We start from the raw sequence: 282,273 nt of genomic DNA, 5'->3' as shown, positions 1-282,273 counted from the left end.
CTTTTCAGTGTAACGCCTAATTGGAAACCACTTGGGTATGCAAATCTACTTTTTCAACTGCAATATTTTATGAAATTTAAATACAGATGAAGTATTCCTGATGAAAACTTAGCATCCTAATTGAGATGTGCTGTAAGTGCAAATTACACACTGGACTTCAAAGACCTAGTATGAGAAAAAGAATGTAAAATATACCATTAATAATTTTAAAACATGTTGAAATGATAATAATTGGATATACTGAGTTAAATAAATATAATATAAATAAATTAAATATAAATAAAATTAATTCACCTATTTCTTTTAATTTTTTAAAAAGGCTATGAGATCATCTAAAATCACCCATTTGGCTTACATTACATTTCTAAGTCAGAAGCCAGGCACGGCCTTGCAGTTTTCACATGGGCCACGAGGTGGCGATCTTATCCCGGGACTGCGGTTTTCAGACTCCAGGGGGAGGGTTGGCAAAATGGTTGGCAGAGGCGAAGGCAGGTTTTGCTAGTGAGTGAAAAAGTAACTTAACCGGGCTTCTGTTTGCTACTGCATTTTTATACGCATCACATCCCACAATCATTTGCATGTAAATGGTTTTGATGTAGATATAAAATGCTTGTACTTTGCTCTCCAAGTTTGAGGGGTTCCCCCACCTCAAACCTGCAGTGTTCCTTAAAACACTGGGCTTTAAATAATATTTTAAATCCTTTTTTTGTTTGTTTGTTTATTTATTTATTTATTTATGGCTGTGTTGGGTCTTCGTTTCTGTGCGAGGGCTTTCTCTAGTTGCGGCAAGTGGGGGCCACTCTTCATCGCGGTGCGCGGGCCTCTCACTATCGCGGCCTCTCTTGTTGCGGAGCACAGGCTCCAGACGCGCAGGCTCAGTAATTGTGGCTCACGGGCCTAGTTACTCCGCGGCATGTGGGATCTTCCCAGACCACGGCTCGAACCTGTGTCCCCTGCATTGGCAGGCAGATTCTCAACCACTGCACCACCAGGGAAGCCCCTTAAATAATATTTTAAACACTTTACTTTGTGACCCCACTCCTCTGCCCAACGCTTCTCTCTCATTTTTCTTTTCTCCCTTTCACATGTTCCTTCTCCAAATCAGGTTCAGCTATCTGGGGGCTTTTTTCCGTGTCCCTAGTAATTAAATCGTATGTGTAACCTTAGTTTCAACATATTATGACCCACTATCAGAACACCTAAAATTCCACCAGGAAGAGAAAGATATTAGGAAGAATACTGAAAGGGAAATGCAGCAGGGAGGCCAATGCCATTCCTTCCCAGATGCCCGGTTAGTGTGGACTACCAGCTGCCTTCCCAAAGACTAGCCTTGTAGAAACTCTAGAGGGAAAGAAACATCAAGATATGGGACCTGGGAGAGGATGATGTGAACTGGGGTTGTATATGACCGATGTGTGGTGCTGTGACTGATTGTGGAGGCTACAGGTCTGGCTGTGGGAGGATAAAATGGGAAATGAACTGTCGTAATTCTGTCTGCTTCTCCCCTAAACCCAGTGCTCTGTGGGCAATAGATGCCTGCTCCAGGCCCATCTATGACAGAGAGCACAGGAATCGTCGGGATAAACGGGTCTTGCAGAAATGTGCAGGTGAAGAACCAAGGAGGATAGAAAGACCATCTCCACAGTCCCACCCTGCCTTCCCAATGCCCATCTCCGGGGACTGCACAGCCTGGCCGAGACGCCTGCCTTCCAGAAAGCTCCATGGGCCAAGCTGGCTCCAGCAATTAGTCCCTGGGTTCTACTCCAGGATGGAGTCCTGAGCAGGGAGGATGAGATACAAAGACTCAGAGGGATAGAGTGAGAGTTTAGGGTTAGAGGAGCCGCAGAACCCCTTCCTGAGAGGGGGGTTGCTGGAGTGCTGGCGGCCTGGAAAGGGAGCAAGAACACCTCCCCTTGGTGGGTGACGGGGACCACTGCAGCCCCACGTCGTCCAGGCCACACAGGGAGACATGTGCAGACAGATGCTTTTATTGGGGACTCTCAGGGTTGGGATGGCAGGAGCCCTGGGCTCAGTTGGCGGCCAGGATCTTTTGCACCCAGGGGATGAGTGCAGTAACACGGGCGTACACAGCAGGAGTTGATGTGGAACAGGTGCCACTGCCCCAGGACACGATGCCCACCAGGTTCCAGGCTCCATCCTTCTGGCAGACCAGGGGGCCACCAGAGTCACCCTGTAGGAGGAGATAGGACTTGTGTTCAAGCCTGAAAGGGAGTACCAGGGCCCTGGTGTGCCCGGACCTGGCAAGTCCAGGGGGTGCAGACAAAGCACAAGTGGGGACCCAGTGGTTGTGCACAAGAGACTCAGATCTGCTCAAATGGCAGCCCCAGCTCGGCCACCTACTCCTGGAGGGCCTGGGGCAGGTGGCTTATCCTCTCAGCCTCCTCATCATCTGAAAATAGGCCGAAGCGTCCAGCTCGTGGGGTTGGTGTGAGATTAAACACCCCTGGGAAGCCCCACACCACACCTGGCCAGAGCCAGCCCTCACCAGGGGCATCTGATAGGGCTAGTCCAGCCCTTCACTGGGGCACTGGGCAGGGCATGAAGTTAGACAGGTCATGGCAGAGAGGAGTGGGCCTCCTGGCCTGGCCAGGGGAGGCACGGTCAGTGAGGGCGGGCAGGGTGGCGGAGCCAGGCCGTACCATGCAGGAGGAGACGCCGCTGGCGCCCGCACAGATCATCACGTCGGTGACCTTGCTGCCCCAGTACTTCCTGCAGTCGGCGTTGGACACGATGGGCAGGGTCGCCTGCTGCAGCTTGTCGGGGGTCTTGGGAGCTGCAAGGACAGAGGGCATGGGGTCAGGGCCCCTCATCCCACCAGCCCGCCCCTGGGGAGAAGAGACGAGGGGCCGCCTGAGCCCTGCCCTCCCCCTGCACGGTGCTCGTCTTCCTCCGTCACGATGATCGTGGACACCGAGCTTCGAGCCTTCCCTGACACCTTCAAAGAGTCTGGGACGCGGCTCCTCTGCAATTCCACACCAGGCAGCGGGGACTGTGCTTCCAGCAGTTGTTGCAACAAGTCCTGCCTCGGAGCCCCGTGCGCTCTGGGCCCTGCCGGCCACTGTGTGTGGGCGGAGGGGCCGGCCTTCCTCCCCAGGGAAGGGGATGGACGTCCTTCTGACTGGGGACACTGGAGGGGACCCCCGAGGGAGCACCTCCCTCCTGCTGCCCTTTCCCGGCTGCCTCTGTCCTGTTACGGGACCAGCCGGTGGGCCGTGGCCGGGGCAGAAGAACTCAGGACGCCGAGGAAGAACCTGCGGAGGGGGGGCACCTGGGCGCTCAGGCCCGAACCCGACCGGGACATTGGACTCCGGGCCCAGACTTCAGGGCCGCTGGACGCACCGCCCTCCTCAGTCTGGAGGGAAATCCGGGCTGTCCATCTCCTTGCAGGTGAGAGGGGGCGAGACTTACTGGTACTTAGGTGTTTCTTCAGAAACTGTTTACGTATATATTATTAACCCTCATTTTTATTCATGTCTGGTAGGGTTTTCATTAAGAGGGTTTTAAATAAAGAAATGGAAATATTGATGACTGTATAGGAATTTAGACCAAAACATTTTAAAAAGAGCCATACCTGTCCCACCTGGAGACTCCTGTGGCTCAGGCAGCCCCTACCCCGGACACGCCTCGTGGGTGGAAAGGCCATGGCCCACTCACCGTTGTACCGGGTCTTGCCCCAGCCCGTGGTGACGCACAGCATCCCGGCGGGGAAGTCATCGTTGGCGCTGGGCAGGCACACGGGGGACACGGTCTTGGAGAAGCGCGCGGGCGTGGCCAGCTTCAGCAGGGTGATGTCGTTACGGACGGTGAGCATGCTGAACTTGGGGTTCTTGAAAACCTGCGGGTGGGGCCCAGAAAGACGAGGTGAGGCCCTGGGTTAAGTCGGGGATCTGCAGGTTTCAAGGAGACCAGCTCCTTTCCTGGCGATCCATTCAGCGGAAACAGACCCATTGGAGCCCGGAATGAGACTCCTGAGACCGGCCTCATCCGTGCTTGGCTCCTGTCTCTCAAGCGGCCGAAGGGTCTTCGTCCCCCTGCCCCTGCCTGCAGCCCCGCGGCTGATCCCGGGCCGGCCCAGCAGGGCCTGGGCGTACCTTGGCGATCTTCAGGACCTGGATGTTCTCGGCGTCTGAGCCCTGGTCAAACTCCCCGGCCACCACCAGGTTGGAGGTTCTAGGGGAATCACATGGGGGTTGAGGACTGAGGATGTACCCTACTCCCCTCCCCCACCCCAGACTGGAGCCCGAAGCAGAACCCTGAGCCCGGGGCCTCACTTGACACCGCAGTGGGCGGCGGTGACCACCCAGTCCTCGCTGATGAGGGAGCCCCCGCAGAAGTGGAAGCCGGAGCTGGTCTGCGGAGACGGGGGGAGGGAGAGTCAGCCTTGCCTCTCCTGCCTGACCCCTCCCTGTCTAACCTGCCCCTCCTCAGCCTCCCCCTCACCTGCAGGGACACCTGCCAGGGCCAGGATCCGGGCACAGCGTCCTCCCCGTTGACGATCCTGGACAGGCTGCTCAGCACAGGGTCGATGGCGGGGACCCCGCAGCCTGAGGAGGGCGACGGGACGGGGAAGAAGGTTTGAGACCCAGAGCCAGTCTGCAGAAACCCTGGTTTGTAGCTCAGCTGCCCAGGCTGACTCAGGACCCTCTGCCACACTCCCCCGTCCTCCAAAAAACTTCTCCTGGTGCCTCCCACCTGTGGGCTCAAGGATCCCCACATACAGCCTGCTGACCCCAGTGTCCCATCCAGGGATACAGAGGAACAGGGCTGCTCCCACCCAGGGCCACCCTGCCTGAAAGAACAGAAAACAGGCTGAGTAATCGGACTGTCCTGCCTGGACTCCTAGGCCCACCCTTCCTTGCTGTGAAGCCTCAGACCCGTCACTGAATCCCTGATGATCATTTTCCTCAGTAAACTGGGGAGCAAACAATCTCACCTCACAAGTCAAAGCTCACCCATTAGATAGGTGGGGCCTGGGGGGTATGGAATTAAAATCTGATAACCCCAGCCCCTGGGGAACCCAGAATTCTGATAGCCGATGCGAGTATGTTTTACACTGAATTCTCTATTCCCAGAGATTTCAGGAACTCTTCATTGTATAAAGTTTTAGTTAATTATTTAATAAAACGGGACTTTGATTCCACGCTGTAAAAGGACACATTGAGGAAACCGAAAACAAAGGACCTGAATTGTCACAAAACAATGAGAAAAGTCAGGTGTACTTAATGTGTCCGTGACGCATTTGCTGTGTCAGGACCAGGTGAGTTCTCGGCACCTGTATACAGGTTTTACAATTTGGCCACAGTAAGGAAAGTTGGGCAGGTACAGCCCTTACGACCAGCCAGGCCACCTGGGGGTCATGCAGGCCTTGCTGCATGCCCAGACCAGCATCCTGCCCGTGGGGACAGGGGTATGCACCAGCCACTCACTGAAGGTTGTTATCACCAAAACATATGTCATCAACATAATCCATTTTTTTGTAATAGCAAGAAGATTAGAATATCAGCTGTGATGTATTCACACAGCTGAGTGTTTTACAGCGATTAAAGTGAACGAGCTGGGTCTTCATATTAACAGGGATAAATCTAAAACTACCCAGGTGGGAAAAGGCAGGTTATAAACCTGATGTAGCGGATAATACAGTTCATGTAAGTTTTTACAAATGTTATACTGTGTTTATGGATTTATGAATGTGTAGTAAATTTGTAAAATCCCACACAGAAATGATACACAGTGAGCTCAGAATAGGGATCACCTTCCGAGGAGGAGAGGGGACTTCAGCTGCATCTGTTTTATGTTTTAAAAAGAAATACCTGAAGCAAATCTGGAAAAAGATAACATTTGCTAAATCCCAATGGAAGGTACATGGATGTCATATTATTTTTTGTATTTTTCACTATTTCTTCTTCTTTTTTTAATAGAAAATGAAACGCTTAGCAAGTGCCCAGAACAGTAAATAAAAACCCCAGGTGGAGGCCGTGGGAGGGCTCTTGCTACCACACCCTTCTCTGCCCACAGCTCCCCAACTTGAGCCACTTCTGGGGCCTCAGATCTCAGTGCGGCCCAGACTAGCCTTTCCACCCTTCCAGTGCAGGGTGTGAGGGCTCAGAAAGCTCCAGAAGGACCCCTCTCCTCCCTGCAGGCTAGATTGCCTGTTGGGATGTGAGGCCCAAGGGAGCAGGGAAGGGGGTTCCGATCTCCCTCTTGGCCAGGCCCCCAGGTTGCTCCGGACAGAGCCCCTCAAGCCTCTGATGGGGCCTAGCTGCGGTGCCATTAGGGGCTCAGGGAACTACTCCTCAGCCCCCTCCCAGACCTGGCTGGCGCTCCCAGCCCCAGCACTCACCGAAGGCGGCCCCCACGAGGGCGAAGCAGGAGAGGAGCCAGAGAAAGGCCATGCTGCTACAGTCAGGGAGATATGGGGCACCTGCCCCAGCGGCTCCTTTTACCTCCCCTGGGATCCCACAGGCCCAGCCCAGCCAGAGAGGCCTGAGAGCCACCCTCCTGTTATCCAGGAACCTCGGGCGATAAGCGGGGCCGGTGGGGGGGAACCGAGCCCCCCTCGAAGCCTGTACTGGCTCTCAGCCGGGGACATCCAGCCCCTGGGAAAAGGGCAGCTGCCCTGGCACAATGTCACCCAGGAACCCTGGCAACGCCTGGCATCCCCAGGACACTGCGGGCCAGGCCAGTGTCCAGGCTGGGAGCTCAGGCCCTGCATAGCCCAGCTCTGCAACCAGAATGCAGGGCCGGGGGCTCTGCCACTCCCAGTGCACCAGGGAGGATTCCCAGCTCCTCAGTACAGGCAATCCCACCGTGGGGTCCAAAGGATCCCAGCTGGTCATCACTGGGGGCCTCGCGTTCTCAGCGAAGAGGGTTTTCAATGTGAGACTCATCTAAAAATACAGTATCGGGATGGGACTTCCCTGGCGGCCCAGTGGTTAGGACTCCGTGCTTCCACTGCAGGAGGCACGGGTTCAATCCCTGGTCAGGGAGCTAAGATCCCACACGCTGTGATCCTACATGCCTCGTGGCGCAGCAAATAAATAAATAAATAAATATATTTTTTTTAAGTTCAGTATCATACAGAGATGCTGTGTCATCCAGAGGGTCACCTCGAAACCAGCCCAACCAAGCAGCTTCAGAGCCTGCATGAGGACACATGTAGGCATGAAGGAATCGCCCCCATGGGTGGCCGTGGGTGGGTCACAGGCTGGCAAATATGCTGACTGGCTGTCCCTTATCTGCCGCTGAGCTCAAACGAATTCTCTTCTCCTATGATAATTCTCAACCTAAGGAACTGGTCATTGCATAACGCTTGAGTTTCATACAAAATGGGGCTTTGATTTCACACCATCAAATGACACATGGGGAAAACAGAAAAACGATTTTAATTGTCACAGAACAATAAGAGGACAGATGTAGGTAATACACCAGTGATGCATCTGCCGGAAGTGGAGGCCAGAAGACTTCTCAGCACCATGGGCACAAGTTCCTTCTCTCCCCTGGGACAGCGCCTATCTGGACACCAGAGCACCCACAGGAACAGAGCACAGGGCACCCCTGCCCTCGTGGGTCCAAGACCCCAGTGAGAGACACAGACACGAAACAAACAAGAAAAGAACACAGTGAGTCTGAGAAACCTGGAGAGGGTCCGGAAAGCTGCTGCTCTGGACAATCCAGCCTGGGCCTCACCGCTGAGCCAGTTTGAGAAGGAAAATGTGCTGACTGGGTGAACTGCATCTACTTCCAAGGCCTCCGGGGCTCTGTGGTCACAGGGTCATGGTCATCTAGGGAGAAGTGGGTCAGAGCAAGCAGGACAGTGTCACAGGTCTTGATTTGGACTTGATTAGCTTTGAAGTTTTGTCTCTGAGTTGTAACTTTAGTTTTGTTTTTGAGTTGTAAATTTAGTTTTGTTTTAGAGTCGTGCGTTCTCTGCAGGGGGATGTTCAAACTATTTAACCACTGGTGAGCAGGAGCTCTGACCAGGGAGAACAGTGGCTTCGGCAGGGCCTGGCCCGCGGAGGCCCTGAGCCCTGTTCTCTGGGGGAGGGCGGAGACAGCCAAATTTCAGGGGGCAAACAGACTGGGGCCAGCAGCTGCTTGGTAAGTGGGTCTGAAGCTTTTCGATATTTTAACAGACTGGATTCAGGCCAGGGATGTCAGCCCTGGCTTTGAGCATAAGGAATCCATATTGAATTCCAGGCCAAGGTAATTTATGTAAATATTAACATTTGCTGTTTTGTTTTGTTTTTCCTTCACTCATTCCAAGCAGGTAGCAAAGACATTTGTATTTTCCTTGCCTCGGGGACTTTTCCAGAGCAGAAAACGGAAGCAGCCTGAGGTCACTGGCTCTTGAGGTCTGTTGGGAAAGTAAACTCTTGGCGGAGTAGAGTACAGGAGGGATATGGCCTTGGAGGGTATATCACAGGGGAGGGAGCGTTCCCCTGGCCCACAGAGATTGGTGCACATTTGCTGGTGTGTTTTTTACTTTGAACGATTCCTTTTTGCCCCATCCATCCCCTCGTTCAAACCAGACCACGAGGTGAGTACTCCCTGGGAGCAGGGTGACCGTCCTGTCACAAGGAGGGACAGCCTTTGCCACTCACCTAAAGCCATCTCCCCCTTCTTGTCCTCGTGGAGGGTTCCCCTGGAGGGTCACCCCACCCCAGCTCTGGGGGCGGCGGGGGCGGGGGGAGAGCTCTGATGAACATAATCCCGTGGAGGCAAAGAGGTGAGGAGAAACCCAGCGCTTCTCCTCCTGCACTTTGGCTGAGTCCTGAGGGGATGTGGTGCTTGGCGCCTTGGCCGCCATCTTGAGACCAGAGAAGAAAGACCCTGACCAGAACCACACCATCGCCCAGTGCTGCGCAAAAGCCTACAACTGCACACCTCCAGATCCCTGCTGTGTGAGAAAAGCAAACCACTGTTGTTTAGCCACTGTTAGCCACGTGTTCTATTACGAACAGCATCTTAAGTGATACAGAATAGCTGTAAGAATGGTTGTGGATGTCTTCCGTTTTCCCCTTCAGATCCACTCTCCAACCTTCTCCACCTTGCTGGCCTCCAGCAAGACTGACCCTCAGGGACGAGACTGCAGAACAGCTTCCCAGGCTCTCAGGTTTCCTGTTGGGGTCAGAGCCGGAGACGGGGGAGGAGAGAGAAGTCGGGTATTTATTCTCTGGGTTCCCTCCCTGGGAGGCTGCTGTGGGCTGGCTGTCTCCCTCTGCAGAGGCCACGGATGGCTCGGCTCATTTCAGGTGGCCCTGTCTGCACAGCCACCCTTGCTGGGTTCCACAGCTGCTCCTGCTGTGTCCCTTCAGCTCTAGGTGTGTCCCCATTGTTGCTAGAACCCTGTGTACCTCACTATCCTTTGTTGGTTCCCTAAACCCTGCCCACACCTTTGTAAAAATTCCCTTTATTCAAACTTTCCTCAAATAACCCAGTTTGAACGTGCCACCTTTTCTCAGGCACGACCATGACTGATACAGTAACTGTGGCCCGAGGACCACTGAACACGGGATTCTGGGATTGGTTAGCTCACCCACTGGAGTGGTCCATGGACAACTTTGCCGGGGAAGATGAGACCTGGTGGCCCACGGCACGCAGTGGCATCACAATTACTCAAATTAACATGGGAGGCGGCAGAGGCTGAAATGCAGGTGGAAACAGGCCCTGGCGGTCACGTGGCTGGGGCACTAAGTTCCTACAGCATCAGTGGTGATCATAAATATTGAGGAGTCACACAGATGGCCAATGAGCACATAAAAAAGTGATCAAAATCACCAGTCTTTAGGGAAATGCAAGTCAAAACCACAGCGAGGTATCACTTCACACTCATTAGTTTGGTTAATATAAACAACAAAAAAAACAGAAATTAATAAGAATTGGAGAGGATGTGGAGATATTGGAACACTTGTGCACTGTTGATGAGAATGTGAAATGGTGCAGCCACTGTGTAAAACAATATGGTAATTCCTCAAAAAATTAAAAATAGATTTACCGTATGATCCCACAATTCCACTTCTGGGTATATATTCAAAAGAATTAAAAGGAGGGTCTCAAAATGATATTTGTACCCCCATGTTCATAGCAACACTATTTACAGTAGCTAAAACATGGAAGCAACCCAAGTGTCCATTGACTGAAGAATGAATAAACAAAATGTGGTATATATATATATATATATATATATATATATACACACACACACACACACACAATGGAATATTATTCAGACCCAAAAAGAAAGAAAATTCTGACATATACTACATCATGGATGAACCTGGAGGACATTATGCCAAGTGAAATAAGCTAATCACAAAAAAACAAATACTGTGTGATCCCACTTACATCAGGTACTTAGAATAGCCAAATTCAGTGCTTGTTGCCTGGGGCTGGGGGGAGACATTTCTCCAAAGAAGACATCCACATGGCCAATAGGCATATGAAAAGATGCACAACATCGATAATTATTAGAGAAATGCAAATCAAAACTACAATGAGGTACCACCTCACACTGGTCAGAAAGGCCATCATTAAAAAGTCTACAAATAACAAATGCTGGAGAGGGTGTAGAGAAAAGGGAACCCTCCTACACTGTTGGTGAGAATGTAAATTGGTGCAGCCACTATGAAAAACAGTATGGAGGTTCCTCAGAAAACTAAAAATAGAATTTCCATATGATCCAGCAATCCCACTCCTGGGCATATATCCGGACAAAACTATAATTCAAGATGATATATGCACCTCTATGTTTATAGCAGCACTATTCACAATAGCCAAGACATGGAAACAACCTAAATGTCCACTGACAGATGAATGGATAAAGAAGATGTGGTACATATACACAATGGAATATTACTCAGCCATAAAAAAGAGCAAAATAATGCCATTTGCAGCAACATGGATGCAGCTAGAGATTATCATACTAAGTGAAATAAGTCAGAAAGAGAAAGACAAATAACTACCATATGCTATCACTTATACGTGGAATCTAAAATATGCCGCAAATGAACCTATCTACAAAACAGAAGCAGACTCACAGACATAGAGAACAGACTTGTGGTTGCCAAGGGGGAGGGGGAGGGGAGAGGGATGGAGTGGGAGTTTGGGGTTAGTAAATGCAAACTATTACATATAGAATGGATAAACAACAAGGTCCTACTGTATAACACAGGGAACTATATTCAATATCCTGGGATAAACCATAATGGAAAGAATATAAAAAAAGAATGTAGGGCTTCCCTGGTGGCGCAGTGGTTGAGAATCTGCCTGCCAATGCAGGGGACACGGGTTCGAGCCCTGGTCTGGGAAGATCCCACATGCCACGGAGCAACTAGGCCCGTGAGCCACAACTACTGAGCCTGCGCGTCTGGAGCCTGTGCTCCGCAACAAGAGAGGCCACAATAGTGAGAGGCCCACGCACCGCGATGAAGAGTGGTCCCCACTTGCCCTCGCACAGAAACGAAGACCCAACACAGCCAAAAATAAATAAATAAATTAAAAAAAAAAAAAAGTATTTACTCTTTAAAAAAAAAAAAAAAAAAGAATGTATAGGGATTTCCCTGGTGGCACAGTGGTTAAGAATCCGCCTGCCAGTGCAGGGGGCATGGGTTCAAGCCCTGGTCCAGGAAGACCCCACATGCCGTGGAGCAACTAAGCCCGTGCGCCACAACTACTGAGCCTGCGCTATAGAGCCCACAAGCCACAGCTACTGAGCCCGCGTGCCACAACGACTGAAGCCCGCGCGCCTAGAGCCCGTGCTCTGCAACAAGAGAAGCCACCACAATGAGAAGCCCACGCACCGCAACAAAGAGCAGCCACAGCTCGCCACAACTAGAGAAAGCCCGTGTGCAGCAACGAAGACTCAACACGGCCATAAATTAATTAATTAATTAATTATTTTAAAAAAAGAATGTACATATGTGTATAACTGAGTCGCTTTGCTGTACAGCAAAATTAACACAACATTGTAAATCAAGTCTACTTCACTTAAAAAAATAAATATTAAAAAAAGATATTTGTACACCCATATTTATAGCAGTATTATTTACAGTAGCTAAAATGAGGAAGCAACCCAAGTATCCATTGACCAATGAATGAATAAACCAAATGTGGTATATATATAAACAATGGAGTATTATTCAGACCCAAAAAGGAAGAAAATTCTGACATATGCTACATCATGGATGAACCTGGAGGACATTATGCCAAGTGAAATAAGCTAATCACAAAAAGACAAATACTGTATGGTCCCACTTATACCAGGTACTGAGGATAGTCAATTCAACACCAGTTGCCTGGGGCTGGGGGTAGGAGAGTTATAGATTAATGGATATAGAGTTTCAGTTTTGCAAGATGAGAAGAGTTCTGGGGGGAGGGGCAATATAGGGGTAGAGGATTAAGAGGTACAAACTATTATGTATAAAATAAGTTCCATGGGGGATTTCCCTGGTGGTCCAGTGGTTAAGACCCCTCGCTCCCACTGCAGGGGGCACAGGTTCAATCCTTGGTCAGGGGAACTAAGACCCTCCCCCCATGCCATGGTGGGCGGGGGAAGGAAAAAACAAAAAAGCTACAAGGACACATTGTACAACATGAGAAATACAACCAATATTTTACAATAACTATAAATGGAGTATAACCTTTAAAAATTGTGAATCACTATATTGTACACCTGTAACATACAATATTGTACATCAACTGCACTTCAATTAAAAAAGAGTTCTGGAGATGGATGGCGGTGATGGTTGCACAACAATATGAATGCACTTAGTACATTCCGAGCTGTCCACTTAAAAATGATTAAGATGGTAAATTTTATATTATATGTATTTTAGCACAATTTTGAAAATTGAAAAAAAAAACAGTGAGATATCCCTTCACACCTATAATTTTTTTAATGGAAAATAAGTTTTGGCAAGGTTGTGTAGAAATTGGAATCCTCATACATTACTGGTGGGAATGGAAAAGTGATGCTGCAAGTGATGCTGCCTGACTCCCAGGCTATAGCAAGCTCTGAATAAACAGCCTCTACTCGTTCTCATTTGGGTGGTCTTCACTGATTTCCACAAAGGCCAAGCTCCTGTTGGCGGCCTCCCCCTTGCATATCGCCCTCCCCAGGGGCCAGGTAACCACTCTTGCGTTTCCAGGCCCACTGACCCTAGCCCTAAGCTGACTTGCACCTCCTTATGGTTTCCCTAAGCCCTGGCCACACCTTTAGAAACAGTCTCTTTGTTAGACTCTCCAGTGAGACTCCTGGCAGAATAAAGGATCGAAATTCAAATTTCATTCTCTAATAGAAAAAGAAACCTACATTTCTTGCCTGCCTATGTTTAGGGCTGAGAATCACTTGATTACAAGGAGCAAAAAGGGAGTGGGGTGGGGGAGGGGTAACAGCCCAAATGTCCTAGCCGGAGAATGGGTGCATAAAGCGTGGTGTGCTTATGAAGTGAAACACCACTCAGCAATAAGAAGGAACACACTGCTGATACACACAGGAACACAAGTGAATCGCAAAACCATTTGGTGGAGTGAAAGAATCCAGACACAAAGACAGCATACTGTATGGTGGGGGTGATAATATTTTATATCTTGGTTGTGGCGTTTGTTACACTATGGTATGTATATGTCAAAATTTATCCGTCTCTTCAATTAAGATCTGTGCATTTCACCATGTGTAAATTATACTTCAATATATCTTATTTTTAGTAAAACAGAGGGTTGGGATTTGACCCTCTCAGTGGCACGACTTCAAGAGGAGTAGCTCCTTCATCTAAGAAAACTGACTTCTGAGTTCCTGCCTCGAGGAAGATGGCACAGTCTCAGAGATGCGGGTCCTGGAGGGACGCATGCGCACTGCCCCGCCGCCCAGTCAGGACCTGGAACCCTGACACAACACCACCCCCAAGGCCAAATCGCAGGAGGTGGCTGGGCAGGGATTGGATTAGGGCCCCCTGCCCCCAGCAAAGCTCTTTCCCCAAACCCAGGCTGCCTGGGAGAGAGCCGCCCCCATGAGGGTCCCCGGGCATTGGGTCATCTCCTGAGTGACTTTCTTTGAGTTACACCTGTTCGTGGGCTGCTTTCAGCACTGCCCATTAAACACACTAGACGCCACATACCTGCAACGAGGTAACAGGTGCAGAGTGAAGGTTTTCTGACGTGGCAGACAACCCGCGAACAAGGCTGTACCTTCTCCCTGGGAGTTTGCATGAGCAGAGATGGCTGGGCTCCAGGATTCTAGAGATGAGGCAGGGTTCCAAACCCGAGGATGGGAGAGAAAAGTATCAGCGACAAAGGGAACCCAGGAAAATGTTCTTTACTGTAAACCTGATTGGCTAAACAACTTCTGGGTCCAGCGATCCATCGACTCATCCATGGCCTCTGATTGATGCCTGCTTTGCCGCTGGCCAATCATAGCCAAGGCTGAACTGCTGCCTACAAGGAGGCGCTCACGGCCAGGGCCGGGGCGGAAGGGCGGTGGGCCTTCTAAAGGGAGGGAACAGAGCGCGCAAAGGCCTAGAGGCAGGAAGTTCAGGGCCCGGCGTTTTGGAGAATGGGGGGCACCTAACACTCTGCGCTTAAGCGTTTTTCCTCGGGGCCGGGGGTCTGCGGACTGCGCAGTCTCTCCGGTCGATACGCCAGGCGAGGGGGCGAGGCGGGTGGAGGTCCGCACGCCCGGCGGCAGCCAGCTTTGGCCCCGCCCCCAGCAGGAGTCACGCACCTGCGGGGGGCCACCTTCCCCGCCCCAACCCGCAGCTGCGCGAGTTCCCAGGTCTCTGGCAACCGTGAGCAGGGGGCACTGGGCGGGCAGGACCCGGGCCAGCTGTCGGCTCCCAAGGCCACAGCCACGGGTGGGTTCGAGCCGCCGCGTGCCCTCCCTCACCGGCCACGCCCCTCCCCCACTCAGGCCCGGCGGCTGCCACCTTGCATCTTGGCAGCCACTCGGGACAGCCCTGTACCTTCACCAGGGCCCTCCTCTGTCGGCCCCTTGGCCTCTCCGCCCTGCCTCGTGTCCTCTCGGCTCTTGGTGCCACCCAGGCTCCCTCCACCAGGCCTTTGCCCTCCCTGTTCCCTCTCCCTGGACACCGTCTCCACCCAGATAGCTTGGCAAACTCTTAGGTCGCAACTTAATGTCCCCTTCGGAGTGAGGCCCTCCTGCCTCGGTATTAATAATAATAATAATAATAACAATGATAATGATAACTCCTTAGCTGGTAGTAATGTATATTTTACTTTTTTTTTTTTTTTTAACTGTTTTCCATAAACTCCCTACCCCTTTCCCACCTAAGCTTGTAAGGCAGGAATTTGTGTTTCTTTCTTTTGTTTGTTCTGTTCCCGCAGGGGCCTGGTAAGCGCTGGTTGATAGGATGGATGGAATTGGACAAGTGGTGGGTTTCATACAGATGGGACCACACTCTGCATCCTGTTTCGTGCCCTGCTTTCCCACCTAATGCACTGTGGCCATCCCTCCCTGTCATTGGCAGTCTTCTAGAACGCACAAAGGGACCCCACAGGCAAGTCAAGAAGGAGAAGTACCAGGTCCGACCAGCGTGGATTGTGTTAGGTCTGGTCCCAGCACACTCAGTATGGACTGTGCCCTTTCATAAAGCGGGACCCTTGCTCTGAGGATCCCCATTTTACATATTTAGAAATGGGATCAGAGAGGGTAACTTGCCCAAGGCCCCACAGCTGTTTTGTGCTGAAACCTGTTACCCACCACACTACAATCATCAATGCAATGGAAATTAAAAATAGCCATAAGATATCGTTTTACCTATGTGTTTTGGGGTACTTGCCCTGTGCCTGGCAGCCTCACCTTCAAATTTCTCCCTCCCCAGTTTCCCAGTTGCTGGGAAAGGGCCCTGCTGCCCACCCGAAACAGGCCTCCTTGCCCCCTGCTTTCCTGCCTGGTGTAGCCTCCAGAAGCTCTTGCTGGGATGATAGCAGAGGCCCCCTGGCTGGCCCTGGGCCCAGTCCTGCACCTGAATGCCATGTACTCAATTCCAAGGGCAGGATGCCTGGGTGGAGGGGCCTGGCTCCACGTGAACGGGCAGTGGGCGACTTGCCCTCTGAACCAGCCCACGTGACTGCCACTGATACTGAACTGAGCCATTGAGCCTTCTTGGCCATCCTAAGACTAGGGGAGCATCCCCAGCCCACTGGTCACCTGTGCCCTCACCATGCTTTGGTCCCTGCCCTTCCCCCTACTTGACCACACTGCCCATGGGGTTTTGAACAACTGCAGACCAACTAAATTACTTGTCCAAGGTCCTCCAGACCATGAGATACTTGGCTGGGGCTCAAATCCGGCCCAGGCCTGGCTACTGCCCGCAGGTCCCCTCTAGAGGTAGGGCCTGGAGGAGGAAACCTGAATGTCCCCTTCCCCTTAGCTGTGGGTGGAGGGCCACCTTGTTTGGCACCAACTTTGCCCTAGATCCTGGCCCCAGCTGCTGCCATCCCAGGCCCTGATGCCAGCCCTGCTCTGGCATATCCTGCCCACTGGGACACATGCCCAGGAAAGGGATTATCACCTCAAGGTCTTCAGATAACAGCCTGGTGCACAAGGATATAATGCGGAGCCCTCCAGGCAGGCGTCCTACACCTCCCTGACTGCGGCACCATGACCTTCCTCTGGCTTCTCTCCTGCTGCGCCCTCCTGGGCACGGCCTTTGGTGAGCACCAGGGCAGGCAGAGGCCGGGAAGGCTGTCTACCCTTCCACCAGCTGCTGGAAGGGGTGCTGGCCCCACCAACGCCAAGGCCAGCAAGGAGCAGCGGGGTCCCTGCTCCCAGTTCAGTTGTGCATGGTGGTGTGAGCCTGAGCGAGTCTTTCTCCCTCTCTGAGCCTCACCAGCTCCATCTCTACAATGAGGATGCTCGGAGGACTGGACCAGACCAGCCAGTGTGAGGCCCCCGGGGTGGAGGTAGACCTTCCTGGGGCCTCACATCATGTGCAAGGAGGGGGAGCAATTCCAGAGGGACAAAAAGCTCTGTGAATAGTTGGTGGCTCCCAAGCAGGCTCAGATGATGAGCAAGTGTGTCTTGGCCCCCATCAGCCCTTTCATGCCCTTGAACCAGCCCTCTTAAACTTTTAAACTTTTGTTCACTGTGTGCCAGGAACTGAGCGAGTTCCTGCTTTGCCTGCTTTGTCTGCTAAGGCAAAGCATCTTTCATCCTTATTATACCAACTCTGTGAGGTTAGCAACTGTAAGATCCCCATTTTGCTGGTGGGAAAACTGAGACTCAGAGTGGTTAAGGTAGGCAGTGATAGGGCCTCCCAGCCCAGGCTTTGGCCCTGCCACCACCTCAAGCTCAGCCTGTGGGGCTTGTCTGGGCTGGAGCACATGTCAGCCTAAATTGTCCCTGGAGTATTCCTGGGGCGGTGAGTCCTGGGTGGTACCTTGGCCTCCACCCCTCCCTCACTCCATACTTCCACCCTCAGGCTGCGGGGTCCCTGCCATCGACCCTGTGCTGAGCGGCCTGTCCAAGATTGTCAATGGGGAGGACGCTGTCCCCGGCTCCTGGCCCTGGCAGGTGTCCCTGCAGGTGAGGGGGGAATTCTGCACACGAGTAGGGGGATGCACCGGGGTATTAGCCCAGCTGGGGGCTGCTGCCCGGATTGGTTTTGCTGGTGTCTGGGCGGGGCTGACCCTCCCCATCTTCCTCCAGGACAGCACCGGCTTCCACTTCTGCGGGGGCTCCCTCATCAGCAAGGACTGGGTGGTCACCGCCGCCCACTGCGGGGTCAGGTGAGAGCCCGGGGTCCCCAAGAAACCCCTTGGGGTGGTTTCCTCCAGTACTGAGGACTTGCCCTTTAACGCCTTCATTTCCCAGTTTCTTATTTGGAAATGTGTAGCAAACCCAGGTCCTTCCAGTGTCCTAGGGGTCCCTGGGAAAACACATGGCGGGCTGTAGGCCCAGTTGAGATTCTGAGCTTCCATCTCTGATCGACACCACAGCCGTGTGTGCAGACGCACAAAGACACGCATGCGCATTACGCCTGCAAACGCGTGCACTCACACACATAAGCACCCTGCACCCCAAATGCCCCCCTCACGGCAGGAACCACTCCTTTCTCTGGCCCTCTCCAGAACCTCCCATCTGGTCGTGGCCGGGGAGTTTGACCAGGGCTCAGATGCCGAGGACATCCAGGTGTTGAAGATTGCCAAGGTATGGCAGCCCCCGGGGTCCAGGTGTGACCCCAGGCAGGGTGGGCCCTCGGGAGTGTGCTGCCCAGGCTAACCCCCAGGGCCCCAGCTCCTCCCGGTCACCCCAATACCCCATCATGATGGGGCAAAGCAGAAAGCAGGGTGTGCAAGGCTCCATGAGGGGAAGGTCTGCACCCTGGGCCTGGGCCTCGGGCTCCTGGGGCCATGGAAGGAGCTGCCGAGTTGAACAGGCCATTGTCCACGGAGGAGCACTGAGGCCGTGAGGGGTAGCCTGGCGCCAGGTTCTGCCCCGGTCGGCTTCTTCCCAGACCCCAAAGGCAGCTGTCTGGCCCTGCCCCACAGGTTTTCAAGAACCCCAGGTACAACACGTACAGCAAAAACGACGACATCACCCTGCTGAAGCTGGCCACGCCTGCACGCTTCTCCAAGACCGTGTCCGCCGTGTGCCTGCCCAGAGCTAACGATAACTTCCCCGCCGGGATGCTGTGCGCCACGACCGGCTGGGGCCTGACCAAACACACCAGTGAGTGATGAGAGACCACTGGCTGGCCAGGTGGGAGGTGGGGGCAGCAGTCACTAACCACCCACCCTGCCCTTCCAGATGCCAACACCCCCGACAGGCTGCAGCAGGCGACTCTGCCCCTCCTGTCCAACACCAACTGCAAGCAATACTGGGGCAGCAAGATCACCAACAGCATGGTCTGCGCCGGCGCCAGCGGCATCTCCTCCTGCATGGTATGGCCTTCCAGGCTCCCTTCCCTCCCAGCCTGGGGTGGGTTCAGGCCGAAGCCCAGGCCAAGGGCTTGGGCGAAGAGAGAGGAAATGGAAGTAGCAGGCAGACCTCTTTCTAGGGCCTGCCACTCTCTCCCTGGGCATTCCTGCCTGAGTAGTTGGGAAGATAGGGCTCCTGGAGGGTCATCAGTGACCTCAGCAGAGAGGTGCCAGAGCAAGGGGCTCTGTTCTCAGAGCCGCCATATTGCAAGATTCCACTAATATCAAAGTCTGAGTAATGGCACCTCCTGGAATTGTGCAGTGCACAGCCTGGGGAGCAGAGCATGGTGGCCCAGAAGGGCTCCAGAAGGGGTCTGGCAGCCCTTCCTCCCTCACAGTAGCCCCACGGCCAGCACCACCCATGCTTTGCTCCTATCAATCAAACCTGCTCCATTGAGCCTCTGTTATAGGACCCCACCCCAGGGGGTGGCCCAGACTTCCAGGGGGCACAAACCACAGGAGCTGCTGAAGTTTCTTTCGTAATCCGTCTCATATGCATGTTTTGAGCTTCTACTGGCTATCAGGCCTGGGACTGGGCTCTGGGAACAACGTTCAGGGGCCTCTGGGCCAGGCCACCTGGACTGCCAGATCCAAGCCCCCTCCTCCCTGTCCTGCAGGGCGACTCTGGTGGCCCCCTGGTCTGCCGGAAGAATAGAGCCTGGACCCTGGTGGGCATCGTGTCCTGGGGCAGCAGCACGTGCTCCACCTCCAGACCCGGCGTGTATGCCCGCGTCACTGCACTCATCCCCTGGGTGCAGCAGATCCTGGCAGCCAACTGACGACCAGGCTTCACCCTGGCCTCCCTGCTGACCTTGCTTCCACAAAGCCTCAATAAACCAGTGGAAGACATGCTGATGGTGTCTGTGACCTGTTTTGGGGCTTCTGAGAGTTCACTCTGCTCCTGAATTTGGACCGTCACTGAACCAGGTGTCCGGGAGGGCCCCTCCTTAGTCCACCTCCCAAGAGTGACCAGGAAGGGCACAGGCAGATAAAGGGGGACCTTGGCCCCCACCTCTCACCTCATGCTCCCACCTCCAACTTCGGGGTCCTCACCATCCACCCCCGGCTCAGTGTGCCCAAGGCCTGCCCACACACCTGTGATTCCAGGAAACCTTCCCAGGAGTGGCCCCCAAGGGCTCAGCCCCACGCTGGAGCCAGGTGCTTCTCAGCCCAAGGTCTCATGATAAGGAGGGGATGGCGAGGCAGGCTAAGATTGGTGGGTTGAGGGAATATATTGGGCGGTCCCTCGGGCAGACCCCATCTCACCTGCTGAGTCACATACCATGGCCTTTCTCTGGGTTGTCCTTGGCTTCTTCCTCTTTGGCAGCAGCTTCGGTAAGTGCAAGGCTCAGGCAGGCCTGGCAGCCCCAGGCCGAGCCTCGCCCACCCCCTGACCCCCCACCCAGAGGCAGGGAACAGGAGGGCCCTAGTCCTCGTACCTCTAACTACCCCTGCCACCTGCCCCTCCAGCTGCCCCCTGAGCCTCCTTGGGCTGCTCTGCCCAGCTCCCTACTCCTCCACTGGGTGCTCCTGGAGCCCCCTCCACTGCCTGGAGGTCCCTTGGGCCCTGCCTAATTTGGTCTCCTCCATTCACTCAGAAGCTGGGGTGGTCTGGGCTCCTCCACCCTCCAAATGTGCCACCAAGCTGTGTGAATGCTGTCTTGAGAATGTCCCCCAGGTCCATCCATCTTGCCCTGCACCTCCACCCTCTGGATCTGGACAGCCTCCTGCGTGTGTGCCACCCCAACTGGGGTAACAACCTCACCCAAACCTGCTCCCCCTGCAGACTCAGAGGCCATGAGAGCCCCCAGGACTCAAGCAGGACATCCCAGCCCTCAGGACAGAATCCTGGGCTCAGAGTGGGTTGGACACTCCCCTCAGGGCACAGAGCAGGCTGGGGACCCTGGGCCCCAACTCCAGATACCCTCAGCCTCGGGGACCGTCCACAAGGGCACCTTCTAAGGGCAGCTGTCAGCTGGACCGGTGGGGGGCTGAATTCCTTGCAGCGGACAAAACTCTGGGTGCCAGGGTGCCACAGAGGCCTGGAAGTGCTGAGTCTTCCCCTGACCCCCTTGGGGCACCACCCACTGACCAGCCGCACTGTCCTTGCCCCTCAGGCTGCGGGGTCCCCACCATCGACCCTGTGCTGAGTGGCCTGTCCAGGATCGTCAATGGGGAGGACGCTGTCCCCGGCTCCTGGCCCTGGCAGGTGTCCCTGCAGGTGAGGGGGAGGCTGAGGAGGGGCAGGTTAGACAGGGAGGGGTCAGGCAGGAGAGGCAAGGCTGACTCTCCCTTCCCCCGTCTCCGCAGACCAGCTCCGGCTTCCACTTCTGCGGGGGCTCCCTCATCAGCGAGGACTGGGTGGTCACTGCCGCCCACTGCGGGGTCAGGTGAGGCCTGGGCTGGGGCAGGAGGGGCCCCCACTTCACCTGCCTGAAGAGACCACCCTCACTCGCTCCTAACCCCGACCGGGCGCTGCCAGCGAGTGGGAAAGAGTCTGGCAGAAGCTGCTCTGTCCCCAGGCTGCAGAAAACCCCAGCCCTAGCGCCCCACCTCCCCAGACCCCAGCTTGGTCCAAGACAGCTGGTCTGGGCCTCTGCCTTCACTGTACAGATGGGGAAACTGAGGCCCCAAGGTCACCACGCGATTCAGTAGCCCAGCCGGGGCTCACCCTGCCTGGCACGCTCTCCGGGCGCTCCTCTGAGGAGGTGGCCGTGAGCCTGAGCTCCATCTGCCACCTCCTTTCTCTCCAGGAAGAGTCACCTCGTGGTGGCCGGGGTATCTGATCACGGCTCCGAGGAGGAGGCAGTCCAGGTGCTGAGGGTCGCTGAGGTACAGACGGTCGGGCGGGCAGCCAGGAGGGTGGGCCCCTAGGGTGCAGAGGAGCAGGAGGGCAGGGGGAGAGGGGGCAGACGACCCCGGCCGGCGGCTCAGGCCTCACCCCACTGGCACCTCTCCAGTCTGAGCTTTCTTCTCTTTCCCAAATAATAAAGCTCCTTTACAAACACTGAAGGTTGTTTCTGATTATAAGTTTTGCTCATTGTAGAAAAACGCAAAATATGTCACATGCCATCTCCCCAGCACCCCAGAGATTTGGTCTGTTCAGCCTCATCGGGGTTCCCTTCTCAACACTCTGCCCCTTTGGCACCGCCGGCCCCTCCCAGTGTGCAGGTCTGTGTGCCCCTAAAATCTCCCAACTCCTCCCTCTGCGGCCCACCCAGCCCCCACCCTTTCCACACAGGTCTTTGAACACCCCCTGTGGAACCTGCGCACGGTCCGAAACGACATCGCCCTGCTGAAGCTGGCCACGCCCGCGAGCCTCTCTGGGACCGTGTCCACCGTGTGCCTGCCCAGCGCCAACACCAGCTTCCCTGCGGGCTCCCTGTGCGCCACCACGGGCTGGGGCAAGACCCGGTACAACGGTGAGTGCCCTGAGGACTTTTCAGGAGTGAGACTCATTCTGTTTTTTGGTCTAAATTCCAAACACAATCATAAATTGCAACAGTCAATAAATCTTCCATTTCTTTACTTAAGACCCTCTTAATGAAAACCCTACCAAACATGAATAAAAATGAGGGTTAATAATATATACGTAAACAGTTTCTGAAGAAACACCTAAGTACCAGTAAGTCTCGCCCCCTCTAACCTGCAAGGAGATGGACAGCCCGGATTTCCCTCCAGACTGAGGAGGGCGGTGCGTCCAGCGGCCCTGAAGTCTGGGCCCGGAGTCCAATGTCCCGGTCGGGTTCGGGCCTGAGCGCCCAGGTGCCCCCCCTCCGCAGGTTCTTCCTCGGCATCCTGAGTTCTTCTGCCCCGGCCACGGCCCACCGGCTGGTCCCGTAACAGGACAGAAGCAGCCGGGAAAGGGCAGCGGGAGGGAGGTGCTCCCTCAGGGGTCCCCTCCAGTGTCCCCAGTCAGAAGGACGTCCATCCCCTTCCCTGGGGAGGAAGGCCGGCCCCTCCGCCCACACACAGTGGCTGGCAGGGCCCAGAGCGCATGGGGCTCCGAGGCAGGACTTGTTGCAACAACTGCTGGAAGCACAGTCCCCGCTGCCTGGTGTGGAATCGCAGAGGAGCCGCGTCCCAGACTCTTTGAAGGTGTCAGGGAAGGCTCGAAGCTCGGTGCCCACGATCATCGTGACGGAGGAAGACGAGCACCATGCAGGGGGAGGGCAGGGCTCAGGCGGCCCCTCTTCTCCCCAGGGGCGGGCTGGTGGGATGAGGGGCCCTGACCCCATGCCCTCTGTCCTTGCAGCTCTCGAGACCCCCGACAGGCTGCAGCAGGCGACCCTGCCCATCGTGTCCAACGCCGACTGCAGGAAGTACTGGGGCAGCAAGGTCACCGACGTGATGATCTGTGCGGGCGCCAGCGGCGTCTCCTCCTGCATGGTACGGCCTGGCTCCGCCACCCTGCCCGCCCTCACTGACCGTGCCTCCCCTGGCCAGGCCAGGAGGCCCACTCCTCTCTGCCATGACCTGTCTAACTTCATGCCCTGCCCAGTGCCCCAGTGAAGGGCTGGACCAGCCCTATCAGATGCCCCTGGTGAGGGCCGGCTCTGGCCAGGTGTGGTGTGGGGCTTCCCAGGGGTATTTAACCTCACACCAACCCCACGAGCTGGACACTTCAGCCTATTTTACAGATGATGGGGAGGCTGAGAGGATAAGCCACCTGCCCCAGGCCCTCCAGGAGTCGGTGGCCGAGCTGGGGCTGCCATTTGAGCAGATCTGAGTCTCTTGTGCACAACCACTGTGTCCCCACTTGTGCTTTGTCTGCACCCCCTGGACTTGCCAGGTCCGGGCACACCAGGGCCCTGGTACTCCCTTTCAGGCTTGAACACAAGTCCTATCTCCTCCTACAGGGTGACTCTGGTGGCCCCCTCGTCTGCCAGAAGGATGGAGCCTGGACCCTGGTGGGCATCGTGTCCTGGGGCAGCAGCCGGTGTGGCCCGTTCTCACCAGGCGTGTACACCCGGGTCACCAAGTTTATTCCCTGGGTTCTCGGAGTTCTAGAGGCCAACTGAGCCTCTGCCCTGCCCCAGCCCCCATGTGTGTAAAACCCAAATAAAACTGCTTGCATCTTCACTTCTGTGCCTTCGCCGGGGCGGGAGGATGGCTGCCTTCACTGAGGTCCCCTCTGGAGCTCAGAGCTGAGAGAGCTGGCACATACCCAGCCCTACTCCCTTCTTCACAGAGACGGGGGAAATGAGACTCAAGTTCACACGCAGAATGGCGAGAGCTGGGAGCAGGACCACTGGTCCCCAGAGCTCTCACCTTACTTGGGCTGCCAGACATACCCCAGACTTCTGGGAAGGGGGCCACGGACCCAGGGTGAGGGACCCTCTTGTCTCCTACCTCCCAACTGGGAGTCCAAGTCCATGTGTAATTCAAATGGGACACTTGAGAAGTTCCACAAGCTGAAATTAAGAGCTGCTTTCTAAGAGCTAAGTTCTGGATAAGGCCTGTGAAAGCAAGTTTCTCTCCGTGGAATAATGTATCTCCCAGCGGTGCCCCCAGCGGGGCGCTCTCTGCCTTGGGATGCAGGGGCCCTGGAGCAGCTCCCACCCGCACATCACCCTGCATCTGCCTTCGCCTCGGCCGCCTGCCCAGGGACCATGCTGGATTTTCATCAAACCTCAGCAGCGGCTGCGCCCTTGGCCACTGCGCTCACGCTGAGCCTTTCCGGCCTCAAGCCCTGGATTCTGACGGCTGCTCTTCAGCCTCCCTCCAGCTGCCCAGGCTCCCCCACCTCAGCTCCTGGCCCAGCCCCGCTTCCCCAAGCCTTCGTTTTCTTCTGAAGGGACCCACCTTCTCCTCACCCTCCCGAGGCGCTGCCCACAGCCTCACCACAGATCTCTTCAACCCGTGACTCCACCTGTGGCATCCAGAGTGGCAAACACCTGCCCTCCCACTCACAGGTCCTCTTGCCTCTCACACCTCAGGAGAATGCTTTTCACTTTTTAAATTTTATTTAAATGTAGACTATTAGTCAAATGATTGGAAAATCAATAATGAAAAATAGTTTTTTAGGGTTTTCTCCTGGTGCAGAGAGAATACACCACAGCCACGCCTGCCCTGCCAGGGGGACACGGCACCCTCATGGGGCTGGTCAGCCCGAGGGGTCACCTGAGGCTACGTGGGTCAAGCGGTCTGCAAGCCCCCAGCCCGGCCCCGAATGTTGGGCCCTCCTGGGCCCTCAGCACGCTCAGGAAAGACGGCCAGCCACTCCTGGCCTGGGCCCTGGGGCCCAGCTCTGCTCGGGCTCCTTTGAGGAGGCACCATCCCACATCCTGCCCCGCCATAAATATACACAAATCCCTGTACAGTCTGGGGCACCAGGCCCGGGTGGAGCTGGGGTCGCCTGTCCCCACGCCCGCGGCACAGTGGCTCTCTGGGGCCCATCGCCACCCTCCTCCCCTGCCCTCCGTCCCTCTGGCTGACGGCTCTCAGGCAGCTGCCAGCTGGCCCAGGACCCGGCGGAACTGCTGGGTGCTGTGGCCCAGCTCCTTGACCCTGTCCACCATGTCCTGGGCGGCGGCAGGCGACGGGTACTGGAGGGCAGCGGCCTTGGTGGTGGCCACGATGCCGCGCAGGAGGTCACACAGCAGGTTGCTGTAGTGGGTCACCTGGCTGCGGACGTCGGCCGCCTTAGCCTGCCGTGACAGTGTGTCCCCGATGAATACCAGCTTGTGGGCGCTGAGGATGACAAACTTGCTGTGTGCCACGAAGATTTTGGGGGGCTGGTTGGTGGCCACGGCGGTGAAGAAGGCATCCACTGCGTTGGTGAGCGTGGTCAGGTTCGCCTCGCACTGCTCCAGGTAGAAGAGCAGCAGTTGCCGGTCCGAGGGCCCCAAGCCGCCCGTCCGCCCCGGGGCCAGGGGCTGGGCTGGCATCCAGTTGGCCAGGTCGTGGTCTATGGGCCGTGACACCTCCTGCTCCAGCCGTTCAAACTGCTTCAGCTGGGGAAGAGGGAGAACAGAGTGAAAACCACAGCCACAGAGCAAAAGGGACAGAGAGGGGGCCCTTCTGGAAAGTGACAAAGCTCAGAGTCAGTGGGCAGGGGAACAGGCTACCTCTGTCCTACTGGCCGAGCACATATCCCTGCCTGCCTTCTGGACAGTCTCCAAATAACTTTCCCACCAATCCCAAATAATTCCGTTTATATAACATTTTTGAAATGACAAAATGCTAGAAATGGGAACAGATGAGCAGCGGCAGGGGTGAGGGATGTCAGTCTATTGGTTTGGGTGCTGTTATCTAGTGACTTCAGATGCGATCACTGGGAGAAACTGGGAGAAGGGGACACAGGACTGCTTTGTACTTTCCTTCAAACTTTCTATGAATCTACAAATATTTCAAAATGAAAAGTTAAAAAAATTTTTTTCTCCTTAACATATGCAGTGTAAAAAGATTCAAAGACACCAAGCAGAAAGAAAGATAGTTATCAACTGGAATCCCATGCATCCAGAAATCTGTTAAATCTCTGGTAAATCGTCTTTTAGAAATATACACTGACGTATTTGCAGATGAAATGATGTAGCATCTTCAAAATGATCGGGTGGCGGGGGTGGGCACGGGTGGGAAAGGGGGCTACATACACTGGATTAGTGGTGCTGAGAATGGCTGGGGCTGGGTGAATGGTACCCGGGGTTCCTTTTCTCCAGTGGGTACCTGGGGGACTATTTTCTTCAATTTTATACATGTATTAAATTTCCCATAATAAGACTTTTAAACAAAAGCAAAAAGGTCATGGTATTTGCAAATTTCAGAAAACAAATATTCACAGGAAAAACCGGTGAATATTCCTCAAAGACGTCTTCCTTTAAACAGGAATATTCCCGTTTCCTTTATAATTAGAAAACCGGAAACACACAATATATAATATTTTATAGCCTACCTTTAGCACCCAGCAACGGGTCATTCATTTCCTATCAGTGAGAACGTATAAAGCACATGGTAAAAGTTTCCACCAGCAGCAGCCTTGCCTAGGCGGCAGCGGTGTGGACTAACACGTCCTCACCACAAGCTGGTTCTGACTGGGTCGTTGGGACCAGCCGTGAACACAGACTCAGGGACTCAGGTACTTGTCTAACCAAGGTTTCAGGCTTTACTTTAATTAGCAAACCAGCATGAAACTGTCCCTTCCTAGCACGTGAAACCCTCTTTCTTTCCCTCGTAGGCTACCTAGTGAAACTTGCTTGGCTCTCCCGTCCAGCAGGAGAATACACTCATTTTTGTTCTGTTTTACCTTCGGTGGGTCTTTTTCATTCTTTGACAAACTCTTGGTAGCTACACAATATTCTACTGTACGAATGCTCACACTTTATTCAACCAGTACTCTACTGTGAGGTATTTGGTGGTGGCAGGCAGGGGCTGTTTCCAGATTTTTCACTGATGCAGAAAGGGAGCGACAAACGTCCCTGTCAGGGTATTTTATGTTCCTGTATTTTATTTGTACTTGATGTCCCTCGCTTAGGAACTCTAGATCTTTAGTTTCTCACTCACATTCCTTTTATCCCAGCTTCTAGTAATTTATCTAAGTGACTGACCAGATATGTGAAGAGATTTATAGTCAGCACAGCTTTGTTTACAAAAGTAGCTCTGGGAACAAACTAAATGTCCACCAACACGGGACTGGTTAAATAAATGCTGCAACAGTCCAGAGAAAGACAAAGAAGATAAAGCACATGCCCATTTCCTAAGTCAGTGGAGATTCCATACATGTATAATTATTAACATCTGTACCTTTACTGAACATGTTCTATGTGCCCAGCACCTCCTAAGCATTACATATTGTTTACTCATTTAATTCTCACATTGACCCCAAGACGGATGCAACTACACTTCCCGCTTGACAGCTGGGGAAACGTGGCTTTGAAAAACGCACACCATGGCCCAGGTCTCAGGGTGAACCTGGTGGGCTCTCTCCTACACCATCCTTCCCCATGCCCAGGGAAGGTGGGGTGAGGAAAACTTTCCGGGTGATATTTCTGTGTTTATTTTGTACTAGACTATATTTTAATTTTTTAAATCTTCATAATCAAAATAAAACTCCCTTAAAAAAAGAAAATCCCGGACTCCCCTGGTGGCGCAGTGGTTAAGAATCCGCCTGCCAATGCAGGGGACATGGGTTCGAGCCCTGGTCCGGGAAGACCCCACATGCCGCGGAGCAACTAAGCCCGTGCGCCACAACTACTGAGCCTGCGCTCTACAGCCCACGAGCCACAACTACTGAGCCCATGTATCACAACTACTAAAGCCCGCGAGCCACAACTACTGAGCCCACGTGCCACAACTACTAAAGCCCGCGCGCCTAGAGCCCGTGCTCCGCAACAAGAGAGGCCACCGCAATGAGAAGCCCGCACACCGCAATAAAGAGTAGCCCCCGCTCGCTGCAACTAAAGAGAGCCCGCGCACAGCAACGAAGACCCAACGCAGCCAAAAATAAGTAAATAAATAAATAATTTAAAAAAAATCCCTCTCTTACTCTATGGAAACAAGCCAAAATATGAAGAAAATCCAATGTCCTCAGATAAACACAGTAGTATTATTTACAATAAGAAAAACTGGGTACAACGTAAACATTCAACCATGATAGACGTAGGTTGACTTTAAACACAACTTATGACGAATATTTAATGCCATGGAAACATCTTGAGATAAAAGCAGACGTAACTGTTCACAAAGTAGCATCTCAAACACGGACAGAGGCCCCTTCCGAGGCAGGAGCAAGACCGGAAACCAGCCCCAGAGCACGGTGACCACCCCTGAGGGTGAGTGGCTTCTTTTCTGTCTTCACAGTTTTCTGTGTGCGCTGAGATACCTAACCATAATAACCTAAACATAAATCCAACGAACACACGGAGACAGTCATGCAGTTGAGTGGGGACGGGCTGAGCAGGGAGGGCCCTGGGAGGCTCAGCTTAGGAGACAGATTCTTAGGGACGCCTGTGCTGGGAGAGGCTGGGGAACCTGAGTGTCCTCACCTGCTGAAGCTCCAGCTGGCCCTTCCCCTGCCGCATTATGTTGCCCTTTTCCAGCAACTCCTTCTGGGTCTTCTCAAACTCTTCCTTCCCCTGGAGGGTAGACACAAGGATGCAGCTGAGCCAGAAGCCCCCTGAGGCCCGGCGGGGTGCAGCGAGACCAGCGGCCACCAGGTGGCGCTGCAGCTGCACCCAGGCTCACACTGCGGCCTCAGGCCCAGGGTGGGGGCAGCTTCCGGAGGAAGCGGCTCTCCCGGGCCTCCTTCACCTCCTGCCCCCAGGAAGGGGCTAGGCACACTCCACACGGCCATGTCGATCTTCCCTGCCCCAGCTCCCATGGCAGGAATCACATCCAGACCCCTCCCCTTGGCATACAGGGTCTGCCCACCCATCCCTGACCACTGGGCCTTGGCACCTGCTGGCTCTCAGCCCGGAATGCCACTCACCGGGATGCCCAATCGGCTGGCACCCTGGCCTCTGCTCAGAGGCCCACCCCATCCCACCTTCCGATCACCTTGTTTGTTTCCCCCACGCCTGCTACTATCTCTGTCTTTGCTTGTACTTCAGAATTCACCTCTCCAAATCCCTAACCTCTGGCCTGGTCACGAGAGGCCCAGCCCTTGCAGGTGTTCAGGGGCCCTCCCTGGCTGGCACTGCAGGATCCCTGATGTCGGGGCCACATGGGTCCACAGGCCCGAGATAGGCGGAGGGTGGGCTTCCAGGGACCCATCTGGCCTGGAAGGTCCAAGTGAGGAGGGCACAGGGACTCACCAAGGCCTTGCTGGGGACCACATCTTCCTTTGGCCACAAGAGCCCTCTGTGGGGGGGAATCAGGGTGCCCACGACAGGGTGGCCAAGTCAGAGCCCCGAGAGGACCAGGGGACCTGGGCAGAGCGGGCACCCACCTGCAGGTGGACGTAGTCGTAATCCTCCATCCAGCCCCCCTCACTGTTCTCGTACTGCCCATCAGGCGAGTCCTGGGAGGTGAACCTGGGGGGTGAGGGCAGGGGCCGGGACTGGATGCTGCTGGCCTTGTCGGTGGGGTTGGGGTGCAGGGGGCCGCCCCCCTCAGGCCCTGGGACAGAGGCTTTGGTCCGTCTGAAGAGCAGCGAGGCGTTGCCATGCAAGAAGGAGGCCAGCTGCTTGACATCCTCGGGCACAGCCCGCGAGCAGGCCACCAGGCGGTCCAGGTCTTCGGGAGTGGCCCCCAGGCCTCCCCGGCTACTGTCAAGGGCCTGACCGTGGGCCACCAGCGTCTGGTACACGTCCTCCATCTTCTGCAGTTGCCGGCTAAGCTTGGCGTGCAGCGTGCGGTCGGAAGTGTGGGTGGCATTGCCCACGGCGCTGCGGGCAAACTCCAGCAGCTCGTGGACGGCCCCGTGGACGGCGGCCACGGCAGCCCGCAGGTCCTGTGCCGGAGGCTCCTGAGGCTCGGAGGTGCTGCGCCAGCCCCCACACCCGCCCGCACTGCCCGCCAGGTCCAAGAGGTGGGCCACGGTGGCGCTCACGCCCTGCTGCAGCCGTGCCAGGGCCTCCACGGCCACCTCCAGCTCCAGGGGCTCACGGCCCGGCACCGCCGCCTCCAGGGAGGAGGCCGACTGGCTGCTGCGTGTGCTGCCCGTGCTGGAGGCCGACAGGCGCTTGGCGTCGGCCGGGGCCTCTCGCTCGGCAGGGGGGGGCACCGCGTATACACCGTCGTCGGCCACGCTGCCGTTGGCTGCCTCGGGAGGAAGGACCCGCTCTCGGGGCACGTCGTAGAGGGTGCCCGGGCCAGGCCGCCGCAAACCGGGGGGCACGTCGTAGAGGTCAGGAGCCGGGGGCGGCACGTCGTACACGTCCTCAGCTGGTGGCGAGTCCGGAGGGGGTGCGGCGAGCACCAGCGGGTGGCGGGTCGGGTCAAAGGGCTTGGCCTTGGCGAAGGCGGGGGGCACGTCATAGGTCTCCTCACGCAGCAGTGGGCCGTCGGGCACGTCTTTGCTCACCGATGGAGGAACATCGTACACCTGGGGGCCAAGAAGTGGTCAAGGCTGCCGGCCCATCTGCCCACCCGGGAGCCTAGGGGCAGGACCCAGTCACACACACAGACACAGCCCAGCGTGCACATTTGTCATGATTCTTATTCATGCAGGTTACGGTTGAGAGTCTGACTCTGGGGCCAGACCAGAGTTCGAAATCCTGGCTCCACTGCTTACTACCTGTGTGACCTAAGGCAAGTGACTCCACCTCTCTGTGCCTGTCTGCTCACCTATAAGATGGGAAAACTCCCTCACAGGTTTGTTGTGAGGATTACGTGAGCTAATTCACTGCGTACCTGCAAACGCTCAGTGAGAGGTCAGCTATCATACCACTACCGCCGCCGCCATCAGCACCACCGTCACCACCATCACCACCCACGTGACCACCAGCATCACCATCACCACCACGTGCGTATTCTCTACTCTGTGGCAGGTACCTGGCTGAGCTATGTGCAGGTTGTATTCAGGGTAACGACACCCTGGTTCGCCCAAGACAGTCCTGGTTTGTGCCTGATGCCCCCTCATAACTATCTTGTCATTCTCCTTTCACTCTCAGAAGTATCCTGGTTTGGATGATAAATCCTGTGGTCACCTTGCTGATATCCTGTGTGATCCTCTCAAGAACCTCCTGAAGAAGGCCTTACAAGGGACCCTTTTACAGATGAGGAAGCTGAGTCTCAGAGGGGCTCAGTTTCCACCTCTGTCACAGAGCGAGTGATGGGCAGAGCTGGGGTTTGGAGGCAGGTCTCTCGATGCCCCCGGCTCTGCAGACCTGAGTCCCCACCCCAGGGCACGCACACACACTCACACCCAGAACCCCATGCACAGATTGGGCCTCAGCCTGTGAGGGCCCAGCATCCCCTAAATGCTTACCGCATGATGGTTGGATGGCGGCAGGCCCTTCTCCACACTGGGGGGCACATCATACACGTCCAGCGATGGGTCCCGGCCATTGGGACCCTTGACAGCCATGGGGGGCGTGTCATATACCTGAGGGCAGAAAAGGTGCAGTAATACAAGTGCCAGGGCCACCTGAGGGGACAGAAAGAGCAGAAACCCACAGCTCTACCCCAGGACCACCCAGGCTGGGGCCAAGAAAGCCCAACTCTCCATGCAGGGCCAGGCTGAGGCCCCCCCGTGCCCACCGGCCCCGACACCTACCTCCTGGCCGTACTGGCTGGGAAGCAGCCCCCGAACAGGGGGCACGTCGTAGATGTCCTGGGGCCCCGGGGCCAGCAGGTGGCGTGGGATGTCGTACTCGTCCTGCTCAGGCTGGGGGGCCTCGAACACATAGCCTTGCCCCACGCGGGTGGACACCGCCACCTGGGGGCAGACAGCCAACCGTCACCACCGGCCCTGGAGAGATTCCACCGCCCCGTGAGGTGAGCAGGACATACGTAAGGGGGCTCCCCAAGGGTGAGCTCAGAGGCAAGGGTGTCCGCATCCCTTCGTATTCCCTGCCCTCTCTCTCTTCAATGAAATACAGCACGTGGGGAACACAAGGACCCCCACTATTTGTTTAGAGCCGTCTGGTTCTGGCAGGAAACAGAAATGGTCTCTACAGCTGAATGACCCAGAAGGTTCCAGAGGAGAGAACATGTGGGCTGATGGAGGAGGGGCCATCCTTGACTGAGGTGCCCCTGCTGGATGGCACCTCCCAGCTGCACCCTCCTTCAAGAGGCCTGCCCAGCAAGGAGTTGTCCCTACCATAGGACCCAGCAGCCACCTTCAGGCTCCAGGACAGATGGAGGTGGCAGTGATGGGCTGTGCCCTCCTCGGGCTGGACCCAGAGGAGGTGGCCTGCAGGAGATCCTGACAGTCAGGGCCTGGGGGCTCCAAGCCCTGCCCTCCTCGTCCCCCCAGCACTCTTGGGGAGATTCCTGAGAACGGGGACACCAAGAACCCCCAGCCCCTCAGGGCCAGCTCTTCTGCAAATGGAAGGATGGAAGGTGTTTTGGCAAGTTGTGTGTGGGTGTGAGGGATTGACCAAGACCAGAACCAAGACCTGTATTCCCCACTGCACCACACCCTCGGGGCCACGGGGACCACCCTTCACCTAACAGGGTAAGGCCTTCGTGGGGGGATGTTGGCCCAGAGAGGAGGCCAGCCCCTTCCCTCCCCAGTGCCCCTCCCCTGTCCCGAGGTGCAGGGCGAGAGCCGGCACTGCTCGCAGGCAGTGTTGGGTGGGCAGCCTCCTTCCCTGTGGGCGCCTGGCCCTGTGGGAGGGGTCAGCCCTGTAGGAGGGGCGAGCAGGATCCTCTAACCCAGCTCAGGGCACACCTCCTCCACAAGGCTCCTGGCTCAGCTCTTCTCTGACAAAAAGGCCTTTTGTTCCCTAATCAAATGGGAGGTCTGGGACAGTGGTGACTCAGGCGCTCCCCACACACATCCCTGGGGACAGCAAGGCGGAGGCAGGGCCCGCCCTGGGGCTCACGCCCCCAGAACCCTGCATCCCGTGCCTTGCCCAGCCCCCAGGACACCAACAGCCAACCCTGCGGGCCCATGGGCCCTGGAGGGCACAGGCTGTGTGCACGCACCGGGCACCCCAGGAGCAGCAACAACCCCGCTGAAGTGCAGGCACCACCACTTTCTGATCAGTCCAGGGCTCGGCAGAGCCTCCTGCTGATGCAGCCCCTGGTCGCCTCCCGGGCAGCCCGGCAGAGCTGGCTCCCTGTTAGCTGCTGGGGTGAGCGCCGCCAGGGGGTGTTCCAGGTCCACTGCACCCCACCCCCGGCGTGTCTGGGAGTGGTGTTGGCAGCCCTTCCCAGACTCATTTCTCTCCTCAAGCCCCAGACTTGAGTCTCCTCCAGAGCTATTTTTAGAGCCTGGAACCTGCCAACAGCAGGGTGGGGGGGGGGTGGCTGGCGGGAGCTGGCGGGACGTGGCAGGTTGGCGGGGCCTTGAGGCGAGGCCTGAGGTGTCTCCAGGCCCTGCCGGCCTCGGAAGGCAGGTGGGGACCCAGCCCAGGACGAGGAGTGTGTGCCGCCCTCTCCACACCCCGACGCTGGTGAGAGAGGGCGGGGCGCAGGCGGAGGGGCGCTGGGGCCGGACCCCAGGCCTGGGCCGTGGGCAGCTGGCCACTCACGCGGCTGAGTCAGTGACAGTAAGCAGCCATACTGGCCAACAAATGTTTTCTGTTAGAAAAAAAGGCAGGCAGCCACCAGCGGGGGAAAAGCTTGTTAGGGAAACCAACTCTCCAGAGAGCCGCTGAGCCCGCTAATCACAGGCCGCCCTGCTCCACACCTGGGGCCCCATTAGCAGAACCTGGAGCCCCCTGGGGCTGGGGGACAAAGCCAGAGTCTGGGAGGAGACACAGAGCCCAGCCCGAGACCCACAAGCTCTCTCACACACACATCTCAAGGGCACAGAAGACAGACACGCAGAGGCAGAGAAAACGCGCACAATGCCCGCTGCCAGACGCGCACCCAGACCACAGACCCAGGCTCATAAGGGCGCCTGCAGCAGTGAGAAGGGAGGCTGAAGGCTCCCAAGACCCCAAGGACGGGGCGGGCCGCCTGCTGCCTTCTGCCTGGGCCCCTGGCCACCTCCGGGCCACCTGGCTGCCTGTCCCCCTTCTGTGAAATGGGCATCTCCCCTCGTGACCCAGGCCGGCTCGCTCTGTCACCACCCCCCCTGCCCCCCATCTGAGAGCCTTGGGTTCCTGCTCTGGAAAACGGAGCACCGCTGGGGGTCCTGGGGGACGGAGGCACACACCTGATGCGGGTCCCCTCCCTCCCAAGCTCCTGTCTTCCCAGAAGGAACAAGGCTGAGTGGAGCTGTGTCTCCCCCAGCCTGACCCAGTGCCACAGCTGCTCCCTCAGGCACAGCTGCAGCCCTGACCCAGAGCTCCCCCAAGAGGGACCTCACAAGACACCTCCTCCTCCGGGGGCCCCACGTGCTTCTGCCCTCAGCTCCCTAAAAGCGTGGCCCAGCCCCAAAGGGTGCTGACACCCGGTGTGGCCCTGACCTCCCCCCGGCAGCCACGCGGTCCACCCTGCTCCAGGCTCCAGGAGGCTGACCCCTCCTGGCCACCAGCCTTGTCACTCTCTGCTTTCCTGGACCCAAGGCCCCACCCACCCACCCCACAGTCTTGGCAGGGTTTCCCCTCAGCAGCGCCGACCTCCAGCCCTGGAACCAGGGGCCTCAGTTGCCCAGGCTTCTGAAAGCACAGCCTGAAACGCAGGCACACATGCATGCTCCAAGACGTTTACGGCCTTACTGCCGTTAGAAACCGCCTGGAGCCTGCCCCCAGCAGAAGGGGCGACCCAGCAAAACCGGGGGTGGTCGTCATGATCACGCTTAGGGACCCAAAATGCTTCTGATATCTGATGCTGGATTTACAACCTCAAAATGCAAAAGTATGTGTACAAATCTGTGAAAGATGAATAGGGAACACGCTAGACAAAACATGCTGAAATCCCCCAGCGATCCCCTCTTGACTGTGGAAGCTCATCTCCAGGCCTTCTCATACATTACGCATTCCTGCGACAAGCAAGCACACTTTCATGGACCATAAAATAAAAGCAGCCGCAATCGAGACTGCCCAGGCCAGGAGCCATGAGGCTTCTCAGGGGAGGGCAACCAGGTCCCAGCACACAGAGCTTTCCTCCTGGGGCCATCAGCCCGGTCTGGGTCCTCAGGGACACAGGGCCTGGGCAACCCCACCAGTGGGCATGTGCAGAGCACTCACCAGCCAGGTGAGCCCAGAAGCAGTCTGAGAGCAAGCCCCTCGTATGGGAGGGAAACAGTACCAATGGCCAAAACGTGAGCTCAAATCCACAGCCCGGAGTAAAGGCCTCACTGCTGCTTCCTGGGCCACAGGGCTTCCACTGCCTGTCCTGGCCTTGGAGCTGCACCAAAACAAGCTTGCGTGGACTCAGGAAAGGAGAGGATGGAAAGGGGAAGGGCATGCCTCCGTGGGGAGTGTGCAGAATGTGAGCTGTGTGTGGGCATGGGTGCAGAGGGATGGCCTACGGCCTGTCCCAAGGCTTACCACCAGTCACTCCTCCTCCCCCAAAGCCATCTTGGGAGCAGCCCAGTCTGGGCTATCCCAGTCCAGCATGGCTCACTTCTGCCACTGGCCTGTCTCTGGCCAAGCGGTTGAAGGAGCAGGTAGGGAAGTGGAGCCAGTGACCCAGAGTCCCCTCGTGGCCAGTGTCCACGGAGCCCCACCCTGAGCCAGCCAATGACCTGGGTCCAGGTCTCGCACTCCAAGCTCTGCCTGTGGCGGGGCAGGGCAACACTGCATGCTGAACCGCTGCCCAGCTGGCATCTGAGCCCTGGGCCGGCTCTGAGGAGAGGCTCAGCGCCGCGCGGTGAGTGTTCTCAGACACCGGCTGCTCTACACTAGACATGGCACTCTCCAGTCCTGCCTCCTTCCTAGGCAGACAGCCCTGGCTGTGAGGGCACATATGCAGGTCTGTGTGAAGCTGAGGTGCTGGGCTCAGAGCCTTGCCCCCCGCCCAGCCTCCCACTGGCAACAGCCCACCAGGGACTTGAACAAGAGCCCCTTTCACGGCGAACCTACAATCCCGCAGGCAGTGTCCTCCCTGCGGTCTAGGAGTCACGAGCAGGCCACCCTGCAGATGCCCACAACCCACCAACACGGCCCAGGAGAGGAGAGGGTTGGGTGCGTGTGGATCTAGATGAGCTGCACCCACAGGGGGACCGTGGGAGCCCCTGGGCACGTGTTGGTTGGCCTCTCCCCTTTGTCCCTTCCTCCCTTCTCTGCCGGCTGGAACTCATGCGGCCACTGTCCCGGCCCGCGAGCCCCGTGACGAGGTGGCAGAGCAACAAGACAGAGGACCTGCCCTCCACCACCTGCGCTCCAGGAGGAGCCACAGGCTCTGACAGTCTCGGAGGTGCCTGCCAGCGCCACACCGCTCACCCCCAACCATGCTACGTGAGAGAGAAACGACTCTCATCGAGTCCATTCTTCTGGGTTTCCAGCCACTCTGGCCCAACTGCGGCCCTGTGCTCCATACTCCATTTCTCCCCTTCAAATGCCTCCCAGCTCCCCTTTCCTGGGCTCCCTGCACCCTCCCCTCTGGGCAGAATGGCTTCACCAGGACATGGTTGGGCAGGTCACTCCTACCCAACACCCTCCGCCCTCAGGAAAGTTCCAGGCCCCTGGGGGTCCATTCCCAGCTGCTGCTCAGGCCTCCTTGGTCAGGCCCCACCTGCCACAACAGTCTTTGACAGGCTGTGTCCTCTGCTGCCGACACCCTTCCACTGGGGCTTGTCAGCTAAAGGCCACCTCATGGTCCAAGGCCAGCTTGATGTCTCTTCTCGGGCTGCTCACACGCACGTCAGCAGACATATAAACACATTCCCCAGACACTCACCTCCCACCTCGACCCCAGATCAAACGCGGAGCCGCTGCTGGAGTCCCGGAGGTCCCCAAGGGTGTCTGGCTGGGCCCTGCTGCATCCAAAAATTGGGCCCGGCTGAAACCCACCAGGAGGGCTGCCTGGCCACCCAGGGAGGCCTTACCTTGGCTGGTGGCTTCGTCCCCTCCCAGCTCCGTGCATCCATGGATGGGGGGACCTGGTAGATGTCGTGTCCTATCCCAGCGGAAGGCGGCACCTGGTAGATGTCCTGGGCAGGGCTGCCAGGCCCCGGGGGCACCTGGTAAAGGTCTGGGGCTGGGCTGGGAAACGGGTGATGGGGCATCTGCTTGGAGAATGTGGCTGTCTGTTTGGCCGGGGGAGACTGGAACTGTGGGCTGGGCCCAGGGGCTTGGTAGAGGCCTTGCTGAGTCTTGCTGGGGGTGGGCACCAGGTAGACACTGTCCGGCTGGGGCTGGTACGTGGCAGGCAGCATGGGTGTGTACTGGGCTGCCGGGGGGTGGAGGCTGGGCTGAGGCAGGGCCGAGCTGGCGGGCGGGCCGGGGCCGGGCCCCACGGGCTTCTTGTCATGCATGCCCACGAGGATCTTGAGGCGGTTCCCGGGCACGATGCCTTGGCGCCCGTGCAGCGAGCAGAGCCACCAGCCATCTAGGCCCTGCGTGTCCCGCTCCAGCACCGTCATGATGTCGCCCTTGCGGAAGGAGAGCTCATCTGGGGACTCGGCCACGTTGTCGTAGAGGGCTTTGGCCAGCACGTTCTGGGGGAAGAGGACACAGGTGGGCGTGAGGGCAGGAGGACGTGCGCTGGGGGCTCAGCGTCCCGCCCAGCTCCCACCCCCTCCAGGACTGGGGAGGCACCTGGCCTTGGCACCGAGAAAGGAACTAAGTAGGGTTTGGCGAGATCCCCGCGCCTCTGCCCCCACTGCCCCTGGCGAAAAGGCCCAGCTGATCCTGGCAGTTTTTCAAATGAACCTGGATAGTGTCTCAAAATCCTCTTGACCACAGCCATCACCTGCACTCCAGGATGGTACTCAAGATACTCTAAAAAATACTCCCGGAGTCACGCTATAAGCTGGACCTAACGCTGGGGAGGGCAGCGATAATGACAATAATGGCCACCACGTCCTGGGGAGAAAACAGGATGCACACCTTCCCTGCTTCAACTCAACTCCCTGCTGCCCCGCCAGTGCAATCAGCCAGGAGGAAAAGACCAGAGAGTGGGGAGGGGACACCCAGGGACAGAACAGTCATCATCTGCAGACCATATGTCATCTACGTACAGATTCCAACAAACGAGAAGAATCAACAGTGCTGAGGAGGGAACCTCACAGAAAAGACTCACCAGATAACAGAAACTACAAGTTATCCAGGAGTTAATCAAGCAAAGACTCCAGAGGAGAAAATGTAACAACTGGGCCAAGCTTACTTAATAAGTTACAACTGCAATAAAAATGCCAGCCGAACTTTTTTTTTTTTTGGAGGAATTCAACCAAAGGAAAAAAATCCTTCTAGAATTAAGTGGAGGAATAGAGGTCCACAAATAAGCAGGTCAATTCTGAAAATGAAATGCAAAGAGGCACTTCCTTCCTGCCGTGAGGACAGGCCACAACTCCAGTCTGTAAGCGGGCAGGGAGCAGCGGCTGAGAACACGCAGCGATGAGGAGGGCAGGACCGTGACCGAGACGCTGCTGGGAAAACTCGCTCACCGCAGGAAGAAAAGGCAATCTGGACACTTGCCTCATGTTATAAACAAAGGCAATCAAACACCTAAATGTGAAAGCTATAACTGTAGAGCTGATAAAAGAAAAGAACTGTGGGAGAATATCTCTGTGACCTTGAGGTGGAAAAAAATTATAAACAAAACCCTTGAAAAAAAGACCACAAAAAGCACAAAACATAAGGTAACAACAACAGAAACAAAGAGATGGATTCAACCTCATCAAAGTGAATGGTTTCAGTTGGGTGGGGGAACAGCAGAAAGCTGACAGGGTGACAGGCCACCAAACGACAAGAGTCACTGATCTAGAATCTGGAGGTTCTCCTACAAACAAGCAAGGAAAAGACAAGAACACCAACAGAAAACCAATGAAATATGAAGAGTTTTCTGAAGGGGAAACCGGAATGGCCAAGATGGCCACAAAGACGGTCAGGGATCCAGCCAGCAAAGCGGGACAGGCCTGCGGCTCTGCTCTGTGCTCCAGCAGGTGCCCAGGCGTCTGGTGAGGGGCACCAGCCACACCCTCCCGAGTTAGAGGAGCAAACAGGAGATCTACAGCCCAGACCGCTTTATGTAAATGTTACGAACACCTACAAAAGAACTCTACATATTTTTCACAGACACTTGTCCAAGGACAGATTCCAGACACATTACATTTGCATGGGTGCTTCTGGAAGAGGGACGGGAATGAGACAGGCACCAGGAATAAATGGGGAGAATAAAGCAAAACAAGGAAGCAGTCCCATACAGACTGAGGACGGCCACAGAAGGACAGCACCCCACGCCCAGCCCAGCTCTTTACTCCTGTAATTCTCCTGTTAATTCTCACAGGCACCCCAGAACTGCTGCTATGGGCTCCGTGAGTCGGCAAACCCTCCTGGAGCCGGGACACACGCTCCGTGCAGAGGCCCAGTAGCCCAGCAGCCTGTGCAGGCCTTGGCGAGGCTGTGGGGACAGACAGGAGGACCCCAGCATTGGCAGGCACTGTGCCGGCAGGCCCAGAACCTCACCGGGGACAGAGAACCGGGTGGAGAGGCCCCACGTTTTCAGTCCTTGGCCTCTGCTGCTTGCGCGGGTGAGGGCTCAGGCTGGGCCCAGAGATATCACAGAGGGGCCCCAGCCAGAGGGCCAAGGTCAGTCCAGCAGAGGGCAGGAGCGAAGCAGGCGCCTGGGTGGGAAGGCCAGGCCTGTGGAGAGGACAGTGCCAGGCCAGCTGGGCACCGGCCCCACCAGCCAGGCCTCAGCTCTGGTCGCCCTCCCCTGAGTCTCCTGGGGACTGAAGATGCAGAGCCTGGTCTAGATCTGACTCGGAAATGGGACCTGGGTTCGGACCACCCTTCCCCACGTGGGCCTGGGTCTCATCCCCTGGATTCCAACTGGGGGCAGAGAGAAGTCGGGGTGAGGCCTCACACAAGTCTAGGAGGGCCCACCTCCACACCAGCATCAGGGGCCAGAAGGAGCCCCTCTGAGCTCCGTCTCCCCTGCCCGTCACGGTGAGGATTAGGGAAGAGGACGGAACACCATCAAGGGGGACGGCAGCCCATGGGGGAAGCCGGGGCAGGCAGTGCGTGCTCCAGGCCCAGGACTGCACACTCAGACTTGGGGGAGCACTGGCGGGGAGCCCACTCCTCCAGAGCAGCTCAGAAGGAGCCAGAGGCCAGAAAGCTGGGAGCCAAGAGGGACAAGGCCCAGGGGAGAAGCCAGCCCAGGCAGGCAGCGCACAGAGAGCAGAGCAAGCGAATTCGCCCTGCACCAAGGTGAGCGCCAGGGCAAGGGCCCTCGGAACTACTGGTGGCGCCAACACTGTCCACACCACAGTTAGGACAGTTATCAGTGCACTGAGGCATAAATGAGTCCTCAATAAAGTGTCACTTGAACTTAAAAAATGGGGAGAGGGTAATGTTTGAGACAATGGGGGATGCTTTTTCTTCCTGTTTTTCAGAAATTTTCAATTTGTATTTAATGAGCATTTCTTGGTTTGGGGGTTGAAAAAATATACACCCTGAAAAAGAAAACAGTGGACTACCTCCTAGGCTCCAAGGCAGGATGGGACGGGCAAGGCCGAAGCAGGTCAGAGGCCAAGGCCCCAGGAGGAGCAGATGGGGCGGGGGCTGCCCTGCTGCCCACTGGACTCATGGGTCCCATCCCCAGGCTGCCTGCAGGAAAAGCAAGTTTCCCAAATATGGTCTGCAGCCTGCTCAGGGAATCACACCCCGTCAGGGGGGCGGGACACCCAACCCACCCTCCCCCAATGACCCCAGAACACAAGAGCCACCCCGCTGGGTCCCCTCAGCCCCTGCCCTGGTGACCACAGGAAGTGCCAGCAGAGTGAGTCACAGGAAAATTCCCCTCCAGCCCCGTCAAAGGGGGTGGGGTGCAGACAGGGGGATGCCCCTCAGAGGCCCCTCACCTCTTAGAGGAGGGCAGCCCAGGGAAGGCTGGCAGAGGGGCTTCGGCCAGGCCCTGCTGGGCAGGGCTGGGCTCTCAGGGAGGCTGGAGAGCTCTGCCAAGGGCAAGGTCCAGCAGGAGGGGGAAGGGGGAGGAGGGAGGGTCCCCTGGACCCAGGAGAGCTGCCCAGGGAGCTACCGGGGCCTCCTGCGCCCAGGGTGGCCCGCTCTCACCTCCTGGGTATGAGCTCGATGAGCAGTCAAGGCCAATTCCGACTGCAACTGTATAGTCCGGGGCGGCCAGAGTCAGGCTGGGAAGCACCTCTCAGGGTGGGCACGTGGCACCAGGCGCCTGGCACCAGGAGCTCCTCTGCCTGCGTCAGCTGGTGCCCCCCTCCCCCCGCCGAGCCCCAGAGGCAGGCTCTCCGCAGTCCTGGGCACTGCTGGCGCCACAGCGCTCCAGCTGGCCAGGCACCCGCCCCTTTGGGCCCCTAAGCCTCTCCAGCTGCTCCTGACACACTCCTCCTCCGCCTCCCTCCAGGGCTGAGCAGCAGCTGAGACCAGACCTGGGCCTGGCTCTCCCTCCCACTGCTGGGGACCTTGGGCAAGTCCCTTAGCCTCTCTGAGCACCCAGACCCCCTGTGTTAAGGTGACAATCCTGGTTTCATAGGGAAGTTCTTTTGTGTAATAAAAGATTCACCTGGCATCTGCCCTCTGCCAGGTGCTGGGCCAGGCCCTGCAAGACGACGCAAGCCTAGGTCGACCAGGCCCTTGTCTGCACGGGGCTTGCATCCAAGCAGGGCAGGCAGACACAAAACGATTTGCCAGGACACGGGGAAATGTGGCATGTGCAACAGGGCCACTACACATAGAATTGTCAGAGGTGGCCTCCCCCAAGGAGGACATTTCAGGTGACTCATGAAGAACGAAAACTAGGCGACCATGAAACCAGCCAGGGAAGGACATGTGGGCAGAGGGCAGGCATGAGCCAAGACACTGAAATAGGGAAAGGCTGGAGGGGAGACAGGATTGTGGCCCTGGACTGGCAGGCAGGCTGGGGCCAGTCACACTGCAGGATGCCTTGGGATGCTGCAGGGAGAGCTCAGTCAATGCCATCCAAATGGTGGCATCCCATGGCAGAATAAGGCAAAACCCACACCACCTGAGCATTTCTGCTCTGGACATGCTCCCCAGGACCCAGTGCCTTGTCCCAGCTTGGAAGAGGGGGGCCAGTCTACCCAGAACCTGGCTTTCCAGCCTTCCTCACTGTTGGGCCAATCAAGTGCTTCCCCCAAGCTCACAAGAGGACACAGCTGTGACCTCTGGGAGGGGCACACCACCAGGGCACCATCACAGTCCAGGCCAACTCTGCCAGCCAGCTGGGCCCAAGGCACCACGGAGACTGCTGCTGACTCGCCCGAGTCTCTGGCCACCTCATCCGCGGCCCTAGGAAACCTCTCGCTGTGTCCTACTCCTCCTTCAGGACGTGACTTAGGTGTCACACGTCCCCCGCCCAGGAAAGCTCCCACGCCCCTCCCCGGGCACCCACACCTCACTGCCCTCACCTCGAAGTGCTGATCAACACCTCTGTTACTGTCCACTTCGTGCCCCCAACCCGGGCGCCCAGAATGGGAGGGGCCTGTCTGCTTCAGCATGGAACACCCCTCCACCGCACATGCACGCCAGGCCTGGCCCAGAGCAGGGCTGAGCATGGGGCTGCTGGACGGGCGGGTTCAGGCAAAAGCCCCCCTTGCAGAAGGTGGTGCCCTGCCCTCCCTGGGAGCCACGCGGCCACGCCTGAGAAAGCCAGGAAGGCCCTTTGGGGCTCACTCACCCCAGAGGGAGGGGACAGAGGAGAGCCCTCTGCCCGATGCCAACACTGCCCAGGCAGCGGCCTGCCAGTTGGGCCCGCCCAGAACAACACCCTGGTTGTTGAACATGGGAGCTGAGAGGGCTGCCCCACCGGCCCTGCCTGGTCTGAGAATGGCCCTCATTGTGTGTGCCAGACCCACCCGGGCCCGCAGACACGGAGCAGCTGGGCCTTGGCCGCCAACGGGCACGTGTCAGCGGCCATCTGACGGGCTTTCCCTCGGCCTGCTGCCCCGGAGAGCCCTGGATGTGCTCTGGGTATCCCCAAACCCCGATTCTGGGGGACGGTGCTACCTGGTGGTGGGGAGACTGACAGGTTCACAGTGATGACAATAATGCTGGCAGTGAGAGGCAGGGCTCTTTGGCGTACCTCAATTATCTCTTTCAACCCTGTGAGACACTGTGATTGCCTCCACCTACGGATGGAGAAACTCAGGTGCACAACAGTCACTCGACTCGCCAGGGTCATGGTCAGGAAGTGGCAGAGGCAGATCTGGGCTGTATGACAAAGTGCAGCTGGGTGGCTCCCGGGGTACTGCTTAGGTCCATGGAAGCCAGGAGTGGAAATTTCACAGGGCTTTTCCATCCCTCCCTGCCCCCCACCCTGACACACACCCCAGCCCCAGGCACAGAGTCCCCCACACAGCAGTCACTAGGGAAACTCTAGTTCTCTTCATACAAAGAACCATCTCAAACCTGGGCCAAGTTTATTTCTGGGGTATTCTGGTTGCTTGTCCCAAGGAGCCCCCGTGACCACTGGATACGGGCCCAACGTACGTGTGCCCAAGTGGCGGTCTACACCCACAACCGCTGCTCACTTGTGCCCTGGGAATCCCGCCGGAGGGGCAGCGGCTACGGGCCCACTGGCCAGGGTCCTGACAATCCTCTGCTCCGCCTCCCAGCTGCGATGCGGCTGGGAGGGCAGTGCCTCTTCCCTTCCCAGACGGCCCCACACCCTCATCCTGGGCGGAACTCCGCAACAGCCGGCCTTGGCATCACCCTCCCCTTAGTTCTCCCAGGACAACTGAGTGACCAGGGTCTGGGCTCAAGTCCTCAGTGCTCAGCGTGACAAGCGTGGATGAGCCCCCCATTCCAGAGCCACCCCAAGGGGACAAGGGGAGCATGGCTCCTTCCCTGCCTGCCTTGGCAGTGCCTGAGGCTGAGAGGACAGAGAAGGGGCCGTGTGTGGGTCCTCAGCCCCATGCCTGACACTCAGCACCCAGAGGACAGGTCTACAGAACAAAGGACTAAAAACCCACCTGTGGGTGGCCACCGCCAGCAGCTCCCTCAGACAATCAGGAGCCCCGAGCTGGCCTTGGCTACAGTGGCAAAAGCAGATGTCTTTGTGCCCAGCTCTTGGGTCGAAGCAGGCCCCTGGCCCCACTCCTGCCAGGGCATACCAGACACTGTCCCAGCGAGGCTGGGCAGAGGAAGAGAGGTGTCATGGGGAGGGCCCTCCTACTGCAGGACAGGGCATCTGCAGCCCCCAACACACCTCAGATGGTGGGAACAGGTGGGCCTGGGCCCAGGGCACCAAGGAGCCCATGTGGGTGGCACGAGAGCGGAGCCCTCCGCCCTCCAGCCCACCCCAACTTCTGACAGCTTGGGAGTGGTCCTCAACCAATTAGAACCCTCACCACTGCCACCCAGCCCAGGGAACCGACCCAGGCTGGCAGACCCCAGACATGTTTGAGTAGACCGGCTTGTTCAGTCTTGGGATTTGGTCTCTCAGCAGAGGGCCCAGCATGAGGTTGACCTTCACTTCAGGGACAGCACCAGGCCCTGGTAACCCACCGTGGCCAGCCCCAGATATGCCACTGGAGGGGCAGAGGCAGAAGCCCGGGTGGGACAGCAGGGACTTCACTCCTTACGAAGCCTTAGTTTCCCCACCTGGACATCTAAAGCCTCCTCAGCTCTGCCCTTCTCCAGCCCTAAATGATAACTTTCAGCAGCCCTTAGAGCACCACCATCTGCTTCCGCAGGGATGGAGGAGGACACACCGGCACAAAAAGCAGGGTTCTCCAGCTCAGAAAAAAGTACCAAGCCCCTGACTTCAGGATGCGCAATGGAAATAGGGGACTGAGACGGGGCCCTGTCCCTCCACCCTCTGAGCTCCTTCCACGGCAGGCTGGTACTCTGCCTCACTCCTCACTCAGAGGTGGGAGGAAGTTAGCACGAGACGGAGATGGAGTCAGGGCCTCTCCCCAGTGCTAGAGGGCCCAGCCTGCCCCCTGGAGGGAGGCCACTCTGTAGCCCCTTATTTGGGGGCCTTAAGGATCCAGAGGAGGAGGAATCTGGCCAGTGTCTCTGCTGGAGAACGACCCTGTCCCGCCCTACCCTACACCCTGCCCTCCAAGCATGACGCTAACACTGCTCCTCCCCCTTCCACCTGCTGGCTGGTTCTGGCTGCCCCAACTGGCTGTGGGCTCCTGGGGGATGGTGGAGGGAGTTCTCCAGGCCTGAGAGACAAAGGGTGGTGGGATCTCCTAAAAGAATAATGGAGGCCAGGAGGGGGCTACTAAGGAGCCAGAGAGACCCCACCAAGTTGGCAGCCCCAGTAGAGCATAGCAGCACCCCAAGGGCCAGAGCACCCCCAATCCCAGAGCAGGGGGAGCACATGGCTAGAGCATGGGGTCATACCAGGAGACTATGTTCTGGATACGGTTCTGTGAGGACAAGTAACTGCCCCTCTCTGTGCCTCAGTCTCCCCATTGGTACCATCTGTATGACTCGCGGGGAGAGCAGGTGTCTTAGGGGCCCTTCCTGATTAGGAAGGATTCCCTAGTGGCACTGCCCTTACTTCAATCCCTTGCCCAAGCCTGGGGAGATGATGCCAGCCCACAACGCTAACGCCTCTGTTCAGCACAAGCGTAAAAGTCACCGTCTTTTAAAAGTCACCAGGAGCTGAGGGTGACTGCCTTGGCAGAAGCTGGGGCTGCCCTGCCCTGCCTCCACCCAGCACCTACAGGACTCTTTCCTTGCCCACGGCAAGCGGGTGGTGGGCGCTAGTGCCAGGAGAGCTTGCCGGCAGGTCCTCCCAGACCTCCCTTCCTGCCAGTCTCCACCTGCACCTGGGCCCTTCTCCTGCTTTTCTAAGCCTGTTAGCCCTGCCATCCCTCCACTCCCACCATCAGCTCTCCACCCTGGAAAGGAAAGAGTCATGGGTGGGGGGCGTGTCCCCCAGCCCAGGGGGATGAGGAACATCTCCCGGCCTGGCTGAAATCTGCACAGCAAACCCAGAGAGTACCTCCCAGCTTAGACTCTTCCTGATGCTAAGAGTGCCAAGGAAATAGACTCCCTGTTCTCAAGACCAGTTAGGGAACCACTGCTCCTACTGAGGGATGGGAGACCCCAACATCTCTCCAGACTCTAACCCCCTCACATCCCCTGACCACGCCCGGCCCTCAGCAAATCTCAGCTTCCCCGAATCCTTCAACACCACCCTGGGCTCTGCAGCAGCAATGAGGGGCTGGGCGCCCAGGCTGCGGCCACCCGAGCAGCGGCCCCGCCCCTCCCAGCTCCCACGCTCTACCCGCGGAGGCTAGGACCCCGGGATCGCGGCGTGGCCCTGGACTCCCCTGCCAAGACCCGGCTCCTACAACCGTTTTTGCAACCACGGTAGGTAATAACCGAGAAGCTCCCGCCCTGGGTCCCGGAATCCAGCGCGGGCGGGCCGGGGGTTAATTATTAACTTCTCACCCAGCCCTCAACCCCTAACCTGGGGGCATGGGCAGCCCTCACTCCAAAACACACGGACCGCCACCCTGCTTCTTGGAACTTCACGCCCCTGGAAGGTTCATGGTCCAAGGGACCTCGGACCGCTCCTCGTAGCGATGAAAGTGAGGCTCGGAGACAGGGCTCACAGGCCCAAGGTCACCCAGCAGGCAGCGGCCGGCAGGGGGAGAGCGGGCCTCCGGCCAGCAACTTTCCCGGATCCAGGAACTCTCCTACCGGCCCGCGGCCCCCGAGTCCGGTCCTTCCAGCCGCCCCCGGGGCGCGCAGGCTCTGGGATCCTCCGCAGTCTTGGCCTCCGGGAGCCCCTGCCAGGGCAGAAGGGGGGTTTTCCAGGACCTCGGACCCCGGCCCGGTCACGCCCCCGCGGAGGCTCCAGCGGCCCGTAGTTCCCAGGACCCGCAGGTCCGGCAGGAAATGCCACTCAGTTAACTCTTTCCCGCCTGGGACCGCCCCGGGCGCGGGTAGAGCTGGGTCGCCTCCAAGCCGGTACGCGAACCTCGGCCGACGCTCCCTGGCGCGCGGACCCCGCCCCGGCCACTGCGAGTGGACTCCGGGCCGCCCTGGCCGCGCTGACCGCACTCACCAGGTAGTTCATCGTGTCGGGTCGGCCTGGGGCCCCGGCTCCCCGCAGGGCGCACAGAGAACTGCCCGCGCCGCGCGCTCTCGGATTCCCGAGAGCCCCAAAGCCGCCCGGGTCCTGGTCCGGCCGCCTCAGCCACCTCGCCGGCCACTGCCGCCGCCGCCGCCGCCGCCGCCGCCGTACAGCGCCGGTCCCATCTCGCCCCGCCCGCCACCGCCGCCGAGGCCGGCGGGCCCAGCCCGGCTCCCGGCATGCCCGGCCGCGCGCGCCCATTGGCCGCTCGGGCTCCCCATGCAAATGAGCCGCTGGCTCGGGGGCGCGGGTGGCTGCGGGAGCGCGCGGGCACGCGCCGCCCAGTGGGACCGTCCCCCACCCCGCACCCTTGCACCCGCGCTAAGCTCCAAGCGCCTGCCGGATACGCAGGATATCGCCTTTTCTCCGCACACCCGTCCCTGCCCTCCACCGTGGGCGAGAACGCGACCCTCCTCAAAGGCCTAAGCCTTCTTCTGAGAAGACTGCCGGGATTGCCCTCCTCCCCCGTGGCCGTTGCAGCCCCGGAGGCACCAGCTTCAAGTCTGCCTTCCCCGCCCACCAACCTGGGGCATTTCACGCGTGTCCATCCGGCAGTCCGACTCAGATCTGCATCTAGAGGGGCATGGCCCAGCTGGCAGAAAACTAATAATACGACCACCGCACCGACTCTGGTCAGGCCTTCGGTGTAAGAGCCCCAGGATATGAAGACACAGCAGGGAAGCTGGGGACTACGGCTGTCCCTGTAATCTAGGGAGAGTAGAACCGGAGCGCATCATGTTCTACCAGCCGTGCGCGGGAGGCTCCAGTGCACCCAGGGACAAGAAGCTTGCGATCTCCCACCTTCTCCTCTGAATTGAATTCAGTCTCCTCGAAGTGTCCCCCACTGTCTCGGTGCTGCTCTAGGAGATGTGCCCCTACCCCAATCCCTCAGTCAGCGCTGTCCAGGGCTAACGCCTGTGCCCCAACGACTCCTGTTTCAGCAACAGGGGGTGGGAGGGATGCTGATGAGAATGAGGGGGAGGGAAGAAGCACGACAGAGAAACTGAGTGGAGGGCGCCTTGGTTCTCCTGAGCTCCCCCTCCCTAGGGGGCAAGTTGGTGACTGTCACCCTACGTAGCCAGCCAGAGTCCCTGAGTACAGTCCAGGGTTGCACAGTGGTCTGCAGAGATCTAGGATGGGGCCTCTCCAGAACTAGACTGTCCCATTTGCTGAGTGTGTGGACACCATCAGGCAGCTCGAAATTCCAGGGAAGCAGTGGGGCACACCGTGCAGAGAACCCTCAGGCACGGCCTATAAAATACATACAAGCCCACGGTGCACCCACAGGTGCCCCTCCACCTGACACCCAGGGCTGGCCGACTCAGCCTCTTGCCAGGTGTGCTACCTTGGCCAGGCCCTCTCCCATCTGTAAAAGGAAGGAGCTGGGCTAGGGCACCCCAAGTCTGGCTGGTCACAGGTCCCCTGGAGAGCTTGTTAAAAAACAGATTCCTGTTTTTTAGGAACCCCCTCCTAAAAAACCCCTCCCACAAGTCCCCTCCTCCAGAAATCCCGGGTGTGGGGGGAATCTGGACATCCGCATTTCCCCCAAAGTTTCTCGGGGAACCACAGGACAGAACTCCCAGCATAGGGTGTGGGTAAGGAGCAATGCGATTTGGACTCAGTGTGACCCAGAGTCCTCAAGAAGCAATGGGACAACTAGCTGCTACCCTCTGCCCTCCTCAAGACTGGACCTCCTGTAACCTTCAAAACAGCCCAGTTCCCCCACAGAAGAGCCAGCTCTCAGGGGAACACTACCTAGGGTATCCTCTCCTGCTTGTTCCCAAAGCTGTGCCCCAAAGTCAGAAAGGAAACTGCGGGCTCAGCCACTCCGAAACCCTGCCCCTGCCCCTGCCCCTGCCCTCAGCCTGGCTGGCATTCCAGGTTCCAAGAAATCAGATGAGAACCAGCTGGGCTGTGTGTGAACATCTGTCCATGCTGGGAGCTGGAGGGAGTCCCTAGGTTTTCCCCGGGTCTCCACTCCGGTGGGGAGTGGGGTGGGGACCAGGCTTCACAGCCAGACAGCAGGAGGTCTCTGCAGGGATGGGCAGGGACACAAAAGGGCTGGCCTTACTCTGTCCTAGCTGGCCTTGGGAGACAGGAGGAGGCTGCCTGGGAGGAGGATGACCGGAGACCCTCCCTCTCTGGGGCTGGATTAAAGCAGTGCTGGGGGCGGGGTTGCTCCTGTGGGCGGGCAGGCGGGGGAGGAGAACCCAGCTCTGGCCCAGGCATTTCAAAAATTTGCTCCTTTTCCACTTAAACTCCCCGCCCCCCCCCACCCAAGACTGTGCCTCCCAGAATGGCATTTCCGCTTTGGAATCAAGGCCCCAGGATCTGTGCCCCAATGTGCTGCAAGGGGAGTAGCTGGAGGGGGAGAGGAATGCCCCCTCCCAGGCCTGCCAAGGGGGAGTGGGGGAGGGGCACCCACTGGGCAGGCTCTGGCTGGGGTGTATGGGGGAGCAGACCCTCCCGGGCCGACTGCCAAGTGACACAGCCCCCAGGACAGCATCCAGGCTGGCCCTGGGCCAAGGTCTCTATGACCACGTGCTCATTTCATGCCCGCAGTGATCCTGCAAAACAGGCTTCACGATTAGCCCCGTCTTCCAGAGGAAGAGGTTGAGACCCAGTTTACTGCCCCTTGCCCCATCCCACAGACTTCAGCCACGGAAGGGAAAGAACTGGTGGCCACAGAAGGGACGGTGGGGATGCTAGAGTGCAGTCCGCCCTGACTCCCCTGCGGCAGGCAACTTCAGGACAGGGCAGAAAGGGAATCAAGGGGCAGGGACACGCAGGAAAGCCAAGGACCCTGCCGCACTCAGAGACCCCAAAGGACAGGCATCTGAGACCCAAGCACCACCCTCAAACACAACTGAGTTCAGAACTGGGGCCCAGGGACTTCCCTGCTGGTCCAGTGGTTAAGACTCACACAGGGACGTTGGTTCTCGTCTGTCCATTAAAGTGTCCCCTGGGGTAAGGGCTGCTGCTGATCCTAGACCCTAAGTGGGGAGACCCGGCTCCGGCTCTCTGGGCTTTTGGGGTCTTATTCTCTAGGTCAGAGCCACAGCACAAAGAACTATTCTTGCTTTAGCCCCAACAATGTCTGTGGCAGCATTTATAACAGCAAACAAAGAGGGGGCATAACCTAAATGCCCAACTATAGGGGACTGGTTGGGCAACCAGAGCCTCTCAATGGAAGATTGTGCAGCTCTTAAGATGGCCACTTGCAAAGACTAAAATCATGCAAGAAAATGCTGATGACAAGTGAAAAGAGTGGGCTAAAATGGCTGGCACAGTGTGACTCAGACAGCCCCCTTCCCCTCCTAAAGCCTTGGTTTTCCCAGCAGCTCAGAGGGTGGCTGGATGGGTCAGCTGATGGCCGGCTCTGGGAGCGGCAGCAGGAAAGGGCTTCCTGAGGCCGGAGGTGAGTGCTGCCAGCCCCAGGCACAGGAAGAAATGATGTATCTGTAGGGCTACGGGTGTTGACGCCTTGCCCCTGGGCTGGCCACGCACACTGGCAAGCTCAAAGCCAGCCTGCAAGCCGGAGCCAGCCCTGCCTGGGCAAGGGTGGAGGGACCCCTGTGGATGGCCTGGAGAAGAGGCCAGCCCCCTGCGTCAAGAACCACTGTCACACAGGCCGGACACCCCACACACCCCGTGACAGTCAGTCAGTCCTCACTGCCCTCCTGGGGACCAGGACAGAACTACCACCACCCAGAGGCTCAGAGAGGGGCAGTGCCTTGCCCAGGTCACACCTCCAGGAAGTGACAAAGCTACAAACTAAAAATGTAACCGTACCTGGCTACCCAGGGGTGTGCCCACAGAACAGCACCCCAGGTGATCTCAGACAGAGCAGAGCCTGCACGCTTAGGGCGGGTGTCGGAGCCATAAAGAGCTCTCCCATCCTCCCCTGCTCTCCAAGGGCGGAGTAACCATGGGGCAGTCCGTTTGTCACTGCAGTGGTGGTGACAGTCGGACTGTCGGGGGGTGGGCTCTAGTCCCCAGCCTTCGAGTCCCTTTAGCATCGTCCCAGGCCAGTCCCCAGACACCGGCGTACAGGGGCAGGACCAGGACCAAAGGCGTGGGGACAGAGCCTAGGGGTGGCGGAGGGGGGTAGACGGGCCTGGATCCCAGCAAACCCAGTGCCCCTCACCTTCCCGCAGCTCCCTCCCCTCCCGCTCCAGCTCTTTCAAGGACTGGGAACTGGAAGGAGCAACACAGTCTCCCGATTCTTTTAACTGCTTTTCTAATTTGGAAATTAAACAGCAGCAGAGGCACCTTCGGGGAGGCGCCTGCTTCATCAAGCGAGTGAGCGGCTCTGCTCACAAGGCTGGGGCACTTCCCAGGGGCTCTTTGCCCCAGCCCAGGGTGCTGACCCCGTGGCCTGAGTCCTCCCTTCTCTTCGAAGCCCCCTCCCCATGTGCCTCAGAGAAGCAAAAACCAGGCCCCACGTGTGCATAATGAGAAGGCTGCCCTCCCTGATGGCACTGGGACACCACTCCCTGGGGCCTCACCCTGCCGCAGCCAGGGAGGACACGGGGATCGGGGAAGGAAGGGCTGGGGACAAGACCCTGTCCTCAGAGAGAAAGCTTAGCCGCTGGAGGCCCAGCTCAGGCTGACAGCCTGGGTGGACAGGGCCCAGGGTGTGGTCAAGAAGCAGTCCCAGCCCTCCGTCTGCGCCTGCCTCTCCCCATGGCAGCCAGCTCCAGCATATCAGGGCAGGGAGAGGGGGCGACTTCACATGCCATCTGCTGCCCCCTGAGCCTGCTTCCATAGCAGCACAGGTGCCCACACCCACAGAGACCCCCAGAGGGGCAGCAGTGTTGGCCAGACATCAGCTGGGGTCAGGGGGCCAGTGGAGTCACAGGAGGGACCCTGGGAGCTCTGGGGGCAGTGGGGTGGGAGTATAGGAAGGCGTGAACACAAAGAGAGCACAGCTACAGCAGCCACCGAGGAAGTGTGGCTTTTTCTCCTTCCTTGAACCGCACTGGGGGCCTCCCACCTGAGCCTGCTCCAACCTACAGAGAAAGGCTCCATGTGCCCCAGGAGACCCAGGCCCAACCCTCACCCAGGTGTAGCCTACAAGGACAGGAGTAGAGCCCATTAAAGATTCCACCTGGCATGGGACCTCAGTGGTCACTGCATCTTTCAGAGCCTTGGTTAGTGCGTCTGTTAAATGTAACCACCGCCAGGAGCCCTGCCCATCACCAGGCCATGAGATAGCAGGCACGTGCAGGCGCAGTGCACGGCGGCACCCCGGTGTCAGCAGCACACTCACGCACCTCCCCATCACACACCAGCCCCGCCCTGCCGAGCACACTCCCTTGGGCCCACAGCTCATGCACAAGTGCACTCCAGTAAGCCCTCCCTGTCCTCCCAGCCGCTGCTCAAGTGCCCTGAGCTTCCCTAGCCCCTGAACCACACGAGGAACAAAACCTCAACCTCGTCTGAGATTCTGCAGCAAAAATCGTTCTGTGAAGCCCTGCTGCCCCCAGCTCCACCAGCCAACACTGAGGTGGGCAGGGTCTCCCCTCAGCCGGGGGAGTGGGGAGTGGCTGGTTGTCGGGCCTATCACTACGCATACTACAGCACCCACTCCCTGCTGGGATACGGCTGCCAGGAAAACAAGTCCTGTCCTCAAGGAACTTACACTCCAGGGCGTGTGAGGGGGACAAACAGATAAACATGGGAACGCCTGTGGGAGAACCAAGCAGACAGCAGAGAGCAGACTGGTGGCAGGGGCTACTTTATACAAGGTGCCTGGGGGCTCCTCTCTGATGAGCAGATGTGTGAATCTTTTGCTAAGGTTCATTATGCAGAAAAAAATAACAGTAAAGGTTTGTAAGAATAGCACAGGCATGCCAATTCCCTCAGTGTGAAGAGCGGAGCACAGAGGTGTTAGGGACGCAGGGAGTGGCTCCCAAGCAACCCCTCCCTGCTCTTAGCTTCTTGAGTGGTGCGGTGTCCTGCAGGCTGGGGGCATCCAGAGTTAACTGGGAGCAGCCAGGAGTGTCTGCCTGGTGGGGTGTCTTGGCGGGCAGCCAGGGACAAAGCGGGGAGACCAGGAATCTGTCCCGACCAGGGAGGGTGGAAGGATAGGGTCAGCTCCCAAGACAGGCTCCATCCTCTCCCAGAAGCCTCTCCCCACTAGGACCTCTGGTGGGCACAGAGGCCTGGGAGAAACACAGGTGACCCAAAAACCTAAGATGCTTCACCTCATGGCCAACCTGGGAAGAGGGAATTCAAACCCTGGATACCTGGGGAGGGCTGTGAACAAGAAGGCATGTGGTCACACCACTCTGACAATCGTGCAACTTTGGGGAATCCAGGATTTGGGGGCACAGATGACTCTCTGGGCATGCCTCAACGCACACATGATTGGATATCAGGTTTTATAAAATACTGAAATAGGGTATTACACCACCACTAACACTAGTATGTTCCAGTATTAAAAGTACACAGCACAGAAAGACTAGAGACAGATATCCATCAGCAAGAGAATGGATAAGTAGATAAATTCATAGTCAAAAGTGGAACACTCAGCACAGCAACGAAAAGAGAACTACTGATACACACCATGTGGATGAAAATCTTAAAATCATTTTGCTGAATGAAAAAAGCCAGACCCCAAAGAGTATATACTATATGCTTCCACTTACATCAAGTTCAAGTTCAAGAACAGGCGAAAACATGCCATGATGAGAGAAATCAGAATGCTGGCCACCTTAGAAACTAACACAACATTGTAAATCAACTATACGCCAATAAAAATTAATTAAAAAAAGAGATCACAGGATAATCACAGTTTTTCCTTTTAAAAAAGAAAAAAGAATGTTGACCACCTTACAGGGGGTAGGGCACACTTGACTGTGAAGGGGGTACTTGTGAACTTTCTGAGATGATGGAGAGGTTCGTTATCTTGATTTGATTGATGGTTACATGGGGCCTACATTAGTCAAAACTTATCCAACTGTATACCTAACATCTTTCAATTTCACTACATAGAAAATCTACCTCAGGGGCTTCCCTGGTGGCACAGTGGTTTAGAATCCGCCTGCCAGTGCTGGGGATATGGGTTCAATCCCTGGTCTGGAAAGATCCCACATGCCGCGGAGCAACCAAGCCCGTGCGCCACAGCTACTGAGCCCGCGTGCCACAAATACTGAGCCTGCGTGCCCTAGAACCCGTGCTTCGCAACAAGAGAAGCCACCGCAATGAGAAGTCTGCACACCGCAACGAAGAGTAGCCCCCGCTCGCCACAACTAGAGAAAGCCCGCATGCAAAAATGAAGACCCAACACAGCCAAAAATAAATAAAATTAAAAAAAAAAAGAAAATCTACCTCAATAAGAGAGTCTCAACTGGTAAAAATAAAACAAAGCACAGAGGAAACAATACATAGCATTAGGAATACCAAAAAATAGGTACTGCAATCCTAAACCCACCGTGTTACCCTTTTTGCCCTGGCTGTCAGGGAGCTTCAAGTTAAATCTGCATGCCTACCTTCCCCATACAGTACATAGTTCTGGATCTTTTGATGATCCCAGACTGTTTGTGTCTTTCACTATAATCTGCTTCGGGGCTTCCCTGGTGGCGCAGTGGTTGAGAATCTGCCTGCCAATGCAGGGGACACGGGATCGAGCCCTGGTCTGGGAAGATCCCACATGCCGCAGAGCAGCTGGGCCCGTGAGCCACAACTACTGAGCCTGCACGTCTGGAGCCTGTGCTCCGCAACAAGAGAGGTCACGATAGTGAGAGGCCCGCGCACAGCGATGAAGAGTGGCCCCCGCTTGCCACAACTAGAGAAAGCCCTCGCACAGAAATGAAGACCCAACACAGCCATAAATAAATAAAAATCCATGTTATAATCTGCTTCAACTCCTTACTGGAACTCAGCAGGGTTTAAATAATAAATTAAAATTACCAAAAAGTTCCCTCAGCCTCTAATTCCCCTTAGAGAAGGGATTAACTTTAGAGCCACAACTTGTGACCACCTCTCCTGGCAGAGCGGGCATGCATCACCACCTCCAAGGCCCCCAACCTGTCCCCAGGTCTTTTTCTTTTTTTCTTTTTTGGCCGGGCTGAGCAGCATGCAGGATCTTACCCCGACCAGGGATCAAACCCTGAGCCCCCTGCAGTGGGAGCGCAGAGTCCTAACCACTGGACTGCCAGGGAAGTCCCCCACCCAGGTCTTTTTTCTTGAAGAGAGGGAGACAATGGCCCAGCAAACTAAAGAAAGCCAAAGAAACAATAGGGTTAGACTAGGATGCAATCAAAGCAAGTGGTTGTGATGAAGCCAAGTCAGAGGCTGGGGAGGCAAAGATGAGCACAGAGAGGGCAGGAGACTGGAGGGCAGGTGCAGCTCATGCCTCATGCCAGGCCATGGGAGGCGGGGGGTCACGAGGTGCCACCCTCACAGCCTTGCGGCCCACCTGCCTCACCCACAAGCTTGAGTCCCCTCCCTTAAAGCGCCAGGACCCACCTGCGGCGTGCTCTCCTTCCCACCCAGGATCCTGCCTGTTCCATGCTGGCCAGGCTGCTGCTGACCACATCTGAAGTCAGGCTTGTACCCACCAATCCAATAGCTTCCAAAGCCGGCAACACTGCACCCACTCCTGAGGGCCCTCAGGGCAGGGCATCCAGCTGGCCTGAGGCACAGTGGACCAGATGGTGGCCCCACTGGAGGCCACTCTATCTGTGGGGTGAGGACAAGTACCTGTCCATCCAAGGCTCAAGAGGCAGGGGTCCCAAAGGCAGGCAGGGGCAGGGGAGGGGCCGGGGTCATTCCACTGCTAAGGCCCTGGAAGGAACCTACCATAAAGAGAAAGCTACTGGAGGCAGGCTGGGCAGCATGGAACATTGTGGGGGCAGGGAGCTGATCTCCTCTTCCCAAGCTGGTCGTGCCGGGGCCAGGAGTGGGTCTCGGCCACTGCACCAGTCAACAGTGGCAGGATAAAGATAATAACCTCAACAGCAGTAGCTGCTATGACTTATTAGCCTCTTAGTAAAAGCTTTCTGCAAACCTCACCAAGTTCTCATAAAACCCCAAGAGCTCAGTGCTGTTAACATCCCCATAATACAGAGGACACAGGCTCAGAGAGGTTCAGTAATTAGCTCAGACGAGCCAGCACCATTCATTCCGGAGCCCTTGCCCTCGACCCACCAAATATCCTCCCCACCCAGAATTAGCCTCTCTGGGAACCCACTCAGCCCCCAACAAGGCTTCCAGGACAGGGGCTGGGATGCAGGCTCTCTGCACGGGGACACAGACTCCTTTATGGTGGTGGGCTCCTCGGTGCTCCCAGGGCCACTTCCTTGGCAGGTGGCCAGGATAGGCTGGAGAGAGAGGAACCAAGCAGGCCTGGGTCCTGCCCTGAGGAGCCTGACCGCAACCAGATAACCCCAACGATAAATGCACTATCACAGATGGGAATCCTGGATGGCTTCCTGGCACGCTGCCCTCTCCCTGAGCGAGCAGGAGTGACGAGGTGAGCAAGGCAGCGGTTGAAGATCACTTCCTGCAGAGGGAGGGCCAGGCAGAGTCCAAGGCCAGCAGGAGGAGTGTGGCAGGAGGGGCGTGCCAGGTGCTTTGGAGACTGAACTGAGGACCTTGGACTTGGACACTGCCTCTTCCCACTGTCCTCTTTTGAGCCTGTTCTACCAGGCCCCAGCGGTCCACGGCCTGGCTGCCCAGGCCAGTGGTGAGCCCAGGGCAGAGCCTCCCAGCTCCCTGGCCAGCTCTCCAGTCACAGTGGTGGCTGGCACAGAGCCAGGCACAAAGGGCACCCTGGGACCGCTGGCAGAGGTTCAACCAGGTGCCACTCCTGCTCCGCTGATCTCCACTGACTGCTGCTGGGGCCCGCAGGGCTACAGCCGCCCTGCGGCACAGCCCCGGGCGAGCTGCCTGGCCGCCCAGAGGCCCAGCTGCCTCATGTCCAGCGGTGCCGAAGGGGTTACCCAAACGCATGCTCAGAAAGCCACGAGCAGAGGGTCGCTCTCTCAGCAGCCTTGGCCTCTGTGGATGGCTCAACAGGCCACAGCCCCTACAATTAGAGAGGCCACACTCACTTTCTGGCTTTGGATCCTGCCAGACTTGGTTCCCACCCTGGCTCCGTCTCTCAGTGGCCAGGCGACCCTGGCAAGACTACAGGTCCTCCCCGAGCCCAGCGCCTGGCACACAGAATGCACTCAACACACGTCAGCACTTAGCTCCTTGAAAGGACCCATTCCTCACTTAATAAAGGAGCAGAGGAGGGGCTGGAATGGCTGTGCCCATTTCCCAGACAGGAAACAAGAGGCAGGAACAGAGAGCAGGCAGCTTCTCTACAAGCTGGAAGCTGGCTTCCTGCCTGACAGTGCCGGGGGGCAGTGTCACTCCTAAATACGGATGATGCCAATGCCCACCAGGGGTCTGAAGGGGATGGCACAGCCATCTTCCTTCCAAACGTTTCCTGCCTGCCCAGAGAGAAGAGACAGTGCTGGGCGCGGAAGAGCCATGCCCAAGAGGAAGGCAGAGGTCAGAGAGCAGCCAGGAAGTGCACCTCCAGGTGCCGTGTGAACTGTGCCCTCAGCTCTGGGCAGAGGAAGAAGCACGAAGCAGGGAGTCAGGAGGACCCCGTGTGCCTTCCCCTCTCTGGGCCCCAGACCCCATGTGGGTCAAATGACAGAGTGAGACAAGCTGATCCCTGCAGGGTCCCCCAGCTCTAACACTCAGGAGGTCACTCCTGTCCCAACCTGGCTCGCCCCAACCTCTTCTCTCGCCGCCATCACCTCCCATCCCATTCTGAAGCATTTTATAATTGCTGTGGGCCAAAGTGCCTGCGTCAGCCCCATCCAGGAAAAGACTGCCCAAATGAACGGGTATGCTTAAAACCCAAACGTGTCCGTGAGCACCACATGGGCGGTCACCATTCTGGGTTCACAAAGCAGGGCTTGAGCAGGAGGCTGGCCTCACCACTCATCAGCACATGAAAGCAATTTTCTGAACATTTCATGGCTGCTCCCCAAATGAACTTCCTCTCCCAGTGCCACCAGTTCACACATTGCTCAAGGTCCCAGGAGAGAGCCAGGGTGATCTGACAGCCCAGCATGTAGGGGGCAGAGAGTGAGACCCCCCCACTCCCCTCTGCAGAATCTCTGAGGGCTGTGGCTGCAGATGGGAGGGTGGGAAGCGACGTGGAGCCGGCAACGGTGTGTAGAGACGGAGCAGAGCTGGACTGCAGGTCTCCACAGCACGTGTCCACAGCAGTGCCTGTCTGTCCAAATCACACTCAGAGCCTGGCCCTCCCACCATCCCTCTCTTGTTACAGATGGGGCCACTGAGGCACAGAGCCCAGGAAGGCTGGCCAAAGTGCTGTAAGGCAAGGGGTCTGGGTGCCACCCCAGACTCCAGATCCACACCTCTGCTGTGATTGTGGAGGCAACACCAAATCAAGCGCAGACGTCCCAAACTTAGGCTGTCCAGCCTCTTATGTGGCCGGAGTCACATGCCCCGTTCACTACTGCCTGGTGACTCAGGCCCTCAAGCAGGCTCAGGTGGCCCACCTCATCTCTCTGGTCAGTGCCCATAGGATCAGGGCAGGTCCCCCGATGCCCCGAGCCAGAAAAGACCCAGAGCTTTGCAGGAAAGCAGGGCAGGAGAAGGGCTTGGCAGGCATTTTCTGTCTTCTTTCTTTCTAAAGATGAGGCAATTATGCTCTGAACCAGAACAGATGGGGGTGGGGACTTCACATCAGCACGGTCTGGAAGCCCTAATTTTTCTTCTGTAACTCTGCATTACTGCTTCTGGAGGCGGGCAGGAGCTGGAATCTTTAATTCCATAATAACAATGCTTTGTACTTACACAGCATCTCTCCTCCAGTAATCTCCATACACTCTATGGTGGGTAATTAAAAGTCCGCTTGCCCTGCCAGGAAGCCACAACTGTCTGCTTCACCGTAAGGACGGGGTCCCCCAAGTGACAAGCAGTTCCAGAAACAGGCCAGGGGGACAGGCGCTCTGGGCCACTGCCCCTTCCTGTCAGAGGGAAAGCCTCTAATGCAGCAAACAATGGCTGGAGGCCACAGCTTTCCAGCAGAAGGTGCCCTTTCCCGGAAGGAAGCAGGGTGTCAGCCCCCACCTCAGTCTGTGCATCTGTAAAGCGGGCTGCGGCCTGCGCCTGAGGCTTGGTGACCAGCAGTGGCCAGGATCACTTGCCACCCTCAGGAGGTGGGACTCAGATGCCTCCAGTTGCCCGCCGAAGTGTGGAGCCCTGGGGGTCTGCCCAAGCCTGCCTGCTGAGCTAGGAGGAGTGGGTGTCAGGTGAGAAGAGAAGCCCGCATGGCTAGGAGGGAAGAAAAGGCTGGGCCCTGAACCCTTGGGGGGTTCAGCCGCAGAGGTAAACTTCCCGGGAAAGTGGGTGCATCTGCCGGTTCTGGGGGGTAGGCGCAGATCCCCACCCCGACAAGCTGTCCCGGGGGAAGGGTGTCTCAGTCTCGGGAGAGGTACAGACCGGGCTCCAGGCCTGGCCATCCCGGTGAGGTCCCTGAGCACAACAGGGCAGCTGTCCTAGGTGGTTTCCAGGGGGACTACGCAGACCCCGCCCGCTCACCCGGCCCAGCCATCCTGGAGGAGGGTTCCCAAGGAGCGGCAGAGACCTCTCCCCACTAGGCCTAGCCGTCCTGGTGGTGGAAGGGTTCCTGGGGGACAGCACGGACCCCAGCCCGACCCGGCTCTCCAGGGAGAGGATGGAAAGAAAGGCGGGGGCGGAGAGGCCGGCTTCGCGGAGACACCCCAGGCTGCCCCCATCCCCCGACGCGAGAAGGCCCAGGTGGGGCGACCCCCAGCCCGGAGCCCCGGCGGCATTAGGCCTGCAGCGGGCTGCGCGAGGTCGCGGTCCCGGCCGGCGGTCAGTACTCACCGGCACGGACATCTTGGCAGCCGCTCCCGGGGTCCGGGCGGGCAGCAGCGCCGGCAGGCTGCGGACGCCGGTCTGCCGCGCCGCTCAGAGCCCCCCGCGCGGGGTCCCGGCGCTCTCGGGGCTCCCGACGGGCTCCTGCGATCTCCCGGCGGCCGGACTGTCCAGCCGCTCCAGCCCACGCCGCGCATGCGCCGCCCCGTGCCGCCCCTCCCCCTCCCGTCTCCTCCGCCCGGGGCCGCGTTAAAGGCGAGGACCCCGGACCCCGGCATTTTTCTGTCGGCCCAACGCGGCGACGAGGCTCGGCCTTCACCCTTTACCCGTCCTTCAGCGGCCACCTCGAGTCGCACCATCTCCTGCGCGCCCGCCCGGTCTGGAGGCCAGAACCCCCCCACCCCCACCCCCACGTTGCCCAGCCCAGGGTGCTGGGCGCCTGCCCGGTGGTCTGGCTGGGCTCCCAATCTCTGTCTGAGGGCGATTGCAAGTCAGCGGAGCAGGGCTCCTAGAAACCCTTCCCACTCACCCAGCTGAAAACCCAGAGACACCCCCGCCTCCACCCCCCACAAAACCCCACACGCAGCTCTGCCCAGAGCTCCTCCGCCTGCTCTGCGTTCCCCTGACTGCCCCTCCCCGGGAACAGCCTGGCTGATCGTCAGGTCACCCTGACAGAGCTGGACTGGCTTTTAGGGAGGATCCTGTCTCTGGGTAACCCCCACTCAAGGGCCACCCACAGCCAGGCCGTCCCTGCACCAGAGACCAGCCTTCAGACACTGGAAGACAGGCATTCTAGGGCCTGAGCCTTCCTTTCTCCGGGTTAAACCCCCGATTTCTTCAGCTGTTCCACATCTGACATGGTGTCCAAGCACTGTGCACATACCTGTGCATCCTAATTGCCCCGCCCCCTGCCAGGTAGGCCTTGCTGTTCCCATGTTACATCGAACAGATTGAGGCTCTGAGACCCCTCAGCTACCAGGAGGCAGTACCAAGGGTCTGACCACTTTGTTCTACTGCCCATCACATACAAACTGTCCCTGCTTCCTGGGGGCCTTTCCTGGGCTAGAGGGGGCAGGCAGGGCCACAGCAAACAGGGGAGTCTGGGGTGACAGCTGCCACCCCCTCAAAGGGCTCTCTGTGTTTGTCTGGCAGGCAGCCCTGCCCGTGCCCACTTGCCTGCATCCAGCTGGCACAGGGTCTCCTGAGCTGGGAGCAGCAGTTCAGCCTGGTGCCCGGGCTCCAGGCCACACACGCCCGCTGTCTCAGTCGTTCCCCCTCTGCCACCCTCTCCCCCCACCACCACACTGAGCCTTCCTCCTGGAGCCTAGGCTCCATCCCTCCTTTCTCTCCTACTTCGTCTGGATTCTTATCGCCCACTGCTCCTGTCTTCTCTTCCATCGGCCCCATCTCTCATGTGCCCAGGCCAGAGATGGGTGAGCAGTGGGGAACGACTCCTTCCACACTCCTGGATATAGGGAAATGGGAACCCAACAGAGGGGTGCGGCTGGGGCCACAACCTCCATCCATCTAGTCCTTGCCTCCAACTGACCCCCAATGACTGCTTACTCGGGAAGGCCATAACTGACTCATCCCTTAGCACAGGAGGAGGGATGGCTCGGCCAGACCCTCACTCACTTTGAGGCAGGGACCCAGGGCCTTGGGTGTGGGGTTGGGGGCAGCCAGAGGAGCCCCGTCAGGGCACTGAGCATCCTCCCCAGCACGACCAGGTGTCTGTGAAAAAACAGCGGATGCTCCTCCCTCGCCACCACCAAACATCCCCCACTGCCCAGCAGGCAAATGATCCCAGGATTACTCACTCAGTCCTGCAAAAAACAGGCTCTGGGCACCTCAGGACTAGCAATTACACCACAAGCAACAGCTGGGCTGCCTGAGCAGGCACCAGCACCCTGAGAGGGTCCTGGAGGGCTACCAGGGCCCCAGGGAGACAGGGGTTATTGTTGCACCTGGCACTGGGAGGGAAGGGAATTTGGACATGGCCACAGAGTAAATCTAGGCAGAGACAAGCTTCATACCCAGTTCTCCAGACACCCAAACCCAGCCTCTATCCCCTGGGCTTTGCCAGAGGAGCCCCTGGCCTAGGAGAGTGCAGTGAGCCTTTGGAGGCGCCTGCAGGCAATGTGTAATAATCCTACATTAGCATGTTGCTTCGGTCACTATTGATGAACCAACATTGATACATCCTTATTAACTACTGTCCACACTCTATTCAGATATCCTTAGTTTTCCCTACTGTCCTTTTCCTGTTCCAGGGTCCCATCCTGAATCCCACATTACATGTAGTCGCCATGTCTTCTTAGGCTTCTCTGGACTGTGACCGTTTGCCGATGTGATGCTGACCTTGATGACCTGGCTGAAATAGTGTTTGTCAGGTTACTCTGCTATAAAGTGACTCTTTTTTCCTCCAGCTTTCTACAATGTACCTTTTGAAGAAGTGAGGAGTTATGTTCCACCTCCTTGAGAATAGAGTATCTACATCAATTATTTGGATTTATTCTGTATGGGAAATTTGTCTCTTCTCCTTCATTTATTTATTTATTCAATCATTTATATCAGTATGAACTCATGGATATTTATTTTATAATTTGGATTATATTACTTTATTTTCTGCTCAAATAGTTCCTGCTTTGGCTGTTTGAGTTCTTTCAGTTGGTGAATCAGATTTTTCAAGTGAATCTAGAAATCAAGATTTTTTATAAAATCTCTAGGTTTTGAAACATTGACTGTGTAAGCCAATGCTTCTACAGGCCAACCCTGGCAGCTCTAGGCCCTGGGGTCAGACTACCTGCTTTGAACCCTGCTCCTCTGCTTGCAGCTGAATGATCTTGTTCATGTGAGTTAACCTGCCTGGGGCTCAGTTTCCTTATCTGTGAAATGGGAGGATAATATCCTCTGGGTGGTTGAGAGGACTCTGTTGAATGGCTCAGGTAAAGTTCAGGGCACTGGACCTGACACAGAATTTTTATTAAACAGCAGGGACCATCATGACCACAGGCATGAGCAACTCCCTGTGGAGGGCAAGAACTGAGTTTTTTTTGGGGAGGCCTAGAAGGAGACTTCAGGGTTGGAGGTGGCCAGCAGGACCCTGTGAGCCCTGGAGTGGATGAGAAGGGAAACTACCCACCCCAAGCCTGGTTTTCAACATGAGAATCGAACTCTGCTACTCTGTAGTAATACAATACTGACAGGTGGTGTACGCACAGCCAGCTGTCCTATCTTACTCATGCTAAAGTGTGAATGACTACCTCTCTCCAGGAAGGCAAGTCAGACTGGCAAAGAAAGAGAGGCTCAGCTTAGTGGAGTGGATGGGGACCTCACTGGCCTGCCAGGCAAGACCCTGGGGTTCAGTCCTGGCACCACCTCACACTTACCCTATGACCTTAAGCAAGTCCAGTTTCCAACATTCTTGAGGGTAATTTCACAGTCTGGTCAAAGGTGGGCCCTGGGGGCTGGGGCACCTCCTTGTCTGTCCCCCATGCACAGAACCTTGGGTATGCTTTGCCTGGAGGGCCTCTGGTTAAGGGAGAGGGTGATGTTCAGGTCATTAGGCTGCTAGGCGCAGAGGGAGACCCTCATCCCTTAGATAATGAGGTTTCAAGGCCTGGTAGCAGGAGGGAGATGTATTAGTTTCTTATTGCTGCTGTAACAAATTACCCCAGGACTTTCCTGGTGGCACAGTGGTTAAGAATCCTCCTGCCAATGCAGGGGTCATGGGTTCGAGCCCTGGTCCAGGAAGATCCCATATGCCGTGGAGCGACTAAGCCCGTGCACCACAACTACTGAGCCTGTGCTCTAGAGCCCGTGAGCCACAACTACTGAGCCCACGTGCCTAGAACCCGTGCTCCGCAACAAGAGAAGCCACCACAATGAGAAGCACGTGCACCGCAACGAAGACTAGCCCCCGCTCTCCACAACTAGAGAGGAAGCCCACGCACAGCAACGAAGACCCAACAGAGCCATTAAAAAAAAAAAAAAAAAAAAATTACCCCAAACGTAGTGGCTAAACAACACGAATTTATTACCCTATAGTTCTTGAGGTCAGAAGTCCAAAATGGGTTGGCAGGGCTGCATTCCCTCTGGAGGCTCTGAGGAGAATCGTTTCCTTGCCTTTTTCGCCTTCTCGAGGCCACCTGCATTCCTTGGCTTGTGGCCCTGCATCACTCCAACCTCTGCTTCCATCATCACATCACATCTCCTTCTCTGTTTCTGGCCCTCCTGACTCCCTCTTATAAGAAGCTTGTGATTATGTTGGGCCCACTCAAGTAATCCAGTAAAATCTCCACATCTCAAGATCATTAATTTAATCACACCTGCAAAGCACCTTTTGCCTTGTAAGGTAACCTAGTCATAAATTCTGGGGATTCAGATGTGTATGGGGGGACCCTGGGCCCCCCAAAGCTGCTCCCCCACTGGGCACTACAGCCTAAACTTCCGCCATGGCTGCACTTGGCCAGCCCGGGAATCCTCTCACTCAGTTTAAGAGACATCTCTCATTGTTCATGGGAACAGCTATAGGTGATGTGTGGCTCCAGCATACAGTCTGGCAAAAACCCCTAACAGGCAGGGACCCTTTGACTCAGAAATGCCAAGAACTTATCCTAAAAAAATGCACTCATAAGTAGCCAAAGATACACGTGCAAGGATGTAACTTGTAGCTTTCCTTATGATCAGGAAAACATGGGAACAACTTACAAGTTCAGTAATAGGCACTAATGAAATAATTCACGGAACATTCCCAGGACAGAATTCAATCCTGGGCTCCACCACAAACGATACAGAATGACATGAAAACATGTTTACAATATACTGTAAAGCAAGGAAAAATAGGCTTCCAAATAATAGGTACAGATGGATCCTATTTTCATAAAAATTCGCATATTTATATTTATGTCATATATTTGCACTGGGAAAACTGTGGAAGGATAGATGCCAAATATCAGCTGTGGTTATCTTGGGGTAGGGGTAGGATTTTTTTCACCATTGTGTCATATTTAGGGAAGGCCTATTCAGTGCTTGGTACTCTACGGATTAATAAGTAGAGCTTTTTCTGTCTTTACAGATTAAAATTTCACAGGAGACTAGTTTGTTCGCTTTTTGGAGGAAAAGAGGGGGTTTTGGTGTAACTAAAATTATTTCCTCTATTTTCTAATGTTTCTTGAGTGAACATTCATTATTTGTGCAACCTTTTTTTTTTTTTTTTACAGTAAACACTTTTTAAAATTGTGGTAAAACATACATAACATTAAATTTACTGTTTTAACTGTTTTTAAGTGTACAATTCAGTGCCATGAAGTACATTCTCAGTGACCTGTAACCGTTACCACTACCCATTTCCAGAACTTTCTCATCATCCCAAGCAGCTCTGCACCCATTAAACAATAACTCCCCTGCCCTCCTCCCAGCTGCAGCAACTACCATGCTTTCTGTCTCTATGAATTTGCCTATTCTAGTCCCTCACATAAGTGCAATCATACAATATTGATCCTTCTGTGTCTGGCTTATTGCACTTAGCAAAATGTTTTCAAGCGTTAAGTTGTTTTTTTTTAAATATAAAAACACCTTTTGAGGGGAAAATGCAATCGCCGAGTTCTAGGAAGTACAAAGCCACCCTGAAGAGGTTCCCATGCAGTCCTGTCGCCTCTGAGCAGGCAGGAGACAGAGGGGAAGGGACTCGCAGGTCCCCAGCAGCGGACAGCTGAGCTGGGAGACCTGCAGCCCCACCCCAGCCCCAGGGCCCCGGCTGCTGGCCTCCTGGTCTCCTAGGATGTTTGTAAACACCCAGGGACCAGAGCCCCTTCCAGGAACAGGCCTGTGTTCTCAGTGCCCGTGACAAGTGGAATTTCACTCTCCGCTGGAAACAATCCCCAGGGCATTGTGTTTCTGAACCCAGGGATGAAGCCGCCCGGCTGAACAGTATACATTCTCTAAATTATTAAACAGCTGCTGCCACACTGGGGTCACCAGTGCGAGTCCCCAGAGCAGCAGCTCGGTTCTCAGCGCAGCAGGCACACCAGGCCCCCACCCCCATCACTGCTGTGCTGCTGTCCAGAGGCCAAGGGTCTGCACCAGGGGCGCTGAGAAAGTCTCCCTGCTCCCGGAGCGAGGCTGACTCTCATGGAAACAGAAGGAACTCACTGTAGGGAGGGAGGTCTGTACTTTGGCCAGAACTGGACTCCCTGTCACCTTTGACCTCCAGCGGCAGGGCGGGGCGGCCAGGTCTCGGTACCAGGCTGGCTGTGTGAACTTCAGCACAGTATTTATACTCTCTAAGCATGTTTTCATCCCAATCTGTCAAATGGGATTAATAAAGCGGAGCCCCATCCCTATTTTATTCTTGTGACCACCCCCTCTCCCCCACCCCGAGTCATGCAGTGCCGTGGCCTTGATTCAAAAGTCCTGGAAGGACTGGGATGTCAGGCTGGGCTAGAAGGGCTGGTGTGGCTCCCAGTTACAGCAGTTACACGCTGTTGCCGTCAGAATCGGGGACTCGAGTCTCTCCACCCTCCACCTACCAGCTTGCCTTGCTGGGCCCCAGCTTTCTACTTCTCAGGCTCCCCTGAGGCAGGAGCTACCGCTCCTCCCTGGAGGCCCAAACCCTTCCCTGTTCAGCAAGAAGCCCCAGGGGAGAGGAAGAGGCTTCACGAAGGCACCACAGAGTTGCAGCTAGGACCTCAGTCTTCTGAGAGAGCCCATGACAGAATGTCCTGTAAAGAGGGGTGAGGGTGGGAAAGCTCCCTCTGTGAGCAGAGGCAAGCTCACTTCTTTATTCTCTGGCCTCTGGGCCTATTGGTTTAGGGCGGCTGTTGAATACACTAAATGCCATGACTCGGCTTGGCAAGAGGCCAGGGCAGCTGCCCCAGAGGCTTTGAACGTCGTGGGGTGTTGTTCTTGTGGCCAGCGTCTCAGGCTCTCGAGAAGGATGTAACTTTTGGCCTTAAGTGGTTTCCTCGTAGATGATCCCTTCACCCATCTCCACGGTAGGAGTCTTCACCAACCCTGAGGCCTATGGTGACCTAAGCCCAGCTCATCCCAGGAGGTCCGGGGTCTTGCTGTAACTGACAGCAGGGGCCAGTTCTCCATCTGCAAGCACAGAAGCCAGGCCAGCTCTGGCTCTCACACGGTTCCATCCTTGACGGCTCCCCTTTGTCTAAGGATGCACTGAATGGAGCAGATGCCACAAGTCCAGTCTGGCTGTGCTGCTTCATACCTGTCAACCCCCATCTTACAGAGAGCAAAAGTGAGGCTGCAAGAAGCAGCCCAAATTACAAAAGAGAGAGGGGTGCCAGAATTGATGCCTGAGGTCTGAACCACAAGTCTGGAATCCCGTGAGCAGGTCTGACTGCCCAAGTCAGGACTGACGTGGGAGGCCTGGAGGACACACATAGGGGCAACTGACACGAGAAAGGGGACGGGCAAGCCATGGAAAGGCTTAGAAGAGGAGCCCTTGTTAGGAAAGATAAAGACCGACCGAGAGGGGATGAGATGGGAGGCTACGTGGTTGTGAATGATAATTTAAGACGAATGTAGACCTGCTCACCAAACCTCAGAACGACTTGGGAAGCATGAGAGAAGTGAAGTGAAGCCCCACCTCTTAACTGAACAAAACTCACTTACCCTGAGCAGGGAGAGGATAAATGGATTCAGAAAACATTTAGAGCGACTCACAGATTAATGTGATGTTAATCACATAGGTTAAATACCATAGGTTAAAAAAAGAATACAAAACAGATTAATCCAGGTTTAGATGAATCAAGGGTCATTGGGGCATATTCCTGCTGCATTAGGGCTCTCCAGAGAACAAGAACCAGTAGGACATAGGCTGAGGGTTCTGCTGTCTGCAGGCTGGAGACCCTGGGGAGCTGACGGTGTAAGTCCTAGTCCAAGCCTGCAGGCATGAGCGCAGATGGACAGGAGGAAATGGGTGTCTGAGCTTAAGGAGAGAGCAGATTCGCCCTTTCTCCAACTTTTGTTCTATTCAGGCCCTCAGTGGTTTGGATGATGCCTATCGACATTGGTGACTATGATCTTCTTCTCAGTCTACCCATTCGAATGCTAATTGTTTCTAGAAAACCCCTTACAGACATGTTTTACCAGCTACCTGGGCATCCCTTAGCCCAGTCAAGTTTGCACAAAAAATTAACCATCACACCTCCCCAGTCCAAATGCTTCTTCCAGAGACAGAGCCCTGGGCTGGTACCGCCGAAGATGCTAGTAGTTCTCAGGGATGACCTAGTCCAGTCTTCTCCATGGATGGCCGTTCTCCTCCTAGTTCCGGACATGTCTCCCCCAAAGCACTGGGCTCTGTGTTCAGAGACAGGCAGACAGGGCTTCCTTGCTGAATCTTGTCTTCTCAGAGGGTTTACATAGGAAGAGAGGGGCACAACCGCCCTGCTGGAGGGAGGAAGACCCTTTTGGGAGGTAACTGGGCATTATATTTCAAGGCCTTGAAAATGTCACCTTCCCTGACATGACAATTCCACTTCTAGCAGTGATCTGGAAATGATCAGGGATGCAGGTCCAGATCTCAGGACTAGGCAGTTCACCACAGCCTCATGTATAATGACAAAAAGTGGGTAACCTCAGTGGCCAATGGTTGAGGACTGATGAAACAAATTGTGGTACAAGCATGTAATGGTATATTATGCAGCCGTTAAAAATCGTTTTCCTCAAAGAATGTTTGAATGAATGGGGACGTGCTCATAGTACATACCATAGGTTAAAAAAAGAATACAAAACTACATACACCAGGCGGTCCAATAGAATTCTGTGCTGATGGAAACGTTCAATACCTGCACTTTCCAATAGTGTAGCCCCTGGTCACGTGACTGCTGAGCAGTTGAAATATTTGGCTAGTGTGACCAAAGAACTGAATTATGAATTCTAATGAATTTAAAATCTAAATCAAAATATCCACATGTGGTTACTAGCTTCTGTATTGAGCTTCACGGGTAGAGTATAATTCCAGTTGTGTTAAGAAAAGCTATGTAAAAACATAGGGAAATAGACTGAAAGTATCCCGAAATGTACACAGCAGTTTTCTCTGTAAGACTATGGGAGATTTAAGTTTTAATTTTTCTGCTTCCAAATTTTCCAACAATGAATGGTTGCCTTCGATAATCAGAAGAAAAAAGAGGTACATCAGGAGGGGGAAGAGAGAGGTCAAGCCCAGTGCAGACAAAGCTCCCACTGGCAGGAAGGCCAGGCGCTGGCCGAGTTGGCCTGGGAGCTGGGGCCATCTGCCTCGTGCAGGGCTGTTTTGACAGAAGTGTTGTGCCTCTGGTGACTTGGGTCTTCTCCAAGCTGCTGGGCAACCTCGCTGACACACTAGACACTCGGCTTAGCCGGGGTGAGCATGTGTGCGCGCGCACATGGGTCCTGCCATCTGTTGCCAACCTGGCAGCTGAGTGTTGCCTCTTCAGCCGTGTTTGCTGGGACTTGGGTGGATTTTGTTGTTCGAATTTCTCGCTTGTTTCCCAGGCCTTACTTCAGCTGCTTCTCCAAGTTACTGATAACTTTAAGGAGCTTCCCTCCAAAGGCCTTTGAAGGTAGGAGAAAGTTCCTGCAGGTGGGTCTCAGCCAGGGAGGAAACCTGGGCTTACTCTTTATGGTTTGCTGGTGCGTCAGGAATTTAGGAGTTTGAATTATTGGAAGTGGCAAGAATAAAGGAAATGGAATTTTCCTAAATACATAGCTGGAGGCTTTTAAATTTTTTCTAGGTAGGGAGGCCATAAGCAGTGGTTCTCAAACTTCAGAGTGCGTAAGAATCATGGGGTTGCCTGTTCAAAATGCAGATTCCTAGTGTTAAATGCCCAGGGTTATTAACCCCCCTCCTTTTACAGATGCAGAAATGGAGGCAGAGGAGGCCAAGCCACATGCCTGAGGGCACCAGCTGGTCAGCAGAGCTGGGATTAGGGTGTCCTGATTCTCCAGCAAGGGTCTCTTGACTATATCGCGCTGCATCTCAGTCACCTGTGGCAGATGCTTGGCGTTAAGGGAAGAGTTAGACAAATGTGGGGTCCAACCAATTCTCACCAACGAGATGTCCAACAACTCAGTTCAGTTCTGTCACTAACTACCCAGAGTTAGCGCAGACCCCACAGTACGGGCTCAGTCACACGAGACTGCCCCCCCTTCAGACGTCAGCTGCAAACGGGCTGCCGAGGCTGCCCATGCTGCTGCCCAGCTCACAACCACCCCATCAGATGTGATAATTTGCTAGAACAACTCACCGACTCAGGAAGACGCTCTCCTTACGAAAAATATGTTATAAAGGCTACAGTCAAATGAAAATGGTCCAGAGGGGTCCTGAGCAGGAGCCTCTGTGCCCAGCAAGTGGATGTGGTCAGCAACTTAGAAGCTCCCCAAACTCTGCTTACGGGGTTTTTATTTAGGTTCCATTATGTTGGCATGATTGATTAAATCATTAGCCATTGGTGATTTTTTTTAAAAAATTAATTTATTTTTGGCTGCGTTGGGTCTTTGTTGCTATGCACGGGCTTTCTCTAGTTGCAGGGAGCAGGGGCCACTCTTCGTTGCAGTGCGCAGGCTTCTCATTGTGGTGGCTTCTCTTGTAGAGCACAGGCTCCAGGCGTGGGCTTCAGTAGTTGTGGCACGTGGGCTCTAGAGTGCAGACTCAGTAGTTGTGGCGCACGGGCTTAGTTGCTCCGCAGCATGTGGGATCTTCCCGGACCAGGGTTCGAACCTGTGTTCCCTGCACTGGCAGGCAGATTCCTAACCACTGTGCCACCAGGGAAGTCCCTAGCCATTGGTGATTGATCTCTGGCCTCCCTCTCCTCCCCAGATCGGGCGGGGGGGTGGGGTGGGTGGTGGGTGGTGGTGGAGGGGGGGGCTGGAAGTTCTAAGGGGTCAAAGGGGTGGTTCTAAGTCAAAGGTGTGGTCTTCCTGGTGACCAGATCCCATCCTGAAACTATTGGGTTGGAAGCTATTCTGTAACATCTTGCGGAAAAACCCGAACGAACTTTTTGGCCAGCCCCACACTTGGGCTCCCCCAGGAGTCCTCTCATTAGCACACAAACAGAGTAAATTCCAAGGGTTTTAGGGGTTTTGTGCCAGGAATTGCACAAAAAACAAAATACGTATTTATTGTACCATGTGGGGTATTTGCAATTAAAAAAAAAATACAGTTGTATTGCAAAGACAAAATAGGCCTCTACAATGATGCTTATTCACATCATTTCTACCCCCAGTTGTCTATAGTGGTCTCAAGGGCACACACAGGTCACACCAGACACTGTTGGTGCAGGAGGGCTGGGTGTGTGTGTGTGATTGGGGGATGGGCAGGCTCCCCTCCCTGTGTCCCAGGATCCCAACCTCAAATTCAAAGGCCCTGTAATGGAGCTCAATGGCAGGGCTGAAACAGAACTGTGAGGTCCAGCTAGAGACAACAGCAAAGATGAAGCAATCTGATGAGGTGTCTGGGACAGAGAGGGTCCACCCTGCCACAGATGCAACCTCAGGCACCCAAAGAGCTTCCAGACTTAAAAAATGTCTCCCAGGGACTTCCCTGGTGGCGCAGTGGTTAAGAATCCGCCTGCAAGTGCAGGGTACACGGATTTGAGCCCTGGTCCGGGAAGATCCCACATGCCGTAGAGCAACCAAGCCCGTGAGCCACAACTACTGAACCTGCATTCTAGAGCCTGCGAGCCACAACTACTGAGCCCGCGTACCATAACTACTGAAGCCTGCACGCCTAGAGCCCGTGCTCTGCAACAAGAGAAGCCACTGCAGTGAGAAGCCCTCAGACCGAAAGTAGAGAAAGCCCAAGCGCAGCAACGAAGACCCATCGCAGCCAAAAATAAATAAGCAAATAAATAAATTTATTTTTAAAAAGGAGTCTCTTATTTGTCAGTCAGGGTGCCTCAAACTCGGGCAGGCTTCGGTTATTAATGTAGAGGTGTTAACTGGAAGAAGTAAGGCATTACATCATTACCAGAGATTAGTGGGGCTAGTCAGAGGATCGCTCCCTCCCTCCCTGCAGAGGCCTAGCAACACTCCTCTGCACCCCGAGGAGCTGGCCACACCTCCGCCGCGGCCTCATGTCACAGCTGTGGCCCAGGGCCCGGGGGTGAGCTCAGGATGCTGGGCAGAGTTTGAAAACAGGCAGCTCCGTAACTTCCACTAGAAAACTCAAGACATTGACTCTAATTCCTTTTGCTGTCTAAATTTCAAGCTCATTTATCCAGGTCAGGAACCATTTGTTTGCATCTAACAAGTCAAGGCCTGCGGTAGCATCTTTCTAACATATGGCCTGCTTGTGTGCACCTGTGCAGCCTTGTGGGCGAGGGGAAGGCTGATCGGCAGGGATCACACCATCAGCTGTGCTGGGATGGGGCACGTGGCCTGGTACAGACCCCTCAGCTCCCCAGCCATCCAACCTGCTTTTCAGAGAAAGGGGAGCTGGGGCGGGGCGGGTGGGGCATGTGGTAGTTCACCTATGTGAATCACTCACCTCCTGGAGAATGTCCCAAAAGCGGCTTGGAGGGATCATTCTGGAATGCCTGCTGGCCCAGAAGAGGAGGCAGAAAAAGCTCCTCGACACCCAGCAAGCTCATCACCATGGCAACCCTCCATCCCTGAACTGCCCATCCCTTGGCTATCTCTCCCTAAGGAGACTGACAGAGGTGATGCAAATTTAAATGTGGGCTTGTCTTTCTTTCAAAAAAATTTATCTTGAAATATTACAGATAAATAGGGTAGAAAGGTATAATGAATAATATAAGAAATATCTGTGTTCCCAACTCCCAACTGAAGATATAAACCCACATCATTAAACGAAGCTCCTTTGTTATCTTTCTTTTATTGTATAGCCTTCCCAATCCCATGAGAGGTAACCACTATGCTGAATTTAGTGTTTATCACCCATTTGTTTATATATATTTATATTGAATGAATACATGAATATATATAATTATATAGTATATATATTATTCTGAGTCAAAGGACAATATCTTTCTCATGTTTTAAAAATTTTATTGAGGTGAAATTCACATAACATAAAATTAACCATTTTAAAGTGTACAATTCAGTGGCATTTAGTGCATTCACAATGTTGGGCAACCATCACCTCTATGTTCGCATGCTTTTGAACTTGTATAACTGGGATTGTACGCTAGGTGTTTTGCATCAGTGCTGCTTAAGAGGTTCATCTGTGCTGAGGCATGTAGCCCTGGCCCAGTCGTTTCACTGCGGTACTGTATTCCACTGTGTGGCTATTTCACAACTGGCCCCTTCTCCTGATGGGCACTGGGTGGTTTCCAGGTTTCTACTGTCACCAGTGAGCCTGCCTCCTGTGCACATGCTGGTGCTTCTCTAGGATGTCAAGCCAAGAGCAGACCTGCTGTGTCACAGGCCGAGCGCAGCTCCAGATTCATGAGACATCGCCAAAGTGTTCTTCAAGGCGGTGCTAATTTATACTCACAGAAGCCTGGCTGTCTTGGGGAGCTGGGAGCCTTTACTGTGAAATTTAATTAGAGTAACTTAACACTTGGATAATGTATTTCATTTAATAAAATGCTGTGAGGTAGGCAGAGCAGGGTTATTAAGCATTCTCAGAAACCTTTTGAAGACAAGGAAATCTGAGACACAGAGGGAGGGACTCAACCCGGATGGCAGGGCTACAATCTAAGGTTAGAGGCAGGACGCCAAACCCACTGTCCGATGTTGACAGTGTTCTCCTCATGTTACATTTCTCCCTTCCCTCCCTGACACAGCCACCTTGTCCCTTACTTGAGCGTAGATCTGTCTACACCATCAGCTTTCTGAGGGTACAACAATGAAAGCTCACCGGCAGACCATGGAGAGGGGCCCTGGAAAGGAGAGTCTCTGTGGACTGGGCAATTCCAGGCTGCAGGGAACCAGGGTGGAATCTTCCCGACTTCCACAGCCCACTTTCCCTCTGTGGTCAACTTCGTGTGCACAAAGATTGTATCTGGTGGTCCTGTTGGATCTAAGTTGCCTTAAGAGGGCATGAAAAAAAAGCTGCAGAAAAAAAGAAAAGACTGCAGGAAAGCCTGAAGCAGGAACCCTGGGTACACCTGTGTGCCCAGGGAAGGAGGTGCAGTGGGATGGCATTTAGGATGCCTCGACTCTCCAAGGTACTGTCACCTGGGCACCAGCTCCTCCTCCCCTCACTCGCTGAAACCAGGCAGCATCCCAAAGAGGACAGGGCAATACTGCCTACACCGTGTAGCACAGAAACTTGGTTCTGGGGCAGGGCTTATGCCTCCCCACCGGCTTGTCTGCCCAAGGCCTGAGGGTGTCTAGGTGAGGCAGCACACTCTTCCCCAAAGAGAGGTTCAGATGCCACCCCAGGGCACAGAGGACTGAAAGCTGAAGCCAGTGTGCCCAAGCCTTTGGTGTACTTCTGACACAAGCTCCTGGCACCGGAGTGTGCCAGCTGCCATTCTTCTCAACTGGAAGCATCTCTTCATCTTTGGTTGCTCTGTCCCCTTGCACTCAAATCTTTCCTTTCCAACGTGAATCCTCCAACTAGGAGCTGGGATCCAGAAGGCAATGAGAGGCTGTTTCATCTTGCCTGCAGGGCCCTCCGCCTTCTGCCCTCTAGGCATAAGACATAGGTGTGATCGCTGGCAGTTTCCCAGTCTGAACTCAGGCAAGTTTCCTCTTCTGGTCAGATAACTTGTGAGGAAGCACCAGGCACATGGAACCACTGCATCATTTATTGATGAAGCTAAGAGCTTCTGAATCCTTCCCCAGGAGTCCACCATCTTACACCAATTCCTATTTGTTTATTGGTTTTTTGGTAATTAAAAAAAAAAAAAAGAGTCATGGACTCTTACCCAACATGCCTGAGCAATTCCAGTTCTGGCTAAAGACTGATACCAAATACCAGAAGAAGACCGCACTCCAGAGAGCCACGCCGCACACACCTTCTCTGTCCTGCTGAGGCCGAGAGGCAGCACAGCACCTGGAGAGCCCTGTCACCTGGCCTTCCTGGTCCCTGCCTGGCTACCAGCAGCACCATCACGCCACTCTTTTCTAGGGAGGTTTTCTGCATCCTTCTGCAGTGCCAGCTACCAGCTGGCCTGCTGGACCTGTCAGTTCTCATGAAATCGGGCCCTGGGCTCTTAGTCCAGTTCCCCTCCTCAGCTCCAATGGTGCACGGCTCACTCAAGACTTAGTTCTTAATGCGGCCCTTCTCCCCTGGGGACCTCACGCAGAGTTCCTAATTAGAGGACTGCGTTCCTTGGGAAATAGGTGAACAGAACACACAGAGAAGGCTGTTTTTATTCTTTGACCGTATGCTGTTTTAGGGCAGTTTTTTTCAGTAATGGGAAGGTAACAGATGCTCTGGAAATCTGATGCGTTTATCTGGGACAAGAAGACAAAGACTGATGGCAAGAGCAAGGCCAGGAAACTCATCTCTCAGGGATTCTCTGGACTCCACAGACCAGCAGGAAGTATCCTTGGCTGCCCTCCTTAGTCATCCATGCCACGGACAAGGGAGGTGCACGGTGCCTGGCAAAGGGCTACTGAGCTGCCTCCCAGTGCTGACTCAGGCCCCCACTTCCTGCAAACATTTTCCTTGGCAATTCCCGACTCCTAGATTAAGAGATGTCACTTCCCTTGGGAGTCAGGCAGATTAGTTTTCACTAAGTGTGGACGTGAAGAGCTAGATAAGATATTATCCACCTGTTCTTAAAAACTACGGGCTATGGTTCAAAGAAGACTCTGACGGAAAAGATGATTCTCAGTTGAAGATGCACACAACTCAATCAGCCCGACCACCCAGCCTGGCCTCAGTGAGTAATGAGGGTCATAACCTCACAGCCGTGCAGGGCTGACAATCAGGTCTTGGTTGCATGAGGTTCTGCCCACATATTAGAGGACTGGAGGGGGAGACCTATGCGTGTTCCCTGCACATGTCACTGGCTCATCTCGACCCTGTGAGGTTCTGGTATTACTCAGGCCACTTACAGACCAGAAAATGAAGGTTCAGAAAGCTGAACTGTGCTCAAGGTCACAGAGCTGGTAGATGTCTAGGCAGGATTCTGAATTCCAGTCTTTGGAACCCTACCTCCCCCCAAACCTGTCCGTGTTACTCAGGACATCCCCACCGCCCGCCCACAGGGGCAGGATGTGGTGTTTACTGCTTTATTAATATGAAGTTTGTAATTTAAATTTTCCTAAAGAGTTAAAAAAAAAAAAAAAGTCCTTTGGAGTCTTCTTTGACAAACCAAAAATTAAAGAATTACTGAGGTGAGAGCACACGTGAAGTTGACTTTGAGAACAGGAAAATGGCTGAAGGAAAAGAAAAATCCCTAATGCAGCAACAGTATATCCTTATTTTCAGCCTCACATTATACCAGCAAATAGGAATCCCATTCAGGAGAGAAAAGAGATCAGGAGAGAAGCAGGAGTGGAACTGAGAACAGAGCTGCCCGGGGACTTCGTGTTCCACCAACACTGGCGAGCCTCTTCAGAGAGAGCCCTACAGCCTCTGGGGGTTCACGTGCGTGCAGGCTGGTCACTCTCTCCACCATGGCTGCCAGGACAGTCCTAGGAGGTGCTGGCTTGGCCTGGTGGACTTCATAGCAGAACAAAGGAAAGGTGAGTGCTGTCATCTTCACCAGCCTCTCACAAGACCAACCTGTACTTTTTTATTTTTATTTTTTAAAAGACAAACTATTAAAAGTAAAATGAATGAAATCACATGAGATCAAGATACAAAGACAGAAATTCAATGTAGAAAAAAAGACCTTGCTGGGAAACAGTCAATGGAAAACACGGGAAACATTTCAAAGACACACAAAAAGCTCACGTTGTAAACAGGATTAAGCTGCTGTAGGTTCCTCATCACATCAGGGTTTCATTTTGCTCAGCCTGAGATCTCGCTCGATTTCAAACTGCCTGTGATCCACTCGGTCTAAAAAAGCTTTCCGTTCAATGTACCTGGAAGAAAATGAAGATATCTGTCAGCAGATGCAGTAAAAGAAAATGCCTCCCCTGCACTGTCCTGTCCTGTCCCCCCGCACCCCTCACCCCGGTGTGAAGGGGTCCACTTGGCCTGTGGGATCATCGGGTTACAGCAAACACAAACGGATGACCACAGGTGGTGCCCAGAGTAGACAACACGACTATTTCAGGAACATCCAGACCACTCCCAATTAGTCTAAACAAGGACATTTCTCCTTCAGATGTGAGTGAAAATAGAATGAAAAAGAGAAACCAACAACTTATCAAGGGGAAGTACATTAGAGGCTGAAGGCAAGAAAATGTTGCAATTTTGTAACCAGGTTTTAAGGAAAGAACAGGGGCTCCCTCAAGCCCAGGTTCAGTGCCTGGCTTGGTTACACATTAGCGGACCATGCTGGTCAAGGAGCATCGTTTTTCTCAGCAGCAAAATAGTGACACCACATTTCCTGGCCTTGGCAGTGCGCTGAGTTGGTGGGGAGGGAAAGCTATGTTCCCTGCACATATGCATCAAAATGTGGGAAAAGGTGCCTCTGCAAATGGAAGAAACCCAGTAAGAACTACCTCCTGGGGCTGCAGGGAAGGTGAAGTGGGCTGAGGTGCGCAGAGCGCTCACCGTCGAACGTATTTACCTGCCTGCAGCTCCTTCCTTCCCCTCACCCTTCCCACCTCTCCTTGTGTCCTTCACCCAGATGCAGCCAGGGTGCTTCTGCGAGGACGACAGAAGAGGCCTTTCCTTAAATTCCTCCAAGGGAACGAGGTCAAGCACCTCTGCCATCCACGGCTCACACACAGGGTCCCCTAAAAGCTGGTGGTTTGCCCCTCATCTTGGCCAGGCTCAGCAGACAAGGCTTCCGCCGGCCTCCCAGGCAGGGTGGGAAGGAAGCACAGGGCTGAAGCAGCAGGCACTGCGAGGAGCAGGCTGGCCGCTGAATGAGACGCAGCTGCATTTTCGTGCACCTTCTGGCCATGAACTGTGCTGCCGCTTGCCTGGGGGGAGGGGATCTCTGCTGCTAATTAATCTGTTGAGAGAGCAAAACTGCCACTGAAAATGGGAGGCAGAATTGAATCTCTGCACTAATCTTTCCTTTGTTGCACTGTGGAAAATGTGCATCTGTCATTACAAGGTCATTACATTTAGGGTGAGAACGTTACCAGGTTCAGGACCCTGTGTTCCTTTGCTGAGTTCAGGGCCTCGCTTGCCTGCCCACAGCACCCTGTGAGGAGCAACCCAGCCCGGCCCATCCGCTCTCCAGCCAGGCCTGCGGCCACTAACCCTATACCTCACTACGGACGGGGTGGCAGCTCTCAGCTTGAATTCCGACCCTGCGGCTTGCTGGCTGTGTCTCTGGGTAAGCCATGTAACCTTGCTAATTCTGTTTCCTAATCTGCCCCCCCACCCCAAAAAAAAGGTAATCATCCTTAATCATTCCTACTCTGAAGGGCTGTTGTGGGGATTAAATGAAATAGTGTACATGTTATGCCTAGCACAGAGCAGGTGCTCAATAAAATGGCAGAGCTGTCACCGTCATTTCGGGAAGCCAGCTTCTGTCAGGGCTCTGAGGACAATCAATCCAAGGGGAACAGTCAGCTCTCTTGATGCACGTTACCAGCAACTAGTAACTACCACCTGGTCTGGGATCAGGAACTCAGCTGTCGTGTCAAAATCGCCAAGGAGGGGCCAGCATGGCTGGAAACACAAGGGCAGGGCCTGCTTGTAGGCTTGACATAAGCCCTCAAGGTCAGGTCATCAAATTTAGCAAGTGAACTACAGGATGCCTGGTTAAATTTCAATTTCAGATTCCCCGGCAGATGGGGAAGCCACAGACACTGTGGACCCCTTTTGATAAAGTGTGAAAGCAGGAGAGACTGTGGCCGGTAAGTAGACACATGACAGAACAAATTCATCTTCTGTCTACCACCAAGGGACCCATGACTCCCCAGGGGGGACTGTTAACCGAAATCGACTGACGGGCTTTGTCACACTACAACCGTCACCCCTCCCCACCCCAGCCCACAGGCCCTGGGTGAATATCACAATGGGGACCAGGGTTTTGACAGCGGTGTGCTTTAACTGCCTCTCTCGAAGTTCCCACAGAAGAAATGCGGGAGCCCTGGTTCAAGAAGACTTCAGGGCATGTTTCAAGAGAGCCATTACCCAGGGATACCTGAGAGAGCGGGCCTGGGGGGCGGAAAGAAGAGGAAGTATGTGGCTTTGAGCATTTGTGGTCTTTCTTCTTGACTTTCCTTTAAAGAAGAGGAAGTAATACTTAAATTAAGATGCTCACTGAGCATGAATAATGCCTTGCAGGTTCCCGGAAGCGGCGCCGGGTCCAGCTGACCTTGAGACTATCAAGAGCGAAGCCAGGCTGGGTGCTAAACAAGCAGGTGCAGGCAGAGTTCAGGTTTAGGGAACGCCTCAGGCAGCAAAGAGGGGCACATATGCAGAATGCAATTCTCAAGGGCAACCCAGACAAAGGCCATCAAGGCAGGTTTGGCGACTTCATTCCCCCATTCACAGCATCTGCAGCTGCTAACAGGATCCTTGTGATGGCTTTGGTTTGCGGCCAAGAGCTGACCAGGAACAACACTTCTACTCGACATCCTCTTCCCACCCTCAAGACAGAAAAGGTGCCAAGGATGAGGGTGGCTCTGACATTTACTATGTGTGTGACTGTGGGCAAGATACTTTATTTTTCTTCTCTGTAAAACAGGAAAAAAAATTACAACACCCCTCTGACAGTACAACGAAACTGTGAGAAGTACTTTGTAAACAATAAAACCAAAAATGGCTATGAGTGTTGTGCGGTTCTTGCCTCCCATTTCTGACCTGACTGTATCACTATAAAGCCTCAGAAACTGGGACAGCTGGAACAGGGACCAAGAGACCAAATGCCCCAGAAAGAGGAAGGGCTTGTGGGGAAGGCTGCCTCCTCCAAGGCGGCCCGAGCGGACGACCTACTTAACTGAGCCTCAGAAAGTTCTCAGGCACCTTAAGCGGGTTACAGCCCCAGAAGAGGACCACCAGCTGACACGTGCAAGGCTTCTTTTCTGGTCTGTGCCCAGCACTCCTGGGGACCCAGACTGATTCAGCCCAGTCTACTGGGAAGGGCAGAGGGGACCATCCCTTCCCACCACTACTGCCTTATGTGCCCCATTTAAGAGGCTGCAGCTCTTCACTGTCATTAATAAAATATGCTAATAGCACCAAAACCTAAGGGATTTTCTAAGCTTTCCCTTTCAGAACCAGGTTAGACACAATAGGCTCGGTCATCTTTTTGATCTTGCAACCCAAATTACTTTTCTGCCACCAATTTTCTTGAGATCTAGGCCAATGTGGAGGGAAGGAAAAATGGAAGAAGAGGACGAGAAGGGTAGAAAATGCTTCCAGAGAACATGTTAGTACCTACTTCTGGGAAACCAGGCTGCAAGTGAAAGGATGCCCATCCACCCCCACAAGAAGGCAGAGTTCTGTGGGGCAGGTGGGTGTGCTGATCCCCAAAAGCTCCGCCACACAGTCACATCCGCCCACGAGAGGCACCCTGCCCACTGGTCAGGAAAAGAAAGAGCACAGGGAGGTGCAGGGAAATCCGAAGCAGGCACATAACGGAGGATGTTTCAGGGCTGCGTTATCACTATGCTCCCAGCAGAGCCAGCAGGCGTTCTGTGCAGCGTAAACCTGGGAAGGAAAGTGGACCAACACCAGAGAGCAACAGGCAGCACAGGCCCTCGGAGGCTGGCATAAAGCTCTGTGATGGAAGAACTAAGAGGTGCACTTCTTTGCCCTGAGGAGTGCAAGTGAAAGAAGCAATTTGCTCAACATCACACAAGCCCTGTGCAAGAGGGTGACTCGCAAACACCTCGAGGGCCAAAGTGAAAGGGTGGTGATTTTAATTTTCTTGTCCACTGCTTTCCTCCCATCTCACCTCAAGATTGTGTTCGTTCTGAAAGAGTGACTCTTGGGGGTCATGGAGATAGATTCTTTGGAGAAAGAAAATTATTTTCTCTCTCCTTCATGCCTCTCCAAATCACAAACACACCTGGTCTCCAATCATCGAGCTCCATGACCTTCAATTTGATTGCCAGCAGCAGCCAAGACCAAGCCCGTATTCCTCTCATTTTCTCTGCATTGATCCCTCCCCCCAAACCTGCTGGCCTCTACCTCAGCAGTGTTGGAGAGACGCGCTGCTGATGGCGAACACTGCCAGGGAACCTAGTGCGATCGGTTATAGGAATAGAGGGAAGCAATGTTAAAGGCAATGTTAAAGTGCCGTCTGGTGACACTGATCCTGAAATGCTGGACTGTGCCCTGGAGTCCACGGCTCAGAGGAAAAGCAGCGATTCTTTGCTGTGCAGCTGACCTCTTTGGTACAGGCATTTTAACCAACTTTGCTGTCTGAAAATGATGCCTAGGTGGAGATGTCATTCTGACTTGTCATGCCCTTCCTTTCTGGGTGGTTAATTCCAATCCTACTAGGTTCCAAAACAAAGCCATGGCTGCCTGACAGCTAGTGGGATGTGCATTTAGACAGTGCAATGGCTCAGCGCCTGCTCTGGGACAGGTGCTCTTCTAGCACCCCACTGGTGGCGGGGTGGTGAACCAGACCCTGCCTTCGGGGCTTACCGTACATGAAACAAAACACGACAACATGTATCAATTGACAATAAGTGTGATGAAGAAGGTCAAAGAGGGTGATGTGATGGAGGGTTCCTAAGGTGGGGCTACTCTGAGAGAGTGAAGAGTGGCATCTGAGTGACAAAACAAGAGCCCACCGTGGAGGAGGATCTGGAGGAGCAGTGCGGAGGCTGGGCTGCTGTGAGCAGGGGCGAAGAGGGTCAGAGGTGGGCAGGGGACGGCTCAGGGAGGCCTGGAAACGCCAGGGTAAGGAGGTGAACACTCATTTTAAGTGCTACTTAAACAGCAGGGAAGAGAGCAGGGAAAAATGGTTTGTACTTTCAAAGAACCATTTTGGCTGTGATGTAGAGAAGAATGGAGGAAAGGTACAGATACAGAAGCAGGGAGCAGAGCAGATGCCTGTGGCTTGTATCGGACTGCAGGCAGTTGGGATGGACAGAAGGATGGACCAAAATACTTCATGACGGAATTGCCTATTGGACTTTCAGGATTTGAGTGGAAAGAGGATGCTCCTAGGGCTTTCTTTCATCAGCTGGGTGGATGGTGATGGTGCCATTTTCTGAGAAGTCTGAGGAAGGAGTCTGTTTATGGAAAGAAAGCAAGCAGAGGTATCTCAAGCTATCTGAAAGTAGAGCGTCCCTATAACACCTCTCTTAGCTGAAATGGCGTGAAGTGAAGAAGCAATTGCCTTTTGGTGAAAACGAAAATCCTCTTCAGATTTCTTTCAGTTAGGGAGAAAATGTAGAGGTCTTTCGCAAAAGCAAAGTGGTGTAAAGCAAGCTTTTGAAAAGTGGGGGATATCTGTATTTGGTTTTGGATGTTAAGTTTGATGTAATGTCTTGGACATGCAAATGGAGATGTCAACTAAACAGCTGCTACGGGAGTCTGCAGCTCAGTGGGATGGTCAGGCAGGGGAGAGCTTTTTTGGGAGTCGTCAGCAGAAAATAGTACTTAAGCCATGGAATTAGCTTTCCTGGGGGAGAGAATATGAGGAACGACGGCTGCCCATCACTCAGCCCTGGGACTTCCCTACTTTAAAAGCCCAGAGAAGGAAGAGAGGCCAGCCTGGGAGACAGAGAGGAGATGCCCCCAAGCTGTACTGGCCACAGTTGTGGGAAGTGTTCCTGAAGGCTTGGCAGGAATACACCAGGAAGGGATTTAGAGGAATAAAGCACCTAGCCTTCCAGTAAGGCCCTAAGCTTGGCGTGGTCAGTAATGGCAGACAGGAGAAAGAAGAGGGGGCGGAGACCTGGGGTGGGGGGGAATCCTATCTATAAACATGCCAGACATTTCCCCTACTTATTTAATTCCCATTATAAACCTGGGAGTATACTGAAGAGTTTCTACTTCACAGATGAAGAAACTGGGGCTAGAGCACATGGCAGGCTGGTAGAAGAGCCAGGATTTGAATTCAATTGCACTTCAGTTTATTGTAAAATATAACAAACATGCACACACACAGTATAAAATGGGCAAGGCAGATGAATCATTATATAGCAAGCCAAGAAGCAGAAGATGAGCACCCTAGAGAAGTCCAAGCTGTACTGCGAGAGCTTGCTTTATAATGATTCACAATTAGGCACAACTAGATTGTATTGTCAGAGGAACAGAAACTTGAAAGGGAAGTGGAAATGTGGGCAGGCTCACACCTGGCTGGGCTTGGGTGTTCGGTGTGGGTGTTGGGTGAAAGTTATGAACGTGCCTCCTGAAGGCTGGCAGCATTCGGCTCCTTGACCTGGTGACGGCCTAACTGTGAACTCGACATAAATAGACATATACTGTGTGCGTTCTTTTGTGGCTTGCTTCTTCACAAATTGACCTAACGGACACATTGTTCTTGCCCATTTTTGACCTTCATATAAATGGAATTAAAACAAATAAATATAATACATGGAACCATACTGCATGAACTTCTTTGTGTTATTATGTTACTGAAATTTACCCATGTTCATTCCAATTGGTAAAGAGTATCCCAATGTGTGAACACATCACACTTTATTTGTCTATTACAAATAGACATCGGAATTGTTTCCAATTTGGGGATGTTATGAAAAGTACTGTTAATTGAGAAGCTACCTGTCAGTCTAACTGCTCCTCCTTTCAAAGAAATCTCTTTTTTCTGGCTGCTCTTAAGATTTTTCTCTTTGTCACTGGTTTCCTGCAACTTCACTCTGCAGTGTGGATTTCTATTTTATTTATCTTGGGATCTTTGAGTTTTGAAAAGTCTGTAAAGAGGTGTCTTTCATCTCTTCCCACGCTGTCCTCCAGGAGGCTTAACTTCCCTCTTCCATATTTTTTGTCTTTTTGTCTCTCTGAACAATATTCTGGATACATACAGTGCATGTATTTCTCTTTTCTGCTGGTCTAACTACTATTAAATCTATCCCTCTCATTTTTAATTATGGTTATTAAATTTTTCATTTCTAGAAATTTTGTTTGGGTCTTTTAGGCCACTATTTATAGTTTCTTCTTCTTGCAAATATTTTCAAGTTTGTCTACTTCTTTAAATACAGTAGGCATAATTGTACTAAAACCTGTCTCTGATATTTCCATTGTCTAAATTCCTTGCAGATCTGGTCCTGTGACTGCTGTTTCTCAAGGTGCTTTGCTTCTTTATGTGAATATTTTCAGACAGCAAAATTGCTTTTAAAAAATTGGACAGTAGGGCTTCCCTGGTGGCGCAGTGGTTAAGAATCCGCCTGCTAAGGCACCCCTGGTCTGGGAAGATCCCACATGCCGTGGAGCAACTAAGCCCGTGCACCACAACTACTGAGCCTGTGTGCCACAACTACTGAAGCCCGCATGTTCTAGGGCCCGCGTGCTGCAACTACTGAGCCCACATACTGCAACTACTGAAGCCCACGTGCCTAGAGCCCGTGCTCCGCAACAAGAGAAGCCACCGCAATGAGAAGACCGCGCACCGCAATGAAGAGTAGCCCCTGCTCGTCGCAACTAGAGAAAGCCTGCGCGCAGCGACGAAGACCCAACGCAGCCATAAATAAATAAATAAATAAAATTTAAAAATTGGACAATAATAATCCAATATTGACCAATGTAGCTTCAAATTCTATTAAAGCTTTACAAGGGGAAAGATGGGATAGCACTTACTGAAGTAGAATTACTGTCAAAACACAAAAAGCACAACATAATCTTTCAACCTCAGTTCCATCTTATTTTAATCAGGACTGTGTTACAGGAATATTTTTTATCACTATCCATGATCTGGATTCTTTTATAGGAGAACAATTTAAATATGGCATCTGTAAAAAATGTCACAGTCTCATAATAAATATGGTAGAGGCCAATCATTACTCATAAGTAGCTTTTTTGAGATGTTATCAAATAGGACCTTTCCCCCTTAGTTTCAGCAGAGATCACTTTTGTTCCATGGTAATACTTCTTGGGATTCTCCACATATTCCCTCAGAGCAGACTCTCCCCAGGTGGCCTTTGCTCTCGTTGGCATCTGTGTAAGAGAATTTGGGGGCCTGACCAAACAGACCTTTCAGGTTTGGCTTGTGCTTCCCACCCTCTGACACTGTGGCACTGGGCACACTTCTCAGTAGAAATCTTCTTGCCTTTCTCGACAGTCCCTGTTTTGAAGTCAGCTCTCTAAGTTACATACGTGCTGGATAGGCTCACCCAGCAGCTGACTGTCTTGCTCTCATTTCTAGAATTTAGTTGCTGTGGTCTAGTGAGTCTCAATCCAGGCTGTGCATGAGAAGCACCTGAGGAGTGATTTAAAGATACAGGTATCTGTGACTCTTTTTTTAAAAATTGAGGTATAGTTGCTGTACAATATTATATCAGTTTCAGGTGTACAACGTAGTAATTCGTAAATTTTTTTTTTTTTTTTTTTTGGCCCAGCCGCACAGCTTGTGGGATCTTAGTTCCCTGACCAAGAAGTGAACCCATGCCCCCTGCAATGGAAGTGCGGAGTTCCTAACCACTGGACCGCCAGAGAATTCCCAAGTAATTCACAATTTTTAAAGGTTATACTCCATATAGTTATAAAATACTGGCTATATTCCCATATAGCTTATTTGTTTTATACGTAGTAGTTTGTACCTCTTAATCCCCTACCCCTATCTTGCCCCCTTCTCCCTTCCTTCTCCCCATTGGTAACCACTAAGTTTGTTCTCTATATCTGTAAGTTCTTTTTTGTTTTATTCACTCGTTTGTTGTATTTTTTAGATTCCACATGTAAGTGATATCATATAGTATTTGTCTTTCTCTGACTTATTTCACTAAACATATACCCTCCAAGTCCATCCATGTTGTTGCAAACGGCAAAATTTCATTCTTTTTTATGGCTGAGTAATATTCCATTGTGTGTGTGTGTGTGTGTGTGTGTGTATACATATACACACCACACAGATATCTGTGACTCGATTCAGCGGTGCACAGGGGTGCCCTTGTCATGTAACTCTGAAAAAACCCCCAGAAGATTCTCATGCTTAGCCAAGGTAAGAACCAGAGCAATAGTTCCTTCCCTGGACTAGGGGTTGGGCCCTTTTATCTGCCAGGAGCTAGGAAAGGCAGTGAGTGGAGGTATGGGGTGGACACTAGAGAGGGCAGGTGAGAAGAGCCAAAGGCAGAGCACAAAAGTCATCAGATATGCACTGGAAAAATACAATCAGATCCGTGGAATCATCTGGCCAGGCGGAAAAGGCTCAGAGACAGAGGGAAAAGCAAAGAGCTTAAAAGTTGTATGCTATTAGTTGTTCCCTAACCCAGTTATGTGATTTTCCATTGCCTGAAAAGTCCTCATTGGGCAGATGTCCTTTTTAATCTTGTTTTCTCTTCCAGCCTACATTTTCTTATCTCTCCCTTATCTTCAACAGCACCACTCCTTACTTTTATAAGACCTCTATTAACAGAACGAACACTGTCTAACCCATATAATCAATCCTCAGAGAAGCAGTAAAGTGTGGCACACACTGGCAGTTCCTCTGCTGCCTGAGATCACCAGGCAAACATGGAGAAGCAGCGGGGCTGAGTTACTAGAGCTGAGTCAGAGTGGGGAGGTTCAGGGCATGCATCAGAGGCCTTCTGCAGGTAACACTGACTCCTGCTTGTGCTTTCTTGTGGGCCCTTCCCCAGATGGCTACGGTACTTCTACCTCTGTCCTGTGGCAAACCATCTCTGACAGATGGACTTAGAAGTCTGGTAGTTAAACAAGCTCATAAAGTCATTAAAGACATTTTTTTTTTAATATACTGATCAGCTTCTACGTTCATTCAAATACTCGTGAAACCTAATCTAGAAAAATGACCCCCCAAACAAATCCCTCACCTGTCTTTATTATAATTTAGCTTATAAATAACCTGAATGACTACCACTTAATACACACCTTTAAGTGACAGTGACAGGCGCTCTGCAAAGGGCTTTATGTGGACAGGGCTTTATGCCTTTCTTATTGCGCTCCACTTTAGTGCACTTTGCAGATACTGTGTTTTTTAACAAATTGAAGGACTGTGGCAATCTTGTGTTGTCAGATGATTGTCAGCATTTTTTAGCAATAAAGTATTTTTTCATTAAGGCTTGTACATTGTGTTTTAGATATAATGCTTGCATCCTTAATAGACTACAGTATCGTATAAACATAACTTTTATATGCACTGGGAAACCAAGAAATTCGCATGACTCACTTTACTGCGATATTTGCTTCATTGCGGTGGTCTGGAACAGAACCCGCAATATCTCTGAGGTCTGCCTGTGCTCTATACATATATGCATGATACATATATCACATGTTTTGTCTCACGAGAGCCTCACAACCACCCTAAGGGTGGTATTATCTCAGTTTTACTGGTGAAGGAGCTGAGCCTCAGGGACGCACAGCGGCTGCAGGGAGAGCCCCTGCTGGAGAGGGGCAGGCATGGGGAGCACCAGGGCTGTCTGATGGGCCACGCACACTTCCTTTCACTGTTAGGGGTGGGGAGTGTGGACCTTGAGCCATGGACCCACTTCTGTAGTCACTTTGTTCTTGGCTCCTTCTGAGGTTCCTAAGTACTCAGTGAACACCATTTCTCTCAGGACATTCCTGTACACAGTTTATGGACATCCTCTTTGTATTCCAAAGTGAAGAGGAAGAGGGTGCACGTGATGGCCCGGATGCTGTCTGAGGGCTGGTGTGTCACACAGGTTGAAGCCAAAGGTGAAGCCCCACCCCGGGCCATAATGACACAGACAAAAAAAATCCCACAATACCCGACAACATCTAGGCGCCCTGTTGACTCTGCGTTTGATGCACTGAGCTTGTCTGGCTTCTCAGAAGGCCAAATAATTCAGATGAGGCCGAGGCTGATATGGTGAGCCGGATCTGACCACATGAACAAACGAGGTGACTTACAGTTCATGGGAGCTGCAATTCAGCAAATTCAGCTTGGCAGACGTGTCTCTCCCCGAGAGAAGTGCTGCTCACGTGCCCTCCCACCCCCTTCCTGTCACCCCAATGTTTTCCTCACCGACAGGACCTGCCCACATTAGAACAGAGCTTCAACAACAAATCAAAGAACTCATGTTTTTTGTTTTACCATGAAAAGCTCCTGCCTACTTAAATTGGGTAGCGCGTGTGCAATGAACGATCGCAGGGTTCTGAGGATTTTGAGAGAGTAGAAGGCACGACTTCTTACCCCTCCTTCCCTCGGTTGTGGGTGGCTAGTTCTTCGCCAATGCCCTCCTCCTCCTTGAAGCTCTCCCAGTCCAGCTTGGACTTCTCTAGGGTGCTCATCTTCTGCTTCTTGGCTCCTAGTTTCCCCAGAAGGCTGCTCATGCCACTTGATCTTTTTAACCTAGGGAAAGCAAAAACATGAAACATGTAGCAGGTAAAAACTCTAATCTCTTGATTAATGGTTTTTCTGATTGGCACGGGCCTCCCTAGATTCAAGCTATTTATCTTAATGGGAGCCATGTTTGCATCCAGGGTACTTCCTGTCTGGTGTGCAGAGCACAGAAAGGAGACCAGAATTCTAATGCACTTTTCCTGCTCAATACCTCTGACCACTCTAACGACCTGGGGATAGGAAATCCTGAAGACCTCTGTCTGCTCTGTATGACAGACAGGTCTCTGCTCGCAAGGAGGGAGAAGTGCAGCATGATTCAGACATGGTTTTACAATCACATGCCTTGTTTCACATTCCAGTTCGAACCATGTGACTTTAGGCTAGGTATTTAACTACATCTGCCTTGGTTTCCTAATCTACAAAGTGAATGCTTACTCACAGGGCTGTAGTGTATCCTCTCTATAAAGTGCTTAAAACAGCAGCTGGCACAGAGCAAAGGTGCAATAAATGTTATCCATCCTGAATCACTGTCATCATCTGTGCACTAAAGCCCCAGGGAATCCTTTCACGAGAAAGAGAACCAGATCCCAACACTGATGAGCAAGAGTTACAGTATCTTAAAAAGACTCTAAGATCAGTTTCCTTTCAACTCCTGTGAGTCAGGACCCTGGTTTTTCCCAGGAGGTGGAGAACATTCCTCATCCTGAAAGCAGGGGATGTACAGCCTGTGTGCTCTACTTGCTGGTTATGCTGTCGTGGACGGTGGGAGAAACCCCATATGCCCAAGTTCAAGTCCTGGCAGGTCAAATGTTTCCAGTCCATGTTAAATGTATGAGATAAAATAAGCAAGACAGAATGCAGCTAGTAGAAGGTGGTACTAGGGGAAGGAAGTATGGAAGGAACATGGTTTTTGGTCTCTTTAGAAAGTAAAACAAGTTATATACCAGCATACAGGAAACTACTAGAAGTCATTTTCTGCTTTACTGGGATACGCAAGAGGGTTAAAACATTTAAAAACTCTCTGAGCTAACATCACAAGGCCTACTGATAACATCAACAATAATACCTCTCACTTGCCTAGAAGGCTAATTATCCAAGTGTTTCATAGCCATTTCTCATCTTACTCTCCCTAGTGCCCGTGAAAGAGGACCACTGAGTCTCAGAGTTGGAGGAGGAACTTCAAGATAATCTTGTGTCTCACCAACCATTCTGAAATCCCACCTTCCTGCAGCACAGTGCCAGTGAGGGATGGCTCACTACCGCTGCCCTGGAATGAGCCGACAGGCGTGTCCACACTGAACACGAGATTCTTGGGGCTGAACAATTACCCTCTACACTCTCATTAGCTTCCCTGTTGTGGTCATACCCCACTACAGGCTGTCAGCTTAAGATCAACTCAGACGAGGCTGGGCAGGCATCACTGTCCTCATTTCCAGTTGGACAAATAAAGTGCAGAGAGGTTAAATGATACAACAAAGGTCAAACCAATAGAAGATGCAGATCCAGGGCAAAACAAGGCTTTTCTGACCCTCAGTGTGGTGCACTGTGCTGTCTCACTTCTAACGTGAGAATTTACTTGAGAGATTTTCTGACAGCCATTTTATTCCCAATTTGCTTAAGAATTTTCCAAAGAGCTCTGTATGAGCTTTCGATTCATATCTTCTAATTCTTTTCCGGTAACAGTCCCTACAACAATCTCTCCATCAACACACACAGACTATATTTTACCAGGAACAGAGCATAAGTGGGGAGGCAGAAACTTAATATGGCTCAAATCCTTCCCCTTCTCACCTGCTTCACTGCCACTGTCCTGGTTCTCATTTTTATATTCTCACCTGGATGATTAAGCAGGCTCTTCACTTGTCTCCCTGACTTTTGTCTTGTCCCACCATCACTCACCTGCTCCATCCTGGCATCTATCCTACACGCTGTCTTCACAGTGAATTTTTGAAAATATGAAGCTTATCACGTTAATGTCTGGTTAATGTCTCCTCCTTGACCCCTAATTACTCTTACAACAAGGTCTAAACTCCTTCACTCGCAGAGTTCTTCCTGATCTTCTCTCGCCACATCTCCCCTTGCAACCTACACTCCAGCCACACCTGCAGTTCACCTCTCCCTGTCCCCCTCCCATTCACCTGGTCTTGCCTTAGCTTAGAAACCGCTTCCTGCAGGAGGCTTTCCCAGACCCTTCCCCCAATCTCTGAACTAGATACCTCCTGCTGGTGTTTCTACCGCACCCCTGTTCTTGTCCCGTTACGGCACTGCTCGTCTCCGTAACAGGTGCTTGAGGGCTCTACGTTTAGCTGCTGCTGCACTGCTCAGCTCTGAGGAGGCTCAGAGCCACTGCGGACAACATAACCAAAACCACACACCTGGGGGCTTTCCATTTCTGGCCGCAGGGTGTCCTTTGACCCTGCCTACATGCCAGAAGCACTTGGTGGAGTGGCTGTGGCAGACAGGAGCTGGTGGCTAAATGGCCCAACCTCTTGTCCTCACATAGGCAGTCCTGGGAGGTACACTGAATGCTTCTCAGAAGTCCTGACGGCTCGTGGCCTTGGAAATGCGTGCACTCTTGTACTGGCTTTTCTGCCTTCCCTGCCTCACTTTTCCCACCCCCTCAACTCTTGCTTCTTGGGACACCTCCCCAAATAAACCACCTGCACTCAAAGCCTCACCTAACGTTCTGCTTTGAGGGGAATCTAACAAAGATGTTGAGGAGAAACATGACTTTCCCTTTGCAGGCTCTATATCGTGTGGATACTTAAGTTCTGGGTCTCCAAACCTCTCTCTAGCACATGGATATAGTTCTGTAAACAGTGGACGCTCGATAAACTCAACAATGTCACCTGGATCACAGAACCAATTAGTGGGAGAGAATCAGATTTTTGTAGAATAAAGGTGTTCAGAACACTTCTAAATTGGGAAATTCTAAGGGGAGGAATTTCCACTTATATTTGCCAATCAGCTCTCTGCAACCCAGGGTTCCCCATTTTATCTGGGCAGCACCACGGCTCTCTGTACACCACCTCTCCCCTACAGCCTACAGCTCTGACAGTATTACCAGAATATACCATCTTTTCAACAAATCACTTCGAGAAGTCTATGGGAAAATGATTTTTGCCGCATAGCAGTGAAAAAGGTTCTAGAAAAGGAAAAAAAGTCATAATCCCCCTTTAAATGAATATCAGCAAAATGTCACCTGTGCTATTATGCTTTAGGAGAAAGCTTCTATGTCTGCTTGCATTGGATCATTAACATGGTGTATGATTTCCTACTTTGATGGCCTCAAAAGCAAAATTACCCATCTTGTATTTGAGGCTAAATCAAGTGAACGACACATTTATAGTAGCAGCCAAAACATGCTGAGGCTCATCATCACTGAGAGACCAGCACCTGGTTCCTGAAGCCTGGAATGTGGGGTCTCACACTCACTCCCCACCTTGAAATGGGGCTTTAGTGGCATACTCCTGGCATCATTCCATTGCAATTTTCAGGAAGGCAGATTTACCCTGACCTTGGACCCATCTCTGCCGTTAAAGTTCATCAATCAGGCTTTCGGGAAAGCTGAGGCAGGCAGGAAAGAGTCAGATTCTGGGCAGTGGCTGCTGGCTGTCTCTATTCTGCTGTGAAGGAAACTGCAGAGAGCGCCTCAGCCTACGGCTCCCCCTCTCAGAAGTGCAGCTAGGCCAGGAGGGAGCAACTCAGCACTGGCATCCCACAGGCATTTAGCAGGTGTGTACACTGGAAAACCGGGGAAAGGGGAAGGTCCGAATTCCCCTGGAGACCTCTGTGCTGTCAGCAGGAACCAGTGCAGTTTCAGGCATCAGAGCAACAGCAACACTGACTTCTCTTTGTTCTGGATCCTAAGCCATAATGGCAAGGGACTACCAGAGAGCCGGCTTTGACAGCCCAACCCCTCCCCCAGCCGTAGATTTGCCAGTCTTGGTTCTAAAGTGGGGTGAACTGTGTCACAGAAACCACATTCAGGAGAACCTTCACCCGCCTGTTAGAGGTCACAGTTCACAGGAGGGCACCCTGCACTTGCTCCCTCACAGACTGCATCCAGAACGTTATACTCAGGCACGTCCAGACGGCTGCTGCCAAGATGTTTTCAATGTAACAGTGACATTTCAACCGCCTCCTCCTACTCTACTGACCTTACTACCGTAAGTTCGACGTGAGGACTAATCCTGTCTGAGGAGCACGGCCTTCGCTCTGAGCAGCTGGCTTCCGTGCCATCAGAGGGTACGGCTGAGTCCACAACACACTTGTGAAAGAGCCTCTTACTAAGCTTTTTTTCTTGTGCTTTCTGTCCTGTTCTCCATCAATCAGCAATTATCCCAATTCCCTTCCCACCGTACCAAGCCCGATGACGTGTTCCAACACCAGACACCAACCAAGACCTCACAAAAAAATATTCAGAATCTCAGAAAAGTAAAAGGGACAAAAAGGGCAAAATGACCATTGTCTTGTTCCTTTCTGAATTCAAAGTTTACAATGATAATTTGCTAGAAATTATGCTGCCTTTTAGCCCCCAGAATGTAAGTTTAACAAAATTCACTGCAACTAAATGATAAACTCCATCCCGTTGAGTCTATTATAAAGATATTAAAGTAACATGTTTTCTTTGCTCCAGTCCCATGAGCATGGACGCAGATTCACCCAAATGATTTGTTTCGTAGCAAAAGCACTGCTTTATCTGGCCATGCTCAGTGATGCTCTGGATCCTGCTGTTTATTTATGAGAGGTACTGGAAAGGAGCTGGGAAAATAACTTCTTAAACAGAAACAGAAAGGATGACAGGACACAACTGGTTGTGAAGAAAAGGTGGGAACATCTTTCCCATAATCTTTAAAATCAGCCTCAGGCACCCAGCTGTCTCACAGAATAGAATTTGAGGTTTGGAAATGAATTTAGAGTCATTCGTTCATTGGACTCATCCAACAAAGATTAATCAGAAATTACTGTACACCAGACAATGTGCTTGGAACTGGGGATACAAAAATATATAAAGCATAATCTTTGGCTTCAAGGAGAAAATCTAGTAGAGGAGATCATCATCCAAAAAAACTGTGACCAAATACTATTAGGACACAAAACAGGGAGCAGCTGAGAGGCTGTTGAATGCAACCTCTTTATTTTAGAGATGAGTTAACTAAAATCTAAGAAGGTTAAGAAATCTGCCCAAGTTCACCGTGGGAGACTTGGATCTAGTACTCAGTGCTTTTGACACCGGCCTGTCTTCTCCACCTTGCTGATACTAGAGTTGAGGACAGATAACCTTTGGAGATCCCTTCCACACACCAATTTCACTGCTGATTTTGGGGTTGGGGAGGATATTCTTATTTTCCCTGTTGTCCTGGAGCTTACTGTACACAGGGCCCATGTCTTACTCATTCTTGGCTCCCCCAGCGTAGTACAAAGCCTTGCCATGGTATGTGACCACTACATGTCTAATATGATTCGATAATGGACTTATCCAAGTGAATCTTCTCTTATAACAGAAGGATTTAACACTGCACTTGAACCAACAGGAAAGAAAAGGAAACGCCAAAATTGGACCAGCAAGGATAGGGTCAACACATGTGCACGGAAGCACTACTGACCTTTACTTAGAACTTCAACATATACAGCCCAGCTCAAGTCTACGCGTTCTCTCTCACAACCTGCTTGACCACTAACATGCAAATTATTTGGAAAAAAGATTCTTTGGCAGAGATATCCAGTTTCCTTAGTATTTGTCATCTGTTTACAAGGCAGGAGTGGACTTATTTGTAGCTTAGCCATGGACTATTTTCCAGAGCCATACAAGGGTCTGGAACTGGCATGGTACTTCCTGAGAAATGGGAAGAAAGTTTATGATGAAATTCTTCAGTGAGAGCTGTCTGATTGAAACCACTATTCTCTTTCAGATCTTCTTTGGATTAAGCTGAAATCCCGAAGAATGAAATGTAAAGCCCTAGTCCCTGGGCCAATTTCATTCCCCACCTGTGTAAGTCTGTAAGTAATCTCCGCAAAGCCCAAGGCAAGATGACTCAAGGAAATGGACTGGAAGCCAGTGGTACATTAGGAAAAGAGCTTAAATCCCATTCGCTTCCCAGCATTGTACTGACAGTATTCTATGGGACATCGGGACTCAGCAAAGTGGAAAACCAGAAATACTGACAATGATACACTGCCAGCCAAAAAAAAAAAAAGGCATCTATCAGCAAAAGGTGAAATAAAAGCTGGCAAATAGCAGCAGCTTCAGTTTTTGTACAAATAGAAAACGATCTGCTACTCAGTTTTATTGATCTTATGCCAATCCAAGAGTAAAGGGAGGGACTTCCCTGGTAGTGCAGTGGTTAAGAATCCGTCTGCCAGCGCAGGGGACACAGGTTCGCGCCCTGGTCCGCGAAGATCCCACATGCCGCAGAGCAACTGAGCCCGTGTGCCACAACTACTGAGCCTGCGCTCTAGAGCCCGTGAGCCACAACTACTGAGCCCGCGTGCCACAACTACTGAAGCCCGCGTGTCTAGAGCCTGTGCTCCACAACAAGAGAAGCCACCGCAATGAGAAGCCCGCGCACCGCAATGAGTAGCCCCCACTCACCGCAACTAGAGAAAGTGTGCGTGCAGCAACAAAGACCCAACGCAGCCAAATATAAATAAATAAATAAATAAATTTTTTTTAAAAAGTAAAGGGAACGTAAGTTTGTCTGATTTGATTTCTGCTGCTCTGCATCTTTATAGCATGTCTATGAAACATACCTGATGATTCTGGTTGCAAAAGCCCTGAATTCTAAGCTTCTAAAACACTATATTATAGAAGGCCCTCTTCAACTCTTCCTTCCCTACCTGTTAAGCACAGAGGTCTATTTTGCCTGCTTTGGCCTTTGAGCTGCTGCTGGGAGGACTATTCTAGCGACTTCGTTCTATTTAAATGGACAGCTCTTCCTATAGAAGACACTCATTCACAGTCAGTTCTCCCCAGAGCAGTAGGGGTCCTCTAACTGCACAGTTTCTGGTCTCTCTTGCGATAAAGGTCATTTATTTTTGAGACAAGTAACTTGGGGTTAGGGACTCTCAAGTGACACTGAAATGGACTTTTTCTCTGAGACAAGCTAACTGATCTGCTGGGCAGTAGTTTATTTGCATCATATGCCAAGAGAAAGTTAATGCCCCTCTTTGTGAAGAACAGTCCTCCACTGGTCTATTGTTCTGCTGAAACCAGCTCAGTGGGCTTGCGCCCCTTGCCACAGAAGGCAATTCTTTGTTTTTATTGTTGTTTGTTTTTATTAATCTGCCTAGTTCAGACCTTTCAGAGAGGGTCAAATTTAGACAAGCATTAGGAAAGAATGGGTCCTTTCCCACACCATTCCTTGGTGCACGTGAGGCCTCTGCAATGCTTGGTTCACACACTTAACGCAGAGAAAAATGCTGTATGAAGATGCAAAAGGGCTTGCGTTGCCAGGTGGGTGGGTGAGCTTTAGGGTATGCGAGCATCCCGTGCACTCCTGCTTCTGCGGTATGGAACGTGATGGCACAAGAACACCTGTGTGGTCTACTGAGAAATTTCCCTCAACTTTCCAGTTTGAAAAATGTCAAACTGACAGAAAAGTTGAAAGCAGAGAACAACTATTACCTAAACACTCTTCACTTAGATTCACCAATTATTAACATTTTGCCACATTTGCTTATCTTTTTTGGGGGGGGGTGATTCATGCTCCTTCACCTCTAAATACTTTGTGTGTGTCTCCTAAAGGACATTCTTCTACATAAACAACACCTTATATTATACCCAAGAAATCTCACATTGATAGAATGGCGTAATCTAACTTAAAGTTCATATTCACATTTCCCTCAATGCCTCCCCAACAGACTTCACATTTGTTCTCCATTGCCTCCTATCAGGCACCACATCTGGGGTTCCCTTAGCCTCCTTTAATCTAGAACAGTCTTCTGCCTTTTGTTTTGTTTTCTGGTCTTTGATAGTCTTTTGAGTCTAGGTTGGTTGTTTTACAGAATATTGCTCGTTTAGGATTTGTCTCTTTCCTATGCCAAATATGCCATGTAGATGAGGTAGGGTACTGCTTACTGCACCATCACATAGTAATGGACACATAGTGTCAGGTCAGCCCAGGACTCATGATGCTAAGTGTGGCCCCTTGGGTAATGTGGTGACTGCCAGAGCTCTCATTTGTAAAGGTATATTCTCTTCTCTGTGATTAATTTGTAATTAATGTGTAATATGTAGAATAATACCTTCAGGAAGTTCTGACTGCTTATTTCATACCTCACCTATAATGCCTTGGCCATGTCTAAGGACAGACTGGGGTGAATGAATAGTGAAGGACCCTATCTGAAGGATAAATATGCAGAAAATCCCAAAGGGATCATAAAGCTCTGGCTGTAAGAAAGTCTCTAAAAAGGGTAAAAGCAGTAACTGGAGAAAGGCCAATGGTTATGAGATCATCAGCAGAGTCCTAGACTAGATCTGCCAATGGTGAGCACAGAGGTCTCTGGCCAACACGGAAGCATTCACCTCGATACCTGGACACCCTTCTCAAGGGCTGGACGCCCGGTGTGCGTAGGGCTAAGTGACACGAAGTCAGTGGCAAAGCAAAACCCTCTGGCACACCCACCAGACCTCTAGGAAATGATACTTCTGAATTTCCCTTCTCCTTTGTCCCACTCCCCTGTGGTTGCATCTCATTCCCTGGGAAAGAGATAATGCCACGTCCCTTCCTGCCTCTGCTCCAGCAATTTCCTTCCTCACACCATTCCCATGGTGGGGCCTCGGGGCAAAGTAGGGAAGGGCCTCCGCCATTTCACAGCAGTTGGGGAGTGAAGGAGGCCTGGGGGCTCTCCAAGGAGGAAATGTTTAGTTTATTGGGAATGAGGGTTATGCCTGGGGAGGGAAGGGACACTTTCCCCTTGAGGTGCAAACTGCTGTTGCTTTAATTTGTATGATCAGGCAGAGTGGGGGAGAATAACGTACTGACCAACACAAACAGGCCATTTACATTTCTGAGACAGAATTTTAAAGGAATTATTAAATACAGCTTCTAACAAAGCCCATAATGACATTTTTCTTTATGCAGAACCCTGGGAGCTCAACTGAGGAAGGCACAGCTTGTTTTTCCTGATACTGCTTCCATACGGGCTCCAACCAATCACTGCCACAGAGGCAAAGGAGAGATGAGGCAGAATCAGGATCTGGTGGCTAACACATCAAGGCCCTTCCAAAGGAGAGCTCTGCTGGTTTCGTCCTGTGACTGCGCCAGGCCAGGGCGGCTTTGCGGACTACCTGCCTGGTCTGAGGGCAGGAGCCACACTCACCCTGATCGATCTCATCAGGAAAAGAGCACATCTGTCAGACACCAGCCAACATGAGAAGCAAAGCACAGAAGATAAATGTGCTCCGACTGGGTTGTTTTGGCTAATTGCTGATTCAGGAGTTGGCATGTTTTCTCAAACCTCATTCTGTTGTTTGACTCCCGGCTTGCTTTTTCTCAGGCAAGTCTCCATCTCCTCATGAAAATGTCTGAGGATGTCAACATAAGATACATTTTTAAATTCTTGGCCACCTCCCAGGCTGAGATCAGGTCGAAGTTTCAGGATGTGGGGGGTGTCCTCAGTCAGACCAGACAGACCTCACTGAAAACGAGTCATGCCTGCGCTCCTTTCTAGAAATGGGTAGGCACATTAACCACAAGGCTTTGAACACATAGGAGTTAGCTGGCACACATTTTGCAAAATTACTCACCTCCATGCCTCAACTTCTTACCACTACTAAATAAGCACGCAGTGATTCCCGACACCTCACAGTTCTACCTGGGGGGGCGGGGGCATGTGTGTGTCTGTGTGTGTGCGTGCGTTTGCACTTTATGGTCCTTTCATTAGATGGGGCTGAAGAGTAAGAAAGGTCATTTCCAGCACTTGACACTCCTGCTGGGGCCCTGACTCCAAATCCCTCTCAGGGTGGCACCTGCACTGTCAGTCACTCGCTCACTTGCCAGGGCATCTTCTCTGGCCTCCTAGAAGCCACTATCCTGGTAACTCAGGGGGCAACTCAACGAGGCCCAGACCCCAACCTGCCCCACTCCAGGGCAGCTCCCATCTATCCTCAAAAAGCCAGGACACACCATTATCCACAGTTTTCCCCTTGTCACAGCATCCCTTTACAATCTAGGATTTAAAGAGTCCTTGGGAAGCAATTACCTGCATAAGGGTGATCAAAAGAAGGGGGTTGTTTCAAGCCTGAGCCCTAGGTGTCACTTTGCTAAAGCAATGCAATGGATTTCAACAAAGAAAAATATCTGTTCCCACGGAGTCTGGTAGAGAAAGCAGAAAACTTTCTTTTTACTGCACTCAGGAAATGGTTTTCATAGATGTTAACCGCAGCTGGGTAATCTGTATAACCACAACATAGTTTCTCTTTAATAAACGGAAGATTTTTACCCACTGCATCACTGACTACCAAAAAGAATTCCCACCTCCATCTCTAAGGCAAGAAAAAAATGATAAAGGTAAGTAGAGTCCCTTTCCTTAATCTGCCAGCCAGGGGTTGCTAAAGGAGCTTTTTCATTCAGAAATGTAGATTGTTCTATGAGGTTCCTGTCATCCAACCCTACTGCCGAGTGATGAATGAACCTTGAACAAATCCAGTTTCTTTGCACGCTGGGATCCCCTCAGAGCCTTTATGACCATGATCCACAATGGGTCATAACGTAAATGTATGACTATGGATCACAATCAATAAGTCTGAAAAAGGAGCTTTAGTGACTACTGGCTGGGAGATGAAGGTGTGCTGAAACAAAGCTGGCCAATGTTGCCACGCACAGATGGTTCAAGAAAATGAAAACAAATCAAAGCAAATGCCATCAACTAAAGATGCAAAGGGTGGACTGTTCAGTTCTCTGATTCATCCTTGTATATTAACCATTTGTCCTGGGAAACTTGGCATCACTCTCTCCCTGCTGTGAGAGCAAGGCCTCTGACCTGTGGCTCCTTGCCCAGAAGCCAGGAGCAGCCTGGGAGAGTCTGTGGCCCTCTCCTTGGGAGCAAGTGGCTTCATGATGCTGTTCCCATCACTGTGAGGCCCAGCTGGTAATTCAGCAAAGACCGCGTGAGCATGTTCACCATTCTCACTGCCCAGACGAAGGAAGGAGGTTCGGAGCTAGGGGTGTCGACACTGATGGTCTCATCTGAATGATATAACTAAAACTAAAAGGGCACTCACGCAAAAAAAACACAAAATGAAAATTTACCTAGTTGTAACGAGGAAGAGCTTTTTTCTCTAAGAGTGAAGATAATAGAGACGATAACCCAATATATAAGCTACTGAAATGATTTGTATTCTAAAAGAATGCTGGAAAATCTGATGACACATCATTTTTTATTCTCAGTTAATTCTTTTAAAAACAGCTTTACTGAGATATAGTTCATATGCTAAAGAATTCACTCATTTAAAGCATGCAAGTCAATGGTTTTTAGTATATTCAGTTGTACAGCCATTACCACAATCTAATTTTAGAACATTTTATCACCCTCTCAAAAAAAAAAAAAAACCCCTCATACCCATTAGCAGTCACCCCCATTCCTCTAGCTCCAGGCAACCACTAATCTATTTTCTGTCTCTACAGATCTGCCTATTCTAATATTAGTAGTTTTATTATTATTTTTATTTTCTTAAATTATTTTTTTGGCCACTCCGCGTGGCATGCACGATCTTAGTTCCCAGACCAGGGATCGAACCTGTGACCCCTGCAGTGGAAGCACTGAGTCTTAGCCACTGGACTTCCAGGGAAGTCCCAGACAGCTAATACTTTTAAATCTTAAGTTTAAGATTATATAGTTGGTATCTGTTGTAGCTTCCTATGAGAAATACATTTAAACTTTCAACCTGTCCCCTATGTTGATAGTCATATGTAAGTTTCATAAGGGTGAGGAAAATCAGAAATCTAGACTTCAGACAGGAATACTGGAATATCTGAGCACTGCTTATATAGCGAAGTCCCACATATCAACAGTACTACCTTGGAGCTGTGTTTTTAAAGCAGTGAGACACAGTGGCTTAGCAGTCAGTGCAGAAACCTGCCCCTGCCACTTAAGGTTTTTTTTCTTTTAAAACCCTGGGTGAGTAAATTTATCTGAGCCTCAAGTAACCAATTAATAAAATGAGGATAATAATAACTACCTTGAAGCATGATGATTAAATGAGATATTCATCAATTCAGCCTTTATTTATTGAGTGCTTTCAGTATGCCAGACTCTGCTGGCCACTGAAGATAGAAACACAAATTTCTTATCCTCATTTAATTCACTTGCTTGAGACAGATATGCAAACAAGAATTAGATTATGAGAAAACCGCTACACAGCAAGTGCAGTAGGAGCCTAAGAGTATGAATTGCGGAAGGCTGTAGAAAGGGAGGGGGAGGTGTCTGAAACGTGAAGGATGAGAAGGAATCTGCCAAGGGGACGTGGGATAGGAAGTCCAGAAAGAGAGAATAACACGCTCAACGTATGTGAAAGCACTGAGCAGCACACAGCAGAAAATCAATACTTCCTGTTGTTCCTACTCTTACCCTCTCATGTCCTTGAAAAGATGCTTCTCTAGAATACAGAAAGAAATTAAAATCTTGCTGCTGCTAGAGAAAAATGATTGATCTGAGACTTTAGGAGTTGCTTTTTCTATCTTTTCCTGAGGCTAATTCATCTCTGGCAGCAAAGTATATTTAAAATTTTGACATTTTCCCCCCACAAACTTTTAATTTTGAAAAGTTTCAAACCAAGAAAAGTTGATCTCCCTTGTCTAGAACACTCCCCTTGCCTACAGAATGGCCCACTATTTGGACTTGTCTGATTGTTAATGTTGGCTTCTTTGAGGGTATCTGGGAGTCTTCTGGCACTCGATCCCTGGACTGCTTTTCTCCATGTACACTCACTTCCTGAGTGATTTCACCCAGTCCCAAAGCTTAAATACCATTTATTTGCCTCTGACCTCCAAATGTCTTATTTTCAGCCCAGACCTCTCTCCCTAACTCCAGAATTTCACTCAACTGCCCAGTGGGCATCTCCACTTGGATGCCCAGTAGACCTCGCCTGCAGCAGCTGTCCACACCTTCGTAGAAGGCAACAGCACCCGCCAGGTACTTACCTCTCAGATCTCCTCTCATAACTAACCCCCGACTCATTCCACTTCAGGTGTGCACCCACCTTTGTAGGCCTTGCCTCAAGCCATTCCTTCCACCTGAAATACTCTCTTCCCACATAACATCTTGTTAACTTCCTTACCTCCTTCAAGTCTGTGCTCAAATCTCAAAACTTCTCATTGACACTTAACGCTTACCATCCTATTCAATACTCTAAACTTAACTCTCACCCCACAGTCCCGATTTCCCTACCCTCCTCGGATTTTCTTTTCTTTGTAACAGTCAGCATTTTCTAACACACCACATAATTTATTTATTACGTTTAATGTCTATCTCCCTGCTGGAATGGAAACTCCACAAAGGCTTGAGCCAACATCTGTTTTGATCACTGATATAACTCAAACACCCGGCACAGTGCCTGGCACTTGTTAGGCACTCAATAAACATTTGTTATAAGAACGTATGAATATTGGGAAAACGTATCAACTTGGTATATTATAAATAGATTCCAATAATGATATCTACTAAAGTAACAATTCTCGATGTTGGCTAATCTCATAGCTGCTGTCCATCCTTCACTGGGTTTTCTTCTACAGGAGACGTAAGTACTTCAGAGCAGGCACAGGAAAAGCATTTGTTCATTGCAACAGATGGCGGACCCCTCCTTGAATGGCTGTCAGGAGCCTGGAATTTGCCTTAGGCTGGCCTCGGCACCACTGGATGAGAGCCTGCAGAATGCTCAACATCCTTGTCATAAACTGTAATCTGGGGTACACAGGCTAAGATATCCTAACTGAAACACAAATAAGGGACAGAATTAAGGGGAGTGCTGGATGAATCTTTGTTTTTTTTGGTCTATGACAATAGAATTTGCAAAAAAAAAAAAAAGTGGGGCTTCCCTGGTGGCGCAGTGGTTAAGAATCCGCCTGCCAAGGCAGAGGGCACGGGTTCAAGCCCTGGTCCGGGAAGATCCCACGTGCCGCGGAGCAACTAAGCCTGTACACCATAACTACTGAGCCTGTGCTCTAGAGCCCTCAAGCCACAACTATTGAAGCCCACGCACCTAGAGCCTGTGCTCTGCAACAAGAGAAGCCACCGCAATGAGAAGCCCGCGCACCGCAACAAAGAGTAGCCCCCTGCACGCAGCAACGAAGACCCAACGCAGCCAAAAATAAATAAATAAAATAAATAAATTTTAAAAAAAGTGATATTTGCATTCATATTTTGTGATAATGAAGCCCTCGAACAACCAGGTCAAGAGACCTAAGGATGGACTTAGCTGAGGGTGGCAAATGAGTCTTTTTCTCTTGCCCTTGGCTACCTCACAGCCAGGCTACTTTTGTCTGTTTGCTCTTGGGGGCTAGTTTTAAAGTCATATACTCTACTACATTACGAGCCAGAAGCAATGCCTGAGTCCAGCCTTGAAGCTAAAACCAACACTGGATGGATGTAATCGGAGCAATTAGCTAACTCAATACTCAGCCAACTGAACAACTTCTTGTCAGAAGCTGCCAGAAAGAATTATTCAGGTGTACAGATTTGCTACAGGCAGCAAACTGAGCTGCAGCAAAGATGACCACTCCCTCCAGCTGTCACAACCAACTATGTCAACGTAAGAGAATTATGCAGATACAAACTTTCTCGCTTGTTCAGTGGGCAACTGAGTTGGTGTACCCAGTGGAAGGAATAAGATGGTGAAGAGCACTTAGAAAAAGATGCAAAAAGGAGTGGGTTCTTCTCACTGCTGGGGGTCTGGGTGCCTGGTGAGAAGAGAAGATCCTAAAAACTTCCAAGGTGGGGGGCAGAAGGGGGCGGGGAGGATGAGGTCATATACAAAGATTCAAGACTTCCAAATGGCTTCTGACCGTGGAGCAATGTCCTCACAATTCTGAAGGAAAATCATTTTCCACCTATAATGTTATACCCAGCAAAACCATTAGTAAAATGTGAAGACAGAACAAAGTCATTTTCAGATACTCCAAGTTTCAAAAATTTATCTCCCATAAATCATTTCCTCAGGATGTAACTGGAGGATGAGCTCTATCAAAACGAGGGAATAAACCTAGGAAGAGTAAGACAAGGGATCCAAGAAACAGGGGAGCCACACAAAGAGGGATGAAAGGCAGGCCCAGAACAACAGCTGCACAGGAAGCCTAGAGAACAAGGAGCCCAGACCTGAGCAGGAGGATGGAAGGCTCCAGAAGGGACTGGGGATGGGATGTAAATGACAGATTATCTGACATAGTGGAGAAAAATACTGAGATGGATTTCACAGCCCTGTTGGAGAGTTTGGGAAAAATGTGACAGGGACACAGAAAATGAAGCAAACTAACAAATAACATACATACATGAAAGGAAATACAAGGGTAGTCCACACCCGGGCTCAGGGGAGGGGCAGTACAAGAGTGTTAATTCCTCCTCTTCCAAAACAGGAGTCGGTGCTTCTTAAAGACTAGAATTAACAGGAAGTTAATAAATAATGTCTTTTAAAAAATGTCTAATATTGAAAAAATAAGTAACAGTATACTAAACACAGTAGTTTAAATTACAAACAAAGTAATACCAGAAGAACTAGCTAAAAGAGTTTAAAGTGGTTGCCTCTGGAAAGCAGGACCCAGGCCTGGGTCAGGAGACTGCATAATACATTTTTTTTTTAATAGATTTTTAAAAATTTATTTTATTTATTTTATCTTTGGCTGTGTTGGGTCTCCGTTGCTGCACGTGGGCTTTCTCTAGTTGCGGCGAGAGGGGGCTACTCTTCGTTGTGGTGCGTGGGCTTCTCATTGCGGTGGCTTCTCTTGTTGCAGAGCACGGGCTCTAGGCGCAAGGGCTCAGTAGTTGTGGTGCGCAGGCTCAGTAGTTGTGGCGTGCAGGCTCAGTAGTTGTGGCGCACGGGCTTAGTTGCTCCGCAGCATGTGGGATCTTCTCGGACCAGGGCTCGAACCTGTGTCCCCCGTATTGGCAGGCAGATTCTTAACCACTGGGCCACCAGGGAAGCCCTAATACATTTTGACTTTTCACACTATGCATCTGTATGACTTGGAACTGATAACCAACCTGGGTTAATAAATCTTAATGTGCCTTTTAGCAGAAAAAGAAAAGAAAGGAATTTTTCTGAGGAGTCATCAGTCTGGCTATTTCTCCATTGGAAAAGCTGGTGAAATGATCTGTTCCCCAGTGAATGCACTGTTGAAATGATGAAAGAGATGAAAGCTAGAACACTCTTCCCGCACTTAATAGAAAAGGTTTTGCAGGATCATATTTATTTCTCAGCAGGTTTTGTACGCTGTTAAATTTTAGAAAGACAAAAATCTTAGATGCCTGCCCCTTCAGATATATGCTGTGTTGCAGAGTCAAAGAAAATCAGGGGAAATGGCTAAAAAGGGACATGCCTCTGTCAAACGAGAATTAGGAAGTCTGAAATGCCACTGAGATTGTCATCAAGCCAGAAAGTTTGTTTTAAATAGGGGGAGGGAAGTAAAAAAGGCGATGAAAGGAAGTCTTTAAAGCCTTTCATTCTATATTCTGGTAGAATACAGCCATTAATTAATACAGCCCATTCCTTCTTTCGCTCTCTCCACAAGCTGATTAAAAAAATAAGGAAGGAAGTTATGGTGGTTAGAGCAGGGCGTTAATAAGATGGTCTGACTTCTGGGCTGCACTCCTAATTCACCTGCTGTGTGGGCTTGCCCCACCCTGGATAAATCACTCTGTCACATTTTTTACTTCAGTGACTGAGACGTAGAGAGACCAATTTAACTCTGTGAGACGCCGTGAACATTGTTAATCATTAATACTCTGCAAGAGCCTCTGTGGAAGAGAGGTACTGCAGCATCAGTTACTCATGATCATCTGGAAAGGCCAACAATCATCCATGACTTGCCTCCTCTTAAAGCACTTGGCCCACCATAGCTGTGGAAAGGTTTGCTTTTTCTCCTCCTGTAATTAATTAATCCAAACAAAACCCTTTAAAACAACAGAAACATGTGAAAAGGAACAGGAAAGAGGATAATAAGAAGGACAAACTGTTGCAACAATCCCACCTGTCCAGCCAATCGTGCCAAGCCTGAAATGCTCTGAAAAACATCTATCTGTATTTCCCCGGGATGTAAATACCAGGAAAAGGCTGCTTGCTGGCCAGCAGGCCTAGCCTGGTGTTGTAAAGGAGAAACCGTCGGCTGGAAGTGGTGCAGTGGGTGGAGGAGGTTTCCACCAGAACGAAGGAGAGAGAGGGAGGAAAGGTCAGGTAAAGCACAGTAAGAAGCTTCCTGACCCACTGTTTAATTACTCTTACTAAATTGTCAAAAATAAGGCTAAAAAACAAAAACAAAAGGTGGAACACTCCCAGCACAATCTAAACCCTACCAAACTGAACAAAGTCTGGAGAAAAGAAGACCTCCTATTCAGCAGGTCAGCTGATGGGCTAAGGGAATGCGTATGGAGGATGAGAAATGGCTCAGCTGGCCCTAAAATTAGCCTCCCTGTGAATACATTCCATGGATTCAACTAATTCAGTGATCCTTCTGGAGCCAGCCATCTATTTCATGTTGGTCCCCCATCTTATAAATGCTGTAACCTACCCCCTAGTCAGGTTTCAAATACTCCTAGCTCTCTTGATTTACAGTGAAACATTAACTATCAGAACATGAAGTATGTATTTGCCATAAGTCTTGCCAGTGACTCTGCCGTTTGGGAGGAAAAAACCTTAATTTAGTTTATGCATATGGTCAAAATACAAAATGACCAAAATAATCCCCTAGCCACCGATTCTTTTTCTCTGAAGCAACAACTGTTTACCAGTTCCTGGTGTCCTTGTGCAGGGTTCTCTGCATATGCAATCTCTGACAGTCCACAGGCTATCTTCTCCAGAAGCTGATTTCCTAGAGCTGTAGGTAGGACCTAATTTCCTATCTGAGCACTTAAATCTCCATATATTTAGTTTTTATTGGGGTCTGGAAATAAAGCTCTGCAAGTCAGAGTTTTTAAATCTGCTTCTTCCTGCCAGAGCTATTTCATGCATATCCAAGCAATGTACATTTGTATATATTCTCTCCCCATCCTGCACATAAATGATTATATACCTCTACACTATTCTGCTCCTGGCTTTTTTCACTTATTTATGTATTCCAGGGATCATTGTGTATCAGTACATAGAGCACTTCCTCTTTCTTTTCCAAGCTGCATGCTGTTCTATTGTATGGAAGAACCATAATTTATCAGGCAGTCACTACTATGAACTTCAATGACAATCTTTTACCATTACAAACACGGAGAGCCACATCCTTGTCAAGGCACTATTATCAAACTTTGGGATCTCTGCCAATCTGGTGAAAAACAGCATCTCCTTGTCATTTAAATTTGTTTCTCTTTTTATTAGGGAAACTCAGCATCTTTTCTAATGTGTAAGAGCCATTTATATTTCCGTTCTGGTGAGTTTTCTTTGCCCTTTTAAAAACTGGGCAGTTGATATGTTTCTTATTGATTTGTAGAGGCTCTTACTAGGGAAATTTGTACCTTGTTTGGATTTAGCTGCAAATGGCTTTCTCCTAGTTTGTTATTTGTCCTTGTTTATGGTGGTCTTTGCCATGGGTTTTTCTTGGCTTTTTTTTTGTTTTTAAGGAATGTATCAGCATTCTTTTAAAAAGGCTTCAATCAAACTAAATGTCCATCAACAGATGAATGGATAAAGATGTGGTGTGTGTGTGTATATGTGTATAGTAGAATATTACTCAGCCATAAAAAAGAATGAAACAATGCTATTTGCAGCAACATGGATGGACCTAGAGATTATCATACTAAGTGGAGTAAGACAGACAGAGAAAGACAACTATCATATGGTATGGCTTATATATAGAATCTAAAATATGACACAAATGAACTTACATACAAAACAGAAACAGACCCACAGACATAGAAAACAAACTTCCAGTTACCAAAGGGGAAAGGGGGAGAGGGATAAATTAGGAGTTTGGGATTAGCAGATATACACTACTATATATAAGACAGATAAACAACAAGGACCTACTGTATAGCACAGGGAACTATATTCAATATTTTGTAATAACCTATAAGGGAAAAGAATCTGAAAAAGAATATATATATGTGTATAACTGAATCACTTTGCTCTACACATGAAACTAACACAACATTGTAAATCAACTATACCTCAATAAAAATAAAATAAAATAAAATAAAAGACTTCAACTGTGCTGTGTCTTAGTTAAAATGGACTTCCCTACTAAGGCAGGTGACATCAGAACGGTCTGTTTGCCGAGGGGAATGATCCAGCTGAAGTGAGAAGATGACGGTGCGGGATTAAGGGGATAAACGCAGGAACGGGCAAGGTCACTGAGAGGAGCAGGGCACGCCGTGGACGGGGGACGAATACGGTACTAGGAAGGGCAGGATCCACAGGTACAGGCGCTGGATGGATGGTGGGGCTGTTGCTTCTAAACTTTCTTTTTTTTTTTTGGGTGCGGGGCAAACTGTCCTACTTTGAAGCACAGGTCCTGAGGCTTTACTGCCCCTTGTCCCTCCTTATTGTCACCAGCTACTGCCTTCTCCAATCACTCCCTTGTCACTGCCAGCTTGTTTGTTCTTAGCCTCTATCAGATGATTTCAATATCCACAGATGATCCAAACATGTTCTCTCAATTTTTCAAACTTCTCAGAGTCAGGTAACTTTCTCTTTAGTCCAACTCAGCCACCTATTCGCATAGGCTTTCTCTGATAATCCAACAAACCTCCACAACCTTTACTTCAAAGGTTCTACTCTCTGATCATTTCCTCTTACCGTTCTTGGCTCAAATACTTTAGTACTTCCACTAACTTCAATGGCAAATCCAGGAAGAAGGAGGAAAGAGAATTTGAAAGCAGTGATGGGGTACAAGGAAGATATTTATTTCAACTCCAGGTCTTGGGAAATGAAAAGTGTAGGAGAAAAAACAGCAGCCACCTGAGGTTGCTGTAGGGGAAGCAGTGTTTCCAGGGGACCACTTGGCCCAGTTTCAGTGAAGGCATAAGGTAAAGGGATTATTCATCAAGGAAGTTGAATCAGCAGGGGCTCAGAATGTGTCACCCCAAAATATGCCACTTTGGCCTATTGATATTTTGAATTAAAGGTACTTGAGAAATAGCCAGTAAAAGAAGGACACTGATCCTCCTTTGTCCCGGTAATCAGCAGGAGATAACCTCCCATGGGAAAGGTACCAGAGGGGTAGAGGGCATCCTTATCACCAGATATAGGGAATCTAGGGCCAAGAATGCTGAATAAACAAACCTTGTTACTTCTTCACCAATTTACTACCCCAAGCCCAAACCCCTTTGTCTTGTCAGTTCTTCACAAATTTATTGTTTCTTTATCTAAAAGGTATAAAAGCTTCCTGTTTTGGTCACTTCTTTGAGTCTCATATTTTTGTGGGGCACTGGTACATACAAAATTAAAATTTTCTCCTGTTAATCAGTCTTATGTCAATTTAATTATTAGACTAGCCAAAGGATCTAGGAGGGAAGAAGGGAGATTTTTTTCCACTCCTACAAAACTGAAGGGAGGTCACTGAGCTCAAACTACATGCGGGTATGAAAGGATAGGGAGGGACATGGTGGGGATAAGCATCTCAAAGATGAGCACGATCTGGAGGCCTGGACTTGTGGTGGCATCCACAGTGGATGTCAGAATAGACCGTGACTGAGGACCTCTGGGCGGCTGCTTTTGCCAATGTCTACAGATGTCACTGCTGTCAGGAGCATACAGCTGCTCAAGTTCCAGATTACTGACCTAAGGCATTTTCTGCTGAGTTTTTCCCCCCCTTTATCAATGCTTCTTTTGTTTCCCCCTTTAATTTTTCTGGACAACATCCCTCTGGTAATTCTATAAAATAGGAATCATGAGTGGGAAACTGAGTTCTTGCACACGTGAAAAATGCCTTCACTGGCCCTTAATACCTGAGGGATAGCTTCCCTGGGTATGGACTCTTAGGTTCTACAGTATTTTCTCTCAGAACTATGAATATGTTGTTTCATCATCCTCTTGCATCCAGAGTTGCCAATAAGACTCTGATACCAACACGATTCTTGCTTCTTTATAGGCTGGACTGTTTTCTGTATCTGGAAGCTTTTAGGATTTTTCCTTATCTTAGTCTTCTGAGACTTCCATTATATGTGTAAAACATATAAGTAAGCCCTCTTAACTTGATATATTCACAGTGGGCCCTTTCATTCTAAGGGTCTTATTTTCTTCTGTTGGGGAAATTTTCTTCTGTTATTTCTTTGGGTATTTGTTCCCCCCTCCATTTCTTCTCTCTTACCCCCAGAACTCATATTCTATGAACCCCAAAACTTCTGAAATGACTCCCTTTGTTATAGTTTCTTTTCTGTCAGCCTATCTCTTTATTATTTTATAACCTAGGAAAATTCTTTGGCTCTTTCCTCTGCTCACTACTAATTCCCTTTAGCTGTATCTATTAGACTATGGAGTCCCTTTAATGAGGTTCTAGCTAAACAATCATGTTTTATTTCCAAGATCTAGGAAATAAAATTCATTCTTTCCCATAAGAGTCTGTTCTCGTTTCATGAATGAAATATTTTCTTTTTATTCCTTTCAGGGTATAAACACACTTCCCTTTAAGTCTCCTTTATGTTCTACTTACCGTATTTGGAGCCTCCAATGTTAGCTTTTCAATTTCTTGAGTTTGGAGCTTCTCTCATGACTCTGGTTTTCTTGTGGTTTGATTTGTGCTAGTTCAAGTGATGTTCTAGCTCCCCAGTGTGTAAATGCTGCAACCATTCACCACAGCCATGTCCAGTAATTACATGGGAGGGGTGGGACATTCAGGGCTTTTGGATTCCGGTTTCTACCTTTAATATGATTCCATCTGCCTTCTGTCCTTCAGGAATTCCTTAAACTTCTAGATTATCCAGAACATTCTTTTTTTCCAACATTGTTAAAAACATGTATCTTTCTGATATATTTAGGAATTTGGGGCAAGTGTGTGGCGGCATGTGTTCAATTCACCATCTTGAGCCGTCTTAGCAGTGGCCATTTAGCACTGACCAGGTAGAGAGTGTTTAAATATGAACCACCAATACCAAGTGCCTGACAGATAAATGCCTTACAGTAGGAGAGAGATTCCTTAGAAGTCTCCAAGTGGCATATGGAGATGATTGATCTATTTTCTTTTCTTTGCTTACCTCCTTACAAAACCTCCTATCACTTTTTATGATTTTCCAGGTACTGGTTTGGGGATGCCTCAATAGGACAAACTCTTCTGGTTAATGAAATAATAACTCTAAGTTAATAAACAAGCACTTTGGTTTTCTAAACCAAATGTAACACTAGCCTAATGAGTCATGAATCAGTTCATCAGAATCTAATCAACTAGTAAAATCACATTTCTAGAACTGCAAAGCTGAGAAATGACCCTGTAACAGAGGTATCTACAACAACCTTCAAATCATAGAACATAACAATCAATCGCTAAAAGAAAAAATAATTTGGAGGAAGAAATAATGTCTGGCTCTTAAAGATAACCTAATTTAAAGGAGACTATTCTTTCTCCAATAAGCTGAAGAGAGGATCTGCCTCCGTTAATAAATGCTGGGTTCATAACATTTACTTACAGAAGTAAACATTCCTTTGCTTTTTCCTATACTGAAGTGTTTACACAAAAATCAAATACTTCTGTTGCTCAATTCAAAGCAGTTTCTTGTCAGAGTAATGGGTGGGGAATTCCTTCAATAAAATGTCATTGCCTTGGGGTAAAATGCAACATAAAAAATACAAGACCACTTTTATTAAGGTTCTTCAATAAGAGGAAAATATTTCTTTGAATGATATTTCTATCTGCAAGTGAAGTTAATGTTCAAATTAAAAAATTTCAGAAATCAAAGCCCCCTGGTGGATTCTCCACTTCTCTGCCACGTGGTTCTTTCCTCCCCTTCTGTTTCTCATTTGCTAACTAAGAAAGAGTTAACTCATAAATTAGAGGAATGTTGTTTCAGCTCCAAAGAAAGCTTTTAAGGAGAGGGTCAATGCAAGGACCAGATTCTTCATTAACTCATTAACAAGACAGGTCACTGTGGCCTCAGGGTTCATTTATCAGCAGGAAAACCTCCGCTGGTAATGGCTGGTTGTTTCCTGCACATCTCAAAATTCAGAATGGAGAAGTAGACTCCATTGTGAGTCTGTTTCCTGACTTGGAAGGAAAGAAAATATTTTCATGATGACGATTCTTTTCTCAGGCTGGTGTTACATTTGGCTCAAAGGCACAATGGGCAAGCGTGGGGCTTCTACTCCCAGAGCACTTTCTAATGCTTTTTTGTTCCCAGTTAATTATGTTGTAATGATGCTATGTATAACCTCACTGGGTTTCACCAACGAGGCACTGGTTTTTAAATGAATTTTTATGTACATGTTACTATCTGTAAATTAGGCACGTTTTAGCAGCAGCCGCCTGCCCATCCACCTGCGCCACACACCATCAGCTACAGTTCTCTCCGGCGGCTGCTGTTCTTGCCTGCAAACTACTGTTCACAGTGCACAATGGAGTCAAAGCTATTAATAACCCTATGGAAACCCAACTAGTTTTGCTATAATGTTCAGAAAGGCTTTCTTCCGTAATGTTGAGGTTGGCATCTACCTTGAGGAAGAAAACCATGAAAAACTGAGCAATCATTGTGCTGTCAAAAGAAGACTGGTAGTTTCTCTCCAAAATATGTGACTGGTTGGATTAGCAGAGAGCTTAAAGCAAAACTCCAAAGTAAAATCTCTCAGTGGGGGAATTGTAAGTACAGCTCCTGTGCACTTGGCATTGCTCTGGCAATTAAGCTTTGGGAAGGCTTGCTGCAAACAGCAGGCTGCAGCAGGGAAGAGGGGGGGAAAAAAAAGACCTGATTTCTCCCCCTCCCCCTCACAGCCCTGAACCAGCAATGCTGACATACCTTCCACAGATCCAAGAAAAGGCAGCCACAGCATTTCTGGAGGAGTTAAAGCTGTTGTGCTTTCTCTCCACCTCTATTGTTTTGCATCTGCCACCATTTCTAAGGCTCCCTGTCTGTGTTCATTCTATTGCTCTTCTCCAGCAGCTAGTCTGGGAGGCAGTATGGTACAACTGAAAAGACCTGGCTGGAGGCATCAAAAGCTCTAGGTTTTCGGACTTTGCTCTGGTTCTTAGCCTCTCTGAACTCCCTTTCCCATGGTCTTTTTCATTTCTAAAACTCTACTGGCGTTTTCTTAATTGCTAATACTTGTACAGCACACACATTCCAAGCTAAACACTTCAAATACGCACCTCAGGTGCCTGCATATCACAGGCCATGCCAAGGATGTTCTCAGTTGCTAGCACGCTGCTGCAAAATCCACTGCCAGGACCAATTTGTGGAGTTTGCTGCACTAGAGGTTTTATAATCCTCTGTTGACATCAGAATTTACTTTTTATTATAAAATGTAGAGAAATAGTGGTGCTTTCTAATTGTTATTTTTGGGAAGAAAATCTTGGATTTTTGAAAAACCATTACTCACTATAGCTACAAATCCGTGTTGGCACTTCTATTTTCACTGATATCCTTCCCCACTCCCCAGGAGGAAAAAGTCAGTACAACAGGAACTTATGTGTACAAAACTCTGCTATGTCTCTGCTTCCTAAAAGCTTTGGCAAAAGAAGTGTTTTCTTTACCAGCTGGCTCATTAACAGAAAGATGGTAAAAGTTTGTTTAATTAGAACAAGAGGGGCAGGTAGTAAGGAGGTCACTGCTGGCTCATCACTTCCCATCCCCAGTGGTTGCCAAAGCCAAATGCAGTTCAGGTTCTGACAGATTCCTATGTATCAGAGTACCTGTTTCTCTATCTGCACATGAAAGCAGAAGAAGAATTCTTTCTCTAGGCTCTTACTTGGGAGAAGAAGAAAAAATACTTTGAGGTTAGGTGGTTCGGTTAAGAGTCAGGAACCTCATCTTGCCTTTGGAAGAAACCTAAGATCAGTGACTCTCAGTCATGGGCAATTTTGCCCCCAGGGAACATTTAGCAATGTGTGGAGACATCGGGGTAGTCATAACTTGGGGAGAGGGGAAGAGGTATGACTGGCACCTAGGGGGCAGAGGCTGGGGATGCTGCTGAACAGCCTGCAATGTACAGGACAGTTCTCCACAACAAAGGAATATCCAGCCCAAATGTGAGGGGAGCAGGGCCTGAGAAGCCCTGCCAGAGGTGAAACAGCACTCCTTCCATCCCAGGAAGCAGCTCTGCTGCAATGACGACAGCAGTCTCCCTGACACGGCGCACTGAGCTCCTTAGAAACATACAAGATTTAACATCTGGTCCATCAGTGAACATTCCCTATGAGCTCCAACTTCTGGCTGTTCTTGGGAAGATGGAGACTGGCTTGGGAGAACAAAAATGTCTCTAGACTGAATTTAGACTCTACTGCATGATACTAAACATTTCTAAATAACATTCAGCAAAACCCTTTCACATTTTAGCTGGTTAGAGAACAAAACGAGGGTGGCACTAGATAGCCAGTTTTCTCTGTGTGCACATGTTCTCTCTTGTTTCATGGCAGTTCCTTTGTTGAGGATTCTACCTTTGAGCAGTCCTCAAGTGGCCTGGGTACAGCCTGGCTACAATTCCTTCACACTAATGTGTTGACTCCATTCTTCTCCAGCGAAAAAGGCGCTGATCCGCATCATGTAGATGGGAAGCAAATGCTAATGGAACTGTTCCAAGAAGGAAAGGAATTTTAGAGAAAATGTATGTATATGACAAAACAGCTGGGGCAATTCCCACAGTCTTTAGGGAAGCATGAGGCCCCAGAGCACATGAGGAAAGCCTGGGAGGGAGTTCATGACTTCATCACTAGTTCAATTATTTTAAAAGTTTCCAAATAGACACTAAGCAATAAGCTTTGGAACTGCCTTAGCTAGTACATACACTAAGTAGAATTCTCAAAGGTGGCCTGATGAGCTAAAAATCATCAATATCCTAATATTGACCATCCCTACTATTTCCTGCTATATCACTTTAAATCAGTTAATCAATGAAAGATCAGCTCGTGCAAGGAAAAGGGAGTAATTCGGTGGATGATTTGATATTTGTATAGACTGGGCAACAGATGAGTGTGCGACATTTTCTGCAGAATTTTAAAAAAGCATTTGTTTAATTATAAGGACATTTCAAGAATCTCAGTAAGCGGGCTTCCCTGGTGGCGCAGTGGTTAAGAATCCGCCTGCCAATGCAGGGGACACAGGTTCGAGCCCTGGTCTGGGAAGATCCCACATGCCACGGAGCAACTAAGCCCGTGCGCCACAACTACTAAGGCTGCGCTCTAGAGCCTGTGAGCCACAACTACTGAGCCCACGTGCCACAACTACTGAAGCCTGCGCGCCTAGAGCCTGTGCTCCGCAACAAGAGAGGCCACCGCACTGAGAAGCCCGCGCACCGCAAAGAAGAGTAGCCCCCTCTCATCGCAACTAGAGAAAGCCCGCGCACAGCAACGAAGACCCAATGCAGCCAAAAATAAATAAAACAAATAAATTTATTAAAAAAGAAAAAGAATCTCAGTAACAATTTCCCCCTTATCCCCAAATTAAAGCAGCATGAATAATTTTAGCGCTCTTATTTAGTGTAATTATGGTAGGACAATGTGACAAAATAAGCCATAGTTACTTAAAACCCAATGAACCATTGCTTCGCTGTTGGAGGAAACTAACTAACCTCCAGCAGTGGCGCACAAATTCTGAAGCCAATGAAAAGCTTGCCCTGTCAGCATATACAAGGGCCTATATAAGGTTTTTCATTGTTATACACAAACATAAAAAGGAATCAGGGTGATGACTGCACAAAAATGAGAATGTACTAAATACCACTGAATTGTATGCTTAAGATGTCTCATTTTATGTTACATGAATTTCACCTCAATAAGAAAACAGAGGAGTCAGGACTTAAACCACTTTAATTACTTTAGAAAACAAAATCATGGAGAGAATGCCTATTAGAAAAATACCTATAACATTAATGATACAATTCAGAACCAAACAATCATATTACAGCTCATGTACAGATGACGTTTTATAGTAGACATATATTCACATGAGAAGAATAGCAAAAAAAGAAGGAAAGGTGAATGAAAGACTACTCAAAATACATCTCTGAATGAAAATAATGATCTTTAAGAAGAGCCCAGGAGCAATATAATTTACAAAGAATGTCCCTAAAAGCTGTGAGAGAGTTTGGTAATAGGAGATTAAAATCATTTGTCCCTCTTGTGACTGGTTTGAGGTAGACTAATGTGGAAGTAGGAATATAAGGAATGTGACAGAGTGAACTTTAAAATCTTGGGAACTGTTAGATCTCTTTAAGACACATGTTATTTGGTCCTAAGTTGGTGTCCAGCTGCCACAAGACCTGGTCAAGTAATCAGTGACTGCACTGAAGCTGCACCAGGGAATAATCAAGGCCTTCTTGTGATGAGGTCTGGAGGTTTCCGGGTTCCCACCCAAGAAGAAAGCGGAAATGTCCATTAAGAGAAAAATAACAGAAATGGATGATAGTGTGAGCAACACTGAATGACAGCTCCAATGTAAAGGTTCAGTGTTCACAATGCATCTCCCATGAGGACTCGCCTTGCTTAAATTCCGCTGTAAACAGTGCTTACTAGTACCCGTCTAGTGTTAAGAACAGAACGGTAGTGAGATTATGCCCTGGATTCTGACATGAAAGCTCCTGGTGAAATGTAACTTAAGTAGCCCAAGGACCAGGAATTTTAATTTGCCAAAGTTCTCTCGGAGTACATGCCCTACTGCACATAGTAGCAGATGTACAGATAGGATGAAGGAAGTAAGAATAAACTACAAGATTTCTAGATATTCTACACGGTGCATACTTTGATTTTCCAAGATAACTCTAAAAACTTCCACTCAAAAAAAAAAGTCAACACTCCCTATGAAAGAGATTGGTATCCCATCCAAACTCTGGAAATAACCCTGCTCCATTCCTCTCTTCTGAGGTAGTATTTTGCTGCCTAATAAAGACTTGAAAATCCAGTCAGTCATCAGGACTTCCCCACCCCACCCCCGAAAAGTGAAAGAGCTTTCCTTGAAAAAATGTGGATGGTCTCATCTACCCTTCCTGAGTAACAGCAAGTAGTTGGTGCCACAATGCATTTTGGGAGCTCAAGTTCAGTAACAGGTGTCAGTATTCCTTTGTTAATCAATAGAACACAAATCCAAAGTGACTTGGAAAAACTGAAAAGAACAAAGCAATAAAAAAAAGATAAAGAGAAAAAAATAGTAACTTTACAGTAGAGAAACCTGGCAGACTCCCCTTTAACCAAATGATCAAGGTTAACATCACTAGCAACAAGTTGATATCATGTGTGATAAGAAGGGCACGTTACCTCTCTGGCAGTCTTTCCAAATATCCATAATCCCAGTCTCATCATGAAGAGAACTCAAATGGAGGGACACTCTACAAAATACCTGATCAGTACTCTTCAGAAGTGTCAAGGTCAAGAAAAATAAAGACTTAGAAGCTGTTACAGATTAGAGGAGACTATGTAGAGATGGCAACTAACTCCAAGGTGGAATCAAGGTTTGGATTCTGGAACAAAGAAGGGACATTAGTGGGAAAACTGGTGAAATCCAAATAATGTCTGTTTCTTAGTTAATCGTATACCAATGTTAACGTCTTTCCTTTTTCCTCTATAAATTTATTTATTTTTTGGCTGCATTGGGTCTTTGTTGCTCTGTGCAGGCTTTCTCTAGTTGAAGCGAGCGGGGGCTACTCTTTGTCGCGGTGTGTGGTCTTCTCATTTAGGTGGCTTCTCTTGTTGTGGAGCACGGACTCTAGGAGCACAGGCTTCAGAAGTTGTGGCATGCGGGCTCAGTATCTGTGGCACATCAGCTTGGTTGCTCCGTGGCATGTGGGATCTTCCCGGACCAGGGCTCCAACCCGTGTCCCCTGCATTAGCAGGTGGATTCTCAACCACTGCGCCACCAGGGAAGCCCCCAATGTTAATTTCTTAAGGTTTTTTTTTCTTTCTTTCTTTTTTTTTTTTAAATTCATGGGCAATCCTCATATTTCTTTCTCTTATTTGTATTTGTTAGTCAATTTCTAATGTGTGTGTGTGTGTGTGTGTGTGTGTGTGTGTGTTTTAAATTTATTTATTTATTTGGTTATGCCGGGTCTTAGTTGCAGCTCACTGGCTCTTCAGTTGTGGCCCGAGGGCTCCTTAGTTGTGGCATGTGGGCTCCTTAGTTGTGGCACATGGGCTCCTTAGTTGTGGCATGCGAACTTTTAGTTGCAGCACGCATGTGATATTTAGCTCCCCAACCAGGGATTGAACCCAGGCCCCCTGCATTGGGAGTGCGGAGTCTTAAACACTGCACCACCAGGGAAGTCCCTATGTTTTAAATTTTACCAGTGATTTCCTAAATTTTTCAATTGGTATTATAAACCCTTCTATTTTTTTCCTAAGAAATATTTGAACAGATACATATGGATATACATAAATGATTCTTTTCTCCTTCACTCTCCCACTTCCCTAAACTCACATGACACTGAGTTTATGATCTGTTATTATTGTTTATCCTTCCAGAAATGTTTTGACTCATTAGCATTCACTTTTGGTTAATTTCTTAATTTTGATAAATGAATCAGAGTTATGTAAGATGTTTTAATATTAGAGGAAGCTGGATGAAGGGTTCAGGGAAACTCTGTACTGTCTTTACAACTCTTCTGTAAATCTAAAATTATTTCAAAATAAAAATTAAATAACAACAACAATTTAAGCCCAAAGCCTAAAATTTCTTGAACTCTGCTTTGGTGGTCACTGTCATGTCTTAAATGGGAAAGAAATGCTCATCTAACATGAACAAGTGGAAGACTGGAGTAAACTGCACGTTGTTTTTTCCTTTTTGGCTTACCTTCATTAAAACTTTACTGAGCGTGGGACTTGCCTGGTGGCACAGCAGTTAAGAATCCGCCTGCCAATGCAGAGGACACGAGTTTGAGCCCTGGTCCGGGAAGATCCCACATGCCGCGGAGCAACTAAGCCCGTGCGGCACAACAACTGAGCCTGTGCTCTAGAGCCCATGAGCCACAGCTACTGAGCCCACATGCCGCAACTACTGAAGCCCACGTGCCTAGAGCCCATGCTCTGCAGCAAGAGAAGCCACCACAATGAGAAGCCCGCACACCACAACGAAGAGTAGCCCCCGCTTGCTGCAACTAGAGAGAGCCCGCATGCAGCAACGAAGACCCAATGCAGCCATAAATAAAATAAATAAATTTACATATAAAAAAAAGCTTTACTGAGGGGACTTCCCTGGTGGCACAGTGGTTAAGAATCTGCCTGCCAATGCAGGGGACACAGGTTCGAGCCCCGGTCCGGGAAGATCCCACATGCCGTAGAGCAACCAAGCCTGTGAGCCACAACTACTGAACCTGCATTCTAGAGCCTGCGAGCCACAACTGCTGAGCCCACGTGCTGCAACTACTGAAGCCCGTGTGCCTAGAGCTCGTGCTCCGCAACAAGAGAAGCCACTGCAGTGAGAAGCCCGCAGACCGCAACAAAGAGTAGCCCCCGCTCACCGCAACTAGAGAAAAAGCCTGTGTGCAGCAACGAAGATCCAACGCAGCCAAAAACAAACAAACAAACAAAAAACAAACACAAAACCTTTACCGAGGTAATAATTTACTGCAAGCTCTTTTTTTGGTATTGAGATATAATGTGTATGTCAAAAGATGTACTCTTCTAAAGTGTACCTTTCTGTGGTTATTAGTAGAGACACAAAGCTGTATAACCATCACTATCTAATTCTAGAACATTTCCATTGACCCTCCCCCTGCCAAAAAAGAAACCCAAACAAAACCCTGTACCCATTAGCAGTCACCCGCCCTTCATATCCTGTCCAGCCGCTGACAACCTTTAACCTACTTTCTGTTTCTATAACTGCTTATTCTGGACATTTCATATAAGTAGAACCATACAATATGTGGCCTTTTGTGTTTGGCTTCTTTCATTTAGCACAAAGTTTTCAAGGTTCATCTACGCTGTAGCCCAAATCAGTACTGTACTCATTTTCAAGGCCAAATAATATTCCATTGTATGGGTTTTACACACTTTATTTATCCATTCATCAGTTAATAGACATTTGGGTTGTTTCCACCCTTTGGCTGCTATGAATATGTACTTGTGTGGACAAGAGATATCCAGTTGTCCCAGTAACATCTGTCGAAGTGATTACACCTTCCCCATGTAGCTGTCTTGGCATTCTGGCTAAAAATCAACTGACTATAAATGTGAGGGTGTATTTCTGAACTCTCAATTCAATTCCACTGATCTATACATCTGTCCTTATGCCAGTACCACACTGTCTTGACTATTGTAGCTTTGTAGTAAGTTTTTTAAAAAATTTATTTATGTATTTATTTATTTGGCTGTGTCGGGTCTTAGTTGCGGCACACAGGATCTTCACTGCAGCATGCGGAATCTTTTGTTGCAGCATGTGGGCTTCTCTCTAGTTGTGGCACTTGGGCTCTAGAGTGCGCAGGCTCAGTAGTTGCGGCACACGAGCTCCAGTGCACACAGGCTCAGTAGTTGCGGCGCACAGGCCCCAGAGCACGCGGGCTCAGTAGTTGCAGCACGCAGGCTGAGTTGCCCCGTGGCATGCGGGATCCTAGTTCCCTGACCAGGGATCAAACCCATGTACCCCGCATTGGAAGGAGGATTCTTAACCACTGGACCACCAGGGAAGTCCCTGTACTAAGTTTTGAAGTTGGGAAATGTGAGTCCTTAAACTTTGTTGTTCTTTTTCAAAACTGTTTTGGCTATTGTGGGTCCCTTATGTTTCCATATGGTTTTTAGAATCAGCTTATCAATTTCTATAAAGAAGCCAGCTGGGATTCTGATAGGAGTTGCACTGAATCTGTAGATCAATTTTGGGAGTACAGCCACCTTAACAATGTGAAGCTTCCCAATCAATGAAAATGGATGTCTTTCCATTTATTTAGATCTTTAATTTCTTTCAATAATATTTTATAGATTTCAGTGTACAAGTCTTAAACATCTTTTGTTAAATTTACTCCTAAGTATTTTACTCTTTTAGATGCTTTTGTAAGTAGAATTGTCTTCTTCATTTTGTTTCTGGATTGTCCATTGCTAATTTATTGAAATACAATTGATTTTTGTAGTATACTGATTTGTATCCTGCAACCTTGATGAATCTGTCTACTACTTCTCATAGTTTTTAGATGATTAATGAGGATTTTCTATATAAAAGATCATGTCATTTGTGAAGAGAGATTTAACTTCTTTCTTTCCAATCTGGATGCCTCTTACTTCATTTTCTTATTGAAGTGCCCTGGCTAGAACCTCCAGCACAATGCCAAATAGAAATAGCATGAGGGGACATCCTTGACTTCTTCCTATCTTAGGGGGAAAACAGCCAGTCTTTCATGATTAAGTATGATGTTAGCTGTGGTTTGGTTTTTCATAGATGCCCTTTTATTGGGTTGAGGAAGTTCCCTTCTATTCTTAGTTTGTTGAGTGTACTTCACTCCTTTAATGTTTTTCACAAGTGATTAATATTCCACTGTATAGATACAATATATAATAAGAAATGTATTTGGCCCTAGTTTCCTGGAACACAGCTCCCAAAACCCTTGGAATTTCCTGAGTGCTAACAGCATCTTTTGTATTCATAGCAAGAGCTCCTCATGATCATGCTGGAGTTTATGCTAAATGAGGTGACTTAGGATAGTGCCCATAGACAGCTTCAGGACAGAGCTGGTCACAAGAAAGACCAAATGGTTACAGGCCATCGACCTCTGGGAAGGGGAGGAGGGACAGAGATTAAGCTCTACAAAAACCTCTAAAGAGCAAAATGTGATGAGCTTCTGGGTTAGTAAACACACTGAGGTGTTGGGCGAGTGCTCCCAATACCTTACCCTATGCATCTCTTCCATTTGGCTGTTGCTGAGTTGTACTCTTTATAATAAACTGGTCAACATAAGTAAAATGCTTTCCTGTGTTCTGTGAGCCATCCTAGCCAATTACTGAACTTTAGGAGGGGGTCATGTAACCCGATTTATAATTTAATCTTCTTTTTTAAAAAATAAATTTATTTATTTATTTTTGGCTGAGTCGGGTCTTCGTTGCTGCGCACGGGCTTTCTCTAGTTGCGGCGAGTGAGGGCTACTCTTCGTTGTGGTGCGCGAGCTTCTCACAGCGGTGGCTTCTCTTGCTGCAGAGCACAGGCTCTAGGCGCTCGGGCTTCAGTAGTTGTGGCTCGCGGGCTCTAGAGCGCAGGCTCAGTAGTAGTGGCGCATGGGCTTAGTTGCTCCGCGGCATGTGGGATCTTTCCGGACCAGGGCTCGAACCCATGTCCCCTGCACTGGCAGACGGATTCTTAACCACTGTGCCACCAGGGAAGTCCCTAATTTATAATTATTTAGTCAGAAGCATGGATAACCCGGGTTTTGCACTTGGTGTCTCAAGTGGGGGGGTATTCTTATGGGACTGAGCCCTTATGCTGTGAGGTGTACATTAACTCTGGGCAGTGTCAGAACTGAACTGAATTGATGAACACTTAGGTGGTCTCTGGAGAATCACAGTATTGGTTGGTGTTGGAAAACACCCCAGAATGGATGTACGTTTTGTTTATCTGTTCATCAGTTGATGGACATTGGGTTGTTTCCACTTTTTGGGTACCATGATAATGCTGCTATGAACATTTGTGTACGTTTTTGTGTGGACATATTGTTTTCAGCTTTCTTGAGTATATACTTAGGAACAGAACTGTAGGTTTAAATGGTAAGTCTATGTTTAACTTTTTGAGGAACTGTCGAAATCTCTTCCAAAGCAGTTATAGCATGCTGTATCCCACCAGTAACATACAAGGGTTTCAATTTCTCCACACCCTCACCAACATTTATTTCCATCTTTTTTTTAAAATTAATTAATTTATTTATTTATTTTTGGCTGTGTTGGGTCTTCGTCTCTGTGCGAGGGCTTTCTATTGTTGCGGCGGGCGGGGGCCACTCTTCATCGCGGTGCGCGGGCCTCTTACTGTCGCGGCCTCTCTTGTTGCGGAGCACAAGCTCCAGACGCGCAGGCTCAGCAGTTGTGGCTCACGGGCCCAGTTGCTCCGCGGCATGTGGGATCTTCCCAGACCAGGGCTCGAACCCGTGTCCCCTGCATTGGCAGGCAGATTCTCAACCACTGCGCCACCAGGGAAGCCCCTATTTCCATCTTTTTGATTATAGCCATCTTAACAGGTGTGAAGTGGTATTTCACTGTGGTTTTTTTTTTTTTTTTTAATATAACTACTTATTTATTAGCCATTTATATGACAGTAGTGTTGAACTGTAGGTAACCATTGACATTTTCCAGGCATTTAATTAACATTTACTGATTTCAAATTAGAAACTTTTGTCTCTTGGAACCAATGCATTTTTTAAAAAATTAATTAATTAATTAATTTATTATTTTTTGGCTGTGTTGGGTCTTCGTTTCTGTGCGAGGGCTTCCTCTAGTTGTGGCAAGCGGGGGCCACTCTTCATCGCGGTGCGTGGGCCTCTCACTATCGCGGCCTCTCTTGTTGCGGAGCACAGGCTCCAGACGCGCAGGCTCAGTAGTTGTGGCTCACGGGCCTAGTTGCTCCGCGGCATGTGGGATCTTCCCAGACCAGGGCTCGAACCCGTGTCCCCTGCATTGGCAGGCAGATTCTCAACCACTGCACCACCAGGGAAGCCCCTTCACTGTGGTTTGATTTCCATGTCCCCAATGAATAATTATGCACTGCAAGTTTTTAATTAAATGTTATTTTAAAATTATTGCAGACATTTAAATGGACGCAACTTAAGCAAGGATAGCCTTAAATCATGTAGAAATCCTTGCCAGAAACCACGAAAACACATATGCATAAAACTATTCATTGTGGGACTCTTTTATAATAACAGAAGACTAGAGGGACTTCCCCGGTGGTCCAGTGGTTAAGAGTCCGCCTTCCAGTGCAGGGGACGTGTGTTCAATCCTTGGTCGGGGAACTAGGATTCCACATGCCACGGGGCAACTAAGCCTGCACGTTCTAGAACCTTCTCGTCACAACTACAGAGAAGCCCGTGCGCCCCAACTGAGACCCAATGAAGCCAAATAAAAAGATTACAACAAACAAGCAAAAAACCCAGAAGACTAGAAACAACCCAAATGTTTAATGAACAAAATTAACTGAATAAACTCTGGTACATTCATACAATGAAATACCTTGCATCTGGAAAAAATGAAAGAGGAAACTCTCTAAGTACTACTATCAAGTGACCTCCAGAATGTATTAAGTAAAAACGCAAGGCAGAGAAAACTGTATATAGGATACTACTGTTAATCTAAGTAAAAAGAAATAAATGTATCTTTTTTTGTCAATGGAAAGATAAATCATTAAAAAAAGATTATAGTATAAAGAGAGAATAGGTAGAGGGAATAGAGACAGAAATTGAACTTATTTGAAAATTTGCTTTTATAGATTTTGCATTAAGTACAAAATAAAATTTAAGTAGAAACAAAAGCAATCTCTAAAAATTAAAAATGAAATAAAACAAATGAACTTAATATGTATCTAGTTGGTAGCATCACAAAAAGAAATACTATTCCAGGTGACTTTAGATCACAGTAATTTAGCTATACATTTCTAGTGAAATATACCCTAAGGACAAAAAAAACTGCAAAAACAAAACAAAAAACGTAACAAACTATTTGTACTAATCCCACTTGGTGGTGGTACTGAGACTATTATGTGTATATTGTGAAATAAAGCAAATGGGTATTTGTGTGATATTCTATCAATCCTGCTGTTTGTTCTCAGTTTAGGATGATAAAAGTTTCAGATTTAAGATAACCCGAGAGTCCTAAATTTCTTTCAGAAGGAGCAGTACTGCTTTTAGAGAAAGGAAATAAAAATAAAACAAAACAAAACTCTTTGTGTACTGAAAAGTCCTTGGGACAACAACCAACTCACTAGTGCTAAAAAGAAACAACAGGCCCAAAATGGAGTCACTTATGCTAAGCCCCACAAAAACTTAATACTACTAACCTAACTGCAGTTTCATCTCTCCCAGGAGTGGAATTATAAACCAACCAGTCTGAAATTTCTTAGTCAGCACTAGAGAGGTAATCTACCTAAAATGCCCTGCCTTCCCCTAAAGGAAGGTAGCTTACCTGAAATAATCCACTTTTTAAGTTTCCTTGTTCCACCCTCTTTCTGCCTACAAAAACTTTCCATTTTGTAAGGAGCACCTTTCTATCAATATTTGGTAGATGGGATGCTGCTCGATTCATGAATTGCTTAATAAAGTCATTAAGATCTTCAAATTTACTCTGTTGAGTTTTGTTTTGTAACACTAGCAGCTAACATTCCTTATCCCTAGTGTCTTGAAATAATGCTTCCCACTAAAAGGCAACAGGGGTCCTAGGTTAGATAACTTACACCAGGTCTGGGGCAAATGTACAAAATGAGCCTGGGATATTTTGTCATACCAGATAACCCGGAAGCTATCAAAGAGTATTAGGGTTACTGTCAAAAGGACTTGTGACCTTACTTGAAGAAGTACTCACTGACCAGATGAAACAATTTGGGAATCAATAAGGGTAATGACTGCAATACCCTTGATTGATTTGAAATAATATCAAATGTTTAAATTCATGAGTTCATAATAAAAAATACTAATTTGTATTTAACTGGAGGATGTTAGTGAATCAACTCATACTGAAAATGGGTACATAAAAAAGAAACAAGCATTTATCCTGTCTTTCCTATATGAATTGGGACCAAACAGATGAGGAAGAGTTGATATGTATATGAGTATTACAGCTAATAAATGAAGAGAGAATGACACTGTCACTGCTATAGGTTGACTTTGTCTCCCTGCTCTCTCCAATGCACACTGAAACAATCCCAGTGTGTTGGTATTTGGAAGTGGGGCTTTTGGGAGATGATTAGGTCATGAGGGTGAAGCCCTCACGAGTGGGATTATTAGTATACTTAAAAAAAGAGGCCCTAGGGAACTCCCTTACCTCTTCCACCGTGAGAGGACAGTGAGAAGACATCTGTCCATGAGCCAGGAAGCGGGTTCTCACCAGATACTGAACCTGCCCGAGTCTTCGTCTTAGGATTCCCAGCCTCCAGAAATGTTTATAAGCCACCCAGTGTATAGTAATCTGTCACAGCAGCCTGAATGGACTAAAACAGTTTCCAGTTTGCAATCGTGAATGGATCTAGGATCTAGGATCATAACACCATAAAAAGAGAAAACCAGACATTATGTGTCTCCTAATACAACATCACTCTGATACAGTCTTGAATATAAAACAGGATGTGGGAAACTCTACAGGACAAACTAGTTTCTTCAACAAAAACATCAGAAAAATAGATGGAATGGAGACCTAAAGATTAAAAGGGACTAAGAAGCGCAGTGGTTAAGAATCCGCCTGCCAATGCAGGGGACATGGGTTTGAGCCCTGGTCTGGGAAGATCCCACATGCCGCGGAGCCACTAAGCCTGTGCGCCACAACTACTGAGTCTGTGCTCTACAGCCCACATGCCGCAACTACTGAGCCCATGTGCCACAACTACTGAAGCCCGCACGCCTAGAGCCTGTGCCCCGCAACAAGAGAAGCCACCACAATGAGAAGCCCGTGCACCGTAACAAAAAGCAGCCCCCGCTTGCCGCAACTAGAGAAAGCCTGCACACAGCAACGAAGACCCAACGCAGCCACAAATTAAAAACAAATAAATTTATTTAAAAAATAAGATAAACTAAAAGGGACTAAGAGATATATTAGCCAATTATCATGCCTGAATCTTACTGAATCCTGATTCAAACAAACTAAAACATATGAGACAAATTGGATATTTAAACGATTGAATATTTGGTAATATTATGAAAACACTTACTTTTTTCAGGTGTGACATGGTATTATGATTCTGTTTAAAAAGAAGAGAAACATATTGAAATATTTATTGGTAAATATTTTTATTTTTCTTTTAGAGATATATATAATAATATTTTTGAGTAAACTCATATATCTGAGATATACTTCAAAATAATATGATGAGCCTAGACAGGGGTACAGACGAAGTAAGACTGGGTACTAATGGTTAATTATTGAAGCTGAGCTAAAAAAAGAAAAAAAATGGACCATGCTATTAGAGAGATAATAATTTAAAAATTCCTTACCAACAAAGTTCTTAAACCTTTCTTTCTTTCTTTTTTCAGTTTTAAAGATTTTTATCATTTTACTGGATCTCTGTCCTATGCCTCTTTCTGGGAACAGAAGAGACTATTTGTAATTGAAGTAGAATGCTTATACCCTCTACTATAACTAATTTTTACGTCTAAAAGAAGAATTTCCACAGAAACTACCATAAAAACCCACTCTAAAGAATCTTAATTATACCAATCATGTCTCCAATGAAACAGGTATTTACCTAATACCAATATTATAAAAAAAATTTTTTTTTTTTACTCTAAGTAATATAAAAGGTTAACTATTTAAATATACAGTTGTCCTTCAGTATAAGGGGGAATGGTTCCAGGACCTTCTTTGGATACCAAAATCTGTGGATGATCAAGTCCCTTATATAAAATGGCAGAGTATATGTATACAACCTATACACATCCTCCTGAATACTTTAAATCATCTCTAGATTACTTAATACCTAATACAATGTAAATGCTATGTAAATAGTTGCTGGCCCTAAGCAAATTCAACTTTTGTTTATTGGAACTTTCTGGAATCTTTTTTTCTGCATATTTTCAAACCTGTGGATACTGAGAGCCAACTGTATAAGAAGAGTTAAATGTGGATCTCAGCCTTCATGTAATTCCTGTTTCTCAAACAATATTTAAAGTCCAGACAGAATGAAAGCTTTCATTTAGAAAACTGCCAGAGCAAATATACGAAGGGAAAATTACTGCCTATAGTGGGAACAGCAAGCACCTCACAACATGTCCATGGTCCCTCCTCCCGCAACCACAGCAGACATCAGTAAACAATCACTTCTTTCCTTCTTTCCTTCTGAATCTCCACAGAGCTTCATGGCAATATGATAACCAGATTAGTATTATTAGGTGTCAGGAAACCTATTTGCCACCCTTGTTTATCTTTTCCTTCTTCGCTTCCATCTCCTTGGAAAAGCATCATGATAGAGTGGAAGGAGCTCAGACCTTGGACTCAGACAAACCTGGGTGGGAATCTGGTTTCTGCCTCTTATTACTTTGGGCAAATGAACAAACCTATCTAAACCTGTTTCTTTATCTGTAAAATAAAACAATTCCCTAGGATTAGAGACGATATACATGAAGCAGCCATGGTGGGGGTTCACCAAATGATAACTATCATTACCACCCTCTCCTGAGGCTTGCTGAAGGAATACAGAATATAAAGCCGTTACTGCTTCCACTACCTGAGGGGTGGCAGAATTTCTACTAGAGCTGGAGAAAGGCATACTGGCCCACAAAGAAATAGTAAACTATTGCCTTTAAGAGGCAGTCCTATGGAGGAGTAATATGAGGAAGCTCTGCTATGAACTGTGGTGACCTGTGACGAAAGAGCAGATAGGGGTGTACACAAGCCAAATCACTCTTTAACTGGGCTAGAGATGACTGCTCCAGATTAACAACTAAGAATAACTTGTTACAGAGTTAGTTGTAGGGGTACTTCTCTTTCCCCACTAGGATTTCAGTCCTTTGAGGACAGATACCCTTTTCTTCCTTCTCTGTATCCCTAGCATAACACTTTGCCAAAAATATTCTTCACTGCCAGGCAGTTAAAAGGGAAAGAGAGAGAGAGAGAAAGAAAGAAAGAGAAAGAGAGAAAGAAAGGGAGGGAGGGAGGGAGGCAGGAAGGATGGATGGATGGATGGATGGAAGGAAGGAAGGAAGGAAGGAAAGGGAATATTGACACTGACTGGAAAGGGAATATTGACACTGACTGGTTCAAGATGGTGGAGTAGAAGGAGGTGTACTCACGCCCTCTTGCAAGAGCACTGGAATCACAACTAACTGCTGAACAATCATCGACAGGAAAACACTGGAACTCACCAAAAAAGATGCCCCACATCCAAAGACAAAGGAGAAGCTGCAATGAGACGGTGGCGGGGGGGGGGGGTGCAATCACAATAAAATCAAATCCCATGACCACTGGGTGGGTGACTCACAAACTGGAGAACACTTTTACCACAGAAGTCCACCCACTGGAGTGAAGGTTCTGAGCCCCACGTCAGGCTTCCCAACCTGGGGGTCAGGCAATGGGAGGAGGAATTCCTAGAGAATCAGACTTAGAAGGCTAGTGGGATTTGATTGCAGGACTTCGACAGGACCGGGGGAAACAGACTCCACTCTTGGAGGGCACACACAAAGTAGTGTGCGTATCAGGACCCAGGGAAAGGAGCAGTGACCCCACAGGAGACTGAACCAGACCTACCTGCTAGCGTTGGAGGGTCTCCTGCAGAGATGGGGGGTGGCTGTAGCTCACCGTGGGGACAAGGACACTGGCAGCAGAAGTTCTGGGAAGTACTCCTTGGCGTGAGCCCTCCCAGAGTCCGCCATTGGCCCCACCAAAGAGCCAACAGGGAGGGAACCCAGCCCCACCCATCAGCAGACAAGTGGATAAACTTTTACTGAGCTCTGCCCACCAGAGGAACAGCCAACTCTACTCACCACCAGTCCCTCCCATCAGGGAACTTGCACAAGCCTCTTAGATAGCCTCATCCACCAGAGGGCAGACAACAGAAGCAAGAAGAACTACAATCCTGCAGCCTGTGGAACAAAAACCACATTCACAGAAAGATAGACAAGATGAAAAGGCAGAGGGCTATGTACCAGATGAAGGAACAAGATAAAACCCCAGAAAAACAACTAAATGAAGTGGAGATAGGCAACCTTCCAGAAAAAGAATTCAGAATAATGATAGTGAAGATGATCCAGGACCTCGGAATAAGAATGGAGGCAAAGATCGAGAAGATGCAAGAAATGTTTAACAAAGACCTAGAAGAATTAAAGAAAAAACAAACAGAGATGAACAATACAATAACTGAAATGAAAACTACACTAGAAGGAATCAATAGCAGAATAACTGAGGCAGAAGAACGGATAAGTGACCTGGAAGACAGAATGGTGGAATTCACTGCTGCGGAACAGAATAAAGAAAAAAGAATGAAAAGAAATGAAGACAGCCTAAGAGACCTCTGGGACAACATTAAACGCAACAACATTCGCATTATAGGGGTCCCAGAAGGAGATGAGAGAGAGAAAGGACCAGAGAAAATATTTGAAGAGATTATAGTCGAAAACTTCCTTTACATGGGAAAGGAAATAGCCATCCAAGTCCAGGAAGCACAGAGAGGCCCATGCAGGATAAACCCAAGGAGAAACACACTGAGACACACAGTAATCAAACTGGCAAAAATTAAAGACAAAGAAAAATTACTGAAAGCAGCAAGGGAAAAACGACAAATAACATACAAGGGAACTCCCATAAGGTTAACAGCTGATTTCTCAGCAGAAACTCTACAAGCCAGAAGGGAGTGGAATGATATACTTAAAGTGATAAAAGGGAAGAACCTACAACCAAGATTATTCTACCCAGCAAGGATCTCATTCAGATTCGATGGAGAAATCAAAAGCTTTACCAGACAAGCAAAAGCTAAGAGAATTCACCACCACCAAACCAGCTCTACAACAAATGCTAAAGGAACTTCTCTAAGTGGGAAACACAAGAGAAGAAAAGGACCTACAAAAACAAACCCAAAACAATTAAGAAAATGGTCATAGGAACATACATATCGATAATTACCTTAAACGTGAATGGATTAAATGCTCCAAACAAAAGACACAGGCTCGCTGAATGGATACAAAAACAAGACCCATCTATATGCTGTCTACAAGAGACCCACTTCAGACCTAGGGACACATACAGACTGAAAGTGACAGGATGGAAAAAGATATTCCATGCAAATGGAAATCAAAAGAAAGCTGGAGTAGCAATACTGATATCAGATAAAATAGACTTTAAAATAAACAATGTTACAAGAGACGAGGAAAGACACTACATAATGATCAAGGGATCAATCCAAGAAGAAGATATAACAATTTTAAATTTATATGCACCCAACACAGGAGCACCTCAGTAATATATACGACAACTGCTAACAGCTATAAAAGAAGAAATTGACAGTAACACAGTAATAGTGGGGGACTTTAACACATCACTTACATCAATGGACAGATCATCCAGACAGAAAATTAATAAGGAAACACAAGCTTTAAATGACACAACAGACCAGATACATTTAATTGATATTTATAGGACATTCCATCCAAAAACAGCAAATTACACTATCTCAACTGCACACAGAACATTCTCCAGGATACATTACATCTTGGGTCACAAATCAAGCCTCAGTAAATTTAAGAAAATTGAAATCATATCAAGCATCTTTTCCGACCACAATGCTATGAGATTAGAAATCAATTACAAGGGAAAAAAACGTAAAAAAACGCAAACACATGGAGGCTAAACAATACGTTACTAAATAACCAAGAGATCACTGAAGAAATCAAAGAGGAAATCAAAAACTACCTAGAGACAAATGACAATGAAAACACGACGATCCCAAACCTGTGGGATGTGCAAAAGCAGTTCTAAGAGGGAAGTTTATAGCAATACAAGCCTACCTCAAGAAACAAGAAAAATCTCAAATAAACAATCTAACCTTACACCTAAAGGAACTAGAGAAAGAAGAACAAACAAAACCCAAAGTTAGCAGAAGGAAAGAAGTCATAAAGATCAGAGCAGAAATAAATGAAAAAGGAATAAAGGAAATAATAGCAAAGATCAATAAAACTAAAAGCTGGTTCTTTGAGAAGATAAACAAAATTGATAAACCTTTAGCCAGACTCATCAAGAAAAAGAGGGAGAGGACTCAAATGAATAAAATTAGAAATGAAAAAGGAGAAATTACAACAGACACCGCAGAAATACAAAGCATCCTAAGAGACTACTACAAGCAACTCTATGCCAATAAAATGGACAACCCGGAAGAAACAGACAAATTCTTAGACAGGTATAACCTTCTAAGACTGAACCACGAAGAAAGAGAAAATATGAACAGACCAATCACAAGTAATGAAATTGAAACTGTGATTAAAAATTTTCCAACAAACAAAAGTCCAGGACCAGATGGCTTCACGGGTGAATTCTATCAAACATTTAGAGAAGCACTAACACCCATCCTTCTCAAACTCTTCCAAAAAATTGCAGAGGAAGGAACACTCCCAAACTCATTCTATGAGGCCACCATCACCCTGATACCAAAACAAGACAAAGATACAACAAAAAAAACCGCGGTGGGGTGGGGATGGTGGTGTGCTGAATTGGGCGATTGGGATTGACATGTATACACTGATGTGTATAAAACTGATGACTGATTGAAAAAAAAAAAAAGAAAAGAAAAGAAAATTACGGACTAATATCACTGATGAATATAGATACAAAAATCCTCAACAAAATACTGGCAAACAGAATCCAACAACACATTAAAAGGATCATACACCATGATCAAGTGGGATTTATCCCAAGGATGCAAGGATTCTTCAATATACACAAATCAATCAACATGATACACCATATTAACAAATTGAAGAAGAAAAACTATATGATCATCTCAATAGATGCAGAAAAAGCTTCTGACAAAATTCAACACCCATTTATGATAAAAACTCTCCAGAAAGTGGTAATAGAGGGAACCTACCTCAACATAATAAAGGCCATATACAACAAACCCACAGCAAACATCATTCTCAATGGCGAAAAACTGAAAGCATTTCCTCTAAGATCAGGAACAAGACAAGGATGTCCACTCTCGCCACTATTATTCAACATAGTTTTGGAAGTCCTCGCCACAGCAATCAGAGAAGAAAAAGAAATAAAAGGAATCCAAATTGGAAAAGAAGTAGAACTGTCACTGTTTGCAGAGGACATACTATACATAGAGAATCCTAAAAATGTCACCAGAAAACTACTAGAGCTAATCAATGAATTTGGTAAAGTTGCAGGATACAAAATTAATGCACAGAAATCTCTTGCATTCCTACACACTAACAACAAAAGATAAGAAAGAGAAATTAAGGAAACAATCCCATTCACCATTGCAACAAAAAGAATAAAATACCCAGGAATAAACCTACCTAAGGAGGTAAAAGACCTGTACTCAGAAAACTATATGACACTGATGAAAGAAATCAAAGATGACACAAAAAGATGGAGAGATATAACATGTTCTTGGACTGGAAGAATCAATATTCTAAAGATGACTATACAACCCAAAGCAATCTACAGATTCAATGTAATCCCTATCAAATTACCAGTGGCATTTTTTACAGAACCAGAACAAAAAATCTTAAAATCTGTATGGAGACACAAAAGACCCCGAATAGCCAAAGCAGTCTTGAGGGAAAAAAACGGAGCTGGAGGAATCAGGTTCCCAGACTTCAGACTATACTACAAAGCTACAGTAATCAAGACAATATGGGACTGGCACAAAAACAGAAATATAGATCAATGGAACAGGATAGAAAACCCAGAGATAAACCCACACATCTATGGTCAACTAATCTATGACAAAGGAGGCAAGGATATACAATGGAGAAAAGACAGTTTTTTCAATAAGTAGTGCTGGGAAAACTGGACAGCTACATGTAAAAGAATGAAATTAGAACACTCCCTAACACCATACACAAAAATAAACTCAAAATGGATTAGAGACCTTAAATATAAGACCGGACACTATAAAACTTAGAGGAAAACATAGGAAGAACACTCTTTGACATAAGTCACAGCAAGATCTTTTTGACCCACCTCCTAGAGAAATGGAAATAAAAACAAAAATAAACAAATGGGACCTAATGAAACTTAAAAGTTTTTGCACAGTAAAGGAAACTACAAACAAGACGAAAAGACAACCCTCAGAATGGGAGAAAATATTTGCAAATGAATCAACGGACAAAGGATTAATCTCCAAAATATATAAACAGCTCATGCAACTCAATATTAAAAAAACAAACAACCCAATCCAAAAATGGGCAGAACACCTAAATAGACATTTCTCCAAAGAAGACATACAGATGGCCAAGAAGCACATGAAAAGCTGAACATCACTAATTATTAGAGAAATGCAAATCAAAACTACAATGAGGTATCACCTCACACCAGTTAGAATGGGCATCATCAGAATATCTACAAACAACAAATGCTGGAGAGGGTGTGCAGAAAAGGGAACCCTCTTGCACTGTTGGTGGGAATGTAAATTGATACAGCCACTATGGAGAACAGTATGGAGGCTCCTTAAAAAACTAAAAACAGAACTACCATACGACCCAGCAATCCCACTACTGGGCATATACCTGAGAAAACCATAATTCAAAGAGTCATGTACCACAATGTTCATTGCAGCACTATTTACAATAGCCAGGTCACGGAAGCAACCTAAATGCCCATTGACAGATGAATGGATAAAGAAGATGTGGTACATATATACAATGGAATATTACTCAGCCATAAAAAGGAACGAAATTGGGTCATTTGTAGAGACATGGATGGATCTAGAGACTGTCATACAGAGTGAAGTAAGTCAGAAAAAGAAAAACAAATATCGTATATTAACGTATATATGTGGAACCTAGAAAAATGGTACAGATAAACCAGTTTGCAGGGCAGAAATTGAGACACAGATGTAGAGAACAATCGTATGGACACCAAGGGGGGAAAGCGGTGGGAGGGGGGGTGGTGGTGGTGGGATGAATTGGGAGATTGAGACCGACATATATACACTAATATGTATAAAATAGATAACTAATAAGAACCTGCTGTATAAAAAATAAATAAAATAAAATTCAAAAAAAAAGAATAAAAAAAAGAAAGGAAGGAAGGAAGAACGAAAAGAAAGAAAAGGAAGAAAAGGAAGGAAGGAAGGAAGGAAAGAAGGAAGGAAGGAAAAGAAAAAAGAAAAAAAAGGCAGTTTCACTTAAGAACAAAGCAGCAGTTTGCTGAGTGTCTGCCACGAGCACTACATTTGCCCATTTGTGGAGGAGGAAGCTGAAATTAGGGCGGTCACACTCCAGGACATGGCTGGGGTGGGGTGCAAAGCCCTGGTCTGCCTGACTCCAAGCTTGAAGTCATGAGAGTGAGAAGCTCACAGATGTGGAGGTCCCCCCAAATCTAAGACATATCTACAGGGGAGGTGTCCCCATGATGGTATAAAAACATGGCGGCCTTGTTGGTCTATTAGTTTTGGACAAACGCACTGTCATTATGCAAGATGTTCACATTAGAGGAAGCTGGGTGGAGGGTACATGGTATTCTCTGTTCTATCTCTGCAACTCTTCCATAAATCTTACGTTTATTTATTTCCTTAAATGTGGTAGAGAAAAGGAGAAAGTATTATTTAAAAAACTGCTGCCTAAATGCAATGGGATAGTCTGGATTGGATCCTGGAATAGCAAAAGGACACTCATGGGAAAACTGGAATAAAGTTTAGAGTTTGGTTAAGAGTTCTGTCCCACTGTTGATATCTTAATTTTGACAAATGTTCCATGGTCATGTACGATGTTAAAATTAGGGGAAGCTGGATGAAAAATACATGAGAACTCTATCATTTTAGCAACTTGTCTGAAATAAACTATTCAGGTTATTCACTATAAAATTATTCTAAAATAAGACCCTTGCTTTTATTAAAAAACCCAAAGCAGTAAAAATTAAGTGAGGACTTCCCTGGTGGTGCAGTGGTTAAGAATCTGCCTGCCAATGCAGGCGACACAGGTTCGATCCCTGGTCCAGGAAGATCCCACATCCACGAAGCAATTAAGCCTGTGTGCCACAACTACTGAAGTCTGCACGCCCTAGAGCCCTTGCGCCACAACTACTAAAGCCCGTGTGCTCTAGGGCCCACGTGCCACAACTACTGAGCCCATGTGCTGCAACTACTGAAGCTCACGTGTCTAGAACCCATGTTCCGCAACAAGAGAAGCCACTGCAATGAGAAGCCCACGCACTGCAACAAAGAGTAGCCCCTGCTTGCTGCAACTAGAGAAAGCCCATGTGCAGGTACAAAGACCCAATGCAGCCAAAAATAAATAAATAAATAAAAATTAAGTGAAGTAAATATTCTATATGCCATATTTATAATTGTATTTGTAATGAAATACATAGAATTTTATTAAAAATGAGGTTAATTTATTAAATCTTAATTCTTAGATATCTTTTTAATATTCTATTTTATGAAATGGGAAGTAAGCATAAAACTCTCCTGCCAAGAGTGGTGGTCTCCAGGAAAAGCATTTGTGCAACTGAGTTGCAAGCTAAATCTGCTTTCCCAGATAAACTATGGTTATTCATACTTGGGTACTTGGCAGCCATTTTCTCATTTCTGAAAAATGAAAGAAGTCTGTCATTTGAAGGAGAACAACTGACAGTATTTGTCGCCAATGATAATTTTGAGCTTTAAAATTCTGGAAAACTTGTATCTACCACCGTGAGCTGGACAGCTTCCCGGTACTTAAAGACTTTCTGATGAGATTGGTGGTGATATTAATGAATGTAACTTGTTAATGAAATTAGTCAACATTAGATCTGTATAACCCAGTGAACTAGTATTTTCCAAAAAACTAATGCATGGAGTTACAAATCATGCATATTGGTAAAAAAAAACAAAAAAAATTCATTCAAAACGCAAGACCAAAGATTTTAATGTAATAGTACAAAATCTGATCAGTTTTCAGATTCCACATTGCAACTAAACTTTAAGATACTACCATTGGAGGGATTTCCCTGGTGGTCCAGTGGTTAAAAATCCACCTGCCAGGACTTCTCTCGTGGCACAGTGGTTAAGAATCTGCCTGCCAATGCAGGCGACATGGGTTCGAGCCCTGGTCCGGGAAGATCCCACGTGCCACGGAGCAACTAAGCCCGTGCGCCACAACTACTGAGCCTGTGCTCTAGAGCCTGCAAGCCACAACTACTGAGCCCACGTGCCACAACTACTGAAGCCCACGCGCCTAGAGCCTGTGCTCCGCAACAAGAGAAGCCACCGCAATGAGAATCCCGTGCACTGCAATGAAGAGTAGCCCCCACTCACTGCAACTAGAGAAAGCCTGCACGCAGCAACAAAGACCCAACGCGGCTGAAAATAAATTAAAAAAAAAAAAAAAAAAAAAGAGTCTGCCTGCCAATGCAGGGGACACGGGTTCCAGCCCTGGTCTGGGAAGATCCCACATGCTGCGGAGCAACTAAGCCCGTGCGCCACAACTACTGAGCCCGCACTCTAGAGCCCGCGTGGTGCAACTACTGAAGCCCGTGTGCCTAGAGCCTGTGCTCCACAACAAGAGAAGCCATGGCAATGAGAAGCTCGTGCACCTCAACGAAGAGTAGCCCCTGCTCGCTGCAACTAGAGAAAGCCTGCACTCAGCAATGAAGACCAAGCGCAGCCAAAAAAATAAATTAAAAAAACAAAACAAATCAACCTTAGGAAAAAAATAAGAAACTACCACTGGAGAACTTCATGTATTAAATAAAGACACTCAAGTGTTTGAATTCGGTGTGCTGATGAGTTAGGTGCTAATGCATAAAGCCACCCACAGTGGCTGTGTTTTGTTAAGCTAGTCGATGTTTAGTATTATGTTTTTAAACAGGGAAATCAAGGTGCTGCTTTTTCAAGAGGGGAGTTATATAAAATATTCTCTTTATTTGATGGATTGTGCTGCCTAATGAAGCTTGCCTGCAACAAAATAAGGAGGAAAGGCTGATGTTGTCTTTGGCCCTTTTGGTGTTGGAGTTCCTCTGAGACAGCCTGCAGCATGTCCCTGAAGGCATGCTCTATGCCTGCAACCCTGCTTCTGAGGCTTCCAGGGAAAATCACAGAGCTACACAGATCCCACAAACCTATAATTTCCAAACTCAGACCTGCTTGCTCTTAAAGCTGCTCAGAAATCCTAGGGAGTGACTCTCTAGCAAGCTCCCCTTTCTCATTTCCCAGAGACCATCCCAACCACCACCACACTTCTTGAGTCCCTAACATCATCTCCTCTTTCCTGTAAGGAGTAAATAGGAGCTATCAAGCAGGAACCCTCTTAACTTCCAGGTCATTTTCCCTACATGGAGGTTCTAAGTGTGTATTCTCATAGCTTCTATTCCAAAACTAATGCACGCCCCTGAGCTGAGAATTCCATCCATCTTTTCCCACCTCCTCAGCAACCTCACTTCTTTAAATACACCTCTTTCCACTATTTTAGCTTTTCCCTCTGTAGCTGCTCCAAAAGTCTGCCCTCACTTGCTCCACCCCTTCCACAGTCCTCACTCCTTCCTTTTCCCACTGCATTTGGGCTCTGTCTTACTCCTCCTCTGAAACCACCTGGTGGAGGTCACCAATGATGTCCTAGTTACCAAAGGCAAAAGAACCTTCTCTCCCTCTTTCTTTTGTTGTAGGTACTGGGAATGTGGGAGTTCTGGACATTTTAATTACTGAATTGAGACCATTATTTAGAGTTAAAGATCTCAGAAAAATAAGGGTCAGCTAGAGAGTTCATTCAAAGCAAAGGATAGTAGGAGAGGCACAGAGAAGTTAAGACATTTCTCAGTATTCCATAACTAGGAAGTAGCAGATCTGGACTTTGAAGCCAAGAAGCTAGGCTCCTGCTGGCTTAACCTCTCACTAAACTGCCACTTCTAGTCTCCTGTATTTTTTTAAATTATGTACTTCAGAGGCTTTCCCCATAAGTACATACTGACCTCAGTGTTTAATAGCTGCATTATATTCTATTGTGTACATATACTATATTTCATTGGTCACATATTGATGGGTATTTAGACTCTTCAGTTTTGCTATAACAAAACAAAAAATAGTTGTAATAAACTTTCTTACAGAAAAGAAACTACCATCATTCATATTTTGGTGTAGTACCACAAAATGATATCCAAAATTATCTAAACAGCTATTAAAATACTCCTTCCTTTTCCAACTACGTATCTGTATGAGGCTGGCTTTTCTTCATATCATTCAACCAAAATAACATATTAAAACAGACTGAACAGGGCTTCCCTGGTGGGACAGTGGTTTAGAATCCACCTGCCAATGCAGGGGACATGGGTTTGAGCCCTGGTCCGGGAAGATCCCACATGCCACGGAGCAATGAAGCCCATGTGCCACAACTACTGAGCCTGCGCTCTAGAGCCTGCGAGCCACAACTACTGAGCCCACGTGCCACAACGACTGAAGCCCGTGCGCCTAGAGCCCGTGCTCTGCAACAAGAGAAGCCACTGCAATGAGAAGCCAGCGCACTGCAACGAAGAGTAGCCCCCACTCGCCGCAACTAGAGAAAGCCCGCGCGCAGCAACAAAGACCAACCACAGACAAAAAAAAAAAAAAAGACTGAAAGGAGCAGCAGACCTGAGAATCCAGCTATCTTCTAGTAAACCAGACATTAAAGAGACAAAATCACACCATGACTCTAATCTTTTGGTAAATATAGTTACTTACTAAGCAACCTAAATGCCCATCAACAGAGGAATGGATAAAGAAGATGTGGTACATATATACAATGGAATATTACTCAGCAATAGAAAGGAACGAAACTGTGCCATTTGCAGAGACGTGGATGAACCGAGAGACTGTCATACAGAGCAAAATAAGTCAGAAAGAGAAAAACAAATATCGTATATTAACACATATGTGTAATTTAAAAAAATGGTACAGACAAACCTATTTGCAAAGCAGAAACAGAGACAGAGACGTAGAGAACAAACGTATGAACACCAAGGAGGGGGGTGGGTGGGATGGACTGGGAGATTGGGATTGACGTACGTACACTACTGTGCACAAAGTAGACGGTTGGTGAGGGCCTACTGTATAGCACAGGGGGAAAAAAAAAAGAAGGTACAATCTGTTTGCAAGACATATATTAAGTTAACCTTAAAAACGCATTCCCATATACATTAGGTGCAGACAAATACTGTTTGATTCCACTTATACAAGGTACCTAGAATAGTCAAATTCAGAGTCAGAAAGTATGCTGGAAGGTGCCCCCTGGGGACGGGGAATGGGGAGTTAGTGTTTAACGGGGACAGAGTTTCAGTTTAGGAAGGTGAAAAATTCAGGAGATGGATGATGGTTAGAGTTGCCAAACAATGTGAATGTACTCAGTGCCACTTAACTGTACAGTTAAATAAGGTTAAAATAGTATGTTATATATTATGTCTTTTACCACAATAAAAACAATTTTTAGTAGTAGTATGTAGTTACTTGTTTATATTATGTTAACATGTATCAGAGTTCATTGTTATTTGAAAATGAATTAATAAGTATTTAAAATTGTTCTCAGTTTTAACTTTTTATACTATAAATGGCAGTTATAACCAACTCAATAAATTTTTTTTTTTTTGCTTTACAATGCTGTGTTAGTTTCTACTGCACAGCAAAGTGAATCAGCTATACGTATACATATATCCCCTCTTTTTTGGATTTCCTTCCCATTTAGGTCATCACACAGCATTGAGTAGAGTTCCCTATGCTATACAGTAGGTTCTCATTAGTTATCTATTTTACACATAGTATCATCAGTGTTTATATGTCAATTCCAATCTCCCAATTCATCCCCTGCCCCCCACTAGCACTCAATAATTTTGAAGAGTGCTAAGAGGTCCTGAGAACAAAAAGCTTGAGAACTGCCGAGGTAGGGTAACATGCATACAAGCTCTTTTTCTCCAATAGGGAAAAAAAAAAAAAAGCCAGATTCTTATTAACAGGGAATCATTCACACCACTGGCTCCAAAATAGCAAAGCTCTGCAGAGGCTGATATGCTGTGTAGTGAATCAAGTGTTGAAGTTTTAGTTAGTCCGTGCATTTAATTTTTCTCCCGAAAGACTCTTTTTGAAAAATTTTATTTCTTTATTTCTTTATTTTTATTTTTGGCTGAGTTGGGTCTTCGTTGCTGCGCATGGGTTTTCTCTAGTTGCTGCGAGCGGAGGCTACTCTTCATTGTGGTGCGCGGTCTTCTCATTGTGGTGGCTTCTCTTTGTTGTGGAGCACAGGCTCTATGTGCGTGGGCTTCAGTACTTGTGGCACTCGGGCTCCATAGTTGTGGCTTGTGGACTCTAGAGCGCAGGCTCAGTAGTTGTGGCGCCCGGGCTTAGTTGCTCCGCAGCATGTGGGATCTTCCTGGACCAGGGCTCGAACCCGTGTCCCCTGCACTGGCAGGTGGATTCTTAACCACTATGCCACCAGGGAAGTACCCCCCCCCCACCCAAAGACTCTTAATCTTAAAGAGCAAAAAAGTAAGACAAAACAACAAAACCACCAAATCTCATGCCTTGGATTTGCCAAACCATGAAGCCAGTCTTTCCTGAGACTCCATGCCTTTGCAGCCTGTTAGCAGTTTCCCTGACCATCACCACCTCCACCTAGTACTAAGGCAAGTGGCTTGCCTTCTATCAGACTCTCCTATCTTTTCTCCAGGGATAACAGTCCTAAGCAAATTTGGAGACATACTCAGGACCATTAAAAGTAACTGGTTTTGAATTCAGAATAAAGGGATGACTACCTCTGGCCCAATAGGGATGTGCTTCACTGTCTACTTGACTAGAGTCAATTTCATAAGTACCATCTAAGGTTTTCAATGTTTTGTTTATTGTGCTATCAAACCCCACGTTTGCATTGCTAATGGATACACTCCAAAGAAAGCTGAAAATGATCTGCCAGAGAGACAACTAGTTTTCTATTTGGCTGAATCTTGTGTACTTGATACCTTTTCAGATGCTGGTCTCCCAGTAGAGCTTGGAATAGCCATTTTGTGACTTACCCACACATACCTCTTATCCAATCAAATAAAAAATGTCTTCTGGAAGGAGGTCCCTTCTGAAAGTAAACACAAGTGTCCTTATACTACAAGACAGCTTTATTTCACAGACTTGGGGACTTTGGAATGGAAGTCAGGGAAGAGCTGGAGGTGTCTCTGAAGAGAATAATGCATCTAATTAGTCTTAACCACTGACTGGGTGTTGAGTCACCTGGCTGGGTAGTGAGTGAATAAAGTTCCTTGGAGCCAAAGTAGTGGGATAAATTCTAAATCCTGCATTAAATGAGTAAGAAAAGCCCCAGGGAAAATCAAGCAGAAAAATATCTATGGTACTGGAAGATAAGGAAAGCAAAACCATTTTTCTCTGAAGATCAATTTACACATGTAGAATTATATCCACTTATTAACTGTGTCATAATGCAAATAACTTAAACTATAAGTGGGGTCCATGTAACTCTTATCAGTTACCGAGGCGTCACCAAAGCCTCAAGGCTACTGAACTATCCTATTAAGATGTAAATAAAATTGGTTCAGTCTATCATCTCATATAGAAAAAACATGTATCCCGCCCACTCTCTTCTGGATATTCTTAGAGTCTTTTATTGGTTGCTTTCAGCTTCAATTTTTTGGGCTGTGTTGAATTTATAGCCTCTGCTCTGTCACTCATCTTTAGCACACACTGTCTATACACACAGTGTTACGTATGCTGGTACCCCATGATAGACAACAACAAATTCTGCCACCAATGCAAAGCTGCAGGCCATATCACACTTCTCCAGAAAGCCTCAGGATGGAGGTGGGGGCGTTGGTGTGGAGGAGGGAAGCCTCAACCCAGCACAGTAAATGACTCAGACGGAACAGAGAAATCAGCTATCTGTGTTGCTGGGAGTCCCTGGGAACTTTTTACCAGCTATCTCTTCCTCTAAAGGTCCTAAAATGTTCAAGAACTCTCTGATATTGTATGTCAAATTTACGTATAATTGTATATGTGTAATTTTTCTAGGAGGTAGGTCCTTAACTTTCATCAGATTTTCAAAAACCTCAAGATCCAAGAACGGTTAAGACGTACTTTATATTTAGATGAAAATCAAAGTGCACTCTAATAGTAAACAAAATTGTCTCCCCACTAGATAATTCAATCAGTAATGGGGAAATGCAAATTAAAGCTACAGGACATACCATTTCACACTCATGAAACTGGCAATTCCGAAGTTTGCCAATGCCAAGGATTGGAGCAATAGGAACTCTCACTTGCTGCTAGACGGGTTCAACCACTTTGAAAAACAAAGACATAATCTTCTTAGGTTAACATTTAAACATATTCTAGATCCAGCAAATTCACTCTTAGGGCAGGCAGTTCTCAAACTGCTGGTTTTAACCCAATGGATCATGAATCAATTTAGTGGGTCACAACCAGTATTTTATTTTAATGAAAGTGAATGGAATGTTATATTTTTACCTCATTACACATAAATAGTGCATTTTGCCTTATTATATTTCTTACTATGGGGTCATGGTTAAAAACATGTCCCAAAACAATGACCTGGAGAAACACCTACACACGTGCATAAGGTAACGTGTATGGGAATGTTCACAGCAATATTTTTCCAAGAGCAAAAAATGTGAAACTATAGAGGAAAATGCAAAAATTGTGGCATACTATGGAATATAACAAAGCAGTGAATATGACTGAACTAACGCTACCACATCAATGTGGATCTCAAAGTAAGGTTAACGGAAAAAAAAATCAGTCAAAGAAGAATACATACTGTAAGACAACATATTTCAAGTTCAAAAATGAGCAAAACTAAATAATAAATGTTTCAGGGTACATACATGGTAACAAAAAAAACTAAAGAAAAGTAAGAGAATGACAAAAATAAAAATTAAGATGGTAGTTACCTCTTTGGGATTGAAAGGGGATGCAAAACAGAAGGATACACAGGGAATTTCTGAAGTTTAATAATGCTTCCTTTCTTAAGCTGGGTAATGAGTGTACGGATGTTTGTTTTGTTTGTATTTCTTAGGTATACATTACGTATATGTTTTTTGTATGCAGGTAATATCTTACAATGAATAGGAAAACAAAGCTCTGTCACTAAAATTAGTGTAACAGCAACAGCAGTACTTTTGCTGGTCACCACCATTCATAAGCCCAGGTTTTGATCTCTATTATTACTCTCCACTAAAAAGAACCAGGACTGAATGGGAGATGACTCCATGTCCTGGGGCAAGAAAACAGTCAATACTGTTCTGGTACTTTCTAGCACTGCCAGAAAGCAAGGATATTTTTAAGTCTGTCAGAGTTGTGCTGAAAGGATTAAACAGTCAGCTTAAAGACTATGCTGTTAGCCAGACTGCGACACTGCATAAATCAAACTAATTTTGTAAAAATAATTTAGCATTACAAATGGAACGTCCAGAGGGTCTAAAATGGGTTTCTGTACGCGGAAAGGAATAGTAGTAACCCCTTTCCTTCTTCTCAGTAACACCCATAGGGAGCATAAGGTAAAGACAAAAATAGCAGATATGACAATAACTTTTCTGTAGCTGATTAAAATCCCCCTTTCTTAGTTTTCTATTAATTGCAAAAAAATCAAGATAACTGGAAATTAGCCAGCAGTTTACTCCAAACCAGATAGTAATAAGTTGTTGTTGTTTTTTTTTAAATCTTGGTGTTTTTATTTATTTATTTATTTGGCTGCGTTGGGTCTTAGCTGCAGCACGCGGGCTTCTCTCTAGTTGTGGTGTGCGGGCTCCAGGGAGCGTGGGCTCTGTAGTCTGCGGCACGCAGGCTCTCTAGTTGAGGCGGTCGAGCTCAGTAGTTGTGGCATGCAGGCTTAGCTGCCCCGCGGCAAGTGGAATCTTAGTTCCCCAACCAGGGATCAAACCCACGTCTTCTGCATTGGAAGGCGGATTCTTTACCACTGGACCACCAGGGAAGTCTCAGTAAGTTTTATAATGATCACATTTATAATATATTTTATGTTAAGTTGTTTAAAGTGTTTAAAAGAACAAGCCACATTAAATTTTAGTTAACGTTTAATATTTAAACAACATTGTCAATAGAGAAATTAAATAATTTACTACGAAACCACAGAAATATTACAGGTAAAATAGTTAAAATGTCACATATAAGATTTTTTTTTTTAAGAGGATCTAGAGATGACAGTCTTTTTTTTAAAAATAAATTTATTTATTTATTTTTGGCTGTGTTGGGTCTTCATTGCTGTGCACGGGCTTTCTCTAGTTGCGGCGAGCGGGGGCTGCTCTTCATTGCGGTGCGCGGGCTTCTCACTGCGGTGGCTTCTCTTGTTGCAGAGCACGGGCTCTAGGTGTGCGGGCTTCAGTAGTTGTGGCTCACGGGCTCTAGAGCGCAGGCTCAGTAGTTGTGGCACACAGGCTTAGTTGCTCTGCGGCATGTGGGATCTTCCCGGACCAGGGGCCGAACCTGTGTCCCCTGCATTGGTAGGCAGATTCTTAACCACTGCGCCACCAGGGAAGTCCTAAGACTTCTTTTTTAAAAAGTAAGAAATAGCAGTTGATTGTCCACATGGTTTCCAGTAATATTAATCCAAATTCTTTAGTGCTAAGATGCATTTTTGGCTGTCCTTTCAAATATCCTACCACCCATTCCCTAATCTCCTTCCTAAAATCATTCATTAATTCAACAAATATTTATTGAGTGCCTATTTCTAACATAAATTCTTCTGGGTGCTGCTGATACAGAGGTAAGTAAACCAAGCAGACTGGGTTCCCACTGTCTTGGGGCTTATGACCTCATCATATAAACATGGCCCTGTGCACAATGACAATACCCAACCACTACCCAGTAATGAGAACTTTCACAGGTGAAATTCTGGGTTTAAGTCATAGATTCAGGTCCCCATAAATGCTCCCAGAGTGATATTGCTATCAGTGTTAGACTTTGCTACTTTGGGACAAGAAGAGGTCCAGCAGGAACTAAAAATCCCATCTCAAACAGAATGTTAGGTCAGATATTACAAAGACTTAGAAAGGGATAACGATTAGAAAAGCTCAGAGAATGAAACATTTACAATACACAATAGAACTCCCAAGGCACCTGTAGCCTCCATAAATATACCATGGAAAATAACACATGGGCATGTTCTCTACTAGTCTGGGTTCTTTCTGAATTTCTCATGTCTGTTTCCTCTTTGGTTCCCCGAGTTTCCTTGTATTTGTTTTCAGAACTTTTGTTACTTCGTTGCCCTCTTCCTTCTCCTATTCTGCAATGTGCAACTATGGCAGGGACTGGAAGTGAGGCCTAGAAAAACAAGCAAAAGAGCCTGTCTTGACCAATAATTCCCATACCTACAGGAAGTTATTTGTATAAGATGAAGAAACTCAGAAAAACCCAAGTATTCAACGAAGTTATTCTTTCCCAGAGGTGCTTTTGCCGCCATCAAACACTTCCTATTTCCTAGAGTGTATGATCTCCACAAATGAGATGACGACAGTTGTGGGACAGTCCTGGGTCACTACTATACTCTATTTTTACTTGTCTGCCCTACAGCCTTCAAGGCAAAAATGTTCTTCATAACAAAAAACAAGTCTCTATATGGACCAATGGTTTTGCCTAGTCTGTGCTGTAGCATCCTACTTTGGGTAGAGAGGTGGGGCCAGGCTGCAGCTCTAGGAGTGTTGATGCCAACATTGTGCTGAAAGATCAGTATAGTGGAAATTAAAATACAGCTTTCCACTCTTTCGAAGAGTCAACCTCCCGTCTTCCTTCTAGGAAAGGCATCCCTATGTCCTGGATTTTCGTGGACAATCCCATCCCAACTTTTTTACTTTACTCCTTAAAGTATAACTACACTTGACTTTCTTTTTTTTTTTTTGGGCAAAGGTGTTCATTTAGGAAAAAAAAGAAAACAAAAACCCACGAAGCTTATTTCACATAACATAATGCCTTTCAGGTTCATCCATGTTGTTGACTTATTTTTTATACCACTGTACAACTCTTCTGGTAAGTAAATCTACAAATTAAAAAAAAATAATGTCGGAGCAGGTATGCTGATTTTTGGTTTGGAAAATATGCTCACCATAGCTCAAAAACAAAGTTTGGCACAATCTATAAAACAAGCTATGAGCTGAGGTACCTTCCAGAAGAGTACACTCTGCTCTTCATTCCTATACTTATTAAGCAAACCTAAGTTAAAGATCTGTTTATAAAAAGGAAACAAATTACTTTACTACGAAACTACCGTTCACTGTGCGTCTTCCTACTAATGATTATAAACCTTCTGCTCCACTGTTTTGCATAGAAGAGGCGATAATTCTTTTTATAAATAATGAAATTACATGGAACCTGAGGCAAGGGCAGGAGTGGACCTCAATGGCTACAGCAAGAGCACTAGCTCTTATTACTATGGCAGTGGGAGATCTTGCGGCAATGGAGGGTCTTGTAGCTGTATGAACAAACTGCTGGCTTTGAAATCCAGCTGCTTGTCTCTGACAACCCAGCGGCGAATGAGCTGAGAATACTAAAAGAACCACCACAAGGAAACAGATGAAACGTCTGGCCAACTTCATCTAGGCATGAAGAAATGTATGGTGTAATGCTCTTTATTCCGCATTAGAGTCAGATTTGGTCTTTTTTTTTTTAATGTTTATTTTATTTAGAGAAAAACATAACAAATCAAAGAATGAGATGGAGAAGAAAATCTTTAAAATAGCAAAATGGCTTCACGTATGAAAGTCTGAGCACAAAACCTTTTTGTGGCCCCCTCTTGTGACACTCACCTTTTAAAATGCTTACTAAATACTTACTGCTCATCTAGTGTACAATCTATGGGGAGCCTGAACAAATGCAGGAAGCTTTTTATCCGCACAAAAATGGTATTTGGGCAGGATATCTATATTCTGGCAACTGTCCAGAAATGCTCAGCATTGACAAATGGGAAACTAATGTGAGTTTCCCACAGATCCTCATTCATTCATTTTATAAATATATACTGACAAACCATTATAAACCAAGTACTAGATTAAGAATAGTGAACAGATTTGATTCATGCCCTCAGGGAGCTAACAGTCTAGTGAGGGAGCAGAGAGGTGAAAAAATAAAATATACAAGAAAATCCATGTAATTACAAATTGAGGTAAGTGCTACAAAAGAAAAGAATATTTTGTAAGATTCTTTTGTTAGAAAAGGGGCTATGAGAGATAAAGACAGTGCGAACCGAATTTAGATCGAAGAAGTGTCTCCTGAGGCTCTTCTCCCCTCTAAATAAATATACCTAAAATAAGATAATTTTTAAAAATCTATTATTTTAAGCACCTTTCTGCCAGAAGATAAGGGCTTTATTTAATAATTTACTTTTTAAAAAATGGTAATCAATGTACAAGGCACAACATTCAAAAAGTACTTGAAAATATGTCTCCCTTCTCTCTCCTGTCTTCCAGTTACCAAATCCTGTCTCCCCTGAGACAAATACTGTTATTAGTTGCCTAAGTATCTTTCTAGAGATAATACTAAACTAAATGTAAAACAAGGTCATTCTTCTGAATTCTTTTTTTTTGTTTTGGAAATATACTTATTTTCCATAAAAATGCTAGTTTTACTAACATGTAATGAGTTTATTACTACTTGAAAATAAATGTTTTAAATTTCTTAGTTTTAATTTCTAATACAGTAACAGATATCAAAAGCTCCTTGGGTCCTCAGTAATTTTTAGGAATGTAAAGAAGTCCTAAGACCAAATAGTTTGAGAACCACTAATCTAGGCATTTATAAATGTACGTCAATTTTTCACTTTTAACCCTACTAAACCCTGGTCATCTATTGCATCATTTTTCTTAAATACATCTTTATTGGAGTATAATTGCTTTACAATGGTGTGTTAGTTTCTGCTTTATTACAAAGTGAATCAGCTATACATATACATATACCCCCATATCTCCTCCCTCTTGCGTCTCCCTCCCACCCTCCCTATCCCACCCCTCTAGGTGGGCACAAAGCACCGAGCTGATCTCCCTGTGCCATGTGGCTGCTTCCCACTAGCTATCTATTTTACATCTGGTAGTGTCTATATGTCCATGCCACTCTCCCTTTGCCCCAGCTTCCCCTTCCCCACCACCTGTGTCCTCAAGTCCATTCTCTATGTCTACGTCTTTATTCCTGCCCTGCCACTAGGTTCATCAGTACCATCTTTTTTTTTTTTTTAATCATTTTTGTAAATGTTTTACAGTGTGTTTGGAGTATATTGGCAATGAGATGGAAACCAAGTTACTTATTTGTGGCTACAATGTGCTGTGGGTTATTTGGCCATCAACACAACACAAATTTCACCATGGTGACTGGCTAGTTGTTTTTCTACAGCACCTTAAACATTTAATGTATTAGTATGCAGTACTACTCAAAGCCCATACAGAGTTTTCAGAAAGTAATTATAATGTATATGTCATAGCTGAAGGTTTTTTTTTGCTTTTGTTTTTGTTTTTTTTTGGCCACACCACGTGGCAGGTGGGATCTTAGTTCCCCAACCAGGGATCGAACCCGCGCCCCCTGCATTGGAAGCACGGAGCCTTAACCACTGGACCGCCTGGGAAGTCCCTGTCATAGATGAAGTTGAATGGCAAGGTTAAACACATACCTGTGGTGGGAGAGTAAAGAGAGAAGCTATTTTTAAATGAAATAACACAGTGATAGTGGAGTGTCTTTTTTGGACTAACCCTCCCACAGTCAGATAACAATGATAAACTCTGGACAAAACATGAAAAACAAGTATTTAAAGGCACTAAAGAGCAACAAAAACCAGGCAGACATTGGAGTGGAGTCACATGCCAGAACAAGGGAGGCGGCTGAGAGAGCCCAGTTATATTGCTTTGCCTGTGGGCATGCGCCAGTCCCTGTGGCATGAAGTGGCTACAACTCAAGCTGAAAACTGCATTTTCATGGCAGAACTGCCCAAGTCAAAAGCACATGATTATACTCTACCTACTTGCAAAGAAGGAGCCAGCAACAGGAATATTCATGACAGTATTTTCTTCTCTCTATTATAAATACAAGATGCTCAAAATAACAGCTATAGGGCTTCCCCGGTGGCACAGTGGTTAAGAATCCGCCTGCCAATGCAGGGGACACGGGTTCGAGCCCTGGTCAGGGAAGATCCCACAAGCCGCGGAGCAACTAAGCCCCGTGCGCCACAACTACTGAGCCTGCGCTCTAGAGCCCGCAAGCCCCAACTACTGAGCCCACGTGCCACAACTATTGAAGCCCGCACACCTAGAGCCCGTGCTCCGCAACAAGAGAAGCCACTGCAATGAGAAGCCTGCACACCGCAACAAAGAGTAGCCCCCGCTCGCCGCAAATAGAGAGAGCCCGCACGCAGCAACGAAGGCACAACACAGCCAAAAAAAAAAAAAAAAAAGCTATAAGAAGAGTCTGACCAAGAGCTAAGAATCCTCAAATAAATAAAAAGAAAAGTGAACACAATCTAGTGGTAACAAAATTCAGATGTATATGGTTTTTATTTGTTCACGAATAACTCAACACTGGGCAGGAGGCACACACCCACAATTTCCAGACTCCAGCCAGGAGTGCTGACTAGCCTCAACAAAGTGTCAGCTTACTGCCAAAGGATCCAGATCAGTGGAACTTTCCAGTTCTCTAAGGAAGCGATATATAGTTGCCTGCAAAATGGTTCCAAAATCCAATCAGAACTAGAAATTTAAAAAAGACTCAGACCAGGCTCTGAGCATCAAATACCTTCATGAAAGAATCAACAGAAAATCTAAGAGAAGCACTCTAGTTGTGCCTCAATCCAGGGTTTAAGGTCTGGAAATAACTCTACTTTTTAATTTAGCTTGCAAAGTTCATTCAACTTTTCCTTCCAGGGGTTTCCCTGGCGGTCCAGTGGTTAAGACTCCACGCTTCACTGCAGGGGGGCAGATTTGAACCCTGGTCAGGGAACTACGATCCCACACACTGTGCGGCGCAACCAAGAAATTAAAAAAACAAAACAAAACAAAAACTTCCTTCCAGGTTTTGTTTCACGGAAAAATACAATAAAATCATCATATTTTAACACAAGGGAGTGCTAACTTTTATTGCTGGCACCTCTGTACCCCACAAATTTAAAAGAACACACACATTCAAACACCCTTCAAAAGCCTTTTTGAATCCTAAATAAGCCAGAAGATGTGTGAGGGAAGGGGAAAATAAAAGCCTCAGCAAGGAAACATTTTAGTTCCAAAATTCTAAAGGCAAACTGCTAACTGAAAAGGGAAATTAACTTTACCAGTCTTCAGATAAAGTTCATGACCTTGTTGTTTTAAAGGAATTCCTAGGCATGGAGTCAGATCATAGACTCAATTCCCAGTCTAGGAACTGAAACAATTCTGGCCTGGAGATAAAATGGTGATGAATTGCTTGACACACCTCTGCTGGAGCAGCTGCTCCCATCCGTCCACTTCCCTCCCTTCCTCTAGAAGCTACTTCAAGGTCTGGATTTATCAGTTACATGTGCTAATTGAAAAGAAGGCACATTTCCCAGGCCAGATTTATGGAAATAACATGCTGGCCCATTTCAACATTCACAAAAAGATGTTAAACTGACCAAAGTATATTTAAATAATCTCATCTCACTCGTTCTTGCTAATGCTTACTAATTGGTTCTCTTACGGGACTTTCTTCCCACAAAATGACTGGCCATATAATAAGTTTTATAAATATTAGGAAAGTTGTTTTACTCAGAAAAAAAGGAAAATAATTGCAGAAGAGAAGAGCTTTTCAAAAGAACTTTTACACAGTGGGCATTAAAAACTCTCCTAAGCCAAGGCACAGAATTCTGGCTTCTTTTTCTTTGTGACCCTCCATCCAGCCTAAACTTGCTGTGTAACTAACTGATCATGAACAAAAGAGAGGCACTTTGAACTCCAGCAGGAGAAATATACTATATTTAAAGGGTCTGCTCCCCTAAGACTGTTCTGATTAGAGCTATGAAGCCATTTTGTCCTTTACAAGGGAACCTTGACTTCCTCTACACAATTCACCCATCCTAGCTGCGATAACCATTTCTATTTGAGAAGAAAACTCTAATGAGTTTTTATCACCTTTCTAAATATGAAGCAGTGTCTACAAACACACTGTTTACCAAAAAGCAAAACAGTAAATAAACTAAATGTCCCTATAGGGAAATGGTTGTATAAATTACAGAACATCCAATACAGAACACTATGCAGCCATTAACAGGAATATCAGATAAATCTATCAATACAGGCACTAACATGATATGTGTCAGTGGGTATTTGTGTTTTTAAGCAAAAATGACAAATTTCAGGAAAACAGGCTTGTATGACTCCATTTTTGTAAGTAAAACCACCTTTTATATGTGGAAAAAAAATTCCCAGCACAGATACATATACAAAGATTACTAAATGCTTAGGGAAAGGTCTAGAACAGAGCTATTCAACTGAAATATAATGGAAACAACAAATGAGAGTCACATATATAATTCAAAATTTTATAGTATCCATATTAAAAATGTAAAGGTGAAGTGAATTTTAATCATTTATTCTATTTAACCCAGTAAATTAAAAATGTTACCATTTCAATAATGAAATTGGTACAAAAATTGAGAGAGTTTGCTTATTTTTTTCTTACTAACTTCAAAAATTAGTGCATACATTACACTTACAACACATCTCAATTTAGACTAGCCACATTTTAATGCTCAGCAGCCACATATGGTTAGTGAGGACTGTACTGGACAGAGGAGGCCTAGAAAGAGAAACATCAAACTATTAACTTGCATTTTGTTTTCTATATTTTTCTGCATTGTTTGAATTTTTTAAGCAAATGTTTAAATATAAAAATAATCAAGACAGATCAAAAACCTAAACATACAAGCCAGAACGATATGGGTTCTTTAAAAAAAAAAAGGAAAGAAAGAAAAGGAGAAATCATCTCAACCTCAGGATAGATAGACTTCTTAGGACACAAAAAGCACTAATCATAAAAGAAAAAATAAGAGATAAATTTGAACAAAATTTAAAATTTCTGCTCATCAAAACACACCATAAAAAGAAATACTCAATAGTAGCATTTATATCTGACAAAGTACACATATCCAGAATATATAACGAACTCCTACAATTCAACAACAGACTGATGAACAACCGAATAAAAAATGAGACTGGAGGAGACATTTCATAAAAGAAGATATACAAATGGCCAATAAGCACATGGGAAGACGTCAGTATTATCAGTCTTCAGAGCAATGCAAATGAAAACTGAAGGAGATACCATTTCACACCCACTAAAATAAAAAAAGACTGACAAAACCAAACACGTACAGGATATGTACCAAGTGGAACTCTTATAAACTGCTGGCAGGAATATAAAATAATACAATCATTTTGGAGAACTGTTTGGCAGTCTGTTTTTACATTAAACACACATCTACCCTATGACCTAGAAATCCTATTCCTAGGTATTTATTTACCCAAGAGAAATAAAAACATATGTCTTCAAAAAGATTTGGAAACAACCCATCAACAGGATGGATAACCTGGTATATTCTCATACAATGGAAATAAAAAGGAATGAATATGACACAGCAGCTTGGGTGAGTCTAAAAAACATTATGCTGAGTAAAAGAAGCCAAGCACAAAAGAGTTACACAACATATTTGATTTACATGAAGTTCTGGAGTAGGAAAACTAATCTATCATAATAAAAATGAGTGGCTGCCTGGAGCAGACGGTGCGAGGGGGCTGGGGAAGAGAACCAACTAGAAAAAGGCATGAGGAAGCTTTCTGGGGTGATGGAATCATACTACACCTTATTTCAGGTGGTGGCTACATGGCTATATACAATCGTTAAAACTCACTGAACTGACACGAAGGCTCCTGTGATAACTAACCTATTCCCTGTCAAGAAAGTCAAATGTTATGGGGAACCAAAAAGCACTCAATGGATGCTATTTAATACATCTTCAGAATAGATGAAGACTGAGAAAATAATGAACCTTGGAATCTGGGGAATTATCACTAAAATGCTCTCTATCATTCTTGATGTGAGTCCACATGAATCTCTTCAACATATTTTCTTCTAGTTTTATTATTTATAAATGAGGTGAAGGGATGCTAACCACAACTAAAATGATATCCTATCTCTCTGCAATCTTGACTTATTTATATCTCACCCCTTTCTTGAATATTTTCAATGTATATCCATATAATAAGGCATCTAGCTGAAATAACAAAAAAAAAAGAAAAAAGATGGCAAAGAAGTGAAGAAACTAAATATGAGAAAAGACAAAGAACTTCCTGTATTCAAGTACAATCTAGTCAATTTAGTTCAAAAGAAGGAAAAACATGAAGCCATTAAATATGCTCATAATTGAAAGTCAGGGAAATCTTTCAAAAAGTCTTTTCCCCACTGGCCATCCCCAGTTCATTCAGTTCTATTTTTTTTTTTCTTGCAGTAAAAGCTGTAAGAAAATCCCTGAAAGCAACAAAGAGGTAGTCACCCCAAATTGCCTTAGCAATAAATTGGATATCGTGCCAAGTGGAAGAATGTTTAGCTCAGGTCTCTATAACATATCCTATATCTACTCCATTTACTGCAGCACACAGCAACTTTGCTGGCGGTCACCAGCCACAGCCTGAACACTTTAATAATGGTGCATATTATACAGCAAAATCCCTTAGGTACATTTTAACCCAGCACCTATACTAAATGGAGAAAACAACCAAACAGTTATCCAAAAGGAAACACAAAGTTAAGTGCAGGAAAGGCTGAGGGAATACCATGTACTTCCTGACTAGAAAACAAGGCTTCCAGGCACATATCAGAGCTTTTGCTCACTCTGCAAAGATGCGCATTGTGTTGGACTTCCCTGATGGAGCAGTGGTTAGAGTCTGCCTGCTAATGCAGGGGACATGGGTTTGAGCCCTGGTCCGGGAAGATGCCACAAGCCGTGGAGCAACTAAGCCCCATGTGCCACAACTACTGAGCCTGCGCTCTAGAGCCCGCTCGCCACAACTAATGAGCTCACGTGCCACAACTACTGAAGCCTGCACGCCTAGAGCCCGTGCTCTGCAACAAGAGAATCCACCACAATGAGAAGCCCGCGCACCGCAGTGAAGAGTAGCCCCCGCTCGCCACAGCTAGAGAAAGCCCACATACAGAAACAAAGACCCAACGCAGCCCCAAAAAAAGTATATTCCCTTAAGATGTGCATTGTGAAATGTATTGCTGTGGAAACAACACTTCTACAACAAGAGGACAAGTCAACCTCAAATAAAGGAAATAGCAGGAGTGGTGAAGTAAGTCTTGTGTAATGAGTAAGGAACTTCCCACATGTCTATGCTTGAAGTATGGCATGATTAAGCTGAAATGAAATGTCATTCTAATCACATAATAGACATTACAGTCTGTTTCCGGGGTCAGTTACTTGCTGAACACAAGGTGTGGAACCAAAAACACTCTGCTTTTAAGATTAAGACTGATAGGAGAATACAAATAACCAAAAAGATAAGAATGAAATCTCCTTAGATCTGAGTTTACCTAAGGCTTTTAAAAAATGGTGATCATTAATAAAAGCTATTTATTAATGCATCCAATAAATGCCTATAAATTATTTTCCATGTACCAGAGTGGACATAAAAAAAAAAAAAAGACACAAGGCCTATGCCTTCAAGCTCACAGTGTAGTGGTACACACCAACATGTAAACTGACAGAGTACAGTACAGCAAGTGCTGCAATAAAGGCTTTTAACAGAAGCATTGGAAAGGGATATTAGTTAAAGTTTTTAGATGAAAGACACAGACACTGACTCTGGCTGAAAGTGACAGAAAAGGAATTTATTTAAAAGATATTGGGGGAAAAGAAAAGATACGGGGGGCTTCCCTGGTGGCGCAGTGGTTAAGAATCCTCCTGCCAATGCAGGGGACATAGGTTCAAGCCCCGGTCTGGGAAGATCCCACATGCCATGGAGCAACTAAGCCTGTGTGCCACAACTGCTGAGCCCACGTGCCACAACTACTGAAGCCCATGCGCCTAAAGCCCGTGCTCCGCAACAAAAGAAGACACCACAATGAGAAGCCCGCGCACCGCATCAAAGAGTAGCCCCAGCTCACCACAACTAGAGAAAGCCCACGCACAGCAACAAAGACCCAATGCAGCCAAAAATAAATAAATTAAATTAAAAAAAAAAAAAAAAAAGATACCGGGCTTTGCAAGTGTCCACAGGACACATACCAAGCTAGGCCATATCCAGGGCCATAAAACTAATGTCAACAAATTTAAAAGAGGTGAGGGGGACGGACTTCTCTGGCGGTCCAGTGGTTAAGACTCTGTGCTTCCACTGCAGGGGGCATGGGTTCGATCCCTGGTCAGGGAGGTAAGATCCCATGTGCCACATGACGTGGCCTAAATACATAGATAGATAGATACATAGATAGATACGTAGATAGATAGATCAGAATAGCAATCAATCAATCAATAAAAGATGTGAAATAATGAGTGTGTTCCTTAACAACAATGGAATCAAATGAGAAATCAGCAACAGAAAGACAACAGGAAAACCTCCAAACACATGGAAACGAAACAATACACTTCTAAATAATGCTTGCGTCAAAGAGGAGGTCTCAAGGGAAATTTAAAAATATACTGAACTGAATGAAAATCAGAATACAGCATGACAAAATTCATGGGGTACAGCTAAAGCAGTGCAGGAGGGAAATTTGTAGTACTGAATACATACATTATAAAGAGGAAAAGTCTAAATCATCAATCTAAAGCGCTCACCTCAAAAATCTAGTAAAAGAAGAGTATAGGGACTTGCCTGGCAGTCCAGTGGTTAGGACTCTGTGCTCTCACTGCTGAGGGCCTCGGTTCAACCCATGGTGGGGAAACTAAGATCCCACAAGGGGTGCAGCGCGGCCAAAAAAAAAAGAGTAATATATATGCAAAGCAAGAAGAAGTAAGGAAATAATAATGAGCAGAAGTCAATGAAATTGAAGACAGAAAGACAACAGAGAAAAAAAATCAAGGAAGCAAAGAGCTACTTCTTTGACAGGATCCATAAAAATCGACAAATCTCTAGCAAGATTAACAAAAATAGAAAACACAAATTACAATACCAGGAATGAAATCCCTTATCACTATAAACCCCACACACATCAAAGGAATAATAAGACAATGCCGCAAAGAACCCTACCCACATAAATTTAACAACTTAGACAAAATGGGCCAATTCCTCTAAAAACACAAACTACCACAACTCACCCACTATGAAAGAGATAATTTGATAAGCTCTGTAAATATTAAGGAAATAGAACTTAAAAGAAAATCTCTAGGCCCAGATGGTTTCACTGGAGAATCTACCAAACATTTAAACAAGAATTAACATCAGTTTTACACAATCTCTTCCAGAAAACAGAAAAGAAGGGAATACTTCTCAAATTCATTTTATGATACCAAAACCAGATAAAGAGAGTAAAGAAGAGAAAACAAATACCAACATTCCCTCATAAATCCTTAACAAAATATTAGCCAATAGAATTCAACAATATATATAAAAAGAATTATACACCATGACCAAGTGGGGTTTATTCCAGGGATAAAAGCTCAACATTTGAAAATTAATCAATGTATACTAGCATAAGGACAGATATATAGATCAACAGAACAGAACCCAGAGATAAACCTAATTAAGGTCAATTAATTTTTGACAAAAGCACCAATACAATTCAATGGGAAAATACCTTTTTTCAAAAATGGTGCTGAGGGCTTCCCTGGTGGCGCAGTGGTTAAGAATCCGCCTGCCAATGCAGGGGACAAGGGTTCAAGCCCTGGTCCGGGAAGTTCCCACACGCCGCGGAGCAATGAAGCCCGTGCGCCACAACTACTGAGCCTGCGCTCTAGAGCCCAAAAGCCACGACTACTGAGTCCTCGTGCCCCAACTACTGAAGCCCGCGCGCCTAGAGCCCGTGCTCTGCAACAAGAGAAGCCACCGCAATGAGAAGCCCACGCACCGCAACGAAGAGTAGCCCCCGCTCACCGCAACTGGAGAAAGCACGCACGCAGCAAGGAAGACCCAACGCAGCCAAAAATAAATAAATTAAATAAATAAATTAATTTTTTAAAAAAATGGTGCTGAAACAACTAGATATCCACATGCAAAAGAAGGAAGCTGGACTCCTACATCATACCATACACAAAAATTAACTCAAAATTATGCAAAACCTAAATGTAAGCACTAAAGCTATAAAACTTTTGGAAGAAAACTTAAGCATTAATATTTGTGATCTTGGGTTAGGCAACAGTTTCTTAGCTAAGACACCAAAAGCACAAGTGACAAAAAAAAACAAAGATTAAGGATTTCATTAAAAAAAAACAAACAAAAAAACACACAACTATGCTGCGAAGGACATGAAAGTGAAAAGATAACCCACAGAATGAGGGAAAATATTTATAAATAATATACCTGATAAGAAGCCTGTATTTAGAATATATAAAGAACTCTTACAACTCAATAATAAAAAGACAACCCAATTAAAAATGGGGAATGGGGCTTCCCTGGTGGCGCAGTGGTTAAGAATCTGCCTGCCAATGCAGGGGACATGGGTTCGAGCCCTGGTCCGGGAAGATCCCACATGCCGCATAGCAACTAAGTTCGTGCACCACAACTACTGAGCCCGCGCTCTAGAACCCGCGAGCCACAACTACTGAAGCCTGTGCACCTAGAGTCCATGCTCTGCAACAAGAGAAGCCACCGCAATGAGAAGCCAGCACACTGCAACAAAGAGTAGCCCCCGCTCACTGCAACTAGAGAAAGACTGCACGCAGCAACGAAGACCCAATGCAGCCCAAAATAAAATAAATAAAGTAAATTTATTAGGGGCTGCTCTGGTGGCGCAGTGGTTAGGAGTCTGCCTGCCAATGCAGGGGACACGGGTTCAAGCCCTCATCCAGGAAGATCCCACATGCCGCGGAGCAACTAAGCCCATGCGCCACAACTACTGAGTCTGTGCTCTAGAGCCCGCGAGCCACAACTACTGAGCCCGCGAGCCTAGAGCCCATGCTCCGCAACAAGAGAAGCCACCACAATGAGAAGCCTGCGCACCACAACGAAGAGTAGCCCCCACTCGCCGCAACTAGAGAAAGCCCGTGCACAGCAACAAAGACCCAACACAGCCAAAAATAAAATAAATAAAATAAATAAATTTATTTAATAAATAAATAAAGAAATTTATTTTTTAAAAAATGGGGAACAGATTTGAATAGACTCTTCTCAAAAAAAGATATACAAATGGCTAATAAGCACATGAAGATGATCAATATTATTAGCCGCCTGGGAATTGCAAATCAAAATTACAATAAGACAGCACTTCACACCCCCAAAGATGGCTATGATCAAAAAGACAGTGCTGATGAGGATGTAGAAAATAGAACCTTTGTGGAAATGTAAAACAATGCAGTTGCTTTGGAAAACAGTCTGGAAGCTCCTCAAATAGTTAAACACAGTTACCATATGATCCCACTCACTCCCACCCAAGAGAAATGAAAACACACGTCCACAGAAAAACTCGTACACAAATACAATTGCCAAAAAGTGGAAACTGACTTGAATGTCCATCAACTGATGAATGGATATCCATACAATGGACTATTATGTGGCAATAAAAAGAAATGAAATCCTGAAATATGCTACAAAATGAATGAAACTTGAAAATATTATGCTAAGTGAAAAAGCCAGAAACAAAAGACCATGTATTATACATTCCACTTACATGAAATGTTCAGAATAGGCAAATCCATAGAGAAAGAAACAGACTGGTGGTTGCCTAAGCTGGAAGTGGAAGGAATGGGGAGGGTGGGGGGAGGAAATGGGAAGAGACAGCTAACGGGTACAGGATTTCTTTCTGGGGAGATGAAAATTGTCTCAAATTGGTCACAGTGATGTTTGCAAAACTCTGTGACTCTACTAAAAACCACTGATGTGTACACTTTAAATGGGTGAAGTGTATGGTATGTGAATTGCATGACAATAAGACTCAATAAAAAAAAATAAATCAACATAATCCATATTAACAAGCTAAAGGAAAACAAATCACTTGACTATATCAATATATACAGAAAAGGCAATTGACAAAATTTAACACCCACCCATGATAAAAACCCTGAAAAAATTCAGAAACAGAGGGGGCACTTACTCAACTTGATTAAAAGCATCTACAAAAAGCCTACAGCTAACTTATACATTATAGTGAAAGATAAAAACCCTGAAAAAAATCAGAAACAGAGGGGTACTTACTCAACTTGATTAAAAGCATCTACAAAAAGCCTACAGCTAACTTATACATTATAGTGAAAGACTGAATGTTTCTCCCTAAGACTGGGAACAAAGCAAGGATGTCTGCCCTCATTGCTCTTATTCAACACAGCGCTATAAGTTTGAGTCAGAGTAATAAGGCAAGAAAAGGAAAAAGCATACAGATAGAATAAAGGATAAAACTGTCCCTATTTGCAATAATGACTAACTACCTAAAAACCCCAAGGAGTCTATTTTTAAAAATCCTAGAAGTAATATGTAAGTTCAGACAGGTTGCAGGATATAAGATAAACACACAAAAATCAATTATATTTCTATATACTAGCAATGAACATGTGGACACTGAAATTAAAAACACAATACTAGTGGACTTTCCTGGTGGTCCAGTGGTTAAGAATCCACCTTCTAATGCAGGGAACGCAGGTTCGATCCCTGATAGGGGAACTAGGATCCCACATGCCACGGGGCACCTAAGCCTGCACACCACAATTACTGAGCCCGCGCACCACAACTACAGAGCCCATGCGTTCTGGAGCCCAAATGCCACAACTAGAGAGCCCCTGCGCCGCAACTACTGAGCCTGCATGCTCTGGAGCCTGCATGCCACAACTAGAGAGATGCCCACATGCCTCAACGAAGAGTCTGCGTGCCACAATGTAAGATCGCGGGTGCCGCAACTAAGACCCGATGCGGCCAGATATAAAAAAATAAATAAATATTAAAAAAAAAAAAAAAAACAATACCAGGGAATTCCCGGGCGGTCCAGTGATTAGAACTCCATACTTTCACTGCTGAGGGCACAGGTTCAATCCCTGGTTGGGGAACTAAGATCCTGCAAGCTGCGCAGCACGGCCAAATTTTTAAAAATAATAAATAAAGTCAATTAAAAAGAGATAGAGAGCTGGAGTGGCTATACTGTTATCAGACAACATAGACTGTCGAACAGAAAAATGTTACTGAAGATAAAGATTGATTAAAAAAATACAATACCATTTATAATCATTCAAAAGAAAATGAAATATTAGGTACAAATCTAACAAAACACGTATAGGACTTAAATGCTAAAAACTGCAAAATGCTGATAAAAAAACAAAGATCTAAATAAATGGAGATACATACAATGTTCACTGATTGGAAGACTCAGTATAGTAAAGATATTGATTCCCCTTGGATTGACATATAGGATTGTATTAGTCTGCTTGGGCTGCCATAACAGAATACCATAGACAGGTGACTTAAACAACAGAAATGCATTTCCTCACAGTTCTGGAGGCTGCAAATCCAAGATCAAGGTAAGACCTCTCTTCCTGGCTGGCAAACAGGTACCTTCTTGCTGTGTCTTCACATGGCCTCTTCTCTGTGAATGTTTGGAAAGAGAGGTTTCTGGTGTCTCTTTCTCTTCTTTTTTTTTTTTTTTAATAGTTATTTATTTATTTGACTGCACCAGGTCCTAGTTGCACGGCACGCAGGATCTTAGTTGCAGCATGCAGGATCTAGTTCCCTGACCAGGGATTGAACCCAGGCCCCCTGCATTGGGAGCCGGAGTCTTAACCACTGGACCACCAGGGAAGTCCCTCTTCCTCTTATAAGGAGACGGGTCCTACTGGATTAGGACCCACCCATATGACCTCATTTAACCTTAGTTACCTCCGTAATACCTTATCCCAAAATACAGTCACATTGGGGGTTAAGGCTTCAAAATATAAATTTTGGGGGCGAGGGGGACACAATTCAGTCCATAATAAGGTTTAATGCAATTCCTATCAAAATCCCAGAGTTTTTGTAGATACAGACAAAATTATTCTAAAATTTATAAGAAAAGGCAAAGGAACTAAAATTGTTCCAAAAAAATACTTCTGAAAAGAAATAATAAAGTGGGAGGAATCAGCCTACCAGATTTCAAGATTTACTTTATAGGTCAGTAATCAAGATTGTGGGATAGACACATGTCAATGGAACAGAGAACCCAGAAATAGATAGAACCAAAAGCCAAACTGATTTTTGACAAAAGGGCAAAAGCAATTCAAAAACAGCCTTTTCAACAAATGGCGCTAGAAATAGGACAGAATAGGCAAAAATAAATAAAATTAAATTAAAAAATTAAAAATCATGCCTTATACAAAAATTCTTAGACTTGACACTGGAAGTAAAATCCATAAAAGGAGAAATTAATAAATTGGACTTCATCAAAATTAAAAATATATGCCCTGTGGGCTTCCCTGGTGGCGCAGTGGTTGAGAATCTGCCTGCCGGTGCAGGGGACACGGGTTCGAGCCCTGGTCTGGGAAGATCCCACATGCCGCGGAGTAACTGGGCCCGTGAGCCACAGCTGCTGAGGCTGCGCGTCTGGAGCCCATGCTCCGCAACAAGAGAGGCCGCGATGGTGAGAGGCCCGCGCACCGCGATGAAGAGTGGCCCCCACTTGCTGCAACTAGAGAAAGCCCTCGCACAGAAACGAAGACCCAACACAGCCATAAATAAATAAATAAATAAATAAATAAATAAATAAAAACTTAAAAAAAAAAGATATATATGCCCTGTGAAAGATCCTCTTAAAAGGATAAGACAAGCTGCACACTGGAAGAAAGGATTTGCAAACCACATATCTGATAAAGGACAAATATCTAGAATTTACAGACAACTCTTAAAACTCAGAAGTCCAAACAATCCGGTTAGAAAATGGGCAAAAGACATGAACAGTCATTTCACCAAAGAGGATATATATATGGCAGAAGAGCACATGAAAAGGTATTTAACAACTTAGGGAAATATATTTACATGCCATTAGGGAAATATAAATTAAAATCATAATGAAGTATCACTACACACCTACTGGAATGGCTAAAATAAAAAATAATGACCATGCCAAATGTTGACAAGGATGCAGAGAAACTAAAATCCCTTACACACTGCTGCTGGAAATGTAAAATGGTACAGCCCCTTTGGAAAAGTTTGGCAATTTCTTATAAAAACTATACATTCAATTACCACATGACCCAGCAACTGACCCCTCTCAGAACATTTACCTCTGAGAAATGAAATTTTAATTGTGGTGAGCAGAATAATGACTACCACCCCCCCAAAAAAATACTTACTTCCTACCCTCCTGGAATCTGTGAATTAGTTATCTCACCTTACATGCAAAAAGGACTTTGCAGATGTGATTAAGGGTATGGACCTTGAGATAGGGGAGATTATCCTCGATTATCAATCTGGGCCCAATCTAATCAAAGGAGTCCTTAATAAGTGGAGACCCTTTCTCAGCTGGGTTAGAGATGAGATGAAGGAAGGAGTAGACATTCACAGTTTGAGAGGGAATCAACCAGTTGCTGCTGGCTTTGAAAACAGTAGGGGGCCATGAGCCAAGGAATGTGGATGATCTCTAGAAGCTGGGAAGGTCCATAGCTGAAAGCAAGAAAATGAGGACCTTAGTCCTACACTCACTAGGAACACAGACCTGCTTTGATTTTAGCATGGTGAGACCACAGTGTTGGACTTCCAGTCTGCAAAATTTTAAGACAATAAACTTGTGCTATATAAGCAGCTACATTTGTAGTAATTTGTTACAGTAGCAATAGAAAACTTGTTCACACAAAAATGACACACTTATGGGAGTTCCCTGGTGGTCCAATGGTTAGGACTCAGTGCGTTCATTGCTGTGGACTGGGTTCAATCCCTGGTTGGGGAACTAAGATCCTGCAAGATGTTGTGACGAGGCCCACCCCCGCCCCCCAAAAAAAACCCACACAAACTCACACACTTACATTCACACAAAAACCTGTACACAGATATTTGTAAAACTTTATTTGTGATACTGTAAGATGTTACCATAAGGGGAATCTGGGTCAAGGAGTCAAGAAAACTGTGTTATTTTATACAACTGCATGTGAGTCTACAATCTCTCAAAATAAAAAGTTTAATTAAAAAAAAAAGGTATTGGGTTACTCATCAAAATCCAGGAGGATTCAAGAACCAAGTTCAGAGGCCAGAAACAATGCCCCCAAATCACACTGCAGACCTAGACTGATGAGGATGCTGCTGTCATGGACACCATCCACATACTGTAGCTGGCACCCCTACGTAGGCCCAAGAAGATTTTTGGAGTTCCCTGCCTCTGCCTCACTAGGCCTAGACTCAAAATGCTGGGCACATAGCTGATTCATGAAGCCAAGGTTCCTGACTGAAAACTAGCTACAAAGGGTGCTGGGAAATCAAGGGTTTTGAATATTCAGCTCCTTGCCTCCCATGAAGGGTGGCATTTATGAAATTTCTTGCAGATCTCTGAGGAGGTGAGACCAGACAGACAAAAAGAAGGTCCAGGGTCTTCCCTGGCGGTGCAATGGTTAAGAATCCGCCTGCCAATGCAGGGGACACGGGTTCGAGCCCTGGTCCGGGAAGATCCCACATGCCGCGGAGCAACTAAGCCCGTGCGCCACAACTACTGAGCCTGCACTCTAGAGCCCGCGAGCCACAACTAGTGAGCCCGCGTGCTGCAACTACTGAAGCCCGTGCACCTAGAGCCCGTGCTCCACAACAAGAGAAGCCACCGCAATGAGAAGCCCACGCACCACAACAAAGAGTAGACCCCACTCGCCACGACTAGAGAAAGCCCGCGCGCAGCAACAAAGACCCAACGCAACCAAAAAAAAAAAAAAAAAAAAAAGACGGAGCTGAAAGGGGGAGTTACAAATAGACTGATATAGATATGAGGGAATTTCATATAAGAAAATTCATGGATGTTTTAGAAATTGTATCAAAAAATATTCCCAGATATTTTGTTTCTGAACAGAACAGGGAAAACCAACAATGGGAACAATGTAATAAATAGCTCAAAAGAGAAAAGAAAAGCATCAGATATTTAAGATATAAAGTATTTTAATGGTGAAAATCAACAGGTTTTAGGAGAAGCATCAGTTCATATCTGATATGAAAGATAAGTCATCAAATGTATTTTTAAAGAGTACTGGGTATTTCTTCCTATGCTCAGAGTGATCAGAAATATTTCCTTTGAGTTACTCAAATTCACCACTTGTAATGAACAACTTCGTACTAGTTGCAGGGAAACACTTTAAAAAGAGGAATACAGGGTATCTGACCTTAAAGAACTCACTCCAGTTCAGGCAAGATGAATGTTTAATATAACCTAAAAATTTTCCAGATAAAGACCTAGAAATGCTAGATTAAAATATACCAAAAATTATTTTAAATGTATAGCTGAACCCACAAGAAAGAAAGGGAAACCTCCAGGGTGCCTGGATCAAAGAAGGAACTGAAAACCACAGTGGTAGCATATAAGTTGATATAGTGGCTACAAGGGGGTGAATGGGGTGGGGAAGAAGTTTCAATAACTTCCGCCCTGGGTTTTGTTATCCACATGATAACAGGACTGGTCTTGGACTTATAAAAGGTGGAATACTAGAACTAAAACTTCAAATAAAGTAGAAGCTACTTTATCCTCAGGGAAAGGACAGACTAGGAAAAATTCACCCAACAGCCCACGGAGCAGACAAGAAAACTTTTCTCTGCTTGGACAGTAGGGAAAAGGGGGAAAAAAGTATCTCCTGAGAACTGGAACCCTGGGCCTGCAATCACATGGAGTTGGGGTTCACAATTACTTCAATTGTAATAGCTGAGTGTTCTAGAAACTTCAAAGCAAAAAAATTAACATAAATATTAGCCCAAGCCAGGGCACCTAGTAGAGAATTCATCTCCACTTTTGAGAAATACAGCTTCACTAGGCCATATGAGATCACTCCAAGACAAAACCTTACTAAAGATGAGTAAAGAATACTAAACACAAAAGGAAATAATCCACTATAAGAGAGACAACAAATGAAATAAAGACAGCTTTAGAACTCCAAGAACTTCTGATAAGAGAACCATGAGACAGACACTATAAAGGAAGTATACTTAAAATGATTATGAATATAAAAGAAAACCTCAAAACCATATGAATGAGATCCTATGAAAAAAGAAAAGGCAGATTTGAACACAAATCAAATAAAAATTCTAAAAATAAAAAACGTAGTCACACACACACAAAAAAACATAGTCACTGGAATGAAACTCAATGAACAAGTTAAAATAGATTAGACACAGCTGAAGAAAAAGTAAAGAACTAGAACACAGGAAACAGCCAGAAGGCAACTCAGAGAAATAGTGAGATGAAAAATACCAAAGAAAAGTGAAGTGATACTGAGGACAAAATGAAAAGATCTGACATACAGGAGTTCTAAAAGGAGATAATAAAATGCAAACAGATGATAGTCAAAGAGATAATGCCTGAGAAATTTTCAGAACTTTCAAAAGGCATGAAGCCTCAGATTTAAGAAACAAAACTAAATCCATACCATCTACATTGTATTGAAACTGCAGAAACCCAAAGTCAAAGAAAAGATCTTAAAAGAGCTTTATTCTTCTTAAGGCATGAATAAGAAAGAATAAAATAACTATACTTGATGGTCCAATATTTAAAGGGCCATGAGCAGAACAGCAGTAGAGAGAAAGGACCTGTATCAGGAAAGAGTGTGGGAGGGCAGAGCTGGACTTGAAAAATGGGCAGGATTCCCATAGATGGGGAGAGATGAGGGCACCTGGGGGTGGGAGTGGGGAGTCTGAATAAGCTGAGGGAGGAAAATATGGGGCATAGGGAAGGACTTCTTTCTGGTTGTCAAACAGAGTAACAGAAAAAAGTGTGGTTGGCTGGAACTAAAGTAGTATGTTGTTCACTAATATTAGGCTAAAGAATTTGAACTTAATAGTAGGTAACAAGGATCAAATTTTTGAGCAAGTGATAGGATCTAAACTGAATTTCTGCCAAAAATCTCTTACCCCAGCAGCGGCACCCCGGGTGCATATAGGAAGAAGGACTGTTGCCTTTAAGTAAACTTAGGAAACAATTCTAATAGTCCAAGCTTTTCAAAAGACTTTAGAAAATATTCCAATTACCACAGAGAGAATCTGCAGAAAGAAAGACCCAGAAAAAAGGCAATGGGAATGAAGATGAAATATAGAGAGAAGAGGGGGAGGAGAGGGAGGGAAAGAATATAAATGAATATTTATAGAAATTTTGAAGGTGGAATTAAAAGGACTTAATGGATTGGACAGTGGGCGGGGCGGGGGGCGGCAGGAAAAAGAAAGGGAAGAAGAAAGCACTGAGGTTGGGACTGAGTGATTCAGGAAATAGTGGTGGTATATTTTTTCTCCAGAGACAGACCGGCAGTGTGACCCAGCAGATAAGAACACTGGAATAGAAAGAAGCTTTAATTTAGGTACTCTCTCTGACAAGCTACTTAACTACACATGCTCCGTTTCTCCAGCATTGTAAAATGGAACAAGTTAGAGAAAATGAATTAAATGTTGGACCACTGTGGTGTCAAGGGGATTCAGAATAAACTTCCAGCAAGCAGTGAGAAATATGCAGTGAGGGTCTGGGGCTCAGGAGAAAGGCAGTTCTGGAAGGACAGAGAACCACTAACATAGAAGAGATGGTTAAAGCTGTTGGAGTAGATGAATGACATTATTTAAATGCATAAAGAGCAGAGGCCTGTGAATCTTGAGAAAACCCTACACAAATGCAGAAAAGGTGGCAGTGGATAAGCTTAGAGTCTTATCAGGAAGGGGTGTCCTGAGATAGTGTATCATAATTACATGACATACCATACTGGGAGAAAGAAGTTGTGTGCCATTTTCCATCGCTAATCAATTTCCCCAAGGATTGATAAAATGTAAGGAAAAAAAAAGCCTTTATCATGAACTTTCCCTACTACATCTGGGAAGCACAGATCCTTTGCTTTCATTATGGTGCTAACCAAAGTCCTATTTCAAAGGAGTTTTAAAAATATATAACTCCAATTTTATAAAGACAGATACTTCATAATCTAAGGTTCATGCTGAAATTCTGCCTGGCTCATTCTTGTATGATACTATAAAACACGTAGCTAATCCACGTTAGCCCAATAGGAAAGTTGGCTTCACCACAACAAGACTGAGAAATTGAGGTCCAAACAGGTCCAATGTAAGCTACATCAGAATGACTTTCTGAAATGCTATCAAAAACTTGGATTTAGTTCACCCACAGCACATACAGACACATGGCTGGGAAGGAGACATGATGCTTGCGGTTACTGTGCTCCAAAGGGAACTTCCTCACATCTTTTCTTTGAAACTAGTTACACCAGACAAGAGTCCAAGATCAAGAATGTTTTGTACATGGGATCCCTTAGATCCTTCTAACTCTCACTTCTGGTCCAAATAAGTTATGTCACACTCTTCTCTTTTGGTTCCTGCCTCCTACAGTTCACCATTCTGCACGCAGCTGGGGCTAAATGATCCCAGTTTAAAGCAAAAGCCAACGCAAAGTGCGGGTTTTTCCTGCTCATTCTCAAATAAGCAGCTACTAATTGTAAATATTTCAAATTCAAGGAAAGTCTAACATTCAAAAGGTTGTGACTTTTTTTTACGGTCATAAGCATCTGAAGATTAATGATTGTTCAGAATCTTCCGTTTTCTTAATGATACAGAAATATTAGCCTGGGTTAGAAATTTTAAATTCTTTCAGCTGAAATTTATCATAGATTCCCTTGGATAACTGGGTTTTGGCAAGAATCCAGAGCTAGTAACTGAATATAGTAAGTGCTGCACATCAGCCTGATTTTCAATCCCTGACCAAAATAATCAGAACACAGCTTCTCAGCCTCTCCCATAAGAAAAATCCCCCAATCCAAATTAAAATATTTATCAAATATGCATCTTTCTATATAATCATAACCTTCCACCAAACAGCAGCAAGATGCCTGTATCAAAACGTGATCAGAACATAAGAATCACTGACTGCTATACTTAGGACAAATGACATTCTTTACTGACATTAAAACATTTCGGATATGGGGATATATGTATATGTATAGCTGATTCACTTTGTTATAAAGCAGAAACTAACACATCATTGTAAAACAGTTATACTCCAATAAAGATGTTTAAAAAAAAAAAAATTGGGGGATAGTAACTTCCAACACTATGGACATAAAGAGAGAAATAACACACAGCATTTTAAATAATCTATAATATACAGTCCCTAAATTGGCTCATGATTGCTCTCAGTGTTTATAAAACTCAGATTTTTACCTGAACTCTTAAATGACTGAGAATTAATTAACTTTCATGATTTGATACAATATGGAGACTACCTATAGGTGATACCCAAACCTTAATTTATTCTTTAACATTTGACAAATGCACAAAAATGTAGCACTAGATTAATTCTTGAAAAAAAAAATCTGTTTTTGATAAAGGTTTTCAAAGGAGGGGAAATTTTAAGCCACAATGCAAACCAGCAGGTTATGAAGATTCAGTTAACATAATGATTGTGGAGAAACCCTGAATACTAGTAATGGTGTGTGGAAATGGGCCCCCTCCCTCTCATGTAACACTGGAGAGATTTCAAGTTGTTCTTGTCTATTTGGCAGCATCTATTATGATTTAAGGTGCACACATTTGATGAGCCAGCAATCCCACTTCTAAGAATCTGTCCTCCAGAAATAACAGCATGAGAACATAAAAAAATATATGTGCAAGGATTATTACGGAACTATTCGTAACTGTAAAATTTGGAAAACTAAATGTTCACCAATAAGGGAATGGTTATTCAAATTATAGAATATTCACACAACAGAATATCATGCAGGCATAAAAAAATGTAGATGTTTATACTGGACCTGGAAAGATGCCCAAGATAGACTGTTTAAGTAAAAATACAAGTTGCAGATTAATGGAGAAGAGTGAGTCCATTTTTGTTTTAATGTTATATGATTACAATATACTAGCATAGTAAAGCAAGGACTGGACATAACTGATAACCAGCTAAAATTATTAGCCTCTGGGGCTGGGAATGAAAGAACAGGCAGGTAGCAAGGAAATTTCACTTCCTTCTTTCTGAAAAAAATTTAAGTGGTAGGGCTACAGGTCATTTTTTACTTTCTTATTTGTAATTCAAAAAACAACAGTAAAAGCTTTTAGATCTCAAGGAAAAAAATGAGAGAAGAAAAATCATCTTCCACTTTCTAAGCACAATGGTGAAGTTTAAAACAAAACAAATTCTAATAAAAGAAAGATGTAGAAATTGTATAACACATAGAAATCTCATACCAAGAGAATAATCTAATTAGAGAAAAATGTATAGCACTTATATACCAAATCTTAGGGATGCTTCATGTTCCTGGGATCTTGCCAAAGACAAGCTATCTTTTCAGGGGGACTCTGCCCTCTAGTGTACACTAAAAGAAGCTAAAGCACTCAAAGTAAATCAATAAATTCGTGTTATAACCAAAATATTTCCACTTCATTCCTAGAGCATCACAATCCTCTCCTTAAATGAATGTCTCCATATCCTTATTTCCAAATCAATTTCCTATTATCATACTGAGTAAACTTTATGAAAGTCATAGCTTCAGCTACCTATTCTTTCCATTCTTCCCTACACTACCAAGAAGCACCCAAAGCACTTTCCTGACACCTATTTCACACCAAGAAAAAGTTGGCACAACCAAGGGTATAGGAATATAGCAAAATAAAAGTTTAAAATTTTATAACACATACAGGCACCTGGCTCTTAAACTCATAGATTGTTGAAACTTGTTGGCACTTTAACTCAAGGGTAAGGGCAAAGGAAAAAAGAAGGCTGCTCTGTGTAATAAAGTTCAACTCCTCACAGGATTTTCTAAGAAGACTAGAATTTGTTCAACTCTGGGCAACACTGAAAACCAAAAGGGACATTTCCTAGATTCACAGTATTTGCTGTAGGTATTCAATCCCATCCTGGTGACCGCAAATGAAAAATGTTCTTACTTTGAAAGCTTTTCTATGTTTGGGCTCTCATTTAGACGCTTACATTGCTTGATCCAAATGTCAAAGAGTCTCCAAAAAAAAGCGGAACGGGGGGGCGGGGCTCAGGGCGGGGAATAATCACTAATCTCTCCATTCATAATTCTTTCACTTTCTAGCTCGGCCTGGAACAATCTCTTCAAATCAAGAATGTGAATGAGGGACTTCCGTGGTGACGCAGTGGTTAAGAATCCACCTGCCAATGCAGGGGACACTGGTTCGAGCCCTGGTCCGGGAAGATCCCACATGCCGCGGAGCAACTAAGCCCATGCGCCACAACTACTGAGCCCGTGAGCCACAACTACTGAAGCCTGTACGCCTAGAGCCCGTGATCCGCAACAAGAGAAGCCACCACAGTGAGAAGCCTGTGCACCGCAACGAAGAGTAGCCCCCGCTCACCGCAACTAGAGGAAGCCCGCACGCAGCAACAAAGACCCAATGCAGCCAAAAATAATTAATTAATTTTTAAAAAAAGAATGAATGAGATGAGATCACCTTTAATAAATTCAAAATATTCCAAGTATTCATGGGGAAATCTTTAAAGAATTATTTAATTTCAATTTCAAATCCACTTACTCTGTACCTGCAACATCTGTAGAGGTATACTTAAAAAACAATTGAAGAATAAATTAAGGGACTTCCCTGGTGGCGCAGTGGTTAAGAATCCACCTGCCAATGCAGGGGACATGGGTTCGAGCCCTGGTCCAGGAAGATCCCACGTGCCGCGGAGCAACTAAGTTCGTGCACCATAACTACTGAGCCTGCACTCTAGAGCCCATGAGCCACAACTACTGAGCCCACGTGTCCCAACTACTGAAGCCCACGTGCCTAGAGCCTGTGCTCTGCAACAAGAGAAGCCACTGTAATGAGAAGCCCGAGCACCGCAACAAAGAGTAACCCCCGCTGGCCGCAGCTAGAGAAAGCCCGCACACAGCAACGAAGACCAACGCGGCCAAAAGTAAAAAAATAAAAAGAATAAAAAGAATAAGTTAAAACCAAATGAGGCAGAGTATAAGCATCCATTGAAGAACATGAAGGTGAAAGTCAGTACAGGGTTTTCTTGCCCCAACACACAGCATCATTCTGGAGCTGATAAGTAAAGTGACAGCAGTACCACTGAGGCTGCCAGAATCAATCATTTCCTCTTAAAAGCTATTTCTAGCTAGTCCTATTCTGGAACAAATGGCTGCTAGAAGAAATGACCTTAAAACAAGCTGGGCAAGGATATTTCCTACTTGAGTCCCCTGGCAACACCCTCACATAAGCTTTCTACAACGTAGAATTCAGACCTCAGTAAGATAGTCCATTGCCATACTCCAATAAAGATGTTAAAAAAAAAAAAAAAGAGGCATTAAAAAAAAAAAAGAGGGTCCATTACCAGCTAGAAACGGTAACAGCCATTACTGCCCAGTATCACATCTTGTCCACAGCTTCATTGTTGACTGCTGGCAGATTATCAAAGAACAAACACACCTCAAACTCATTTTTAAAATGTGCTATTTTTGGACTTTGCTACATTTTTAACCTTCTTCACAAATCAACATTTATTTAAGGCTCCGTGTTAGTCATTCTGGGACAAGTTATTAAGGAGTTTAAATCTGAGCCTCACTTTCTCGCGGCTACATATACAGTTATTCTGGAAAAATGAAATACAATTGAGCCATTCAGCCCTAATTATCCAGACTGGTGGAGCGCAGGGCTACAGGGAGGATGCCAGTAATTTTACTCTGCTCTTAGAGTACCTGGGCTTCCCCGACTTGCTGCGGCAGACAGAAGTACCCAAGTTTGAGCTTGGAAGAGCTGCCCGTTGCTATCTGTTCCCTGGTGGGCGCCAAAGGAGGAGGATTCAGTTATGACCTTCACAAATGAGGAGGGAACGTCCTGGTGCTTCTGCTGTGCTTTCAATCAGAATGACAAGTGAGACGAGTCTATTCAGGTGCCACCCAGCTCGGTGGGAGTCCCGCTCTCAGCACCTGGACAGGTGGGAGACGAGATCCCCTTCCCCCAGCCCGGGGCGGGCAGGTGGCCCGGGAACCTAGTCCCGAGCTGCCGAGCGCCAGACAACCACCTCCCTCCCATGATCAGGAAACCAGAGGTCACCTTCCCACAGAAACTTTATTTTTCACAAATCTCAAGTGCAAAACATAGACGACCATTTTTAAAAAGCAGAGTCAAATTTTTAACCACAGATGTCTACAAGAATTATACCTTTAAAAAACACAACCAATTTTTATATTTCAAAAATATCTCAACTCAAATAAATTAGTTTCTCAAAAAGTAAAAAAAAAAAAAAAAAAACTAAAAAAAATGTGCTAGCTCCTTCAATTTCATGAGATAAGGATGAGATTAAAATATAGTACAGGAAACCCAGACTAGCCATGGTTAATGAGGAAAAGGCTTACAAAGGAAATGGGAGTAAATAGTCATCTCACTTCCTTCAAAAATAACAAAACACAAAATAGCTTTCAAAGAGTCCTTCATAAGTTATAAAGCTGAAGAGATACTTTTAACACAAAAGGCCAATTAGGAGGGTAAGAAAGAGTGGTTGTAAGGCACAGGGGCTGAGAGCCCAGACTTTAGTCTCAAATAGAACTGGACTGGAATCCAAGCTCCATCATCCATCAACTATACAATTCTAACAAATTAAGGGCTTCTCCCTGAGCCTCAGTTTCCTGATCTGTGAAATGGGCACAAAGTTAGCACCTATCTCTTGAAATGTTTATGTGGAATAAATGAAATAATACACGTAAAACACTTAGCACGGTGCCTTAAATTTGGTAAACTGTCAATAAACATAAACTATTCTTTTAAAACGGATAGAGAAACATTTAACCTACAGCATGAGAAGATAGTATGTCATACTTAATCTAGAGAACAAACTGGTTCCAAAAGGAAATTAACCTGGTCATTAAAGGGAAACATGGCATTCTAGCATGTGAGAAACACCTGACTACAGGAACCAAGCGGGTAGCATAAATGAGAAGCAGGGACAGCAACAGGCGCAACCCATCTACTCTGCTCCAGCTCCTTGCTGCTGTAAGGAAAGAGGGAGGGCAGTGGCACAACTTCTCATTTCTGAAGAAAAACCAGTAATCCAGAGTTTTATGTCAACTCTCCTGATTTTTAAATACTGACCAAATAAAAACATACAAGGACAGATCTGATCCATCAACTGCCAGTTTGTGAATGTTTAACCTGGAGCAGAGTCTCAAACTGGAAACTGAAGGACCCCAGCTCCCTAAAACAGCATGTCACAAAGCTGGCATTCTGGAAAAGAAAATTCTCTGTACAAACTGTCCTAAGCACTGCAGGATATTTAGTATCCCTGAAACCCACTCACTAAGTACCAATGGTCTCAAGTCATGTGACACCAAAATATCTCACCACACGTTTCTGAACACCTCCTACTGGCAGCACCACATTCACTGAGAGTAACAAAGTTAAATTCAAAAGTTAATGAGGACTTCCCTGGTGGCTCAGTGGTTAAGAATCCACCTGCCAATGCAGGGGACACGGGTTCGAGCCCTGGCCCGGGAAGATCCCACATGCCGCAGAGCAACTAAGCCCGTGCGCCACAACTACTGAGCCAGCGCTCTAGAGCCCGTGAGTCACAACTACTGAAGCCCGTGCACCTAGAGCCTGTGCTCTGCAACAAAGAGTAGCCCCCGTTCGCCACAATGAGGGAAAAAGCCCATGCGCAGCAATGAAGACCCAACCCAACGCAACCAATAAATAAATAAATAAATAAAAGTGTACCTCTTAAAAAAAAAAAAAAAGTTAATGAGAGTCATGAACATCTATTTACAAACAGTAACAAAATAAGGACAGGGCCAGCCCTGAGTCAACTAAACTAAAACCCCAAGTTATCATCAAACAGGAAATCTCACTAAGTAGAAAGCTTAGAGCTGGCTGTAGGAACAAATCAAAAGGCTTAACTCCCTCTCCTTACTTCTAACATTAATTATGACAAAAGGAAACTGCCATATCTTTTTTCTAGCCATTTCTTTTATAGTGTTACTGGACATTACAGTTTTCCACCAATCTCTTTTTTCCTACAGCAGGAGCTTACATATAGAACTATACATGCTTTAAAAGAAATCACGGTGGAAGGAACCCCTTGGTAACACTCCTGGATTTTTCCCTTATGGCTCACTGTCCCATTCAAGAGCATGTCCACGTTACCATATGACCCAGCAATTCCACACCCAGGTACACACCCAAGTGAAATGAAAAGACATGTCCCCACAAAAACTTGTATATGAATGATTACAGAAGAATTATTTGTAATAGTCAAAAAAAGTGGTAACAATCCTATGCCCATCAACTAATGAATGGATAAATAAAATGTGGTACAGTCATACAATGGAATATTATTCAGCCATAAAAAGGAATGAAGTACAGACACAAGAATGAACCTTGAAAATATTATGCTAGTCACAGAAGCCAGAGCCAAAAGGACAAATATTGTATGATTCCATTTATATGAAATGTCCAAATAGGCAAACCTAGACACAGAAGACTGACTAGTGGTTTCCTGGGGGTGGGGGAGAGAAATGGGGATAAAGATGGAGAGTGATGGCATTTTGGGGGGAGTGATGCACAGCTCTGAATACACTAAAAAATAAATGAACTATATAATTTAATAGGTGAATAAATAAAAACAGCTCAGTAAAGCTATTTTTAAAAAGTGAGGAAAAAAGCACATCCAATTTAAAATTATTAAATAGACTAATACCATTTGTTCTCTTAAAGACAAATCCAAACGATATCACAGGTCATGTCTAGAATGCCCACTTTCTTCTAATGATCTTAATTATAATAATTACCAATAAGCACTTACTCATGATACTCATGGTTTTGAAACAAGCTGATTCTCCTCTTCCTGAAATGGCCATTCTTAGGCATTCAGTAACCTCACCATGTATATCTACTCATAGGCACATACCACCTGACCAGGCATTTCACAAGAGCATCAAACCAGGAGGTGAAGTCAGATTTTTGAGGTGGCCTGTCTTTTTTTGTTGTTGATGTAAATATATTTTCTGTGAATAAGTCGAGGGTCCTTTCTTCCCTGTCAGTCAAAACACTTGAAATATAATTGGATCTAGCTTTGAAATGCTCCTCTCAAGGGGAATGCAACTCCTTTAAAAGTAAAAGGGCCTAAAAAATAAGTCAACATAGGTCGGAGGTCTAACTGATCTTCATAACAAGAGATTCTGATCAAAAATTAGAAACATTTCCACCCAGTACTGTGGCTATGTCTGGTTTTTGTTACTTTTTTTTTTTTTTAAGGGCTGCTGTGTATGCAATGCTCGTCAGTGTTTTTATTTTTTTATTTTTTTTAATTAATGAATTTATTTATTTAGTTTTGGCTGCATTGGGTCTTCATTGCTGTGCGTGGGTTTTCTCTAGTTGCGGCGAGCGGGGGCTACTCTTCGTTGCAGTACGCGGGCTTCTCATTGCAGTGGCTCCTCTTGTTGCGGAGCACGGGCTCTAGGCATGCGGGCTTCAGTAGTTACGGCTTATGGGCTCTAGAGCACAGGCTCAGTAGTTGTGGCGCACAGGCTTAGTTGCTCCGCGGCATGTGGGATCTTTCCGGACCAGGGCTCGAACCCGTGTCCCCTGCATTAGCAGGCGGATTCTTAACCACTGCGCCACCAGGGAAGCCCTGGTTTTTGTTACTTTAAGTGAAATGCTCAATGATCTCTGTATAAAAAAGACTATATTTTGAAACTTAAAAGCCAACAAAGTCATATTAACTCATCTCCGAGGAGCTTGGGAGACATCAGATCAACTGCTCTGACAGCAAGACTGTTGTACAAATTAAAGGTCCTGGGGACTGACTGCTCAAATACACTGAGTACCAACAGGTCTTCTACCTTCAGTGTGACACTGTGAGGAATTCTATCTCTTCCATATTTGGGGCAAACATTGCTAAACTGACACCACCCAGGATGTTGTCTGAGACTCAACAATAAAGCCTCTTTTTTTTTTTTTGCTCAATAGACCGAGAAGACAAGACAAAGTTACATGGGAAAATGATGTTTTTCACCCTTATGTTTTATTGCTTTAGGTCACTCTCAATCTATAAGGAGGCAACTAAATAGTAAGCCCTTCATTAAACAAGTTAACGCTTATCGGTAGGATTATAAACTTGAATGGAACTAACGGCTGCCCACTGTTGGAATAAAGTAAGTAATAAATGTTGGGTTGAAGGCAAGCAGTAAATGTACCAGCCAGACACCCACAAACACTGGTAGAAGCTGGATTCAAGTGGCCAACAGTATTGGTAGCAAAGGCTGGAGGGGAGTGGAGGGTGAGAAGTGGATCGAGAGCTTAGACTAACAGAACTAGAGGAATTCAGACACATTAAGCTGAGCACGGTGCTTTTTTCTACCAATCGTAGAGTTTCTTGTCATTTCTGACTCCGGCCTCTAATGAATTGGGTGTTTTGTTTACTCCATCCCCAAAGCATAAACTTTGGCTTTTTATAGCCAAAGCAGTGTGCTATTTTAAACATGTGGCGGAAATGCATTGTCAGTTACAAACATTTGCTCCTGTGATTCTTATTTGCTAGCAAAGGACGTGGGACAGGATGTTTTACTCTCCTGCTCTGGTTTTCCTGTATTGCTTAAATCTGTTTAGAGAGAAGAAAAATAAACAAAGTGTTTCTGCTGGGCAATTTCTATAAACTAAAGCAACTCCAAAAATGAAAATGAAAATAGTCTGTGGAAAAAATATTTTACTGCATTAAAATAATTTTCTTTTAATAAATTAGATATTTCCTGTAGATTCTTCCCCTGAAAACTTTGCATACCACACATGTGCAGCCTGCAGCACATACTAATGTCTGCACTGATAAAATGTGTGCACTTAGACACCCCAGATCAAATGAATTCCTCTTGAGCCTGTCTTGTCCCAAGCACAACTACAACTGTGGAAGCTTTTTGAGATGAATATCAGAAAAATGATCATGCCAACCTTGAAGGTCATCTTCTGGATTTATTCAGAAATTCAAGGTACATGTGTCATAATTAAATGTGTCCCCATTTGCATGTACAAACTGTGAGGACTTTTTTACTGAGGCAGACATATCCTTGTAATCTGTTATGTTCCATTATAGCTTTCAAAGAAACTGATTTTGCTCAAATTTCACTTTACCCCTTTATAAAGGAGTCAGTCGTTCATTAATCTACTAAAAGATATGTCATTGGTTGACCCCTCTAGATTCCCTCTACGTCCTTCTCCACGCTGCTCTCTGCCCCAGATGCTGTCCTGTATGGACAAAAGACTCTCTTCTTTATCCAACCTTAGTCAGGCTCCTTTGAGGCCTCTTCTCGACTAAGCCTCAATCTTGGCCCCATCTTTGATGGGCTTGCATAGCTCAGTTTTGGCAAGAATCCTGCTAAATCAGTTTAAACAGAACTGCCTACTCATATCTGATCACTCTCAACATATGATCAAGTTCCTCATTTGCCACCTCTGATGTATAAGTCCTTGGCCTGCCTTCAGCAAGAACCCTGTTAGGTCAGTTCAGCAAGCATCCCCCTACTTCTCATGTCTCCCCTTAGCACTGTTCCACCCACTGATCATCCTCCCACCCCCAATTCTGTTCCCTGGCTATAAATCCCCAGCTGTCTTTGCTGTATTCAAAGTTAAGTCTGATCTTTCCCCCCTATTGTGATAGTCATTAACAACTACTGCAATAATCCTGAATAAGTCTTCCTTACCATTTTAACAAGTACCAGGATAATTTTTTCTTTCATAAGCCTCAGTGGCCAATGGAGTGCCCTAGCAAGAGATGGGATGGAGGGAGGAATGGAATATTTGGATATTTATTCCCCTGGCTTCCCCCTAGATGGTCCATCACTCAAGTGAAGTTCTCAGCTCCTGACAGGAGGCCCTCCCTATCTTCACTGCCATAAACTGCTCCCTGTCTTGCCCCTTCAGGTCTAGGGGTGGTGATGGAGCCTCATTATTACTAGGCCCAGAGACACCATACTGTCCCTCACCCTGTGGTTTTTCATTATTTTGTGAGTTATTAAACTCTCCTCAAGGTATCCTAATTTGAGGATGCCATCTGTTTCCTGCTGGGTTCCCCTAATACAGATATCATCATAGCAGATTTCTTATCTTCCAAAGGCTATTAGCTCTTTCTAAGAAAAGAAGGCATGGGGCTTCCCTGGTGGCGCAGTGGTTGAGAATCTGCCTGCCCATGCAGGGGACACGGGTTCGAGCCCTGGTCTGGGAAGATCCCACATGCCGCAGAGCAGCTAGGTCCGTGAGCCACAATTACTGAGCCTGCGCGTCTGGAGCCTGTGCTCCGCAACAAGAGAGGCCGCAATAGTGAGAGGCCCGCGCACCGTGATGAAGAGTGGCCCCCGCTTGCCACAACTAGAGAAAGCCCTCGCACAGAAACAAAGACCCAACACAGCCATAAAAATAAATAAATAAATAAATAAAATTTTTTAAAAAAAACAGTGTTGTACTTGTAGGTAGTGCTTATTTAGAAAATAAAAAAAAATACAAAAAAAGAAAAAAAAAGAAAAGGAGGCATGAATACAGAATACAGTGAGATTTCCATGAGTGACTTAGTGACTTAAACAAGGTGACCCTGACAAGCTACCACTTCTCCCTCCGCTGGTTATCTCCATAACTATGGTAACAGTGTTTTCTGAAACACATTGTTTCCAAGTAGAATCTCTAAGCATTAATACGGATTATTTTAAGAAACACCCAAGGAAGACAGAAGTAAAAATTATGCTAGTTGAAACTAACTATGCTAGAAACCTAAGGCAGAAGAAACTCTGCCTTTATTTCTATCTAGTACTTAATCTAGTACTTAATTTACAGTAACACTTTCAATAAATGCCAAGAGACATTGTTTAATAATACCACATAAAAGCCTGGTAACCCAAAGACAAGCCTGCAGAAGGCTACTTCTGTAAGTAGTCTAGAGCAGTATTTGTCAAATTCAGGTTGTAACAGACTGTGAAATCAATTCAATGGGTCATAACATTTTTTTAAATGACACATACTACACATAATAATTACAAAATAATGGAAATAAAATAGAAGAGTTCACCATACATAGTAAAGGTAAATATAATTTCACCAAATTTTTATTTCACTTTTTAACATACCTATATTTATGGGTATACTAAGTCATAATGTAAAATGTATTCCTTATTTTGAGTTGCAGTCAATAAAGTTTGAAAGTCACTGGTATGAAGAAAATCCCTTTCAAACAATATAATGATTAGAAGGCTAAAAGCATGTTGCTTCAGCCAAGAGCCTCATATTTTTTATATCAGCCCTCATAAAAAATATAGTTTATTTCATCACCCTGTACAAGCACATTTATAACCAAAATAGGGAATTCCCTGGCAGTCCAGTGGTCAGGACTCGGTGCTTTCACTGCTGGGGGCCTGGGTTCGATCCCTGGTCAGGGAACTAAGATACTGCAAGCCGCGGGCACAACCGAAAACAAACAAACAAACAAAACCCACACTGAAATAAAAATTTTGTGAAAACAATATTTATTCTTACCACATGATGTACTACGACATTTATTCTATTTCATTTCTCTTAAATGATGATTGCAAACCACAGCTTGAAAAGTACTGGCCTAGAGTATTAAGAGGGTCAGTCTGGAGAACTCTGGTCGCATTACTCTGCTCCTCTCATAGACGCCTTCCTCGGTGTTTGCCTAATTTCCACTGTGGTAGCAAGCACTCAAATCCTTTTCCTTCTCAGGTTCCTGTGTAACTACTACACGACTTCTGCCACCTAGTTGCTCCAGTGGGAGAGAAATGCTTGGATTAAGAAGCAGATAAAAAGTATGGAGCAGATGTGGACACAGGCCATCCACACGTCCCTGCGCTCACCGCCATGACACCCTGAGAGCAGCGTCACTGCAAACACCTGCAGCTCATGGCCTGAGCGCCGTGGAAGCAGCTGAGCCAGCACAGATGGGAGTTGGAGAATAAATATCCCAGCCTCCTTGCCCTTGCCAAGTCTACCAGCAGGACTGAGTAGCAGCCACCACCAGCAGCGGCTGGAAAATACACCCTGCACTGGCTACCTTCCCACACCTTTTCACTTCCCTGCTCAGGCTTCCTGGAATCACCTCCCACACTAATGACTTGCATTCAAATCTTTGTCTCAGGGTTTGCTTTTGGGTAAATGCACACCAGTGTAACACAGTGTTGTTTGGAGCCAGGGCTGCAAAGATGAGAAAGGCCTGTCCTATACAAGCTCGTAACCTGACAGGAAAACCAATGATTTTTTTTTTTTTTAATGTAAAAACACAAAACAAAACTTCACTGTTTTGGGAGGGAAGGATGAAGCAACAAACTGACTTAAGGATCAGCGAAGCCCCTATAGATGACTTGTTCTACCCCAAACACCTCAAGGACAGAGAGCTCCCCCTCAGGAGTCAGCAGGTGATCAGTGTTACAACGGGTGTGGTCCATGTTCACTTCTCTGTAGGCTAGTGCCCTGGTTCCTCATACTTACTGTGATGCTTTCCATCTTACATACAGGTTAAGAAGAAAGGAATTTTTATTTCCTCCAAAGAAAGAATTCTAGTCTTCAGCTAAAAATAGCCCATGTAGTATGGAAAATATGAAGGGAGAAAAACTATTAAGTTCTTGATGATGTGTTAACAAAATTATTTGTAAGTCAGCTTTGACCTTTTTCTGTTCCTACGAGGTCTTTGGGGGTGGAAGCAAGTACTCAACCCAAATCTTTATTACAAGTTCTGATGATCTGCTGATATTTTCATTCAAAATTTATTTTTTAGGGACTTCCCTGGTGGCACAGTGGTTAAGAATCCACCTGCCAATGCAGGGGACACGGGTTCAAGCCCTGGTCTGGGAGGATCCCACATGCTGCAGAGCAACTAAGCCCATGCGCCACAACTACTGAGCCTGAGCTCTAGAGCCCACGAGCCACAACTACAGAGCCCATGTGCCACAACTACTGAAGCCCATGCGCCTAGAGCCCATGCTCTGCAACAACAGAAGCCACCGCGATGAGAAGCCCCGAGCACCACAATGAAGAGTAGCCCCCGCTCGCCGCAACTAGAGAAAGCCCGTGCGCAGCGACGAAGACCCATCGCAACCAAAAATAAATAAATAAACAAACAAATAAATAAATGTCATGCTTTAAAAAAAAATTATTTTTTAAATGTAAAGTCTACTATGTGTTCAGCTCTGTGGCCAACACTGTATATCAGGACTTTTTTCAGAATCAAACAAGAAGCCTATGGCTAATTTTCCTCTGCCTCCCCCATTTTGGCAAATATTTCAGCAAAGGCACAACAGCAGCAGAATTCCTTCTCTCAGGAAAGGAGTCACGAGAGCTACAGGTAAAGGGTGTCCTTGTACTGAAAACAGCTTCTCCAACGTGCCAGGTACACCTGGACCTGAGACTAGACTACTCACCCTGACCCGGCAGGAAGTGACGGCAGAGCTGAAGGGACATTAGCCTGGGGTTTTTCTTTCTCATTTTGCTTGAAGAAGGATTTGGCTTCTTTAGATGTAGCATCCACTTCCTTAGTCACCCTGTACCAAGGAAGGAGACACCAAGTTTACAAGAGGAATAAAAAGAAAGAAACAAAATCTAAGAAAAGGGCATAAATAACAACAAGGAAAAACCCACTGGGCTTTCTATAAATTCTGGCTGCTGAGCTTTATGATTAAAGTGTACTGTAACAGTTCTAGATAAAGACATTGTCCCCTTATTAATTTAACAAATGAAACAACAGCATATGTAAGTCTGATGTCTCTCAAATCCCCTCCATTACTTCTGTCAGCATGATAGTCACCACTGAATCACAGCCCATGTGGGTCACCGATGTGAAGGCTGAAAAGGGCTCCTCCACTGCACCTCACGCGCAGATTAGTGCTCACACTTAAGTAAAAGTTGGAATGGGGAGATGGAGTATTTGGGAGAAAAACACTGGCATTATTTCAAGGAGAAAAGCAACAGTATAAACAATTGGGAATACTCTAAAGAAGGCTCCTGTTCTATACCTAACAACCCAAAGATGGAACAAAATTCCTTAAAACCGGCCAAATAGGCAGTGATTTAGGAGTGGAAGAAAGCGACACGATTGAGAATCCTGTCCAATTTCAAATCTGGAAAAAATGCTCTCAATAAAACTGAGTCCTCACCAGGGAAGTCCCTGTTTTTCTTTAATTAACAATAATCTTTTGATGTTCCTACTACCTGGTTTGCAAAAACTCCTATATATCCTGGCTCCTCCCTGACCTCTTCAGAGCAGTCCCTCAGAGTCATCTGAGAGGCTGTCTTCCAGGCTTAAGTCCTCATCAAGTCCGTCAAATAAAACGTAATTCTCCAAAAAAACAAAACAAAACAAAACTGAGTCCTAAAGGATCAAATAAAAGTATTAATGGTGCCTGAAATTTCAGATAAAGAAGCGAAATGCCTAATGCTGGCCTGGGTTTGACAAGTCAATAAAAACATCTGAGGAATTTTGTTTAAATGCCAATCTGTCTGTCGGAGGGTCCAAGATTATGGTCACTGTGTTACCATGAGTGTTCAAACAGGTCATTCAGCATAATGACAGATGAATCCTATAAATTCTAGATTTGCAGGAATAGAAGTCTCTATCTTTTCTCTTCTTCCTTCTAGGCTTCTTAGGACCAGAACCAAATTTTCTCATTAAGAACCATCTCACTCCTGCACTCAGTACTGTGTCACCCACACAAGTGGCACAAAATAAGAGGTTGAGAGTTTTACATTAAGAATCTTCACTGGCAAAGACTGCCTTAATCTTGAAGGATGACTTCAAACAAACAAACAAACAAACGAACACTCTGTTACTCCCCTACTCAAGTTCTTATGATGGCTCACTATTACTCAGAGGATCAAATACAAACTGCTGAACCCCCCAAATCAAGGTCCCCCCCAAATCTGCTCCTACTCTGTATTGGGCTTAATTTGTGTGTCCCTCTATTCTCCTAAGTAAACCTCTCAGTACTGAGTCAAGAGTCAAAAACAAGAGAAAGAATTTATATGATAGCTTAGACCACCATTCAGCAAATATTCACTCCTTCCCTGTGGACCAAGAAGATACTCCCCTACCCTACCGATGCTGAGCTTGGATACATGACTTGCTTCAACAGTCAATGAGATGTTAGCTGATTTGACAGAAAAAGAAGCTTTAAATGTATTTGTGCTGTTTCACTTGCCCCTTGAGTTCCTCCCTTTAGCCATAAGAACAGTATGCCTCAGGGAGCTGCTGGTCCAAGATGGCTGAAAGACACATGCTGCAGATCTGAACCCAACAAGCAGCTTGGAGACCAGCCTAGATTAGCTGAACCCCAGATATCCAGAAACACATGTTCAACAAATAAATTCTTATTGGTGTACACCACTGTGTTTTGGGATGGTCTGTAGCATTTCTGTAGCAGCAGCTAACACATTTACATTTCATGAGTGAGAACACTGATATCTAAGGGGTTAAGTTACTTTTTCTCATCTAGAGATTAAGTAGCAATGCTAGAGAGAACCCTTCAGTAAATTCTATTTCCCAAAGATGGTTGCCACAAATTTCCCAACCCCCATGCTCTTCCAGAACCTGATACTACCCCAATGAAAGGGAGAGTATATGTCACCCCCCTTGAAACTGGGTGGGCCTTTGTGGCTGCCTCGACTCACAACGTTCAGTGGAAGGGGCACTACATGACTTATAAGGCTCACTGAGAAAAGGTGATAGAGCTTCCAGGTGGCTCTCTCTCAAGAATGCACCTCTGAAACCCCAAGTTACCACACAAGAAGTCTGGCTGCCCTGAAGCCGCCACGCTGGAGAGAACACATGGGAATACCACTGAGAGAGAGATACCTAAGGAGTCCGTTCCAGACCCCAGGTGTTTCTTCCTGGCCCAGGCACCACACATGGGAGTAAATAAACTTTCAAGATGGCCCCAGACCCAGCCACTAACTACAACTGCATGAGAGGTTCTGCACAAGAACCATCTAGCTGAGTCCAGCCACCCCAGAACTACAAGAAATTACAATAAAACAACTGTTTTAAGCTGCTAAAATTTGGGGTGATTACTTACACTGCTATAGAGACCACCAAAATAAACCTACATCCAAACCTGAGGCTTAATGCAGAGTCCCAGAGTACTGGCCTAGAAAGTTGCTTTAAATCTCCTTGCCCTGGGTAGAATCTGGGGCAAACCTGAGATGGCTTATGAAGAACAAGTGGAAACTTCCACTTGGAAATGGTGGTTTGAACTCTACTCCCTACCAAAACCCTGCCAAACAGTGGTAAACAAATTTACAAAGGCAAAACTACACAAGGATAAGAACAGGTATAACAGGAGAAAGATGTCAATCAAATTTTTTGAAGGTAGAAAGCAAACACACAAGTAATAGTTGACTTAAGTCTTTGTTTGCTCTAATCTCTCAAGCTGGTAGCCATGTGAAATGGCCAACAAGCAAGCAGTATCCCAGAAAGGCTCAGTAAATTGAGATACCAGGAAACTTTGAAGGTCGGGGAGAGGAGTGGGGCTAAAACTAGTTGAAAGTTTGTATCAGGAGCGTCTAGGTCCCAGATCCCCTTCTCTACCTTATACCACAGGCTACTGACCCCTACCCAACCCAGAACCCATTACTTGTTGGAGAAATGAAAATCACATAAGTTCCAGACTCAGATGGCAGGGCTGAAGTCTCATTCTCAAAACAGACAAATTAAATGAAGATGTATCTATTCACTCTTCCTTTGCCACAGCAACCTCAAAGGCTACGTGTTTCGGACGGCTGAGTTGTAAGACGTAGTGCTACCCAACCTGTGTTGCACTTTGTACCAGTAAGAAATAAATATGTGTTATGCTACGGACTTTCTGGGTTTATTTGTTACCCCAGCATAGCCTAGCAGAGCCTTACTATTACATCAATTTAACCAATAGGAATTTCAGAATAAGAAAATATGGGAAGTTATGAACAAAAAGAAAAATTTCCTAGAAGTTTCCACAAAATGACTGTTCCACAGAATATTTGACCCAGCAATTTATTTTATTTATTTATTTTTAAAAATATTTTGGCCGTACCACGCAGCTTGCGGGATCTCAGTTCCCCGACCAGGGATCGAATGCAGGCCACAGCAGTGACAGTGCTGAATCCTAACCACTAGGCCACCGGGGAACTCCCATGACCCAGCAATTTAAAAAGATCTACATAAAGGCACATCATTATGAAACTTTAGAATGCTGGTGATGAGAGAAGATAAAGATCAAGTGGCCCAAATCATAGGGAAAGTAAAAGAAGACTTTATGCAAAGTATGTTTTGTTTACTTGTTTTACCACAGTAGTAACAAAACTTTTCTACCAGCAACCTAAGACAATTCAGTGGACATTTTCTGAAAAGCGACCTAGATGCAGGCACTGTGTTAACATGAGACATATAAAAAGATATGACATGGTCTCTGCCCTGACTGGCTCACAGTCCAGCAGGACAGCCAACCATGAAAACAAATCATAACAAAACATGATATATAGTAAGTGGCATAAAGGAAGCATGGAAAAAAGTATAAGGTGTGGGAATATCTCTATTAATTTCTTACTGTCAAAGTCTTATTCATGGACTTCCCTGGTGGCACAGTGGTTAAGAATCCTCCTGCCAATGCAGGGGACACGGGTTCAAGCCCTGGTCCAGGAAGATCCCACGTGCCACAGAGCAACTAAGCCCAAGCGCCACAACTACTGAGCCTGCGCTCTAGAGCCCACGAGCCACAACTACTGAGCCTGCATGCTGCAACTACTGAAGCCCGCGAGCCTAGAGCCCGTGCTCTGCAACAAGAGAAGCCACCGCAGTGAGAAGCCTGCGCACCACAACGAAGAGTAGCCCCTGCTCGCCGCGACCAGAGGAACCCCGCGCGCAGCAACGAAGACCCAATGCAGCCAAAAATAAAATAAATAAATTTATTTTTTTTTAAAAAGTCTTATTCATATTCACTAGGAAACAAGTTCTTTAAACTGGAATATTTCTCTCAGGGACTTTGATAAATGACACAAAGTAATAATAAGCAGATTACTGTATACTGAGAATATGCCTAGAAGAACTCCACTTTTAACAAGCAATAAGAACAGATTCGCAGGAATTCCCTGGCGGTCCAGTGGTTAGGACTTGGTGCTTTCACTGCCGGGGCCTGGGTTCAATCCCTGTTCAGGCAACTAAGATCCTGCAAGTCAGGCGTTGACCTAGATGCAGACGGGGGGAGGGGGGGCAGGATTCGCTATCAAAATATCTTCAAGTAGGAGAACAGGTAAATTATAGACCACTCCTAATGTACAAGAGGGAACCCTGACAGGAAAAGGCCCATCATTAGCAACAGTTAATTCAAGTGCTAACAGAAGGAATTCCATCTTAACTTCATTTTCACTTAATCAGAACTTCCTGAGAAGTCTTTATTTAGGCAGAAACTTTCCATGACTGGCCTCTTCCAAAAGGTGAATCATTTAGGAAATTCTGAGCTAACTGGCTCAGCTGGTTATATGATAGGGAAGGATAAAAAATACTGTATTTCCTCATTCACCAAGGTTAATAAGCTACACATTTTTCAAGTGGGAGAAAACCGAAACAAAAAGGTAAAAATCCTAAATTTAACAATTAAAACATAATTAGAAAAAACCCAAAAGACTAACTTTGTGCTAACACTATCTTATGTTTACACTTACAAATTCCTCCCGGTCATCAGTAGCTCTTCCTCACATTTCTTAACTTGATACAAAGACAAAAAGGAAAAGCAGAATAATGACATCAAGAGATTAAAAGACATGCTCAAATCCATTTACCAACTTTGCATCTGGTTGTCAAAATTCAGGCCCTCCAAGTTCCTACATGAGGGTTCCTTATAATACCTAAATTTAAGTATAAATAATTGAAGTTTTAAAAAAAATCCTGCCAACATGACAATTATTAACAGAATTTTTGGGTTTTTTTAGGAGGAAGGCGTTACACAGAACTTTCACTTGTCACGTTATATATCGCTGCACGTATGTGTTTAAAGGAATAAGCATATATTACTTTTGAGTATAAAATATATGTGCGTGAGAGTGTGTATATTTATGGAAAAAAAAGTGTTTCCTTATTCATACTGCTGTTTTTTTGATAGATATGGTGCTGCCCTCTTCTGACAAATGATAGAAACAGCAGGTTCTCTGAATACTCATCCAGTATTTAAAATCATCATCCATTTGCTTTAAAAAATGAAAGAAAAAAAAATTTTTTTAAAGAAAAAAAGAAATAGAAAATTTGTGTCAGTCAACTATATTTATAAATATTAATAAATCCACAAAATTTAATTTGATCAGGAAATTTAATGATTTCTCATAACGACAGTTATTCACCAGCTTTTCTTATTACTCTCTATGTAAAGTCAATGGTAAAGTTATAATAAATCCTTCTTAGATATCCTATATGACACATGGGAAATAATGCGAGCCAAGAAAAACTTCCAAAAATTTAAAACCTATATTCCGAAAGGTATATTAAACACTTTCTGTATTATTTCTGTAGGACTTTGGTTCACTATCAGTGTTCTACTAACCTCTGTTGGATAGCTCAATAGTTCCCAGTATGATTTCTGGCAGCAAAATACATTCTTGTTTTTTTTTTTTTTTTTAAAGAGAGTTCCCTTTTTATTTTTTATAATTAATTAATTAATTAATTAATGGCTGCATTGGGTCTTCGTTGCTGTGCGCGGGCTTCTCACTGCGGTGGCTTCTCTTGCTGCGGAGCACGGGCTCTAGGCACGTGGGCTTCAGTAGCTGTGGCTCGAAGGCTCTAGAGCTCAGGCTCAGTAGTTGTGGCACACAGGCTTAGTTGCTCCGCGGCATGTGGGATCTTCCCGGACCAGGGCTCGAACCCGTGTCCCCTGCATTGGCAGGCGGATTCTTAACCACTGCGCCACCAGGGAAGCCCAGCAAAATACATTCTTAATTCACATCATCAAGATTTATTTAATGGATCCCGAAAATGATTATATGGGAAAAGGGTGTCTTTGCAATGGAGAATTCTGACACATATTGCCTAAGTAGTCTAACTTATTGCCACCAATAATCGGTGTTAATGATGAGATGTACTGAGGAGGACAAAACATCATCAATGTAGTATTTTTGTCTAAAGTGATTAATATGAAGTTAACCATGAGGAAACAATGCAACAACCCAAACTGAGAGACACTCTACAACACAGAGGGACTCTTAAGACTAAATGCAGAGTCAGCTCTACCCACCACCAGTCCCTCCCATCAGGAAACTTACACAAGCCTCTTAGATAGCTTCATCCGTCAGAGGGCAGACAGCAGAAGCAAGAAGAACTACAATCCTGCAGCCTGTGGAACAAAAACCACATTCACAGAAAGACAGACATGATGAAAAGGCAGAGGGCTATGTACCAGATGAAGGAACAAAATAAAACCCCAGAAAAACAACTAAATGAAGTGGAGATAGGCAACCTTACAGGAAAAGAATTCAGAATAATGATAGTGAAGATGATCCAGGACCTCGGAAAAAGAATGGAGGCAAAGATCGAGAAGATGCAAGAAATGTTTAACAAAGACCTAGAAGAATTAAAGAAAAAACAAACAGAGATGAACAATACAATAACTGAAATGAAAACTACACTAGAAAGAATCAATAGCAGAATAACTGAGGCAGGAGAACGGATAAGTGACCTGGAAGACAGAATGGTGGAATTCACTGCTGCGGAACAGAATAAAGAAAAAAGAATGAAAAGAAATGAAGACAGCCTAAGAGACCCCTGGGACAACATTAAACGCAACAACATTCGCATTATAGGGGTCCCAGAAGTAGAAGAGAGAGAGAAAGGACCTGAGAAAATATTTGAAGAGATTATAGCCGAAAACTTCCCTAACATGGGAAAGGAAATAGCCACCCAAGTCCAGGAAGTGCAGAGAGTCCCATACAGGATAAATCCAAGGAGAAAAATGCCGAGACACATAGTAATCAAACTGGCAAAAATTAAAGACAAAGAAAAATTATTGAAAGCAGCAAGGGAAAAATGACAAATAACATACAAGGGAACTCCCATAAGGTTAACAGCTGATTTCTCAGCAGAAACTCTACAAGCCAGAAGGGAGTGGCATGATATACTTAAAGTGATGAAAGGGAAGAACCTACAACCAAGATTACTCTACCCAGCAAGGATCTCATTCAGATTTGATGGAGAAATCAAAAGCTTTACCAGACAAGCAAAAGCTAAGAGAATTCAGCACCACCAAATCAGCTCTACAACAAATGCTAAAGGAACTTCTCTAAGTGGGAAACACAAGAGAAGAAAAGGACCTACAAAAACAAACCCAAAACAATTAAGAAAATGGTCATAGGAACATATATATCGATAATTACCTTAAACGTGAATGGATCAAATGCTCCCACCAAAAGACACAGGCTTGTTGAATGGATACAAAAACAAGACCCATCTATATGCTGTCTACAAGAGACCCACTTCAGACCTAGGGACACATTCAGACTGAAAGTGACAGGATGGAAAAAGATATTCCATGCAAATGGAAATCAAAAGAAAGCTGGAGTAGCAAGACTCATATCAGATAAAATAGACTTTAAAATAAAGAATGTTACAAGAGACAAGGAAGGACACTACATAATGATCAAGGGATCAAACCAAGAAGAAGATATAACAATTATAAATATATATGCACTCAACATAGGAGCACCTCAATACATAAGGCAACTGCTAACAGCTATGAAAGAGGAAATCAACAGTAACACAATAATAGTGGGGGACTTTAACACATCACTTACACCAATGGACAGATCATCTAAAATGAAAATAAATAAGGAAACAGAAGCTTTAAATGACACAATAGACCAGATAGATTTAATTGATATTTATAGGACATTCCATCCAAAAGCAGCAGATTACACTTTCTTCTCAAGTGCGTACGGAACATTCTCCAGGACAGATCACATCTTGGGTCACAAATCAAGCCTCAGTAAATTTAAGAAAATTGAAATCATATCAAGCATCTTTTCTGACCACAACGCTATGAGATTAGAAATGAATTATAGGGGAAAAAACGTAAAAAACACAAACACATGGAGGCTAAACAATACGTTACTAAATAACCAAGAGATCACTGAAGAAATCAGAGGAAATCAAAAAATACCTAGAGACAAACGACAATGAAAACACAACGATCCAAACCCTATGGGATTCAGCATAAGCAGCTCTAAGAGGGAAGTTTATAGCTATACAAGCCTACCTCAAGAAGTAAGAAAAATCTCAAATAAACAATCTAACCTTACACCTAAAGGAACTAGAGAAAGAAGAACAAACAAAACCCAAAGTTAGCAGAAGGAAAGAAATCATAAAGATCAGAGCAGAAATAAATGAAATAGAAACAAAGAAAACAATAGCAAAGATCAATAAAACTAAAAGCTGGTTCTTTGAGAAGATAAACAAAATTGATAAACCCTTAGCCAGACTCATCAAGAAAAAGACGGAGAGGACTCAAATCAATAAAATTAGAAATGAAAAAGGAGAAATTACAACAGACACCGCAGAAATACAAAGCATCCTAAGAGACTACTACAAGCAACTCTATGCCAATAAAATGGACAACCTGGAAGAAATGGACAAATTCTTAGAAAGGTATAACCTTCTACGACTGAACCAGGAAGAAATAGAAAATATGAACAGACCAATCACAAGTAATGAAATTGAAACTGTGATTAAAAATCTTCCAACAAACAAAAGTCCAGGACCAGATGGCTTCACAGGTGAATTCTATCAAACAGTTAGAGAAGAGTTAACACCCATCCTTCTCAAACTCTTCCAAAAAATTGCAGAGGAAGGAACACTCCCAAACTCATTCTATGAGGCCACCATCACCCTGTTACCAAAACCAGACAAAGATACTACAAAAAAAGAAAATTACAGACCAATATCACTGATGAATATAGATGCAAAAATCCTCAACAAAATACTAGCAAACAGAATCCAACAACACATTAAAAGGATTATACATCATGATCAAGTGGGATTTATCCCAGGGATGCAAGGATTCTTCAATATACGCAAATCAATCAATGTGATACACCATATTATCAAATTGATGAATAAAAACCATATGATCATCTCAATAGATACAGAAAAAGCTTTTGACAAAATTCAACACCCATTTATGATAAAAAATTCTCCAGAAAGTGGGCATAGAGGGAATCTACCTCAACATAATAAAGTCCATTAAAAAAAAAAAAAAATGACTAAACGCAGGGACTTCCCTGGTGGCACAGTAGTTAAGAATCTGCCTGCCAATGCAGGGGACACGGGTTTGATCCCTGGTCTGGGAAGATCCCACATGCCACGGAGCAACTAAGCCCGTGTGCCATAACTACTGAGCCTGCGCTCTAGAGCCCTCGAGCCACAACTACTGAAACCCGCACATCTAGAGCCCATGCTCTGCAACAAGAGAAGCCACTGCAATGAGAAGCCTGCGCACCACAACGAAGAGTAGTCCCTGCTTGCTACAACTAGAGAAAGCCCGGGCGCAGCAATGAAGACCCAAGGCAGACAAAAATAAATAAAATAAAATAAATAAATTTATTAAAATAATAAAATAAATAAAGACTAAACGCAGAGTGTAATCTTGGATTGGAGGTTGGACTGGACAAGAAATATAGCTATTAAGAACATTTTGGGGCTTCCCTGGTGGCACAGTGGTTAAGAATCCACCTGCCAATGCAGGGGACATGGGTTCGAGTCCTGGTCCGGGAAGATCCCACATGCCGCGGAGCAACTAAGCCCGAGCGTCACAACTATTGAGCCTGCGCTCTAGAGCTCGCGTGCCACAACTGCTGAGCCTGTGTGCCACAACTACTGAGGCCTGCACACCTAGAGCCCGTGCTCTGCAACAGGAGAGGCCACTGCAGTGAGAAGCCCACGCACCTCAACAAAGAGTAGCCCCCGCTCGCCACAATGAAAGAAAGCCCATGCACAGCAACAAAGACCCAGTGCAGCCAAAAATAAAAATAAAAATAAATAAATTTATTTTTTAAAAAAAGAACATTTTAGAATAACTAGGGAAAGATTTGCGTAGAACTGTATATAGAGCTACCAAATATGTGGCCTGCAAAACTACCTGTTATTGGTCTAAGACAAGATAGGTACAAAAATTTTGAGTGAGTATTTAGAAACTTGCTTAGCAATTTGACAATGTCACAATATTCAAGACATGAATGATGGACTCATTGCATTAAACAGAACATAGACCAATTCAGGTACTGTCAAACTTGCAAGGTGGTCACATGTGATATTAGTCTTGTGCAGTAAGACCACATTACAGTGTGTATGAAAGTTTAGGGTTATTTTATCAATTAAAACCCAAAAATGTGATAAAATGTAAGCATTTCTTTTTATAAATTTTTACAATCATTTTAATTTTTGACCAAGTGTGACTTTTAAAATTTATAGTTTAATAACTAAATTAAGAAAGTAAATTTGGTATTATTTTTTAATCCTCATTTACTGATGGCAAAACAACCTACACTGTACGCTTCTGCAAAAAAGCCCACGTTTCCTGAATGCAGCAGTAGTAGTAAACCACATGATGATGATGGAAGTGACTCCGAAGAAATGAAGGACAACCAAGGTCAAACCGCTTTTACTCTATGAGCCCTCATACACTGGGCTTGGGTTTTGATCACGTAGCGCTAAAACCACAGTAAGTTCTTTGCAGAGATGTTTTGGCTAATAAAGCAACAAATCCACCAAAACTTCTGCAGCGTTTACATATAAAACATGAAGAAATAAGTTCAAAATCAAAAGAATTTTTTTAAAGAAAGAGTACTGAACTAAAAAGTCAATAAAAAGATACAAAATTCCCTACGTTAGCATTATGGCCTTCTGAGAAAGGAGTACTTTTGGTTGCTAACTAAGAAAAACATATACCATTCCCAGGACATTAATAAAAGACTATATCAAAGGTGTCTGCTTGGAAATCTTGACGAAGAAGGTAGTTCAAGTACAACTTTCCAATGATACCATGGCTTAAAAGTATTCAGGATCTGGCTTATGATAGAGAAACTATTAACAAAGTTAGCAAAGTGTTTCTTCAATGCAATTTGAAGAACGACAGATTATTGCTAATATGAAAATTATTTTAGTATATGTGATTTAATCACGAGGGTGATATAAAGGATTCTTTTTAATCAGTTTTTTGCTGACAAACATTAACTGACACTGATCTGTATACTAAAAGTAGGATCACATGTCAACAGATGAGATATGAAGTTTAAGTGTTTGGAAGAATATGTTCCAATGGCACAGCTGCAAGACAGGGAAACAGTTTAGATTAAGGAGTTTGTGCTAGAACATAAATTAATACACTGCTTCCTTCATTGAGAAAACTCTTACCACATAAAAAACCCCCCACTGTTCTTAGTACAGTAGTAAAAACTGTGAATTATGTAAAGCTAATGCATTAAATTTAAATGACTCTATTTTTGATAAACTGAAAGTTGATCATAAATATGCATATGTTATAATGCATGCTGAAGTACAATGGTTATGAAGAAGGAAGTGCCTTGAGAATGATGAACTACAGAATAAACTTAGTACTTCTAAAAGAAAAACAATAACCATATGGTCCCCAATTTTAAAGATCTCAATTAGACAGTAAAACATGCTTATTTGCCTGCTTTGTTTGGTATTTTTTTGGTGTTTTTTTTTGGCCGTGCTGAGCAGCTTGCAGGATCTTAGTTCCCCAACCAGGAATTGAACCCAGGCCTTCAGCAGTGAAACTGTGGAGTCCTAACCACTGGACTGCCAGGGAATTCCCAGTTTGGTGTTTTTAATAATCTTAGTACTTTCACACAAGGAAGTAATTCAACATGTTTTTCAGAAACAAATAAACTCTAAGAGTAAAAATGAAAGTTAAAAGCCTGAAGAACAGTTCCTATAGGTTAACATGTTTCACAGAATGTTTTGAATTATATTTTTCATAAAAAAAATCCACACAGGAAATTCATGCATCCAGAATTCCTTTTTCCCACTGAAATATAAGTTAAATTTAATTATAACTTGACAGGATAAATTACTGGAACTGACTACTTATGAAGCACTGAAGATGAACTCTGAAAATACAGTTACTACTAATCATTTCATGAAGTACCTAGGTCAAATCATTATGCTGTACACCTTAAACTTATACAGTGCTGTATGTCAATTATTTCTCAATAAAACTGGAGGGAAAAAAAGAAAATATAGTTATTACTGGCTTTGTTTGGAAAAAGTAAAAATGAAAATCCTGAACTTAATGAAACTGCTTTAAAATCCACACCTCCATCCTCATTACTTTCACATTATTGCAGATCATTGTCTAAATCATCTGTAGTGAAGGACCATGATTTAAAAATTTCAACCTGTTGCAGACCAATACTTTTGTAAAACACAATAAAAAGAAATTATTAGAAAAATAAATTAAAAAGAGGTACAGGACTTCCCTGGTGGTGCAGTGGTTAAGAATCCGCCTGCCAATGCAGGGAACACAGGTTCGAGCCCTGGTCCGGGAAGATCCCACATGCCGTGGAGCAACTAAGCCCATGTGCCACAACTACTGAGCCTGCGCTCTAGAGCCTGCGAGCCACAACTACTGAAGCCCACGTGCTGCAACTACTGAAGCCCGTGTGCCTAGAGCCCGTGCTCCGCAACAAAGAGAAGCCACCGCAATGAGAAGCCCACGCACCGCAACGAAGAGTAGCCCCCGCTCGCCGCAACTAGAGAAAGCCCGCACGCAGCAACGAAGACCCAACGCAGCCAAAAATAAATAAAAATAAAAATAAATAAATTTATTAAAAAAGAAAAAGAAGTCCGCATGCCACAACAAAGAGCCAGCATGCCGCAATGAAGATTCCACGAGCCGCCAACTAAGACCCAGCACAGCCTAAATAAATAAATAAATATTTTTAAAAAAGTTTGCGCTTGTATTTTGTATCTCTTCTTAATTTACTTTTCTAATAATTCCTATTTATTGTGTTTTACAAAAGTATTGGTCTGCAACAGGTTGAAAATTTAAAATCAGGGTCCTTCACTACAGAGAATTTAGATAACAATCTGCATTAATGTGTAATCTGCCGAATGTGAGAGTTATACTGTGTCACAAAGGAGAAGATCCTTGTTCTTAGGAAACAGTGATTAACTATTTAAGAGTGAAGTGTCATGATGTCTACAATTCTCAAATGGTTCAGCCAAAACAAAAAGAGAGAAATACGGAAACAGATGGTGGAGAGAGGGGCAAAACATTTACAAGTGGTGAATCAGTATGATAGGTGTATGGGTGTTCACTGTAATACTATTCTTGCAACATTTTTATAAGTGTAAAATTTTCCAGAAAAAAAATTTGGGGAGAAAAAAAGTAATACTAAAAGAGTGGAAATATGTATATCTATAACCGATTCACTGTGCTGTAGAGCAGAAAGTAACGCAACACTGTAAATCAACTCTACTCCAATAAAAAAATAAAAGTAAAAAATAAAAAGAGCCACCACCACCACCACCAACAAATAATAACAATAATAAAAAGTTTTGCTTCACATCATTTATAAAACTAATAATGCCGGGACTTCCCTGGTGGTCCAGCAGTTAAGACTCCGTGCTCCCAATGCAGGGGGCCCAGGTTCTATCCCTGGACAGGGAACTAGATCCCGCATGCCGCAACTATAAAGTTCCCACACGCTGCAACCAAAGATCCCGCACGCTGCAATGAAGATCCCGCGTGCCGCAACTAAGAGCCGGCGCAGCCAAATAAATAAATAAATAAATGTTAAAAACAAACAAACAAACAAAAACTAATAATGCCAAACTTTTTTCTAAGATATATTTTCACTAGATGAAATAATTGTTGGAAACTAGAAATTATTTTTAAGAGCATCAACTTTAGGGGAAATTATATTTACAGAGAGTAAACAAGTCTAATTAATTACTGTCAAGGAAAATAATTGTGACCATCTATAAAATTATTGATTGGCAGGCACTTCATCTGTTCTTGTCCAGCTCTAAATTACACATCTGCTGTTTTCATATTAAAATTTTAAATAAATGGGGAAGAAGAAATTCTGGGCATGTGGCTCTCATCTAGAACGGCCAAGAGTATTAAGCCTATAATGTTTTTCTAAACTAGTAACAAACCTATGAATCAATTAAAAAAATATTAAGATGAGGAAATAATATCAGAATCAAATTTCTCTCCTAGTACTTTCAATTCTCACCTGATTTCAAAGGTTTCACTGGGGCTTATACGTCAAAGTTAAGGGAAGTAACAAAGGGAGAAATAGCCAAAGTCACAAAGCACGGCATGAGTAAGTGAAACCAAATACTTAACTCTTACATTTTCTTGTTTCTGTTCAGCCAACCACTTCATAATGCCCAACTACATTACCATATGTAAAAGGACCTTTCTCATATTCCCTGATAATCAATGGAACCACTGCTTTCCTTGAGTTCAAATGTAAATCTTCCAAAATATTAAGATGGGCTGGAATGAGGACAGATGTCTAACACCATTTAGAAAGATGCTCCTTTTTAAAAGTACTAGTTTTGAAGTTTGTGAATGTCATCTTACCTGACTTCTTCACCAGCAAAATCAAACACCTTGGTGATTTTAACTTTTTCTGTTTCTTTAGGTTTCTCTAGCTCTTCTGCTTTGACCAACAATTTACTTGAACTTGTCTCTTCACCCTCTTCTCCTCTCTATGAAAAAAGAAGTGTAATCAGTTTCATTTAAGGATGAAAACTAAAAGATCCATCCAAACATGTTGTTTCCAGCTATTCTTAAATATTTCATCTCTAAACAGTTAAATGCTTATTGAAAATTTATTTAATTAGAAAGGCTTGTGTTTCCTACCATAGGGAATGCTTTGCTTTTCACTTAGTAGAGTAACTATTAAAAGGCATCTAGTCTGATTTCTGTTGTAAGCCTCAAATCTGTTTGTAAATTTTAAAAATCTATCTGGGGAACTTCCGGCATTTCTGGGGAAGCATTCATCCCATTCATCTATTAACTTACTTTAACTTGTGTACGCGGAGGCACTTTTGATTTTGGTCCTACGTCATTGAGGAAGCTGGCCCATAGTTCATCTTCCTTCTTTTTCCTTGCATCCTCTGACTCAATGCCTTTTTCTGGCTCTGCAGCTGCTTCTTCCTCCTCACTACTACTTCCTCCAGATTCCTCGTTGGCATCCTCCTCGTCCTCTTCTTCTAATGAGAGGCCACCTTGTTTTCTCTTCCTAATCACCAACAGTCACAAGGAAAAGGAAAGACAAGACAAACAGGCAAAATAATTTCAGTTATCCTTTCCTGAATTCCAAACATAATGTTGCAAATATCAGAAAACTTTTAAATCTGGGGACTACTGGTTAACACGCCTGATATAGGGCAAGTGGGAGAGGTAAGCTGAGATTTTGTGGAAGAAAAAAAGAACTGAGCTCTTACAGTTAGCATTTTCCCAAAGCATTTAGAATCAAAATACAGTGTTCTACTTCTAAGTTAGGACCAGCTGTTTTCACCAAGAAAATACCCCAAATCGCCTCACAGAATCAATCTGTTCAGAAAGAGGGTTCTAGTAACATACATATGCCCGGTATTTTTGACTTTTTAAAAGTCACTCCATTTGGGGAACAGAGATTGAAGAGAGCCTCAGATTTATTTGCACTGTTTCTTCCCAGAGTTCTGAGGGGGTGGGGAGCGGGGAATCCATGTTTCTTCCCACCTTCTGAAGATATGAAAGCTGGAATATACAAAAGCCAAGGATAAAAGAATTGGGTCCAAGACCTAAAAGAGTAAACTGCTTCTTAAGACTATTCTGACTTCAAGTGAATCATCTAATACTCAAAATTCTCTTTCTACACTCTGCTTTTTGCTTCAATGTCCAGGAAGACAGAAACACCAATCAAAGAGAATAAAAGACTTGCATTGAAAGACTCCCTTTTTGAGTTAAATAACTTGTCAGAATTTTCATAATTTTTGGTGGGAGTGCAATTCAGTACCAGGCTTATAGAAGATAATTTGTCTATACCTATAAATTTTATTTATTTTTTTACTACATATAACCTTGGGTCAAACAATTCTACTTCTACAGATCTAATTTACAAATATACATGTGTACAAAGACACATACGAAGAATATTCACTGCAGTCTTATTTGCTGTAGTAAAGATGAGGACAATCTAAAGGTCTCTCAATAAAGGAATGCTTAAATAAAGTAAGGTCTGTCCAGTAATGTAACACTATGCAGTCACTGAAAAGAAAAAGGTATAGCTAAATGTACTGCCATAGTATCATCTCCAAGATGTGAAATAAGGAAAGTGAGAAATGATATCCAGAGTATGCTACTATTCGTTTTTTTTTTTTTTTAAGAGTAGGGAATAGAGGGAATTCCTGGCGGTCCAGTTGTTAGGACTTCCCATGCTTCCACTGCAGGGGGCGTGGGTTCGATCCCTGGTCAGGGAAGTAAGATCCCGCAAGCCGCATGGCCAAAAAAAAAAAAGTAGGAAATACATATATACATGATTGTACATACACAGAATTATCTCTGGTAACATAATTCTTCTGAGACAAAGCAACAAGGGCTAGAGATGGGGTACATATTTTTTGTAGCAATTGCATTTTTCTTTTCTTTTGGTCGAACCACGCAGCTTGTGGGAATCTTAGTTCCCCGACCAAGGACTGAACCCAGGCCCTGGCACTGGAAAGGCAGAGTTCTAACCCCTGGACTGCCAGGGAATTCCCGAGTTTTCAATTTTAAACCAGGTGCACATATTACCTATTAACTTTTTAAAATTAAAGCTCAAAAAATTTTAAAGCTTGCCAGAGAATAAGAATTTAATCCTAAAATGTCACCAAATATTTCCCTCAATGAGAAAAAGGTTAGAAACCCTGGCAGTAAGAAATCTATCATCAGACCAATCCCAGCAATCTGGAAGGTTATGACAACAGCCCCTGACTTCTAAGGGCCTTGAGGGCAGCATCACCTGGCCGGAACGCTCTGAGCCTTTCTTTTTCTCCCTTTGGTTTTCTGTGTCTGCTCTTCACCATCCACTTCATCTTCCTTCACTAATTCATTTACATCATCTTCACTATACTCTCCACCTGAAATCACATAACAGGGTGGTCAGACAGACAGGAATAAAGATTTTCAAATCAAAATGAGACATTTTCATTAAGGAAAAAAATCTAGTACTTTCCTCTGTTCTTCACCAGACTAAAATATCATTTCCTGAGGGACGTCTTCCCTATTCCTGAAGACTAGGCTAAGTTCTCCTATTCTAGGCCTCCAGGGCAGTCCATATTTCCCTCCTTAACGCACCCCACTTATATTTAATGTCTGCAATTTCTGCTATGCTCCACACACCATGAGGACATGGATCCGCATGTCTTTAGAAGTATATGCTGAATGAATGAACAGAAATTGCAAACTGACCACTGTACTTTTCAAAAAAGAAATTCATGTTTCCACCTCATCTTGGATATCTTTCAAAAGTAAGCAAAGGATACCTTGTCTTATCAATAAAAGACGTTTAGAAAGAGGCTTAAAGACTTCAAGTTAGACATAGCAGAAAAAAACAAACACATCTGCTTCCCATCTTCAGACACTGACATTCTGGGGTCCCCAACAAAAGTGTTGCTTGAATGCCCAGTCTGCCCACATTCTATGGGTACCAGTCAATAAATCCTGTACACACAGAGATTCAACCAGTTGTGTTTTTCTTTTTTACTTCACATAGCTTTTATTTGAAGTATAACACACCAAAAAGCACACAAACTAATGTACAGGTCAACGAAATTATGCAAAGTGAACACACTTGTATAAATACGACCCAGATGAAAAAGCAGAACATGACCAGCATTGCAGAAGGCCCCGTTTCAATCAATAGCCACCACCCACATCCCACAGGTAACCACTATCCTGAATTCTAACATCATAAATTAGTTTCATCTGTTTTTGAGCCTTAAACAGAAGCCTACAATATGTACTCTTGCGTCCAGCTTCTTTCACTCAACATTCTATTTGTAAGTCACCCAGTTCCTTCCATGTAGCTGTAGCTTATTCGTTCTCATCCCTAATATTATTTCATCGTACGACTATACCACAATTTATTTATCCATTCCTCTGTTGATGGACATTTGGTTTGGGGCCATTACAAACAGGGCTATTTTGAATATTCCTGCACATCAAATTAGTTTTTAAATATTTCACTCACAATGAACTAGGACCACCAAACATTGAGGAAAGCGTCCAATATCAAAGGCAAGACTGAAAACAAACAGAAAGGAATTAAGAGGAAACAAAATTAGGAAAAAAAAAAACCTTTATAATTTATATCCTCAAAGAGACATCCACAAAACAAGAATAAGATGACTCAATAATTTTCAGAAAATGAAAAATATCATTATAAAACTCTTGAAAACTACAAATATGATAGCAGAGATTAGGGAAAAAAAAAAGAACAAAGACGATGAGAATGAGCCAGCTCTACTAAAATCTGGAGAATAAGCATTTGAGGCTGTTGGAATAGTAAATATAAGGGTTCTAAAATGGAAGCAAACTTGGCATCTTAGACACCAAGTGGTAAGTGAAAGTGTTTCATGAAGAGACTGAACACACAAATGTAATTTTGCTTCCTCCTGAAACCTGAGTAAAATCACTACAACAAAAGGACTTTTAAAAGACAAACCCACGGAGGTGGGTACCCAGCTGTACTGTATTTGTTTATACAAATAGAATATAAAAAGGCAAAATTACAAGGAAAAACTGAAAACTAATGAAAATCGCTATCTGTAAGGGTCAGGGCAGAAGACAGTGGGGTAAGCAGGGGTAGCAGAAGCAAGAGTTCTCTGTGTTTACTGCTCCGCAGAATTCTGAAAATCCCTTAAATTGAGCAAAGTTTAAATAAACATATAAACATAACTAAACTGATAACACAAGCCACAAAGAAAGGATTTACTCCAAGGACTTTATTTATTTATTTATTTTTAATAAATTTATTTATTTAATTTATTTATTTTTGGCTGTGTTGGGTCTTCGTTGCTGTGTGCGGGCTTTCTCTAGTTGCGGTGCTCGGGCTTCTCATCACGGTGGCTTCTCTTGTTGCAGAGCATGGGCTCTAGCCACGCGGGCTTCAGTAGTTGCAGCATGCAGGCTCAGTAGTTGTGGCTCACAGGCTCTAGAGCACAGGCTCAGTAGTTGTGGCACATGGGCTTAGTTGCTCTATGGCATGTGGGATCTTCCCAGACCAGGGATCGAACCTGTGTCCCCTGCATTGGCAGGCGGATTCTCAACCACTGCGCCACCAGGGAAGCCCCTCCAAGAACTTTAGAAACAGTATTTTGACTGTTCATCCTTAGCAAGATGCATTCTAAAGACCAAGAAAGTTCTATTCCTAGTAGTAACATCGTTGTTGGTATTTTGAAACTATTCCTTTTATTATAGGTAAAAGAAAGTTCAGTAGTTCTACTAATCATGTTAGGAATCCAGAACTTCAGAGTAAGAAATGACACACAATTATAAAACCAAAGAAATTAAGAAATTAAATGAAAACAAATGTTAAAACTGAACTTAAAATTCAGCACTCAACTCTTTTTAAGATGAATATTTTCTAGCTCTGTTCACTGAAATGGCATAGAATCAATGTCACTCTAGTAGCAATGAGCATTTCTTTAAAGTTCAGATTGTATTCTTTGATATGACTCAACACAAAAATGGCTCCCTGAAAAGGCCAGCTAATTTCAAGTCTGAGGGAAGGAAAGCACAAGGTGAAATGGGGACATTTTGCTGTGCCAGAAAGCAAGGAAGTTATTTAAGAATAATGGGTCACGTTAAAAGGATATAAGATCCAGCCTGAAAGAACTTTTAGTGGCCAAAAGTGATGACCTGACCATTAAAACGAATAACTGTTAGACTGAAACACACTGAATCGATAAAAAACTGTGACAACTTTATGATATTTTGATGACTAATAAGAACCTGCAGTATAAAAAAACAAACAAAACAACTAATACTAAACTTTCATTGGGTTATTTGTATGGAAATATGTTAATATAAATGTTTCAGACATTATATGAAATTTCTAAAAATCTTATGTTCTGGTATAATGTTATAAGTCATAATCCTAGTTTTTTACTTTAAAATGTATATCTCAGAAATAACTAATTTTCTTGTCAACTGCATTATTATGAACTTTCATCAAATCTTTAACCATGGTCATTTTTAAGTCTTTTGTCATTTACAGACAGTTCTGGGTGTACTCTGATGCTTTTGCAAATATGTTCCTATAAAAGGGTTTCATCTTCAAGAAATTCATGGAAAAGACTCTGACAAGTACAGGTTTCTGGTAACTGTACTGCTGAACTGAATGAATAAGCATTTTCAGAACTCTAATGAAAAACTGATGAACTCATAAAAGTGCTAACAAAAGATCAAGATGGAAAAAAAAAATTAATTACATGGGACTGAGTGAACTGATGAGGATGAGTATAATTTTTGTGACTTTCTGTTTGAATTAAAAAAAAAAAAAATCCCACAAGGACTCAGAGGCAAAGAATATACAAATCAATTTTCACTGCGAAGTAAAGGAGCTGTTACAGTGGAGGATTACTGGACTGAATATCAATATTATGACATAGTATGAGTGTTTCATGTTTGGTCATTGCAATCATTGTTGCTTTTGTTGTGGTCATCCATGTACAATGCTTGGTGTCAGTCTATGTATCTCTTGTAAAAATAAAATACAGTGTGTGTGTGTGTGTGTGTGTGTGTGAAAAAAAAAAAAAGACAGAAAAAATTATTTGTACCAGGGCTTCCCTGGTGGTGCAGTGGTTAAGAATCTGCCTGCAAATGCAGGGGACACGGGTTTGAGCCCTGGTCCGGGAAGATCCCACATGCTGTGGAGCAACTAAGCCCGTGTGCCACAACTACTGAGCCTGCGCTCTAGAGCCCGCGAGCCACAACTACTGAGCCCACATGCCACAACTACTGAAGCCCATGCACCTAGAGCCCGTGCTCCTCAACAAGAGAAGCCACCGCACTGAGAAGCCTGCGTACCTCAGTGAAGAGTAGCCCCCGCTGGACGCAACTAGAGAAAGCCCACGCGCAGCAACGAAGACCCAACACAGCCAAATATAAATAAATTAAATTAATTAATTTAAAAAAATTATTTGTACCATTTTAGGTTACTATTAAGATTACTCCCTATTTTGAAAATTGGAAATTAAGGGAAATGAATTAAACATTTATCCTGCCCCACTGACGAGGAAAAGCTACACTTTCAGAAGAACATCAAACAATAAATGTAGAAGAACCACAAAATTAGAAAACCATCACTCTCACACTGTAATTATAGTAGTAATCTAGGCAAGGATTATCAAGTAATGTTAAAAACAATTTAAGTTTTAACGATTAAGTATATTACCACACAGAATACTTTCCAGTTCTAAGAGAAAAAATAATTACACAATAGAAGGATCAAACTCTCATCATTCTGATCCAGAAGTCACAACCATGGGAATTAACCAGGTATTTTGTGTTTTCTCATGTTATGCATTATGAAACACTCAAGTCGTCTATAATTTATTTTAGGTAAAATTATTTCATTTGAATCCACCAAGCATTTAGATCTAACTTCCAATTTAATGAAAATTCAAGGGACGAAGGAACAACCTAATACCATGAGGGAGCAACCAAACAAAATCAGAAGGTGAGACATTCTGCAGGACATACAGCCTGATCTCCTAAGCCAATCTAAGTCACAGAAACAGGAGTGTGCTATATTAAAACATATTTAAGGGATGGAACAACTGGATGATACATGTCGTCCTGAACTCAACGGTGATTTAAACAAAAAAGCTAAAGCCATTTTTGAGTCAAAAGGGAAAACTTGAATATGGTTTGTATATTAGACGAGCTGAAAGTTTACTGAAATGGACAGGGACAGAATGTTCACTGAAAAGAGCAGGTTACAAAGTAACATGAAAAAACTATGATTTCAGGTTGGGGAAAAATACAAATAACTACATCTGGGTATAGAAAAAAGATCAGAGTGGGTTTCAATAAGGGATCAATACTGATAATCTCTGGGTGGTAGGAATGTAATGATTCTGATTTTTTATGTTTAATTGCCTGCATTTTCTAATTTTCTACGAAGTTCATGCACTGCTTTTGTAATAATATAAAGTTATTTTTCTTCATAAAAATGGGTGAATGTTGCAGACAGTTCAGACAAAGACATGCATATGGCTCTGGATCTTAAACATGAAAAAAGATGCTCAATATCACTGATAAGAGAAAAGCAAATTTTAAATTACACAAACAACCACAAAAATCATGCAGTTACTATAAGAGTAAGAAACAGAATAACAACCCTATAGACAAAAAAAGCACAAAATGAACAAATCTTTTTTTAATTGAAGCTCCAAAGACTCAGAGCTTCCATCACCTTTTCAGTCCCCCATGCTTAATTTAAATATGAGTCAAACAACTAAGAATCACCAAAAAAATATGAGAAAGTGTCTAACATAATAATGCCCAACACAAATGTACAGGGTGAATAAAAATCACCTTAGCGGAAAGAGATTGTTTCCTCATTCTATCAGGCTAGCATTATTTGATACCAAAACCAGGCAAGGAAATTACAAGAAAACTACAGACCAACATCCCTCATAAACAGATGCAAAACTCCTCAACAAAATTCAGTAATGTAGAAGAAGAATAATACATCATGACCAAGTAAGTTTTATCCCAGAAATAAAAGGCTGTTCAAAAATTTTAAATCAATCACTGTAATTCATCACATTAACAGATAAGAGAAGAAAAACCACACATTCAATAGATGGAGAAAAAACATTTGACAAAATTCACCTCTCAGCAGATTAAGAATAGAGGCAATTTCTTTAACCTAATAAAACACATTAGGGGCAGTATATGCAGACTGCCAGGATTCAAATCCCAGCCCAGCTACTATCTAGCTGAGTGACTTTGGGTTCCTCAGTCTCTTCATGCGTGGAGAGCACAATAGCACATACTTGACATGTTATGTGATTGAGTTAGTAATGAGTTAGACAATGTAAAGTGCTTAAAACACACACAAAAGGCATCTATGAAAAACCTATAGCTAACATTATACCAAATGGTGAAACACTGATGCTTTCTCCTTAAGATTGGGAACAAGGAAAGGATATCCACTCTCACCTCTCCTATTCAATATTACATTGGAAGTCTATACCAAGTACAATAAGGCAAGCAAAAGAAATAAAAGGTATGCCTATTGGAAAAGAGGAAATAAAACTGTTTCTATACACAGACAATATGATCTAATTTGGGGGGGGAGGGTAAAGGTGGCCTTGGAACTGTTAATTTTAGCGGCAGTTACATAACTCTAAGCATTTGTCAAAAATTCATAGAACAGTATAATGAAGAATGAATTTTACCGTGCATAAGTTAAAAGTAAAAAAATTTAAAGCATTATTATTATTATTATTTGATAGGTAAGAAGTGGATTCATTTAGAGAGATACACATTCCATAGGAAGGATGCGGACCATCTCTAAAGGCAAGAGCGGGCCCAGGGCATGGGGTCATCTTGGAAAGTGAGAGCAGTCATGGGAGAAACACACTCCACAGAGTGTGGGCCATCTGAGAAGGCAAGAGGCCTTAAAGCATTATTAATATCCACAGAGCAATAAGATACTGCACACATGAAACAAGAACATGATGCTATTTAAAATTTGTGAAAAAACAAAAAAGTTATTCAAAATTAAAAATATCCAAGGGCCAGATCCAACACTGATACAAGAAAACAAAGCACATGCTGCCCAGTGGCTTCTGGAAGTTCCTGGTCCACTATGTCAAAGAGCTTGAAGTGCGGCTGATGGGCAACAAATCTTACGGTGCTGAGACTACTCCCAATATCTCCTCCAAGAACCCCAAAGTCACTGTGGAAAGAGCAGCCCACCTGGCCATCTGAGTCACCAATCCCAATGCCAGGCTGCACAGCAAAGAAAATGAACAGACAGCTCGTGTACACATTGCATTTGTGTTAATAAAAGCCATAAAACTCGGGAAAAATATGTAGAGAAAAAAAACTCAACAGAAGAGTTGGATGGTAAAATACTGAAATATTCCCATAAAGTGAAAAAGAAGTCAAAGGGTTAGAAAATAGAGGATAAAAATAGAGAAAGGGACTTCCCTGGTGGTCCAGTGGCTAAGACTCCCCACTCCCAATTCAGGGGTCCCGGGTTCGATCCCTGGTCAGGGAACTAGATCACACATGCCACAACTAAAGACTCCGCATGCTGCAACTGAAAGATTCCGTGCGCCACAACTAAAAGATCCCGCACCCGGAGATGAAGATCTCACGTGCTGTAGCTAAGACCTGGCGCAGCTAAATAAATACATACATACATACATTCATACATAAATAAATAAATAAAAATTTTTTAAAAGTTTATCAAAAAAAAAAAAGTACAGGAAAACAAAACCAGTCCATAAGGTCTAACATAAGATTCAACACATAAATAATGATGATTCCAAAAAAATAAAATGGAGAAAACTGTCCCCCCCAAATTTAAAAAGTTCCAGAAGTGTCTTCCCTGGTGGCGCAGTGGTTAAGAATCCGCCTGCCAATGCAGGGGACACGGGTGCGATCCCTGGCCCGGGAAGATCCCACATGCCGCGGAGCAACTAAGCCGGGGTGCCACAACTACTGAGCCTGCGCTCTAGAGCATGCAAGCCACAACTACTGAGCCCATACGCCGCAACTACTGAAGCCTGCGTGCTCTAGGGCCTGTGCTCCGCAACAAAGAGTAGCACCCGCGCGGCAACAAAGACCCAACGCAGCCAAAAAAAAAAAAAAAAGTTCCAGAAGGCCCAGCAGAATGGATGAAAATAGACTCATACCAAGGTACAGTATATCACTGTGAAATATCAGAAAATATCAGAAACAAAGAGACGATTCTATCAACTTCCAGAGACAAATTTTATATAAATGAGGAAAAATTAGTGACAAAAGAGACTTTTTAATAAAAACACTGGAAACTTAGAAAATAATGGAGGAATACCTTTAAAATTCAGATAGAAAATTATTATTATAGAATGCAGAATTACTATTATAGAACACATAATTCTATACTAAATTAGTAATCATGCCTGAGGGTCAATATTTCACTATTTTTAGATAGTCGAGGTCTCAAAAAAAAAATGTTTCTAAAAAAATGCATCTTTCCTCAAGAAGTTATTTGAGGATTTATTCTCATTTTGGTGGAACACACCAAGAAAGAAGACATCATGGGACCCAAGGAACAGCGAATCCAAGAGAAAATGGAGGTAAAAGGAACAGCCAGAGTGGTGGTGATGATGGAAAATCTTAGGTTCCAAAGTGGTAAAACCAAGACAAATTGGAGCAGGTCAGACGGCAAAGATGGACTTCAAAAAGTGAAAGATTATCTAATGAATCTAAATTATCTTGGGAGATGATTTAGACAATTTTGAAAGTTCCAGATCAAATCAGTAGTAAGTACATAGCCTAAGCAACAACAACAAAATGACAATTATTAACTCCAGAGAAAACTAGTGCAGAAAAAGCAATAACTGTATATACCACATGGTCAGGCCTGAACAAGATGTCCACAAAGTAATTACAAAAAAAGGAAACACAATACCAATCTAACCCAAATTAGACATAGGGACATTGGCAGGCTGGGGAGCTGGGGAGGGTCTGAAGGTGAAACGGTGAGACTAAAGAGGGTGTTAAAATAACACCTAACATGGATGGGTTAAGTCAATAGACAATGGAAGTACCAAATTTTAAAAGTAGAAAGCAGTTTCTTCTGGGGAGGATTGACAGGTATGAGGGGGGAGGGAAACGGTTCAGTTTCAAAAATAAGCCTTTCAAAAACATTTGACTATTTTCAAACAGGCGCATGCATAACTGATTAAAATGAAAACTAGTTTTCAAATGATCACACTGGCCGATACCGAAAGACCAATGTTGGTAGATAAGAATGGAACCCGGGAAACCAACTGGGAAGCTATGGCGAGTCTTCGTGTTAATGGTAGTTCAGTAAGAGCGAGATTGATGAGGAACTGATCAGAAATTAACCTTCTACGCAGACACAAACAGAACTTAATGATTGGTTAGACCAAAACAGTGAGAATAACGACAACTCCCAAGGTTTTGTTTTGTTTTTAACCTGAGCTATTGTACGGGCAGATACCTCTAAATGAGATGGGGAAGCCTGCGGAAGGTGCAGGAGGGCGGAAGGGGTAGGTTTGGGTGACATCTATTTTGGCCCGGTTCGGTTTTAGAAGCCTATACAAAAACAAAAAATCAAAGGTCTGATCAGAGAGCAATGGGTATAGACGTTGCAAAGAGGCAAAGGGCATCATTATGTGAACTTTTTAACAACCAGATCCCTTTTGAGGACAGAAAGTGAAGAGACCTATCTGGAACGTGATGCTAGCTAGCAATTCTCTGGGAACGGAAGGCCTGGCGATAAGACTGCCTTTCAGAAGATTTCAGGGCTGGTGAGGGTACGCGATGACCGACCACGGCCAGCTTCACCAGAGGCAGGGCGGAGTTCACGTGCCGGTTCCCGCGCTCCGAGAGGGGGCGGCGGCCGAAGCCAGTCCGCGAGGAGCAGCTGCGCGAATCGTCCCCGTGCTCACTTCCTGGGCCACGGGGGCCGCACGGTGCGAGAAGGCGGGCGAGGGCGCGGGGCGGGGACGCTTGAGATCCGCGCCACGCGGCCACTGGGCCACCGGGCCCACGCTCTCCGGGCAACGCGCGCCTCACGTGAGGCGCGGGGCGGGACAAGCCGCCTCTCGCCCCAGGTGGAATCGCTCACCGGATGGCACGTAGTCTTCGTCCTCCTCTGAGGTGGAGAAGTCTTCGGAGTCGAATTCCTCCATGTCGCTGCCGCGCGGGGCGAACAGAGCCCGCAGCAGCTACCCCCAACGGCAAAGCTCTAGGGAGAGACCATAGATAGAGCTGCTGCAGGGGCGGCGGTAGCTGGGGCGGCCCCCGCAGCGTGTGCACAGGCACAAAGAGTGCTACGTGATCCAAATGCGACACTTCCGGGCCAAAGCCTCGGGCTTGACGCTACTGTGGCGGTTGGCGGAACACGGGCTCCGTGCTGAAGCGGTGCATGCTGGAACTTGTAGTCTCCAGCGCTACCAGACGCTTTGATTTAGTAAATATGCTTAAACGAAATTTGTTTTGTCCACGGGAATACAGGTGACCTTCGTTATTAACAGGTTGCTATTTTTGTATTCGCTTGTTAAAATTTACTGTCACCGCGAAAATCAATATTCGCGGTGCTTTCTGGGGTTATTCGCGGACATGCGCAGAGAGTGAAAATTCTGAGTCAACCAGTGGTGGCTTGTACCGACGTTGGAGGCAGATGATCCGCTATCTTGCTTCGGCTCTCGTACTCTAAATAAGTGTCCTCTTCGCAATCTGTTTAGTGCCGCGTTTTTTGCATTTTTTGTGCTTTTTGTTGGTGATTTCGCTGTTTAAAATGACCCCTGAGCGTAGTGCTGCGCTGCTGCCTAGTGTTCCTAAGCGCAAGAAGGCTGTGATGTGCCTTATGGAGAAAATACGTGTGTTAGATAAGCTTCGTTCAGGCATGAGTTGTAGTGCTGTTGGCCGTGAGTTCAACGTTAATGAGTCAACAATCCGGTACATCAAGAAAAAGGAAAAGGAAATTCGCCGATCTGTACGTGAGGCTGCTCCGGAAAGTGCTAAAGTGACATCTATAGTGCGTGAGGAAGCTATGGAAAAGATGGAAAAGCGGCTCAATTTGTGGATTCATGAGATGACAACCGATAAAAAAGGTGTGGTGGACAGCATTGTTGTGAGGCTGAAAGCCAAAGAAATTTACGGTCACGTTACCCAGGGTCAGAAAAACGTGAAACCCTTCTCGGCTAGCGCTGGCTGGCTTGCACGTTTCAAAAGGCGATATGGTGTGAGTAATGTTAAGCTTGCAGGTGAGGCAAGTTCTGCAGATCAGGAGGCTGCGGAAGAATTTAAAAAACACCTGCTAAGTGTTATACAGGAAAAGGGGTACGTGGAAGAGCAGGTGTTCAACGCTGATGAGACTGGCCTATTTTACAAAGACGTTGGCAAAAGAACCTATATAACGCAAATGGCCTCCAAAGCCCCTGGCTTTAAATCATTCCAGGATTATGCAACCCTGCTTCTGTGCGCCAATGCCAAGGGCGACTTTAAGTGCAAACCCCTAATGGTGTACAGAGCTCCAAGTTCACAAGCACTTAAAGGGATAAGCGTGAATCATATGCCGGTCCATTGGAGGTGGAACAAAAAAGTGTGGATGACTTCTGATTGGTTCCACAGCTGCTTCATACCAGAAGTTGAATACTATCTTCAGGGCAGAAACCTTGCCTTCAAGATTTTGTTAATTTTGGATAATGCCCCAGTCCATTGCTGTGAAGAACTCAGAAATGCCCACCCCAACGTAGAAGTTCTTTTCATGCCCCCAAATACTACGTCTCTCATCCAACCCCTGGATCAGGGCATAATAAAAGCCTTCAAGGCGCACTATACTAGGGAGCTTTATAGCAAGGCTTTTGAGGCTCTCAGAGCCAACAAGGAAACTACCATGATGGACTATTGGAAGTCAGTCACTATACGCAACGTTATTGATTATGTTGGCACAGCGTGGGACAACATCAAGCAGGCTACTATCAATAATTGTTGGAAAAATGTTTGGCCGGACTGCGTAGAAAATTTTGAAGGCTTTGAAGGTGTTACAGAAAGTATAAAGAACAGTGTCAAAAACATAATGCATATCGCATGGCAGATAAGTGGAGAAGGCTTTGATGACATGAGAGAAGAAGATGTGGAGGAAATTTTGGCAGAGAAGGCAGTAGAACCCACCAACGAAGACTTGGACGAGATGGCAAAACAAGGCGTTGGAGTCAGTGATGATGAAGATGGTGATGAAAGTCAGCCTAAGAGTCCAGGAATTGTCCCTCTTACAGCGGCCAAAATATCAGAATGGAACTCTGCCTTGGAAAAAATTTTCAGTGACATGGAAGAGTGTGACCCTATGCTTGACCGCAGCCTCAAATTTAAGCGCTTAACCTCCTGTGCGTTTGCCCCCTATGCCGAGATGCTTAAAGATTTGAGGCAAAAAGCCAGGCAGACGGGGCTGACCCAATTTTTGGAGCCAGTTTGGGAGGGAAAATTGCCGACTCCATCAACAAGTGGTGAGAGCCAAACCTCTGAGGTTGAACTGACAGATGTCAACCTGCCACCCTCTTCCTCTTCTGCAGAGTGAGTTCCACCAACCTCTCCCTTGCTTTTTGTGGGGCAAGCCAAGGTCGAGAGGTTTAACCACACCGTGCACTGTGCCATCACGCAGCCTGCAGCTCTATCAACAGTAAGATTTTAGTTAACGTTTTTATAAAACTTTAAACGCTAAATCTTTCATTTTGGGGGGACTTTATTTGCATTACTGCACACTATATAGTATGTGTTTACAGTACTGTATGCATTTACTGTACATGAGTACTATATGTGTAGTGTGTGTCTGTGTGTGTGTATGACTGAGGGGGAAAGTTAAAGTAGTACAGTCTCAGTGTTGTACATTACACAAACATGCTGTCATTGAAATAAGTGTTTCATTATAAACACTGCGTATCATTATTTGTAAGAAAGAGATTAAATTCAGTGTCTTTGAACAGAAACACACATAAAGCAACGTTATGTACTGATCAGTTGACAAAAATGGTACAACCAGAGACCCACAGGAACTCAACCCTGTATTTCTGCTAATTGAGTGTGCACGGTGACCTTACAGATGTAAGTACTGCGAACGACAAGGATCAGTTCTATTCTAGAATTCAGACATCATCCACACCAGTCCTTCCTTCAAGTTAATCCATATGGAAATACAACCATATATAATGCTTGTCATTTTGTCAGATTAAAAAATTTTAATTATAATCCAACTCTGGGAGGCAGTAATCAGATGCAAATAAGATATCATCGACTAACATCCTATTTGTTCAGGTTTGGGTTTTTTCAGCTGATAATTGCTCCCTGTTGATACTCTGGACTAGGGTCTGTGTCACCCAGTTTAGTGTTATCTAAATCAAGGAATAGATGAAACATGTCTGTGATTAAAAGGACATTATGGTGCCTTTATGCCAACAAGCTTTTTAAAACAGCCTGATTGCAACATAGTTCACACACCACAAAATTTACTCATTTAAAGTGCATAGTTCAATCATTTTAGTATATCCACAGACGTGTGCAACCATCACCACAGTCAATTTTGGAAGATTTTCATCACCCCAAGAAGGAACCTCTGACCAATTAGCAGTCACTCCCCATTTCTCCCCAATCCCCAGCTTTAGGCTAATCTTTCTGTCTCTCTATATTTTCTTATTCCAGACATTTCATATAAATGGAATTATACAAGATGTGGTCTCTTGTGACTGTCTTCTTTCACTTAGCACATTTTCAAAGTTCATTCGTCTTAGGTATATACCTGTGGAACTGCTGGACCACATAGTAACTCTGTGCTTCACCTTTCAAGAAACTGTCAAACTGTTTTCACAAGCAACCATTTTATACCCTCACCAGCAATTTCTGAAGTCTCCAATTTCTCCACACCCTTGCCAACACTCTATCTTTTTGATTATAACCATACTAGTGGGTGTGAAATGGCATTTCATTATAGTTTTGATTTGCACTTCCCTGATGACTAATGATGTTAAGCATCTATTCATGTCTTTATTGGTCATGGTATATGTTCTTTTGGAAAAATGTCTACTCAAATCCTTTGCCCATTTATTTTAAAGACTTTTTTGATATGGACCATTTTTAAAGTCTTTATTGAATTTGTTACAATATTGCTTCTGTTTTATGTTTTGGTTTTTTGGCGGTGAGGCATGTGGGATCTTAGCTCCCCGAGCAGGGATTGAACCCGTACCCCCTGCATTGGAAGTGCAGAATCTTAGCCACTGGATCACCAAGGAAGTCCCCCTCTGCCCATTTTTAAATTGGGTTGTCTTTCTGTTATTGAGTTCTAAGAGAGAGTTCTTTATATATTATAAACGCAAGTCTCTTATAAAGTATATGATTTGAAAATATTTCCTCCTATTCTGTGGGTGTCTTTTCACTTTCTTGATGGCATCCTTTGAAGCATAAAAATTTTTAATTTTGATGAAATCCAGTTTATCTAGTTTTAGTCTAATATCCCTCTTGCTTTGGGGGTTGTATCTAAGAAGGCTTTGCCTAACCCAAGATCACAAAATTTACTCCTGTGTTCTTCTAAGAGTTTTACAGTTTCAGTTCTTACATTTACGTCTATGACCCATTTCAGTAAATCTTTCTTATGTGAGAATAACACAAAAATAGATGTGAAATTAGGACCCAGTATTTGGGACTTCACCATTCTCAGCCTCGTTTTCCTTGGACAGCATAAATAAACCCTACAGTGACAAACTGGGATGTAGCCTTTTGCCCCATCCCTGGGGTCTGAGTCTGGGGAAAAGGATACCCCAGAGTTCTTCAGCAGACTCTCTCCTCCATTACCCTACTTCTCCCACTCTCCTCTTTACAGCTTACTAGCACTCCACACATTGGTTCAAATTTACAAAGTTTCTGACCACTTTATGGGTAACCAGGGAACTATTTTCTGTTGTGTCAAATAGTTTAGTAAAGAGGTCAAAAATTGGTTAGCCGGTCAAATCCAGCATAAAGACACGCATTGTTCAACCTGAAAAGCATTTTACATGATGTTAAATTAGCGGCCAGCTGTGATATTATGATTTCGAAGAAATATACATTTGGTCACTCAGATGACCAAAATGTGTTTCTCATATATATTTGGTCTTCATCCACAGTTCCTGGCTCACAGCTCCCAAAACCCCTGGAATTTCCTAAGTGTTGAGAGTGGTAAAGGTGTCTTGTGTTGTATGAATGGCTTTTAGAAGCACCTAGGGATGGGGCTGGTTGCCAGGACAGCTAACCGTGTGATTAGAGGATTGAACTTTCTGTCCCCACATCCCTGCACAGCCCTCCCCTGCCCCACCTCTGGGAAGAGGGGGGAGGGGTGACAAGTTGAATCAGTTCCCAATGGCCAGTGATTTAACGAATCATGCATATGTGATGAAGTCTCCATAAAACCCCAAAAGGACAGGGTTGAGAGCTTCCCAGTTGGTGAACACGTGGAAATTCGGGGAGAGTGGCTCCCTTGGAGGGGGCATGGAAGCTCCACTCACCTTCCTCATACCTTGCCCTGTGCATCTCTTCCATCCGGCTGTTCCTGAGTTATATCCTCATGATAAACCAGTGATCTAGTATGTAAAATGTTTGAGTTCTGTAAGCCACTTTAACAAATTAATTGAACCCAATTTATAGCCAGTCGGTCAGAAGCACAGGTAACAGCCTGGACTTGCAACCAGCCTCTCGAATCAGGGGGTGCAGTGGGAGTCGGTCTTGTAGGATTGAGCCCTTAACCTGTAGAATCTGGTGCTATCTCTGGGTAGTGTCAGAATTGAGTTGAATTGTTGGACACACTGCTGGTGTCCAAGAATTGTTTGTTGGTTTGGGGAACTCCCAATATACCAGCACTTAAAAATTAAGAGATTTCAAATAATCTAATTTCCAATTCCTCTGAAAAACTGGAGAATCTGGCAACACTGGGCACATAATCCCACAAAATATCAATAGAAATAGGCTGGAACTGAGCAAAGCCTTTAGACAAATCTCTCCAGCTGGCCACAGTACAAATCCCAACTCCCTACAAGTTTCCTGGTTCACTATTACCGTGTTGTCTTGGTAATAATTTATGGGATCCTTCCTGCCAAACTCAGCATCTTTAGCCCCTCATCCACCATAGTCTCCTTCCACTGTCTTGGGTTATCACCTTTTTAGAAAAGATCCTCCTCTGTTCGGTCCTGGATACGTATCTTGGGGGCTTCTGGCTGAACTCTGCATGTATCCTTCAGGGGTGCTAGAAACATTCTGTATCTTGATCGAAGTGCTACCACTCCGCATTAAGTGTATAAATACATAAAAATTCATCAAGCTACACATTTAAGATTTGTGCACTTTACTGTATGTTACACCTCAATTTAAAAAAAAATTAGAGAGAGAATGGATGAGTAGTCTCCTACCAGACATTGTATGTCTGTCTGCAATGCCTGGAACTGCAGCAGTTATCTTGTGAACAGGGGGTAAGCTACCCAAATCAGACAATCCAATTTACTGAAAATGGCAGAGCAGAAAAAGATTTATGATGTCACAGAATACTAAACCAACCTGGGAGCCTCTCTTCATGTGGACTTACTACTGAAACAATACATGTTTTTCACAAACTATATCAGCTTTCAGCCATTCCAGTGTGTAATCATACAAAAGCTTCTTGATGGTAATATATAGCTCACAAAGTGGAGTTAGTAAGACTCAAGTTCACATGTAAGTACAGTTTAATCAGATCTTTGGACAAAAATTTTACCATAAACTAGTGAGTTGAACATAAAAGAAATACAGTTAAGCATATATGTTAAGTACTAAAAAAAAACTTAAGTTGGAAAACCTTATTACGAAAGATTAAACTCATTGGCCACTGAAAAAGAAATAACAGTTCTAGTTCACAGAATTAAAAGTAACTCTTTATTGATAAACATATATACCAGAATTAGAAATGTCAGTAGAAAAATAAAATTTAAATAATTTTCTATGGTACAAAGATTAGATCATTTTGACTGTAGCATTTGGTGAAATAATCTAATACAAAAAGCTGAGCTGATTTTAGCCACAACCAGCCTGACAGAGTGCACAAAAAAGAAATGCACGTACACAGAACCTTCTGCATGTGGACAGCTAATGGCACTAGGACTTCACATTCCAGGAAATGGTCTCCTAGGGAAGGTTGGTATGCACTGCAGTTGTAATAAGAACTTAATTCAAACCAGAGCAGCTTTTGGAATCAAAAGCTAACATACAATTTAAAGACTTAGAAAACATAAGGGCTTAAAGATAATTATTTGCATGAACTTTTTCTCACCTAGTTTAGACATATCCTAGGTAATGTTTTGCTGAAAAAAAAAAATGAGTTAACAGCACAAAGAGACATCTTTATCTTGGAATATTCATTACTCATTTGTATATGGATTTAAGTTTACGTGAAACGCCTTTACCCTAAAACCTCAATATTAAAGAATCCAGAAATCAGCTTTTTATGGTTGGGGCTGCCTCCTTCCCACTCATAGAAAAAAGGAGAAGTGATGCACAGCTAAGGGAGGGGTGGTTGCAACGTGTCTCTAGGAAAGTCAGTAGTTGGCAAAACTTCTCAGAAGCTATATGTGATAAGATAAAATGTTCAACACAAATGCCAATATTTTTTCATCTGGGCAACCACCCCCAACTAATTGTGTATTTGAGATGAGAAATTAAAAAGAAAAATAAACTCTAAGGGGGAATAGACATTCCTTATCATTCAAATAGTTTCTCCCTGAAAATATTTCAAGCCACAAATCTCAAGCTATATAAAGTCTATATACATTTATTCACAGGAGAATGTTCACAGACTGGGATGGATGAAACATTCAATAATTTGAAGATACACTTTATATTTGAAGTTTTTAAAAAGAGTGGATAATCAAACAAGAAACAGATGAAAACAAAGACAACTTTCAAAATGCATTAATTTTTGTGTCTTGGCTCTAAAAGAAAAATAAACCAAATAAATCATGGATCAGTATGTTCAAAAATTAGTATTTAGGGGGAGGAGCCCACTGACCACTGGCCCATGTTCAATTTGTGAAATTCTATCCAAAGGAATGTTTTAGTTGAGAATGCTAAGAGGCATCCTTCAATAGAGATAATTAAAATAATTTCCTACAACAAATGTCTTAAACTGAAGGGCTACTTTTCCAGATCCAGCTCACTGAACTGAAAAATGGAGTCTTCAACTAAAGACTTAAAAATTTGCTTGAAAGAAAGATTTGACCATTGGAGAGTAATCTTGTTGGGGAATTTGTAAAGACATTTGCCTACATTCCAACTCCTGTAATTTTCCACCTAGTCTATGTGTATATAACACTATAATTTTGATAAGTGGTCTAATGGCCGATTAGTTAAAAGAAAATGTCCAGTTACTTTTTGTGATCCTCTGTAATTTTTCTCTTTGACTATCCCTGGTAAATTGGTCCTCCTGGCTGTTTTTAATCAGAAGCCAGAGTGCATATTGCTTTAAATCAAATAGAACTGCACACGACCTCATGGGCAGTTAGCCTTACACTCACAATGAAAACTTTCCTTTAAAAATGTCAGATTTAATTACCAGAAACTATTTTGAAAACAGATAACATCGATTGTATTTCATACAGAACAGTTTAGGTGGTAAGGATAAAGTTAGATAATTTTTGCAATCCTTTTTCTTTTGAAGGTTACAGTTTTCAGGCCTTTAAATGAAAAAGTAAGTTAGGCATTAGAAGAAAAATTAAAATAGCTAAAATTGGGTTTTAAAAAACTCTGATATTTAATTCTCTTTAAGGATATAAATCCTCTTGAAGGAAAATGTAAAGGGCACAGTGGAAGGCATATCTGAAAATTAAACTTTAGGCACTTTCTGGGAGTGATACCCAATACTGTAGAAGTGAGCTGAAGACCCACCACTAGGTAACCACATTAAGACTAGGAAATCCATAAGCACTAACTCTAGTTTAAGCTGCACTTATACAATTTTTCAAGAGCCATGAGTAAACCGAAGTCACTAAGAAAAACAGTAACAGAACGTTTAAAGTATCTTTTTGTGCGTGTGCCTCAATGTTCAAAAAGTGTCCTAAACAATCTGGGTGAAAATTTTCAACTCCCAACTATTTAATAGGGTATGTTTCCAATTAAACTAAATAAAAGCAATAGAATAAAAGTTATAGGAAGAGGTAGTACAGGAGCTTTGGGGGAAAAAGTCTCAATTATCTAGCTTATTTTGATAAAATGTACAAAAAAACAAATTCACATCTCTTAAAATATATTAAATAATCAGAGGTCAAGATAGTTATCCATAAAAATGTCACATCATTCAGTAGTTAGCTCCTTTTTCTTTAAACGGTGGAATCGAAGCCACTACTTGAGTTATAGATTTTTTTGTGTGCAACAAATTTCACCAAATTTGTTCACAACACTATATTCAACCAAAACCTACTTGGCACTTACTGTCATGAAGATGTAGCAAGAGATGAGTTTGCCAAATTTTAATCAAGATTAGATCAAGTTAGATTTTAGTACAGTATACTCTGCTCAGAAATAAACTAATATGATCCATAGTTTCTCTGAAATATGCAACGTTGCATTTTCTCACAGAACATTATAAATTTCAGTGTGAAGGATGCCAACCCAGAAGCACTGCTGACCTGGCTTGCGTAAAGGTGCACCCGTAAAACTGCCTGAATTAAATATGTAAAAAAAAAAGAAAGAAAGAAAAGAAACTTGATTTGTTTTCGTTGAGAACAATGAGTCCAAAGAGATCTTTAATTCCTGGAGCTTCAAATTGAAGAAAGGACTGAAATGTTGTTCTTCATATACCTTTTCATCCAAGTTGCTTCCCGTTTGAAGAACTAAGAAAACACATTCCATACTGTATTCTTTTTGAGGATTCTATGAAACTTAGGTTCGCCATCATAGCACAAGGGTATGTGCTATAGAGTAGCTAAAATCCGTAAAAAGGAGACCACCACTACACAAAACGTCTGTCCAGTGCCCAAGGTGAGGGCTTCAAATGGAATCATTTCCTTTCCTGCTGCTCGGTACACTCCAGCAATTGCTGCACCTGTTCAAAAATTCAAGAATGTTTAAAAAAAAATGGTTAATATAATCAGGAAAATATAGCACTTAAAATTCTACCAGTAGAATGTTCTAAATTTTTTACATTAAAATTTAGACATTACAGAAATGTTTTGTTTTGTCTATTCTTTTTGCTGACTACTCTAGGTTTTAAGTATTCCTTATATGGTTTGCAAATCACTGACAAGTGTTTTTAGGTGTTGAAAAGTGAATCCTTTAAACTGAGAGTCTCCTAGATTTATTGAATAAAATCACCTGGAAGTCATAGCCGAAATCACAAAGACGGCGATTTCCATGTAACCTGATTACAAACTCAAAAACATCTCTTATTCCGCATGCATTTAACAGGTACCTAACAAATTCTTGGCAATAAATGACAAAGAATCTTCCCTGTGGGACTGAGCAAGAAATATTTCAGGAGCAGCCACAGGGAAACCCCACTCTACTTTGTACCATACTCAGAGTTCCCCTCAAGAAATGGATGGAGAAAGGGGTGGGAAAAGGAAAAGAGGGGGACCCTAAGCCTATCAAGTTGCTATTCATTCAAAGGGCGAGAGGTGAGGGATACTTGGGGAGTCCTTTCTGTTACCCACATCATTAATCGTTTTTATTATGTTAGTCACTGTAACTTCCTAGAAATTGAGTAAACAAAACAAAACAAACATCTCTCTCTACCCAGGTACCCTGAATTGCTCACAGGGACTCAGCGTTGTACAAAGAAAGTCAAGATTTCAATAGTTTGAAAATAACAGATCCAAACATCTCAGATGACCGCCCAACCGCCCCCCGCCCCACCTCAAAATGCTCCAAACGGAATTCTCCTTGATCACAGAAGCTAGCTGGAGACACAAGACAGAAACACAAACATGAAGTAGATTCTGAGTAATGCAAGATGAAATATAGTGTTTCAATCAAGTGTCTACATCTTTTACAAATGTGATGTGATGGTATATTGACATATTTTAAGGAGAAGAAAGAACAATACTAATCAATACCTGTGTTGGTTGCCAGGAACATTTGTGACTTTGAAATGCCCACCGCCAGAGGCAATGCACAAACACTGTGCTACTAACATCTGAAAGGCACATGTTCCATTGGGCCCCTTTGTAATTTGTCTCCAAAAAAAGTGGGTTGAGTCGGAAGAAGCTTAAAGAAGTTGAACTGGGTCCCAAAGTGGGATTTGGATGATTAAGGGAAGACAGGAAAAAGCAAACCAGAAGGAGCAGCAAATGGGAAGGGAATAGATTGTATGCACTAGAGTCGAAGAAGGACATGAACACGACATTTACTGCACAATTACTATGTGGTAGATATTCTGGTTAAGTATTTTATATTCACATTTTTTCAATTAGTCATCACACAGCATCCCTATTTTACTGATGAGAAATCTGAAACAGGTCCTGGGGAACAGTAATCCAGCAAGGAAACTGGAGCAGAGGGTCTCTAAAGATAGCAGTAGGTGATACAGTTAAAAATATTTTTTAAGGCCAGTTATGGAAACTCCTTAATGCAAACAGGAGAAAACTGGCCTCCTCCCCCGTGTTATCACAAAGGTTTCATCATCTATGGAACACAGAGAAACTAGGCCACCTTGTCCCCCCCAAAATCCCTCAAGTCAGAGAGGGAGATTTCTGCTTGAAGCTCAAGGTTTAAATTCACAGTGAAAAAAATTTCTGTTTACATGTATACCTAGAAAAAAGTCTGAAAGCATACACTAAAATGCAAACTGTGGATACCACTTAGGAATGCAGTAATGGAGGATTTTTATTTTTGCTTTCTTATAATTTTTAATTTATATAGAATATACATGTTATTTATATTTCATTATGAGCTTAAAAATGATTTAAACTTATTCTCATCCCTTTGACATGAGCAAAAGCCACACCTCCCCCCAAAAAAACACCAGACAGGTAAAAATAATTTATAATTATGAATGTTACTCCAATTCTTATTCAGAAAGTCCTGAGAGGAAAAAACAACCAGGTACTTTTCTAAATAATAATTCTTGTCATTAGAATTATTCTTCCATCCTTAAAATAACTACACCTGGATGAGTGGAAGTAATTTGTCAACCAGCTTGCAAGGTCACAAATCAGTGAAGTGACAGCTGAAGAGAAAGGAGGAGTAGCTTCCAAAAAGACAAATATCTTCTTTTGCTAGTGACCTATTTCACAAGATCTGTCTCACAAAGCTTAACATGGCTTCCCTGAAGCCAGCGAGACAAAATCTGACTCAGTAAGTCAAAGATGTTGGCCAAATAAGGGGGGGACTGGGGTGAGAAAAAAAACAATACATAAAAAAAACAGGATCTGTGGTTAAAGATCACTCTTTCTTCTTCATCTCACTGAGACATGTTTCTAAAGTGGTTCCTAAAATTAACTAACTAGTCAAATGAAACATTTTGACTGTATTTTAATGTCTAACATACTTGTCAAGATTCCAGCAGTAATTGGTCCCACGATGCCCATCAACAGGATGCTTACAGACATGAACCTACCATATTTGTGATGTCTGAGGGTGAAGAGGGCCAGTAATCCAGCAGGGACATGAAAGAAGAGAGAGGACACCAGTGCCCACAGGAACACACCATACCACATCTCTACAAGGGAAAGCAAAGAAAGGTTGTACATCACCGCCTTTCCCAGTGCAGTCATTACAAAGGGGTAGCCACTATGCCCAGTTATTTCATTTTTAAAACCATTCAGTTGCAATGAAGGTTCATCAGTCAAATATCCAAACATTGATGGTTTTGGAGGGATAAGTAAACTATGGCCACCACCTGTTTGTGTACATAAACTCTTACTGGAACACAGCCATGCCCATTCATTTAAGTCTTGTCTATGGCTGTTTTCAAGCTACAAGAGCAGGGCTGAAACAGTGACAGAGACCATATGACCTGCAAAGCCTAAAATATTTACAATCTGGCCCTTTACAGAAAAGGTTGGCCAACCCCTGACAAGCTACCGGTACTCCCAAACACTGAAGAAAAGGTTCACCCAGATTTGAAAATTCACTTAAATGATTTCCCTCCCATAAGGACAAATGTAAGTACCACTGATAGGGTGCTATGCAGTCAATGCCTGATGACCATCCCTGCCTTCTTGATTATTCAGTCATCTCAAATGGAAAAGCTCTATATACAATTACATTCATTCAACAATCATTTTCAAGACAATGCAGTAAATATCAACCCATCATCTCCTATTAGGGTATCAAAGCTCTTTAAGACATGAAATAAATACCAGAATATGTAAATGTTTCGCTTAAGGCCAAATGGCAAGTGAGAGGGCAGGTTAGAAGAGGAGCTGATTCTGTCCCTCTTAGGATGACAGTAACTCAGGAAACATTAAAATATTTGTCCAACAACTATGTATACAAACCTATGCATGAGATATCTTGGAAAATACAAAAAAAAGAGGAGATACCATCCTGCCCTTATGACTTTACGATTTAGCAAATGGCAGACATAACATTTTCCCCCAGTGGGCCCAGGCATGGCTTCAGAATTCTCAAGAGAGCTCTTTACCCATATATGGATATAATGAAGGTGTCACACTAGATGAAATCTGTTGTCCATCCCTGCACTTGAGGCAGGTAAGTAACAGGCAATTTTAAAGATCAGTCAACAGCTCAACTGGGGTTTCTGCACCACAGCACTACTGACGTCTGAACCATTTAACTCTTTGTTGTGGGAGGCTGTCGACTGCAGGATGTGGAGCAACACCCCTGGCCTCTACCCTCGGGATGCTGGTAGCACTCTCTCCCGTTGTGACAACCACATATCCTGACATTGTCACACGACCCCTGTGGGCATAATTACCCTGGTTAAAAACCGCTGACCTGACTGAAGCAAAGAGTTTATAAGAGTAACAGTAGGGGCTTCCTTGGTGGCGCAGTGGTTGAGAATCTGCCTGCCAATGCAGGGGACACGGGTTCGAGCCCTGGTCTGGGAAGATCCCACATGCCGCGGAGCAACTAGGCCCGTGAGCCACAATTACTGAGCCTGCGCGTCTGGAGCCTGTGCTCCGCAACAAGAGAGGCCGCGATAGTGAGAGGCCCGCGCACCGCGATGAAGAGTGGCCCCCGCTTGCCGCAACTAGAGAAAGCCCTCGCACAGAAACGAAGACCCAACACAGCCAAAAATAAATAAATAAATAAATTAATTAATTAAAAAAAAAAAAAAGCAAGGAACATGACTTAAAAAAAAAAAAAAAGAGTAACAGTAGTTAAGGACGCAAAGATAGATGGGGTCACATTACGGTGGGCTTTGAAGGCCAAACTAAGGACTTCAACATGTAAGCCCTAGAAGGTACCATCAAAGGTTTTTTGAGCAGTAAAGGGTTGTCAGCACAGTATTTCACAGGTGGCACCTACACTCCCAGTAGGAACACAAACTAGAAAGCCATCTCTGGAGGGTAAATTGGAAGTGTGTATCCAAAATAGTCAACTGTGCATACCCTTTGCCACAGTGATTTTACTTCCAGGAATACACAAGGGCAAGGACAAGGTCACGAGGTTCCTGACAGCACTATCTGTACTGGCAAAAACTAGACACCAACTGCATGTCTGTCGATGGAGGACTTGTGAAACATGTTATGGTGCATCCGCATAATGAAACGTTACACAATCAATAAAAATAGGAGCAGCTCTTTAAATACTGATGGGGTAAGATGCCCAAGCCACATTGGGAAGTAAAAAAACGTAAGTTTCAGAATAGTATGTAGAATAAGATCCTGTTTTTGTGAAAACAAAAAACAAAAGAAACAAATGTGCGTAAATGCTTCTGTCTACTCAGAAAAGTCTGGACATATGTTTATTTAATAAATATTTACAACAAGCACAGGCACTGTTTTAAGTGTTTGACAAATATTAACTCGTGTAATTCTCAAAGTAGCTCTATGAAGCACATATTAATATCTCTGACTCTTGGATGAGGAAACAGAAGCAGAGGGAGGTGAGGAAACTTGCTGGAGTCCACACTGCAGCACGAGGCAGAGCCCAGGTTGATCCACGCTGGAAGCAACGCCCTCACCCTCTGTGCCACCTCTTACTGTATATTAAGATATAGAAAATTGTTATTTCTGGAGAATAGGATGGGCTGGGGGAGGGTTTATGACCATTCACTTTTTACTTTGATAAAACAAACAAAGCGGGGGCTTCCCTGGTGGCGCAGTGGTTAAGAATCCGCCTGCCAATGCAGGGTACACGGGTTCGAGCCCTGGTCCGGGAAGATCCCACATCCTGCGGAGCAACTAAGCCCGTGCGCCACAACTACTGAGCCTCCGCTCTACAGCCCGCGAGCCACAACTACTGAGCCTGTGTGCCACAACTACTGAGCCTGTGTGCCACAACTACTGAAGCCCACATGCCTAGAGCCCGTGCTCCTCAACAAGAGAAGCCAACGCAATGAGAGAGAAGCCTGCGCACCGCAATGAAGAGTAGCCCCTGCTCGCTGCAACTAGAAAAAGCCTGCGCACAGCAACAAAGACCCAATGCGGCCAAAAATAAATAATAAAATAAAATAAAATAAATTAAAAAAAAAAAAGCTTGGGAATTCTCTGGTGGCGCAGTGAATAAGACTCCACGTTCCCAATGCAGGGGGCGCACGTTCAATCCCTGGTCAGGGAACTAAGATCCCACATGCCGTGGGGCGCAGCCAAAAAACGGGGGAAAAAGAAAAGAGCGACCAGTGAGGAGCATCAGTGGGCTGGGGGAGAGGGGAGAGGGGACAGTGGCAAAGGGGAGGGCCAGGGGCTTTTCTTGAAGCTGCATTTGAGTTGTAAGCACACTGTTGTGTGTGGTTTTTCCCAAATCAATTTATTTTTACTCTTGTTGGGAGGAGGGGAGGAGGGGTTAGGGAGCCAGGGGTGATTAGAGGTGGGGCCAAATCCCCGCCAGGCACCCTCCACACTCTCACAGATGGCTGCACTAATTCTCTGCACATATTAAGTCAAAGTTTCAATTAATACCATATTCTACATACACCTAGATTAGGATGTCTCGCTCTTGGTTGCTGTTGTTGTTTTTAATTAATTTTTTTTTTTTTTTTTGACTGCATTGGGTCTTCGTTGCTGCGCACGGGCTTTCTCTAGTTGTGGCGAGCAGGGGCTACTCTTTGTTGCGGTGCACGGGCTTCTCATTGCGGTGGCTTCTCTTGTTGCGGAGCACGGGCTCTAGGCATGTGGGCTTCAGTAGTTGTGGCTTGTGGGCTCTAGAGAGCAGGCTCAGTAGTTGTGGCGCATGGGCTTAGCTGCTCCGCGGCATGTGGGATCTTCCCGGACCAGGGCTCAAACCCGCGTCCCCTGCATTGGCAGGCAGATTCTCAACCACTGCGCCACCAGGGAAGTCCTTTTTTTTTTTTTAATATTTATTTATTTGGCCGCTCCAGGTCTTAGTTGCAGCATGTGGGATCTTCGTTGCGGCGTGCGGGATCTTTAGTTGTGGCAGGCAAACTCTTAGTTGCAGTATGTGGGATCTAGTTCCCTGACCAGGGATCGAACCCAGGTCCCCTGCATTGGGAGTGCAGAGTCTTAACTGCTAGACCACCAGGGAAGTCCCTCGCTCTTGTTTTGGATGGAAGGCTCTCAATAAAACATCAGGGACACCTCATCTAGGGCTCAATGCTTATTAAAAATAACAAACGACTGAGGGTGTTTTGGTACTTCTGTTCTGGTGACAAATTATCAGATAGCTACAAACGGTTTCAAACCACTGGTATGAGTTTTCTTTTTCTTTCTGCTGAACAAGATACATCTTCAGAATAATTTTATAATACTGTTGAAACTTGTCTATTCTGTTTGATGGTGTTTAGCAAATTGTTAAACCAAGTCTAAATCATGCAATATGGAGTATAAAGTGATTAAACAGTAATGTCCCAAGCTTAAAACTTAAATATATATAACATAAAAAAACTAATATATGTATAATATGTAAAATAATATATGTATACTACTGCTCTTCCTCCACCAAAAGAATCACACACACACACACACACACACACACACACACACACACACACATATAAACAAAAAAACCCTTTCCAGTCTATAGTGTCTATCAGAAATTGTGGGCAGGATTCTCAGTCCTCAGGGTTTGGGTCCCCATCGTCTTCAGGAACAAACCTGTACAGTTAGTCCCCTACACACGAACCTTCAAGTTGAGAACTTTCAAAGATGCGAACATGCGTTCCATCAACATCAGCGTGAGTGAAACTGCAGCTTGCCCTCCATCTCCTGTTGCTGGCGATCCTTCAGCTCTACCATCTCCCACCTCCTCTCCCTCCTCCAGTCAGTAACTCTTCTTGCCTGTTCCCTCGATGCCAGCCCCTGGATGCCAGCTGTTGTACTGTACTACTGTACTTTTCAAGGTACTGTACTGTAAGATTAAAAATGTTGTCTCTAGTTTTTGTGTTTATGTATTATTTGCATGAAACCTATTACAGTACAGTACTACATAGCCGATTGTGTTAGTTGGGTACCTAGGCTAACTTTGTTGGACTTACGAACAAATTAGACTTACGAACGTGCTCTCGGAACGGAACTCATACGTAGGGGACTTACTCTACCAGATACCACTGCAGCCTACTTTCCAGCCTCGGGCACCAGCCCTTCTTGCTTCCACAGCCCAGGAGACTTGCCCTCTCTTCTTGGCAGCAGCTCCAGAGGCTGCAGAGTCTGGTGTTCAGGTACTGCCCCTCCCTGATAAATCCCTCCTGCCTGGGCCGCTGCTGTTGCACCCCGGCCTCCCCCACCCAAGGCCCCCTTGTGTACCACCCACTGCCAGCTCATCCCCAAGCCACAGGACAGCGTCATGCAGTTCCCTGCTAAAGCAGTAACCCCGTCTTCAATCCCACAGTCCTTCCCAGCTCCTCCCCAAATCACTTAAGAGACTCTGAACTCCATTACACCACCCAGTGTGCACAGAACTCTATAAGGACACCAGGAATGCCACTACCCAGGGGTGGACAAACGGGATACAAACCTGCCTCCAAGACCCCAGAGCAGCTGCCGTCTTGGCTGCTGTCTGCCACCAATGACATGAGACCACTCCTGGGCCTTGCTGTCACGGGGCTTCTGCTGGAGCGCCCCAAATTTGAGAGACAAGCACTGCTTTCCACAGCAACTCAAGGCACTGCTGGAGCTTGGCTTCTTACTGGCTGCCACAGAACCATCGGGGCAGTGAACTGGCAGGTGAGGCCTTGATCTGCCAGAGACACACTAAGTTGGTAACTTCAATAAAAGTGGGTCTGGACACTCGGGTGTTCTACTCAACTGCTATGGACTGAATTCATGTGCGGCAGCCCTAATCCGACAGGACTGTGGCCTTATAAGAGGAAGAGAGATCTCTCTCTCTGTCTCTTGTTCTCTTTCTCTCCCCATCATGTGAGGACATATCAAGAAGGTGGCCCAAGAGGGCCCTCACCACAACCTGACCATGCCGGCACCCTCATCTTGGACTTCCAGTCTCCAGAACTGAGAGAAAATATACTTCTGTTGTTTAAGCCACTCAGTCTGTGGTATTTTGTTCTAGCAGCCTTAGCAGACATCACTCACCTGTTCCCACTTCTCTGGAGCACAGCACCTGCCCAAGGAGGCCTGCTGGGCTATCAACTCATATGTCGATTTTCCTGAAAGCTGAAAGGAATCTGTTTGCAAACAAGATCTGGCACAGCAGGTTCGCTCCTCCCTGAGTCTCTGAGAAGGAGAAGCACCATGCACCTTCCTATAACCCTGAGCTACATCCATCAGCTAGCTCAGTGCCTACATATTTTATATCGCATCACTTAAGTCACTCTAAGTAGGAAAAAAAGGCTGTATTACACTAGATGAGTAGTACAATTTATAAAACACTTTTCAGATGGATGGGATTATTACAGGACTGTAACAGCTAAGGCAAACCTCAATCAATAAAACATTTTTTAAAAACTAAGTGATTTCCCTTTAATCTACTGCGCCTTAATTTGCCATCTATTTAATAGCTATTTATTGATTATCATATAGTACTTTTCATTCCCCTGGGTCAACACACGGTCAAAAATCTTTGTCTACATATCTTATAGTATTTCCTTGTTCACTTTCAAATAAAGTGCATTATCTTCAGCTTTGTTTACTCTGGCAGCTAAAGTCACGTCATTTCCCCATGTTGAAGAATAAATCAGGTTATTAATCTGAAATAAAAGATTATAAGGAGAGGGACTTCCCTGGTGGAGCAGTGGTTAAGAATCTGCCTGCCAATGCAGGGGACACGGGTTCGAGCCCTGGTCTGGGAAGATCACACATGCCACGGAGCAACAAAGCCCGTGTGCCACAACTACTGAGCCCACATGCCACAACTACTGAGCCCGCGCACCTAGAGCGCACAAGAGAAGCCACCGCGATGAGAAGCCCATGCACCGCAATGAAAAGCAGCCCCCCCTCGCCGCAACTAGAGAAAGCCCGCACATAGCAACGAAGACCCAACACAGCCAAAAGTAAATAAATAAATAAATTTAAAAAAAGAGAAACTGCCATCGAAGTGGTTTCATAAAAAAAAAAAAAAAGATTATAAGGGGAAATCAGACTAAGCACTGGTGACAGAAGAGGCCCCAAAGATGCCCACATCCTCAACCCCAGAGCCTATGAAAATGCGACCTTACATAACAAAAGGGAGTGTGCAGGTGTGATTAGATTAAGCATCTTGGGATGGTGGGGGTTAGCCTGGATTTTATAGGTGGGCCTAATGTAATCAAGGGTTCTTGTAAGAGCGTCAGAGTCAGAGAGATTTGAAGATGCTATGCTGCTGGCTTTAAAGATAGAGGAAGGAGCCATAGGCCAAAGGATGCAGGTGACCTCTAGAAGCTGGAAAAGACAAGAAAACAAATTCTCCCTAGAGCCTTCAGAAGGAAGGCAGCTCTGCTGACCCATTTTGGACTTCTGACCTCCAGGACCGTAGGATGACAAGCCACTAAATTTGTCCTAAGTTGTTTCAGTAGCAATAGCAAACTAATACAAGCACTGGGAGTTCATTCATTCAGCAAATATAATACTTACTGAGCCCATTCCATATGCCGGGCACGTCAGTGAACAACAAAAACAAAAATTTTAAAAAGACAAAGATCCCTGCCCACAGGGTGTTTGTATCTTTAAGAATATTTTTCAGACAGATATTTGAGTTAAAGATAAAAGCCACACAGATTTCAGAATCCTCTAGGTGAGTCCTGTGTTAACAAAAGGGGTTTGTAACGGCTGGCTCCCCAGCCCTCTAGCCTCCACAGCTGAGTCACCTCATTTCCAAGCAAGGCCTCAAGACCAACCCGGCCCCAATCAGCAGAAATGTAAGTGGGAATCGTGAGGCTTGGCACCCAGCCATCCTTTCAGCTGGCCCCACTCTGCCTTATGTTCCAGGTCAAACAACTGTATGAGCACAGCCAGTGCCTCTGATGCCAGGGTTCTAAGTAAACCGCCTTGGTCCTGGGAACTGCAGTCCTACTCAGTCCTGCGACTCGATGCTGGACTGCCTAGATGCTAACTGCCCATCAGCCTGCATCTGTCCACACTGCCCACTGTGAGACCCCTCTCTTACCCAACCCCACCTACCTGCCAGGGGATCCAGCTGTTCCCTTGTGAAATACTAACATCTATATACTGGTCTCTACTCCTGATTCCTGACACAGAGCTCCTAAAACCCTTGTAGATAATGGTGCTAGGAAAATCTTTTGTTCTAATACTTAGTCTTTGACCCTGGTTCCTGATGCAGAGCTCCTAAATCCCTTGGAATTTCCAGGAGTGTCTTTTGTTCTCATGAGGCAACTCTTGGTGGGCTCCTGGATGGTCACCAGAAAGACCAAGCCATGATTATAAGCTTGGAACTTTCAGCACCACCCTCCATTCTCTGGAGAGGGGACAGAGGCTAGAAGGGAGTTAATAATCGGTCATGCATAGGTGATGAAGCCTCCATAAAAATTCCAAAGGTACAGAGTTCAGAGAGCTTCTGGGTTGGTGAAAACATGTATGTGCTGGGAGGGTGGCCCACCCCAGCTCCAAAGGGACAGAAGCGCCTGTGCTTGGGGACCCTTCCAGACTTCACCCTATGCACCTCTCTATCCGGTGTTCATTTCCAACCTTTAATATCCTTGGTAATATACCAGTAACCTAATAAGTAAACTGTTTTCCTGAATTCTATGAGCTGCTCTAGCAAAATAATTGAACGAGAAGGAGGACATGGGAACCTCAGCTGGTCAGAAGCACATGGGACAACCTGGACTTTTGACTGGCATCTGAAGTTGGGGGTTGGGGCAGTCTTGTGGAACTGAGCCTTTAACCTGTGGGATTGGATGCTGACTCCAGGTAGCCAGTGTCAGAACTGAATTGAATTGTAGGACACCCAACTGGTGTCCCAGAATTGCTTGATGCATGGAAAAACCACACATCTGGCGCCAGAAGTGTTTGAGTGTAGCAGCAGTGTGAGAGTAAAGGAAAACAGCGAGTTTTTCCTAGACACTCTTCCTCTCCTAACAGTGATGACTTGCCCACCAGGACTACCAGCAGTGGGCTGCCACCTCTCTCCTGAGGCCATTGCCTAACTGCCCACTCATCCCTTGTTTCTGTGTGCCCCTCTGGCCTGCCTCAATCCCAAGGGTCTCTTGGGCCTAGCCTGGCTAGATCTTATCTGTCCTGATCTGGCCTTCCATCTATTTCTCCACACAAAGCCAGAAAGCCAGTGCTAATGGGAACAAGTTTTCCTGTTGGGGTGATGAAAATATTCTAAAGTTGCTTTTTGTGATGGTTGCAAACTCTGCAAAAAATCATTAAATTGTATACTTTAAAAAAAAAAAAGTAAGTCAGATCATCCTTCCTCTGCTCAAAACCCTCTAATATGGCTTTCTGGGATCTGACCTCACTTCCTCTCCCTGCCTTGCCCACCCTGTTCCACCCACTGCACTGGCCTCCTTCATGTTGCTTAACAAGCTCCGGTCCCAGGGCCTCTGAACCTGCTGCCCCTCGCCCACAAGGCTCTTCTCCCAACGGCTGCGTGGCTTGTTCCTCATTCCCTTCAGATTTCTTCTCCAATGGCACCATCATAGAGGGCCTCCTTGTGACCTTAAGTAAAACATCATTCCACTTGACACACAACACCTGCCACTTACTATCCCCCTACCCTGTCTTACACTCACCACCATCTGTTCCTTTCCATACTTTTAAAAAAAAATTTTTATTGGAGTATAGTTGCTTCACAATGTTATGTTGGTCTTTTCCATACTTTTAAATTTTGTTTTCTCTCTCCCCTTTAGAATGAAAGTTCTTTTGTTTTGTTTACTAACACACCTTTACTTGGAGCCTAGAAAACAACAGACACACAATAGACACTGAGTAAATATTTGTTGACTGAATGAGTAAATGACTGATCCAAGTGTGACCTATTCTTGATTCCAACAACAGCACAACCAAAACATTAGCGAGTTTTAGTTTATCAGAAGATACACTTTGACACTGAAGGTATAATGAAATTCACACCTTCAGAAAGTGAATGTTATTCCTGATACAGGAAAAAAAAAAAATCTGCCTTTCATAGCACTCAGATTTGTTAAAAATGACACCACCAACAACAAAAGAAATCTGAACAACTTGCAATAAGGAGGGTTAGGCAGGAACCTAAATAGCTAAATTGCAAATGCAGGTTTAAAAAAAATCAATTCATCAATTCAAAGCTTCCTAACAGTGATAAACCACAGACTATTTCAGAGCAATGATTTTGCCATATCGAGTTGGCATAAAATGCAAGGAACCTTTTCTGTGGGGCCAAAATAGAAACAATTCCAGAATCAGGGCAGTGAACGACATTCACTGTCAGCAGGCTTTGGTGCCTCCAAAAGGATTACAGTTCATGCACTTACTGTCCATTCCAGCTAAGGAAGAGATATAGCAGGGAGGCTGTGTGTTTACCCAATGTGTTTACCCATCACATTCTGATCAGCTTGCGGTCAACGGCTTTATCTCATGCATGTTTATACCCCCAGCCCAGAGCCTGCACTTGACCAACGTATACCTACCTGCTAAATGAATGATCCCCGGTGATCACCACCCCCAAGTTATATATTCAAAGAAGTTCCCATAAACTCAAATACATACTGCAGTTTAATATTTCAGAACAATTGCTGAAAGCAAAACAATTCACTTAGCTACAGATTCTCTACTATGACATGTTAAAACTATTGTTCCAAATCCACTTATCTCAATCTTTTCTTAGAGAAAGAAAAGGCAACTAAAAGCGAGACACATTGAACAGAATATTCAGTTTCAAAGTATCACCTCACATGATTTATTACAAAAGGATTAAGGTACCCTTACAGTGGACAGATCTGATAAACACCATCTTCACCAAATGATTAAACCTAGTGTTATCAATAAAGGTACAAACTGACACTAAATGTCTCCTGATGAGGTGCCCTGGGAAGTGGACAACATCACCTGTGTAGGCAGCATTCTGAACAAAAATATTTAATCTGAATCTAATCATGAAGAAAAAAATGAGATAATTTAGATTATGGAATAGTCTATGAAACAATTAGCCTGGACTTCAAAAATGTCTGTCTCAAGAAACTGAAACAAGGATGGAAGAACTGTTCTAGATTCAACAAGACTAAAGAGACATGACAACTAAATGCAATGTGGGACCCTTGATTAGATCCTGGAATTTAAAAAAAAACAAAGGAGGGACTTCTCTGGTGGTCCAGTGGGTAAGACTCCATGCTCCTAATGCAGAGGGCCCAGGTCTGATCCCTGGTCAGGGAACTAGATCCCAGATGCATGCCGCAACTAAGAGTTCGTATGCCGCAACTAAGAAGTCCCACATACTGCAATGAAGATCCGGCGCAACCAAAATTAAAAAATAAATTAAAAAAAAAAAAGGAAAAAAGCTAAAAATGACATTATTTGAACAACTGGGAAAATTGGGAAAATCTAAATAAGGCCAATATATTAGATAATATTCTATCAATGTTAAATTTCTTGGGTGTGATGTGTTTTTTTTGTTGTGGCAGAAAATGTCTTCATTTTAAATGATACGTGCTGAAATATTAGGCGTCAAGCGTTGTCGCTTCTGTAACTTCCTTTCAAAAGGCTCGCAGAAAGTAAAAATGTTATGTGTATGCATATATATATTTAGAGAGGAAGTGAAAGAATCAAAATGTTAATAATGAATCTAAGTAAAGGGCATATAGATATTGGTTATACTATCATTTCAATTTTTCAGTAGGTTTGAAAATTTTCCAAATAAAGAGTTGTGGGAGAAGTAAGGAAACAATGAAAACAGACCGATCCAGTTCAGTACTGCCTCCAGACTGCATGAACATTTCATTTTTTGGACAGTGTCTCCAGAATGCCATATATTTCTGTTGTCACTGTCAAATGTGATCTTAGTACCTTTTGATGCCTTTTGCCAGATTATCATTTTAGGCATGATTTCAAGCTAACATCTGCATCTGCCCCAACACGGTTATCTTATTAACTATTTCACAAACCTGTCCGGGAAAATACTAGGAAGGTAATACACATCAAGTCCCTGGTGTCCGCTGAATGGCGCCTGGCAGTCGCTGCCCAGCGAAAGAGAAACCACAGGTGCCTTGTTTACAACTGCAGTCAGTAATCCAACCCTCCTTCCTTTGCAGGTCTCAGGCCGGTTCTCGCATTGTTTACTGAGTCAAGGTATCTGCCAGCTTTGCGGGAGAGCCCAACCTCACCCTTCAATCACCCCTATCTCAGCCTTCTTGCCTTTAAAGGGCCAACACACAACCGTGCTCTCCCGTCAAAGGCTTTATTTTCGGCCTTCCCAAGTAATTTCTCCTCCTCTCAGTTTTCTGAACACGATAGCTTTCTACCTCGATTTCTAATTTTTAAAAACCCTGCTCTCAGACCCAGCAGAATCTCCAGTGGGTGTAAGAATCAAAAAGAAGCTGCATCAAAGACCTCGAACGCATGAGTGGGAGGCTCGGCAACAGGTCTCAGAAAGTGATTCCTAGAAAGAGAAGCTGGTGGAGGGGGTGGATTTGAACTTGGGTGGTAGCGATCGGCAGACCTCCTCCCCTCGTAAAGGGGTTGGGCTACACTAGAAACAAAGGGTGTGTGAGTTCTGACTGACGGCTCTCAGTCCGGCCGGGACCGTGCGCTGTCCGAGCTGGGAAAGCCGAGAGGCCGGCGCGGACGAAAGGGGCTGGGCGGGGATGACCGCCTCCAGTGCCCCATACAAGGAGGGACGGCCGCCTACAGGGCTCTGCCGACTTCATGTCTGAACCTGGGGCAGACGTCTGGAAACTCCTAAGAGCAAGATCAGTTCGGGCGGTGACTGAGCTCCCTTCACTGACGGGTCCCCAGCGCGGGCTCGGGGTGGCCTGGCCCGAGGGGCCGGCAAGGAAGCGACGGTGGGAGGGGTTAAGGCCCCCAGCTCTCGGCCGAGGGAGAGGGAACCTTCTTCCAAGAGAAAAACAGCCCCCAGCGGGCGGGACGGCGGGGTACCAGTCCGCTCGCCGGGGAAGGGGCGCCGCCGCGCAGCCGGGCGGCCGCGGCGTGGCACGCAGTGCGCAGGCGCGGGGTGGGGCCGGTACCTGGGAAGGAGCAGAGAGAAGTGGAGTTAGGGCACAAGGTCCCGTTGCCCACGCGCGGCACGAGCTTCAGGCTGAGGATCTGCTGCAGGAGCCCGGCCGACCCCCCGCTGTCGCCGCTCCCCTCGTGCTCCATCCCGCCGCCATTCACCGCAGAGAGGTGGGGGAGAGCGCCTAAAGTGCTGCCGTGGCTCGCTCTCACTCACGGCCCACTCTGCTCTCCGCACCTCCGTCGCCTCAGCGTCACCTTCGGCCGAAACCCTCTTCCTCCCACCCCAACGGCACTGCCAAGTGATGGCTCCTCCCTCCAATCATAGGGCGCCTCAGATGGCAGGGGCGGGGCGAGAGTTGTTCCCGCCCCTGACGTTGCGTACGGCTCTCCGAGACCCAGCACCTATGGGCTACGCCCCCTACTGGGGAAGTCTCTCCTGCTACAGTGGGGCGTGCTCTGCTCTGCCCTCCTCTGCAGCGCCACCTATAGGAAAGTAAAGGAATTTAGGTACAGATAGGGAGGGAGGGAGAGAGAGATAGACGGGTGGGTGAGTGGGTGGGTGGGTAGATAGGTAGACAGACAGCGGTCGGTATGCAAGTAGACAGGTAGGTAGGTAGGTAGGTAGTAGGTAGGAAGATAAATAAATACGTACATACATATGCATCTGGTAATGAGAATCAGATGGTGCAGCAGTCAGGTGAAAGAAGCTGGAAGACAATGCAGCAATATCTTAAATATTTGGAAGGAAATGATTTTGGGGGAAAACTTCACTTTAAACAAAAAACATAGTATATGACATAAGGAATATGGTCAATAATATTGTAATAACTGGGGACAGATGGTTACTAGACTTACAGTGGTGATCATTTTGTAACATATGCAAATGTCAAATAACTATGTAGTACACCTGAAACTGACATAATATTGTAGGTCAACTATATTTCAATTAAAAAATAATTAATTAAAAAGCATCGTGGGACTTCCCTGGTGGTGCAGTGGTTAAGAATCTGCCTGCCAGTGCAGGGGACACAGGTTCGTGCCCTGGTCCGGGAAGATCCCACATGCCGCGGAGCAACTAAGCCCGTGCGCCACAACTACTGAGCCTGCGCTATAGAGCCCACGAGCCACAACTACTGAGCCTGCGTGTCGCAACTACTGAAGCCCGCACACCTATAGCCCGTGCTCTGCAACAAGAGAAGCCACCGCAATGAGAAATCCATGCACCACAAGGAAGAGTAGCCCCCGCTCGCCGCAACTAGAGAAAGCCCCCCACGCAGCAACGAAGACCCAATACAGCCATAAATAAATAAATAAATAAATAAATATTTTTAAAAAAGCATCGTGCACAAAATATGTAATATTTCCTTTTTTTTTAAAAGGAATTCCTTTATTTTTATTATTTATTTATTTATTTTTGGCTGTGTTGGGTCTTCATTTCTGTGCGAGGGCTTTCCCTAGTTGCGGCAAGCGGGGGCCACTCACTATCGCGGCCTCTCTTGTTGCGGAGCACAAGCTCCAGACGCGCAGGCTCAGTAGCTGTGGCTCACGGACCTAGTTGCTTCGCGGCATGTGGGATCCTCCCAGACCAGGGCTCGAACCCATGTCCCCTGCATTGGCAGACGGATTCTCAACCACTGCGCCACCAGGGAAGCCCTGTAATATTTCCTTTTAATTCAAGAACATTAGCAACATTGTTTATTAGAGTTCCTTTTTGAAAGCCTTTGTTTTGGAAGATTTCTAATGCCAGTTCTCTAACCCTACAACTTGGATTTTGCATCAACCAAGAAACTTTTCTAAAACAAAAATAGTAAGTATTTCAAAAAGTCATGAAATATTTAACAATGCTGTCTTTTGGTACATTTCCCAGACTAGCAGAGTGTATAAGAAGTGGAAAAACCAATTATTTTAAGTTTATATAACAATCAATAATGTATCACATTAGGAAACATTATTTTGAATTTAGAATTCTATCCTCAGTCCGATTGTGAATTGAGAAATTTCTGAAAAGCCATTTAGACTTGCAGGACTCAGAGAATGTATGTTTCATGTGTCCTTTTTAAAAAATATATATTTATTTATTTATTCAGTTGTGCTGAGTCTTAGTTGCAGCAGGTGGGCTCCTTAGTTGCAGCTTGCTGGCTCCTTAGTTGCGGCATGTGAACTCTTAGTTGCGGTGTGCATGTGGGATCTAGTTCCCTGACCAGGGATCAAACCCGGGCCTCCTGCATTGGGAGCGCGGAGTCTTATCCACTGTGCCACCAGGGAAGTCCCACATGTGCTCTTTCTAAGGAAGCTGAGTATGTACTCCAGTGAAGTAAAAGAGTGATGACTAAGAAAGAGAAAGATGGGCAATACAAGGAATGGTGGATTTAACCAGGAGTGTTAGATTGACTTCTGTGCAAGTCTTAGCAGCCACCTAACCAGATTAAAACAGAAGAAAGAGTATCCTCAGGAAAAATAATGGAATTGATTTCAGCTATAGACAAAATCATTAATCTCAAAATTTTAAGGACAGGGTGAAGAAGGTACCTGTTTCTTCTCTCAATGGGAAAACACTGAAAAACAATACAAACTCCAGGAAAGACACAAACCTGCAAGAAAATTATGAAGCAAATATAAAGCAAACAAAAACTAGGTGTTTTTGTTTGTTTTTTACACATCCACACCCTCCTTGTTTCACTTATATTGAGATGCAGAACTATAAAACTTTTAGAAGGCAATGTTGAATATCCTTATGTCTCATGATGGTGAAAGAGTTCTTAAACTAGATACAAAAAGCGAAGACCATGAAGGAAAGGATGGATAAATTTAATTACTTTAAATTAAGACCTTGTGTTATTCAAGAGTTACCACAAAGAAAGTATAAAGACAAGCCACAAACTGGAAGAAGATATTTGCAATACGTATAACTGACACAGGAATAGCATTTAGCACTCCTAAAAATCAATAAGAAAATGATGAAGAGACAAAAGACCTGAATAGGTACTTCATCAAAGAGAAATACAAATGGCCAAAAAAAACAGGAAAACATGCTTAACCTCATTAATCAGTGAAACACAGAATGAATCACAATGAGGTATCATTTGTCAACCACCCAACACCCAAAAATTTAAAAGTCTGAGAATCTGATTGTTACTGAGGTTGCAGGGCAGCTGGAACTCTGGAGGTGTAAACAGATATAACCATCTGGAATAACGTTGAATGAAGATGTTCATGATCTAGCAATTTCACTCCCAGGTAAATATCCTATAGCATTCATACCAGGAGATACAGACAAGACTGTTCCTAGTAGCACTGTAACAGTACATAACTAAAAACAAGCCAAGTATTCACTGAGATGGATAAATAAAATTGTATTATTTTCAATAAAATACTATTCAGTAGTGGAAAGAAATGACCTAAAGCTGCAAACAACAACATGATGAATCCCAGGAATGTAAACTTGAGGGGAAAATCTAAGTTGCAGAAAAAAGAAGGCCACAGTGTGATTCAATTTAAATCCAGTTCAAAAACTTGCAAAACTAACAATATACTAATTCAGGATATTAACATAGGCAGTAAAATGATAATGAAATATTTTGGGTACTTGTTCTATTTTTTTTAATATCTATGACATTATAAATATATATTATGTCACATATATATGACATTATATTTATATTTATTTATTCAACTAAGGAGGGCCATAGAACAAAAGTGGCTTTGGACACCCTTCATCTCACTCCAAATAAAGGCCAAAGTCCTCACAAGGCCTGCAAGGTCGTACATAATCTGACCCCCTCTCTCCCCATCTCCTAGAATTCTTCCTTTGGCCTACCACACCAAACTCACTAGCCCCTTGCTGTTCTTCCAATACTCCAGATATGTTCCCTCCTTAGGATTTTTGTATTACCTATTTCTTTCTACAGGACAATTTACCCATAGTTATCCCTAAATTAACTGCTTTACCTCCTTCAAGACTTTGCTCAAATGTCACATTCACAATGAGACCTACACTGATCACGCCATTAAAAATTGCAACTCACACCCCTGCACACAGACATTCCTAATCCCCATGATCCTTCCCTTTAGAACTGGTTGGTGCTCAATCCATAATGTGTGTTGAATGAATGAATGGAGATGTGGAGGATTTGAAGACGGGGATCAGGACAGCACCAGAATTGCATGGCCATCCAGGTTCTCCAGATTTAACCCCAAGGGAGAAAATACTCAGCTGGCTCTAAGGGCTTGCCACCCTGGGAAAATTCAAAGTCTGGGCTGTGGTGGGCTCTGTGTTCTTGGCCAACTCCTCCCATTTCAGCAGCATTCCTGTACCCTCCTGAGGCTACTAAGGCTTTTGCTCTAGTTTTGTTTTGTTTTTTAAAGACTTTATGTTTTAGAGCAGCTTCGGGTTTACAACAAAATTGAAAGGGAACTACAGAGATTTCTCATATACCTTCTGCGCTCACACAGTTCATAGAACATCTCCCACCAGAATGGTACGTTTGTTACCAAGGATGAACCTACAATGACACATCATAATCGGCCAAAGTCCATAGTTTACCTTAGAGTTCAGTTTTGGTGTTGCACACTCCATGGGTTTGGACAAATGTATATCCATCATTATATGTACATGTCACCCATGGCATATATCCATCATTACAGCACCATACAGCGTATTTTCACTGCCCTAAAAACCCTCTATCCTCCATCTATTTATCCCTCCCCTCCCACCCACAACCCCTGGCAACTGTTGACTTAAAAAAAATGCACAACGTGAGAGCTGCGAGTTAAGTTTTATTTGGGGCAAACTGAGGACTGCAACCCAGGAGACAGCATTTCAGATAGCTCTGAGAAACTGCTCCGACGAGGCGAGTGGGGAGCTAGAATACATAGGAGTTTTGCAACAAGGGGCAGGTAGTCGGGAACATCAAAAGATTACTGTGAATTAGGGAAACCAGATATGTCAAGTTAAGAAATTTAGAGCTTTTCTATGTATGGGAAGATGAAAGAGCCTGGGCTCACTGAAATCATTCCTTTGATGTGCACCTCAGCTATCTGGGGCCAGCATCCTGTATTTTCACATCCTGGGTTTCCTCAGGGTGCACTTTGGGGAGTGGCTGCAGTCTGTTGGCTGCTAGATGGCAGGTATTCTTTCCTTCCTGAGTTCCCTCAGGGCTCACCAGCTCTGTTGCAATCGCTGGTGGCTGTGACATCCTTTGTTTACTGATATGGCAGGAAATATTCCGTTTCTCACAACCACTAATCTTTTTACTGTCTGAATAGTTTTGCCTTTTCCAGAATGTCATATAGTTGGAATCATACTAAATGTAGCTTCTTCAGATTGGCTTCTTTCACTCAGGTTCCCTCCTGAATGTCTTTTCATGGTTTGATAGTTCATTTCATTTTACTGCTACATAATATTCCATCAGGTAGGTAAAAATGAAAATGATTTACCCTGTACAGATGATGGGGAGGGGGTCAATAGAAAAGGGTGACAAGGGCCTTCCTGACACCATTCCAGAGAACATAAGTCAGTACTCCATTTTTAGAGTAATTTGGCAATTTCACATTTAAAACATGGATGCTCTTTGATCCAGCAGTTCTACTTCTAGTACCCTTTACCATAGACACACAAACTCAGTCATGTCCTGGGGCCTCTCCCATCCCATGAGCTTGGATTCCCAGGACTGAGTCTTTTAGAGTCTTTTATTTTGCCAAGGAACCTTGATTCCAAAGAGACCAATCCCTCAGTCTCTCTCTGCCTCTTCATCCTATGCTCAATTAACTCCTACCTATTTTTTAAAATATTTATTTATTTATTTAGGCTGTGCCGGGTCTTAGTTGTGGCACACAGGATCTTTAATTGCGGCATGCGGACTTCTTAGTTGTGGCATGCATGTGGGATCTAGTTCCCCGACCAGGGATCGAACCCGGACCCCCTGCACTGGGAGCGCGGACTCTTACCCACTGGACCACCAGGGAAGTCCCTATCTATTCAAACCAAATGTTTCCTCTTCGAAAATGTTTTCCGGACTCTCCATACTAAAGTACGTCACCCTCTACCCATTCTTATTTATTCTTAGAGCACAAGCGACACTTACGGTTGCATATTTATCTGTAGGACTATTTATTTAGCATCTGCGCTCCCCACAAGAGCAAGGGCTGTGACTATGTCCCCAGGGCCTAGCCCTGGGCTGACTCATTGAAACACTGGACTGCCTATCTTTGTCCTGAAACCTGATGTGGGTTCACCTAGAGGCTTGCTCAGAACCTGCTGCGCCCTGTAGCTCATGCAGAGGCTTGCCCAGAGGGCCCCATATGCAGGGAGCAACATCCAAGAGCCAGTCATCGCTATCATGGAACCTTGGGAGACAGGTGAGAATGGATGAGTCACATAGCAAAGGCCATTAACTGTGTCATCGGTGACCCAAGCAGGGGCAAATTAAACTTGTGGGATGCTACTATCAGGCTGGGCTCTAAGCCCCACCCCAAATGCCTTCCTGAACCCCACTAGGGATCAGTGTCTCCCTGTTCTTAGCCTCTGGCTCCATGAACCTCTTGCTCAACCTTCTTTGCCTGAACATACCACATTGCTGGAGACTTCCTAGCCGACTCCTCCACTTAACAATGCGCTCCTTCCAGGCAGGGCCAGCAGGCTGCTTTTATCCCCAGTGGCCCCATTGTCCCAGCCAACTGCCCACCATTCATCATTCTGGTCCTTGAGATGTCTGCAAACAAATGCCACGATGGTGGTGATCATTTTGTAACATATAGAAACATCAAATAACTATGTTGTGCACCTGGAACTAATGCAGTACTGTAGGTCAATCATATAATTAAAAGTATGATAAAACTTTGGAGAGAAGATGAGGAGAGGTGGAGGTATTAAATCTTCATCTCTTATAACAGTTATAAATTAAAAAAATTTTTAATTGTGTTTTTCTTTTCTTTTTATTGTATCTAAATGAGATGATTGATGTTAACTAAACCTAGTGTGGTAATCACTTCACAATACATGTAAATCAAACCATCATGTTGTACACCTTAAACTTATACAGGGATGTATGTTAATTCTTTCTCAATAAAACTGGAAACAAACAAACAAAATGCCAGGACCACTCCCTCACCCAGAGACTCACGTCTCTGGGTAATGATCTGGCTTTCCAAGCCTGTGATGGAGTCCTCTGCTGCATCCCCAGTTCAGTTTACTTGTTAGAACCAAAAGTATTGAAGTCAAAGATATGAGTTTGAGTTCCAGCCCATATATTAAGCTATGTGACCTTAGTCTTTCCAAGCCAAAGTCTCCATTAATAATTTCTGGGTTTTAAATACCTTCTCCATGCTACTGTGAGCAGGGGCAGACGGGGGCTTTATGGGGCCTGAAGTTTCTACAGCTTGATGGATCCCCAACTGAGGCATCCTGAAGCTTCAGCTTCAAGGTCAGTATACCTCTGCTCCCTGCAAGAAAAGAAATGGAAAGTGCCAGATTGCCCTTGACCTGCTGCTTTGCAGCGAGGATGTGGGTCTACCATCCAGGTCCCACCAATCCAAGGCCACACCCAGGCTGAGAATCAGAAGCCAGCAACCTCCAGAATCCCTTCTGGTGACTGGTGGCGATGATGAGGGCAGCTCCCTCACTTCCAGAGGTAATGGGCACAGGAGTTCTGGTGGCAACTGTCAGTCCCCAGACCAACTCTGTATCCCAGTGTGATTTGGGGTATTCTATTTGTGTGGACTCAAATCTGCTTCCCTGTCCTTCCTAGAGGTGCTGTGAGCTTCCCCCCCCCTTTTTTTTAAAAACTTTGTTCTCATAGAAATTTTTTTAAAAATTTATTTATTTATTTTTGGCTGTGTAGGGTCTTCGTTTCTGTGCGAGGGCTTTCTCCAGTTGCGGTGAGCGGGGGCCACTCTTCATCGCGGTGCGCGGGCCTCTCACTGTCACGGCCTCTCTTGTTGCGGAGCACAGGCTCCAGACGCGCAGGCTCAGTAGTTGTGGCTCACGGGCCTAGTTGCTCCGTGGCATGTGGGATCCTCCCAGACCAGGGCTCGAACCCGTGCCCCCTGCATTGGCAGGCAGACTCTCAACCACTGCGCCACCAGGGAAGCCCCCCCCCCCCCTTTCTTTTAAACATTTTTAAAGCATGGCTGGCTTTCATTTCCTGAGCTCAGGACTAGCCCTCTACACATCCGGCATCCCCCTACCCCCCCCCTTTTTTAAATCCAGCATCCGTTTAATAAGATGCTTTGCCGCCAGAGCCAGGTGTTGTGGCTCGCAGCTAGGAATCGTACTTTGCTCTTCTCCAGGGCCTGCCACATAAGGACCACGGGAAGACAACCACTCCAGAGCCTTTTTTCTTCCAAGCTCCTGGCAAGCTCTATCTAGTTACATTCACCCTGTGACTTGCCCTCCAAGCACTGATCTTGCTGCCAACCTCTTGCTCTGCCACACGCTCTGCCTGGCTTGCTGCCCTGGCCTGCCCAGCCTTCTCTCCCTCCACTTTTCCCCCTCACCGCCTCCCTCCAGGCTTACCTAGGAGGCTCCCTAGATTCTGCACCCTGGACCCAGAGCTCACCACTGCCCACGTCTCACCTCGCAGCTGCGGCCCTAGCCATGGCTGCTTGCTGATCCCTTGAGCAAATAAGATGGAAAAACCTGACCCTTCTTCGTCCAGGAGACAGGCCTCTGCAAGCCTGATTCGCCCTCTCCTCCCCACTATGGCCCCGGAGCAAACCCCCCATCCTCCCTTCATCTTCCTCATCGTGTGGCCTTGGACAAGTCCCTTCACTTTTGCATTTTGCTTGTCAAACTTCACAGGCTGTAAACTCTAATCTGTATCATACAGGTGAATTACGTTTATTTCTGTAGGTAGGATCTTTCCTGTCAGGACAAATCAAAGTTTCACCTTCCCTGGGCAGGTGATGGGGGCATGTGGGCTCCCAGGAGATTGGGGCAGAGAGAGACTAAGGGGAGACCACAAGATAGAGGCACCTTGGCTGATTTCTTACTGAAGATACAGGTGAACATAAAAGCACTGGCTTTGGTGGCGTGTGGTGCCAGAGGCACGGGGTGTGTGTAGGGGGAGATGCACCGACTTCAGGGACCAGCTCACCACAGTGTCCCTCCACTCCCAGGCAGGGCCGGGACAGCCTTCTCAGCTGCAGGATGAGGCATCCCAAGGGAGACTTAAAGGGAAAGAAAGTGCTGGAGTAAGAGCCAAGTCATCTGAACTTACTCCCTGTGCCCAGAGGAAGTGGGGGCACGAGTCTGCTTTCCATGAAGAGTGTGCGTGATGGGAGTCTAGCTCCTAAAGAGGATTCAAAGGAAAAACAAGAAGTGGGGAGAAAGAAACATAGTTTGGGGACTCGGTCCTTTCCTACTACATGGGGGACCTCCCAAACTCCCGGCCTCGTGCGCCCCAGCTCCTTCCCCACCACGCGTGAGTCTCCTGGCCCCGGCAACCGCCAGCCACAGCTGGGGGCCTCTGCTACGGCCCGGAGTGCTCGGCAGTGGACGATGCCCAGCTGAAGCTGCTCGGGCCGCGCGGCAGCATGAGGTCCAGGGCGAGGTCGCGCTGCTCGTCCTCAGAGAACACTGGCCGGTAGCCCAGCAGCTGCAGTGCGCCTGCACACAGCTCCTGCACGCGGCGGATCTTGGCGAAGGGCAGCGTGTGGCGCCAGGCCTGCGAGACGTTGAGCGCGTCCCTGGACGTGGTCTTGAAGGCCTCACGGCGCGCGCCTGGCCCGACCCCGTGGGTGATGTTGTGGATCCAGGCCTCGAGCTGCGGCGTGAGACTCAGGCCTGCGAAGGCGTAGAGCGCGCGGATCTCGGGCAACGGCGCCCGTGCCAGGTCCTCGAAGCGCACCAGGCGGTAGCGGCCACGTAGGGAGGGCGGTGGCTTGCGCATGGCGGCGTCGGCGATGCGCACATGGCTGCGGCACACCTCGCGCACCACACGCAGGTCCGGGTCGGCCTCCACCCACTTGCCGTTGGTGCCCAACACGATGCCGTTGTCACGCGCCAGTGCCTTGGCCGTCTGCTCGCGCGAGCGCAGCACAGCCCGCGGGTCGCGCACCAGGTGCACGATGCGCAGGTTGAGCGCCGGGTCGCTGAGCAGCGGGTAGAGCACCTGCAGGTTGAAGAAGCGCACCTCCTTGAGCACCACGTGGCTATAGGAGCGGCAGGCCTCCTGGGCCAGGCCGAAGGGCCGTCGCGCGCACAGCGGCTTGCACACTGCCTCGCTGCTGATGGCGCCGCGCGGGAAGGCGCTGCAGGCGGGCGGCGAGCACAGCGCGCGGCTCTCCGCCCACTGGAAGAGGTCCGACAGGTTGCGCCGCCACGGCAGGTAGGCGTCGAACACGTCCATGTCGCACAGGAAGACGGAGCGCACCAGGTCGCGCACCGCCATGTGTAGTGCCACCGCACTGCCCTGCGACAAAGCGGCCCACACGTGCCACGCGGGCTCCATCAGGTAGAAGACATTGGGGTGCTGGCTGAAGAGCTGGCCCACGAAGGACGAGCCCGAGCGCCACGAGGACAGCACCAGCACGTGCACCCTCTCCTCGCCACCCACCGGGGACGGCGGCCTGGGCCGGGAGACCAGGAAGAGCAGGAGGCCAGTCTGCGCCAGCAGGAGCGCGGTCACCGCGGTGCTGGAGATGCGCCGCAGCCACATGCCGCCGGCCGGGGGCCTGCGGAGCGAGAGTGCAGCCGTCAGGGACCGCGGCCCGCTCACCCATCCCACACCCCAACTCCTGTCTGGTGCTGCCAGGGAGCAGCCCCAGGACTTGACCACCCCACCTGGGGAGGCCTTCCAAGGCAACGGCCGTCTCAGTTGGGCGCCCTTCCGGGAATGTGACTTTAAGACATGACCCATGATCCAGCCTTTGCAGAGCTAAAGGCCAGTTGCACAATACTATGGGCAGTGTTTTTTCCCTTTTCTCTCTTTCTCTCCCCACGCCCCCTTTTCTTTCTATCCAGAGGGGGAAATATATTTAAAACAGAATTCCTGCTTTTCACTTAAAAGTCCTTTTAGGGGAACAGTTGTAGGTTGTTTAGCTAAATAGCTTGATGGGTGATTTGGCAGAACCCTCCCTGGCTCCGCCACTTCCTAGCCTATGATCTTGGACCAAACACTTCATCGCTCTGTGACTCAGTTTACCCACCTGTAAAAAGGGGATTCATTCCGGTTCTGGAGTATTGGGATGAGCATGGAGGGGTGGGGCATTTCTCATAACTGAAAACTTGCACTTTCTACATAGTGTGCTTCTGCATTGTTTGACTTTTTAAACAAGCAGGTACAACTTTTGTTATTAAAAATAAACACATAGACAAAGAACAGCAACTGTTGCTCTCACCCATGGAGAGTGAAGTGCTGCAGGATGCATGGATTCCCAAGGGAGGATATCCTTCTGGATTCGTGTAATTTTGCAGAAGAAACCAGTTAAAGGAGAGGTAGGATGGAGACAGAGAAGGGGAGAGATGAGGGCAGAGTCAGACCCCTTTCCATGCTGAGGTTACTCACTGCTGTCCAGGGCTGCTGGGAGAGCTGCCCACCTCGATCACAGATCCATGGGAGATGCCTGGAGGTTTTTCAGGGCCTGGGAAAGCAGGAGGGAAGCTGGGTCAGAGTCCCACAGGAGGAGATGGCCCTGCACACTGGGAGGGCTCTGCCTTCCCAGACTGACAGAAAGTTCCCCACGGGTGGGAGTGTAGCTGTCCTGCCCCTGGCTGGAGCTGGGCCCAGACCAGCAGGCAGCTGGATACATTTTTCCAGATGGGAGTGAAATAACCGTCTCTCCTGCGGGGTTTGAGTTCCTCTGATGCCACTCAGAAGCTGTGACCCCTGGGGCAAATGACTTAACTTCTCCCAGACTCAATATCCTCCTCTGTAAAACGGGGATGATAACATTTGACCTTAGGGTTCTTGTGAGGGATGCTGCTACAAAGACATACGAGGAAAGGGCTTGGTAAAGTGCCATACACGCCCCATGTTACTGTTGTAGCGTTCAGCTGTGTCTGGAGAGGAGGAACCATGGGAAGTCTCCACCCAGATAAGACCCCTGAGGTCACCTACACTTGGAATCCCAGCTTCTCCCAGGCCCCCTGTGGCCCCCAACCACCCCTGAGTCCTTTAGTGGATCTTAAGAATGTCCCCCCCACCCGGGGCAGGGAGGGATAAATCGGGAGATTGGGATTGATGTATACACACTATATATAAAGTAGATAACTAACAAGGACCTACTGTATAGCACAGGGAACTCTACTCAATATTCTGTAGTGACCTATATGGGAATCAAATCTAAAAAAGAGTGGATATATGTATATGAATAACTGATTCACTTTGCTGTACAGCAGAAACTAACACAACATTGTAAATCAACTATAGTCCAATAAAAATTAATTTAAAAAAAAAGTGTGGGGCTTCCCTGGGGGTGCAGTGGTTAAGAATCCGCCTGCCAATGCAGGGGACACGGGTTCGAGCCCTGCTCTGGGAAGATCCCACATGCCGCGGAGCAACTAAGCCCGTGCGCCACAACTACTGAGCCTGCGCTCTAGAGCCCGTGAGCCACAACTACTGAGCCCACGTGCCACAACTACTGAAGCCCATGCGCCTAGAGCCCGTGCTCCGCAAGAAGAGAAGCCACCGCAATGAGAAGCCCGCGCACCACCACGAAGAGTAGCCCCCACTCGCCGCAACTAGAGAAAGCCAGCGCGCAGCAACAAAAGACCCAACTCAGCCAAAAATAAATAAATAAATAAAATTTAAAAGTTTAAAAAAAAAAGTGTGGAACGAAACTGAGTTACTTGTAGTGAGGTGGATGGACCTAGTGACTGTCATACAGAGTGAAGTAAGTCAGAAAGAGAAAAATACCGTATGCTAACACATATATATGGAATCTAAAAAAAAGAAAATGGTCAGAAGAACCTAGGGGCAAGACGGGAATAAAGATGCAGACCTAGTAGAGAATGGACTTGAGGATACGGGGAGGGGGAAGGGTAAGTTGGGACGAAGTGAGAGAGTGGCATGGACATATATACACTACCAAACGTAAAATAGATAGCCAGTGGGAAGCAGCTGCATAGCACAGGGAGATCAGCTCAGTGCTTTGTGACCACCTAGAGGGGTGGGATAGGGAGGGTGGGAGGGAGGGAGAGGCAAGAGGGAAGAGATATGGGGACATATGTATATGTATAACTGATTCACTTTGTCATAAAGCAGAAACTGACACCATTGTAAAGCAATTATACTCTAATAAAGATGTTAAAAAAAATAGATAAAAAATTAAAAAAAGTGTCCCACAGAGTGTCCTACAGAGTGAAAGGAACACTGAGCCCAGGTCCCACACCCCGAGGCCCCAGAGTTTTCTTCTCTTTGCACTGCTGCTCCTGCAATGATCTCAAGGATGAGCTGATTTGGAAGGGAAGGACCTGGAAGTTTCTTTCCTCTTTCCTTTTGCTCCCCACCAAGCCACCTTCACTGTCCACCTCACCACTGAGGGAAGCTGGCATCTAAACCGTGAGCAGAGCCCATATCTACTCCTTCCCCTTATCAGGAGGCTGCAGGATCCGGTGGAGGATGCCCGACAGCTCTGTCACCTGCTGAGTCCAGAACTGCCTCCTGGATACCTCGCCCACTCCTGGATCACACTGAAGACGAGGTCAGCAGCCACCCACCTGCTCTGCACACGTCACCTCCTCTCCTCGAGGGCGTGCAGGAGAGGGAACAGGGTGCAGGAGAGGGAGGAAACTCTAACTCATATTTGCTGACATAAATTACCTCAAGTGCTAGGTGATTTAACTCAACGGCCACCTCAGGGGCATACTAAGTGTAATGGAGGGGAAGGACAGTGCTATGGGAGCCCATAGCTAAGGGCGAGTAGGGAAATCTTTCCTTAGGAAGTACTTGCTGAACTGGGTTCTGATGGATGAGTAGGGATTAACTATGGGAAGGGCTGTGTGAGGAACCGGCAGAGAGAAGAGTTTGGGAGTAGTCAGTTAGATGAAGCAGCATCTCTAAAGGCTCTGAGAAGAAGCATTTCATGTTCAAGGTCTGAAGGAAGGCCAAATAGGCTGTACGTACAGTGTCTCAAGAAAAAGAAAAGAAAGAAATCATCCCATTGAACCCAGTCCCATTCATTGCAGATTTTCTGTTAAAGAAAGCAAAACCTAGTGATACATGCTTTCCTGGACCTCACACAGCTAGACACTGCTGACAGGGCCACAGCCCAGGATTTTCAACTTGTACTTGCCCTATTCTATACAATCTACTCAGAACTGCTCCTTGAATTTCCCCAAACCTCTTTTATTCCCTCCCCCTCACTATACATAGAACATCATTTGTGTAAAATTATAATTAGAGAAACAGTACCTGCCTCGAGGAATATGAAACAGATTTGGTTCAGTAAGAAGTATGTGAAGAGGAAAGTGTCGGGACTTCCCTGGTGGTCCAGTGGTTAGGACTCGGTGCTTTCATACCGAGGGCCCGGGTTCCAGATTCAACCCCTGGTCAGGGAACTAAGATTCCACAAGCCACGCAGCCAAAAAAAAAAAAAGAGGAAAGTGTCCTACTTACTGAAGCATATTGTTTCCGTAAATACAGTAATTTGGAGGGAAGGAAAAGGGACTAAGAGGAAGGAAAAGGGCTCTATCCTGCTTTCTATAATAATGGCCAATATGATAGCCTGTAAAATCTCAATTAACAAGATAAGGCAGAGAGAAATGCTAATCAATTTTATCAAAAGGCCTGGAGGCCTTGTTTTGTATCCAAGATCAGCAAGATTAGCTCTCGCATAGTAGAGAGCTGGGATCCTGTGTATTCAGGCCACTAAGACAGTTGCCCATTGGCACATGGGAGAACCTGGAACTGGTCCTGCACTGGTGGGAGGTCAGTGCAGCTTTTTAATTCCTGTCCTTTCAGAAACAGTAGTTGTATAGTCATAAATTCAGTGCCTACAAATTATAAGGCTTTCAAAGAGTGGGATCAATTTAAAAAAAATGATCCAGGGGCTTCCCTGGTGGCGCGGTGGTTAAGAATCTACCTGCCAATGCAGGGGACATGGGTTCGAGCCCTGGTCCGGGAAGATCCCACATGCCGCGGAGCAGCTGAGCCCGTGCGCCACAACTACTGAAGCCCGCGTGCCTAGAGCCCGTGCTCCGCAACAAGAGAAGCCACCACAATGAGAAGCCCGCTCGCCGCAACTAGAGAAAGCCCGCATGCAGCAATGAAGACCCAACGTAGCCACAAAAATTTAAAAAATTAAAAAAAAAAAAGGATCCATCTATTTAAGCCTGACGCCACATTTCAGGAAGCAGAGACTGTAAAGTAACCTCTTATTTTTTCCAAACAAAAAACAACCTAACATTAAAATCACTGGATTGCTTTAAAAAAAAAAGTTAAGAATCCTGCCTGAATAAGATAGTTAAGTGTCATGTCAGGGATTGTCCCAAAGCGTGAGTGAGTCGATGATATTAATAAGTATTTGCTGAGGCTTCCCTGGTGGCTCAGTGGTTAAGAATCCGCCTGCCAATGCAGGGGACACAGGTTTGAGCCCTGGTCCAGGAAGATCGCACATGCCTCGGAGCAACTAAGCCCGTGTGTCACAACTACTGAGCCTGCGCTCTAGAGCCCGCGAGCGACAACTACTGAGCCCGCATGCCTAGAGCCCGTGCTCCACAACAAGAGAAGCCACCACAATGAGAAGCCCGTGCACCACAGTGAAGAGTAGCCCCCGCTCCCTGCAACTAGAGAAAGCCCACGCGCAGCAACGAAGACCCAAGGCAGCCAAAAATAAATAAATAAATAAAACAAAATAAAATAAAAATAAATATTTGCTGAATTAATATCAGGTCCTCTGTTATCCAAATCCAAAGGGAGTAACTCCCCACTTGTCCCGTATTTCTTTCTGCTGAGCGTCTTAAAGTTTCGATAGCTTCTAACCATCCCTGACTAACTCTTGGCCTGAGAGACATAGGAAGGTGCTATTGTTCTACCTGATGTGCAGATGGGAACACTGAGCTACAGGACAGGGGAGGCTTTGTCGCAGCAGGGCCCGGGCGGGAGCCCAGGGATCCAGCTCTCTGGGCAGCACTCACTTGTAGCTCTGCTCTGCCTGCCCTTGACTCACCAGCTCCTCCGGTCACCAGCCTCCCCCAGCCCTGGCACAGAATCTAAGGGAGTGAAAGGTAATACTAGGTACAAATCCTTGGCTCAGATTTCTCTCATTTTGGCATCAGCTGGAGGTCATCCCTGTTCAGGAATCCCAAAGGCTAAAGAAAAGAGATTCCGGATGAGGGATGCGTGGACTCTAGGCGTCAAGGGCCATCCCTGGAGGCAAACCAGCTCTAGTGGAGGCCAAGGCATCTGTTACGGAGAAGGCTGACAAGGAGGGCAAGAAAGAGGAGGAAAGACGAAGAGGGAAAGAGAAAAGAAAAGCAAGAGACAAGGAAAAAGCAGTAAGGGAGAAAAGGGGAGAGAGAGGAGGAGAAAGATGGGTGTCTACAGTGGAGTGGGAAACATGGAACACCAGTTAATACTACCTGTTGAGGGCTTCCTATATGCCAAGCCTTTCCCACCCACCTTCTGCTTATTAAATCAGGATTACCCCACAACAACCCTATGAAGTGCATCTGATGCTCATCCCTATTTTACAGAAGAGGAAACTGAGGCTTAGAAAGATTTATGCACTTGCCTAAAGGAGCCACACAGCAGCAAAGTCAGAATATGAACCCCAGTTGTCTAACTTTAGAGCACGTCACTATATAATATCAAGTGGAAAAAACACAACAAAACATCCAATTGTGTTAAAAATACATGAACATCAAAGAACACCATCAAGAAACTGAAAGGATACCCAGAGATGGGAGAAAATATTTGCAAATCATATATATATAGCAAAGGACTTATACCCATATATAAAGAGCTCTTACAACTGAACAATAAAAGAGAAACAACCCGATTTTAAAATAAGCAAAAGGACTTCCCTGGTGGAGCAGTAGTTAAGAATCCGCCAATGCAGGGGACACGGATTCGAGCCCTGGTCCAGGAAGATCCCACATGCGGCGGAGCAACTAAGTCCGTGCGCCACAACTACTGAGCCTGCGCTCTAGAGCCCGCGAGCCACAACTACTGAGCCTGCGTGCCACAACTACTGAAGCCCGCGCATCTAGAGCCCATGCTCCTCAACAAGAGAAGCCACCACAATGAGAAGCCTGTGCACCGCAACAAAGAGTAGCCGCTGCTCGCCGCAACTAGAGAAAGCCCCCACGCAGCAATGAAGACCCGACGCAGCCAAAAATAAATAAATAAATAAAATAAGCAAAAGATTTGAGTGGATATTTCTCCAGAGAAGATGTATATATGGTCTATAAGTGCATGAAAAGATGCTTGACATTTTTAGTCATTAGGGAAATGCAAATCAAAACTACAATGAGATACCCATCCACTTCCCATCCACTAGGTTGGCTATAAGAGAAAAGACAAATAACAGCAAGTGTTAATGAGAACATGGTAGAACTGGAGCCCTCATATGCTGCTGGTGGGAATGTAAAATGGTGCAGTTGCTGTGGAAAACAGGTAGTCCCTCAGATAATCATAGAGCTACCATGTGATCCAGTGATTCCACTCTACAATACCATAAATCCAAGAGAACTGAAAACATATGTCCACACAAAAACTTCTTCATGAACTTTCACAGCAGCATTAATCATAATAGCCCCAAAATGGAAACATCCTAAATGTCCATCAATTGACGAATGGATAAACAAAATGGGGTGTACCCATATAATTGAATATTATCTGGCAATAAAAAGAACACTGATACGTGCTACAACATGGATGAACCTTGAGGTGATTAATGCACAGCACTGAATCTACTGTAAACCAGTGAACTGGAAACTTTAAAAGGGTGAACTTTAAAGTATGTGAATTATATCTCAATAAAGCTGTTATTAAAAAAAAAATCACGACTATGTATAGAAAGAAATCCAGAAGGATGCATGCTGAATATCAGTGGCTATCTTTTTATGGCCAGATTACAGGTAATTTTTTTCCTTGTTATTGCTTTGCTGCATTTTCCAGGTGGCCTCCAAGAGACTTTTATTACTTTGTCAATCATAAATTATCAGTTCTATTTCATTGGTTCAAGGAGGCATGGGTGGAGTTTGCCTACTTCAGCTTTCATTGCAGGGAGAGAGGTGCCTGCAAACCATCTCCCACCTGACCTGAGTACCCAGGTGGCCAGAGGAGAGGGGCATGGGAAGGAACTACCTGAGGGGCTTGTCAAGGCCCCGAAGCCCACACTCAGCCTCAGGGCTGTAGGCTGGGCCAGGCTGTGGCAGGAGACGTGCCTGGCCCTAAGCCCTGGCCACATCTGCCGTCTCTGCGCCTGCCCTGAGGAACAGCTGTGTGGCACCAGCCGGAGGCATGGAGGCTACAGTCGTACAGCCCAGATGCTGCTGGAGAAAACAGATCTGCCTGCAAGAATCTATTGGGAAATGAAATCAAATTAGTCTGGGAAAGGAGCCTCAAGTCTCCTTGGCTCAGAGCCACCCCGGGGGCATTTCAGAGCAGATGAGCAGATATCAACGCATAAACCCTTTTCCCTGGCTCTGAGCTTTGGGGATCCTCAAAGCACACCTTACACAGCACCTAAGTTGGTCTAAATCACAGCACCTGACGGCTGAAGTACCCTAAAGTCTGGGGCGCCCACCTCTTCTCTGCAGTAACACACACAGGGAATGGGTGTAGAGGGTGCATGTTTTGCACATTCCTTTGTGTTCCCCCAGGTGTGGACTGAGCTCTCTTATATATACAGGGATAGTCTGGAATGTTCTCTGGTTTATTTTTTAATCTCTTATTTTGATTCATTTATTTTTAAAAAGTAAATCATTCTTACAAGTCAATGACATAAAATGAAAAAAGGAAGGGACCGTTTTAGAAGAAAACAACTCAAAACACAAAACAGCCAAAGACAACGTGTGGACCTTGTTTGGATTCTGATACGAACAAACCCAGTGCAAGAAGATATCTGTGAGGTAATCAGAGAAGTTTTAATGTGGACTGAGTATTAGGTGACATGGGGAAATCATTGTTAATGCTACTATCACCACCCAGAATACTCTTGTTCATGCATTTCTGTACCTAACTCCCCTTACTAGACTAGAAGTGGGACCCTATCTCATTAGAGGGAGTAGGAGCAGCACAGGGGCTAAGAGTGTGAACTCCACTTGATCACTTACTGTGTGATCTTGGGCAAGTGACTTAACCTCTCTGTGCCTTTTTTTTTTAAATCTATAAATAGGGGAAATAATATAACCTAACTCATGGGCTTGATTTGAAGAGTAAATGAATTAATATTTATAAAGCACTCAGAAGAATGTCTGGCACATAGTACACTTATAAGTATTTGTTCAGGAATCTCCCAAATCCTGGGTCACAACTATATTCTGTGAATCCAAGGGAAAGCCTTTTCATAAGGAAAGCTCAAGGACAATAGCCTAACCAGGTCCAAGTGACCCTAGCACCCTAGCCGCAGAAAGTGGCAAGCCTAGGCAGGGGCATTACATACAAAACAGAAGACAGTGAATAATGGCTAAAAGCCTGGCTCCTGAAGCCAGATTGGGTTAAAATCTCGCTCTACCACCAGTGAGGTGTGTGACTTTGAGCAGGTCACTCCTAACCTCTCTGTGCTTCAGTTGGCTCCCTTGTAAACGAGGCTCTAACAGTGCCTACCACACGGTCCGAGAGGAGTAAATGGAACAATGCAACCCTTAGCATAGCCAACGCTCCCTGAGCAGCATGCTCTTCTTATTAGCTCTGGTACTTGGCTCACTCACTCATGGCTTCACCTCAGCCAAGTCCTTTCTGCTCTTGAGGCCTCAGTTTCCCCATCCTCATGCCTCCAGTACAACAGGGAAGAGGAAAGAGAGTTAACATTTGCTGGGCACCTACGCTGAGGCAGAGAGAGGTCTCTTTTGCTGCCCAAGATCCAGCAGCGAGGAACTGGGGCCGCCAGACTCACATTCAGCTGGATCTGGTTCCAAATTCACTCACCGAGCTGCTTTTCCTCCAGAGTTCCCTGGAAAAAGCCCTTGGAGAATTTTCTAGATTAAAGCCATACCCTTTGAAACTCAAGTTTCAAGAGACAAGGGATCCCCAAGCCGTGATCTCCTGCACAGCTGAAGCCCCAGGAAGACATTTTCCAACCCGCACTCGGGGCGGCGATGCTCTTTTCACGTTCTGATAAAACCACTACCACCACCCTCAGCTCCAACTCGCACAGCCGACCCGGCTGCAAGATCAGGGCCTTCCCAGCTGTGCCACTGGCTTAGGCCAGGCCGCGCAGGGTGTGGGCATCCCGCGCGGAGAGAGGACGAACCAACGTACCCCAAGCGAGGCGTCCCAGCCCGACTGGCGCGGCGGGAGGCAGACGCCACTGGCCCCAGTCTCAGCAAAGGCTCCTGGACGTGTTTTCCAAGCTCCTCTCCACAGCCGCTCTGTCTCCTCGCCGGGAGAGTCTGCTGCGGCTGATTTGTTCCGCAGGGTCCCAAGGCTATGAAGGGGCACCCAGTGACACCAGGGAGAGGGCTCCAAGAGCCATGGACTTGGGAAGCGGATACCAAGATATTGGAGGCACCTGGAGACCCAAGGCGGCGGGAACCAGGAAACAGGGCAGGATTCCCCTGAAAAAAAGAGAGGTGTCGTAAGAATGCGATGTTGGCGGAGCAGTCCCGGGGCAAGGACAAGAAACAGACTCGGGCCCTCCTGCCCCGGAGCCCCCTGGGTGCCCGGCCCCGCGCCCCGCGCTACCTGGGCGGCCGCCGGCGGCCCGCGGCGCTGCTCTGCGCTGCCTGCCCGAGCGGAGCGCGCACAATGAGGCGCTTTCAGACGTGGCTGCGGTCCCGGAGCCGGCGGGCGGGAGCGGGAGGGAAGGAAAAAGCCGGTTGGCCCCCGGCTCCGGCTACCCTGCCCACCTCGGGCGGAGGGGCCACGCCTCGGGGGAGGGGCGGCCGTCCAGCGGCGGGGGCGGGCGAGCCCCGGGGAAGGAGGGCACAGGTGGGCCCGGGGGGCTGCCGGGGGCGCCCGGCTTGGCCAAGGATGTCAGAGGGCGCTCGCAGAGTCAGCTCTCATCCCACTAATTGACCAAAAAGTTGTCTTCCCCCTCCAATCCCCAGAGAAGGGAGGCTACTGGGAACACAAAAGGCCCTTGTGAAGGAAATCGAATCTTAATTTTGCCCCTCCTCCCTCTCGGTGGCATCCTCAGAGCGAAAGGACTTGGAATCCAAACCGCTTCCCAAGCCCCCAGCCTCAGACCTAAACCAAGCCCCAGGCACCTTGATGCCAGGCGGATCCGCGCGGCCTGCCCGGGTAGTAGTCGAGCTGGGGGCGAGGCCGGGACACCAGGTGGCCCTCAGGAGCTAGGCCTGCAGCTGGCTGTGCCCCTCTTTCTGTCCCCTCCCTGCTCTAGCCTCAACTGGATAGCAGGTCCCGATAAATACAGGGTATGTTTCAATAAATAAAGATGCTATTTCCTCCTACAGATAACGGAGCAGAATCCAAGCACCTGAAAAAGAAAGAGAACTCTGACCTCTTGTAATCCGCTGTGGGATCTAAAAGAAATATCTGCCGCTGGGAGTATAAATTAGTGCATTCTTTCCAGGATGCGGTTTGGCAAGATGAATTAAAATCCTTATGAACGGGCTTCCCTGGTGGTGCAGTGGTTAAGAATCCGCCTGCCAATGCAGGGGACACGGGTTCGAGCCCTGGTCAGGGAAGATCCCACATGCCGCGGAGCAACTAAGCCCCTGGGCCACAACTACTGAGCCTGCGCTCTAGAGCCCGTGTGCCACAACTACTGAGGCTGCGCTCTGGAGCCGGCAAGCCACAACTACTGAAGCCCGCGCACCTAGAGCCCGTGCTCCACAACAAGAGAAGCCACCGCAATGAGAAGCCCACACACCGCAACGAAGGTAGCCGCCGCTCACCACAAGGAGACCCGCACAGCAACAAAGACCCAACGCAGACAAAAATAAATACATAAAATAAATATATTTTTAAAAAATCCTTAAGAACGCCATAAGCTTTTGAATTCATAATTTCTTTCTAGGATCTAAAGAAAATAAACTAGCAAAAAAGGATTTATATGCAAGGTTCACAGATGTGTTGCTTATGATAGCAAAAAAAATTAGAAACAAAAGATTAAAAAGATGTGTATCAGAAAGCCAACAGTGATAACTTCTAGGGAGCAATTTACAGACAACTTATTTTCTTTAGGTTTCTGTAATTACACATTTCCCCCAATAGGCATTTAGAACTTATGTGGTCACAAAGAACCAAAACTTCTTTTACAAAGCATGAACATGAAGAGAAAGAAAGAAGGCTTTATTAATTGCTTTATCAATCTTACATGATGGAACCTCACCTGATTCAAACAGAAACTGGAAAATCATTTGACAAAATAAGGGATTCCCCCCTGCCAAATATTAATTGTCTCAAACCATGGATGTAGTTATGGGTTACAGCCCAGTTGATAATATCCTGTATACTTCCATTTTTCCCCTTTCAGCTATAAGGTGTGATTCAGGTTCAGAAGCTACCAACATCTGATCTGTAAATAATCTAATATTCACCAGACGCAGTTGTAATTTTCCAGCCTGTGGTTTCCACATGCCATGTGGATTTCACCAAAAACTCGCATTTACTTGGGGCAGGGCCAGAAGACTTTTGCGAAGAGCTAACAAAAGCTCCAAGGTTTTTGGGCAGAGCCCTGGCAAAGCAAGGCTGCTGGTGAGTAACCCCAAGAAGTGTGCACAACCTCTGCCCTCCCCATCCTCCCCTTTCCAAATACTCTCCCTCTAAAGAGCCACATGCAACCTTCCAGTTTGAACATTTTAATTATAGTTACAAAACATCATGGTTCTTTATACACATTTTGCATGAAAATAATATAATAAAATGCAAAGCCATGTTTATACACATCTTCAGCTATCTTTCCATATCTCATTACCTTTTGGTGATTCAAACCAGAAACCATTTTTTATTTAAATCTCAAGAAAAAAACTTTAGGCATACAAACAGCCCAAAATATTAAAAGAAAAAGCAGAGGGGTCAGTGTTAGGATATTTTTGTGCTTGGATACTTCAAAATAGCTTTGTTTCCAAAACTCTTATTTTGGTCAGCCTGAATGAAAAGGTGCTTTGGAAATAAAAACTGAGTCTCCAGGGTAAACTGAGGCATGCACTCAGGAGTGTGTGTGTGGATGGGAGTGAAGCGTGGATCACAGAGGGCATGTCCTTCCAGTGCCAGTGATATCTCGGTATCATAAAGCAGGTCCAGCTGTCCTTAGGGCGAGAATGGAGAATTCTCTGCAACAGAGGGCCATTCCAGCGGTCTCTTCGGCAGACACTCACTTAGTCATAACGGTAATCTGGCTGGACTGCGTGTCATTCTGCTAAAGCCCAGGCCCGGATTGGGCTGCCTGGGCTAGCATCCTCTTTATCCCCTCCCTGCTCCTTGTGTGTCCTCTCCAAAGCGGCCCACTCTGATGGGCACCCTGTTCCTTAGTCGAGGGAAACACAAGTAGCTGGGCTTCCTGCTAGCCCTCCAAGTAAACTCTGTGGTGGTCAGGCAGTGGGAGCCAATACCAACAACGGCTCCTCTGTCACCCATGTCCTTTTCAAGAAGGGGGAGGGCTGTCAAGGAGAAGGAGTGGCAAGCGTCCAGGCTGTTGGGTGAGGGCCAAAGAGAAAGAACCTGTTGTTACACTCCTTACTTCCCCCACTGTTGCTGAGGGGCTTGTGAATGGAACAGCACTTCTGACTGCAGCCTGCTATTCCAGGGGCCCAGACAGAGGGCAAAGAGCCAGCCACAGCAGGGCAGGGATAAAGGGCTGTTCAGCTGAGCTACCGACAGACGACTGTCTGTTAGACTCGGGGCAGGTGGATGGATGGTCTTAGTGTCCTCAAGTCGCCCACCCTCCCGCACGTGCACACATGTGCTCTGGAGCGCTCCCTTTCTCACTCTCCAGATCTCCAGTTAAAGGCCTCTCAGTTCTGGAAATCAGTTCTGAATGGGAAATTTAGATGCCCAGGAGTGGAAAGTGCTGATGATTTGCATATCTATCACCAGAGAGCCCTGAAAAGAGTAAAACGTGGTTTACAATAGGGGGAAGAAATACATAGCATGTTTCTCAGTTCAAGAGAGGAAAAGTCTTTGCTTGACCAGAGATGGGACTCTTTCCAAGCTCTCTGAACTGACTGTAGTTTTCTCCTGAAATTTAAGTCTGAGACAAAAAACAAAAGCAAATTATAGCCTTCAGGAACCCTCAGAAACATTTCCACAAATTAGTCCGTGATTATTTTTGTAGGCGCGTAGAAAATATAGAACTTGTGTAGAGGGAAATTAGAAAGGAATGTTCTTTGTCTCTGATAGGAAAAGCACACATGTGGGCAAGTGTCCACAGGCTCTTTTCAGAAATTTCGTAAGATGACAGTCCTCAGAAGACAACAGTGAGGTAGCTTAGAGTTTTCAGAAAGGGTCTTCTTAAGATAAATGCTCCTTATACAGTTCTCCCTGGGGCATTGCTGTTACAGGGATTGTGGTCACCACCTGATTTTGAAACACAAATCTTTTGATTCTTTCAAACACCCAGAGGAAGATAAGTAGGATACTGACATACTGGATCCAGGCAAACTTTATCATTTCCCAGAATCCTGGTAGATAAGTACAAACAGTTAAGGAATCACAGATGACATTTTCTAAGGAAATGTTAAACCAAAGGGTTAGACAGAAAATGGCAAAAATGTTTCAAATACCCTTAAGATAAAAGAGATAATAAAAGATTATTAAGATATAAATATGGATGATTCTGATCTAGAAGAATTGCTCAAGAAGAAATATGAACAGGAAATGAATATTTTTTCCTGTATGAACTGCAGACAGTCATTTGCGTGGGGCTACAAATGCAGCAATTTCCAGTCTGAGGCTTCCCACATCTGTTCCTTCCTGGGACAACTGAGGAATCCTTTCCTTTTTTGAAACCCAGCTACTGTTGGCCCTTTAACAGAAAGGATATGAGATGACTTCCATGGGGTATCGGATGACAGCATTAATCACAAATGGAGCTTCTGCAGCCCTTCCCACCAGCCAGATGGGGTTGGGGTCAGTCAGGATGGTGGTTACTGCAACACAGTGGGGAGTTAATCCATGAATGCTCTCTTCGGCAATAAAATACTGAGGGCTATAAAAGTACTCTGACCTCTCAGGCAAATTCTGCACTTCAGAACTCATACCAAAGAAATAATTCAAAAGGAAAGAGAAACTGAATGTTCAAAGTTGCTCACATATTATTTGTTAAAATACTTGTTAAAATAAGTTAAAAACTTGGAAACAGTCTATGTGTTCTACAACTGTTGAATGGCTAAGCAAAGGAATACTGTGCTACCTCTGAAAAGAAAACCAATTAGAACTTTGTAGCAGTGTGGGAAAATATTTATATTACAAAGTACAAAAGATAAGTTAGATCATAAAGTGTCTCTAAACTATGATAGGAGCTGGGACTTCCCTGGTGGTCCAGTGGGGAGGACTCCGTGCTCCCAATGCAGGGGGCCTGGGTTAGATCCCTGGTTGGGGAACTAGATCCCACATGCATGCCGCAACTAAAAAAAAAAAAAAGATCCTGCATGCAGCAACTAAGACCCGGTGCAGCCAAAATAAATTTAAAAAAAAGATCCTGCATGCAGCAACTAAGACCCGGTGCAGCCAGAATAAATAAATAATAAACTATGATAGAAGCTGTATTTAAAAATCTACACATGTACAAAGACTGGAAGGAATTAAGAAAGAAAAGTTGATTTGTAGATAAATGATTTTGTGTTCTAAAATTCTTTATTTTTGGAATAACGCTGCTAGTGTATTACATAAAATCAGAAAGAAATACTGGAATTGCAGTCCCCTCACTTGTTAAATGTCTGTGTATAGTATCTGTGATGTCTGGTTGCCAAGTAATGCTTTAGATGCCTTTAGAGAAAACCTCAGACCACCAACCAGCCAGATGTGCTGAGTCAAACACACACTCAGGGATGGCCTGAGAGCCCACCTCTTGAAAGGGATGGATACCCTCTGCCTTCCAGCTAGAACCTTGGGTGCTTTCTCCTACTGCAGCTGCTGACATGGGGTGAGTCATGCACAGTCCTTATTTCCATCTGAAAACTATGGACAGCAACTTGTCTTTGGCTTCTTTTACACGTATGGTGTGGGGAGGAACTCACATATCTATATATATAAACCCATCAAGTCAGTGGTGGGATAAATACGGCAGTTAATTGGCACTAACCTGCCGGACCATAGGAGCAGTGGAGGGGACGGTTAGTGTGTGGGTCTTTAGATCAGGAGAAAAGGGACAAACCCTGAGCAACCTGTTCACCTTCCATAACTGAGCATTCACTGTTTTGGGTTTTTTTTTAACAAATTTATTTATTTACTTATGGCTGCATTGGGTCTTCATTGCTGTGCACGGGCTCTCTCTAGTTGCAGTGAGCAGCGGCTATTCTCCGTTGCAGTGCGCGGGCTTCTCATTGCAGTGGCTTCTCTTGTTGCGGAGCAGGGGCTCTAGGCGCAAGAGCTTCAGTAGTTGTGGCACGCAGGCTCAGTAGCTGTGGCTCGCGGGCTCTAGAGCGCAGGCTCAGTAGTTGTGGCGCACGGGCTTAGTTGCTCCGCGGCATGTGGGATCTTCCCGGATCAGGGCTCAAACCTGTGTCCCCTGCATTTGCAGGCGGATTCTTAACCACTGCGTCACCAGGGACGTCCCAAGCATTCATTGGTTTTGATACTTTCATATGACGTGGGCTCTAATTCTGTTTCTCTCCAATAACCCCATTAACCTGCAAAGTCCTCGAGAAGCAGCTGAATGAACTCTCCCCATGACTCACCGTTCCTTTCCTGATAGGCAGCAACAATGTGGGTGAGGTCGTAGTCAAGGGCAAAAGGGCTGGTCCCATTGATTACAGATACCTGGGATTCAACAGGAGGATGTGATGTGAGCACCCAAGCGGCTTCCCCTCTTGTTTTTCTACCCTCCTGCCCACCCAGCCTCAGAGACAACCCTCTTGTGCTTGGTGGCCCATTCCAGTATTGATAATCTTTTCTTCAAGGATGAATGAACTCCTTTGCAACAACTTAAGTCATTTACTCTCAGTCTTTCTTTTTGCAGGGATGGAAACAAGGGGTCGATATCCACCTTTTACACGTTAAAAGCTATTTATAAAATACCCCTTTCTATTCCAATGGGAGAAATGAATAATTCTTTTTAAGAGACCACATTTTCAACTCCTTTGTCTTTTTCTTGCTCTTGCCTGGATTCTCTTTAATTGATCTCTTTGAAATACAGAGATGGAAATAGGATAAAGCGCAAACAGTAAGCACATAATCCTTTGAAGAAAAGAAAGATCTGCCCTCTAATATCATATTCCTGTTGACATAATCTAATATACAAACCTTCAAATAAAAAGTGCTACATGAAGTTTATATCTTATAGTCTCCTCCTTTTTAAAAAACGTATGTTGGGACTTCCCTGGTGGCACAGTGGTTAAGAATCCACCTGCCAATGCAGGGGACATGGGTTCGAGCCCTGGTCCAGGAAGATCCCACACACCGCGGAGCAACTAAGCCTGTGTGCCACAACTACTGAGCCTGCACTCTAGAGGCCGCAAGCCACAACTACTGAAGCCCGCGCACCTAGAGCCCGTGCTCCACTACAAGAGAAGCCACCGCAATGAGAAGCCCACGCACCACAATGAAGAGTAGCCCCTGCTCCCCACAACTAGAGAAAGCCCGTGCGCAGCAACAAAGACCCAAAGCAGCCAAAAATAAATTAATTAAAACAAAACAAAACAAAATGTATGTTGATTATAGCTAGGTGACCACGAATCCCAATTTATCTGGAACAGTCCTGGTTTATGCCTATAATAAATGATAACATCTCATATTCATTTTCTAAAGTAGCCCAGCCAGGGACTTCCCTGGTGGTCCAGTGGTTAAGACTCCGTGCTCCCAACGCAGGGGGCCTGGGTTCTGGTCAGGGAACTAGATCCCGCATGCTGCAACTAAAAAAAAGATCCCGCACACCACAACAAAGATCCCACATGTGGCAACAAAGATCCCTCGTGCTGCAACTAAGACCCGGTGCAGCCAAATAAATAAATATTTAAAAAAAAAAAAAAAAGTAGCCCAGCCCAACTTATACAGGCCTCCCTGTGATAATGTAAAGGTTAGTAAAAAGTGATCAGATGCATGAGTTCTGGCCTCAGAGAGACAATTCATGGCTCCGTTACTTTCAAGCTGTGGGACTTTGGGAAAATTAATCAATCCCTGTAAGCTCCAGTTTCCTCATGTGTGAGGTGAGAGTTCATTCTCACATCAACTCTGAGTGCTTACAATGTGGCAGGCACTGTTTCAAGCGCTGGGGTGAGAGAAGACAGAAGACGGCAGCGCTTTTACCACTGAGGGAGATGGCAAATGAACAAACTGAAAACCTCTCTTTAATATTTCAGGTGGAGGTAAGAGGAGTAAACCTGGGTGAGGAATGATGGAGGGACAGGTAAACGTTCTTTAGAAGGAGTGTCAGGGAAGGACTGTGCGCAGGAGCTTTGAACAGGGACCAGAATGGAGCAATAGGATAAGCAACCTAGACAGGAGCACAGGGGCACAGTGACAGGACAAGCGGCGGCAGAGCAGGGAAGCTGCAAGGGAAGGCGTCTCGTGAGGCTGCGGTAATGATTCAATGAGATGACACGTTTAAACCTCTTAACTCAGGCTGGCATAGGTTATATGCTTAACAAATGGTGGTTAGCATTCTTTTTCTTTTCTTTTTAAAATAAATTTATTTATTTATTTTGGCTGCATTGGGTCTTCGTTGCTGCGCGCGGGCTTTCTCTAGTTGCCACGAGCAGGGGCTACTCTTCGTTGGGGTATGCAGGCTTCTCACTGCGCTGGCTTCTCTTGTTGCGGAGCGCGGGCTTCAGTAGCTGTGGCACTCAGGCTCAGTAGTTGTGGCTCGCAGACTCAGTAGTTGTGGCGCACGGGCTTAGTTGCTCCGCTGTGTGGGATCTTCCTGGACCAGGGCTCGAACCCGTGTCCTCTGCATTGGCAGGCGGATTCTTAACCACTGCGCCACCAGGGAAATCCCAGTATTCTTTTTCAAATGTTTTACATGTACTGAAAAAGATCACCTGAAATAAATACACCGTGTGTGTGTGCCCACGCGTGCGCACACCCAAAAACTATAAGCAATTCAATTCTTAAAGACAAAGACATATTCTTTTCCTCTCTTTTTAGATGTAAATACAGGGGTATCTGTCTCCATATTTTGAAAGAACTCATGGAAAGAATTCCTCAGAAATCCTTTTCTATGCCACCCACAAAGACATGCTATTTCCAATGTTCCTTTCTCCCTCTTCAAAGAACTTGACAAACAGTAACATACAGGGATTTCCCTGGCGGTCCAGTGGTTAAGACGCCACGCTTCCAATGCAGGGGGCACGGGTTCGATCCCTGGTCCAGGAACTAAGATCCCACATGCCGCGTGGTGCGGCCAAAAAAAAACCCCAACAAACACACACACACACACACACACACACACACACACACACCCCAGTAACATACAGAAAGAAAAGAGATGGACAGTAAGCAGTATCCTTACGTTGTACCGAACATCTAGGCCACCATAGCTTAGGGGCTGCTTCTGCTGCAGCCTCAGGTCTCCGTTCACATATAATTGGGACCCCGGAACAGCGAAGGAGGATTGGAAAAATGCCATGCTCTGCATCACGAATGTCGACATCCTCTGAAATCATTAGAAGGAGAGACAGTATCAATTTCGGTCAGATCCAAAGGGTTCTGGGTTCTAAGTGTCACCTGTCTGTGGTTGAAGCCTAGCCATCCCTCCTATGCCTCACTCAGCCATGCAGGAAGCACTCTGCCCAGAACCCTCTGACCTATTAATAGCTCATGTAAATTAATGTGACCTCAATGAAAAACATTCAAATTGAACTTCTGCAGTTAAATCCCAAACGACACCTCTGAAAAGGGTCTTCTGCAGTGCGGGTTTTCCCAGAAATCAGAAAGGCGGCTCTGTTCTATTGAAAGACAAAAGGGAGAGGACTCACGTGCAGTTGGTAGGAGAAAGTCAAGATGAGCTGGACACCAAGAACGTGCTCCGTGGACTGCAGGGGAAGCTCCAGTTTAAAATGTAACATGTCCATTTTCCCATCCTGGTTCCTGTCTTCTTCTCTAGTCTAGGAAAGCCAAAAGAGGCCAGTGATCCCGGTCCTTAATAAGTCTGGGAGGAATCCGTCTCACTGTTGGACATACACAGTGACTCATAGTTCTGCCACACAGAGGCATTATCTTCCTCACCGAAAGAAAAGACAAAAAGGGACTTCCCTGGTGGCGCAGTGGTTAAAAATCCGCCTGCCAATGCAGGGGACACGGGTTCGAGCCCTGGACAGGGAAGATCCCACATGCCGCAGAGCAACTAAGCCCGTGCACCACAACTACTGAGACTGCGTTCTTGAGCCCGCGAGCCACAACTACTGAGCCCGGGTGCCGCAACTACTGCAGCCCGCGTGCCTAGAGCCTGTGCTCCGCAACAGAGAAGCCACCGCAATGAGAAACCCGCACACCACAACAAAGAGTAGCCCCCACTCGCCGCAACTAGAGAAAGCCCGCGCACAGCGACGAAGACCCAACGCAGCCAATAAGTAAATAAATAAATAAATTTATTTTTTTAAAAAAAAAGAAAGAAAACAGAAAAATACATAGGTATAAGTGGATCAATGGTGGTGAAAGAGACACATGTGCATGGCCCCTAAACTGCATACTTGGGCTTCTCAAATATTCTAGGGCCAAACTGAACAACACCTGGAAGTGGCAGTAACAACAGTGTAAACATCCGGATGCATGTTCTTCTTCAGTTGTCTCATTTGATTTTTTGGTTTTATTGCTGGTGTTTTCTTTCCTTTTTAGAAACATGCCTGAGTTTGTATGGAACACTTAAATAGCATATCAAAACAGACTTCTACTTCTCTAGAAGTCAACTTTTTAAAACAGAAAAGAAAGAATCCTAGTCATTATGCATTCCCCAAAAAGACTCAGCAGAAAAACACCAAGCTCTATTTATATATTCTTTAACCACAGTGCTTTGATTCAGATTCTCAGCGTTGGACTGATGTCAGGGCTTTATAGCCTAGTGCATCTTTTAGTACCAATCAATACAATGAAAGAGAAAGCTAAGTAAAATCAGTGAGGCATTAAAACTACACAGGTACTTTATAAATTATGGCCATGAAAGTAGGGAAGGGACCTCCCTGGTGGTCCAGTGGTTAAGAATCCGCCTTCCAATGCAGGGGACGTGGGTTCGATCCCTGGTTGGGAAACTAAGATCCCACATGCCGCGGGGCAACTAAGTCCTTGGGCCGCAACTCCTGAGCCCGCACGCCACAACTAGTGAGAAGCCCCAGTGCCGCAACTAAGACCCGATGCAGCCAAAAATAAATAAATAAATACTAAAAAAAAAAAAAAAAAAAGTAGGGAAAACAGAGATCCAAGGAGGGAAAAAGACAAATTACAGATCCTAAAAAAACACCAGAATCCAGTCTCACCTCATAGTGACCCTAAAATGACCCTAAAATGACTAGCAGGAAAGACTGTCACTGAAATGTGATCACTGGTGACATGATTCCTTGCCACAACTCGGGATCTTGTTACTACAACTGATCCTTTTCCACTGTAGGTTCCCAGAAGGATTCTGCTATGGGGTATCAGCATTCCCATCTGAATTCCCCATCTACTGATTCATTTGGTTTTCCACCATACCTTTATGTGGGGGAAGAGATTCTTTGTTCTTTTTCAGGCTAGTAAGGTCGTTTGAGATGGAGATATCTCAGTTTTCAGAACCTTTCAATCATTTCTTTCCTTCTAGACAATAATGTCCTTATCCTAGGCCTTGTTATAGAGAAACCTACTCTCTCTCTTCTGTTGGATACTATTTTCTCTGTCCTGTTACATCAGCTTTGCCGGTGTAGGCGAGGGATATCTGTTACCAGGGCTGACGATCAGGTTACCGAGGCAATTATGTATTAGCAATTATGAGTAGGATGGAAAAGAGGCTGTGAATTCACAGGCTTGTCTTCCTGTGAATTTTTTTCAGTTGGTATCTGGGAAGACTTGGAAGACAAAGTCAGGTTAACTCTCTGCAGTGGATCCATGGCTTTTCTGGATCTTTAGGGTTGGACAGGAAGACAAAGATCAACAACTTGCAAGAGAGGAGAGTGACCAGGAGGGAAATGCCAGAAGAATCCAGACTCTAACACAGTCTGAGAGGGAGAAAAACACGTTTCATTTGACCTTTACAATAAGGCAAAGGTAAGCAGAGCAACTACTTTCCCCATTGTATATATGAGAAAACCAAGGCTCAGAGAGATTAAGGACGGCTACTATTGGTAAAGACAGGATATGAAACCACATCTTTGACTTCAAATCTGATCCTCTTTCCAGGATCTAAAATGTCCAGACTTAAACTCAAGGAGAAGATGTCGGTTATGAAAGATCTTTTTTTGCAAGAAGCCAGCACACTTTTACGCCATGTTCACAGAGGACAGAGATCCAGCACAGCACCATAATTGGTGTCTACTTGTTAAATCCATTCATTAACCTGTCAAATATTTTCTTTTCCTTTTTTTTTTTTTAATATTTACTTATTTGGCTGTGCTGGGTCTTAGTTGCGGCACGTGAGATCTTTTTTTAGTTGCGGCATGCGGGATCTAGTTCACTGTCCAGGGATCGAACCCAGGCCCCCTGCACTGGGAACGCGGAGTCTTAACCACTGGACCACCAGGGAAGTCCCAACATGTCAAATATTTTCTGAGGGCCTACTATGTGCCAGGCATTGCTTCAGATTCTGGGAATATAATGGCAAACAAAATGGACAAAGTCCCCACCCTAATGGAGCTTACATTCCCAGCCAGGGAGGCAGGAAGTAAGTCAACAAACAGATATGTGCTAACAGGTAGTGCTAAGTGTCACAAAGAAAAATGAAGCAAACTAAAATTAGAGAATGACCAGGATAGAACAAAAATTTTTATACAAAGTATTCAGGAATACCTGACTGTCCGAGAAGTCAGGTGAAGTGAGGTGATAAGACATAGAAATGTCTTGGGGAAGAGTGATCCAAGCTAATAAAGCACACATACTCTGGGTGAAAGCGGGTCAGTGTTTAACGGAGTGAGATGAGGCCAGTGCAGCTGAGCAGAGTGCATGAGCTGGAGACAGTGGAAGATGAGGGCCCAGACAGGGCCATGGGGATGAGTGATGGTGCAAATGGTGCATCTCCCACAGAGGACCTGTCACCAAGTAAGACTCTCGCTCCCTTGGGGCTGGCAAGGTGGGTTACATCGCTGTGCTATCACTTGGACCACTGATGGAATCAATTACCTAATTCCATTTACTTCAAACCAAGCTTAACACAAAATGCAACAGCTACAAAGGCAGGTGTTCAATGAGCTAATACTTTTTTTTAAAACATTTTTTAAAAAGTTATTTATTTATTTTTGGCTGTATTGGGTCTTTGTTGCTGCACGTAGGCTTTCTCTAGTTGCGGCGAGCGGGGGCTACTCTTTGTTGTGGTCCGTGGGCTTCTCATTGCGGAATATGGGCTCTAGGCATGCAGGCTTCAGTAGTTGTGGCGCACAGGCTTAGTTGCTCCGAGGCCTGTGGGATGTTCCCGGACCCGTGCTTGAACCCATTTCCCCTGCATTGGTAGGTGGATTCTTAACCACTGCGCCACCAGGGAAGTCCCCTCAATGAGCTAATACTTCTTTAACACAAGTTCAAGATTAGTAACTAAAATCCAATGGGTGTGTCTGGCTAAGAGAATTCATAAATCACACCATCACCTTATTTCTATAAGGTATATGTGCAATTTGGAGCAATTTTTATATCCACAGTTCATCCTGTCTCGTCCCTCTGCATATCCCAGGAGAGGTATTATTACTAGTAATAATTAGCAATAGTTAGAGAGGTAGGTACTGTCATCCTCTTTATATAATTACTTACATTGAGACCAAGAGAGGGTATGGAACCCAATGACAGAACTGGGGCTAGAACTTAAGTTTACTGACTCCTGATTCTATAATAGCCCATAAGAACCCTAATTTCAAAGATTTCTGGAGTTAAAACAGGTAATCCTTTACAGATATGTGTGAAATCAATACTAACATACTAGATAGAATAAATACAGGCATTGTTGGATTTAGTCCATCAGTCCACCTGTATCAATCAGGGTCCAATCAAGAAGGAAGAAATGAAAATAAACAGTTGTTTTAACAGGGAAATTTAGTATAGGGGATAATTTATAACACAGGCATTAGTGGACTAAAAAGGCAAACAGGGAACACTTTTTGCAGGATAACTACCTAGGGCCGGAGAAGAAAAGGAAGAGGCTGGCATTACCTCAAGGAGCTGGGACTCAGACCTCAAAAAGGGAGTGCTGTCAGCTGGTACTGGTACCTTTGGAGCTTGGATGAAGAACCCATGAGGGAGTCAATAAGGCAGGAGGAAAGATGTACTCCTTGCTGTTTGCATCACCCCAGCAATGGTTCTTCACCCTGGTTCCAATTTCTGGTTTTCTGCCACTCCCAGAACAAGGCTCACCATGCCTCCTACTGGCAGAATCTAACAGGGAGCCAGTAGGCAGAGGAAAATGTGGTTTTCAGTATCTCAGCATGAGCATCACAAAGGAGAGTATAGGAGGGTAGGTTTGGAGCTGAGACAAGACCTAATAACCAGCACAGCATCTGACAGTAAGAGTAGCTAGCTGTAAATTTAACTAGTGCCATTGTTTCCAAAGTGCCTTGACTTGCAACATTTTTCTCATCAGGGATTCTACAGTATTTGATAGTTTGCTGGAATTTTATTTGGCTCCTGTTTGTTTTCATATCTTTTATTCTTTAGTCATACTCTTTTTTTTCTTTCTTTTTTTGCTGTGCCACGTGGCTTACGGGGTATTAGTTCCCTGACGAGGAATCAAACCCAGCGCCCGGCAGTGAAAGCACAGAGTCCTAACCACTGGACCACCAGGGAATTCCCTAGAGTCATATTCTTTTACTGAAGGTTAATTTCTTAGTTTATACCAGTGTCCACTTTACCATATACTTGTCATCATTGGGGTGTCCCGTTTTTTCTTTTTAAGCTGATAGTGTTCTTTGACACCAGTCTTTGGGTCTCCAGCAAAGTAGGAACTACTACTCCATGTCTCCTAGACATATAAAATCCTTGCTACCTGTATTTCAATTAATCTAAGATATCATTAATTATAAAATGTACCGATATTTTATATACCAGTAAGAAAGCAAAAATAGTTCCAATTAAACTATGACACAATGCTTTCTAATCACTAAGCGTATTTATTTTATACTTATTGAAAGAGCTTTTAGATTTAGGCATATTAATATCAGATATCCTATTTATGCACATAGAAAAATATATGCAAAATAAATTGATCCAGGGATTCTTAAAGCTTCTTTACATCGTGATTCTTTGAATCATTTTTTTTTTTAATTTTATTTATTTATTTATTTATTTATTTATTTATTTATTTATTTTTGGCTGTGTTGGGTCTTTGTTTCTGTGCGAGGGCTTTCTCTAGTTGCGGCAAGCGGGGGCCACTCTTCATCGCGGTGCGCGGGCCTCTCACTATCGCGGCCTCTCTTGTTGCGGAGCACAAGCTCCAGACATGCAGGCTCAGTAGTTGTGGCTCATGGGCCTAGTTGCTCCGCGGCATGTGGGATCTTCCCAGACCAGGGTTCGAACCCGTGTCCCCTGCATTGGCAGGCGGATTCTCAACCACTGCACCACCAGGGAAGCCCCTTGAATCATTTTTTGACTCAGTATTTTCCATACTTTTCTATGCAAGTTTGTCCTTTGTGCCATGAAGCACACTGGTGCTTTTTTACAGCATTTAAAAAACATTCACAAAGGGAACTAAAATTCACTGGTCTGGGTTCATAAGCAGGCTTTAAAATTCTGTGGAGTTATCCTACTATTAAGTGCCTCTTGAACCTTCCCTTACCTGCTTATCACTTGGTTCTTAGGGTTAAAATGTTTTATTATTGTCTCTGGGGTTTTCTTTCAAGTTGCTGATGTCCCTTCTGCAAGTTTTGGTGCTGGTACTTTTGAGTTTCCATACGTAGGCAATGAGGACTAGCCAAGCCTGTCTTCTGGCCAACAGCTATTGTAAGATACCACTGACAGGCAGACAAACTCTGATTTCGGAGATGTGAAAAAACATGTCTCGGACACACAGTACTCTCCGCTCATCTTCCTGCATCCTCTTGTAGTCTTCAGCCCCCATATTCTCTGGGTCACACATGCTTAAAGAACCAAGTCAGGCTCATTGAGGAAAAAGGTCACTCTGTGCTTTTTTTCTTCTTTCATTAGAAACAACAAGAAACTTGACTTTTAAAGCATTAAAAGCATAGGGACTTTAGAGACGCTGTCCAAGGTGAGCTGACCAAAGCAGAAACAAGGCCGTTTCTGACTTCTAAGGCATTTTCCCAAATTAGCACCCGCAAAGCCACCTCCAAGCATTTGGTCAAACTTTGACCTAAAACCACTGCTTCCTTGGCTCTCTGGGCAGTTTCTTGGACAGGTCGTAGTCAGTCTAGCTTTATGTTCAGAGTAAGAAGAGTATTTTGCTGCACTAGGGTTAAGAGTATAAGATACAAAGCAAGAAACCTTGGGGACTTCCCTTGTGGTCCAGTGGGTAAGACTCTGCACTCCCAATGCAGGGGGCCAGGGTTTGATCCCTGGTGGGGGAACTTGATCCTGCATGCATGCCGCGACTAAAAAAAAGATCCTGTGTGTCACAACTAAGACCCGGCGCAGCCTAAATAAATAAAAATAAATCTTAAAATAACAAAACAAAAAAACCCCAAGAAACCCTTGAGCTGTAGTCCTGACTGCTCAGCTGAGAGCTAGAAATTGTCACTTAGCTCTGAGTCTCGTTCTCTTTATCTGTAAAATGGGGGTATAACCTCTACCTCACAAGGTTACTGTGAGGCTTAAAGAGATAATATATGTAAAAAATCAATGGCTAACACTTTACTAAGTGATTGTTAAAGGCCAAGTATCACATAGAGGAATTTAAATGTATTATCTAATGATAAAATGCTTAGCATATGCCAGAGTCATGGTAAATCAATAGCAATTTCAATTTTATTTATTTATTTGGCCGTGCTGTGGGGTTTGTGGAATCTTAGTTCCCCGACCAGGGATCGAAGTCAGGCCCTAGTCAGTGAAAGTGCGAAGTCCTTACCTGGAAACTCCCAATAGCAATTTTTATTACTACGGCTTGTAAGCATATCACCAGGATATCACCAACCTGCTTTTAAAAAAATTTAGACATAATTCACATACCACAAAATTCACCCTTTTGCTACAATTCAGTAGATTTTAGTATATTCACAAAGTTGTGTGACTATCACCACTGAGTCCAATTTCAAAACATTTTCATCAGCCCCAAAAGAAACCACATACCCATCCCCATTAGCAGTCACTACCCATCTCTCCTCTCCACCAATTAATTCCCCAAGTTCCTGGCATCCCCAATCTACCTTCTGTCTCTACAGATTTGTCTATTCTGGACATTTCATCTAAATGGAATCATACAACATGTGCTGTTTTGTGGCTGGATTCTTTTACTTAGCAAAAAAGTTCATCCATGTTGTAGCACATATCATGACTCCATTCCTTTTTGTGGTTGGGTAATATTCTCTTGTATGGATATAACATATTTTGTTATCCATTCACTCATTGATGGACGTTTAGGTTGTTTGGACTTTTTTTTTGAATTGTTATTGCTCTTATGAATGAGGCTGCTATGAACATTTGTGCACAAGTTTCTGTGTAGACATGTGTCCTCAGTTCTCTGGGGTACACATATGCCTAGGAGTAGGGATGCTGGGACACATGATAACTCTATTTTTTTTTTTTTGGAAAGAAAATCACTTTATTCTAATTAATTCACAGACAAAAGCTTGTTTAAGAGGCCACACAAACATCCGCCCAGCACCAAACTCAACACCATCTCATGAGCTTCTACATGGTGAGAATACCTTCTTCCATTGCAATTCTGAAGCACATTAACGATCGAGAAGAGGTTTAACTGGTGGCTTCACACTTTATATCTTCACTATCAATTATATTTTTAATGCTAAATCAACGTGGTCAGAAGAGATAATTTTTCATGCCTTCAGTTGGAACTTCTTGATTAAGCTAACCCGTTCGCCAATTTGCACTGTTTCAGCACCTCACTGAAACCTTCACAAAGCTTAAGGTCACCCTGGTTCAGTGCACACTCCAAAAACGATTTCACCTCAAAAAAGCATGGGCCATTCTGCTGCTGCTGTGCCGGCTGGGTTCCCTGAGGCTCCCGGTAAGCGATGTCAGGCCTTGAGGGCTCAGCATTACTTCCTCCACTGAAGCCACCAGGGAGGGCATGACCCAGAGTGTGGCCGACGGCAGAACTCACAGCCACGCCGGCTGCAGTGGTTGCCACCTGGGCCATCAGACCTGGCTGCCGGGGAGCAGCAACAGGGGAGCCAACAGCAGGCGGTGGAGCCGCTGCGTGTGGCTGAGCTGCGGGCGCTGGCCTGGGCGCGGTTCTCATGTGAGGGGCCCGGCTGGCCGGAGGGGCCACGCCGGAAGCGCGGCTTCGGCTTCCACGAGGCATCGTAAATACGCGGCGAAGCGGGGTCTATTAGAGCGAGGATAACTCTCTGTTTAACTTTTTGAGGAACTGCCAACTATTTTCCAAAGTAACTGTGGCATTTTATATACTTACCTGCTTTTAAATTTTTACTGTTTTTTTAAGTTTGCTTTTGTTTTACACGGCACTTTCTAAATTTTTCCTTTAAAGATTGTTGTCATTGTAATTTAAAAATCTTGAATATGTATTACATTCCCGTGTTACAAAATTATAATGGTACAAAAGGCTATGTAGTGAAAAATTTCTCTCCCACCTTAACCTCAGCCACCTAGTTCCTTCCCCAGAGCAATCAATGTTGTCAGTTTCTTTTGAATTCTTCCAGAGATAGCTGAAGCATGCATGTATGTGTATGTAAATACACACATTCATATATTTTTTGGGTTTTTTTCTATTTTTATACAAATGGAAGCATATTATATACAATTTTTGTTTTTTACACTTATCAATTTCTCTTGGAGGTAATTCCACATCAATAGATATAAATCCAACTTCATTAAAAAAAAAAAAAAGCTATGTAACATTCCACTGGGTAGATGTAACACAATTTTTTAAATGAGTCTTCTATTGCTACATAGGTTGTTTACCATCTTTTTTTTAAAATTAATTAATTAATTTATTTTTCGCTGCGCTGGGTCTTCGTTGCTGCGCGTGGGTTTTTCTCTAGTTGCAGCGAGCGGGGGTTACTCTTTGCTGTGGTGTGCAGGCTTCTCATTGCAGTGGCTTCTCTTGTTGCGGAGCACGGGCTCTGGGCGCATGGGCTTCAGTAGCTGTGGCACTCGGGCTCAGTAGTTGTGGCTTACGGGCTCTAGAGGGCAGGCTCGGTAGTTGTGGTGCACGGGCTTAGTTGCTCTGCAGCATGTGGGATCTTCCCGGACCAGGGCTTGAACCCATGTCTCCTTCATTGGCAGGCGGATGCTTAACCACTGCACCACCAGGGAAGCCCTGTTTACCATCTTTTGATACTATAGATAATGCTGCAATGAGCAACTTTTTACATATGCCATTCCACATGTGTGCACAAACCTTAGGATACCTTACTAGAAGTAGAAGCAGGCACGTGAATTGGTAATTTTGACAAATATGGTCCTTCAAAGAGGTTGTATCAATCTACACTCCCACCAGTGATATACAGGAGTGTTTGCACAATTCCCTACATCTTGCTCACGGTGCTAAGAAACTTCAATTTTTGCCTATTTGATAGACAAAAAAGATATCTCAATTATTCTTAATTTGCATCTCTCTAATTACGAGTTCGATTTCATACGTTTAAGAGTTATGTGTTGAGAAATAGAATACTGCCTGCCATATCAGTAAACAAAGGATGTCACAGTCATTAGCGATTACACCCACCGCTGACGGTGAGCTGGTGAGCCCTGAGGGGACTCAGGACAGAAACAAAGAATACCTGCCATCTAGCAGCTATCAGACTGCAGCCACTCCCCATGGTGCACCCTGAGGAAATTCAGGATGTGAAAACACAGGATACTGGCCCCAGACAGCTGAGGTGTATATCAAAGGAATGATTTCAGTGAGCCCAAACTCTTGCATCTTCCCATACAGAGCAAAATGCTAAATTCCTTAACTTGAGATCTAGTTTTCTTTTACTAACAGTAATCTTTTGTTCCTACTACCTGCCCTTTGTTGCAAAACTCCTGTATATCCTACCTCACCTCCTTGGAGCAGTTTTCTCAGGGTTACTAGAGATGCTGCCTCCTAGGCTTGAAGTCCTCAGTATGTCTGCCTAATAAAACATAACTCTCAACTTTTAGGTTGTGCATATGTTTTTTTAGTTCACAGTCTGTTTTGTCTTCTATAAACTGTTCATATTCTTTGCCCATTTTTTTACTAGGTAGTTGGTCTTTTAATTATAGATCTGTAGGCACTTTATGTTAGGAAAATTAGCCCTTTACAAGTGATACAAATAGTAAAACTTTTTTCCTTGCTGTCATTTGTGTTTTGGCTTTGCTTATGGTTTTCACCAGGCCAATGATTTTTTAAATTATATACTTGCATTTATCAAAAAAGTTTCTTTTATGCCTTTTAAATTTTACGTCATACTCAGAGATTTAAAGCTTTCACTCATTTGTTTCAGTACTTTTATGATTTCATATTTTAAATTTAATTTTGATCTATCTGGACTTTAATTCTGCTGTACAGTCTCTGAGGACTAGCTCCATCTTTACTCACTGATTTAAAATGCCACCTTTGTCATATTAGGGTCCATTTCCATACTTTTTATATAATTCCCCAAACCACACTACTTTACTTATTAGAGCTTTAAGGTATAGTTTAATATCTGGTAGACCTCTTTCCCTTGTATTGATATTATCCTTTTTCTCCTAGAATTTTTGCTTATTTTTTTTCTGTACTTCCCTTATATCTTCTAACTATTTATTTGTATCTCATGATTTCAAACTATTCTCAAACCAAGAGCTCAGCCAGCAAGGAAGCAAATAATTTACTGAGAAAGACTGTAGACGACAAGGTCATAAATTACTTATAGACAGAGGCTTAGAATGGAGAGAAAAAAACGACTAAGAAAAAGGAGCTTTGGCTTTATGTTTTACAGTGTAAAATTGCCCAGTATTAAAGAGGATTGATAGCTCTGGACACCATAAAAACAAGAGGTAGTCTTGGCTTCACAAAATCGCAACACACACACACACACCAGAAGTAGGGGGTTGGTGGGCAGTGCTCTCAAGGGAGTGGTTTCTGGTTACAGAGATAAGAGGCTAACTAGCAATCCAATTGGGAAGCCAACCCAGTTCATGGTGGATGAACAAGTGAAAAGAACACATGAATGAAACCTAATGCTGTATCCTTGTTTTCATGATTATTTTAAGTTTTCATGATTATTTCTTAGACTCAAGTAACCAGAAGAGTATGATAGATAGGAATATACAAATGTAAAGAAAAAATTTCTACCAAAAATTTAAAAGACAAGGAATGCTAACCTAAAGTAAAACTAACAAGTTAATGTTTTGTGTGTTTGTAATACAGACAACAACAACCACCTTTGTTTCCACTTTTGGAAAGGAAACACAGGTGGAACACGAGAAGTACAGTGGGTTTACAGGGAAAAGGAAGCGTACCTCGATGCTGGCCTCTCACCCGCAGTCACCCTTCCCCAGAGGCATTATAATCTCAAATAAGAATAAAAATGGGCAACATGTCACGATTAGGGAGGAGCTGTGGAAAGAAATTTGTCTCTACTCCACTTCTATTTTTAAATAAATTTAAAAGACCTGATCATTTAAAGAATCAAAGTGTTCAACAATGTTTGTTACAAAAACCTGCAGGCTTCCACCCACAGGGCAACTAATTTTGCCTCATTTACCTTATTATTTAGAAATGTATCTCCATGTCTTTACACAACCTTGGCATTGGCTGGCACTTCTCAACTTCCGTTTCAGGCATCCTCTATTGTCTTCCCGCAAGGAGGGATGATTTAGTTTTCTTTCCCCCTCCCTTCCAGCCAGCGCCACCGCCTTCCCATCCCCCCAGTAGCGTTAAAGTCTTATTTTGGTTAGTCAACATTCAGTGTTCACCAAATTATGATTATGTAAATCCTATTCATAACTCTGACTGCTTTTCCTTACTTTTTATTTTTCTGGAGTTAATAATTATTTTATTTGCTTGCTTAGTTTTCTATGCATTTATACAATTTCAACAAACAGCTTCTATTCCAATTCCTCACAATTTGATGTTTAAAGGTGTATGACTTATTCAAGATCTTGTTCACTGCAGTATTCTAATAGTGAAAAAGTAAAAGCAAATCAAAAATCCACCAACGGGCAACTGGTAAATCCACTGCAGTTTCCCATATCATGAAATACTTTGCAGACCTTAAAACGAAGGTTAATTAATAAGTATTGATACATGTACCAAACTGAGCCTTTAATTTTACGTCATTATACGTACCAGTAACTCTTTAATATTTTACAATGAGCATGCATTTTTATAGTCAGAAAAAAAAAGGAAATTTAAAGTAATCATAAAAAGTAATCGGAATCATATTTTGTTTGCGGTTATTCATATGACCAATCAGATTAAAAAATTTTTGTCATTTTGTTTAGTTGCTGGGCAAAAAGTCAATTTTTTTTTTTCCACTACACAAATTTGACTGTAGGCCGATCATCTCAGAGATGCCTAAAGAGATTCAACTTTGGAAGAAGGAAATCCAGAATTTTCCTACTTCTAAAGGAAAATGTTTTCAGAAAATGAGTGTAAAGGGGGTGATTGTACAGGAAGCCCTCACTTATCTTGAACCAGATACTAGATTACAGACAGTAAAATGCTTCATTTTCATCCCAGACAGCGGCAGGATGGAGCGGCATGTAAGGAGGCGAGCCCAGGGAGGCGGGCCTGGGCCAGCAGCACATTCGGCGGAGGTTGCTTAACCAACCAGCACGTTGGCTCCCGCGTGTCAGTCTGCCTAAAAATGCCTGCCCTTTCCATTCCTACCGAGTGCTGATGCACGACTGCAACTGCACGACGGGGTAATTAACTAGAACACTGCTCGGCCTTCACGACTCATAAGGCAACTTTCGCGACCACCCTTCCATTAGGAAGGGGCAGGCCCACGGAAATGACGGGGTCGGACACAGGGTGCCCCCAGGCTTCTAGCCTCTGTATAGGACACAGACGCTGACAGCTGTAGCTGACTTTCTTGGGGTGGTGGACGGCTTGGAGAAGTCGAATGAAACAACAAATTTGCTCCCCAGGAAATTAAACATAAGCTCGGGTCAGTGAACTTGTGCACAGAACTTCCCGTGGGTTCGTGACTCCCTCAGACCCAAGCCGGGCTCCCCCGGACAGGGGCCGGGGCTCCGGCCGCGGCCGCTCCCTCCCACCCACCCCTTCCCCCATCCCCACCGCAGCCAAGTACCGGCGGGCGGCTGGGCCCAGGCGGGAACTACGCACCGAAACGAGCGGGACGCGCAGGTGACCCCCCTGCAGCCGGTTGAAGGCGGGGAACGTGCTCCAGGCTAGGAACCCACCGTGCTCGGGTCCTAGCAAGGCCACGAGCAGCACCTGGTGCTGGAAGCGCACGGTCGGCTGCTCCTCATAGCTGCTCCGTTTCAGCCAAAACCCTGAGGTAAAGAGGGCGGGAGGCGGAGGGGTCGAGGTCAGGGAGGCCGGCGCGGTCGCCGCGGAGAGCCGCGTCGCGCACCGGCCGGGGGGCAGGCTCACCGTGGCTCCGGAAGGCCACCAGCAGCGGCGGGATGTACGTGAGCGCGGCGGACAGCATCAGGAACAGCGCGGCCTTAGAGCAGAGCCCCGCGCGGTAGCCCCGCTCCACTGGGTGAGAGAAGAGCTCGTAGAGCGCCATGAGGGCAGCGGTGAGTCGGGCCAAGAGCTCGGGATTCCTCTGCGGTTCCAGAGATTCGACAAACTTTGGCTTCGCCTAGTTCCCATAGCCTTGGTCTCCACGGCAACCGACGGGGCAGGGAAAGGAACCAATAGCAAGGAGACGGGCTTCGGTAGGGGTGGGGCTAACGGGGCGGTGCCCGCAACTGAAGTGTAGTCGTCGCTTTACGCGTTACTTGCGCTTTCCCAAAGGCGGACTGTTTCTGTGCGCCAAAATCGTAGCCATCGCCTGTGTTAACATTTTTGTAAAATAAGATTTTCATAAATGTTGACTTAAAGTAAATACTTGCATATGTGTCATCTGTTAATCCCCAATATGGTTCATTGTATACTTAAGTCCAACCAGTCACAGCACACCCTACATTGGAGGAAAACACAGACAACATAAATGTGGCCGTGGTCCTGGACCTGGTCCTGGGCCAAGACCAAACCATGTCTCTTCGTCTCCAAACTTTCTATCGCTTTCATTATACTCCATAGCCGGACAGACACGGAAACAGGACACAAATCTCCCTGCTATGCGAGAGAGAGAAAGGATAGCTCTGCTATACTTTGTTATCTTAATTGGGCACAAGCTTGGCTACCTGTTTTAGGGGAAGCTATGATCCTCTCCAAAGATAAAGTTGGAGTATCACTTAATTGAATGCTTTCCCCCCACTCCACCCGCCCCCTAGTATTTCGAACATGGCAGAAGGAATTTTTTTTTAACATGGTCAATAGCCAAGTTCTTCATCAAAAGGATCACATTGCAGTTCCAAGAAATAGTATGAGGTTTGTGCTCAGAATGGAGTCCAGTAGTAGATGCTCCTATTTTGAAGGCAACCTAGAAGGGTTTTTTTCCTTCCTTGCTAAGTTTAGTGAATATCGCTTATCTCATATAGATTAAAAATTAAATAGAAAAAAAATTTTTCCTTCTGATAAGAACTCCTAGGATTTACTCTTTCATATATAACAGAGCAGTGCTAATTATCTTTATCATGTTGTACATTACATCCCTAGTACTTATTTATCTTATAACTGTAAGTTTGTACCTTTTGACTGCCTTCATCCAATTCCCCCCTCCCTCCACCTTGCCTCTGATAACCACAAATCTGATCTCTTTTTTATGAGTTTGTTTTTGAAGTATAGTTGACCTACAACACTATGTAAGTTCCTGTTACACAACGTAGTGATTCAATATTTCTATACATTTCAAAATGATCACCACGATAAGTTTAGTCACCATAACCTAGAAGTGGGTTTCAGATGAAGAGAACAGCCGAGATCCTAACAACACAGAAAGAGGTCAAGACGTCCCATAAGGGAAAACTATTCAGGGCCCTTACCACAGTCCAAGGTGACAATGTAATCAGCCATAAGTCATTTTTTTGACATATCTGGTCTATTACCACTCATTTTTGCTTTAAAGCTTTTCTGGGGTGGCAACACAGCTCTTAAATACAACAACTGTTAGGCTTAAATCTATGTTATGATTCTGCCATTATACTGTATTTATGCTTTAAGTGAATGTCTTTCATTTATTTAAATAACCAGGGGACTTCCCTAGTGGTCCAGAGGTTAACACTGCACTCCCAATGCCAGTGGCTGGGGTTCAATCCCTGGTCGAGGAACTAGATCCCGTGTGCATTCTCCAACTAAGAGTTCACATGCTACAACTAAGAAGCCCACACACAGCAACTAAGAAGTCCACATGCCACAACTAATGATCCTGCATGCCGCAACTAAAGATGCTACAAGGAAGATCCCGAGTGCCGCAACTAAGACCCGGTGCAGCCAAGATAAAAAAATGAATATTAAAAAAAAAACCCATTAAAATAAAATTTAGAATAGATGGTTCTGATGTTGCTTCCTGAGGGTGGCTCTGCTGTGAGGAAGGAGGTGTTTGCCTTCAAAGCTCCTTCTTTCAGAAGGAAACACATGCTGTAGCTGGTGTCAGCTTAGTCACTGCTGAAACAGAGGTGACTACTAAGAATTTGGGTGTATGAAGTGCTTCAGCCTCCTCTGAGATGCCATGAGCTTTGCAAAAGTGTTTAATAATAACAGATACTAATATTTACTCTTTGCTTCCCTGATTTGAGGAAACTACTTTTTGTGGTTTTATTTCAATTCTTGACAGAATATTAAAATTTTTTTAGATGCTAAAGATTTGTCTATATTGTGTCATTTTCACACATTCTTGACTAAGAACTGACTTCTCAGTTTCCATTTCCATAATTTTCTCGTGTTTTATGCAATTTACCTCCAAGGACAAAGAAAGTCGTTCTCTAAAAACTATGCATTTTAATCATATTTTAGGGCTTCCCTGGTGGCGCAGTGGTTAAGAATCTGCCTGCCAATGCAGGGGACACCGGTTCGAGTCCTGGCCCGGGAAGATCCCACACGCCACGGAGCAACAAAGCCCCTGCGCCACAACTACTAAGCCTGCGCTCTAGAGCCTGTACTCTGCAAGAGAAGCCACGGCAATGACAAGCCCGCGCACCGCAACAAAGAGTAGCCC

The 282,273-nt window shown here is 46.0% G+C and overlaps 9 protein-coding genes and 1 pseudogene across 15 annotated transcripts; 2 read left to right on the top strand and 8 right to left on the bottom strand.

The window, feature by feature from the left end:
* Window positions 1-1,978: 1,978 nt before the first annotated feature.
* LOC133078142 (chymotrypsinogen B) lies at window positions 1,979-15,012 on the bottom strand. Its single transcript, XM_061173058.1, has 8 exons — window positions 14,940-15,012; window positions 14,136-14,253; window positions 4,462-4,565; window positions 4,293-4,372; window positions 4,113-4,191; window positions 3,676-3,856; window positions 2,661-2,794; window positions 1,979-2,191 (listed from the first exon to the last, which is right to left on the bottom strand). The coding sequence occupies exons 2-8, from the start codon at window positions 14,224-14,226 to the stop codon at window positions 2,030-2,032; spliced, it is 831 nt and encodes a 276-aa protein (XP_061029041.1). The 5' UTR covers window positions 14,227-14,253; window positions 14,940-15,012; the 3' UTR covers window positions 1,979-2,029.
* A 1,624-nt stretch (window positions 15,013-16,636) lies between these two features.
* LOC133078339 (chymotrypsinogen 2) lies at window positions 16,637-19,733 on the top strand. The gene is made up of 7 exons (XM_061173352.1): window positions 16,637-16,688; window positions 17,457-17,560; window positions 17,684-17,763; window positions 18,106-18,184; window positions 18,526-18,706; window positions 18,785-18,918; window positions 19,572-19,733. Exons 1-7 carry the CDS (start codon window positions 16,637-16,639, stop codon window positions 19,731-19,733), a joined length of 792 nt encoding a protein of 263 aa, XP_061029335.1.
* A 504-nt stretch (window positions 19,734-20,237) lies between these two features.
* LOC133079015 (chymotrypsinogen B-like) lies at window positions 20,238-23,979 on the top strand. Its single transcript, XM_061174263.1, has 7 exons — window positions 20,238-20,289; window positions 21,072-21,175; window positions 21,265-21,344; window positions 21,708-21,786; window positions 22,196-22,376; window positions 23,210-23,343; window positions 23,814-23,979. Exons 1-7 carry the CDS (start codon window positions 20,238-20,240, stop codon window positions 23,973-23,975), a joined length of 792 nt encoding a protein of 263 aa, XP_061030246.1. The 3' UTR covers window positions 23,976-23,979.
* Window positions 23,980-24,901: 922 nt separating this feature from the next.
* On the bottom strand, window positions 24,902-60,720 carry BCAR1 (BCAR1 scaffold protein, Cas family member). 5 transcript variants are annotated; one of them, XM_061174262.1, is made up of 8 exons: window positions 47,587-47,778; window positions 47,220-47,308; window positions 37,442-38,053; window positions 32,111-32,272; window positions 31,823-31,939; window positions 29,840-30,937; window positions 28,938-29,027; window positions 24,902-25,910 (listed from the first exon to the last, which is right to left on the bottom strand). In XM_061174262.1, exons 3-8 carry the CDS (start codon window positions 37,976-37,978, stop codon window positions 25,398-25,400), a joined length of 2,517 nt encoding a protein of 838 aa, XP_061030245.1. In that variant the 5' UTR covers window positions 37,979-38,053; window positions 47,220-47,308; window positions 47,587-47,778; the 3' UTR covers window positions 24,902-25,397. The 5 variants fall into 5 exon arrangements, with proteins under 5 accessions (XP_061030245.1, XP_061030242.1, XP_061030241.1 ...); XM_061174259.1 differs by lacking the exons at window positions 47,220-47,308; window positions 47,587-47,778 and adding an exon at window positions 60,547-60,720; XM_061174258.1 differs by lacking the exon at window positions 47,220-47,308.
* A 12,804-nt stretch (window positions 60,721-73,524) lies between these two features.
* On the bottom strand, window positions 73,525-210,283 carry CFDP1 (craniofacial development protein 1). The gene is made up of 7 exons (XM_061173381.1): window positions 210,065-210,283; window positions 200,201-200,318; window positions 198,238-198,457; window positions 197,794-197,921; window positions 182,599-182,718; window positions 88,782-88,940; window positions 73,525-77,487 (listed from the first exon to the last, which is right to left on the bottom strand). The coding sequence occupies exons 1-7, from the start codon at window positions 210,126-210,128 to the stop codon at window positions 77,397-77,399; spliced, it is 900 nt and encodes a 299-aa protein (XP_061029364.1). The 5' UTR covers window positions 210,129-210,283; the 3' UTR covers window positions 73,525-77,396.
* Window positions 85,453-88,325, bottom strand: LOC133078841 (cytochrome c-like; annotated as a pseudogene).
* Window positions 210,284-216,821: 6,538 nt separating the features above from the next.
* On the bottom strand, window positions 216,822-235,881 carry TMEM170A (transmembrane protein 170A). Of its 2 annotated transcripts, none has more exons than XM_061172948.1 (3): window positions 235,619-235,881; window positions 222,470-222,640; window positions 216,822-220,027 (listed from the first exon to the last, which is right to left on the bottom strand). In XM_061172948.1, exons 1-3 carry the CDS (start codon window positions 235,749-235,751, stop codon window positions 219,897-219,899), a joined length of 435 nt encoding a protein of 144 aa, XP_061028931.1. In that variant the 5' UTR covers window positions 235,752-235,881; the 3' UTR covers window positions 216,822-219,896. The 2 variants fall into 2 exon arrangements, with proteins under 2 accessions (XP_061028931.1, XP_061028932.1); XM_061172949.1 differs by having other exon boundaries at window positions 222,539-222,640.
* A 7,923-nt stretch (window positions 235,882-243,804) lies between these two features.
* CHST6 (carbohydrate sulfotransferase 6) lies at window positions 243,805-255,991 on the bottom strand. The gene is made up of 3 exons (XM_061173280.1): window positions 255,974-255,991; window positions 247,112-247,187; window positions 243,805-246,278 (listed from the first exon to the last, which is right to left on the bottom strand). The coding sequence occupies exon 3, from the start codon at window positions 246,260-246,262 to the stop codon at window positions 245,075-245,077; it is 1,188 nt and encodes a 395-aa protein (XP_061029263.1). The 5' UTR covers window positions 246,263-246,278; window positions 247,112-247,187; window positions 255,974-255,991; the 3' UTR covers window positions 243,805-245,074.
* Window positions 255,992-257,979: 1,988 nt separating this feature from the next.
* Window positions 257,980-279,828, bottom strand: TMEM231 (transmembrane protein 231). 2 transcript variants are annotated; one of them, XM_061173279.1, is made up of 7 exons: window positions 279,600-279,828; window positions 279,330-279,499; window positions 265,750-265,878; window positions 265,284-265,427; window positions 262,516-262,597; window positions 260,661-260,766; window positions 257,980-260,309 (listed from the first exon to the last, which is right to left on the bottom strand). In XM_061173279.1, exons 1-7 carry the CDS (start codon window positions 279,736-279,738, stop codon window positions 260,129-260,131), a joined length of 951 nt encoding a protein of 316 aa, XP_061029262.1. In that variant the 5' UTR covers window positions 279,739-279,828; the 3' UTR covers window positions 257,980-260,128. The 2 variants fall into 2 exon arrangements, with proteins under 2 accessions (XP_061029262.1, XP_061029261.1); XM_061173278.1 differs by lacking the exons at window positions 257,980-260,309; window positions 260,661-260,766; window positions 262,516-262,597 and adding an exon at window positions 264,438-264,813.
* LOC133078550 (coiled-coil-helix-coiled-coil-helix domain-containing protein 2-like) lies at window positions 273,890-274,370 on the bottom strand. Its single transcript, XM_061173638.1, has one exon. The coding sequence runs from the start codon at window positions 274,368-274,370 to the stop codon at window positions 273,909-273,911; it is 462 nt and encodes a 153-aa protein (XP_061029621.1). The 3' UTR covers window positions 273,890-273,908.
* Window positions 279,829-282,273: the final 2,445 nt, after the last annotated feature.

The sequence above is a fragment of the Eubalaena glacialis genome, chromosome 18 (assembly GCF_028564815.1).
Source record: "Eubalaena glacialis isolate mEubGla1 chromosome 18, mEubGla1.1.hap2.+ XY, whole genome shotgun sequence".
Classification (NCBI taxonomy): Eukaryota; Metazoa; Chordata; class Mammalia; order Artiodactyla; family Balaenidae; genus Eubalaena; species Eubalaena glacialis.
Note: the sequence above shows the minus strand (reverse complement) of the source record. Positions and strands in the feature narration are given on the sequence as shown.

Excerpts from the sequence above, each read along its gene's own strand:
- TMEM231 (XM_061173279.1), bottom strand. The coding sequence starts at position 279,738 with ATGGCGCTCTACGAGCTCTTCTCTCACCCAGTGGAGCGGGGCTACCGC. Across the intron at positions 279,500-279,599 it reads GGTGGCCTTCCGGAGCCACG|GGTTTTGGCTGAAACGGAGC; the intron begins GTGAGCCTGCCC and ends TCTTTACCTCAG. Across the intron at positions 260,767-262,515 it reads TGCCTATCAGGAAAGGAACG|TAACCACCATCCTGACTGAC; the intron begins GTGAGTCATGGG and ends ACTGTGTTGCAG.
- LOC133078550 (XM_061173638.1), bottom strand. The coding sequence starts at position 274,370 with ATGCCTCGTGGAAGCCGAAGCCGCGCTTCCGGCGTGGCCCCTCCGGCC.
- CHST6 (XM_061173280.1), bottom strand. The coding sequence starts at position 246,262 with ATGTGGCTGCGGCGCATCTCCAGCACCGCGGTGACCGCGCTCCTGCTG.
- LOC133078339 (XM_061173352.1), top strand. The coding sequence starts at position 16,637 with ATGACCTTCCTCTGGCTTCTCTCCTGCTGCGCCCTCCTGGGCACGGCC. Across the intron at positions 18,707-18,784 it reads GGGCCTGACCAAACACACCA|ATGCCAACACCCCCGACAGG; the intron begins GTGAGTGATGAG and ends CTGCCCTTCCAG. Across the intron at positions 18,919-19,571 it reads GCGGCATCTCCTCCTGCATG|GGCGACTCTGGTGGCCCCCT; the intron begins GTATGGCCTTCC and ends CCTGTCCTGCAG.
- BCAR1 (XM_061174259.1), bottom strand. Across the intron at positions 32,273-37,441 it reads GGACGAAGCCACCAGCCAAG|GTGGCGGTGTCCACCCGCGT; the intron begins GTAAGGCCTCCC and ends GTCTGCCCCCAG. Across the intron at positions 25,911-28,937 it reads GCCAGCTGGAGCTTCAGCAG|CTGAAGCAGTTTGAACGGCT; the intron begins GTGAGGACACTC and ends CCTCTTCCCCAG.
- TMEM170A (XM_061172948.1), bottom strand. The coding sequence starts at position 235,751 with ATGGAGCACGAGGGGAGCGGCGACAGCGGGGGGTCGGCCGGGCTCCTG. Across the intron at positions 222,641-235,618 it reads TTCTCTCTGCTCCTTCCCAG|AGATGTGGTATGGTGTGTTC; the intron begins GTACCGGCCCCA and ends TTTCCCTTGTAG. Across the intron at positions 220,028-222,469 it reads TACTGCTGGAATCTTGACAA|GTGCAGCAATTGCTGGAGTG; the intron begins GTATGTTAGACA and ends ATTTTTGAACAG.
- LOC133079015 (XM_061174263.1), top strand. The coding sequence starts at position 20,238 with ATGGCCTTTCTCTGGGTTGTCCTTGGCTTCTTCCTCTTTGGCAGCAGC. Across the intron at positions 21,787-22,195 it reads AGGTGCTGAGGGTCGCTGAG|GTCTTTGAACACCCCCTGTG; the intron begins GTACAGACGGTC and ends CTTTCCACACAG. Across the intron at positions 22,377-23,209 it reads GGGCAAGACCCGGTACAACG|CTCTCGAGACCCCCGACAGG; the intron begins GTGAGTGCCCTG and ends CTGTCCTTGCAG.
- LOC133078142 (XM_061173058.1), bottom strand. The coding sequence starts at position 14,226 with ATGCAAACTCCCAGGGAGAAGGTACAGCCTTGTTCGCGGGTTGTCTGC. Across the intron at positions 4,566-14,135 it reads CACCTGTTACCTCGTTGCAG|GCTGCGGGGTCCCCGCCATC; the intron begins GTATGTGGCGTC and ends CGCCCTCCTCAG. Across the intron at positions 4,373-4,461 it reads CCTGGCAGGTGTCCCTGCAG|ACCAGCTCCGGCTTCCACTT; the intron begins GTGAGGGGGAGG and ends CCGTCTCCGCAG.
- CFDP1 (XM_061173381.1), bottom strand. The coding sequence starts at position 210,128 with ATGGAGGAATTCGACTCCGAAGACTTCTCCACCTCAGAGGAGGACGAA. Across the intron at positions 197,922-198,237 it reads CTCCGCGTACACAAGTTAAA|AGAGGAGAAGAGGGTGAAGA; the intron begins GTAAGTTAATAG and ends CTTTTTTCATAG. Across the intron at positions 77,488-88,781 it reads CACAACCGAGGGAAGGAGGG|GTACATTGAACGGAAAGCTT; the intron begins GTAAGAAGTCGT and ends ATTTTCTTCCAG.